Source organism: Cervus elaphus, chromosome 22 (genome assembly GCF_910594005.1).
Source record: "Cervus elaphus chromosome 22, mCerEla1.1, whole genome shotgun sequence".
Lineage (NCBI taxonomy): Eukaryota > Metazoa > Chordata > Mammalia > Artiodactyla > Cervidae > Cervus > Cervus elaphus.
The window spans coordinates 9,521,429-9,765,612 of record NC_057836.1 but is presented as its reverse complement, the minus strand read 5'-3'; the positions used below and the strand labels follow the sequence as shown (position 1 = coordinate 9,765,612).

The following is a 244,184-nucleotide window of genomic DNA, read 5'->3' as shown; positions in this document are numbered from 1 at the left end:
CGAAATTAGGGGGTATTGAGGTGTGCGCTGAGGTGAAAACAAGCTGTAGTGAGAGAGAAGGCCCTTGGGTGTGGCCGTGTTCTGAGATGAAGAGAGGCCACTGGAAAGGGGTCAGGAGGTGGAAGACCGTGAGGCAGGGGAGGGGTGCTAAGCAGGGATGACTGACATGGTGACAGGTGACGTGTGGAATACTTATCTTAATCAGGATACTTGGGTTAGGAAGTCGAATATGGCGGGGGCGGGGGCGGGGTTCTCCCTGTTCAAGGCTTTTCTTTTCACTCCAAGTTTTTCTTATCTGGCTTCATAATCTGTACGTAATACCTCAGTCAATGTTCCTAATTTCTCTCCTTTCTCTGTGACTCTCTTACCATTTACCACTCTACTCTGTGAGTGAGGCACCCAAGGCCCATTCAGGATGGAGAGTAATATTTCTTCCTCTTAACTTGAAATTTTAAGTAGCCAACAGAAGCCAAACATATTTTGGTCCAGTTTTTAAATAGAAATTTTAGGCCAGCCTTCATGCCAGCAGAGCTGTCTCTGGCAGCATCATACTCCTCCCCTTAAATGGAGACTGACTGTTGAGAAGAGTCATGAAACATTTGAAAGAGCATCTGTTGAGATAGAGGCTGTGATGTGTCTTGGATGAGTATCTGTACAAATAGTTCTTTGGGTTCAAGACCTAGTTCAGGGTGACCCTTTTTCTTCAGTGTCTGAATCATTCTTTGCTGGAATAAATAGCAAAAAAAATTCCACAATAGCAGTTGGCATTTTGTAGGACTACCCCCCACCCCACACCCAGGTGGGCTGTTTAAAGTGCCAACAAATGACTGCCATAGTTCTTCAAAATCTGTTATTTTCCAGAAACATAACCTGTTCAGGTTAAATGGAAACTAATGCCTATTTTTTAGATGAATTGGATGGTGATAATAGGCTTTCACCTTGGGCCTCACCTAAAATAATTTTAGTAACTTCTGAGCAACTTGTTAAATGGAGACATCAACTGTACAGGAGAGCTGCAAAGAGCACAGCAAGATCATTTAGGGAAATATAACATATGTAGTTTGGTGTAGTGACAGCTGGGAAAGAGAAATGTTCATAATATTTGAAGGTTGTGTGCAGTACACTTAAACTAAAACAAACTTGGTAATGACAAATTGGTGAAGTGAGTATAAAAATCTTGTTTGACTAGGATATTGATGGCTATATACAACTAAAAAATTATTTAAAAAAAAATCCAAAACCCAGGGGTGGTTAAAAAGTACACTTGAAAATTTTTTCACTCAAATCAGGACAAACAAAAAAAGACTAGTCTTTAATATCTTACAAAAATTCTGAATATAATGAAGGTGGTATTTCAAATTTGTGAGGAAATGAATTCAGTGAATGGTGTTGGAACAAACTAGGTAGTCATCTGGAAGAAAAATAAGATTGGAACCATACTTCACACCTTATACTAAAATAAATCCTAGATGGATCAAGAAATTAAGTCTGAAAAATAAAAGTGCTAGAAGAAAGCATGAGAAAAAATGTTACTATCTCAGAGTAAGAAAAGTCTTTTAAAGTATGACATAAAACTTAGAAGCCATAAAAAACTTATAAGAATTACTGTATTAGAGAAAAATCCTTCATGGCAAAATGCTACTTTCCTATCCTAGATACAAAGCATGGCAAATCAAGGCTTTGTGTCAATTAGTAATCAAACAGAATTGTGTCAGTTAGCTTTTCCAGTTTCTCAAACTGTTTAACAAGTCCAGGAGCTCTCCACAAAATTTTAAAAATTTGTGTCATTTTATGATACTCTAAGAAACAGAGAACAGAGTGGAATTACAGGGCAACCTGAATCTTAAACCATTACACTGTACTGCCCCTCTGTGGACAACCACTTTATAATCAAATAGAGTCATATAATTCCACCATGTACGGTTAAGTTTTTCCAAACTGGTGCCTCTAGATGTGTGTATTCTTGGTTTCAAGAGCTCAAATTTGAAAAATGTTTTAGTAGAGAACTAAAGAATGAAGGGTCATTACAAAAAGAGAATCTCATTGGGTATATCTCCCTTTAAATTAGCATTTATTTTAAAAAATGTTTATTGAATCCCTACTATTTGACAAGGGCTTTGCAGGTGGCTCAGCAGTAGAGAATCCGCCTGCCAATGTAGGAGATGTGGATTAGATCCCTGAGTTGGGAAGATCCCCTGGAGAAGGAAATGCAACCCACTGCAGTATTCTTGCCTGGGAAATCCCATGGACCGAGGAGCCTGGTGGGCTACAGTTCATGGGGTTGCAAAGAATTGGACACTACTGAGCAACTAAGCACATGCACGCGCATGTACACACACAATTTGTCAGACACTGTACTAGGTGCTGGGTGCCAGAGATTCAATAACAAAAACTCTAGTGTGGGTTATAGATAAGTTTATAGGCAATTACAGTAGCCTATATAAACATACATACATATCAGTCATTTGAGGCTTTCTCATTTATTTAGATTTCTTTCCAAATTTGAAAAGCTTCCAACGTTGGCACACAGCTGCCCAGAGAGGTATGCTTGTGACCGTTTATTTAACCAACATTTATTAAACACTGCTTGGACCCAGCTCCCTGCTGGATATGAAGATAAAGACAGGTCTTTGCTCTCAAGGAGAAATGAGTCTAGTAGGAAAGATAGATACAGAAAGAGATAATAACAAACAGGGTGAGGTAAGAGGGATTATAGATACAGATGGGAGCCATGTAGACCTCTCTGTGGAAGATCCTCATAGAGGTGGTGACCCTTTATTTGAGACTAAAAGAATAAGTAAGGATTTTCCAGCTGGGCAGGGGTAAGGGCACAGGGAACACAGAGGCTTATTTAGGGAGCTGCAAATTGTTCTGCTGGAGTGAAAGGTACTAGGGAAAAAGGAACTCTCAGAAACCAAAGGTAGCATTTGTTGATAGCTAACATATCACTTAACTGCTTTCCACAGATGAACATATCCACTTCATACAGAGATAGCATGAGGTAGGAACTATTGTTATCTCTATTTACAGATGATGGAACTGAGGTATCACAAGGTTAAGTAACTTGCCCAAGGCTTACAGTCTGGCTCCTGTGTTCAGGCTCTCAGCCAATATGCTAAATGAGTATATGCCCGACTTGTATATTCATATATGTGATTCTATTTTCCATTTAGATAAGTATGATATAAGCACACATAGGCATGGTAACTAAGCCCAAATTACAGTCCAGTCCAGTCATCTACAAGATATCTGGTCTTGGGGAAAATTTATTTAAACATCTTTGTGCTTTATTTTCCTCATCTGAAAACCAAGAATAGTATTAGTCTTGAGTTGGTATGAGAATTAGTGGGTTAATATACTTGAAGTACTTGGGCTGCTATGCGGAAAATGGAGTTAGGAGAGAGGGCAAAGAGAATACTTCAGAGAATACTGTAAAAGTCCAAGCCAGGGGTAATGGTGGTTTCAACCAAGAAAGTCCTCAGTTTGAAAATGGGGAAAATTTACTTCATTCACATTTACTTCATGAGAGAAGACAAAATAACCTGTAAAAATACATTTAAAAGTACAACTCCCCAGCAGTGCCTTTACTGTTTTTAAGTAAAATGTTACATCCCCATCACTCAGCTTCAACAATTTTGAACATATTGTTTCACTAATACTTCCACCTACTTCCTCCCTCATATGGTTTTAAAGGAAATTCTATATGTCATATAATTTCATCTGTAAATTAAATGCATATCCATAACACCATTATCACACCACCAAAATAATAATTTTCAATATCAAATATCCAGACAGCATTCAAATAACCAGTTGTCAAAACAGAAACACAGATGTAGAGAATGAACGTATGGATACCAGGAGGGGAAGGGGATGGGTGGGATGAACTGGAAGATTGGGATTGGCATATATACACTACTATGTATAAAAGAGATAACTAATGAGAACCTAATTAATGAGGAAAAAATGGAAACACTGGCAGATTTTATTTTCTTGGACTCCAAAATCACTATGGACAGTGACTGCAACCATGAAATTAAAAAGATGCTTGCTCCTTGGAAGAAAAGGTATGACAAACCTAGCGTGCGTGCATGCAAAGTCACTTCAGTCGTGTCTGACTCTTTGTGACCCCATGGACTGTAGCCCACCAGGCTCCTCTGTCTATGGGATTCTCCAGGCAAGAATACTGGAGTGGGTTGTCATGCCCTTCTCCAGGAGATCTTCCTGACCCAGGAATCAAACCTATGTCTCTTGTTTCCTGCATTGGCAAGCAGGTTCTTTACCACTAGCACCACCAGGAAATCCCTGACAAACCTAGACAGCATATTAAAAAGCAGAGACATCACTTTGCCGACAAAGATCGGTATAGTCAAAGCTATGGTTTTTCCAGTAGTCATGTATCGATGTGAGAGTTGGACTACAATGAAGGCAGAGTGCCGAAGAATTGATGATTTCAAACTGTGGTGCTGGAGAAGACTCTTGAGATTTCCTTTGAACTAAAGGAAATCAGTCCTGAATATTCATTGGAAGGACTGATGCTGAAGCTGAAACTCCAATACTTTGGCCACCTGATGTGAAGAACTGACTCACTGGAAAAGACCCTGATGCTGGAAAAGATTGAAGGCAGGAGGAGAAGAGGACAACAGAGGATGTGATGGTTGGACGGCATCACCGACTCGATGGACATGAGTTTGAGCAAGCTCCAGGAGTTGGTGATGGACAGGGAGCTTTGGCGTGCTGCAGTCCTTGGGGTCACAAAGAGTCCGACAGGACTGAGTGACTGAACTGAAACTGACAGTTCATATGGGAATGGCATGATAGATACTGATTTGTTTCCTTTATTTGCTAGTTTTCAAAATAACAAATTGGTCCCCAACAAATTGGTCATCTTTCAATGGTGACCAATTATTTTTTTTAACTAATGATATGAATATGTTGGTGAAAACATGTTTGACATGCTTCAGTCCATGACTATTATTATACTTAGATTGTCCCATCTTTAGCCAATGGGATTCTAAGTTGGCTATCGAGGCTTTCTAACAGGACTCTCGTCTTTGGTAGCTTCCTTGCTATCTAGTATGGTGATGTTCCAAGTTCATTTCATAATTTTCCTGCCCTAGACCTGGAACCAGACAATTCTTCAAGGATCCCTGTATCCTTTTAGTGCAAATAGTATTTCAAAACCATTGTCTATTTCATTACTACTGGGTTAGTCTTCATTTCCAAGTCATTTCAATGGACAGAGTTAGTTGGTTGTTTTTTTTCTTTTTTTTTAAGCTTTAAGGAGATATAAATGATATACAAGAAAGTGAACATATTTAAAGTCTGTGAATCCCTCAGCACAATGAAGACTGTGAACATAACCACCATTCCCCCAAATTTTCATGGCCCCTTTGTAATTTCTTCCTTCTCTCCTCCTCTACCCTCTTTAGCCACTTCTACACTCATTCCTTAGGCAACTATTTATTTGTTTTTAAAGATAGGGCTTCCCTGGTGATTCAGGCGGTAAAGAATTCGCCTACAATGCAAGATACCCAGGTTCCATCTTTGGATCAGGAAGATTCCCTGGAGAAGGGAATGGCTACCCACTCCAATATTCTTACCTGGAGAATTCCATGGACAGAGGGATCTGGCAGGTTACAGTCCATTGGGTCACAAAGAGTTGGACTGAGCAACTAACAGTAACTAACTAAAGATAAAACATATCCTCAATTCATAATCAATTCAAACTCAGGGCCACAGGATTTTAACTTCATTTCTTCTAGCTTAACTTCATTTCTTCTTTACTTCCATGGTGTAGGAATGACAGAATAGGGGTATTATACAATTACTCATTTGCTTTATTCCATATTATAGCTAGTGCTTCTTAGATGTTCCCTTTGGTGCTTTATCCCCTCCCCCCTTTATAAAGGGTGAAGAATTCTTCACCATAATTTTCCCTTCTAATATTTACAAAGAGTAGAGACAGATCTTTTCATCTTGAACTGCCAAGAGGCCTATGGTTATGAGTCCTCAGTAACTTCTGGAAGGGGTCTGAGCAGGCATGATCTGGGACCCAAGCTGTGCAAAGGATTATCCTGAAAGACATGTCCTGGCTTCCATGTTCAACATGTCCTGGTTTCAGGAGAAGAGTATACCTTTTAACAGTAATGATAATAACAAAAATAGCTGGTAGCAATTATCAAGTGAAATATGCTAAGCCAGGAGCTTTGCATAAATTATCTCATTTAACCAACACAAAACTACCTTCCTAGGCAGACATTCCCTTTCTGCATTCAAGAAAACAAGTTCAAAAAAAAAGAAAACAAGTTCAGAAAAGTCAAGTCACAAAAGCTACTAGGCCTAAGGTCATAAATCTACTATGATGCAGAACAGGGATCCAAAGTTCTGAATTTTCTAGGTCCAAAGCTTGAGCGCTTCCCTTTTACCCTTCTATTCCTTTACCTGGGTAATATTCTCCAAGGGGGTCACCTAGAATTACACTCAAGTTCAAGTGAAGATGTTATCTAAGGGAGACACCATCTGTTCCAAGAATGTACTTAATTGCTTCTTGGTTCAGGCTGTCATTTGCTTGGTTTTTTTCTTTCTTGGCTGGGTTGGGCAGACTGTTCTAACACAGACCAGATTAATCCCTTGTTCCCTGAGACCCATATGATAAAAGTCAAGCCCTTCAGCCCAACTGCAGGTCCTTCTACACACTGGCCCCTGTACTTCTGAGCCTTGGTGAAGTCTCTGTGGGCTTGGTTTTTCTTGGATTCCACACAGATCTCTAGCACAACTTTAATGCATTTATTGGTTTACACATCCTCCCCTCTCTTCTAGTCTGTGTACTCTTTAAGGTCTTTATGTGTCTTTATTCATCTCTGTATCAACAGGACCTGGTATGTGCAAACATGAACACTTCCTCAACCTCTTTTCAAGCCCCAGTGTCCTCCTAAGAGAAATGGAGGTACCAACACCCACCTGGGGGAGAAGAGGGGAAATGGGTTAAATCTGAGATAATGTCTGAAAAGGACTTAGAGTACTCAGCACTTAGTAAGTACTTAATAAATGATGTCTCCTATGATCACTATTATATGATACATATAATACATACCTATATATACTCCATGTGGGAAGGCAATGGCAACCCACTCCGGTACTCTTGCCTGGAAAATCCCATGGACAGAGGAGCCTGGTAGGCTGCAGTCCATGGGGTCGCTGAGAGTTGGACATGACTGAGCAACTTCACTTTCACTTTTCACTTTCATGCATTGGAGAAGGTAATGGCAACCCACTCCAGTGTTCTTGCCTGCAGAATCCCAGGGACGGGGGAGCCTGGTGGGCTGCCGTCTATGGGGTCACACAGAGTTGGACACGACTGAAGCAACTTAGCAGCAGCAGCAGCATATATACTCCATAGTGTTATTATTAATAAACAAGTGAATAAAAGAATTAGTAAGCAAATGCATGAATGACTGAGGTAACTTTATGCCAATTTAAATTCTGACTTTGGCTCAGGTAGTGGTGGACTTTAATATTCTTTGTCCTGTGGAGGGGAATGACTAAATGCATTATTGTATTATTTTTTGTTTTCTTGTTTCCATTTTAGAGTAAATCCAACAACATGTGAAGACTTCATCCAAAAAGTTCTTTTGATTCTTAGACAAGGATTCATTCAGGTGAGATGGAAGGTGAGAGGATAAGAAAGACTATTTCATTCTTCTGCATTGGATTTGATTTCTTGATCACCTTTCTGTGGGTGAACCATAAAGACACAGAGAGAAGTGGGTTAAAAAACCAATGTGATCAAGAGAATGAAGAAAGGAATTCCCAACATTATATCAACAGCCTGGAAATGAACCACCTAGAGTGAAGTAGATCAGAAGGCTGGGAAATGGAGGTGAAACTGGTAGATTATGTAAAGTGTCTGAATGTACTGGGAGAATTTGGAGATAGACTGTGACAAGTATATTAAAAAAAGAAAGAAAACAAGTCGACTGATAGAGAGACTTAGTTCCAGTGACAGCAAGGAGTTTTGCAAGAAATAAAAACAATGAAAGTATATTCTGTAGCTCATGGTAATGGTGTTGATGGTATGATAATACTGATTAAGGAACCAGCCAAAATCACAACAGAAGCACATTGTCAGGATGGGAGAGGAAAAGTTTGTGCATGTGTGAATCTAGTCCTCACCTTTCATTGTGAGAATTCGATAGATAATGCCTAACACTGGAAAGTCAAGAGCATCAGGATATTTAAACATATGGAAGAAAACAAATAAAACCGTCAGTTAAGAAAGTGGAAAGTGACTCTAGCTGCCATCTTGCGCCCCCACGTGTGTGCACCTAACCTTAGCTGGTCTGCCCAAGACCACCTGAGCGCCAACCCTAGTGCCCCACGCGGCCCCACTTCCGCTCCAACAAGATGAAAGAAACTATCATGAACCAGGAGAAACTCGCCAAACTGCAGGCACAAGTGCGCATTGGTGGGAAAGGAACTGCTCGCAGAAAGAAGCTGGTTCATAGAACAGCCACAGCAGATGACAAAAAACTTCAGTTCTCTTTAAAGAAGTTAGGGGTAAACAATATCTCTGGTATTGAAGAGGTGAATATGTTCACAAATCAAGGAACAGTGATCCACTTTCACAACCCTAAAGTTCAGGCATCTCTGGCAGCAGACACTTTCACCATTACAGGCCACGCTGAGACAAAGCAACTGACAGAAATGCTCACCAGCATCTTAAACCAGCTTGGTGCCGATAGTCTGACCAGTTTAAGGAGACTGGCTGAAGCTCTGCCCAAACAGTCCGTGGATGGAAAAGCACCACTTGCCACTGGAGAGGAGGATGATGATGAAGTTCCAGATCTTGTGGAGCATTTTGATGAGGCTTCCAAGAATGAAGCAAACTGAACTGAGTTAACTTCTGAAGAAGATAAATCTTGAAGAAGTTACTGGGAGCTGCTATTTTATATTATGACTGCTTTTTAAAATTTTGTTTATGGATCTGATAAAATCTAGATCTCTAATATTTTTAAGCCTAAGCCCCTGGACACTGCACCTCTTTTCAGTTTTTGCTTATATACAATTCATTCTTTGCAGTTAATGAAGCTGAAGAAGCCTAAGAATAAAGTTTGAGACAAAGATAAATAAAATTCTTTGCCTAGTATATGGTTTTATTTTTTATTTCATTGATACCAATTTGTACACAGAAGGCAAAATTGTTTATAGAAGGCTAATCATGGCATGTAATATGACTGATAATAATGAATGGAATCTGATTAAATATTTAAAATGACAGTTAAAAAAAAAAAAGAAAGTGGAAAGTGTTGCTGTGGAATAGGCAAGGGGGTCTGGAAGAGTGCAATTTTTGTAACAAGCTGTTAGCTGAGTTCTCATAAATGTTTTATTAAGAGAGATATAAGATCAAGAAAGCTTGGAAACTACTGATCAAAAAGATAGCCAGGGTTTCACGTAGAGGTAGATGTTTGTGGAAGACTTTGCAGATCCCCTGAAGTACATACATAATTCCATCATGTAGCCCACCATCTGCCACCAGGACTTGAAAAGTCCAAATATGGCCATGTGGTTCCCTATTTAATATCATTCATGGATTCCTACCACTTAAGATACTAAAGTGGTTTTGCTTAGAAAAGAAAATTCCTTCATGGTTTGTCCAGGAATCTTCTCCAGGCTCATCTCTCCTAGAGCCCCTCACATACTTCCTTAACCTCCTGCCATGTTACTTGCTGCCTCTGAGTCTTTGCCTCTGCTGCTCCCGACTGGGTTGGGAAGATCCCCTGGAGAAGGGAATGGCAACCCATTCCAGTATCTTGCCTGGAAAATCCTATGGACAGAGGAGCCTGGAGGGCTGCAGTTCATGGGGTCACAAAGAATTAGACATAGCAACTGAACACACACGCACATGTTTGTATTGTGTTTAGCTTAATGCTTGGCACAGAGTAATCAGTAAATTGGTAGCCACTATTATTATAAAGAAAGTGAAAGTGTTAGTCACTCAGTTGTCTCTTTGTGACCCCATGAACTGTATGTAGCCCTCCAGGTTCCTCTGTCCATGGAATTCTCTGGGCAAGAATACTGGAGTGGTTTGCCATTCTCTTCTCCAAGGGATCTGCCTGACCCAGGGGCAGAACCCAGGTCCCCCGCATTGCAGGTGGATTCTTTACCATCTGAGCCACCACTTAATATTGTTAACCTATAATATTTTATTTTAAGTAAAATAATGGGTAAAAGAGTAAATGCATGAGTAAATGTAGTGACCTAAGGAAAAATCTCCCCACTCCTGCTTTTCACTCAACCTAGGAAAAACTATAGTGGAATCTTTCCCCTATCCTGGGAATATTTATTTCTATTTCTCAGTCTTTGGCCACAAGTTTCTTTTCCTCCTGTTTTTGTTCTACTAGCAGGAATGTCAGAAATTTTGTAGGAGCTTCCTAGTTCCTACACGGAAGGGACTTCATCAGTGCTTGATGGTGAGAAGGAAGAGTCAGTCGAATTCTGTTTCCATTCTCCATCCCTCTCTTCCTTTCCCTTCCTGTGGGGGAAACAAAAAAGACATGAACAAAAATTGGCTCAAAACTTCACTGTGATCCCTTCAAAGGTTTCACTAGAATCTTGATAAGTACTGAAAGAAAAAGTTTACAAATCAGCCAAACACTGGCAATAACAAATAACTGAAGCAGAGTGCTGAACACACGGCAATGACTCCCTCCTTCGTCTTCTAAGTATTCACTGAGGATCTGCTGGGTGCTAGGCCCTGGACGAAAAAAAAGGTCATCTAGGGCAGTATTCCTGACCTCAAGGACAAATCTCAATCTATGGACAAGCAAATCTGTGACTAGAATATACTATGTTCTGTGGTATGTGATCAGGAAAGCATAGGACAATACCCTGAGTGGGTAAGTCAGGGAAGAGTTCCTGGAGGTGATGTCTGAGCTGGGCTTTAAGGGCTACTGAGGGGTTAGCTAGATTAAGAAGTAAGGGTGAAAAGCTGTAAACTGAAAGGGTGGGGGAGGGATGGAATAGGAGTTTGGGGTTAGCAGATATAAACTATTACACATAAAATGAATAAATTACAAAGTCCTACTGTATAGCACAGGGAACTATAGTCAACATTCTGAGATAAACTGTAGTGGAAAGAATATAAAAAAGAATTTATTTTTACGTATAACTGAATCACTTTTCTGTACAGCAAAAATTAACACAACATTGTAAATCAACTATACTTCAATTAAAAAAAAAAGTAGTTGAAAGATAGTCATGTCTGAGGGAATAACAATAATATTGGTGAATTAGATTAGTTGGCTTTTTGTATTTCTGAGACTCTAATCTGGATATCACAAAGACTGCTAATGAGTCACCATTGAACTTACAGGATTCCATGGCTCAAACAGGTGGGCCTCAAGCTAAACTATTATTTTTAAAATGTGAAGGAAGGAAGGAAGAAAAATTTCAACTAGAAGGTTGAAAGTCTTCCTTCATTAAATTTCTCAAATCATTATGCTTTGGTTTCTTTATCTCTGAAATGGCAAGTATAACACCATCTATCTGTGGTAGAGATGGTTATTTAACAACGCATCATCCACTCTCCCTTTTCACTTTAGCAATGGAGCTAGTTTTTGTTTAAGATGGTAATGTACCCAGATTTAAAAAACAAATAAACAACACATTTCCCAGTCTCCCTTGAAGCTAACATCACCATGTGACTAATATCTGGCCCTTGAAATAAATTGGTAATGTTATACAATATTTCCAAGGAGGTTACTAAAAAGAGAGAAGTTAAAAGAAATTGACTACACATGGGCATGAGGGATCTTTCTAGGGTGATGAAAAAGTTCTAAAGCTAAATTGCAGTAATTGTTGCAAATCTCTGTAAATTTACTAAAGTCACCGAATTGCACTGGCAAAGTGGGCAAATGTTATGGTAAGTTGTACCTCATTAATATTATAAAATCATAATCACTTTTATTTTAATAAAAGAACATTTTAAATATTTTTTAAACAATACTTATTAAAAAGAAAGAAATTGCTGTAGCTATGCATTCACATTCTAGCAATGAAATGTAAGTGGAAATGTTGTTTGGGACTTCTGGAAATGCTCCTTAAAAGAGAATGTGGCTATAGATTAAAAGTAAATGAATGGAGAAAAATATACCATGCTAATACTGATCAAAAGAGAGCAAGGGTAACTATACTAATTTCAGACAGAGCAGATTCAAAAGCAAAAAAAGTTATTAGGGATAAGAAGGACATTATATAATGATAAAGCAGTCAATTCTCCAAGAAGACATAACAATTCTTAATGTGTATGCTCCTAACAAAGCAGCATCAAGCTATACAAGGGAAAAACTGCTTGAAAACAAGGACAAATAGGTGACTCCACTATCATAGTCAGAGACTTCAGTTCAGTTCAGTCGCTTAGTCGTGTCTGACTCTTTGCAAACCCGTGAACTGCAGCACGCCAGGCCTCCCTGTTCATCACCAACTCCTGGAGTCCACCCAAACCCATGTCCATTGAGTCGGTGACGCCATCCAACCATCTCATCCTCTGACGTCCCCTTCTCCCTCCACCTTCAATCTTTCCCAGCATCAGGGTCTTTTCAAATGAGTCAGCTCTTCGCATCAGGTGGCCAAAGTATTGGAGTTTCAGCTTCAAAATCAGTCCTACCAATGAACACCCAGGACTGATCTCCTTTAGGATGGACTGGTTGGATCTCCTTGCAGTCCAAGGGACTCTAAAGAGTCTTCTCCAAGACTTCAACACTCCTCTAATCAGAAATGGACAGACCCAGCAGGCAGATAATTGGTAAGGATATACTTGAGCTCAACAATACCAATAATCAACAGGATGTAATTGACACCTGTAGACTACATCACCCCAAAGAGCAGATTATACAGTCTCTGCAAGCTCACATGTAACATTCACCATGACAGACCGAATTCTGGGCTGAAAAAATATACCTAAACAAATCTGAAAAAAGATAAATCACAAAAAAAAAAAAAAAAAGATAAATCACATTATGCCTGCTCTCAGACCAAGATGGAATCAAACTAGAAATCAATAGCAGACAGAGAGAGCTAGAAAATCCTCAAATACTTGGAGATTAAACAACATACTTCTAAATAACACATAGGTCAAAGAAAACTCAAGAGAAATTGCTTTAAAACTCATCAAATCCTCCTGGGTTAGGACACACAGTTTTGAGGGCAGGAGCGTACCGTGTCCCCGCTTCACCTGGCAAAACAATAAGTCTCTTCTTTTCTACTTCATCCAAAACTCTGTCTCTGAGATTCGATTCAATACTGGTGTTCAGAGGCTGAGCTTTTGGCATCACCATCAGAGACTTTTATGAGGCTTAGTTTATGGAGGCTGGGAGAGGGTGTCTCTCTTTCAGGTCACACACTATAAGGACATAGGCTTGGGGCTGTTCTTGGCGCTCTTTCTTTCAAGGGCAGTTCAGTCATGTCCAACTCTTTGCGACCCCATGAACTGCAGCACGCCAGGCCTCCCTGTCCATCACCAACTCCCGGAGTTTACCCAAACTCATGTCCATTGAGTCGGTGATGCCATCCAACCATCTCATTCTCTGTCGTCCCCTTCTCCTCCTGCCCAGCATCAGGGTCTTTTCTTTCAAGGGCAGGGGTAGCTTGAAAAGCAAGCCAGCACACAGGAACAGAGGGTCATAAAAGAAAGGGAGACAAAAAAAAAAAAAAAGAAAGGGAGACGACTTCCCTGGTGATCCAGTGGACCAGAATGTGCCTACCAATGTACGTGACTCCCGTTGGATCTCTGGCCCAGGAAGATCTCACATGCCTCAGGGCAACTAAGGCCAAGAGCCACAACTATCACAAGTACTGAGCCACCCCTTACCCCTGCGCTCTAGAGCCTGCGAGCAGTGCAACTAATGAATCCCATGTTCCCTAGAGCCCATGCCCTGCAACAAAAGAAGCCACCGCAGTGAGAAGCCCTTGCACTGCAATGAAGAGTAGCCCCTGCTCACTGCAACTAGAGAAAGCCCACGTGCAGCAACAAAGGCCCAGTAAAGTCTACATAAATAAATTAAAAAAATTTTTAAAGAAACAAAAGGAAAGAATCTGAAAAAATCTTTGAGCCCTCAGGTCTATTGTACCTGTAGCCAGTCTGTCTGTGGCCTTTCCAGTTACAAAAACCATGAGATTTTCCTTCCACTCAAGCTGGTTTGAGTTGGTTTTGTGGCACATGCAACCTAAGAGCTCTGACTCAAACAGTTCGTAAAGTACAAGTATTTGGCATAGAGGAAGTACAAGGTCATTGGTAGCCCTTACAGTTACCATTAATAAAAAATAAAGTGAGAACTGGGTGACTAACCCATAAAAGTGAGTGGACTTTTATAATATAAAAATATTACATATATATTTTTCCATGTATTAAGAATTCCTACAATGTTCACATTTCTACTTTTTCTATGGTCTTTGTTCAAACAAACCTCAACATAAGCTCAGTCTCCCTCTGATGACTTCTTCTAGATTTCTTTTCAGGAGTGTCCTCAAGGAAGGTTGAAGCCTGGATGAACATGTGGTTTGCCTTTTTTTTGTCTTTCGCTCTTTGATCAATATTCTTCACCTCCCTGTGGGGAAATCACAAAGACACATGGAAAAAGACTAAAGAGTCAGCATTGTCTTTTTACTTTTTACTCTATCTTCACATGTAAAAGTAGCAGATATTTACGAATTCATTCATTACATCTGTCGAGAGCAACTGACTGAAGCAGAAAGTTGGCCACACAGCAGCGACTCAGTCACCAAGCTCCTGCTCTGTGCTGGGAGTCACACAGAGGGGGATACAGAGAAATAAGACACTGTCCCTGACTCAGCAGAACATACTCAAATTAGGAAGACAGGTGAGGAGAACCAACCATCTGAGAGAAAGCTGAAGCATGGACTTGAGGCAAATGGAATTCAATTTGAGGTTCTGCCATTTGCCGTGTGTCCTTGAGCAAGTTACTTAACCTCTCCTTGCCAGTGTACTCATCTCAACATGGTAATAATAGAACCGGGTGTAATGTTGAGGATAAATTGAGTTACCATAGGTCAAGTGATTAGCACAGGGCCTGGTAGTAATACACATGAAGTGCTCAGTAAATGTCAGTTGCTGCTGCTATTATGATAGGAGAAGGTTTTCAGTGGAATTGGGAAGTATACCAGCTGACCTTTGAAAGGTGAGTAGACCTCTATTCAATGAAGAAACAAGTTATGGACATTCAAGATAGTCAAAATAGGAATAAAAATATATTCAAGAGAATTGAGATGGTGTCATATATTTCTCTGCTGCTATGGAATAGATGTAAAAAGACTGGTATTAAGAAACTACTGTTGACCTTGGCCTGAACCAGTGGTTATTCCAACAATGTCTTTCCCCAAGTCAAAAGAAAAAAATTGTGTTGACACAACATTCTCACTTTTGGCATCCTCTTTTCCTAACCTTCTGAAGCCAGCTTCTGCTTGCAGTGGAGAGACAAACAAGCAGCAAACTGCATTTGTTTTTGTTGTGATGACATTTTCTAACAGGAAAACTTGGACATAAATCCTTGATAGTATTTTCTACCAGAGAAAGGAAATGGCAACCCACTCCACTATTCTTGCCTGGAAGATTCCATGGACAGAGGAGCCTGGTGGGCTACAGTCCATGGGGTCACAAAGAGTCGGACACGACTGAACTGAGCAGTATTTCCTATATTGTCATTTCTTGGGATTTTGAAGCCTATACATGTCTTGTTGAGTTGCTAAGTCATGTCCAACAATTTTGCCATCCCACAGACTGTAGCGTGCCGGACTCCTCTGTCCATGGGATTTCCCAAGCAAGAATACTGGAGTGGGTTGCCATTTTCTTCTCCAATACGTGTCTTAGGCGCCTATTTTCCACTAGTAAGAGCATCTTTAGCTTGTATGACAGCATCATATGTCGAAACATTTCATAAAATTCTGCAAAGGGTGTTTTGAATTGCGGGTGCTTGGCCCCCATGCAAGTTTAAGGATCACGGCTCTGACTCACAAGGAAACTAAATTCTGCAGCAGCAATTGATCCTGCTCTTTCATTACAGCTGCAACTGCATGTGCTAACTAGGTTCTTCCTCCACCTAGAGCAGAGATCCCTGCAAGATAGCTCCTGGATTGCCTTTTCTTTCTTTGTATATTTATTTACTTTATTTTTATTTATCTGTTTTGCTGTCTTGGGTCCTAGCTGCGGCACGTGTGCTCAGTACTTGCAGCACACAGGCTTAGTAGCTCTGAGGCATGTGGGATCTTAGTTCCCCAACCAGGGATCGAACCTCCACCCCCTGCACTGCAAGGCAGATTCTAAACCACTGGACACCAGGGAAGTCCCTGGATTGCCTTTTCTAAGGAACATTGCTCTAGGCTGCCCCAATAGCAAACTTTCCAACTCCAAGACCTGGTGCTGCTTTGGATCCTGCAGTTTTCATGGAATGAGGTCACATGTATTACCTCTAAGAGCTGTCATTTGCTGAGAACTTCCTGTGAGCCAGGTTCCAACCTAGACATCTCCTTTAATCCACACAACTACTCTGTGAGTAGTGTCCTTGTTTTACAGATGGGGTATCCAAGATGGGCTTTTACAGATGGGGTTTTACAGATGGGCTAAATGATGGACCTAATCCATAGAGAGGGTGAGACAGAGCTGTACCTGCAGCTTCAGTCTATCCACCTTCAATGCCAGCGCTCCGAACGGATATGCTACATTCCGGGTGCTGTGCTTAGTCACTCAGTCATGTCTGACCCTTTGCAACCCCATGGACTGCAGCCCGCCAGGCTCCTCTGTCCTTAGGAATTGTCCAGGCAAGAATACTAGAGTGGGTTGCCATGCCCTCCCTCCAGGGGATCTTCCCAACCCAGAGATCAAACCCAGGTCTCCCACATTGCAGGTGGATTCTTTACCGACTAAGCCACAAGGGAGGCACATTAGGGGAACAAGTGGTAATTGACATCCCCAAAGAGTCCTAGCCCACCTACAAGTAATATTCCACATGGGCATTTGTCATCGTTCACTATTGTTATGGCCACCATAAAAAAAAAAATAAAGACAGTGTTCAAAAATTTAAACATATATAAAAGTAAAGAAAGTTGTATAATTAACATAATTTACCCATTATCTTGCTTCAATAGTTATCAATCTGAAGTCAATCTTGATTCATCTATTATCTATTATCTCCTTTGCCTCCCTCTTCCCATGCCAAATGGGTTAATTTAAGGCAAATCCTAGACACTGTGTCATTTCAGCCATAAACACTTTATTATATATCTCTTTAGCCCACTCCAGTGTTCTTGCCTGGAGAATCCCAGGGACGGCAGAGCCTGGTGGTCTGCCGTCTATGGGGTCGCACAGAGTCGGACACGACCACAGCGACTTAGCAGCAGCAGCAGCATATCTCTTTAAGACACAATTCTTTAAAAAATAACTACAAAGTTATTACAATATCTTTAAGAAAGGAACACTCTAATAAAAGAAATTTCTTAATGTCACTTAAAACCAGGTCAATGTTCAAATTTCCCCAGTTATCTCATAATTGAGATAATTATCTCAACTGGTTGATTTAAGTCAGGATCAAAACAATGCTTTGATTAATATCTCTCTCCAGTGTCTTCTAAACAATTGATCCTCCTCCCTCCTCTTCTATTTTCCTTGCTTTTTATGTGCTGAAGAAACCAGGTTATTTGTCCTATAGAATTTCCTATTCTAGATTCACCAATTGCACCCCTGGAGATATAGATAAATGTGCCCAGGAAAAAAGACTGGGTGGATTTATAGGAAAATATTGGCAATGTGAATGTGTACCTGTAGGTATTTTTCCAGGTTCTTTGTTTTCATTGAGCATAAATGTTTTTGTAGTCGGGAAAAAAAAAAAAAACTTGTAAAAAAAACACAAGACCTGGTCTCTGTTACTGTGGAATTTACATTCTGAATGCACTGGTTACAGGGCTGGATCCCAGTTACAAATTAGTGTGACATGCTGCAATAGACAAATGTTGAAACCATGCCTCTTTCCCTCGAAGGCCCCTTAAATACCTGAGGAAGTTGTCCTGCAGTTCCTTCAGGTACTCGTCAAAATAATTCCACTCACTCCAGTGAAGCCAGTTCAGCTGCTGGAAGTTTTCCCTCCGCTTCTTCATGTTGCTCAGGGTCAGGTTGATGACCTCAGCGTAGGTCAGGGTGGACTCAGTGGTTTTCACGTCAAGGAAAACCTCACACCATCAGTTGGTATTGACTCAGCTTTGTTGGTGGGATATGTCCAGGGCATGGGGAGGAGGGAGGTGAGATGCCAGAGTGGGGAAACTGACCTGCTTTTAGAAATCTGAGCAGGAAACCCTCCATGGCCTTGATCGTGGCCTGCTTGGGAAAGAAAAAGCCTAACCTCTCCATGACTCGGCCACTCTCCCATCTTTTTTTTTTTTTTTCATTTACTCTTTCTTTTTTTTTAATTTATTTATTTATTTTTTTATTATTATTATTTTTTTTTTCCAGTGGGTTTTGTCATACATTGATATGAATCAGCCATGGATTTACATGTATTCCCAATCCCGATCCCCCCTCCCACCTCCCTCTCCACCCGATTCCTCTGGGTCTTCCCAGTGCACCAGGCCGGAGCACTTGTCTCATGCATCCCACCTGGGCTGGTGATCTGTTTCACCATAGATAGTATACATGCTGTTCTTCACTCTCCCATCTTTAATAAAGTCTTTCTCCCCTCCTGCTGATGGAAGGGCTGTGTGCTATGCTCAGTCGGTAAGCTGTGTCTGATCCTTTGCAACCCAATGGACTGTAGCCTGCCAGACTCCTCTGTCCATGGGATTTCCCAGGCAAGAATACTGGAGCAGGTTGCCATTTCCTTCTCCAGGGGATCTTTCTGACCCAGGGATTGAACCCACATCTCTTGCATCTCATGCATAAGCAGGCAGATTTATTTTTTTTTACCACTGCACCACCTAGGAAGGTCCTGGAAGGCCTAGGAAGTGCTTATTTTAGACTATCATCTAAAATTCTTACTCTATTATCAAAGTGGTGAATAGAAAGGGATTCCAACTTTCCTTTCTTTTCAGGCCCAATTCTGATTCCCTATCTCATGTTTGTATTAATATGCTGAAAAGTTCTCTCTACCTTCCCCTCCCTTCCACCCCTTCTGAACTGGTCAGAATCTCAGTTACACTCATCACGAACTGTGGGACATCAGACAATGCATGTCACCCTCTATGCCTCCATTGCCGTATCTATAAAATAGGGATAATAATATCTACCTCAGATGATGTTAATGAAATAATGATAGTTACTACTTTTTTAGTACCAGCTCTATGCCATTTAATCCTGGTCACAAAACTATTGATTTGGTGTGACTATCCTCATTTTAAGAATGAGTTGATAAAGATACTGAGCTTAGGGTTGAAGGTACACACATGAGATCTTGAAGCCAGTGGGTTGCTGAGCTGGGACTCAAATCCAGGGCTGGGTATCCCCAACCCAGGCTCCTTCTACTACACCACACTGTCCTTACAGAACAATGAGGTGATATAAAGCAAAGCATTTTATAAATAACAAAGTACTATGCTGACAGGTAACATTCATTCAGTCGCTTGTTACCTGCCAGGCGCTGTACCTGTTCTCTACATTACAACCCTATGAGGCAGGTACTGTTATCCCCATTTTATAGGTGAAAAAATGAGGCTCAGAGAGAAGCTGGAACTTGTCTAGGATCACTCAGCTGGCAAGCAGTTGAGTTGGTTCCTGAATCTGGGTCTATTTGATCCCATGTTCTGACCCTCTATGGAAACTGCTAAGACTCAGACGCCAACACTATCACACCCGTTTTCTTAAGATCTGGGTTTTGACCATATCTTTAGGATAAATTTCAATGGGGCCAGGAATTTACTAATGGGTCTTGCGGAGGGGTGTGTGTGTGTGTGAGGAGGATGCTAGAAGAAAACACACACCTGGACACCAAAATTCCTGATCAATATATACTGTGGTGTCAGTGAGCATCTGGGAGGCATTAGTAAATTGCAAAGTATGTAAGAGTCCCTAAGTAGCCCATTCTTTATGGTAGATAGGAAGAGATTTTGCACACAGGGAAATCTGACTTGCCCAGGGTCCCACACAGCACGAGGTAGGTTTTGAATTAAAATGAACAAGATTCTGACCCATAGGCATCTATCAATGGTCACCCTTGACAGGTCCCTACTATGTGTCAGGTGTTGGATGTGTCTCTCTTCACCCTTGCTTCTGGGAAGGGGAAGCAGGGATCTGGAGTGACGTGTGTCTAACCCATGGTGGAAAGGATATGGGATGGTCTTGGTTCTTTCTCTCCTGACCATCAACAGGTCTTGGCCATGCTGCTGCAGGGTGGAGTAGTTCAGGAGAAAGTACACAACCAGAGGACTCTTCCCATAAATGTTGAAGAGGTTTGGAGTCAGCGGAGGGCTTTTGCAGGCAGGGTAAGACTGAGTAGGAAAGAGAGAGGAGTAAAATAAAGGATACTGTCATTTTTACAGTGTATATTAAGAAATATAAAAGTACTCATATTTTTTATCTAGGAACTCATTTTAGGATGCTATCCTAAGGAAAACTACCCACAAGCAAAGAAGATTTAGGCACCAAAATGTTTACTGCAGTGATAATTACTACAGCAAAAGATTGGACTAATCTAAATGTTCAAGGAAATGTAGATATCTCTACCCAAAGGAATAGTATGCCACTATTCGTGGCATACTACCACCAATAGTGGTAGTTGGTACTAAAATACAAAGAGTTGATACTAAAATACGGTTTCAGATGCAATAGTATTTTAAAAAATCAAGATACAAAATTAGGTATATAATATTATGTATATTGTATAAAATAAATATAATTATATGATATAAATCAACCAAAAAAAGGTAGATGAGAGACTAGAAGCCTAGTTCCTAAAATGTTAACAACTCACTCAGCAAATATATACTGGGTGACTACTATGTATACATACTGATCTAGACATTGGCATATCAGCAGATAATAAGACACATTCCAGCCCTAAAGGGCTTGTATTATAGTTGAGAAAAAAACAATAATCAACAAGTGAGAGAGTACATGATACTATGGAATAATAAGGGCTTCAGGTAAGAATCAAGCAGAGTAAGGGGTGTTCGTGGTGGGATGGGAGACTGGGAAGGAGAGGGATCTTTTCCATGGGGTGGTCAGGGAGGGCTGCCTTGAGGAGGAGCGATCCTGGCAGACCCTGAACAACGGAAGGAAGATCTGTGCAATGTTCCAGGCAAAGGGGACAGCAAGTGCAAGAGACCCCCAAGACAGACAGGAGCTTGGTGTGGCTAAGGGATGGAAAACAGGCCCACATGGCTCAAAAGAGAACAAATGATGAAGCTGAAGAAGGAGTGGGGTCTCCGGGCCACGGAAAGGAGCTAGGATTTTCTAAGTGTGACTGAAGCCACTGGGAAGGTTTTGAGCTGGGTTACAACATGATCTGATTAATTTTTTTCTAAAGATCCCTTTAACTGATGTGTGGAGAAATGACTGCAGTGGGTGAGCATGGACACAAGAAGAGCACTTAGGAGCCTCTACAGTGGTTCGGGCAGTGCTGGGGCTGTGGCTGGGGAGTTGGGAGAGAGGTGAAAAGTGATGGAATTTGTGATCATACCGTAAAAGCAGAATTGGCAGGATTTACTGATAGAGTCAATTTAGGTGTGAGAAAGAGGGGAGTCAAGGATGACTCTAAAGGGTTAGCTGCCAGTTGCCCAGCTGGGAAAGTCTGGGGAAGAAAAGGTTGACAGAGTAGGTGATTTGTTTTCTTTCCTTATATTCCTTTGCCTTTTCTCCAAAATGTCTGTAGTGACTGTGTACTACTTCTGTTATTTTTAAAATACGTTTTATTTTGAAGAAGTGGTGATAATTTAATCAGACAAAAATTCTGTCTCATGAATAAACGCTGTAGCAGCACCTAACCACATTATTCTCTAATCCTGTTTACTTTGTTTTATTTTACTTTATTTTTTAATTAAAAAAACACATGTATGTATTTACTAAATATTTATTTGGCTGCGCCGGGTCTTATTTGCAGCATGTTCTTTTAGTTTAGTTGCAGCATATAGGATCTTTTTTAGCTGTCGCATGTGGGATCTTTAGTTGCAGCACATGGAATCTAGTTCCCCAACCAGGGACCAGACTTGGACCCCCTGCATTTGGAGGGTGGAGTCTTAGCCACTGGACCACCAGGAAGTCCCTAATCCTATTCATTTTAATTGCTTAATGAGATTCCCTTTATCTATATCAGGTTCTCTCCACCTTGGCACTTAGCCATTTGGGGCTAGATAATTCTTTGCTGTGGGAGACTGTCCTGGGCACTGTAGAATGCTGAGCGGCATCCTTGGTCTCCATGTAATAAATACTAGTAGTACTCTGCCCCCACACCCAGTTGTGACAACCAGAAATGCCTCCAGACAAGGTCAAATATCTCCTGGGGGACAAAACTGCCCCCCGTTGGGAAGCACTACTCTCTAGCAAGATCCCGCTGGGATCACAGAAACTTGGAGTCAGAAGGGAACTCATAGATCATTTAGTCCCATAATTCCTAAAGCCGCATCTCCCGGTGAGGGCCATTATGAAATGTGCCATTATGCCATTATGTGCCATTATGAAATGGCAACCCAGTACTCCAGTAATCTTGCCTGGGGAATTCCATGGACAGAGGAGCCTGGTGGGCTACAGTCCATAGGGTCGCAAGCAACTTCACACACATGCACACTTATTTGGCTGTGCTGGGTCTTTGTTTCAGCATGCTCTGAGCATCAATTTCCTCACTAATAAACTAAAGAATAGGAGGAGTAATTGTTTCAAAGGATTGTGACAGTAAAATAAAATATATTGTATGCACAGGTTTAGTATGGTGGTGGTGATGGTTTAGTTGCTAAGTTGTGTCCGACTCCTGTGACCCCATGGATAGTAGCTTGCCAGGCTCCTCTTTCCATGAGATTCTCCAAGCAAGCACACTGGAGTGAGTTGCCATTTCCTTCTCCACAGGTTTAGTATAATGCCTGACACATAGTAAGTGTTCATTATGTGTTAATTATCATCACTACCTCAGATAAACCTCATAAGAACACCAGAACCTATGAATTATTGTCCACGTTTTATAGAGTAGGAAACAGAGGCCCAGGATTCTCTTTCCATTACATCCAGGCTCTTGAGTTTCAAGCAAATAATTTAAATCTGGAGAAATCTAGGCTAAATGCTTACTCAAACTTGTGCCCACTTCAGTCAGTAATTACCTGCAGGAGATTTCCTTACTGTATTAACCGAGTCTACAATCAGAAACACCCCAGTTTTTACTCTGACATATTCACAGACCCACTTTTCTAGCCAGAACTCCTAGCATCTTTTAAGCCATCTCTACTATGAAACTTGCAATCACGTGCTTACCTGCTTAGGAAGCATATTCTCAAGTTCTCTTGCTTCTGATATCCTCCTGACTTGTTTTGTGGGTTTCCTCAAAACCGGAGGATGATAGGTATGCTCTGTCAGTATAATATTAGCAAAAAATGATCAATAGAATTGTCAGCTATGATGAGAAAAGGAAACAAGAATTTAAATGACTGTGGATTTCTCATCAGACCATTGAGACCAGAGGCTGTGGAACAACACTGAGAAGTACAGAAAGAAAAGAACTGTCAACCCAGAATTCTATATCCAGAAGAAATATCCTTCAAAAATGAAGGTGAAATAAAGACATTCTCGGAAGAAAGAAAAGCAAGAGAACTAATTGCCAGCAGGCCTGTTTCAAATGGAGGATTTTTTTGGTGGTGGGAGGGGATGTAAGAAGGAAAATGATTCCAGAGGGAAACTTGGAACTTCAGAAATGAAGGAAAAGCAACAGAAACTGTAAATACCTGGTTATCTAGCATAAGTGCAATATATATAGTAAATACAGAATATAAATAATAAATATATAATGTATATTGTAAACGTGTCTGGTTATATATAGTAAATATAATACTGTATTTTTCTCCTCTTACAGTCTTTAAAACATGTATGATGATCACTTTGGAATGCTGTATGGCAGTTCCTCAAAATGTTAAACATATGACCCAGCAATTTCACCCTTGGTATACATATACCCAAGAGAAATGAAATATATGTCTACACAAAAAACTTGCACATGAATTTCACAGCAGCATTATTTATAATAGTTACAAAGTGCAAATAACTCAAACAGAAAAAAATAAAATCACTATATCTAAAAAAGTCGTGGAATGCTTAGTGTTCAGAAGAAACTCTACAGCATTTTTCATATTAGAAAAAGGGGTTTCATTTCTACTCAGTTCAAAAATTTTCTAATTTCCGACACTGATGAAAGAAATCAAAGAGGACACAAACAGATGGAGAAATACACCGTGTTTATGGATTGGAAGAATCAATATTGTCAAAATGGCTATACTACCCAAAGCAATCTATAGATTCAATGCAATCCCTATCAAGCTACCAATGGTATTTTTCACAGAACTAGAAAAAATAATTTCACAATTTGTATGGAAATACAAAAAAACCTCGAATAGCCAAAGTAATCTTGAGAAAGAAGAATGGAACTGGAGGAATCAACCTGCCTGACTTCAGACTCTACTACAAAGCCACAGTCATCAAGACAATATGGTACTAGCACAAAGACAGAAATATAGATCAATGGAACAGAATAGAAAGCCCAGAGATAAATCCACAAACCTATGGACACCTTATCTTTGACAAAGGAGGCAAGGATATACAATGGAAAAAAGACAACCTCTTTAACAAGTGGTGCTGGGAAAACTGGTCAACCACTTGTAAAAGAATGAAACTAGAACACTTTCTAACACCATACACAAAAATAAACTCAAAATGGATTAAAGATCTAAATGTAAGACCAGAAACTATAAAACTCCTAGAGGAGAACATAGGCAAAACACTCTCCAACATAAATCACAGCAGGATCCTCTATGACCCACCTCCCAGAATATTGGAAATAAAAGCAAAACTAAACAAATGGGACCTAATTAAACTTAAAAGCTTTTGCACTACAAAGGAAACTATAAGCAAGGTGAAGACAGCCCTCAGATTGGGAGAAAATAATAGCAAATGAAGAAACAGACAAAGGATTAATCTCAAAAATGTACAAGCAACACCTGCAACTCAATTCCAGAAAAATAAATGACCCAATCAAAAAATGGGCCAAAGAAGAAAACAGACATTTCTCCAAAGAAGACATACAGATGGCTAACAAACACACGAAAAGATGCTCAACATCACTCATTATCAGAGAAATGCAAATCAAAACCACAATGAGGTACCATTACACGCCAGTCAGGATGGCTGCTATCCAAAAGTCTACAAGCAATAAATGCTGGAGAGGGTGTGGAGAAAAGGGAACCCTCTTACACTGTTGGTGGGAATGCAAACTAGTACAGCTGCTATGGAAAACAGTGTGGAGATTTCTTAAAAAACTGGAATTAGAACTGCCATATGACCCAGCAATGCCACTTCTGGGCATACACACTGAGGAAACCAGATCTGAAAGAGACACGTGCACCCCAGTGTTCATTGCAGCACTATTTATAATAGCCAGGCCATGGAAGCAACCTAGATGCCCATAAGCAGACGAATGGATAAGGAAGCTGTGGTACATATACACCATGGAATATCACTCAGCCGTTAAAAAGAATTCATTTGAATCAGTTCTAATGAGATGGATGAAACTGGAGCCCATTATACAGAGTGAAGTAAGCCAGAAAGATAAAGACCAATACAGTATACTAACACATATATATGGAACTTAGAAGGATGGTAACGATAACCCTATATGCAAAACAGAAAAACAGATGTACAGAACAGACTTTTGGACTCTGTGGGAGAAGGCAGGGTGGGGTGTTTCAAGAGAAAAGCGTCGAAACATGTATATTATCTAGGGTGAAACAGATCACCAGCCCAGGCTGGATGCAAGAGACAAGTGCTCGGGCCTGGTGAGCTGGGAAGACCCAGAGGAATTAGGTGGAGAGGGAGGTGGGAGGGGGGATCAGGATGCGGAATACATGTAAATCCATGGCTGATTCATGTCAATGTATGACAAAAACCACTACAATATTGTAAAGTAATTAGCCTCAAACTAATAAAAATAAATGAAAAAATTTTTTTTCTAATTTCCTTTCATTCTTCCTCTTTGACTCATAGGTCTACATGAATTGAATATATATGTAGATTTGGGGGACTTGCAAAGTCTCCTACAAATATTTACCTCTATTTGGAACCCCCTCTATACCTCTCAATGAGTGGTCCCCAAGTTTGAGGGTTTTTTTTAATGGTTTTACTGAGATATAATTTACATACCTCTTTGCACCTCCCTTTCTCAATCAAGAAAAAAGATTGCTTAACTTTTCGAATACTGATGATATGTGAAATAATCTAGAATGATACTTAAGACTTTACATTCTAACACAGTTTTCTTAGGTTCTGTATTTGTCTATTTGGCATCCATTAATTACAGGGCCAAACTAATGGCCAAAGTTGTTTACATCTCCCCCATGAACCAGAGGCCATACTCTGAACCACCTTCTTTATCTAACTCTCATAGTTCAGTTCGGTTCAGTCGCTCAGTCATGTCTGACTCTTTGTGACCCCATGGACTGCAGCACGCCAGGCCTCCGTGTCCATCACCAACTCCCAGAGCTTACTCAAATTCATGCCCATCGAGTCAGTGATGCCATCCAACCGTCTCATCCTCTGTCGTCCCCTTCTCCTGCCTTCAGTCTTCCCCAGCATCAGGGTCTTTTCCAATGAGTCAGTTCTTCACATTAGGTGGCCAAAGTATTGGAGTTTCAGCTTTAGCATCAATCCTTCCAATGAATATTCAGGACTGATTTCCTTTAGATCTCCTTGGATCTCCTTGCAGTCCAAAGGACTCTCAAGAGTCTCCTCCAACACCACAGTCCAAAAGTGTCAATTCTTAGATGCTCAGCTTTCTTTAAAGTCCAACTCTCATGTCCATACATGACTACTGGAAAACCACAGCTTTGACTAGATGGACTTTTGTTGGCAAAATAATGTCTCTGCTTTTTTTTTTTTTTCCATTTATTTTTATTAGTTGGAGGCTAATTATTTCACAACATTGCAGTGGGTTTTGTCATACATTGACATGGATCAGCCATGGAGTTACATGTATTCCCCATCCCGATCCCACCTCCCACCTCCCTCTCCACCTGATTCCTCTGGGTCTTCCCAGTGCACCAGGCCGGAGCACTTGTCTCATGCATCCCACCTGGGCTGGTGATCTGTTTCACTTTAGATAATATACATGCTGTTCTCTTGAAACATCCCACCCTCGCCTTCTCCCACAGAGTCCACAAGTCTGTTCTGTACATCTGTGTCTCTTTTTCTGTTTTGCATATAGGGTTATCATTACCATCCTTCTAAATTCCATATATATGTGTTAGTATGCTGTAATGTTCTTTATCTTTCTGGCTTACTTCACTCTGTATAATGGGCTCCAGTTTCATCCATCTCATTAGAACTGATTCAAATGAATTCTTTTTAATGGCTGAGTAATATTCCATGGTGTATATGTACCACAGCTTCCTTATCCATTCGTCTGCTGATGGGCATCTAGGTTGCTTCCATGTCCTGGCTATTATAAACAGTGCTTCAATGAACACTGGGGTGCACATGTCTCTTTCAGATCTGGTTTCCTCAGTGTGTATGCCCAGAAGTGGTATTTCTGGGTCATATGGCAGTTCTATTTCCAGTTTTTTAAGAAATGTCCACACTGTTCTCCATAGTGGCTGTACTAGTTTGCATTTTGTCTCTGATTTTTAACATGTTGTCTAGGTTGGTCATAGCTTTTCTTCCAAGGAGCAAGCATCTAACTCTCACACCAAGCCAATATTTCTCCTGACTTAAATCGACCCGGTCCAGGTGTCAGACAGCTAGGGACAGCCTTTATGCCCTGAAACCCACCAGAATTATTCAATATAGCCAATCCTATGCTGTTTACACTGTCATGTCTGGCCTTTCCCAAGGAAATTCCAATAAAGGCTGTGGCCTATGCCTTCCCCTTACTCCCTTCTGCCTCCTGACAACACTGGAGCTTCCTCCTATGGCCCTGCATGGAAAGCTATGCCTCCCATTTCTAGAACTAAGAATAACGAAGTTTCTTTTAACAGCACTGACCTATGTAGTCACTTAGTCACCTTTGTGTTGGGTTGGCCAAAAGGTTCATTTAGGTTTTTCTGCACCATCTTATAGAAAAACCCAAATGAACTTTTTGACCCACCCAATAAATTAATACCCAGGCACAAATAGGTTTCTAACTCAATAAATTCTGTTTTCTGATGGGGGAGAAGAGCAGTAATCATATCTTAGGTTTCTTCTTCCAGTGCCGTCAATCTCTCTTCCCCACAGATATCAACACTGTGCTGGACTCATTACCACAAAAGTGGAACTTAATTAGTGATAACTGAACTGAAAAGACAATTATGGTGTAAAAGACATTTACACCATAAGTGTAAATGAGGACAGCAGATTAGGTTTAAAAAAAAAAAAAAGAAGAAACTAGGGTTTTGGAGATAATAACTAAATCAAAAGCCTACATTTCCCCTTTGGGTGGTTAATGTACCTTTTGGGCCATACACTGAATTCTTCTGGGCAGAACTGGCTCTCTCATTGGTTGAATTCGTATCACCAGACTCCAGGAGAGAGAAAAAACACACAGAAATCACAGAAGAACAAATTTAGTAAAACTGGTAGTGAGAGGAATACAAAAAGTATACATGCAATTTCTTAGGTGTCTTTCATTGTTCTCAGCAAAAGCACGTAAGGGAGACCTTTCAGGCACAGCTCAACAACTCAGCCCTTAATCCTGGGAGCATGGGAAAAAGAGATGAAGAAAACACGTGAGCTGGGGCCTGAGGCAGACTGGGGTTCTAGTCTCTGCCCTGTCACAATGGCCTGTGATCTTGGGCAAGTCAATGAACGTCTTGATTGCCTTGGTTTCCTCACAGGGTTCTTAAGGGGATTAAGTCAGCTAATGAATGCAAAGCACAGTTGTTGCTCATGGCTGAAGTGCTCTGCAGACATTGCATGGTTGTTTATGAAATCACTCACCACACCTCCTTCAGAAGACATTTCATTGAGCAACTACTCATGTGTCTTGCACTGAGCCAAACCTGAAACCTAGTCCCTGCTGAGAGGAGCTACAAGTCTAGTGGGGACGATAATAGGAAATCATAATTACGCTAAGGTGATTGGAAAGTACCACATATTTGTTACAGAGCTAATATAACTCAGGATTAGGTTTGCACATGAGTGACAGAGACTTGAAATTAATAGTGGTTCAAACTAGGTAGCAATGTCTCTCCCATATAACAATCTGAAGGTAGGCAATTCAGGGTTTATACATTATTTCTCCTGTGATAAATCTTAGGGATTCTGACTTCTTCCAGCTCTGTTCCACTTTTCCTAAGACAGGACCTTCGTTCTTAGGGTGCAAGGTGGCAACTAGAGCTCCAGTCATCACATTCACATTCCAAGCAGCAGAATAGAGAAAAGGACAAAGAGATGAAGGAATCTTCCTTTTTTTCTAGGAAGACTCCCAGACACTGCCACATGGCACATCTGTTTCTATCTCATCAACTGGATCTTAGCCACATGGCTACACACGGATGGAAGAAAGGCAAGGAAATGTAACCTTTTCTTTATAGGTTCTCTCTCTTTTTAAAAAATTATGGTATGTGTGTTATGTATTTGACTGCACCTGTTCTTAGTTGCGGCATGCGGGATCTATAGTTCCTGCATGTGGGATCTAGTTTCCTGACCAGGGATCGAAACCCGGCTCCCCTGCATTGGGAATGCAGAGTTTTAGCCACTGGACCACCCAGGAAGTCTCTCTCTTTTCTAAAGGAGGAGGAAACAACAAATATTGGGAAACAGCTGATAATCTGTCACAAGCAGTACCAGCAGAGTATTCTAGGAAGCCCCAGTGGGAACACTTGATTCTGTTTGGGGCAGAGCTGGAGGGCTTCCAAGGAGAGAAGACACTTTCGTTCTGTCTTTAAAGATGAGTAGGAGTTTGGCAGTCTTAAACAGATGGCCCACCGAGTGGCAGACAAGCAACCCTCCAGCCTCAACAATCATCACTTTGCTTTTACATAAATATGGTATTTGAATGGGAAGAAGAAAGCTGAAAGGACCTCACATCCACCATGCAGCTGGTTGTCTAACAGCGGCTGATTTTCACAGCGTTGAAGTGGTTACTCGGAGTTGTTAGAGAAAAGACACTCCCAGAGCTCAGTGAAGCATCACACTCATTGATTACAGACTTCAGAGAGCTCTGTCGTGGAGCGGAGAATAGTCACAAGGAGATGGACTTGGTTGAAGTCATTAGACCTTCGCATTTGTTGGATAGGCAGTAGGATGATGCAGAAAGAGCTCAGAATGACAGCTTTCTATGTCAGCTGAAGTTAGTCATGTGGCCTGGGGCAAGTTTTCACCAGTTTCAGTCTATTTCTCCTTTTGTCAGATAAAAATAATAATGACCTACCATGCAGGGATGCTGTCAACGCTAGGATAGGACACACACAAAGAAAATTTGCACATGGTGGACTCTCCAAATTATTTTCCCACCCACTCTCATGTGTTGTGATCAGCAACTTCCGCTCTGAGCATGTGAGGCACTGTTGTTGGGATGGGGGTGTAAATTAAGACTCTTCTGGGACCCCCTTCCCACTGCAGCACAGTGGAGATGGGACCGTTCCACCCTGTCACCCTGCCACTCAGATTCTGCACACTGAAGGCTTAGCTGTGATGGAGGGAGACCAGCTTCTGAGCCACTGTGACAATCTGGGGATGCCCAGAAATGTCTGCGAGGGACGTGGGCTTGGCAGATCTCGTATCGGCAGGTACAGGAATGAGCTTCAGGAATTTGGGTCATTATTGTTAAATGACCCTTATGTACCTCTGCTCTGGAACTTGAGGAAATTCTGGTTAAAATGAGAAAACATTCTGACAGGACATGGCTAGACAACAGTTTATGGGACAGCACCTCTCCCTGGATTGAATCTTTAAGAATTCGTACCAATCATGGGCTTCCCTGGTGGTCCAGTGGTTAAGAATCTGCCTGCCAATGCAAGGGACACGGACTCGATCCCTGGTCCAGGAAGAACCCACATGCTGCAGAGCAACTACACCTGTGCACCACAGCTATTAAACCTGTCCTCCAGAGCCTGGGAGCCACAACTACCGAAGCACTTGAGCCCGGAGCCTGTGCTCCAAAACAAGAGGAGTCCCAGTTCGCAGCAATTAGAGAAGCCTGTGAGCAACAAAAACCCAGTGCAGCCAAAGATAAAATTAATTAATTAAAAAAACACCAGCCATGATGCCCATTTCACAAACAAGAACACAAAGGCTCAGATTTGCTCTAGAACTGATAAAGCTATCTACCTGATAGGTGGCCTTACCTAGACGAAAACTTAGCTCTTCTGAACCAAGCCTAGTATATGTCTTCCCGCCTTGGCCTATGGCTCCACGGTGGTCACTCATTCGTAGTTTCCATATTTTGTCCCAAATATATAAAAACTTGGGCAGAAATTGTCTTTTTCTGTAACCCTGGCCTCTCCTTCAGTTGAGCCTAGTATGTTTCACTATCTACGTGACATCTCCACTTGCACCTGTCACAGGCATCTTAAAGTTAACAAGTTCAAAACTGAACTCTTGATAGTCTCCTACCCCAAACCCTACACTTTCCATCTCACAAACCCCACACACCATTCAGCTGCTTAAGCCACACACTGGGACGCATCCTTGACTCCTCCCTTTCCTTCTTATCCACCCAACTCCCAAAGCCATCCATTAGCATGTCCTGAAAGATCAATATCCCCAAAATGCACTCTAGGCCTCTCTGCTTCTTGCATCCTGCTGTCACTGCCTCTTCCTTGAAAGTGAAAGTGAAAGTCAATCAGTTGTGTCCGACTCTTTGCGACCCCATGGACTAGTCCATGGAATTCTCCAGGCCAGAATACTGGAGTGGGTAGCCTTTCCCATCTCCAGGGGATCTTCCCAACCCAGGGATCAAACCCAGGTTTCCCACATTGCAGGTGGATTCTTGACCAGCGGAGCCACAAGGGAAGCCCTTGGACAACTACAAAATCCTCTTAACTGGTGTCCTGTCTCCTCCCTTCATTATATTCTCCATCTTCAGAAGACAGTGTGATCTTTTAAAAACAGAAATCAGATGTCACTTCCCTATTTCAGTGCATTCCTGTAGCACTGAAATTATATCCATACACCATACTGTGGCTGAGCCAACACTGCAGGATATAGCTCCTGCTGCTTCTCCAGGATTGATTCCTGCCCCTCTTCCACACTCACACTGGGTTACAGGATCACTGGCCTTCTCTCTGTTCCCTGAATATATCACCCTCCACCTTTTGTTTCAGGGCCTTGGCACATGCTGTTCCCATTTCCTGGAAGGTTCTTTCATTCACTTTTCTAATGGCTGACTCCTCATCCTTTGGTTTTCAACTCAAATGGCACATCCTGGAGGTGTTATTTGTCACACATTCTCAATGAACTCCATGGTGGCTCAGACGGTAAAGAATCTGCCTGCAATGTGGGAGACCTGGGTTTGATCCCTGGGTCGGAATGATCTCCTGGAGAAGGGAATGGCAACCCACTCCAGTATTCATGCCAGAGAATTCCATGGACAGAGAAGCCTGGCGGGCTACAGTCCATGGGGTCACAAAGGGTTAACTGGACACGACTGAGTCACTATCACTTTCATTTTTTTTCCTCCATGTACATGAGACCCAGGGCCCAAGGTGAGTGAAAGACTTCAGCTGCTCTCCCAGCTTCTTCTGTGTCTGAGCGCAGACATTTTACCTAGGCTCTCGTCCTCAGATGCAATGCACCTGCCTGAGACTTTAAGGTGGAAATGGGCAACATGAGGAAGTGAGGAACCAAGGAGACTCTGGCTTCTGGAGAGACTGTAATGGGAGCAACTGGCTTTTTAAGGAAACAAGAGTGGAGCTTGGAGCATTAGTCCGCACTACTATCGGTCGGTGCCCGTCATTCTTGGTGGCATGGCCTCTGAAACTAATGCCCTGGCCCATCCTGGGGAACCGCGTACACTAATACTCTTTATTATACTCTTCCTGTTTAAAGCAGCTGGATTAGCTTCCACTGTTTGCAAATAAGAACTATGATGATGACTCCTCCTTATAAAGGTCTTATTTGACTATTCTCCCATATTTATTAAGTGAACAAGAGCCCTTATTTATAGCCGAGCCTCACAGGGGAAGCCAGATACATAGTTGGATGCTTTTTCATTCCCACTCTGCAAATTCGCAACATGAAGCTGGCGTAGGGCAGACCACAGGGTAAGACTTAAAACCTGCTGCTCGGCCGTTCAGCTGTGGACTCCCAGACAGATTGCTGCCACTGAAAAGCACATTTTGAACACAGCCAACTATCTCCCCGAGCAGATGGGAAAGTGTGTCTGCTAAAAACAAGAGAGAAGCTCTGTCCCCACCATGGAATTCGATGACTCCCTCCATTCTGGTTTGCCCAGTGAAACTTCAGCTGCTTTTAAGGTTGGAAAGCTTTTGATTATTTCTATTTCTGAGGCAGAAAATGGACTCTCTTAGCTGGGTTTCTGAAATAACTGTCGGAAGATTTTATGTATTCCAGTTCAAAGAAAATACATTTGCTTGACACAGTTGTGACAGGCAGTGCAAAAACACTGAATAATATTTTGTTCTCAGTCTGGGAGTGACAGCTGTCCCTCCACAGTGCCTGTTCTGTCTTACTTCTGGAGGCTGACATTTATACCATGCGTGCATGCTCAGTTGTACTCCTTGTGACTCTTTGTGACCCCATGGACTGTAGCCTGCCAGGCTCCTCTGTCTATGGAAATTTCCAGGCAAGAATACTGGAGTGGGTTGTCATTTCCTACTCCAGGGGATCTTCCCAACTCAGGGATTGAACCTGTCTCCTGTGTCTCCCACATCGGCAGGCAGATTCTTTACCACTGAGCCACCTGGGAAGCCTCCTGACATTTATAGAGCAGTGAGACCTGGGTTCAATCCCTGGGTTGGGATTGAGGCGGAGATTGGGATTGAGGAGAGCATGGCAACCCACTCCAGTATTCTTGCCTGGAGAATCCCCATGAACAGAGGAGTCTAGCAGGCTACAGTCCATGGGGTCGCAAAGAGTCAGACATAGCTGAGTGACTAAACACATTATATGCTAAGCAGAGAGCTGAGTTTACATAGACGACCTCCTCTGTGAAGTCAAGAGATAATTGTCGAGTATCTTCTTTGTGCTGTCTATTCCAGGAGCTTGAGATAGAAGAGGGATAAAGGAAAAGAGGTCCTGTTCTCATAGAGTTTATATTCTAATACGGGGAGACAGATACTGAACAACATATAAATCCTGCAGGAAGAATAGCAGGGGGCTTCCCTGGCAGTCCAGTGGTTAAGACTCTGCATTTCCAATGCAGAAGGTGAGAGTTTGATCCCTATTGAGGAACTAGGGATCCCACATGCCATGAAGACAAGAAAAAAAGAAAAAGAATAGCAGAGCATGATATGTACCGTATGGGGAATCATAGGCAATATGATAACAGAGAGTGATTGGGGGGCCAGGGACACCGCTAAGGTAATGAAAGAAAATTGGAATCTGAAGGGCAAGAAGGAGTCAGCCCTTTCCCTCAGGAACCCTGGGGGAAGCACATGCCAGGTAAAGGTGACGGCTGGTGACCCAACTGGACACAGGCCTGGAGTGTCCCAGAGGCAGAAGGAAGTGCAGCGAAGGAATGGAAGTGAGGAGGCAGGAGAGAGAGGTGGAGGTGGCTGAATTCTGCAGAGCAATTCAGGCTGGGTTCAGTGGACTGGGGGCACTGGAGAAGCTGGTGCTATTTAAGCCAGGAACAACCTCAGCCAACGTGTGTCTGAAAAAGGTCACTCTGGTCACTGTGTGGAGAGCAGCTGGGGCTAAGAGTGAAAGAACAGTGCTCAGGAAAAGGCTACGGCCATGGGCCAGGAGAGGAGTGTCACGGGGGCTGGGAGTCAGGGCTCCTCTCCCCAGGCCCCTGCTTTGCTAAGCTGAGGGCCTCCTGGGAAGGCTAACAGGGCAGTTGGACAGACCAGATGAGTCCTGAGCGTGGCCAGGGTACGGAGGGAGATTTGGGCGTTACTGGCATACAGGAAGCCAGCAGACCGTGCTCGCTTCGGCAGCATATACACTAAAGTTGGAACAATACAGAGAAGCTTAGCATGGGCCCTGTGCAAGGATGCCATGCAAATTCATGAAGCATTCCATATTTTTCAGACATAAAGAACAGACTTTTGGACTCAGTGGGAGAAGAAGAGGGTGGGTGGGATGATTTGAGAGAATAGATAGCATTGAAACATATACATCACCATATGTAAAATAGATTGCCAGTGGGAGTTTGATATATGACGCAGGGCACCCAAAGCCGGTGCTCTGTGACAGCCTGAAGGAAGGGTGGGGAGGGAGGAGGGTGTTCAGGATGGAGGGGACACATGAATGCCTATGGCCGCTTCATATTGATGTATGGCAAAAACCATCACAATATAGTAAAGTAATTATCGTCCAATTAAAATAAATAAATGCATTAAAAAAAAAAAGAAAAGAAAGCCACCAGACCAGACGAAATCACCCGGAAAGGATATCTAGATAGAGGCGGAAGGGGCCAGGACAGAGCTGACTGATGAGATGGGGAGCTAGCAAGAAAAACAAGAGGAAAGGCAGCCAGCCGGAAAGGAAGACACTCAAAAAGTCTGATAACAAAGAAGCGAAGCTAAAAGAAAAAAAAAAAAAAGGATTTCAAGGAGATGAGAGCAACCAGCCATATGAAACAGACCAGAAGAGGGAACAGACTGGGGGCCAGACCAAGTTGGCCAGAGCAGGTGCAGAGGAGCACAGGGGGCAGGAACCATGGGGTGGCTGAGGAAGAGATGCGGGGGCAGACGAGTCTTTCGAGAAATTCTGTGGGACAAGCAGCAAGAAACAGGGGTGCAGAGACAAAGTGGGTTCTCTCTGTAAAGGCAAGAGATGCCAGAGGACTGTTCAACAATGGGAGCGAACCAACAGACCACGGTGAGGAAGCTCGGGGTGGGGCTGAGGGGGGAACGATGCTGCAAAAAAGACGGTGCCAAGTGCAGGAGTGGAAGCTGTGGGCTGAGGTCCAAGCACAAGGGCGAGGGCCCTTCCTCCTAGACAGCAGACTGCGAGGGTAGAGACGGGGGCAGGTGGCCTCGGGGCAGGCAGGCAGGTGAGGGCCTTCCTACTGACTGCTGCTGCTGCTGCTTTTTTTTTTTCTCTATTTTTCTGGTTAGGCCCTGTGGCAGGCATGCAGGATCTTAGTTCCAGGGATTGAACGCCTGCCCCTTCTGAGGCCTGGAAGGCTGAGAAGGGAGGATGGTGTTTAGGGTCGGTGAGGACAGGATAATGTAATTATATTTGTGTTTTGAAAAACTTGCAGGGGTATTAGAGCCTGAGGCAGACGGGAGCCTCCTGCAGTAGTGAAGGGAGCTCAAACTGGGGTGTTGGAAGTGGAAGGCAGAGAGGTGGCGGCGCCCGGCACTACATAGGAGGGAAGAGCAACCAGGAGGAAAGGGGCAAGGAGGTGTCGGGAGGATGTCCAGGCTATAGGATGAGATGAGGCTCACCAGGGAGGAGAAGATATAAAGATACGTGTGCTGCAGCCTACAGTGGAAGATGACTTCCTTTCCTTTCTCCTCCCAATCCCGGCACTTCCAGCTGTCCTTTAGCGTCCCCACTCATCCCTGCAGACCTGAGGACCCAGATCCAGGGCCCCTCCCTGAGGTGATGGGGCAAGGAGTGCACAGATGTGCAACCAGCAGGAAGTCACTGAAGCTTAGGGGGCTCTAAGGGGTCTGGGTGTGGGCCTCACACTTACGTGATGATAGCAGGTCCTCCTGTTCTGAGTGGCCTTCCAGACGGAGTACTTCCTAGCAGTGAGGAAAGACATGCCTCTTCCTAGAGAAGAGGGAAAAAAGTAGTTCGTCAGTTCCGTCTTGTCTTGAGAGTGACACCAGAGCAGGATCTCTGAGACAACCCCCTGCCTGGAGGTTATGAAAGTGAGAGGGTCACTCAGTCAGGTCCGACTCCTGTGACTTCATGGACTGTAGCCCGCCAGGCTCCTCTGGCCATGGGATTCTCCAGGCAAGAATACTGGAGTGGGTAGCCATTTCCTTCTCCAGGGATCTTCCCCCCACCAGGGATTGAATCCTGGTCTCCCTCATTGCAGGTAGATTCTTCCTAAGCCATCAGGGAAGCCCTGGAGGCTACAACAACAGCAAGAGGACTGGCATCAGGCAACCCAGAGCCTCTCTGTCATTCTACCTGCTGAGTGACCTCAGGCAAATTACCTCACTTTTGATCCTGTGAAACGGTGTGAATACTAACTACTTCAAAGGGCTGATGAGCCAATTAAAGGAAATAATGTCTGCAGAGGGTAAACAGGGCAAGCACTCAACTCACAAGGAAAAAAAAAAAACCATTGGCTTTAAAAGACAAAAACTCAGAAGCTTGCAAATTTGAAATGAATAAATCTTGAACTAAACACTTAAAAGAGTAACAACCTATCAAATTCTTAAGGTGTTAAATTTAATATTCACTGAAATGTCATTAAATGTGAAGACAATTTCCAGGTTAGATTTTTTTTTTCTTTTTACTTCGAAATTCCTGGGTGTTCACGATGTCTGCTGGAGGCTAGTTTAGGGTATGTGAGAGCGAGCCTTGAGAGAGAACCAGGTCGGAGGATTTCAATATCAAGGTCCCTCCCCGCCCAGACTAGGGGCTTCCCAGGTGGCACTAGTGGTAAAGAACCTGCCTGCCAAGGCAGGTTAGACATAAGAGACAACGGTTCGATCCCTGGGTCAGGAAAATCCCTTGGAGAATGAAATGGCAACCCACTCCAGTATTCTTGCCTGGAGAATCCCATGGGCAGAGAAGCTTGGAGGGCTACAGCCCATGGGGTCGCACAGAGTTGGATACAACTGAAGTGACTTGGCGCAGCACGGCAACGGCCTGGACTAGGTGGGAACCGGATGTGGCAGCGGGCACTGGGGATGGTAGTCCCTAGCTGGTACCTTACCCTTCAGTCTTCTTCTCTGCAACATTAATTCTTCTCTCCGGAACCTCTCTGGATCCAGTTTTGAGTAGTCCCAGCTGTTATAGCTGTGTGGGCAAGGATATATACCTAAGAAGGAGTTAACAGTGATCATGAAAACTGCTGCAGAAGAGGAAGGGAGGCAGGAAACAGAAGAGTGAGGCCCCTGAGATACCCCTAGTGGTCCTGGGGGGACCGGGCTTCCAGCATGAGCCCAACCCCATGCTGGCCTTGGAGCCTGGCATGAGCCACTTCCTCTCCGTGAGACTGGTTTCTTCACTTGGAGAATGGAGATGTGAGGCCAACCCTGCCCTCCTGACAGTGTGAGGATCAGATCACACCACAGACGTGTGAACCTGCCACGTGCTATGTAGGTGTGAAGGCACTGTCACTGTTTTTCCTGTCTATCTCTTTTGCTCTTACTGGAACTCCTTGAAGGCAGGGGCTGGGTCTGATTCATCTCTGCACCTCCAGGGCTTAGTTTTGGACCTGGCACACAATAAACAGACACTTAGTAAAGCTTCGTTCAACATATTATTATACTTTGTTCAATACCAGAAATGGCTTTGCCAGCAATGGCTTTGCCTGAAATGTCGAATGGTGATGCTTAGGGGACTGATACCTTTCTTTTAAGGAAACCATGTGTTTCAGAGTCTTGATTTCTTGGGAGTCTGAATTCTCAGACAGTACAGAAATTCCACTATCTCCTTCAGTTCTTTGATTTAGGAAGGAAAAGCCCAAAGATTACTTAAAAAAATTCGAGCCCTTATACTAAGCTCCGGTCTCCACTGGACAAAGTAAGCAGACAGGAGGCTTATTACTGGGGGTCAACTGGGGAAGGAGGCACATCCTTGGACCAAAAAAGGAATAGGAAGAAAGACCAGAAAGGACAGAGTCAGAATGGGAGGTGAGGTGGTGTAGTGGTCAAAGACTTAGCTTCACAGTGGCAGGGCCTGGATCTGAATGCCTGCTGTCAATGCTGCATGTGTTAAAAGGACTGGGAATTATGTGAGGTGAAGGATGTGTTAACTAATCTGCTTGTGGTAAAAACGTCAGAACATATACATGCATCAAATCTTCACACTGTCCACCTTAGACTTCCACAATGTCATATGTCAATTATATCTCAATAAAGCTGGGGGAAATTTTTTTCCCTGACACGAATGACTCAGGGGGCCTAGACTACTTATAAAACAATGTAGCTGATGCTAACCATCTGCTTCCCTGGAATTTTGGTACATGATAGACAGAGGTGCCTACATGAGCAGCCCCCAATAAAAACCTTGGGCACTGTTTCTCTAATGGGCGCCTGGGCAGAACCATCACACAAGTGTGGCTACATGTTCATTGCTTCAGGATGAGGGGCTCTGCATCAATGGGAGGAGGAAGCCTGCATGTGAATTCCTTCAAACTCTGCCTGTCTGTCCCCTTAGGATCTGGTTATGTATCCTCACTCCATTGCGATAAATCTTAGCTATAAATACAACTATAAGCTGACATCTGTGAGTTCGACCACATCTCCTGACGTGGAAGTGATCCTCAACACAGGAGGAAATGTAAATGTGCTTACTGAGCACAGCACTCAGTCCGCGGGGGACATCTCAACTTTCAATGACTTTAGAAGATACCTGGGTTGAGACAGGGCGAGTGAGGAAGGAGACTGAAAAATAGTTGAAAAGCAAACATCAAACTGGCACTGTGGTGTGCTGCAGGGAGAGAGACACAACCCTTGGTCACGTGGGGACACACTGGGGGTGGAAGGTAGGTCTGTCTGGCCAGCACATGGCAGGGGGTTCCTGGGCCCACCCACCTATAGCACGTGGTTAACTGGCAGGACTGTGCTGAAACCTGCTCCCTGCAGATGCAGCCAGGGCCAAAGGGGGACGAGGACTGTCTCAGACTGCTTGAGGAAGCAGGCTCATGGGGACTCCTTGGGCTCTAACCGCACACTTGACTTTCTTGATTGTCAAGGAGAGAAAAGGACAACTGCCTCAGTGAGGAGGTGTGATGGCAAACAGGAACCTACGCAGGCTCGGGTGGAAGACATGTATCTGGAATGGCTTTCCCAGGAGAAAGCAGCCCCCTCTCACCTGAAATCCACAGGCTCATCGTGTTACAGATGTCGGACTTGAACTCGTGTGTGTTGAACCAGGACTGAGGGAAGCAGCAGCAGAAGCTGGTGTACAGGGCTTTACTCAGAAGCGATGGCAACCTCTAGGGGGCAAGAGGAGCCCAGGGGAGTGTTCTGGACATTTCCACACCCAGAAAAGAGCCCCTGACTTCAGAAAGGACCTGTGATAAAACGCTCTCCCTGACACTGTGCTACCTTCCTGATCACATGCTTAGCACGCGTGCTAAGTTGCTTCAGTTGTGTCTGACTCTCTGCGAGCCCATGGACTGTAGCCCGCCAGGCTCCTCCGTCCATGGGATTCTACAGGCAAAATACTGGAGTGGGTTGCCATGCCCTCCCTCATCCAGGGATCTTCCCAATCCAGGGATCGAATCCACATCTCTTACGTCTCCTGCATTGGAAAGTGGGTTCTTTACCACTAGTGCCACTTGGGAAGTCCCACGAGGGGAGCAATTTCCATCTGCAGTTGCCACATATCTAAGTGGACCCCTTATCCTACGTGGGGACCACACCTCAAATATCGTGCTGTGTTGGCCAGCAAACTTCCTCTCCTCCAGCTCCTCTGCACACGGTCTGTGGCTCAGCCCTTTCTACCACCTGGTCAAAGAGTAGCTCAAAGATGACAAGTACATTTGACATACCCATCTTGCTCTATCCCAGAGATAATATTAAGTATTACTTACTGAGTTTTTTTACATGCACAAGTAGTACTGCTGTTTCTTTTCAGCTATGCTTAGGCTCAAATTATACGTCTATATCTAGCTTTATTCATTTAACATCATAACATAAATACTTCCCCAGGTTATTATAAACTCTTTGGAATGTTTTTTCCAAAAGTGACCTTCATAATATTTTGTGAGTGGCCATTTCAAAATTTACTTAAACATGACAATATCTTGATAAATGATCCAAAAAATGTCCAAAAAAATCATATTGTCATGTTTCTAAGACTTTGCATTACAAATTATGCAGAGTAATTATATTTATTTATGAAGTTAGCTCAGTGTCTGGCACATATTAGGCAGTTAAAAATTTGTTGAATGCATGAATGAAAGCAGCTTTTATTATTTATTAGGTTATGACTTGCATTAGATGGTACAATAATAGCAGTCATAGCAGCTATTATATATTCGTCACCCATCAAGTGCTGGGTGATATGTCACATGTCTTACAATCTCATTTAATCCTTAGGACAACTTGGTGAGAGAGGCATTATTAATATTATCCCCATTTTATGGATGATGAAACTGAGACACAGACAGCCTAAGTGACTTGTTAAACAGACCCTTTATCAGTATAAGTGCCTTTCAGTACATCTGTATCAATTCACTTTCCACTCAGAATGTCCAAGGGAAATCCCTATATCCTTCATAATCCTGGGAGTGACACTTTTTAATCTATACAATCTAGCAGGTAAAAAGGGGAATTGAATGATTATTGTTTTAATTTATATTTTTGATTGTTGTCGAACATGAACTTTTTTCCCATTTGAATTTCTTCCCTAGTGAATTTCTGGTTTATGTACTTTGTCCATTGGTCCATTTTTCCTACTGATTTGTAAGACCTCTTTATGTTGTGTGGCATATATGCTACCAGTATGTTTGCATAATTTCTCATTTGCCTCTTTGCAATAATTTAAAGAATTTATATATTAATAGTTAAATCACTCTTTTATGGTTATTCCCTTGGGGTCATATTTAGAAAGTCCTTCCCCATCCTCAAACCCTCAAATCATATAAATGCTCACTTATATTTTCTTCTAGCAACCCTTTTAGTGTATACACACACACACACACACACACACATATATATACATGCTGTTGTTCAGTCACTAAGTCATGTCCAACTCTTTGTCGCCCCATGGACTGTAGTCTACCAGGCTCCTCTGTCCATGGGATTACCCAGGCAAGAATACTGGAGTGACTTGCCATTTCCTTCTCCAGGGGGTCTTCCCGACCCGGGGACTGAACCCATGTCTTCTGCTTGGCAGGTGGATTCTTTAACACTGAGCCACCTGGGAAGCCCATATATATACATACACACACATATAAAAAGTATATATGTATATTCATGATTTTGAAATTACATATTTAAATGCTATAGAAATAAATAAAATAGAGAAGGAAGTTTCTTCTAACCTCATTCCCCGAGTTTTCCTGGGTCAGGAAGATCCCCTGGAGAAGGGAATGGCAACCCACTCCAGTATTCTTGGCTAGAGAATCCTATGGACTGAGGGGTCTGGTGGATGACAGTCCATGGGGTCAAAAACAGTCAGATACAACTGAGCAACTAACACTTTCACTTTCCCTAGAGATGAGCGTGGCTATGAGTTCGGCAAATATTTTTCCAGACTTTTTTTTCCCACTCATAGGCACACATACATATACATATACATGGTGTTGTATACGTTGCTTTGTTTTTCACTTAAAATATATCATTATATCTTCCCAATCGGTATATATAGAGCTACCTTATTTTTTGTAACTGCTGCATTACAAGTCAGTATATGAAACCATCAGGCTTCCCAGGTGGCTCAGTGGGTAAAGAATCTGCCTGCAATGCAGGAGATGCAGGAGACGTGGGTTTAATCCCTGAGATGGGAAGATTCCCCTAGAGGAGGGCATGGCAATCCACTCCAGTATTCTTGCCTGGAGAATCCCAAGGACAGAGGAGCCTGGCGGGCTACAATCCATAGAATTGCAAAGAGACAGACTCGACTGAAGCAACTTAGCATGGAGCAGGCACGCATATGAAGATACCACAACTTAGTAATTACTTTCTTACGGAAAGAATGTTAAGGGCATTAACTTGGCAAAAGCAGTGAATAGCTATCTAATATGATTTGTTTTTCCTAAATAGTGGTTGATGCTCACTTTTAAGAGAGCCTCTTCGTAGTGGGTCCTGGATTCACAAAACAAAAGAAAAGCATAGTTCTGGGCTATCCGGTCGAACAGCTTGCTCTGGACGTCCTTCTTTGGCTACCAGGAATACAAATAGAGAAGGAATGACAAGAATTACTTGTTGAAACAGTCAAGGGCTGAGAACCTTAACTAAGTGTTTCTCTTAATTTTAGGAATCTTATTTGCAAGGTATTTAATCTCATATTATTTATGAAATGTTATACTAATTTGCTTTAGTATCTACAGAACATGTACAGAGAGGCAGGCTGTTGAGAAAAGCGCCCTAAACTCTGAGCCAGGAGGTCCTGACTTTGCTCTCTGCCCTGCCCTTGACCAGCCACGTGACAGGGGCCAGTTCCTAAAGCTCAGGGTTGCTGCAGGCATGGTGCAATGTTTCCAGCCCAAGGTGTCTGGATAAGGTATGGGTGGGGAAGGATGAGGGTGACAGATGAGGCGTGGTCCATGGGTGGTCTGTAGAATCAGAGGGGCTGATGGGGTTTTCTTTTTTTTGAAAAAGAGGCTGGGGTTTGTCCCCCAGAAAAATAAGCAAGGAAGAGAAGCAACCAGATTTTTATTTACCTGGTACCTTTCATGAAAGATCCACCAGAAGCTATCCAGCCATATAGCTCTTAGAGACGGGGAAGAGAGAAACTTCTCTAATTCTCTACCTGAACAGAAAGACTGGAAAAGAAACAAAATTCATGTTATTATTGCTTATTTATTTATTTATTCTTTGAGATTTACCTGGAGCTACAGCCAGATTCATAATCATCTCCACTCAAACCCTTCCTTTCTGCCCATATTCCATGGCTTGTTATTGTTATTAATCACACCATCTCCCCGCCAACCATCTTTGGAGTCAACATACTTTGGGGTCAACTTAGAAAAAAAAAAAAAAACAAAAACCTAGAGCCTGTTATATAGAGTGAAGTAAGTCAGAAACAGAAAAACAAATACCATATATTAATGCGTATATATGGAATCTAGAAAAACGGTATTGATGAACCTATTTGCAGGGCAGGAATAGAGACACAGAAGTAGAGAACAGACGTGTGGATACAGAGGGGTAGGGAGAAGAGGGCACGAACCGAGAGAGTAGCATTGACATGTGTACACTCCCATGTGTAAGATCGGTAGTGGGAAGCTGCTATATAATACAGGGGGCTCAGCTCGGTGATCTGTGACAACCAGAGGGGGCGGGAGGTGGGGAGGGGGAGGCTCAAGAAGGAGGGGAACATTTGCCATGGATCTCTCGCTGGCCCATGCCATTCATTCCTTATCTCACTTTTTCACCATCTATCTCTGTGGTTGCTGCTGAATGATGAAACTGTTATCCCCAATTTATAGAAGAGGGAAGTGAGGACTGAAAGGTTAGAATTCTTGCCTAAGCTTATACAGACAGAGAGGCTCAAAAGCAGGCAGCCTAGGTCTTCCCTGGTGCTTCCAATAGAGGGGCGCGGGTTCAATCCCTGGTTGGGGAACTAAGAATCCCACATGCCACATAAAAAAAAAGAAAAGAAAAGCAAAAAGCAGGCAGCCTGGCCCCAGAGAGACTGCACGGGCTGCCTTTCCTCTTACCACTTGGAGGAACAGGGTGTGTCCTGGATGCACAGGGAAAGAATCCTTGGCTGTCCCTTCAAGCCTACAGAAGCTGAAGGCACAGTGCATAAGCAAGCCACCCTTGGTAGCAAAGAGCGCTCTGAGCCCTGCTCCTGGTTTTGTCCTCTCTGCCATTTCTCACGTCTCCTTGGAGAGGCAGGACAGTCAGAGGGGTGGAGAGCACAGACTGACACCGCGGATTCTTACCCAGCTCTTACACTAATTAGCTGCAGGGTCCTGACCAATGGTACTGAATCTGTCTGTGCTCATCTGGGAAATGGAGATGGTGATGACAGTCCTGACCTCCAGAACGGCTGTGAGGGTTCAATGAGTGAACTCATGGTCTAGGGGTGACCACCGGGTTCTCTGAGCCAGAGGCAAAGCTGGCGGCTGAGGGCAGACGGAGGGGATGGAGGAGAAGATTTGAGGAGGCAAGTAAATTTGGCTTGGCCCCCAAGCAGGATGGAAGAAGGTCCTTTTAAAGGCAGGGCACAAATCTGTCTTGGGTTTCCTGGGAGCCAAAGAAAAGCAGGAGCCAGCATCAGTTATAAGACTAAAAGCATTCCAGGAAATGCAGTTTTTCTTGGGATTAAGGTCTAAGGAAAACACTTCCCAGGGGACCTGAGAAATGGGACATTAGTTAGCACAGCAGTCACCATCCCGGGGGCGCCCACGCAGCACGTGGAACGAGAGTTCAGGTTCCAGGGAGGGCCAGTGGGCCTGTCAGGGGTACAAGGATGGGGAGAAGGTGGCACAGGAACAGTGGATCCGTGGAACACACCATCCATGTTCCATGTCTTTCTTCCTCTTTTAAATTTCAGAAAAAGGAGGAAGAAAAAACTACAATCTCGTATACCTGAAACTAACACAACATTGTAAATCAACTACTTATCACTCAGAGAATGCTGGTGATGTCTCTGAATGGTTTCACCCCAGATTCTCCTGTGGGCTGACATAATAACATTGTACTGCAGAGTTTTACGTACTGATGTTTTTCATGTAACGTCATTTAACGTGATAGCATAGTATGTTAAAATACACTCTATAAATACTCATTAGAGCGGCAAACCCAAATGACTGCACTGTTGTTCACTGTTGATATATAAACCAAAAATGACTGCACTGTGGTTCTATCATTAAACTTTTCTAATAACATTGATAATAAAACAATCATTTTTTGAGAAGTTATGCCTTACTATGTGCTGTGTTGGGTGCTTACGTACATTATTTAATTTTATAATAATACTTCAAGGTAGAGGCTACTGTTATTGCTATTCACAGAAGAATAAATGGGAGCACAGACAGCTACTTAATCACCAAGATGTACTGCCTTCCAGGTCCTTGTTATCACAAAAACCATGTAGTGAACTTCTTTTTTACACTGTCCTGGAGAGAATGTGATGCTGTGAGTGCCTGCTGCTCCTTCACCTCTTTGCTAAAGAAGGCAGGGGATCCAGGCCTGATCCCAGGGTGACTACTGCCGGCCCTGGGGACCAGCGCCTGGTGAAAGGCAGCCATCCGCTTAGTGACCACAGTCCATGCTGGAGCCTGGCACTGGAAATCCAGCAAACACCACTGTCATCCCGGGCAGTGACTGGCCTAAACAGATCACTGCTCTTAGGAAGTCAGCATGCAAGATGTAACAGAGGTAGAGAGACAGCCTGAAAGAGGGCAGCAGGGAAAAAATCATGAAGGGGAGGAGGAGAAGGCAGAGAAAGGCTAGGGAGAGAGGGAGGAGGGACAGCGCGAGATGGGGGTGTGGTCTGAAGCTGTGAGAAGTACAGACAGAAGAGGCTGAAGAGCTGGGTGCCAGGAATGGCGGGAGTAGCTAGTTAGGAGCTGAGGGGTCACTGCTCACAGCTGTTTTGGGGACCCCGGGGCTGTGCAGTTGTGAGGGGCATTGACGCACAGCTGGAAGATGGCTGAGACAATTTTCTGGGCCTCCTCCCCTCTCAACCCCTGCTCACAACCATCCCCCAGCTCCTGAGGGGCCAGCATTGTCTGACACACACACAGGTTCTTCTGGGCCTCAGAATACTCCCTTTCCTCCTTCCCTGCGGCTCAGCTGGGAAAGAATCTGCCTGCAATGCAGGAGACCTGGGTTCAATCCCTGGGTTGGTAAGATCCTCTGGAGAAGGGAATGGCTACCCACTCTAGTATTCTGGTCTGGAGAATTCCAGAAACTTTAAAGTCCGTGGGGTTGCAAAGAGTTGGACACGACTGAGTGACTTTTACTTTCTCCTTCCTAAGGAACCTGGCTCTCCAAGCTGGTGACTCACCTCAAGGGATATCCATGGGGCACGGGAAGTAAATATTCTAACTACTGTCTAATTAAGAAAAAAATTAAGGTTACCCATATACAACCTAGTGACTGACAACAGAACACATGCATCATTAATTAGCATATATCACAAGGGTGTGACCTCAAAATGCTACACTAATAGGTCATGCTATTAGGTTAGGAGCCTAATAGCACTAACTAATAGGTTAGGAGCCCAGAGCACTGGGAGAAAGGATGTCGGTTTCGTCGTTGGTCTAATCTCAGCTCAGTCACTTGCAAACTCTGTGGCCCTCAGCAACTTACCTGCCCGGCTCAGATCCCTGGGGTATAAGACTGGGACAGCGGTGTGTCCGATGCAGGCGGGCGCCCCAGAGGGCTCTCTCTTCTTACCTTGCCGCTAAGGGGGTTTTTCTCAGCCAGGATCACGTTGCCCACCAAGTCACAGAAGTCCACCCCATTTGGAAGATTGTTTGGCCTAGAGTCGTCAAAGGATGGGTACTGGTACAGCTCTGCCAGGAGATTTTTATCGGCTGTTTTCTAAAGACAAAAACAGGATATGAAAATGGGGTCCCTCATTTTGACAGTTTAAAACAACACAACGTCTTCTCCTTTTTATCATGGAGACAATATTAGTAATCTTAGAGGATGTTGAAGAAAATGAGAGTGTGTACGTGATCCCAGCAGTCCTCATCCAACAGCTATTTACAATATTTCGACTTTTCCTTTCAGGCTTTGAGCACATGTATACAAATACATATGTGTTACTTCAATCATTTTACGATACATATATGCACACACACTTTTATGTCTTGCTTTATCCCCTTGGATTTTTCACATTGCCTCACTGTCTTCAAATTTATCATTTAAAGTAGTATATCTTGTTAAGATGTGCTATAATTTAATTAATTACTCACAGATGAGTTCAAATAAATATTATTTATTACTAACTGGGACCATATGCTTCACCCATTTGAGCTTATTTACTTGGCATGAATTTCCCAAAATGGGCATTAATTTCTCAAAATGGCACTGTTAGGGTCAAAGGATATGACCACCCCACCTCTATGGTTCTTAACATATATCATTAAATGGATTTTAGGATAAAAATATGACTATAAAAATGTAAAAATACAGAAAAGTAGGAAGAGGAGATCAATAACCATGACCCAAAGGCACCTCCTGGAAGCATTCTGAGGGACTGAGTTCCTCGGTAACTGGGCTATGGCCTTGACAATGGAAGAACTGAGTGACTAACTGCATTGACTCTGAGTCAGATGTCAGCTCCCCCATGTACTGGCTGGGCCACTATGGACAGGACATTTAGACCTGCTCGGCCACTATCTTGGGTCGTGTGACAGTTTCGATGTAGACCCACAACCATCAGGCTCTATGCTGTGTGAGAATTTTCCAGGCTATAAGGTGAAAAAAGGGTAACATATTCTCTAGCATTTAAAGGTTTGAATACACATGAGCTGGGTAGTTTAAAGAGGGAGCCTAAGCTCTTAGGCTTTTCCTAAGATCTTGCCTCCCAGAGGGCGCTAGTGGTAAAGAACCCGCCTGCCAATGCAGGAGTCAAGAGACGTGGGTTTGATCCCTGGGTCAGGAAGATCCCCTAGAGGAGAAAATGACAACCCATTCCAGTATTCTTGCCTGGGAAATCCCAAGGCCAGAGGAGCCTGGCAGGCTACAGGCTCAGTGGGGTCGCAGAGAGTCGGACACAACTGAGGCGACAGCACTTAGGAGGATCTCACTGGGGTGGCTATGAGATGGGGCCAGAGTGCTACTGCAGAGGCCGCTGGGAGAGCAAGACCCCAGGCGTGGGGATCCGAGCGAGAGGCAGGGGCTCTGTCACCAGCAGGCTGCATGACGCTGGACGGGTCCTCTGACTGCTCCTGACTGTCAGCTCCCTGGGGTGTCTGCAGTGACCCATAAAACCTGCACTGCTGTGGGAATGCACCCCCGGGAGCTCTGCAGCACGGTGGCTCTGTGTGAACTGAAGCTGAACTCGTTGTTTCTAAGGGTAAACAGTTTCTAAGTTCTAAAAATAAACGGACAACTGACCTCTGGAATCTTCTTGGTTTTACCTTTTTGAGGTGTTATGAGAAATTCTAAAGTTATTAAAATACATTGGTGGCGTTCAGTCGCCAAGTCGTGTCCGACTCTCTGTGATCCCGTGGACTGCAGCATGCCAGGCCTCCTTGTCCCTCACCATCTCCTGGAGTTGGCCCAAGTTCATGTCCATTGAATCAGACGTTAAGATAGGTTAAGATTTTCTAAAACAGGTACTCTGCCATTTTCCTACATAATCACCATCCAGGTGCCAAGGGGCCTTTCCCTGGGAATAAAATGTAGTTCAGGCCCAGCAGAAACCGACCCAGTAAGAGGTCCCTTACCCTTTTGATAACGAAAGATTTGACATTCCTGAATTCTGAGCCCTTGCAAATATACTGTGATTTTCCTTCGCTCTTTTCTGCAGGAGAATGAAAGAAGAGAAATAGGATGTGAGTAACCATGGGCTGTGCCCACGGCTGTGTGGTAATCATACCTGTGATTTTTCATTCATCCTGAGCAGCCAGATGGCATACGCACTATTAGTCTGCCTGGGTTGCTGACTTGCTAAGACTCCCCTCCTTATTTGATCAGACTGCTTTTGAGCTCAGAGAAGCAGTCAGGAGGAGCAGATAAAACATGGGTTTCGAAGTCAGTCTGGGGCAAATCCAAGACCTGGGGTGGATAAGCCTTGTGGTCCTCGGCAAGTGGTTCCCTTACCTTTTCTTAAGTATAAAACACATTCGAAGGCACCTGCCTCACAGGTAGGGGGTCTTAGGAAGCTTTAACAAGTGGATCTGTATGAAAACACCTAGTGCAAGGTGTCCTCCAGCAGGTCATCTCGAAATGGTACTGTCCCTCCCTCCTTCCTTGCCTGATACCAAGAAATGAGATTAAAGGCTCTCTCAGAAGAGGCCAAAGATACTCTCACCTGAAACTCCAGATTCCTACTCAATTACATTTTAGACACTAAAAAAAACCAAACCCCATAAAAACACCATCAAGGCTACAGGAAAGGAGTTTTGCCTCTGTCTGCCAAGCCGCCGCGACTTCGCTCTCTTTTTAAAGCCTTCTTCTCCATCTCATATTTCTCAATTGCCTTCAAAAACCAAAAGAGAAATGGGGTTTTAGGGTTTTAGTGCAAATCTGAGGGGAGGGCAGGGGTCAGGGACTAGGCCACTTCTCCTGCCGGTGCGCAAAAGGCCTGGAACAAAGTTTGTGGCAGGGCCTTGCTGTCTCCCCGCTAGGTGGTAGGGCCTTGGTGGCCATATGTGTCACTGACCTCATCCCCCTGAGGGTCACCACCACTATGGCCCCTACCCCCACCTTCTTCCATGTTGCCCCTCCTCCTGGCTACACTCCCGAGGAACACAGGATCTGGAGCAGGCTTCCAATCATGGCTCCATGGGTGACAAGCTGCGGTTTAACCTCTGTACAGGGGGATAGTAATACCTACCTCCCAGTGCTTTTATAAGGCTGAGATACTACTATAAAGAATCTGATGCGTTTTAAAACACTAGCACTCCGTAGGCTTTCAGATAGGAGCTGCTTAATAAAGAGTAACTATTATTATTATTATTAATCATCACCATACCCCGACCTCTCAAGAGATTTCTCTTGATCTCTGATTCCTTCTCCCTCCTCCCCCAGCCCTGATAATAAGGGAGGAAAGAAAAACGAATGTCAGTAACCCAACAAGTTGCATTGACTGTCAACCAGCCCAGCGCTAAGCTGGGATAATGAAGTTAATCAAGTATGATTCTATGTCTTTGCCCTCAAGGAATTTCCAGTCTATTCAGAGAACCAAACCAACATACATGGGACAAGTAAGTCCTAAACATTTAGGATTCAAATGAGTGGGATCAGTATGGGCTGGAGCAGAGAGGACTGGCCAGAAAAGGTCGAGTACGAGTGCTGGGGATAAGGGAGGAGGCAGCTCTCCTTAGCTTGATAAACCGTGAAACGCGTCTCCAGCCTCCCACTACCTTCCTCCTGAACTGGCAGCCCCAGTCTGCGAGATGAGCTAAAGGTAGTGGAACGTGTGCAGGTGTGTGGGCCTGTCGGGAAAGGGGTCACACTGATAAGTCTTTGCACCAGCACTGTGGCCCCAATCACGTGCATCGGAGAAGGCACGATGGATGAATGAATTGGATGGGTGAGCGTCAATATGACAATACAGCCATGCCTCTGCCATCCACCAGGATGTCACTGCAGCTGACACCGGCAGGGCCTGGAAGGACGGACAAGATTTCCACAGAGAAAGAACAGAGAGGAACGTTGATTCCTGGAGGAAAAGTAAGTTTTAGGGAGAAAATGAGACCTGAGTTTGCCTTTGAGACAACAGAAGGACCTACAGGTAGGGCTGTTCCCTAGGAAGCAACTCCCAAGCCTGGCTGGTGACCAGCCTTGCTGGGGAATTATTCAGATATACAGATTTATCAGAGATATTTATTCAGTCCTGAAAATTCATTGGAAGGGCTGATGCTGAAGATGAAACTCCAACACTTTGGCCACCTGATGAGAACTGACTCATTAGAAAAGACCCTGATGCTGGGAAAGATTGAAGGCAAGAGAAGGGGATGACAGAAGATGAGATGGTTGGATGGCATCACTGACTCGATGGACATGGGTTTGAGCAGGCTCTGGGAGTTGATGATGGACAAGGAAGCCTGGCATGCTGCAGTCCATGGGGTTGCAAAGAGCTGGACACAACTGAGCGACCGAACTGAACTGACTCCTCATTGAAATAAACATCATTCCTCATTGGGTTTTGAACTGTTTGTTTATTGTGGCTCTGAATTGTTCTCTACTTAAAAACTTAAAACCATAAATATTATACATGGTACAAAATCAAATACAGTAAGAAGTCGCCTTCCTACTGCTCACTCAAGATTCTTAGTTTCTTGCATAGCTTTCTAGAGGTTTTTGAGAGGTATTCTGTACTGATTCAGATGAGAGCATACACAGCACACAGGTCTGCACCTGGCCCTTTTCACTTTTAGTTTTTCAAAAAGCTCCCAGGGGAGTCTGATGATCAGTTAGGTTTAGGTATCACTGCTCTAGGTAACTAGGAATCTGAGACTGAAATACGGGTGAGAAGCTCAAATTTGCAAACATATCCTTCATTCCACAAATATTTGCTGAGCATCTACTAAAAGTCAGACACTGGGCCAGTGTTGAAGATGCAGCCATGAGCATCAAAGCCCACCTCGGTCCTCTGAGGTCTCAGACTAGCGGGGAGAAGCCAGTGATTGTGAGGTGACCAAGGTAATCAGTGCTATTGGGGGTGGGGGACAGGTGTCAGGAGTGTGCCCTGAAGGGGCACCTACACTGGTCTTGGGGTGGAGGGTGCAAGGAAGGCCTTTCCAGAGGCTATGGCCTACAGACAGAGGAAGGTATGCCCTACTCCCTACTGCGGGAGTGAATGGTGAAGCTGCAGTGGTGAGTGCACAAGCTCCCAAGAGAAGGAGACTGGAAAGAAGAGCTAGGCAAGTTCACAGCCAGAGACTGGAGGAGAAACCCACACTCGGGGCGTGGGAGAAGGGACAGAGACAGGATATGGCTAAGGGTAAAGCAGGCAGAGGGGTCTGGATCTCAGAAGGAGATGGCTCACTTACTACACATCCACTAAACACTTTTTATGCATCTGCTACTGTGCCAGATGCCCTCTGGTAGGGCAGTGTGGAGCTTGGAGACACCAGCCTGGCTCAGATGCTGACGTGGGAGGAGCAGTCCCGTGGTCAAGGCTGATGTATAAAGGTCAGGGCACACTGCGGTCACAGAGGTTGGGCAGGGTCACCAGGGGAGGGCTCTGGTGGCAGCAGGCAGTCAGCACCTGCCAGGTCTGATAGGCTGCCTGGACAGGGGAGCAGGAAAGACAAAGCCCCCCTTCCTCCAGGTCACGTGAGGACCCACGGTTGCTCCTGCCAACCCTGTCCTGCCTCTGACTGGCAGTGAAGAATGCGGAGAAGCTGTGCCGATGCTGGGCAGCCTTGAAAAGTCACCAGATCCTGCTACTGGAAGGAAAATATTCATTTTCCTGGCTCTAAAATTATCAGAACAACCCCACAGAACTGACATATAAATACAGTCTTGTTGTAAAATACCCAAACATTACAGACATACTTGGAGTAAAAACTTTACCCATCTTCCATCCCACTCCCTTTCCAGAACTGACTCCATTTGGCATGTATCCTTCCAGACTCTTTCCCTACACATTCATACATATAATGTCCTTTCTGAGAGCCAGGCACCATCTAAGGGTTTTTGAGAGTCTTAACTCATCTATTAAGATGAGTCGGACCATAAAGAAAGCTGAGCGCTGAAGAATTGATGCTTTTGAACTGTGGTATTGAAGAAGACTCTTGAGAGTCCCTTGGACTGCAAGGAGATCCAACCAGTCCATCCTAAAGGAAATCAGTCCTGAATATTCATTGGAAGGACTAATACTGAAGCTGAAACTCCAATACTTTGGCCACCTGATGCATTGGAAAAGACCCTGATGCTGGGGAAGATTGAAGGCAGGAGGAGAAGGGGATGACAGAAGATGAGATGGTTGGATGGCATCACCAACATGATGGACATGAGTTTGAGTAAACTCTGGGAATTGGTGATGGACAGGGAAGCCTGGCGTGCTGCAGTCCATGGGGTCGAAAAGAGCCAGACACGACTGAGCAACTGAACTTACTTACTTAACTTATCTAATTCTTGCATAGATAATAACACATCTATGAAGTAGATATAGTATCAATGTTATCATCATTTTACAAGACACCGAGACTCATAGAGGCTCAATAGTTTACCTAATGTCAGAATGTGCGAGAACAGTAAGGCTGCAGGAATTCAAACTCTGACAGTCTTATTCTAAGCCTCTGAAGCTACATACACCCTCATGCACATGTACAGAGCACACATACAGAGACAGAGTGCTTTTGAACTTAAACAAAATTGTTCCAACTAGTGTGTGTGTGTGTGTGTATTTTGCTTTTATTCACAATTCAATTCTAGGCTCTGCTCGACAGTGGGGTAAGGGAGAACTAAAGCTCGTGGTTTCCTTCCAGCTTCAGTAAAGAGTGGCTTAACCTCTGTGAAAGGCAACTTGGCTGTATCCATCAAAATTTTAAATTTCACTTCCAGGGCTCTATCTGGCAGAAACACTTGCAAATGAGTCCCAAGATACATGTACAAAAATATTCACATGTTTACTATGATGAAAGTGCCACTGAAATAAGGAATTAGGGAAGAGTTAAATTGATTTTGCCATAGCCAAATCCTATATAAAAAAATGAGACTTTTATATAGATAAAAATAAAAGTTTATGAATTGAAAGAAACATGTGTTTGAGACTTCTATTGTGCAAACGTGCTTTCAAATTAATAAAGGGGTCCCTAGAGTCCTTTCTTCCTGGAAGCCTTACCTTAGCACTCAAAACTCACCAGGCCATGCACCAGCGGGCTGGGACTCAGATCTATGTCAGCAATCATCTGGTTCACCTGCTGAATGGAGCCGACCAGGCACGCTGGGAGGTGGGCCTGTTAAGGAGACTTTCGGGTGACGATCACACACACAGAACAGGCCGAGGGAGCCCGGCCAGGACAGCAGCTCGCTTCCTTCCTGTGCTTTATCCCACCCCATTATTTTCTCTGCAAACATTCACACTTCTTTTATCTTGCCTTAAATGAGCTGCTTTAAAAATTGTAAACAAAAATTAACCATATTCTAGACACCTTGAAAAACAGAAGAAGAATCACCCATTATGCTACCACCCTAACAACTTATTAGGATATGGGGAGACTTCCTTCTAGCACTATTACATACATACCTTTTTACATAATTATACATCAGGGTATGCCTATGTTAGTTACTACTCTGACTTCTCTCCCACTCATTATTAAGATCATTTTTCGTAATCTTTGTAATATTTTAAATGGCAGTATACAAATTCATTTAGAGAATGCATCTTAATAGACTTAACTGTCCCTTGGCTATTGAATATTTAAGCTGTTTACATTTTTTGCAACTATAAATCACGCTGTGATGCACACAGTCACACCGAGAGCTGTTTCCTTATTTGGGATTATTCCTTTAAGAGAGATTTTCAGGTGAAGGATGCCTGGGTCCAAGGGCATCTCGATCTTGTTTATCACTGTTGAAATCTCTGCTCAGTTTGACGGCCCCTCTTATTACCCTCTCTACGTTTGCATTTCTTTCTGTCGTAGTCTCAAGTGGCCTAGGATATAGCCTTTGTAAAAGCCCCATAATCCATCACTCCTCATAGCCTTCACGTAAAGCCAGGCTCACTGTTACTTCCATTACCCTCAAGTGTTCTTACAAATTGGAGGACACTTGACAAATGAAGATGCCAAGGAGAGACATGACAAATCATAGGGAGTGAAATGGATAGATTAGGTTGCGATGAGTGTGGGATTAAGAGAGAGGGCACATTAGAAAAAGGCCAGGAAAATGAGACCTTGAAGTATATCCTCATGGGATCATTTGTGCTCATCTTGAGAAGGGTTTCAGAGAGGCCCAGAAAGTGAGGTAATGCAGAGAGATACACGCAGCTTGGCTAGCAGGAGCATGACTCGAAGGTACGTGAGCTCTATAGAAAATGGAAAGACAGACTTATTTGTAACCTAAGACGGTCTCTATTTGCTGTATGAGTTTTATGGTCCCCCAGAGACGGGATTCTGTGAGTCTCTGAGACACGAGGTTCAGGGTCAGAAGTGAGATCTGGATCAATGAGGCCAGAGTCAGAGAAGGAAGATTCTGGTAGAGTCTGGATGATGCCAGAAGGGGCAAAGTCTGGCCCAGGTAGAGGTGCTGGCAAGTTAGAAAGGTCAAATGGAGTTATTTGTTTGGTGTTTTTTTTTTTTTTTTTTTTAATTCTTTATTGAATTTGCTGCAATACTGCTTCTGGGTTCTGTTTTGGATTTTGGCCATGAGGCATGTGGGATTTTAGCTCCTCGACCAGGGATCAAACAGCACTGAAAGTTGAAGTCCCAACCACTAGACCACCTGGGAAGTCCCCCAAATGGAGTTTTAAAAAGAAAGAAAGGGAGAGAAAGAAAGAAAGGGAATTCCCTAGCAGTCCAGTGGTTAGGACTTGGCACACTTTCACTGCCGTATGTGCCTGGTTTCAATCCCTAGTCAGGGAACTAAGATCCTGCAAGTCACATGGCATAGCCAAAAACAAACAGACAAATAAAAATTTTTTTAAAGGAAAAAAAAAAGTTGAGTACTCAGCTAACTCCTCTGAGGGCAGAGTCTTGGACTATAACTTAGTTTCTAAGTTTAATTTTTTGGAAGAAAGAAGGGAAAGGAGACAATGGGGAAAAAAGAGCATTTTTTTCCCCTCTTCTTCCCCATCTTTTCAACAAACATTTCCAGTATGTCTTCCTTTGGTGCGCTTTCTGCTCTATCTTAGTAAAACAAACTCAAGTCAAACACTCCTTCACAGCCTCAAATTCTTTTAGAGGATAGGTGGGGCTTAAATAATTGAAGAAAATCAACAAACACATAAGAAACAAGTTAGTAAGTGGTGTATGACAGAGCCCAGGTTACACCTCCGTGCAGGTGTGCTGTCTCCATTGCAGACGGCACCACAGAAGGATACAGGGCATGTTGTCCTTCAGAGTCTTCCTCGTGGCGTCCTTGAGTGCGTTCTGCGCAATCAGGGAAACAGCCAGGTGGTCATCCAGGGGCACCACTGGCAAAGCAGTGAGGTTGGTGATATCCAGCCTCCTGAAGTGAGCCATTGTCCACTTTCTTGTACACTGACCAACAGTTAAGTTTCCACCTTTAGGAGCCTCTCATTCCTCCCCTGTGGTCTTGTTCTCTGTTCAACCAGCCTCCTGGAAATCAGAAATAAGCACAGAACCAACTTAAAAAGCTCAACCATGTTCATCTCGAAAGCAGGGCTGATGGCGAGGCACACGCTGCATACAACATGGGGAATAAAGACTTTTTAGAGAAACCCATTCTTTTTTTTTTCTTTGCTTCTTTTGTTTTTATTGGAATAGAGTTGATTTACAATGTTGTGTTAGTTTCTGCCATACAGCAAAGTGAATCGGTTATATATCTGTTCTTTTTTAGATTTTTTTCTCATATAGGTCATTACAGAGTATTGAGTAGAGTTCCCTGTGCTACACAGTAGATCCTTATTAGCTCTCTATTTTACATACTGGTGTGTGCATGCTTCTCAAGAGATGCACACAACCTTTGAGTTGTGCAGGAACTGAGGTCCCCACACAGCTGCAGCATTGTAACCTCAGGCTGAACACAAGACGCCTGGAGCGTGCGTGCTAAGTTGCTTCAGTCACGTTTGACTCTTTGTGACCGCATGGACTAAGGCCTGCCAGGCTCCTCTGCCCATGGGATTCTCCAGGCAAGAATACTGGAGTGGGTTACCATTTCCTTCTCCAGGGGATCTTCCTGACCCAGGGATGGAACCTGAGTCTCCTTCCTGCATTTCCTGCCTTAGCGGGTGGATTCTTTACCACTGCGCCACCATGTTTTTTTATCTTATGGGTGTCATATAGTCCACTCTATGTATGTACCACGTTCCTAACTGAAAACTTCAAGGCATATACACTTTTGCTTTCTACCTGCCGATCCCCACCATCACCCTCTGATGAAAATTATCCTAATTTTAAAAATAAAGAGACTAGGAAATTCCCTGGTGGTCCAATGGTTAGGTCTCAATGCTCTCACTACCAGGGGCCCAAGTTCAACCCCCTGGTTGGGGAACTAAGATCCTGAAAGCAACACAGCAAGGCCAAATAAATAAACAAAAGGAGACTGTTATTGATGTTAAGTCGCTAAGTCATGTCTGACTCTTTTGTGACCCTATGAATTGTAGCCTGCCAAGATCCTCTGTCCATGGGATTTCCCAGGCAAGAATACTGAAGTGGGTTGCTATTTCCTTCTCTAGGGTTGAACCCTTGTCTCCTGGATTGGCAGGTGAATTCTTTACCACTGAGCCACCCAGGAAGCCCAAAGGAGAGCAGAGTGCTGAAAAGACTGGGGCTCCAGACCATCCAGCAAGCCAGATTTCAAACTAGAAATGCAGTCAAATCTCTTTGCCTCTCTAAGCCTCACCTATAAAGTCAGAGACGTAGATTAGGTTGCTAGGACCCTCTTCAGCTTTCAGATACTGGGCTTCTATGATGCTGGAGTGGGCAGTCCATCCCTTCAGCATGAGGCTCCTGATGGACCTGAGGCTTTCTGCTCCCTCTCCAGAAGCTGGGCCCATCACTACCTCTCCTCCTGCATTTCGAATATGCTGGCCAGACTGCTCTCCCGGGTCCTTGCTTACTGGCCAGGAGGAATTTATCACTACCATCTGTGGGTCCTCCCTGTCCAGAGCCTGGGGGCATAGGCCTAGTTATAATGAAGTAAAAGACTCAGGTCTGCCCTCAAGAAGCTCATACATGATCGAGAGAGAAAAGGTACAGTTCGATGAAAAAAATTAATCAGGTGCCCTTTGACCACAGTCTCCTTTCCTCTCCTTTGATTCCTGCCTGCTGCTCTGCTCTCCTCCCCCAGCCAGCCATCCCAGACGCCTGCTACACTCAGCTTCTTCCTGGTCCTGCTCCGCTGTGTGCTCTATGCCTTTGTACATGCTGCTGCCCCCATTCAATCAGCCCAGGTGATGTATCTTTTAGAAAACTTTCTTGAATTACTCCAGGCCATTAGTACCACACCTACTCTGTGAAGGCCAGGATTCTGCTTGCAACTATTACAGCACTTACAATCCTGAACTAGAAGAATTTGCTTCCACATCTTTCTTCATTAGGCAAATTACCCTCTAGGAAGTCGGTTCAGTCAATATTTGATTCCTTTTTCTTTTTTACATTTTATTTACTTAGGTGCACTGAGTCTTAGTTGTAGCATGCAGGAGGTTTAGGTTGTGACATGCAAACTCTTAGCTGCAGCATGTGGGATCTAGTTCTCCAACCAGAGATCGAACCCAGGCTCCCTCCATTGGGAGATGAGAGTTTTAGCCGCTGGACCACCAGGGAAGTTCCCTGAGTCCCTTTCTAACTCATCACATTTCTTTTTGGGCCAAAGAGGTTATCCATTTGGGTTGTCCCAAGTCAGCTGGATTGTAGGAAAGATTGGCCCAGGCCAATACTCTGCTCCTAGCCTTTAGCCATACAGTGCTTCTGAGTTTTCTTCCACGCCCCTGTCCCAACATGAACTGGAAAATTAAAAACATTCTCTGAAAAGCCAGGCTTAGGGGGACTCCGTTAAGAAGCCTCTTGCTTTCGTTTAACATTTCATTGGAAGGACTGATGTTGAAGCTGAAACTCCAATACTTTGGCCACCTGATGCCAAGAGCTGACTCATTGGAAAAGACCCTGATGATGGGAAGGATTGAGGGCAGGAGGAGAAGGGGACGACAGAGGATGAGATGGTTGCATGGCATCACCGACTCAATGGACATGGGTTTGGGTAGTCTCTGGGAGTTGGTGATGGACAGGGAGGCCTGGTGTGCTGTGGTCCATGGGGTCACAAAGAGTCGGACACGACTGAGCGACTGAACTGACTGACTCACGTCTAATGGGAGAACTGAATATTACCCTTCTTAAGAGAAACATTTAAAATTCTCTGTTCCTTTCTGAATTTTTCATCATACTATTTTAGGATAAGTATTCTCTGAAGCATGATAAGTTTTTACTGTCACTACTTAGGGAGAAAAAGAGGATGGGGAGAACACTAACTTCATTGAATATCTACCCTGTGTCCAGGACTGTGCTATATATTAGGGGCAGATGAGTGGAAGAATAAAAAAACATTCTGCCCTCATGGAGCACATATTCTTGCACATGAGATTTGAAAGTCCTTTGTTTAAAGTTAAATGTTTTAACTTAAGCATGTTAAGTTAAAACAATGCTGAGGTTGTAGTCAGGCAGACTTTTGTTCAGTTTAACCTTCAGTCATTAAATGACTACCTACTGACTGCCCAACAGAACCAGCAATTCATTCTTACTGGGGGACAGGATGGTGAACTAAACCAGACTTGATCCCTGCCCTAATGGAGCTTATGTTAACTAGAGGTGACAAGTGCTAATTAATTATGTGCTAGTGCTAAGTTGCTTTCAGTCGTGTCTGACTCTTTGTGACCCCATGGACTGTAGCCCACCAGGCTCCTCTGTCCATGGGATTCTCCAGGCAAGAATACTGGAGTGGGTTGCCATTTCCTTCTCCAGGGGATCTTCCCGACCCAGGGATTGAACGTGCGTCTCTTTGGAGACGCCTGCATTGGCAGGAGGGTTCTTTACCATTAGCGCCACCTGGGAAGCATGAATTATAACTGACCACTGCTTCAAATGGCCACCCACTCCAGTATTCTTGCCTGGAAAATCCCATGGACACAGGAACCTGGTGGGCTACAGTCCATGGAGTCACAAAGGAGTCAGACACGACTTAATGACTGAGCACACTGTCCCTCAAAGGGAGGGACACAGTGCTGTGAGAGGCGACGTAATAGTGGATATCAACCTAGTCAAGGTGTCACAACCTGTAGGAAGAGCAGGAGTTACTTAGATAAATGAGGAAGGGAAATACCATCCAAGCAGAGGGGCACAGAGTAGAAGGACCAGAAAGTCTAGACCTGTGCATCACAGTAGCCACTAGCCACATATGACAACCGAGTCCTTGGAATTTGGTTAGTGTGACCAAACAACTAAAATCTTTAAAAAAAAAAATCATTTATCTGGCTGTGCTGGGTCTTAGTTGCAGCCCACGGGATCTTTGATCTTCCTTGTGGCACCTTTTAGCTGCACCATGCAAACTCTTTGCCTCGGCACATGGGATCTGGTTTCTTGAAAAGGGATCAAACCTGGGCCGCCTGGATTGGGAACGTGGAGTTTTAGCCACTAGACCACTAGGGAAGTCCTAACATCTTAATTTTAGTTAATTAAAACTTAAAACCTAAAGCAGAATAAATTAAAAAATATTGATTGTACATTGAAATGATCATATTTGGGACGTATGAGTGAACATAAACATTATTCATAGTAATAGCACTTGATTTTCAAAAGAATTTTTAAAAAATATGGCTCCGATAAAATTCTAAATTATGTATGTGGCCCACATTATGTTTGCATTAGATGGTGCTGGGTTAGACCCGGCAGTTTGGTTCCAGGACATGGAACTTTCCCCTTTTCAACGAAGTAACATATAGTTGGAAGAAAATTGCACTTGGAGCCGGAGACCCACGGGTCCTGCCCCTCATTGGTTGGATGACCTGGTGCATTCACTAGGCACCCAGTAAATATCCCTTGAATGAGCCTGAGTTTCTTCATCAAATGGAATGTTTATCAAACACACAGTTAGGATTTTAGGAGATCTGGAGTCGATTCTCGAGTAGTTCTCCGCACCCTGCTCACGGTGCGACCTTGAAGCCGCCCCCCAAGCCTCAGTCTCCCCCACCTGTCAAAGCCGACGAGAGATGGGGCGTGGGAAGGCAGGGTCATGGTCTGTGTCTGTTCATCTTACCTGAAGACTGCGGGCGGAATCCGCGGAACTCGGCGGCGCCGACTCCGCCACGGGGCCCTCAGGGGACCCTGTGAAGTTCTGGATGGGACACCCGAGACCTGCTGCCCCCCACATCCACCAGGAAGGGGTGCCCTTTGTTTTGTGATCTGGGAGGAGGAAGAGGGGGAGGGACGTCTGGGAGAGGCCCATTTTGCTGTTGTAAGTCCTGACGTTCTCCCGGCAACGCGGGCCACAGCCGGCACTTGCGCCTTTTCCCACAACAATGCGGGGCCTCGCGAGCTTCGCCTGCATCAGTGACACGCCGTTACCATGGCGACGGTCCCCGTAGGCCGGGGAGAGACCAGACAAAGGGGGTTGCGGGGAGAGTGAGTGTGGTTTCTCGACCTTGCCTATAGCCCAAGTGACTCTAGAAGACACTGTCTCTGTGGAGTCTATTGAGTATGTCAAGAGCCGTCCTCAAGAGTTTCTGGCGCTTCGCATAGGCTCGCGATGGGGACCGCGCGGCGCCGGGTACCTCCAAATCTCTCGGTGGTAGAACCCAGCGGGGCTGCGCCCGCGCATGCGCGTGACGGCAGGGCGACACCCGCGCTCGCTCTGGCCGCGGTTGACTCGGCCTCTGGTGGGTACCAGGCGGGAGGTCGGGGGTTTGCTTGGAACCCCCGACTTTGGGGCACGTCAGGTACGTCTCTGAGCCCGGCATCTCCCAAGGGTCCGAGAAAGGGTGGGACACCGGCGTTGCCCAGGGGACCTAGGGCCTCCCGGCAGCTGGAGCGACCGGAGGGCGCGGAGCAGGGGACGGGGCCGGGTTCTCCGCAGGCCGTGCACTGCATTTATCGTATTGTGTTTCCTCGTTTGTAAATTGGGGTGGTAATTCCCCTCGTAGGTCAGCGATGAAGGTGATTAACGAGAGCGCGCGATTGAACGCTCGCTGCGGTTAGTTAACAGCCCTGAGTGGTGGCCATGTACCTGCGTGCCACGTACTTGCTTGGCTCTGAAGTCTTTGAGATTCCGGTGAAAGCTAGAGACTTCTTTCTCACTTTCTTGTTAGAATAAAAGAAGATACTGTATTTTATGGCCCATTGCAAACGGTAAAGCATTGCACAGTGAAGAAACGATTATGATCATCAGCGCAGATGCGTAGACCTTATTTGAAGCCCAGTTTCACCGCCTTCCCACAGCGTGACTGGAGGCACGTTACTTAACTTCTCTAAGCCTCAGTTTTCTGATCTGTAGATGGGAAAAAACTACTTGTTCTTCTTCCGCCAGGCCGGAATACTGGAGTGGGTAGCCTATCCTTTCTCCAGTGGATCTTCCCAACCCAGGAATCCAGCCCGGGTCTCCTGCGTTGCAGGCGGATTCTTTACCAACTGAGCTAGCAGGGAAGCCCTGATTTTAAATAAAGAAGCCTGGGGCCCAGAGAAGTAAGTGCAGGGGCCCCCTGGGGGTGAAGGGCTGAGCGACGGTTGGAACTCGGATGCTCTGCATTGGCTTCCTTTGTGCTGAGCCCTCTCTCTCCAGGGAATTTAACTGGAAAGAGGGCTGCCTGGGGCCAGGGGTAGAGCTCTTACCTCTTGATCCACACTCATATTGCAGAATCTCAGGGTCTCAGCCAGAGTTGTTTGTGGATGAGTGGATCTGACTTAAAAGTTAGTCCAGACCCTTCCTTTTCCCTGTCTGTAATATATTGATGATGGGCATTGGCTTCAGTGTTATGAGAATTTGTGAGGTCATGGGTGAAGTGCCCTTGTGAACACATTATTTACCAGAGAGGTTTTGTTTCCTGAATGTTATTGACCAGAGATGTATTCACTTACATAACAAATCGCCGGCCATAGGCATTAGATTCTGCAAAAGTCCACCCAGTCAGCAATAAGTTAAAACCTGGAAGACTACAGTAGCTTGGCCAAGGTTTAGCCAGCAGCTGCGGCAGAACTGAGCCTTGAACGTGGCCTGTTGTAGCCAGATGCTATGCTCAGTCTTGGCGTTCTTAGCACCACTGTGGACTTTGCATGAACAGCTTGGCTTATTTTTCCTTCTTCAGATGTCTCCAGGTGCTTGAAGGGGCAGGGACTGCTTTTTATCTGGGTTTTTTTTGTACATTAGTTTGGTTTGTTTTCATAAGTTATGCATGAATATATTATCATTGTAATAATTCATTAAATCCACAAACATATTTCTTTAATATAACTTTATATTATAACATGAAATTGCCACTATTTGGCCATTTGGGGTTTTTTTTTTAACCTTTAGAATGGCAAATTCAGGAATTAGGATGGCAGGTCAGGGGTTAGGATTCCATGCTCTCACTGCCAGGGGCCCAGGTTCCATCCCTGGTTGGGGAAGTAAAGATCCCGACACAGCCAAAAAAGTTAAAATTAAAAAAATCTGTTTAAAAATGGCAAATTCAGTTGAGTCAGCCATCCTACTTCCTTTCCCAGATTTAACCACTGTGGGCAGTTTGGTGTTTATCCTTCCAAATCTTTTTTATTCAGAGACCTATATTCTTGCTTTTTTTTTTTTTCTTTTTGTCTTCTCAAGTGCAATTATAATATATACATGGTTCTGTTGCTTGCTTGTTTTTTTTTTTTTTTGGTCATGCCATGTGGCATATGGAATCTTTGTTCCCCGATCAGGGATCGAACTCATGCCCCCTCAATTGGAAGTGTGCAGTCTTAGCCACCAGACCACCACGGAAGTCCCTGTCACTTGCTTTCTTAATGATAGAGTGTGTTGGATGTCTTTTCAAGTCAGTACACGTACGGCTGTCTCTTTGTTTTTACTTACTATCTAGTGTTCCCTTATAATAATGTGCCATAATATATTTGGCTATACCAAACATCAGTAGAGCTTTTGCATTGTTTCTTATTTTTGACTGCTACCAACAGAGAGTATTTGTGAGAACATGTCCAATTCTTTCTGGAGGATAAATTTTTACAAGTAGATTTGCTGGCCCAAAACTATGCACCTGAAAAACTTTACTAGGTTTTGCCTAATGGAAAAAATGATAGCATCTTATGTTTCCACCAAGAGTATCTTTGTCTCCATACCTTCACCAACATTGTATTATTGATCTCTTAAATGTTGCCAACATGATGGATGAAAATGTTTCTTTTTATGATGTACCCCACCAGTTATTAATACAAGGATAATTTGGTATTCATGTTTAGCCAACTGACCATGGTTATGAACCTTGGGAAAACTGGATAACTTCTTCAAGCCCTAGTTTTCTCATTTCTGATATGGACAGGAAAATTACCTTATGGGATTCCTGCAAGGAATAAAATAAATATATGAAGTGTCCCCAGCAATGGGTCCAACTTCTCATGGATACTCAAGGAGTGATATTAGTTAGTTAGTTTTTGTTATGACCTTTTCTTTTTTGGGTGAAAATCGTTCTCCCTGGGTATTCCTATTTCATTCCTGTTCTGCCCTCTGTGGACATAAGAGTAATTGTCTTCCCTCTTCCATGATTTTCCTTTTCCCCTGCAGAAACAATGCCAGGGCCTTCCACGATGTCTTGGATGACATAGTAGCATGGCTTCAAACACCCTCAAGATCTCGGTCCCCACTGCTGTCCCACCCACCATCAAGATGGAAGCATTCTGGTTTGTCCAAGTCCTAAAGTGTTATGCCCCAGCCCAAATGCCATCTCTCAGGCTGTGGGTCTACCACTGTTTTTTGGAGGAATATTGCTTTATAATGTTGTGTTGGTTTCTGCACAACAGTGTGAATCAGCCATAAGTATACATATATTTCCCTCTCTCTTGAACCTCCCTCCCACCCCCCACCCCATCTCAACCCTCTAGGTTGTCACAGAGCACTGGGTTGAGCTGTGTTATATAGCAACTTCCCACTAGTTATCTTTTTTGTATATGGTAATGCATATGTGTCATGCTACTTTCTCAATTTGTCTCATCTCCTTCCTCCACTGTGTCCACAAGTCTGTTTTCTATCTCTGTGTTTTTAATTACACATACACACCAGTAAAACTCATGAGCACACACCCCTAAATGTCTTATGTATTTTATTTATTTGTAAGTCATATGTACATATACTTCTATACATATATGTATATCTATCTCGTAAAGCTTCTAAAGAAGCTTCTAGACTTTTATCATTAATTTCACTGATATTACTTTCTACATCACTGAAAACAGTGTGAAGTTTTTTCTTTGTGTCCTTATTAAATATATGTCTTGCTAATTGTGAAGAAAAGCTACTATGAGTTATTTTTTAATAAGACTTGATATAAAACCTTGTTTCAAGTAGTCTTGAGAAGTTCCCTCTCTTTTTGGCCAATTTCTTGCTAGATATGATAAAATGACCATTTTATCTCATGATGTGGTGAAGGAAGATTTTATCCCTGGGAGTAGGAAAGGTGAGAGCTTTGCCGCTTTTTTTTGCTCATTTGTGCCTTCATTATTGTTATCGTCCTTCTACAGTTTCTTAGAGGGAATCTTGTTAAGCTATCTGTGTAATGTACATTAAAATTGGGCTTCCCTGGTAGCTCAGATGGTAAAGAATCTGCCTGCAATGCAGGAGACCAGGGTTTGATCTCTGGGTTGGGAAGATCCCCTGGAGAAGAGAATGGCAACCCACTCTAGTATTCTTGCCTGGAGAATTCCATGGGAAGAGGAGCCTGGTGGGCTACAGTCTATGGGGCTGCAAAGAGTCGGACACCGCTGAGCGAATAACACACACATGCAATACAGGGAAGGAAAGGAGCCGTGGCCCTGCCTCTCATCGCATACAAAAGTTAATTGCAGATGAGTGGCTGTCCTAAATGTGAAAACTGAAAGAAGGAAACTTTCAAAAGTTAATGTATGAAAATATCATGACCTTAGGGTAGGCAAAAATTTCTTAAATAAAAAACACACTAATCATTAAAAAAATTGAATAAGTCAGATCCCACTAAAATGAAGAACTTCTTTAATCAGAAAGAAACCAATAAGAAAGCAAAAAGGCATGTTCCCAGAAAAAGCTTTTATTTCTTTAAAATGGAGTATACGTAGAAGCTGTTGCCCCAGGTGTGAGCCTTACCAGTGTCCAGGAGTAAGGATCTCACTCCTTTTGTTGTTGTTCAGTCGCTCAGTGGTGTCCAACTCTCTGCGACTCCATAAACTATAGCACACCAGGCTTCCCTGTCCTTCACTGTCTCCCAGAGTCTGCTCAAACTCATGTCCGTTGAGTCGACAATGCCATCCAACCATCTCATCCTCTGTCACCCCCTTCTCCTCCTGCCTTCAATCTTTCCCAGCATCAGGGTCTTTTTCCAGTGAGTCAGTTCTTTGCATCAGGTGGCCAAATTATTGGAAGTTTAGCCTCAGTCCTTCCAGTGAATATTTAGGGTTAATATCCTTTAGGATTGACCGGTTTGATCTCCTTGCTGTCTAAAGGACTCTCTTGAGAGTTCTTCTAGTGCCTTGGTCTAGACTATAAATCTGGTGATGCCGGTTTTTAACGAAACTTAAGACCAGCCAGTTAGGCACTTGCCTGTGGTTGACATAGACTAGTCACACAGACTTGTGTTCAAATACCAGCTCCCACTTAGGCCCGTAGTCTTTCTAAACCTCATCTGTCAGATAGGTATACTAAGAGGAGCTGAACCAAGGGTGATTGTGAGGACTGAGATGTTGCCAAGGTTTGGGCATGCTGCCTAGCACATCATGAGCACTCACCACAGGGGAACTGTCCCCAGGATAGTTAATGGTCACATGATAGAATGCGTGTTTTCATGATTTCAGGACAGGGGCACAAGGTCACTGATCCAACTCTTTGTACCCCTTGACTTTTTCTGACCCTGGGAGAAGGGAGCATTGACCTTTCCTTCACCAGGCTGAAGATGCCTCTCTTTGGAAGTACGTTTAGTCCGAAGAAGACGCCCCCTCGGAAGTCGGCGTCTCTCTCCAACCTGCATAATGTGAGTATCAACAGTGGTGTACAGTGTGAACAGAGCCTCGAGCCTGGCCTCTTATGGGAAGTGTGGTCCTCCAGAGGCATCCTCGTGGGAGGGTATCCTTTTAATTCATATGATTGCTATTGCTGAAAACATGTCTTAACTCCTATTTGGAAATTATTATCAGAGCTGTTCAAGAACCTTAAAAGGTAGTCATTCTCATGATTTTGGAGACCAAAGGATCTTATCCAATTTGACTTCACTTGATTCCCAAGACTTGGCCAGGAATCAGTTTTTTAGTCATGTCTGAGAACAAATTCATTCTCAAAGGATGATGTTTTGCCAACATTAAAAACGTTCAAAAGGATTTGCCACAGCTCCAAAGGCAAGTTTCCGAGCTCCTCCAGGGTAGAAGGGTTGCATTCATTTCTGTATATCCAGTACCAGCCCTGGCCCACGGTGGGTGCTCAGTGAGCTGTAGAAACATTGAAAAACACATTAAAGAACAGCGGCTACCACTAATTGGGACTTAGCACTTTATGCCTTTTCCAGGACATATCCATCACTTGCTCCATAGGAAGCAAGTGATGGCTCAGGCTTACATTTAAAAAGGATTTTTCACTTGACGAAAAATTTACAGTGAGACTTCTTAAACTGCCAAGTGCCCTGTAGATATGAAATAATTCAGTTTGCAAATTTCAGCATATATAGATTTTCTGGAAGACACCTATTATATAAAGCAGTACTTTTCTTTTATAGTTTAAAAGTTTTTCAGTACCTTATTTAATTTTCTGACTTTATTTGAAAAAAAATTATTAAATGTGTGGAGTTATGATTAGAGAAAAAGAAATGAGTTGTTGGGGGTAACATAGTCAGGGATTCCCATGTGGGACAGGGGTAAAGAACCCGCCCACCAATTCAGGAGACCCAGGTTCTATCCCTGGGTTGGGGAGATCCTCTGGAGGAGGAAATGGCAGCCCACTCCAGTATTTGCTAGGAAAATCCCAGACAGAGGAGCCTGGCAGGCTACAATTGGTGGGGTCACAAAGAGTCTGATGCGACTGAGTGCATGCAGGGGGTCTCATAGCTAGCAGAAGAGGTGCCGGACCACAAGCCTGGGTACTCTGGCCGCCTGATGCCGGCGTGAATGTCTCACCCACAGTTGGACCGGTCAACGCGGGAGGTGGAACTGGGCCTTGACTACGGAACCCCCACCATGAACCTGGCCGGGCAGAGCCTGAAGTTTGAGAACGGCCAGTGGATAGCAGGTGGGCTGCATTTCCTGCCATTTTGCCCCAGCACGATGGTGGAAGGCAACCCGCACTTGGTGACCGCTGGTTGTACCCTTCTGCCAGAGACGGGGGTTAGTGGAGGTGTGGACCGGAGGGAGGCTCAGCGCCTGCGGAGACGGAACCAGCAGCTGGAAGAAGAGAACAACCTCTTGCGGCTGAAGGTGGACATCCTGCTGGACATGGTGAGGAGTGCGGCCGGGGGGCGATGCCTGGGCTTTCCCTAGGCAGCTTCCCCGCGAGTCATTTCAACCAGCCCACACTCTCAAGTGCCAGCTTGCCCAGGCACATTGCTCTGCATCCAAAGACATGAAACCAAGGCAGACACAGCCCCTGCCCGCCAGGGCTCAGAGTCTAACTGAGAGAAAGACAGCAAACACGGTGACAAGTGCCTCAGGTAAGGACAGAGATTAGAGTCTTGTCTAGGCCTGGAATCCGCAAAGGGGAGGGAGAGCTTCATTCTGTCCAGTCAGGAGCCCATCATGGGAAGGGGTATTTAAGGAAAGATAAAGCGAGGAATGGCGGCCGGAAGGCGTTCAGGACTGAAGGACAGTCTGCTCCTGGCTGGGCAGGGACCCGCACCACGCAGCCTTAGCCAGAGCCTGGCGAAGACCTGCGGAGAGCCACACTGCCTGTTGGCATCCGTTTCTTGTGGCTTTTAAAGCCCAACGGCCTGTTGAACCTAGAGGTGTATGTGAAGGTTCCCGGAGAGGGCACCCTGCCATGTGTTTAAGAGCCTGTATCTGTAGCTAAACTGCCACCTTCGCCCCTGGCTATGTGACTTCAGACGAGTTACTTAACTACTCTGTGTGAAGAAGCTTAGTGTCTTCAGCAGTAAAATGGGCCCGAAAAGAGGATCCACCTCATTACTGAGTCAATAATACAAGTAAAGCTCTGGGAGCAGCGTCTGGCTCGGGAAGTGCAGCTCTTCTGTTTCACAGCCAGCTGACCTCTGGAGCCTGTGTGTCTCCATCCCCGTCTGCAACGTCTTCCACCCTCTCCTCCAGAGACAAGTGAGGGATGCTAATGGGGGGAGTGGCATTCCTTTTCAACCATTTTCATGTGAGCCACAACTCAGAGGCAACTTAGTCCTTTAGCCTTGAAATCACCAATATCTGTGCTTTTCATCCCTTGAAACCTGGTGTCCTTAACACAGTGAGTGCCACACAATCCTAGGTGATAAGAAATGATGAGAGAATGGATGGTGAGTGCTCCGCACGCGCCTGAGGCCCTGGGTCATCAGGAGATTACTCTCTGCCCAGTTACAAAGGGGTTCCCGTCGTGGAGGCGCCGGCAGCATGAAAGGAATGCCAGGGGCCTTTCCCAGCACACAGGGCTGGCCTTGCCAACCTGAATCATGGCCCTGAAACATCCCTGCCTCTAACGGTTTGCTGCTCTTCTTCCAGCTCTCGGAGACCACTGCTGAATCCCACTTGATGGAGAAAGAGCTGGATGAACTGAAGAGCGTCAGCAGGCGGAGAAAATGAAGACCCCAAAGACATCTGTTTGGAGAACAGGGGGAAACCCATCCATCAGAAGAGGGGGATGTGGCTGAGGGTATTTTTAGCCAAACGGAGGGATCAGGTCCTGGGAGAGAGCATCATATAATAGGGCCAGAAAGCTCTGGTCCCCTTGGGTTGGCGGTAGGAAGGTGACCACAGTAGATTCCAGGCCAGTCCTGTGCTTCACGGCAGGGGAGACCTCTCTGGGGAGGTCTGGGGGTGACGGAAGCCTTTGAGTTTTCTCCAGTCACTTAATACCCAAATGCCCATGGCTCAGGCTCACCCTCCTGGGACGGAGGTCATCCCATCATCCCCTCACGTCGGTGTTTGAGGTGTGGCGCCCTCTTGTTGGGAGGTGGGGGGTCTCAGATGAGAGGCTGTCCTGGTTCTCTGCCCTCCAGCCCATCCTCTTGCTCCTTTAAAGAACACTCGTTTCCCCCAGATCCACAACCTCCTCTGCCTTCAGCATCTCGGCAGCCAGCACCAGCCTTCCATGGCAACACTATATTTTTGTGCTACTTTCCTCTCTATCCTACTTTTTAAAATTAAATTATGCTATCTAATCTTTCTCTGGCCAAAAGACTGAAAAAAAGAAGTCTCAGTTCCTGAGGAAGTGAGTTACGGAGGCTGGGTTCTAATCCTGGGATGCACCGTCATCTAGGTTGTTGGGGGATGTCCCCATCGCAGGATAAGCATTCCAGCTTCCTGGGCATCCACAGAGGCTGAGCTGGAGTAAAAACGGTCGCTCTGCCCAGACCCCCTGTCCGCCTTCTTTCTGGGTGTTGGGACTCTTCTGGACCTGGAGGGATTGAGTGGTTGGGATAGAGGGCTGGCTTCCCCAAGTGGGAGTTTGTACCCTTAGAGGGAGCTGGGCTTCTCTGGCTGGTGGAAGGAGCTAGCCAAAGTCAGCAAGAGGGAGTCCAGCTTCCAAAGTCCAGGGGGAAGGCACTGGAAGCAGGGACATGGAGCTCCAGGCTTTAGAACGGGGATGGCTACTGAGGTCAGCTGTTTCTGGATGCCCGTTACCATCTGGGACAGGGCTCTAGATCTTGCTTAGACTCTCTTTTGCTCCTCAGCTCAGCCTTGTGGAGCAGGGCATACCAGTCTGCATGCCTGTTGGCAGATAAGGAACCAAACTCCAGAGGTTTCAAAAGCTGGTCTGGGATCAGACAGAGGGAGTGTGGGAGCCTGTGAGCCACAGCCCACAGTGAAAGAGGGGAGCTGGTGAGGGGCTGCCTCGTGTAGTCCATCCTCAGGGCCAGCTCCCTGTGGGGTAGATAGAGAAGCCCCAGCCCAGAGTCTTCCTTCCTGGTGCAGGAGAGACTCACTGAGAACACTGAGGAAGGATACTGGATGAGGCTGCAAGTCTTCACGTGCAAATAATAGGAGCAATGGAGAGTTTGCCTATTCCTCAACCAGTGACTTTAGCAACCATTTACTGTGCACCCTGGATGCTAGACACCTGTAGACAGTGGTTCAGTGGTCTTATGATGGTTCAGCTTACAATATTTTGACTTTAGAATGGTGCAAAAGTGATACCCATTTAGTATAAACTGTATTTTGACTTATGATAGTTTTCCAGGCTAGCAAAATGCTAGCAAAATGGATATTCATTGGAAGAACTGAAGCTGAAGCTCCAATACTTTGGCTACCTAATGCAAAGAGCCGACTGAATGGAAAAGACCCTGAGGCCGGGAAAGACTGAAAGCAAAAGGAGAAGGAGGTGGCAGAGGATGAGAAGGATGAGATGGGTTTATTGGGACATAAACCAAAGAAGGGCCATGTTTCTAATTCTCATGAAATATTTTCAAGTTTGTTATCATCATCCCCTGCTTTTAGATGAAGAAACAAGCCCAGCAAGATGACTCAGCTAGAAGGGAAGGATCCAGGACTGAGCTTTGGAATCAGGAGGGGCGTGTTTCATGGTCCCAATGATGTGGGTCCTGGTCCCCTCTGCACCACCCCTGGCACCTGAGGGGGCTTCAGTCGTGTGGGACAGCTCTGCAGTGAGGAAGCGCTTGTATTTAGGGTGAGGAGGGAAGCAAACCACTGGTGAGTTTCACCAGAGGAATGCTGATCGACTTATTAAAAAAAAAAATCCCTCTGGCTTCCCTGTGTGTGAGAACAGATGGAAGGGGGCAAGGATGGGGCCAGAGAGGTGGCAGTTTAGGAGAAGTGGTCAGATTCTAAGCTGGAATTGAAGGTGGAGCCCACCAGTGTTTGCTGATGGATGTGCTGTGTGAGCTGAGTCAAGGACAAGTCAAGAAGAGGAGGATTTAGCTCTTAGCCCCTACCTTTTTCCATCTCCATTTTTCCAGTGTTGTAATATCACACTTTGATTAAGCAGTACTCATTGTTCATATTATACCTGCCTTAATACTGTTATAGATGAAATTTGGACTATACTGTTTATTATCTTCGGGCACAAAGGTTAAGTCAAGGATAATGAAAATCTGTAAGAAATGGGGAAAAGAATCAGCCATATCGCACTACCATAAACCTTTTTGGTTCCTCCCTCCCAACCCCTCCCCCAACACACACACACACTGAAATGCTATGTGCTTTGGGAATTCCCTGGTAGTTCCGTGGTTAGGACTCTGCATTCACTGCTGAGGGCCTGGGTTCAATCCCTGGTCAAGGAACTAAGATCTTCAAGCCATGCAGTGTGGCCAAAAAGAAAAAAAGAAAATGCTATATACCTTCAAGATCTTACCTTTTTATCAGATGTATCTATCAGGTACTGGCTAAAATTCCTCCTCGAAGCTTTATTGACCAAATCTACTACTTTGGGGGGCACCCAAGTAAATAGTGCTGTCCACTTAATGTTTGCTATCATTTGTAATCACTGCATTTTGTAAATTTCTGAGCTGTCATAGGGAAGAACTGTTATTGAAGAGCTGAGATAGAAAGTTCTGTGGGTGTGAGGGAGGGAGAGCAAAAAACCAGAGAAGGGTTTTCCCTGGTGGTCCAGTGGTTAAGAATCCACCTCCAGTGCAGGGGACACAGGTTCGATCCCTGCTCTGGGAGGATCCCATGTGCCTCATGGCAACTAAGCCAGCCCTCTAGAGCCTGTGGTCCACACAAGACGCTGCCACAATGGGAAGCCCGCGCACCTCAACTAAAGAGTAGCCCCCTCTCAGAACAGCTAGAGAGAGTCCCCCCAAGCAGCGATGAAGACCTGGCACAGCCAAAAATAAATGCTAAAAAAAAAAAAAAATTTACAGCTCAAGGCCTAATAAGGGGACCCATATGCATAATTGTACAGATATGGGCTGACGTGTATGGTTTCTTGGGAGGGGGTACTTAGAGCTTTTGTAAAATTCTCAAAGGAATCTATGCCCCACACTGAACCAAACCAAATTAGGAACTACCGCATTGCCCGTTTCACATTCTGACACGAGAGAAACAGGAAAGGTGGAAGCTATGGAGTTGAGGGATAGGGGATAAGAGGAGCTGGGGGTGGGGTTCTAGAACACCCCAGCTCCATCCAGATGGCAGAGTCACCCTTGTACCCAGCATGGGACATCATCCGTCAATTGATGGCACCCGCAACTTGTCCCTCGACGGAGGCTCTGGGCTATCACCAGTCTTCTCGTGTGTCTCCTTTGCTGCCACTGAGCCATTTCTCCTTAAGATAATCAGTGACACTTTTTCTCCTTCCTCCCCAGCAGCTCCTCCTTGAATTCACTCTTGGGTTGGGGGAAGAAGATGCCCTTCCCCACCCCCGACACTTTTAGGGGGATTTTTGGAGGATAGTTCTAATTTTTTTTGTTTTTAATTAAAACATTTTTATGTGGCAAAACACATAACATAAAAATTACCATCTTAACTATCTAAAAGCTTATAGTTAAGTCATATTAATACACTCATCATATTGTACAACCATCACCACCATCAGGGATTGAACCTGCACCCTGCCCCCCCGAAGTGGAAGCACAGTCTTAACCACTGGACCACCTGGGAAGTCCCCTATTACCGGGTTTTGTGCTTTTTTGGTTTTTTTTTTTTAGGTTTTATTTTTATATATTTATTTATTTTGGCTGCACTGGGTCTTCATTGTGGTACTCCGACTCAGTAGTTGCGGTATGTGAGATCTTAGTTCTCTGACGAGGGATGAAACCTTGGCTTTCTGCATTGGGAGCATAGAGTCGTATCCGCTGGACCACTAGGGAAGTCCTGTAAGGCCCAGTTTACACAATCAACAGTTTATACAATCCAGATCAATGGATCATCATGGCATTTTACAAGATTAAGAAGGAAGGTTATCTGGACTTCCATGGGGGTCCAGTGGTTAAATCTTTGCTCTTCCACTGCAGAGGGCACAGGTTCGACCCCTGGTCTGGGAACTAAGATCCCACGTGGCTCAAGGCCAAAAATAAAACAAAAACTTTCTTTTTTAAAAACAGGAAGGCTATCTCCTAAACAGTTGTGACCCTTGAGATTAAGAAGGAATATCTAGGAGGTCCCCAGGCAGTCTATCTGTCTCCCAAGGAGGTCTCCCACACCAGTCAGTCCTAAAGGAAATCAACCCTGAATATTCATCGCAAGGACTGATGCTGCAGCTGAAGCTCCAATATTTGCCCACCTGACTCGATGGGCCAACTCTTTGGAAAAGACCCTGATGCTGGGAAAGATTGAGGGCAGGAGAAGAAGGGGACAACAGAGGATGAGATGGTTGGATGGCATCACCGACTCAATCGATGTGAATTTGAGCAAACCCTGGGAGATAGTGGAGGACAGAGAAGCCTAGTGTGCTGCAGCCCATGGGGTCAGACACGCAGAGTCAGATATGACTTAGCAACTGGGCAACAACAACAAGGAGGTCTGGTTAAAAGAGTCACAATACATGCTAAAGGGGAGGGAGGAGGCCCGAACAGGCAAAGGAAGATTTTATGTTTAAATTTTTCTTATCTTTCTATAGCATGAATTTTATTTCATCAGAGACAACATCTGTAGTTTCCATACAAGATGGCCTTCTCAACCCTTCAAGAGTGTTGGTCTTCTAGCATTTTTTTTTAAAGTATCTGTAAAAGAAATCAGATGCCATTGCTAAGTCACTTCAGTGGTTTCTGACTCTGTGCGACCCTATGGTCTGTATCCCGCCAGTCTCCTCTGTCCATGGGATTCTCCAGGCAAGAATACTGGAGTGGGTTGCCATTCCCTCCTCTAGGGGATCTTCCCCACCCAGAGATCAAACTGGCGTCTCTTATGCCTAACCTGCATTGGCAGGTGGGTTCTTTACCACCAGTGCCACCTGGGAAGCCCCAGATGCCATTGGCATTGGGCTATTAAGCTGACCTTTCATTTCTGTAGAGCTAGCCTGTTACTGAACTCAGGTTCAGCTGCCTGCCGGCTCAGTTGCTTCAGTCAGGTCTGACTCTTTGCGACTCTGTGGACTGTAGCCCTCCAGGCTCCTCTGTCCATGGGATTCTCCAGGCAGGAATACTGGAGTGGGTTGCTATGCCCTCTTCCAGGGGAATCTTCCTGACCCAGGCATCGAACCTCAGTCTCCTGCATTACAGGTGGATTCTTTACCACTGAGCCACCGGGGAAGTACCAGGTTCAGCTGCACACTGCTTAAAAACCAATACTCAGAGACAAGTCTTGGTTGGAAAGGAAAGGTGGCTTTCTTCAGGAGGCCAGCAACTTGGGGAGGAGCCAGGCTCATGTCCAAAAGCCAACTGAAATTCTGCTGACCATAAGAGTTTTTAAAGGGAGAATCATTTGGGGAGGGGGTCAGAGTCTTCCTTATCTTCCACCATGTGCAGACTTTCTCCTGATTGGTTGGCGGTGAGTTAACAGGGCGATTCTCCAGGCATCTTGTGTTCAGCCTGAGGTTACAATCCTCCTCCTGCGTGGGGACCTTAATTCCTCCATAACTCAAAGGTTAGGTATATCTCTTGAGTCCCCGTCCCTTCCCCCCCCCCCCAATATGAAAGAACAAGACAAAGTCAAGTATCAGATAAGGATTGGGACTGTCCAGTCCTGAGAGTCTATGGTTCCATAGTCAGTTGGCTAAAGAGGTATATCAAATTACCCTCATGTTAATAACTTGTTGGGCACATTATAAAAATAAGCATTTTTATCCATTGTACAGACAAAAAATTAAAATTTGGAGAACGTGGAGAAAAGGACACTTCCATTTACTATTGTGAAAGTATATGATACTCTAATTCTGAGGGCAATGACCTGATCCCTAGCAAAATTTTAAATGTTCACACTTTTTGGCCAGATGCCATGATCTTAGGTTTTTTGTTTTTTCCAGTAGACATGTATGGATGTGAGAGCTGGATGATAAAAAAGGCTGAGCGCTGAAGAATTGATGCTTTTGAACTGTGGTGTTGGAGAAGACTCTTGAGAGTCCCTTGGACTGCGAGGAGATCCAACCAGTCCAACTAAAAGAAATCAACTCTGGATATTCATTGGAAGGACTGAAGCTAAAGCTCCAATACTTTGGCCACCTGATGCGAAGAATTGACTTACTGGAAAAGACCCTAATGCTGGGAAAGATTCAAGGTGGGAGGAGAAGGGGACGACAGAGGATGAGATGGTGAGGAGATGACAGAGGATGAGATGAGAGCATCACCAACTCGATGGACATGAGTTTGAGCAAGCTCCAGGAGTTGGTGATGGACAGGGACGCCTGGAGTGCTGCAGTCCGTGGGGTCGCAGAGTCAGACACGACTGAGTGAGTGAACAACTTTCTGTCCAGGAAACCCACTTCTAGAAATCCATCCTTCAAGAATACTTGCAGCAACCCTGAACCCTGTGCTGTGCCTCAGTCTCATTTCTAAAATGGGGGTAATAAAAATAAATAAATAAAATGGGGGTAATAGCACCTCAGTGGGTTGATGTGAGGATTAAACGAGCAACCACACACACCCGCCTTCGCACACACAAACGATGTCTGGTACTTGAGTGTTAACTCGCCTTTATGTTAATACATTGAGACTGTTAACTTCACGTTTTCCCAGAAGACCAATAAATCTCCAGCTCTCTAATTTTAAATGAAACTGGATTAGTGTTGGCTTAAGTGTGATATCTGGGAGGCTTGTTATTAATAAAATGCAGATTTCCAGGCTCACCCTAAGTCCACTGAACAGAATTACCGCGGGCACACCAGACTCTGCCCTAACAAATTTTCCAGGTGTGTCACGTTCCCTTCTGCCTTTTGAAGGCCGGTGAAGTCGATCCGCCAGAGGGCGGCGCTCTTCCCCAGTCGGCCAAGACCCGGCTCCCGGAAGAGCGGCTCTATCCGCCGCCGTCGCTGCACTCGCCTCTTCTTTTCCGCTTCCGGTGTCCCCCACAGCCATGGCCGCCGCCGCCGCCGCCGGCCCTGGGGCCCCCCTCTCCCCGGACGAATTGCTTCCGAAAGGCGATGCCGAGAAGCCTGAGGAAGAGCTGGAGGAAGACGACGACGAGGAGGTACTGAGAACCGCAGGGCAGGGAGGGGCTGGAAAGTGTGGGCAGGGAGTGGGGGTGTGGGGTCCGCGTGGTGCGGAATCTGGACGAAGGCGCGTCGCGGAGCCTGGAGAGGTCTCAGCGGAGGCGTCTCCGGGAGGCGGGGTGATGCCCTGCTGGGGCCGGGGTGTCCCGGCGTCGCCGCAGCTTCGGCCCATATCCACGCCTCCTCCACCACAGCTAGATGAAACCCTATCGGAGAGACTGTGGGGTCTGACGGAGATGTTCCCGGAGAGGGTCCGGTCCGCGGCTGGAGCCACTTTTGATCTTTCCCTCTTCGTGGCTCAAAAAATGTACAGGTAAGGGACAAGGGCCAAGATATTGGGATGTGCCTGGCGTGACCGAGGTGCCCTGAATGAACACGGGCTTTGGAAGCAGCAGACCTGGGTTGGAGGCCTCCTGGATCACTGACCTTGGATTGGTGCCACCCTAACCTTTCTTGGTCTCGATTTTCTCCTCTGTGAAGTGAGGATTGTTATCGCGTGGGGGTCTTTGTGAGGATCAGATTATGTGAGATAATGTGTAATAAAAGCAGCATTGTGAGAACTCAGTTCAGACTCTTATTACATATACAGCCCCCCAGAACTGCTCCTCCTGTTTCTGGCAGGAGTGCGGTGCAGGGTTGGGTAGAACACGTTTATCAAAAACATCGGTGTGTGCAAGGTGAGAGGTTTGGTTACTAGTTCGTTCTTGGGGAAGCTGTCTCTCTTTGTCTCGCCATCATGCTCATGCTCCCTGTGCAGGTTTTCCAGGGCAGCCTTGTGGATTGGAACCACTTCCTTCATGATCCTGGTTCTTCCGGTCGTCTTTGAAACTGAGAAGTTGCAGATGGAGCAACAGCAGCAGCTGCAGCAACGGCAGGTGAGCCCAGACCCTGGGCGTTTTGCCAGCAGTGGCGACACAAGTTTGTTTATTCCTCCAGTGCCGAAGTAGGGCAGTTAATGTGCCATGCAGGATTGGGATCTGGCCCAAGCCCTTTAGCTACCTGAGCATTGTTTTCACAACATTGTTTTCATAGACTTTGTCTGCCCAGACAGGTATGATGAAAATGAGACCCTTGGGTCTGTACAATGCCTTACACCCGTCCTTTTCTTTTCCAGATACTTCTAGGGCCTAATACAGGGCTGTCAGGAGGAATGCCTGGGGCTCTACCTTCACTTCCCGGAAAAATCTAGATTGCTACTGCTATATTTGAGCTGTCTTGGTGGAAGAAGTTTGAAAATTCAATAGTGTTTGAACTGCTGATTATTGGATTTTTTTTTTTTTTTAAACTTTGGCACATTGCTCTATAAACCTGGTGGCAGGAATTCTCCCCACATTGGCTCATGGAGAGACTCCTCACTTGCAGCTGTGCCCTCCACTGTCCTATTTCTTCTCTCCTCATGCTGATACCAGAGTGCAGCAACGCAGACGGTTACTCCAGCTCTGGCCACCCCACCCCCCTCACTAAATTACTCCTGGTGGAAGATCTCACAATTCCATTGCTGGGGTGGGAAACTGATGCTGTGGAGAAGGACGTGCCCCTGACCATTAACAATAGAATGGAGATGCTGGGGAAGGGTATGCACACAAGATAAAATACAAAATGCATTAATTACAGCTCTGCTGCAAAGCAGCCACTGTGAATTTCTGAAAGGATGGAGGGAGGGCTGGCAGCTTCAGCCACAAGATGGGGACTGGAGGACAGAGCAGGAGCTCATTTCCTCCAATATTTCGGCTGTTAGCCTTGTGTGTATATGTGTCTAAAAAGGAAAAAAAAAAAGTCAGTGCTCACTTTTTGTATTTAAATATTAAAAAAAGATGATTCCAACAACAAAAAAAAGTCTTCCAAGTGCTTGTGATACATACCTGGAGATGACTTAGACCGTTTTAGAAGGGCAAAGACGTCTTCTCTCACCTAAGCCAGCAGCACCATTTAATACCGATTGACCCCTAAAGGCCACAAAGGTGGAAAATTCCTCTTTGTCCAAGAACCTCTCCGAGTTCCAGCAGTCACTTTCAGGTCCGCCAACAGAGGATTGGGTTTATGTACTTGCACAGTCTACAGTGACGTTGTTTCAGTCATTAAGTAGTGTCTGACTCTTTGGGACCCCATGCACTGTAGCCTGCCAGGCTCCTCTGTCCATGGGATTTCCCGGGCAAGAATTCTGGAGGGGGTTGCCAAGATCTTCCTGACCCAGGGATCAAAAACTGCATTGAGAGGCAGATTCTCTAGTGGTTCAGTAGTTAAAGACTCTGCACTTCCACTGCAGGGGGTACAGGTTTGATCCCTGGTCAGGGAACTAAGATTCCACATGGCCATGCAGCAAATCCCAACCCCCCACCCCGCCCCCACCCAAAAAAAAATTATAAAGGACTTGTAAAGAGTGACAGTATTGATTTCTAGTCTGGGAGTAGGAAGGTTGCAAGTAGAACATCTTGGGTTTGTTTTTTTAAAAATACAGTTGACCCTTGAAAAATAAAGGGTTGGGGGGACTAACCCATCATGCAATCAAGTCTGTGCATTTCTTTTATCAGTGGCCCTCTGTGTGTCTTCAGTCCAGGTCGTGGTACTGTCGTATTCATTGAAAAAATTTCATGTATAGAGCAGACCCTTATAGTTCAAACCTGTGCTGTTTGAGGATCAACTGTAATTGCTGATGAGCTCTTGATGGTGAATCCAGTTGTAGCCCTATCTTTGAACTCTGTAGTTTCTCCACTTAACATACATTTTTATTGGCATTGTGCTAGTAACAATACTAAGCCTTTCATGTGGGTTGCTGGAACCGTATTGTACACATGAGGAGGTGGTAGTATTCTCATTTTACAGAAGACAGTCCCAGAAAGGTTAAATGATCTGCTCCAGGCTGAACAGAAAATGCCTGATCTGAATTCAAATCTAGACAGCCCTACTCAGAATCCTGCAATGTACTTGAGGTTGGGGCCTCCCAGGCCCTCCTGAAATACTGATCTACTTGTTAATCAGGGAAAAATATATCACTTGTCAGTAAGGAAAACTTGTACTTAGATGAAGGTTAGGGTTCTTCATGTTGTGGAGCCTAGTTTTTAGAAGTTAAATTGAGAAATGTCTTAGACTTCTGAGTCAAGTCGTACTTGGTGACTCATCTGGATTTTTGAAGTGAGAGGTTTGACCAAAACACAGTATGTCTCTAAAAGATGACTTAGAGCAGTTGTGAATGCCTTCTAAAACTAAAGTTCACTTTTTAAACTGTACATGGTTACAGAATTCAGACAGATGAAATTTATGTACGGAGTTTCCATTTTTAATATTTGGTTAAACAAAATACATCTTTTGTAAACAAACCCAGCACAAGGCCAACAAAAAGGAAAAGCAAGAGAAAAACAAAAAGCCTAGGGTTGCCCCTGACTAGGTGTCAGGGTCAGGCCTGCCCACTTCCTTAAAGGAAGTGGGGCTTTCTGCCCTCGGGCATCAGCATAGGTCCCTGTTCCTAAGCACCAGAATTGGATATGAACAGAGGAACCAGCCCTGAAATGGTTAAGCGTCTTTGCATATCCCATTGGCTTATGGACTCCAAGTGCATGAGGACTCCTTTGAAGTGCCATCTGCACAGGCCCAAGCAGACTGGTGGCGAGGAGTTTTCTCCTCCTCCCAGGAAATGGCTTACATCACTGACAGTGCCAATGGACCCAAGGTCCTGCTTGTGACAGTCAGCAAGGTTGGCTGTAACTTCTGGCTGGTGGTGGTTGGAATGTCATTGTGCAGGGGTGACGCGCTCCCTGTGGTGCCAAGCAGGTCTGGTGTAGAAAATGGTGCAGAAGAGACTGCGGCCACTTGCTGAGAGGGTGAAACGCAGTAGCTGCTTGGTGGCCTCTGTTACTCAGCGTTAAAAAAATGGCCTTGTGGGATTGAAGATACATGTGCAGAAAAAGTGCTGGTGTAAACATGCACTCCAGTCACAGTGGGGAGAAAGCCTCAGCTTCATCCCGTTAAGCTTGCTCAGGCTGGACATGCAAGCCCCAGGCTGGCTCTGCTGCTGGAGAGGAGCCTGGCCAGTGGGGCAGCTCGCAGACCTGCCAAGACCATTGATCTGTGAAGGGCTGGACAGGCCACCCCTGCCTGCCCCCTTGCCTTGAGACAACCATGGCCCCTTTGGTGACAGGCGGTGTAGTCTAACACTTATTTCTCCTCCTCTTGTTTTCCAAAGTTACCAGGAGAAAAGTGGCCTACAGCTATTTAAAGAGGTAGGGGTGGGTCAGTTCTCAGTTATCGGTAAAAGAAACTCCAGAGATGACAAACCCAGGTCCTAAGCAGGATGCACGTATCTACCCAGCGTGAGGGCTCTGCTTCTGGTCACCAGAATGACTCCAAGCCTAGGGCTTCTAATTCGAGCTGCTCCAAATCTCTGAGGGCTTAGCTTCACAATACTTCCCTTGCCCAACGCTGTCTCAAACTAGTAGAATTTGATGGTGAAGGCAGTCTTATTTTTTTCTGCTTTTACCGGGTGGGTCAGCTGGGAAAACTGCCCTTTGGCCTGTCTTGTGTCCCCAAACCTCCTAAACCAGTGCAGTGAAGTGGCAGAGACAATGCTGGAGTGAGGCAGACAGGCTGTCCGTGCCTGTCCCTAGCCTGGGTTTGGCCACATCCTCAGGTATCTAGCTCACCCTGTCATGTTAGAATACTGCAGGATTCAACCACCCGGCATGGAATATTAGAGAACTTTTCATTATAAAACTTCAAGGATGGTCATAAACCACTCTTAAAAATGGGGTCAGGGTGGCATAGAGGGTTGGAGACAGCATGCTGTACAGCTGCTGCAGTTAGGAGATGGTTTCCTGAGAGGCCTTTCTGCTCTGAGGCCTTCCAACCAGTCCTGTGGGCTTTGGACTTCGTGTTCAGACTCACTGGTTGCCAGGAAAGGGGAAGGGGAGGCAGCATCTCCAGGTGAGTCAGACAGAGCAGCAGTGAACTCCAGCAGAGCCTCTGTCAAGCCCTCATAGAAATGGGGAAAGGAAGCTAAGACCCACCTTTCTTTCTCTTTTACATAAAACCAAGGTCTCCACAGCTCGCCCTAAGCACACAGAGCTCCTACTTTCTTTTTCCAGGAGCAAGTAACGCTGGTTGGTTCTTGTAACAGTCCACATGTCTGTCCTATTGCACTGTCAAATTGGAGGGGACAAAAGACCCGATGAGATGTTTGGGGAAGTGGCAAGGGCAGACCCACGGTAGAGGCCACAGCACATCACAGAGGATTTCAGGGGGCTGAGGTGAGGGGAGGCTGGGCGGGACTGCATCACACATCAGCCCTCCAACTCTGATGGGCCTCCACCTCTTCTGGTACCACCAGCAGGAGTTCACAGTTCTTTCCTCGCAAATGATGTTTTAAAAATTTCCTACAGGAAAAAAAGGATAGATGAAAGAGAAAATGAAATGCTAGTAAATGGAGAAGGAAATGGCAACCCACTCCAGTACTCTTGCCTGGAAAATCCCATGGACAGAAGAGCCTGGTAGGCTACAGTCCATGGGGTCACAAAGAGTTGGATACGACTGAGTGACTTCACTTTCACTTTTCACTTTCACTTTCTCTAACCTGAAACAATGACCCAGGAGCCACTTGTTCTTTTTTATTCAGCTATCATTTCTAGGGAACATGATTTGTATATAACTTTGTTCTCAAGAAAAGTTAAGACTTGTGTCTTCTGAAGCATAAAAAAACAAAAGAAAAGAAAGAAATGCTAGTAAAATTGCAAATGCCAGTCTTGGGGCCACATGTTCACTGCCAGGCAGTAATCTTGTTATTTATACCCTTGGCAGTCCTGAACACAGTCTAGTCATCTTGTTCTTGGAACAGTCCACGTTTGGTTATCTCTCAATCTTTCCAGTTAAATTTCCAATCTGAATTTTTGCTCATCCTCATATATTACTGCCAACAGTAGCCAGTTCTGTGAGGAAGAGAGCCCCAAGTACTCTAAAAGGACTTCTAATTGTTAAAAAAAAAAAAAAGAAAACGTTTCTTCTTTGGTCCTAAGAAAATTTAGCCGTCTCTGGCCCAAATGTCTGTCTTCGTTTCTCTGAACTGGCAGCTATACTGTCACAACTGTCTAAGCTGGAGAATGTTACAAGGGCAGTCCCACCAAACCAGAAAGCCAGCATCCAAGGTAATGGCACTTCTCTACCAGGGGACTTAACATCCTCAGAGGCCATGGAAGATTCAGGTCTTTTAAATCTAAGACCCTATGATTCTAAGTAACAACAGGGAGAGGATCCACAGAGCTAGGAGTTTCACTTGCCTTGTCAAATACCAAAGGTAAGTTCAACTTGCCACTACACCAGCCACACAGGTACCTGAGCTCGCTCTCGCCTCCAATCCACTCGGGCATCTTCAGTTTGGAGTCGAGGTTGTAGTAGGCACCTCCCACCTCTCGAACACAGATCCAGTGCTGCCTTTTGAGTGGCAGCTTCAGGGGACCCCAGCACAGGCTGGAGGGCAGGTTCATGATGAAGCCCATAACGTTTGTGAGAGCAATGGCGCCGACATCCCTGCAGAACAGAAACAAAGTCAGGCTCCACGGTGTCAGCCGACTCCCCAGGATTCCCCGGCTGTAACCCCACCACTGGCTTCCTTTCCAGCTGAGTGCCAGATCCCTTCAAGTCAAGCCTGGTTCGATTACCTGCGCTTGTCCCACCAAACAGCTTCATAGCCTTTGGTCTGAAGTGCTGCCATAATGACGTTCACATCGTAGTTCCCATTTCCCAGCATGCTCTTCTTGTGGGGGGTCACCATGGTGTTTGGAGATAACCTGCAAATGTGACAGGAGGGAAGCTGAGATTGGCTGGACAGCCCAAGCCCTCCTGGCCCCACACTGGCAGGGACAGAAGACACTTTACACCACTGCCCCTGGAAGCCTGTTGCGGTCCACTCAAGTTAATGTAACCAGCTTTTACTAAAGTATTTTGTAGTATGGGCTCCTGCTGTCCTAGGGATTTATCTTTCTTTTGATGCAAAACGGTAATTCAGCAGTGGTGGCGCCTATCTGCCTGCCATTCAGAAAGTACGTCTATAGTGAATTCAATGGATATAAAGAAAGAAATCTCTCATTTATGAAATCCCCAGACTTCCCTTTTCTGAAATCTTCTTTGCTGATCTTCCTGTTTTACAGCCTTTTTTTTTTTTAACATTAGAAAATAGTATTTGATATTTTGATTTGCATGGATAATATCTGTCATTAGTTTTGTTTTTTACAATTTAAATGCTTCCTATTTAAGGCCTGCATACTTGGTAATTGTTAATGATTAAATACTCAAAGGCCTACACACAGGTAACATCAATGTATGAACAGGGGCCACAGGGAAAGCAATTAAAAACAGCATTAAACTGAAATGTATGAACCACCTAAAGGTATTCCAAATATACACGTGTGTGAAATACTGGAATTTGAAAGAAAATACACCAATTGAAAAATATTTTTGCCACCAGACAAATAAAACTCAACTGCAGTCTGGTTCACCCGCTGGCTTTAAGCCATCTTTGGGTCAGGCCTCTTTAGCCACTCCTCCATAGTCAGATAAGGTCAGATCTGGAGACATTTCTGATCTTATTAATTTGCTTTCGCAGGCTGCGCAGGCCAGGACCTGTGGAAAGGCAGGGGCAGCACACCTTGTGAGTTCCTCAGGAATACAGGTGGAGAGCAGCTATCTAGGAGGTTGCTAACTGCCATCTCCAGAAGAGAATCAGATCTTGCAGTCAACTCTAAAAACTTAAGAGATCTTAGACTCTACACACAGCAACCATACTGGTATTTTTCCAAAATACTCTTGCCACTGCTTAAACCCTAGGCTCCCAAAGCACTTAAATACAATCTAAATGACATTGGCGGGTCTGTAAGACCCTTAGGGTTCTGCTGACCTCATCACTACCTCGCAGCACAAAGACCTTCTGTCTACCACCTGGACACACAAGCCCTTTCTCTCTTTCAGGCCTCTGCGCTCGCTCACTGTCTCTGATGTCTGAAATGCTCTTCCCCTACATCTCCACTTGGTCTGCTCCTCATTATGTGGGTCTCAAGTGTTACTGCCCTAGAGACCTTTTCTGACCAGCCAACCTTTACTTTCTCCCAGTCATTTCCTCTTACATCCACCTGCTCTAATTTAATTACAGGTTACTATTGGACATGTTTTCTGACTTGCCTGTGGGCTAATAAGAGGAAAGGCCAGCCAAGTCCCTTGGCTTGGGTCTAAAATGTAGCTTGATAGGATATAAAGGCTCTCAGTGCATTCTTGGGCACTTGGATTAAAAGAGAAAGCCTATGGAAGAAAGCCTATCTCAAGATATATCAAGTTGCTTTCCTTCACCAACTTTTCAATAGCTTCTCAATCCCTTCAGTGAAGTCTCCAGCCAGTAGATGCATGAAGATTCCCGCAGAGAAACTGCCGAGTCCTCCACCTGTTACCACCTGACTACCCCCAGGCTGGAACCTCAGTGCTGTGCTGTCCCCTCAGTGTGTTCCCAAAGGATCACAGAAGGTGCTCAACACAGTAGCTCAATCAATCAAGTAAACAGGTTTCCTGCAGGATTCCTTGACGCCCCTAAAATGCTAATATTTACCTTGAGTCTCCAGGAGACAGAGGTTGGTGGTGGGTTGGGAGGGCGGTGATAAAAGGTTTCAGTTCCCAGACATCCTTGACTGCACAGTTTTTTGAAGTGCATCTCCGAGGACTAGAGTTTCCAAGGGCTTCCCCTTGTCCTGCATCTTGTCTCAGATTCAAACCCTTGCCTAGTCTATTCCTACTCTCTCCCCCTAACTGGAGGCCCCTCATCTCACACCTGGATATTTTGAAACAGGTTCCTAAATTGACCTCCGTGCTTCCGAACACTCCTTCCACCTACTCAGCCTGTATGTTCCTGCCACATCATTCACCAAAGCGTCATTTCAATTACTCACATAAGAACTGCCAATGGCACCAGTTGCCTCGCGGCCAACTCCAACCCTCCCAGCCCCACCTGACCTGCTGTTTCCCTTTCATTGGGCTTAGTGTACTTCAGGTACCATGGCCATGTGGCCTCTCTTCTTTATCCTAGTCCTTGTTCCAAGCTAAATCCTAAAGCTTCTTCAAGTTCCACCTAACACCCAACCTCTTCCATGAAATCCTTCTTGACTCCAATGTAGTAGGAAAAAAAGAGGACAATCTAGAGGACCACACATATTTGAGTTCACATCCAAGCAGCATCAGTATCAATTTTGAGATTTAATCTCCACGCCTGTTAGCTTACCGGTAAATGTGGAACTATTCCTATCTTATGGGACCACTGAAGAATTCGGTTATTTCACACTTGTCCAGTGAAATAGCCAATGGAGGAGTGGCTACATAAATAAATTCCCAAAGTGAAGGCGTGACTATATCTCTAATAGCTGGGCACTAGCAACTGAATAACCATGTGTGTGCCAAACCAATCAATATAGGAAAGGCCAAGAATGGTTTCCATCTCAATCCTAGAGGAGAGGTCATTTGAATAAGTGAATCCAGGGACTTCCCTGGTGGTCCAGTGGTTCAGACTCTGTGCTTCCTGTGCAGGGGCATGGGTTCAATCCCTGGTTGGGAAACTAAGCTGCCGCAGGCTGGGTGCAGCCAAAAAAAAAAAGGTAAAAATTTTTTTGAAGAAGTGGGATCTATCCATTGTGCCCATTAAACCAGTACTTGTTTTTACTTTAATAATCAGGTGCCCACTGTGTTAGCTACTGTTAAGAGATTTATCACGTAATCCTTCCAACAATCTTGAGATTAACCCCACAGTGTAAACAAGGAAGCTGAGGTACAGAGGTCAGCATGGCTTGTACAGTCATATACAGCTAGTGAGTAGCAGAGCTAGGAATCCACCTCTAAACCTAAGCTACACTCAACAGTCTCCTGGATACGTCAACACATGCTCCCGCTGAATCCCATGGGAAATCTACTTTGTCTCAGTGGAATGTCTTCTTGAGATTCCTTGGCAAACTCCTGTTAAAGACTGTCTTAATTATTCCCACAGAGATTCTGCACTATACACTAGCCTCTCATTTTTGTCACCAAGGCAGAGGTAAGAGCCATGAGACGTGAAGTCATCCACAAGTGAGAAGATGGGTTCTACTCTAGTTTTCCACTGATGTCTGTGTCCTCAGTTAAGCCTCTGGTCCTCTCTTGTGGTTACCACTGTGTTTGTCTAAGGTGATGCTTCAGGTTTCAATGAAAAAGAGATATGGAGACATTTCATCAAGATTTCTTTTCTCTCAATTTTTTCCTTTTTATCAGTTCTGAAGAGGTGTGACCTTAGAAAATATGGCTCAGTACCTCCTGATGTGTTTTTAAATTTTTAGATACATAAAGCACAGATTACAAGGCCAGGCACACCGAAGGATTCTGTAGGTGACAGCGATGAGGAGGAGGAGTCGGCCTGGCCCTTGGATAAGAAAATTTAAATCTCCAGAGGTTAATACTCAACAACACGTTTTCTCAGTTGGCAAACACCATACCTTTAAATGTGGCTCCTTCCTTTAAATGTGCGCTCAGGGACTTTTTAATGGGGCGCAGGAGGGCTTCTTTGTGGAAGAGGATGTTCACCAGTATCTATACTCCCTCACAGTTTGATCTTTTCTCCACTTCAGTTGTTCATCCTTTCCAAACCAACAACCTCTCTGCTATTACAACCGTGACCACTATCTTCAAATCCTGGACTGAGCCTGTCACATCTGGCTGTCTCTCCCCTGTTTCTGTGTTGCTGTCATTAGCTTAGTTCTTTCCAAATCCCTATTCATTCCCATTTCAACCATGAGTCATCATCTCATATGCACAACTGCGCTGAAACTCCACCCTGCTTTTGTATTTCTTCTACCTGGCTAGAATTCAACTGCAGGGATGAACTTCCTCTCAACAAATGGCATTAATTAAAAACTTTTCCCCATTTCTACCATTTATCAACCACATCTTCAAAACAGCACAGAACTTTAGATTTGGGAATTTAAAATTATCTAGTTAACATTACTGTCAACATTACTCTTCTGCTAAGATCCAAACAGATTATCTTTTTCCCTTTAAACTGCTCTAAATTCCAAAGTTCTAATTCACTTAAATCTATTCTCAAGCTGGGTCAGTGTACAGTTCTGAGCTGTATTACTTCTCTGTGGCTAAGTCTTGTTCAGCTTGCTTTCTTTACAGTGCCGAGTGGTGCCTGGCACACTGCAGGCAACTGGTAATGTTTGCTTAAAAAATTCCATCCTCTCTCCCTCACCTCTTCTCCCTTTGTTGTTGTTATTTTTTTTTCCCTCTGATCCCTTTCACACTTCTTTGTTTCTGTGTATCCACACAGAATCTTCCCACAGTAAATACTCTGTACAGAATGCCACCTCTGGAGTGGTAGGGTACAAATATTCTTTTACGTGCTGATCTGCTATTACTTTGAGATGGACATTTACATCACACTGATAGGTAACTGGAGAATGCAGTACAACTTGCTGAAGCTTCAAAAGCCAGGAACAGAAGTTTGGTTCTATGTGAGTTTAGCAAATATTTAGCATTCTTTCAATCGGGGAAAACACAGCTGAGAGAGTCCTGCTATTATCTACAGACAGGTTATAATCACAGTCCACATCTTCAGACCCAGGCCCAACTTTCTACAAGAGTGAGCAGCTACTGACAATTGCTCTGACATCCCTTCCCAATATTCAGGAAGGAGCAGGGCAGTTAGGAAAGCAGGTCCTCCATTCACAAAGCTTGGGTCCAAATCCTGCGATTAATAGGTCTGTTCCCTCATCTGGAAAAATGAGAAGTAACAGGACCTACCTCATAAGATGGGTGTCAGGAGCAAGTTAACACAAGGAAAGCACTCAGAACAGTGCTCTGCACAGAGTGAGTACTCATCTGTGTTAGTGATTATCATCATGTTGACCTGGGCCAAATTTATCGAAGTGAAAAACTTCTGAATGGACACACAGAATCTTGAAATTGACTTTTACTAAAGAGTGAAACTGGGTAAATTGCTTAAGGTGAATTCTGGTTTCCTAGGATCACTCCTGATAAGGTTGTAAGGTTGTCAGAGTTCAAAGCCTAAGCACATTCAAGCACTCAGGGTCTTTTCCTTCTCCCAAGTCTTCGATTAGGAAATAATTTGCAAATATTCAATCAGGAGTAGAAGATGTATTAATGGCTGGCCAAAAGGAAGCAGTCTAAAGGACTGGCCTCCAGCAATCTGAGACAAATTATCTCATCTCCCAGGGCCCTATTTCCTGAAGAGAGTTCATTCTACTTGCCAGGTAATGGCTATGATGCAAAGGACACATTTGCCCTGCTAAGGCATTACTATGGCTATTATTGACCTTGGAAAATAATTACTCTCATTATAACTTCCTCAGCACACCAAGATTAACATTCTTTTAAGAAAGGGCCTATGGTTCTTTCAGGGTAAATGGTCCATACCTATGCTTCAAACATCACCCCAGACAGCTTGCTCTCAATTGTAATTCAGGCCCTCCTGGGGCCATAATTTCATCTCTGAATGGAGTCAGAGAAGGATCTTCTGTAACTGCTAATATGCACCACTTGAAGAATTCCTGAGCTCTCTCCACACTGAGAACTGAGCAGGATAACTCTTTAGAAGCCGGAGTAGTGAGACAGGCTCACTGCCAAAGCTGCTATGGACTGCAGTCATGCTGCTGTGTTCATCCAGACACTGCAGAACCATCTCTCAAACTCTTTGAGAGAAAAATTTTAAAACATCAAAGCCGAGAGAAAACAGCTGAACTTTTATCAACCTGTCGGGTAGCACTTTGCAAAGTGGATAAGAAAGGCCATCTGGAATGAAGTAGAAAGGGGAGGGGACCTAGAGTCAGCTTCAAATTATAGCTTTGCTACTTCAAAGCTGCTTGGACAAATTACCTGACCTCTCCCCTTCTCTTTCTTTATCAGTTAAATAGAGACAGTAAATCAACTAAGAGAGCTAAACAAAACACCATATAAAAAGCACCAAGGCCAGCACACGGCTTCACAGAGAAGCTGAGTATTGTGCATGAACTTTCTTATGGAACCCAACATTTCAACTCTGTTGACAGGTGATTGAGTGTGTACGTATCTGGTTCCCCTTCTAGACTCTTAAACTCCTTGAGGGCAGGACTTGAGCGGCATTAATATCATAGTGGTCAACAGCACAGCAACAAACCTGGATTTAAGCTTGGTTTCATTTCTTGTTATGTTACCTTGGGCAAATTACTCAACTTCTCTGAGCCCTGTCCACAAAATGGTAATAACTACACATTCCAATGGACTGTAGAGGGGATCACTTGAGATACCACCACTGAGGCTCTTAGCACTGTGCCTAGCCCACTGTAGGTGCTCAGTAAATGGTGCTGATTATTCTCTTTCCCATTCCTGTGTCCCTTATACCTGCTAACAGCATCTAGCTAATAAGATGTGTTAGTTTGAAGGTTTATGCAGCAGAGAAGTTGCCCCGTGTACAGAAACTCAGAAAGAGCAAAAACTATACGTATAAAGACCCCAACGAGAAGGGGAGGTCCCTACCTCTGGAAAATCTCTTGTAGCGTTTCCCGGGTGAAGGCATTGCTGTCCTGGAAGACGTTATTGAGGGCGTGCAGAGCACAGAGCTCCCTGCGCTGTTTCTCATGGTAGATTTGTGGGGGTGCTGCCTGGGGCAGCTCCAATGATTCAGATTTGACCTTGTCTCCTTTCCATGGCACGCAACTCATGTTTTTCCTTTTAGGTTCCAGAGAGGGCTAAAAACACCCCACCCTTCCCTCCTGAGGAGGAATGTAAGCTTCTCAGTCTTTTGAGAATTCCTGAGGTCCACCTTACTTTCTGGTGTCCATGATTTATGCTTTGTCACGAGGAGAAGAAAAGGTTGGACTCAAAAGGAAAAATAATCCCCCTCTTCTCAACAGAAAGATAACTTTTGGATTAGTGTATTTCGCCGCCACTGTCAAAGTGCAGAAGTTTTAAAAAACCATGTAAAATCAAAGACCTTGTTTTCCTTCTTCCACCCCCTCCAAAAAAACCCAACGATTTTCTTGCTGTATTTTCTCTCTGCAAATGCCAATCAGGCCTCAAGGCAGGAGGACCGAATGGAATCGGTCACATCGCTCCTTTTCTTCCATTTCTTTGGAACCACGAAGCCACTGGCTCGGGAGACAAGGCCTAAGCGGCAGATAAAACACAAATTTCGAGCAGCTAACGAGGGCCGACCGGTGTGGGTTCGCGGGCCCTGCTGCGGCCTCGGGGGAGGCTCTCCATCCTCTCGGGTGCGGCGGGACCTCGAGGGGCCGAGACGGACGCAGCTCCTTCGGAAAGCGCGAACTCTCACCCTCTCGACGCAGCCCTACGGAGGAGACAACTCCTGTCAGCTTCGGCGGTCGTGCGGGCCACGGCGGAGGACCGGGCTGCCCCGGGAAGCGGCGCGGCGGGTCCGGCCCCGGCCCCAGCCCCAGTCCCGGCCCCAGGGAAGGTCCTTCGCGGCGACGCTCAGGCCAGTCAGGGGTGGGGCCGGACAGCTCTCCTCGCTCTCGGGGGCCTGGGCCCACCCAGCTCGCAGCCCCCACTCCAACCTCCCCGCCCGTCACGTGAGTGCAAAAACCGAGCCGCCCTCCCACCGCTCCCCTAACCCCGGTCCCCGCGCCGCCCGGACAGCCTGCCGCCGCTCGCCCCCTCACCGCTGCAGGACGCCACCTGGAGCTGCGGGCCGCCACCTGGGCCGCGCTCGGGGCAAGCGGGCGGGCGGGCAGGCGAGCGCACGCACCTGAGCCCGACGTCAGCGACCCCCGCCCGGCGCGTGCTCCGGAAACGCCCTCCTGCGCCGTCTCCCCGCTCCCGCCCCGCCGCGGCGTCACATCTGACGTCAGCCTGACGTCAGCGGCGCCGGCTTTGAGGCCGTGGCGGCGGTTCCGTTGACGGGGTGCGGGCTGCGTTGGGGCTCCTGCGGGTGCAGGGTTGGGAGTTCGGCGGCCGCGGTAGCCCCGGCGGCGGCGGCAGTAGCTCGCCGCGGGTAGAGCTAAGTGCCGGGTTCCTCGGCTCTGTTCCTTCCGGGGCTGGGCTGGCCAGGCGGCCCGGCGAGTCCCGCCCTGGTGCCTGTTCCGCCCTTCGCTTCCCCGTCCCTCCCCTGGGCGTCGGCTCCGTTCCAAGGCGGCGACCCGGCCCGCGGCTGTAATTTAGCGGCTCTTCCCACCCGCTCTTTCTGACCGGGATTTTGGGGCTGAGTGCTTGCGCGAACCCGGACTAGTCTTACCTGCGCCGATCGTTTTATGTTTATCTAGCACGCCGTTTACCAGGTGATTTCATAGCACTTTATTGACGCTGTCGGGCGCAGATTTTCTTGGTTAGTGGGCCCGACCGCCGTCGCTTTCCAGGAGCTCCTGCGTGCTAAGTTCCCTGCCGTGAGCAGAGTTTGAAGTGGTATAGAGCCGTATTTCAGTTCCTTGGTGTCGAATTTCGGCTTGCTACTCACAGACCCACCGTCCTTTTGCCTTCAGGTTCCCGTCTGGTCCGTGGTGGCGGCCATAGAGTTTTCCTCTGAATTTTCTCTAGGTCTATCTTGAGAGCAGTGTGTGTGTCAGGAAGATGAACTCAGTCCCGCATAAATCTCCGCCCCCCCCCCGCTTTTTTTTTTTCCTTTTTGGATTTTTGTTAAGAAAATTCGAAAAACAATTTAAAAAATAACGATTCAGTTATTTCTTTAATCCTGCTTCAACAGAACTCACTGTTAAAACACAAAATTCAACTGAGTAAATTTGAAAATCTAATTGGGTTATTAAACAACTCACGTATCTGGCAGCACCCCAGCTAGTAAATAGAAAGGTGCTCCTAGAAGTTGTGCAAAATTGAAGGTATTTAATAGAATAAAGTGGATTGTATCGCTGGAAGGGCACATTCCCTTATAGGAAGGCAAGGGTCTTATCAGGCAGATTAGCTCAGTAGTGATTAGTTAAAGATTCTACTCCTGATAGAGGCTGAAACTGCAGTTTAGTTAGGTGTTAAATCTTGGCTGGGCTTAACACAAGTGATATCTTCCCAGATGGTGCGGTGGTAAAAAATCTGCCTCCAGATTTTGGAGGCATTCCAAATTTGCACTCCAGTGCAAGAGAAGCAAGAGGTCTGGGTTTTGAGCTCTGGGCCGGGAAGATTCCCTGGAGTAAGAAATGGCAACCCACTCCAGTATTTTTGTCTGGAAAATTTCGTGGACAGGAGCCTGGTGGGCTACAGTTCATGGGGTTGCAAAGAGACATGACTGAGCATGCACCCACAAGTGACTGTATTTGAGGCTTGTTTCTTTTTAACAACTCCATTACACCAAACAGATTAGCACTTAGCAGGTGTGTGCCTTAGCCCAACCTATGTGGTTGGGAGTCCTCTGCCCTGATGGACACAACTTTTGAACTTTTTATAATTTGTAAGTCACCTAAGGATTACAGTTATATTTGCATAAGATTCGTTATTGAGGCTTGCAAGCACTTCTAAGTGCTTTACTTATATTAGCTGATTTACTTCAAACTATCCTGTTAAGTAGGAGAAGGCAATGGCAACTCATTCCAGTACTCTTGCCTGGAAAATCCCATGGGCAGAGGAGCCTGGTGGGCAGCAGTCCATGGGGTCGCAAAGAGTTGGACACAACTGAGCGACTTCACTTTCACTTTTCACTTTCATGCATTGGAGAAGGAAATGGCAACCCACTCCAGTGTTCTTGCCTGGAGAATTCCAGGGACTGTGGAGCCTGGTGGGCTGCTGTCTATGGGGTCACACAGAGTCGGACACGACTGAAGCGACTTAGGAGCAGCAGCAGCAGCATCATGTTAAGTTCGTACTTCTCCTTGTGCTGACAACTGAAGCACAGAGAGATTAACTTGTTTGAGGTCACATAGTAAGTAGTGGACCTAGGATTTGAACCTAGGTTCTAACCGGTTTTCAGAAAAAGGATGTAAACATAAGGAATTCCTTCTCTAAAATGTGATTTCAGATTCTTAAAGAAGTACGTTCTCAGGTGGTCCAGTGGTTAAGAATTTGGCTTACAATGCAGGGGACACCAGTTCAAGCCCTGGTCTGGGAAGATCCCATATGCCACAGGGCAGGTAAGTCCGTGAGCTGCAACTACTGAAGCTGGTGCTCCGCTTCAAGAGAAGCCAAGGCAATGGGAAGCCTGTGCACCGCAACTAGAGAAAGCCTGAGAGCAGCAATGAAGACACAGCACAGCCACACATAAACAAACAAACAAAAAAAGACCTGGCATTTCTTAAAAAAAAAAAAAAAAATAGAAGTACCTCCTCTGATAATATATATATTTTTTCTGGGTAAAGCCCTGTAGTGAGAAGGGCATTTTTTTTAAATGCATACCATCAGGGTAAGCACGTTCTGAACTTGAACTCCTTCTGGAAGAGCCAGTTGGTAAGAGTCTAAATATCAGTATTATTCTAGAGTATAATGCCATAATTGGCTCTTCCGACAAACTGGAATTTTAATATTTTTATCTAGTGTAGATATATGTAGGATAATGGTGAGCAGTTTCTCCAGAAGAAAAAAATTGAACTATTATCAAAATCTTTAGAGTTGGATGACTTCTTGACCCAGATTCCCAGCTGTATTTGTACAGATTTGGTTGCCAACAGGAACAAGAAGTTGTCTCTTAACTCTCAAGTAGATCCTTGGAACTGAAGGCTCTTTGGAACTCCGCCTCTTGCTCACTAAGCCTTGTGTTTCCAGACCCCTAAACCTGGGTATGTTATCTTCTCAACTCAAGTGGCTGCTCTTGCTTGCTTGCTGCCTGGGACCAGTGGCCGTGGCCAGCATTATTAGAGTTTGACTAACCCCTAACTTCAAGCTCTTCAGTCTTTTGGAAGAAAAATTCAAGACAATAGAACTGGTGTTGATAGTGTTTTGGGTTGGGGTTTTCCACAGCTGATAACACTGGAAGAATCTCCCATAGGAAGCTACGTTAGCAGACACTAGAGTTTCGCCTTTCAGTTTACAAATGTGGTGAGGTACTTTTGGCTTCTGTTTGAGCTGGTCGCCTCATATTTGTCTTGTAATTGCTTTCTCCGCAGAGGCAATGAATGGGGAATTCTCCCTAAGGTCAGCGTTTAATTAATTGCCGCGCTCTGGCTGCTATAGTACTCCAGGCATCGATCCTACTATTAAAATTGCCTGGAGATTGCCAGCAGTTCAAAAATTCGTCTTCAGTGACAGCCCTGGAGTCATTGAGTTGAGTGGGAGGTGCCTTGCGCACTTTACAATCTCCGTGGGCGGTGGCCCCGGCGCGGGACTTATCCGAAGACTGGATTGGGCCTTCCCCGTGTCTATCATCGGAAGGCTCTCCGCCCTCGACAATCTTGCTGCAGGATTTGGAAGCTGAGCACCGCCTCTGAAAACTAGGGGAGTGATGGGCGGTAAGGGTAAACTCGGTGTGTATTTCTCTCCTTATTGGTTGGCTGATGTGTCAGTCGTACTCCACTCTGCTCCCATTGGCGGGAAGGCTCCAGGCCGGTAGCGTGGACACTGTGCTGCCCACTTGCAAGCTACGATCAAGGTGCGTGACGTCCCAGACTTTTGTTGTTGGGCTTTGGGCCTCTTTAATTATTCATTAGGTACTTGAACGAGCTGTAGCGATTGGTGGCCGAGGCGGCCGGTCGATTGTTTCTTAGCTAGAGATACGTGTCACCCTCTACGCGGCGGGAGAAGTTTCGCATAAATTATTCTGATACGGTTTGGGGGCGTGGTCGCGCATAGTTTAGGCAAATAAGCTGAGGAGGGAGGGGAGGCCGGCTACGAATTAGCCTAAGTTATTAAAGATGGCGGCGGAGCGGAGTCGCTCCCCGATGGAGTCGCCGGTCCCGGCCTCTATGTTCGCCCCCGAGCCCAGCTCTCCGGGGGCGGCCAGGGCCGCGGCGGCTGCTGCCCGGCTCCATGGCGGCTTCGACTCGGACTGCAGCGAGGACGGCGAGGCGCTCAACGGCGAACCGGAGCTGGACCTCACCAGCAAGGTAGGCCCCGGGCGCCGGCGGCTGAGAGGACGGGGCACTGAGGGGGAACCGGGCGGTGGGCCGAGCCGTCTCTGGGGCGACGGCGGGGGCGGGAGGCGCCGAGCCCTCCCACCTGTAAGTGCGGGACGCGCTGCGGGCTCCCGGGCGAGGGGCGGCTCCGGCTGCCCGCGGACACCGCCGTCCGTCTCTGGTGGCGCCCACCCGGCCTCCCAGCCGTCCGGCTCCCGCCGAGATCACAACCCCTCGGCTCCGCCACGTGGAACGCGGGCGCCCGACGCCGGCAGCTGCCCGCGCAGTGACGGTCCCCACGCGATGCCGCCTCCCCGGGAGATCGAGAGGGACTCTCTCCGTGGACTGCCCACGGCAGCCGTGGGTCGAAGGTGGCTCGGGCAGGGCGAGCGCGGGAGGATCAGGTAGTCCGAGGGGGAGCCGGGAGGCAGCTGCGGCTCTTCCTGGTGTCGAGAAAGGAAATATTAAGTAGTCACTCAGTCAAGAATATCTCCTTTAGAAATCCACCCAAAACAAAAGTGAAAGATGGACATGACCCATAGTTTCGTCTTCTGGGAGTGGAACCTTATCTTGTATGAATGGAATAATGAAAGACTTTTTAGATCGTGTTTTCTGAGCTTTTGAGAAGGTGGGCAGGATTTTAAGGGCTCAACCTTCTGCTTGGCGTTGGTGGGGGCGGGGATAAATAATTAAGTATAATTTGGGGTTGGCGTTTTGAAGGTTCCTAACGTTGCTAAAGGAAAGAATGCCAGCTTGGGAGTCGGACCGGACTGGGTTCCCTTTCCTGCCCTGCCAGTTAAAAAGGTTCTGTGACCTTGGGAAAGTGTCTTAACCTCTCAGTTCTCCAGCTTCATCATCTTTTTAGTACAAATAGGTAGTAAAAATGAGAAACGTATGTAAGAAATCTACTACACTGCTGGTTACTTACTACTCAGTAAATGTTGGAAGGGAATTGAAGGAACTGATGGTTCTCTGTGCAGATTAAATAGCTGCTGATGCAAGATAGCACACCCATCCCACCTCCTACCTGTTGTTGGATACTTACAATAGAAATATTTAATGAGTTTTGAAAACATTTGTGACTTTTTTAGTCTGTGGTGACAAAACTGCACGAAACTTGATTTAAACTGGAGAGAACTTTCTTGAAACCAACAACTCTCTCCCTCTAGTCTCCACTGAGCACTTAGAAGACAGCGCTCCACCTTAGCACAGGGTCCTCTCTGGTGCCTCTAATGCTATAATGAGGCTGGCCGGGTTCAAAGAGGATGATCAGGGGAAGTGTATGAGGCAATGGGACACAATGCAGAAGACCCAGCACCTAGGTTCAAAGTACAAGCTCTGATGAGTCAACTCAGGAAATTGTAAGAGATGCACTTGACTCGGAAGCAGATGAACTAGATGTCAGTTCATGGCCAAGGTGCTGAAGAAGCCTGAAAACAGTGGGAAATGGCCCTGCAGAGTTGCAAACAGATTTATTTCCTGACCAACTTATTTAATGTTCCAGGATAGGGAGGTGTGTCTTCGTCATGAAGCTGAGGAAGTCCTTCTCATTATTTTAAAGAAGCTATATGTAAATTAATATTGATGATATTGAAAAAAACTGATGTGACGAGAGAGAAGAGATGGGTTGAATAGACTGATTCCTGAGGAAAAGGTTAGAAGCTGTAAGTGTATATATTTGTGATAGTTAAATGTGGGGATGGACATAAGACTCCGAGAGCTTCCAAAGAGAGAGAGAATTAGTGAATTGCGGTAGCTAGTTTCATCTAGGAATGACTGGGTGGAGAAAACTGTAATTACCACTTATTGAGCTGTGGAGTGGCTGCTTTACATGTTATCTTATTTGGTCTCTACAGTAGCCTTAGGAGGTAGGTGATAGTATCTCCATTTTGTAGACTAAAAAACTGAGACTCAGAGGTTAAGTTCTTTGTCCAAGGTCACATATGACAGTTAGAGAATGGGATTTGACATGCCTGTTGGTAAACAGCCTCCTCAAATAAGTGGTTGATATTTTAATGTTATTGGCAGAAATTCACAAAATGATGGTGCTGATACCCATCTTAGAGGTAAGGGTGTTTTGTGGATAAAGATAAATCTTGCAGCAGTTTTTACTGCCGATTCCTAAATAATCAAGATAGCCAAGGCAAGATGGAACAGAATTCTTATGTTATTATGGGAACCATTGGCCTTGGATGGAGAGCATGGCAGTATATGAGATCCCTGTCCTGTGATTTGCAAGCTGCAGGTAGAAGACCTTGGCATGTAGGTGTAAAGCACTGCTCATTAATTTCTACCTACAATGCCACATTGTCAGTCCCTGTGGGTCCTGCCCCTCCTGTTAAGCAGCAGGAGGCAGGCTGCTCACACCCTCTTTTCTGTGGGTTGGGGTTCGAACATACTCACAAGGCCTTGAGCTCAAAGGCTATTTGAGGAGAGGCAAAGAGGCCATGAGAGGGCTGCGAAGCTAGTTTAGGTCAGGGCACAGTGGGGTTCAGTCAGGGTCTTTGGTCAGGCTGTTGATCTGCTTTGGCTGTGGTGCTCTTCTAGTAAGTGCGGTCCTAAGGCTGTTGGTTTCTCTTCTAGCTGGTTCTAGTGAGCCCTACATCAGAGCAGTATGACAGCCTGCTTCGGCAAATGTGGGAGAGGATGGACGAGGGATGCGGAGAGACCATATATGTCATTGGGCAGGGATCAGGTGAGCATAGTTTTCCTTTCACTTTATTTTTAAAAACATTATTTAGAGCACATTTTCCCTCTTTTATCAACTTTTCCTGTTCGTGTGTCTCAGTTGCAGTGATTCTTTAGTGTCTGCAGAACAGTTTGGGAGAATGTGAAAGTACAGTGATAATGTTAATTCCCACCTTAGTGGTCCTAATGTGCTTGACTTTAAAGATTCACTTTCCAAGAGAGTCTACAGATGCTTCTTTTCTGCTTCTAGTATGCTGTATTTGCATAAGGTGTGATGAAGCACAAAGCAAGGAAACTTCTTGTCTGAGATAATAGAGTAAGTCACAGTTAGGTCTAGAAGTAAGTCTTCCCTAGGCAGCTCTAGATCTTCCCCTCCAAACCTGATTTCCCAATCCCATTGCTACTTGTTGCCTGCTTAGCAGAGAACCTTTGTGATACTTCTTGATGTCAGCAAGGAAAGGACATCCAGAATTCCTCTCTTCAGCAAGGCTGCCTTGCCCTGATCCACACTGACTATTCAGTGGGAATAGCTGTGAGATCCTATCACATATGTAGGCTTGTTGCCATTCTGGAAGGGACTTGTTATTGCCCCCCAGCCCTCTTATTCCACTTTAGGGGCCCATTGTTTTAGAGGAAAGCCATCCCCCTGACAGAATCCCAGATTATATCCTGGGCTTCCTGCCCCTGGTCATTCCTAGTTTATACTCTCAATGCAAAGCCTGCTTATTTACTCTTATCTTCATTTAGACATTATCTTTGCTAAAATGGCAGCTGGGCTTGTTTAACAGCTATCGATTTAGCCTGTACTAGATCTTGTCTGTCATTTTTGCAAGAAGTTTAAGTAGACCTCCGTGCATCATTAAAGGACTAGTTCTCTTTACTGAATGTAGGTTTTTATAAAGACAGGTAATAATTCTTTTATAGTGTGAGTCTAAGATGGTAGAAATCTCAAAATCAGTTTTGAGCTGTTTGACAAATATTTATTAAGTATCCTTCTAAGGTCTTGACACTGTTGCAAAACACTTTTGGATACTTAAAATCTGGCCTCTGTCCTGAGAAGGAAAGATGGCATATACATAATTAACTTCAGTAGAAAATAGCGTTTAGAAATGCTATAAAATTGACACACGGAAGAAGGGTCTGCTCTGCCTCCCTTTGAAATGTTTCTCATGTTTATCCTTTCCTTTCTGTCTTTGCTGCCACCTCCCCAGTTTCAGGTCTTATCACTTTAAAGAAGGCATGGTGAGAGAGATAGGCAAAGCAAGAGGTTCATGTTGAGAAAGAGAGAGAGAGAGAGATGGTCAGCATTGTCAAGTGTTACAGAGACAGTAGGGAGAGTTAGGTTCAGAAAAAGCCATTCCATTTGGTGACTAGGGGCTCATTGGTAGCCTTTTGAAAAGCCTTTGTGTCACATCTGGCCTGCTATAATAGGATGAACCTCTTAAAGGTCACTTCAAACTTACAAAATTGAAGAAAACAACACCTAGGTCAATTCTGACAAGTCTTGGGACTGTTTGTTGAAGACGCAGATTCTTAAAGCTCAGTTGAGTTCGTCTGTGCAACCCATGGACCCTAGCCAGCCAGGCTCCTCTGTCCATTGAATTCTCCAGGCCAGAATACTGGAGTGGGTGGCCATTCCCTGCTCCAGAGGATCTGCCCAACCCAGGGATTGAACCCCGGTCTCCTGCATTGCAGGCAGATTCTTTACAGTCTGAGCCACCAGAGAAGTCCCTTAAAGCCCCCACTGCTCCCTTATTCTTTAATATGAACTCTTAGTGAACTTTACCAAACCTTGATGGCTCACAGTTAATTAACCCTCCCATGGCAAAGCATAAGAACAGACATTCATTAACATGTATCTTACACACCCAAGCATTATCTTGGCATCTACCAATTGGATGCTATTAGATTCATAGTGACTCCTTCCTGCTGGAATTCTTTAGAGGTAGAAAAAGATAGCAACTAGTTAAACAAGTTGAACTTCAAATGGAAGACTGAACTAGATGCAAAGCCCCCAGGGGTCAACTTCATCACTGACTTCCTGTGTGTATTTGGTGCTTCCCCTCTGTTTACTGCTTCCTTCGTCTGTAAAATGGGGCTAATGGTACATCCACCACCCCCACCTCAGAGAAATTTGTATGGATAAACTAGGTTTTTAAAAAATTCTAAGCAGGGCAGAGGAGTGTGCTCTTTAAATATACATTCTAAAGATTGATATTAAAAGGAGGCACCGTGATTAGTTAGTTCAAGTTCTGTAGTTAGGTTAGATTCTGGAACCTGGCAGGTCTGTTTGCCTTACGGGTTCTTTCCCTTGCCTTAAAATGGAGATAATAGTAGAATCTAGCCCTTGGTATCATGGTGAGGATTAACACTTGGCATGTAGTAAGCACTATATAAATGCTTAGCTACTATTAGTAGAGTAGTCATTTTTTAAAGGTTCCAGGTTATAATTGATTTACCATGAAATCTCTTTCAAAAAGAGCCTTGTTTGTTCCTCAAATATTAAATCATGACTTTCTAAGAAGTAGGTACTGCATTAAAAGCTCAGGAAGTGTGGAAGGAGTATGACAACTTTGTGGCAGGGTCAAAGAAGGCTTAAAAAGTCTTTCTAAAGGAGGAGGTGCCCGATGAGTGAATTCTAAAGGATGAATAGGAGTTTCCTAGATGAGTGGAGGCAGTAGTGAGTGAGCTGAGAAAGCCACAAGCACAGAGGCATGGAGGCATTGTGATTGTGGAGTATTTGGTAGATCAGAGGTGATTCAGTAAAGTGGGAGTGAGGGTGAGATTGGGAGTGTCAGGAAGGGAGACTGGACAGGTAGTCAGGGCCCAGCTCTGAGAGTCTTTGAATGCCATACCAAAGCAGTTAGATTTGTGTCCTAAAAGTTTGGGGACCCCCTGCTGCATGTTGAGCAGGAGGGTGAGTCAGGAGGCAGGACCAAAATCTGACTAGCTTCCCGCATGGCTTAATATGTGGCCCTTAGTGATTGGACCTCTGACTTTTCTCCTCAGCTTTTTTCCCACTCCTACCAAGTGAGGACATGCTGGAGAAGGCTGATGTGACTGGGGGTATTTTCAGTCACAGAATACTGGGAGCCCTGGATGGATAGGTGGGAGGGAGCCCTGGATGGATAGGTGACACTGTTGATTGCCCCCTGGTGTGAGATAGAGCCTGAAAGCATTGCTTTTCACTGTAACAGAAGCAGAAAAGGTTGGATAGAGTTTGGAGTCTGGCCAGAATGGCAAGGCAGCTGGCCTTCTCTCAGGAACAGTTCCAAGCCCTTCCCTAATCCTGAAGATTCCCAGAGCTCAGTTGGCCATGCATTTAGAAGCTCCTTGACCCAGCTGCTCCCTTTTTGTTCATTTGTTTTAGCATTTTGCAGACATTTGCAGACTTGGTATAGGAAAGGCACCCCTCATGGAGTGTCCAGGGATGTTTGAGATATGGTCCTTATCCTTGAGATGCTTGTGTATAGTGGGTGAAAACATATCTGAAACACTATTCCGTGGTAAATTTCATAAGGGAGCAGAATGGGTAGGCTTTTGACAAGTGGAGATGTGCCGATGGGCTTTCCAGGGTAGGAAATACATGAGCAAAGGTGTAGAGCTGGCAAAGTGCAGACAACATGGGAGATGGTGACTGGGCCATCTGCACTGGAACAGAATTTAGGAGGGGAGGATGGGGAAGGGGTGGAGTAAATGGACACCTCTAAGGAATTAGAACTGAACACTGCCGGGCCTGGGGAGCCCTTCCAAGGCTTTGACTCAAAAGCGACAACGTCAGAACTGTGCATTATTTATGAACTTGAGCTTGTGCATCTATGCAGGATGAGTTGGAGGAAACAGATGGGATTTGCTAAGACAGGGATCTTGTGGTGATACAGGTAAATAAGGGCCTGAATCAGGCTGGTGACATTGGACTGGCAAAGAAAGGAGAGCAGGAACAAGGAAAGCTAGACTTTGCAGGACTGGAGTGATGAATATTAATCTTGGGTGACTGGAAGGATAGTAGTGTCATCAGAAACAGGGAAGGTAGCAGGAGGAACTGGTCTGACATTAGGAGGAGCCCTTGCCAAAGGAAAAGGCTCTAGGTGTGGAATCAGAAGACCCATGGCCCCTCTGTTCCCTCCCAGCTCTGAGACCTCTGGGTTCTGTGTACCCCAGTACTAAATGGGAACAGTAGTATCTAACTCATAGGGCTACAGGGAGGACTGACATGCTTTGTTAATGCTGTTAGTTTTTGTGCTGTTGTTTAGAAAGGGAGTGGATAGAGCTTTGGGAAGAGGACTAGTTATGAATGTTTTTTGTAGTTTTCAAATGACAGTGGAAGTCATAGAATATTCAGATAGTCGAGGGGCATGTTCAAGGACAGAGAAGAGGGCCACTGACCAACTACTGAAAAAGGCTGACATCGAGGGGCAGGAGCAGGAAGAGCCAGCAGAGGAGACAGAAGGAGGAACCAGAGGGCAGGAGGTGAAGCAGAAGAATTTGGGGGACTTCCCTGGTGGTTTAGTGGTCAAGGCTTTGGGCTCCCAGTGCAGGGGGCACTGGTTCAATCCCTGGTTGGGGAACTAATCCCACATGTGGCGAGGCATGGCCAAAAGTAAATAAATAGAAGGAAAAAAAGAGTTCAGGTTATAAGGCAGCAGAGTCGGAGTGAGATGCTTCAGTCAACAGAGGGACAGTGGCCAGTGGCGTTGACTCTGCAGGGCTCGAGAAAAGGACTTTGGATGAAGGTAGAAGGCCACTGATGGCTTGAAAGCCAGTTTTTTTCCAGAGGCAGCAGATCAGTGAGTAGGTGGTGAGGAAATACAGTCACCAAGTGTCCTCTGGCGGGGATGGTAGCACAGTACATTTGCTGGGGCACAGGAAGAAGCGTTGGGTCTCGTTTAGTTTAGGAATGACTTGAGCTTGTTTGTAAGGGGAGGTAGTGGAAGCAGATGAGAGAAGGAGCTGCAGGGTCTTGAGAGGCAGAAAAGAAAAGAGGTTGGGCACATGCTGGGGGTGAGCCCAGGGAAGGAGCAGGGGTGCTCTCGGGGAGACAGGCTGGAGGAAAGCGGAGGCAGCTACTCTGGAAATTAAATATGACTCCGTGTGGGAAGCACCTGACCAGATTGTCAGACGGTAGGCACTCCATAAATTACTGGTTGATTGGTCCGTCCTTCTTCATCCTAAATTCAGACTCATTTTTTCCAGCTCCTTGCTGGACATTTCACCTGAGCCACCTCCGTGAAAAATCTGTCCCTAAAGCCATTCGTAAATTCTCTCCCTATTTTCCTTTGTCTCCTATCCTTGTTATCTCTTGACTGTATTATTAGAATTCCTTCCTAAACTTGGCTCCCTGTTTCTGGTCTCTCGCTTGCCAGCATACACTTTACACTGCTGCTCAAGAGATCTTTCTGTCCCACGGCGATCTGATCATGTTACTCCCCCGTGTAGCCCCCAAGGCTTCCCTCCCTGGTATATGTGTGTGTTGCTGCTGTGTGATGTTCACCTGCCTAACCATTTCCACCTGTCATGTGGTCTCCTGCCACTTGACATCTTGCTCCCCAGCACACCAAGCTGCTTCTCGGTTCCTGAGTGTGCCGTGATCTGCCGGGCTCCTTGCTTTGCTCTGCTGCCTAGCATGTCTTCCCTCCTTTCTCTGCAGGCCCGTTTTTCATGTTCGGAGTCCCAGCTTGGAGTCAGCGCCCTGCAAAGCTGTGTTCAGCTTCCCTAGGCAATGCTAGTTGCTCATGCTTTACATTCTCTCTGTACCGTTCTGTAGTACAGCACTCAAGCGGTATGGCAATTAATTAATTTCCTGTCTCTCCCGCTGGGCTGTGAACCCGCCAAGGGCACCTGTATTCCCCATACCCAGCGTGAGACTTGGCATGAAACCTGGGAGAGTCTCCGTGATTACCATTGAAGAAATTAATGACTGCCCTGCTTAATGGGGAAGCCCTGTTACTTATGAACTCCACACGTGCCCAAGTGTTGGAAGTGTCAGAGAGAGAGCCATGTTCTGCAGTGCCCAGGGTGGGGCCCTGGTGACGGGTGGTTAACTGGCTGACTTGGTGGCAGGCTGACGTGTGGACTGTTGTCACCAGATGGGACTGAGTACGGGCTGAGTGAAGCTGACATGGAGGCCTCCTACGCCACCGTGAAGAGTATGGCAGAGCAGATAGAGGCTGATGTCATCCTCCTGCGGGAGCGGCAAGAAGCTGGGGGCCGTGTGCGCGATTACCTGGTCCGAAAACGAGTAGGAGACAATGACTTCCTGGAAGTCAGGTGAGGGGGCCCCTGAATGATTCCAGGTCCCCTGCAGCATGACCTTGGGGTCCTGGGCACCATAGAGAATGGTGATTGAGCCTTTGACACTGGGACACTCACTTCATCCTTTTGCATCCCAAGGCCTGAAAAGAGTGTCCAGTGACATCAGTGGCTCCATTCTCTGTTTCTGTACTTTTTCATCTTTAAATCCTCCCATTTGGAAAGAGTGGGAGGGAGGCCAGCCCTGCGTTCTGTGGCCACTTTGTGGGGGTACTTGCCCTCCCCTCAGCCTGGGCGGCTAGAAACCAGGGTCATGGAGGAGAGCATCGTGTGCCCCTCTTGGCTTTAGGGCTCCTGTTGGGGAGCTCAGTTCCTCCTGAGTAACATTCTAGTCCCTGGGTACAGCTCCAAGAGCATTCCCAATGTGCTCACCCCTGACTCGAAGGAGCAGAGAGCTGGAGAGGCTCAGGGGTGAGCCCGTCCCTACAGGTCCAGTTGCTGGGGTTCACTTCACTCACCCACCAACTCTCACACAAATGTATGGGTTTGTGTACATGCAGGGTAGCGGTTGTGGGCAACGTGGATGCTGGCAAAAGCACGCTTCTGGGGGTCCTGACACATGGGGAGCTGGACAATGGGCGAGGCTTTGCCCGCCAGAAACTCTTCCGCCACAAACATGAGATTGAGTCGGGTCGCACCAGCAGTGTGGGCAACGACATTCTGGGCTTTGACAGTGAAGGAAATGTGGTAAACAAGCCAGACAGCCACGGTGGCAGCCTGGAGTGGACAAAGATCTGTGAGAAATCCACTAAGGTGATTACATTCATCGACTTGGCTGGCCATGAGAAGTACCTGAAGACCACTGTCTTTGGCATGACCGGCCATTTGCCTGACTTCTGCATGCTCATGGTAAGTGAGGTGCTGCTGAGGAGGGCGGGGGTCTTCGGCTAGGCTCCTGGGATGTGGTGGTATGCAAGTGTTTAAAATTGTTCTGAGGCAGGAGCCTTTTGGTTTAGGGCTTTGAAACCGGATAAGGACCACAAGTGTTACAGTGGTGCCCGATCTTCTCATGGGTATACCTTGATCTTTCTCCTAGGTGAAGCCAGGAAGAGATCCTCAAAAAGAAACCAAGGTGCCATTTGTAGACCTCTCTTATTTTTCAGAGAGGTGTAGAGGAGGGTTCTCCTGGGGCGTTTCTTACTACCTTCTGAAAGGAAACACCACCTTTCAGAGGTGTTTCCTCCTGGGGCCGGGCTATTTTGAGATGATATTGGGCAGCACCCTCAGAGACAGGGTGGCCTGGCGACGAAATGGAGGAGAGAACACAGACAGCCACTGAGGGGCTGGAGAGGTGGTCTCTTCTGAAGCCTGGAACTGGTGTCCGCTTCTCACAGCTACTTGTTGAGAGGCTTCTGTGTGCCTGGCACCGTGCCAGGCCTGAAAATAGAGCCATGAACAGGCTGTCCTGAGCGCCCCTAGAGCTCACAGTCTGGTGGGAATAGACTTTTCAGCACCTCACCACGTGGATAAACTGAAGAGGGAAGGGAGCAGAGGCTTCTGGGCTGGATCACGTTGTGAACCCCGCAGTTGGGTCTCTTGAATCTTCCTGGCCAGAGAGTAGGAGTCTGAGGCCCACAGCCTTGGTCACGACTTCACAGCTTTCACGGAGTGCAGGCAAGCTGGTTTTTCTTTGGCAAATCCTTCTCAAAGCCCTTCCCCATTTCTCAGTCCCTCCAGCTGCCTGTATTAATAAGTGTAGTAAACGCAAGCATCTGTTCAGCACAAACTTGATCAAGTTGCCCAACGAACAAGTTCTTGGGCAAATTTTCTCCAGACTGGAGAGCAAGAGAGGCAGAGCATATGTGTGAACACGCTCGTCAGCTCTCTGCCCAAGGTTCTCAGGGTCTCAGTGTGGTTTCGTCTCCTGAATCTTTGGACATTGCAAAGGACCCTTACCAACCTTGACTGGCTAAGGAAAGCTGCTCTTCCCAAAGGGGTTTTAGAGGAAGAGCAGAGAGTGTATTTGGGGCAGTTGTTGGATTAAAATTAAGAAGGGTATAGAAATCGGTTTAAAATGAGCTTTTTTCTAACTGAGCTACAGTTAGTTAGTGTCAGTCACTTTGCAACCGTATGGGCTGTAGCCCTCCAGGCTTCTCTGTCCGTGGGATTTTCTGGACAGGAATACTGGAGTGGGTTGCCATTTCTTTCTCCAGGGGATCTCCCCAACCCAGGAATTAAACCTGGGTCTCCAACATGGCTACAGTGATCAAGGCCAATTAATGGACATGTCTTCACCCCAGATGAGATGTTATATATTATCTGACTTTTAGGTCAGGAGATAAGTACTAAAAATCTCTGTGTAAAACAATGAAATACTTGATTATTGTTTCGTGGCAATTAGTTTCCAAAAAAAAAAAAAACAAACCAAAACCTTGAACGTATAGAGACAGCAGAGAGAGAGCATTCTCTTATCCCTGTTGGAAGAAGAGAAGCATATCTGGGTAGGTTAGGGAAGGTGGTCAAAGGGATGGGAAGATTTAGGAGGAAGATGGTAGAGAGGTTGTGGTGTAGGCAGAGGGAACACGTGTGGAACATCTGTGTTAGTGGGGTGATAGCTCCCCTGGGAACTGTGATGACCAGTGAGAGCATCACTTGAAAACACTCTGGAATGTATGAAGCCCTGTATAAATATGTCATGGCAATTTTAACCTTATTTTGTTTTAGTGAGTAATACATGCATATGGTACAAAAATTACAAGGTACCTAAGGACTTTAGAGACTTTCCACTTTAGAGTGAGAAGTCTCTCTTCTACCTCTGTTCCGTTTTCTCCAGACGCAACCAGTATTGCCAGTTTCTTATACATCCTCTAGAGATATTTTGTAATCATACCAGCAAACGTGTGTATATTGAAAGTAGATTATATTATAGACATTGTGACTCTTCACCCTAAATGCCTCTCACAGGTCCTAAAATACTTTAGCGCACAGTCTGCTACTGTTTTTGCACCCAAGAAAATGAACAAGAGTTCACTAATATCATATAGTATCTAGTCTAAAAGTATTTATATTATCTCAGATGTTCCTCCGAATGTCTTACAGCTGCTTTTTTTCAAACAGTGATCCAATCACCACTCTTCATGGTAGCATGCTGTATACCACCTTGCTTTTCTCCCCTTCAAACATATCTTAGAGAGTACCCCGTTATCAGTGGAGAGGAATTTCCTCTTTCTTTTGCGGGCACATTTGTGCATGTGCATTAATTCATGTAACTGGCCTTTATGATATTTGAAAATGTTTGTTACAGGAAGAAATGGTAACAATAGTAGCAGCGGCTCTTGCTTGAAGACCTAATTCCTGCTAGTTCTGTGTGGACCTTTTGACACATGTTTGGTTATTTTAACCTCAAGTGAACCCTCTAAAGTGAATATTATTACCCTCCCATTTTATAGATAGGGTAACTGGGGGCCAGGGATGTTAAACTGAATCCACTTTGATGACTCTGGACAGTTCTTTTCCCAGACTGAGTTTGTCTTTTTTTTTATTGCTTCCAAGTCTCCTCAGATTCTGATAGGCCATCTTGTTATATGGGAGGTTAAAGCGGTCTGTGCCCAGCCCAGCTTTCAGCTACAGCTGTTTGGTTTCTGGCGCAAGACTCGCACCCGCTGTGTTCTGTTCTGACAGTGGCCTCAGAGATGAGAGTGCTGTCTCCCCTCAGCCTCCTTTGAGCCCCTGTGCCCACCCAGCAGCACTGTCTGTCCCCCTTGTCCTGATAGTTCTTTCTGTGTCGGGGCAGGTGGGCAGCAACGCTGGCATCGTAGGGATGACCAAGGAGCACCTGGGCTTGGCGTTGGCCCTCAACGTGCCTGTGTTTGTGGTGGTCACCAAGATTGACATGTGCCCTGCCAACATCCTACAAGGTAAGTGCGGGCAGCAGCAGTCTGGCGCAGTCACCCACGGTGGCTCCTTGATGATCTGCCGCCAGGGCTGCAGCCTGGGATCCTGTGCTTCCTTGCACCGTGTGTAGACCTTGGCCCGAATGTCCACCAGCCCAGAGACTTCTGCTTCCTCCCTGTTTGGCTCTTGGTCTGAGCACGGCCTAGAGTTACCTCCTGTTCATTGTTCCTTCTGGTTACAAATGCAGGATCCCTGAAGTCCCTAATCTGGCATCTCTTTTCAAATGGCTTTAGGCAGAAGGGGTTGGGTTTACCATCTAAGCTGGGCATATATGGAGACATTTGGGCAGAGAGTCTGATGGCCTTTTGCAACCAAAGGCTTCTAAACAGAGTTGCAAGATTTGGCTAGAGATGGTGGAAGAGAGTTAAAGATGGATCCTTCTGGAGGGCCTCCTAAGGGCTTCTGCAGGTGTCTAAACATCCTAGAGATCCTCTTGTCAGATGAATTTTTTCCCAGGAAACAGAGCATTCTAGGAACAACACTGTCCTTCTCATGGACCCCCAAGTCACTTAATTATAGGATGTGAGTCTTCTAGAGACTCTGGAGAAACCTGTCAGGTTTCAGACCTGTGACCTGAGCACACACTCCCCATTAGTCTCCTCCTGCTCTGGCAAGCATTCACCCAGTTTTGGCCCTCCTTCTCTTCTCCAGGCATTATGGCATTTAACACTGTGCATCTGTCTGTCTCCTGCTGCATCAGTAATGAGTGGACCTGTCTTGCCTTGGAAGCCTGGCCAAAGAGAAGGCTGTGTCCCCTAATCTTGTTCCATTTCACCCTTTAAGAAACCCTGAAGCTGTTGCAGCGCCTGCTGAAGTCACCGGGCTGCCGGAAGATCCCCGTGCTGGTGCAGAGCAAGGATGATGTGATTGTTACAGCCTCCAACTTCAGCTCTGAGAGGTAATGAGTAGGGAGCAGTCACTTGGGCGCAGGCCCAGCGATTGGTTGAAGTAGATGATTCTGCTCTCAGCGATGTTGCTCAGGGGCTGTATGAAGTGACCCAGATTCTCAAGTGCTTAGCCTCACTGAGGTTGGAGTACTAGCTGAGACTTCAGTGTCCTTATCTGTGAAATGGATATCATCTTCTTCACAGGGCTCTTGTAAGTGTTCGCAATGATATATGTAAAGCACTTAGCACTGCGCATGGCTGCTGTTTGTTAGATACACAGCCATTTTTATAAATGTTTTTATTGACTTTTAAAATATATGTATATTTATTTTATTTATTTGGCTGCACTGGGTCTTAGTTGCAGCATTCCGGATCTAGTTCCCTGACCAGAGATCAAACCCAGGCCCCCTGTATTGGGAGTGCAGAGTCTTAGCCACTGGACCACCAGGTCCCTAGTTTTTTTATACTGTTGTTTCTCAAAAGCTGTCTAATCACAGATGAGTTTTGGCATTTACTCATTAGCATGTCCTTTGATTCTATAAATATATATGTATTTTTGGCGTGATGGGTGACTTTTGGGCTCTTAGTTACCACAATTGAACCCAGGCCAGCAGTGAAAGTGGTTGACTGCCAGGGAATTCCTTGATTTCATAAATATTTATTGGATGTTTGTTCTGTGCTGGTCTTTTCATTTAGGCATTGAGGACTCAGAGTTGACTTGCGCACAGTCCTTGTCGTCAGGGTGGTTGGCTCCTTGGTCAAAGATAGTCTCTTGGTAGTAGTGAATTTTGTTGACTCTGCTTCTTCTCCCATAGTCTTGGGACTGTTTGCTACAGGACCCAGAGCAGCCCGACATTTTGGCCTTTTCTCTCTGCCCTAGCACTGTCTTTAGTACCACCAGTTGGCCAGCAGAGGGAGTATGTTTCAGTTGGCCCCATTTCAGTTCATTCATTTTGTTGAGTGCCTGTTCTCTACAGTCCTTATTCTAGATGTAGCAAACATGTCAAATTCCTGATCTTGAGAAGTTTTATTAACCATGGATAGCAGATAGACAGGAAGCTATTGTATATAGAATGGATAAACAGCAAGGTTCTACTGTGTAGCATATTCAATATCCTATGACAAACCATAATGGAAAAGAATATATATATTGAATATATATGTATGTGTATAACTGAGTCACTTTACAGAAAAATTTAGCACTGTAAAATTTAGCACTACTATACTTCAGTATTTTTTTTTTTTTTAAGTTTTCTGAAAACTCAAAGGGAGTCAAGGGTACCCATCTGGGGAGGATTCTCTGGAAGGAGGCGGCATTAGAGATGGGCTATTCATATTGAATACAGCTGAATATTGAATACAGTTCCCTGATGAGAGGATTTGGTAGTTGGATAAGAGGGAAGGAATCCAGGCAGGCGGATTAGAATGAACAAGGGCATGGGAATGAAAAAAGCTGTGAGGAGAAGGGGGATTCTCCAGTCTGGCTGGAACATAGGACTCTGAGAGAAATAAACTGGTCAGGGTGTTGGGAGGAGGGATTCCAGCTGGTATCTCATCAGTGGAGAGTTGGTTAAGGATTTAAGGATGTGTGTGCTGTAAGACGAAGGGGTACTTACCAGCACCCGGAATAGGGCAGTGGTGCCAAGACAAGAGAGGAGGGGACAGATTTCAGGGACAAAATGGTGTTAGGAGAGGCCTCAGGCAGGAGTCGGTGGGCTTGGCAGGGCCTGGGAGGCCAGTGAAGGGGTGGTGGGGGCACCCTCAGTTGCAGCAGCTGTGCCAGGAGCCCTCCTGCTGCTCCTCCCTGCTCAGGCAGGAGCTCGCCATGTGAGCGCCTTTCTTCCTGTCTCTCCTCACCGCCCCCCTACCAGGATGTGCCCGATATTCCAAATCTCCAACGTCACAGGCGAGAACCTCGACCTGCTAAAGATGTTCCTCAACCTCCTCTCCCCTCGCACCAGCTACCGGGAGGAGGAGCCTGCTGAGTTTCAGATTGACGACACCTACTCCGTCCCGGTGCGTTGGTTCCGGTGGACTGAACAGGGTTGGGAGGCTGAGCAGCGGTGTTTCCTCCGGGGCTACTGGGGCCAGTCTGTGGTGCAGATGGACTCACTGGGCCGGGGTCTTCCCTGCAGGGTGTGGGGACCGTGGTGTCCGGGACAACACTGAGGGGCCTGATCAAGCTGAATGACACGCTGCTGCTGGGCCCAGATCCCTTGGGTAACTTCCTGTCGATTGCTGTCAAATCCATCCATCGCAAGCGCATGCCTGTCAAGGAGGTGCGCGGGGGCCAGACTGCCTCCTTTGCGCTGAAGAAGGTGAGTGGAGAAAGCTACAAGCGCCCTCGGGCTCTGCGTCATGCTGGGCTCTGACTCACCTCCAGCTTTCAACAGCCGCTCTGCAAGGCAGGGAGTGCTGACCTCACTTTTACAGATGAGGAACTGAGGCCCAGAGAGCCTGGGTGACTTGTCGGGCTCTCGGGGAGCACACCGGGACTTGAACGCAGGCCCGCGGCCTCCTGAGCTCTGCTCCTCCACACAGTGTCTGGCCGTGGTACCCTGCACCAGGGGTGAGGTCCGCTGAGGGCCTGCCCGCTGTGCAGAGGGTCTTTCTACCCGGGGCTGTTGAGGTCTGTAGCAGATTCTCTTGCCATTCAGCTTTCAGTTCCTGGGGCAGGGGACTGGGGTGACTGCTGGCTCCTGGGTCACCCACTTTTCCCACCAAACAAATTAACCAGCAAGGCCAGACTTTCTACTTTCCATCAATCGTATTGTGCTTTACCCTATTTCTCCCACTTGAGTACTTGCCTGCCTTTGCCCTTTGGCCTGTTACTTAATTCTAGCCCATCCACAAGGTCTGGCTGAAATGCGACTTTCGGACTGAAGTCTTTCCTGACCCCCAGTAACTACCCCTGACGGAGCCCTAAAGTCTGCCTGGGACAGTCTGCCCTAGAAAGCTGGTGGTCCAGCGCAATGGGAAGTCAAGGCCCTGTTGGTCCCGGTTCACAGAGGGACTCCTGCCCTGCTACACCAGGGTGTGAAGCCAGATGGCATTACTGTCCCTGAGGTCTGGGGTTCCCTCTTGTTTTCAGATCAAGCGCTCGTCCATCCGGAAGGGCATGGTGATGGTTTCTCCACGCCTGAATCCCCAAGCTTCCTGGGAGTTTGAGGCCGAGATCCTGGTCCTTCATCACCCCACCACAATCAGCCCACGGTACCAGGCTATGGGTAGGTGTTGAAGGGCACTGCCAGCCAGAAGTCTCCGGCTCCAGCAGCCCACACCCCAAAGTTTCAGCTGCAGCCAAGAGTCAGGTCTCTGTCCTGTTTAGTGACACCATCCCCTCTGTTCCACCTGCAAGCTGCAGCCTGTGGTCTGTTCATTCTTGCAAACACTAATCGAGTGCTGGCTCTGCGCCAGGCACTGGAGACTCAGAGCTGCCCTCGGGGACCTCACACTCAGCCCTTCGGCGGACGTCTGCCAAGTGCTGCTGTGTGCCAGGCGATGATGTTAAGGTGCTGGGGGACGAAGACAAGGTGGGTGAGGGCGCTGCCATCAAGAAGCCCGAAGTCCAGAGAAGGCTCGCATGCCAGCCGAGTGCCTGTGTTCAGTCTGTAAGTGGAGGACAAAGTGGGAGAGTGTGAGGCAGGATCCATCCAAGAACAGGCCTCCAGCTCACTTAGCCACACTCGGCCCCTCCAGGTTCAGCCTACCACACAGCTCGAGCATGGTTCATGCTTTCACTCACTGCTTCCCCTGCCCTGAGGCCCCTGGGCGGCTCAGGCCTCTGCTGACTTCTTGGCTCCCTTGGCAGTGCACTGTGGGAGCATCAGGCAGACGGCCACCATCCTGAGCATGGATAAGGACTGTCTGCGCACTGGGGACAAGGCCACCGTTCATTTCCGTTTCATCAAGACCCCCGAGTACCTGCACATAGACCAGCGACTGGTGTTCCGGGAAGGCCGCACCAAGGCCGTGGGTACCATCACTAAGGTATGTCCGGGCGGACCACCTTGCCTGCCTGTGGGAAGTACCGGGGCCTTCCAGTTCTAGCCTGTGAGCATAGCACGCTCTTTTCGAGAAGCCCTGTGAAAGCTTACTAAGTGCCATCTGCTCTGCTGCCCTGAGAGGTGTCCCTGGACCTCCTGTCCTTCTGGGCTTTGGTGGCAGCCGCGGTAGAGAGAAGGAGGAGTTGAGGCATGGCAGTCGTTGGTGGAGAGAGTGGTGGGAGGATGTCCAGACTAGGCGGAGTCGACCCCTGAGAAGCTGGGCACAGGCTCCAGTGGCCTGGCCGGGGCGGTGCCCTTAGAGCAGTGGGTGCAGTTGGAGCGCGTGCTGGCCAGCAGTGGGGCACAGGCTCGAGCTCTTTGTGTCTTGGAGCCCGCCTCATCCCCTCTGCAGACTTCATTCGTGGCCTCGAGTAGGGGCCCTTGAGAGAGTGGTCTGACGCCTGCTCCATATAGCCTGTCTGAGATCTTGAAATCAGGCTCAAGCTTGCTTTCTCTCCAGAATGGCCTTAGGCCCATCCGCGTGACCCTGGGCCTGCAGTGTGTGTTGGGGAGAGGGGAGGATCATGTCCTTGAAGGCCCCCTTGCTTCGGACTGGCTGAGGATTTGGCTGAAGCTACTAGCACATGCTCTAGTGCCCTTGGGGATGCAGTCGGACCTGTTCCCTGCTTTGAGATTGAACTGGGATCATCAGGGAAGGCTTTGAGTCAGTCCTTCCGGGTGGTAGCTCTTAAGAATTCTGATGGCAGTACTCCAAATTCTTCCCACTCCTGAGAGACTCACTTGGTCTCTTTGGGAATCCTGAACTGAAAACTTGCCCCAGACTCTTGTTCCACGGACAGCAGGAGGTACTCGGGGCAGGCTGGACCCCCAGCCTGGGAGCTGGGCTGAGTAGCAGATGCTGGGGTTCACAGGTTATGGGAAGAGCAGCCAGGGCGGGGAACAGCCTGGAACCCTTCTGGGCTGGGCAGAGGCCAGTGAGACATTAGCCCCGACCACGGCAGCCGGAGTACACTGAGTGGAGAGGGCATCTTGCTACCCCACTGCCCTTAATCACCCTCCAGCCCTCCCTGCCTCGCCCAGGCCCAGCCAGGCCAGGAGTGGGAGGTCCCTGAGACCTTGGGGTGGGGCGGGGGCAGCTGAGCCCATGTCATGGCCGGCAACTCCAGTCTTGCCCCCACCCCTTGGCTCTGGCAGCTCCTGCAGACCACCAACAACTCCCCAATGAACTCCAAGCCCCAGCAGATCAAAATGCAGTCGACGAAAAAGGGTCCCCTGCCCAAACGAGAAGAGGGGGGCCCCTCTGGAGGGCCCACAGTGGGAGGCCCCCCACCAGGAGATGAAGCTTGCTCTCTCGGGGCCACCCAGCTGGCTGCATCCAGCAGTCTCCAGCCACAGGTGAGTGCTTCCCCAGCCAGTCCGGCCCCTGACCGCCTTGGGTGGGCAGGGATGAGAGTTGGGGGGTAGAGGTGACTCACAAAAGAGCCCAGGCAGCCTTTGCCAGCCTGTCGTGTCCTTGAGTTCCCCAGTGGGTGTTTCTCCACACTCCAGGCCTGTAAGTGCTCTCCAACTGGGAGCTTTTGGTCTCTTAAGGCAGTATTGTTCACACTTGAGATGTGGCCTACGTGAAGTCAACTTAATGAGTTGGAGTAGCATTTAGTTTTAATGAAAAAGAATAAAAAAATGTCAGTTTCCCTATCACAGTAAGAGCGAGTGGTGTGTGTGTGAGAGTACAAGTGATGTGTGCACACTGCAGCCCCAGGTGTCCGAAAGAGGCTGTCTTCAGGGCCCTTCCCCGACGTGGCACCTCCTGAGGGGTGGGTGGCCTCGGGCCCCGGTCCGTTTGGCTCTCGCTCAGAACCTCCGGCCAGCTCTGGGCCCTGGAGTCCTCTCCTGGCGCCCTCACATTGCTCCTTTCCAGGGTCTTCCCTGACCCTTCTCTGGAGAGAGCTTCCGCCTGGACCTGTCCTTGCTGCTCTCCCCTCGTCCTCTTGTCGAGTCTCCCCGCCGCCTCCCCTGCACCTGTCAGCGGCGGCTCATTAGCTCCTGCCCGCTGTGTGCTCCCTGAACTGCTCCTCACACCCGGATCCCTGGGACCCGCCACCTGTGAGGAAGGCAGGGTGGGCACCAGCTCTGTCCCAGAGAGCCGCTCGCTCATGGGCGGCCCCTGCTTCCCACAGCCCCTCTGTGCCCTGTGCTGCCCCAGGCCCAGCAGGCCACCGCTTCTCAAGCTCCTCCTTCTCTCTTTCAGCCCAAGCCCAGCAGTGGGGGCCGGCGACGGGGGGGCCAGCGTCACAAGGTGAAGTCCCAGGGGGCCTGCATGACCCCCGCCAGCGGCTGCTGAGTCTCCCCGGCCCACCTCCATCACCTGAGGGATCCTGGTGCTCTGGCCCCGGCTCCATCAGAGGAACCAGAGCAGCCCTGGAGCCACTCACCCTCCCCAGCCGCACCTGGAGCCTCATCATTCCCCCCAACCCCCATTTTCCAGGGGGGCTGTAATTTATAAGCTGAGGAAGGTGGCCAGACTTCCAGAGAGGACTGACCATCTCCCACCCTCCTCCCCGCCTTCTTCACTCACACCTTTTTTGTACATCCGGGCCCTTAGTTTTTATTCTTTTTATTATATATCTATCTCTTTATCTAGTGTGTGTGTGATTGTGTGTGGGGGTGTGTGTCTGAGGTGCAGGAGCGCGGCCAATCAGGGCCCTGGGCGTCTTTCTCCTTTTTCCTCTGTGGCTGGCCACCGGCCTCCAGGAGCTAGCTGGCTGCCTGTCCGTACGTCCGTCTGTGTGTGTCTGTGCGAACCGTCAGGGGCTGGCGTGCCCCCCCCCTTCCCTGTGTCCATTCTCTGTGCCTGGAGCCGCCTCGGGGCTGCAGGCGTCCAGGTGGGAGTGTCTGCTGGTACTGGAGTCATCCTTCCGGGACTTGGGGATCTTAGCAGAGCCAAGAGTGGTGGTTCCCTGTTCTCTTTCTCCCTCTTGCTCCTCTTGAACCCTCAAACAGTTAATGCCAAAAGCTCTTAAGCTGTAACTCGTAGATGTGGGGGCGGGTATTGGCGATTGGATTGTAGGATCCTCCTTCCCCCATCTCTGACCCTCGCCCTTGACCTAGAGACAGCTGATGGCTTTTCTTGCTCCTCTGAGACAATCTTCTGTTTGCTTAGCTGACTGGGGTGACCCCTCCTCAGCCAATTCTGTCACGTTGGAGTCTCTCGCCTTGCCCTCCTCAGGGCTGCCTCCTGCTTGAACTTGGACTCTGAGTCTTGTTGGGCCTCGGGCCAGAGGACCAGGACTTGGGGCTGCCCACTCAGGGTCAGCTCAGCAGCCCTTCCTATTGGTGGGGGTGCCGACTGTTCCTCTGAGCCAGGCAGGAACAGAACCCCTACTTCCCCACATTGCCCCAGCACGGCTGCTACAGGAGCACAAGAGTGAAGGGCCCGAGCCCCAGATTGGTAAGCTCTAATTGGAGCAGGGAGGGCAGGCAGGAGGTATTAACAAGATTCTTCCAGACCCATCTCAAGAGCATTAAGCCCTCAGGAAGAGTCACTGCCTGGGGTGGGGGTGGTGTTGCCCGGGCCAGAGAGGGCAACACGGGCCCCGAGCCAGCCTGGCCTGAGCTGTGGACTAAGCCCTCACTTTAGGGTGGACTTGTGGGCAGAGCTGTGTTCTTTCTCTAGCCTGGGACACCCACCTACCTGGCTGGGTCCTTCCTCAGCCTCCCCTCCCCTCCGTCCCCAACCCTTCACCACTCCTCCTGCGTCCAGACCGCTGGTCCCTTCTCCTCCCCTCCTCCTAATGATTTCTAGTTACCACTTACCTGTGGCCATGGACCGACCAGACCAGCACACAAAATAAAAGTTTGTTCCAAATTGACGGTGTCGTGTTCCCTACCCAGCCCCTCCAGGTGGAGGCGCTGCCACGGGGACCTCCATTGTTCTCCCTGCCCTGGAGCCCCGGCCACAGGCGGGGCCTGCAGGAGCCCAGCTTCTCCTGCCAGGCAGCTGTGGCTTCAAGAACCCAGGCTTCTCGGCCAGTGGTGACCCAGGACCAGCTGGCATCCTCTGAACCTCAGCTTCCTTATCTACAGTGAGAGAGGTGAATGCCTGCCTCAGGTTGATGAGGATTCAGCGAGAGAACGAGCGTGAGATCCCAATATGTCCAGCATGTGGGAGGTACCCGGTGAGTGGTCACCACGTGGCTTCTCACCCATGGTGGCTCCCAAGTCCACAGCAGAGGCCACAAGCTGGGGGACAGGATCCAAAGGACAGATGTGGCATGGACTCGGCTCTGCTGTGCAGCTGGGACCGTGCTAGGCGTTTCCCTCGCTTCATGCTCTTTAACATTCGCGGCTACCATCTGGGAGGGAGGTGGCATTAGTGATGTCTTTCCAGTTAAGAACTCAGGAGCAGTGCCCCCAGCCCCCAGCCATTCCGGTCACCCGCTCCAGCATGTCCTCCAGCTGGCCCTGGTTCCTTTGTCTGCTGGCCGTCTCCCCTTTGCTTTTTTGACTCTGGTTCTGCTTAGAGGGGCTGCTGCCCAAGGCTGCCTTCATGGGGGAGTTGCAGGTGGAGTAGCAACCCCTCCTTCAGTCCCTGTGGCAGGCGCTGTGGAATTTGTTCCCACAGGACTTAGCCATGTGGGGCCTTGAAACAGAACCACATTTAGTTGGCAGTCTCTTGCCTCTGTGAACATAACCACTTCCTTTACATTTAGAAGCTATGGCTTCCACCCTGGCCTCTGCCTTCAGACACTCAGGTCAGTCATCTCTGTGGCCACCAGGCCCCACCTGCCTGCCAGGGGACTCATGGCAGCACCTGACTGTCGCTGGCTGGGGCTGCAAAGGTCCTGCATGGGTCTCAGCCCTACCCACTGTCTATTGGGAACAAGCCATCAGCCCTTTCGTAGTTGAAGAAGAGTTGTTAATCCAGTCATCTTAAATGGCAAATCCTGACCTTCTGCAATGCAGTTAGCATGTGTGACCTTTTTGAATTCATCCAGGCCCGCTGTTCTGACCCTCTGACTTCCCAGCACTAGAATAAGGTAATGGGAACATGCCATGGTGCAGGGAAGAGCAGGTTTGACTGGGGTCATGAGACGGACCATGGAGAAGATGGCCAGGTCCCATGGTCAGGATGAGGTGTATGTTGAGTCCAGATGGGGAACCATCCCTGGCAGGTTGTATCATGAAGGACTCATCAGATTTGAACATGTACAGACAGGCTCCAGAGGGCATGAGCAGAGGCCCTGAGCTCTGATTGTATGTGGTCAGTTCCAGAGACTGTGTACTGGTGCTGCTTAGGGATGTGGCCTTTGTTGGAAAATGGTGGTCAATACAGTGCAGGTGTTAAGTGAGACAGGAGGTAATGAAGCAAGCGGCTGCTGAGCCGTGCGTCCTGGGACTGGCTCTGTCCTGGTGGAGAGCTGAGGGCTTGAGTAACTGGCCCAAAGCATCAGGCCTGGCTGTGTGTCCCACCTGACACCCTCTCCTACAGCAGTTCACCCCAGCTCCTCCCTGCTGACTTGTTCCTGCCTTTATTTTCTCAGCTGTGATGGGGCCCAGCCCTGAGCCAGGTGCCATGGTCAGGATGAGGCGTGTGTTGAGTCCAGATGGGGAACCACCTCTGGCACCTGGAGCTGCTCATTGGAGGCACTGAATCTGGGGAAATACATGCAGGGAAGGGCCAGGACCTGCTCCCCGGAACTGGCAAGAGTTTGACTCTTCAGGGGACCCACCTCGTCCCATTCCAACACAGGTACAAGGGACAAGGGTCTAACTCCTGTGGAGGGGGATTGCGACACTGGCGTAGACGAGCTCAGAGTCAAGTGGGTCACTCCTACTGCTCCACTGAGAGATGCAGGGCAAGCTTCCTGCTTCCCAGTGGACATCAGTGATGGCCAATAAAGCCACCTCCCTTTCTCAAACCCTGGAGTCACCAGAACAGGGCGAGCCTCAGGTCCCATCTCCCATCACAGCTGAGAAGCCTGGGTTTCTAAAGCTTAGGAGGTAAGCCTTTGGGACATTGTTTTGGTTAAGAAGCCTTTCTCTTTTTCCCAAGAGCAGAGTCCCACACAATGGCCAGATAAAAACCACACCACAGACTCCATTAACCCTGGGCATAATTTATTTTTTGCATAGGCATAAATTAGAATCTGGAGATAAAAAAAAATAAGAACCAATAGTGCAGCATTTGTGACAGGAGAGCGCAAACAAAACCTGGCTGCCTGGAGGCAGGGCCGGTGCTGGAACAGCACAGGGGGTCTGGGGCCCCCTCTGTTCCAGCCCCCTCCTCTAGGAACTCTTCCGAGGGCACCTACCTATGCAGTAGCCCTTCCTGCCCCTCCCCACAGGCCGGAATGAACCACAGAGTAAGAACCCAGTCAGTGCCCCAGGCCCCTCTTGGCAGCCAGGTTACAAGGAACTGAATTCACCCAAGGCCCCACAGAACGGGGCTAGAAATCAAGCCCTTAGCTTCTCAGTTAAAAAAACAAGACCTTGAAAAATATTTACACACTAGAGCAGGGCCTGCCGGGTCCAAAAGCTCCCACCTCAGCACCCCCTCCTTAACCACCCCCCCACCCCCACCCGTGACTGCTCCCCATAGAAAATGAGTCAGAATAGAAACAATGAAGCAAGGGCTGAATGAGCCCCCAGGGATGGCTTAGGATCAGGGGCCTGATGGGGTGGGGCAGGGCCGAGAGTCTGCACCCCACCCCACCCTGGTGACACCCTGGATGTCACTCTCATCGTGTCACTGGGCCCAGGGAGCTCTGTGAACACTGCTGGCTGCCCCCAGAGGACAGGTCTGCACCTACACCCTGGGGGCACGTGGCAAGCTTGCTCTGGGGAACAGGTGGGCCCGAGCCCGAGAGGGGAGCAGAGCGGGCCCTGGGCCCGGCGTCAGGAGAGAGAAGACAGCTGCTGTCCCCAGCAGAGGGGCTCCTGTAGGCTCCCAGGAACCAGACCCTCCAGTGTACAAGGCCCTGGCCCACCCTGACCCAGGACAAGCAGTGTACAGAAACCCTTCAGGAACGCTGTGAGCCTCGGCTGATGGCACTGGTGTCTGGAGGAGCCCAGCCACCCGCTCCCAGGAGCTTCGTGCCTGGGGACCAGTCCCGACCTGCACCCTGAGCACCCCCCTCGCCGAGGGAGGGGGCACGGCCCAGCTGCCCCAGGCCCTAGCCTGTCTCACCCACAGCTTTGGCACCTGCTTCACCTGTGCAGCTCCCGAGGTGTCAGTCCCTCCACACGGGCCAGGGGCAGGCAGGTCTGGTCCACTTTTGCTGGACCACGGGCATTACCCTGCTCTCCCCGCCTCAGTTCCCCACGACATGCTACATATATACACCCTTCCAAGAGGGAGAAGACGCCCAGTGCTTGGCACGCGGAGAGCAAAGAAGGAAGAGAGAGAATGGGGCCTGCTGACCGCTCGAGCCGCCCGTTGCACAGGAAAAGCCCGCGTGTTCTTTCATCTCCACCGCGCCAGGGCTCCTTTCTTGCTCCTGGAAGTCCGTGCGCTTCAAGCGTGTGCGGGGAGGCGGGGAGGTGCTGGGCACCTAACCCCAGAGAGGGGGCGTGGCCGGCAGCAGCACAGAGCAGGCCTAGTGGGCGGGCTCCCCGTGCACCCTGAAGCGGTAGATGCAGGTGTACTCGGGGTGGCCCCAGTTAGTCAGGACGCGCAGCTCCACCACTTGGTACGTGGCCATTTTAGGATCCTGCAGAGGAAAGGAAGGGCTAAGAATTCAGATTGGAGGGGAGAGGCCACACCCAGGGCCAGACACCCCCTCCCTCAGGCCTCTGCGGAGAAACCAGACTTCAAAAATCCCGTCTTCAGGCCCTGGAAGAGTTTCCAGCTGGTGGGCCAAGAAGCCCCAGAGGCTTCCGAGGTCCTACAGGAGCTGGGAACACACGTTAAGGCTGCGTGAGGCACCCACAGCCACAGAAATACGACCTTACAACTGAAAACGAGCACGATGCATCCTGAACTGGGAAAAACTCCCAGGGGCTCCTTTTGACCATGAGCAGGACCACCTTTGAGGAAAGTCTGATACATGCTGATGTTGAAAAAGGATTCCTTCACCATGAATCAAGCAGAATGTGTTTTTGGTTTTGTTTTTTTTGTCAAGTTCCCATCAAGCCTCTGTACGCTCGTTTTCGGCTGAGAGCTGAAATTCTCTGGCCTGGCAGCCAGGCCTGCCTCTCTTCCCACCTTGGTCCCTCCTCCACCTCACCTAGTTTCCACACTTGGACTCCTCTGGGGTGGCTCTCAGGTCACCTGGGCTGGAGACTGGGAAGCTGTTTCTGACAAGGGCCTAGGAGACCGATGCCCACTCAGGTTGAGGCAAGAGGCCCCTCTCTGGGGCCCAGCCAGGCTGTGCCACGTGACACCCTGCCAGGCCACAGCCTCACTCAAGACACCTAACCTCACAGGTTCCCCAACACCATCCCTGGAAGGGCTCCACCCCACGCCACTCGGACAGTTTTCTCTGTTTCGTATCTCAAGCTGTGGGTGGGCTGGGCTGTGGCTTCTCACTTGGGACCCGCAGTGCCTGGCACAGGGTAAGTACTCAGAAAACACCTGATGAATGGATGGGAAAGTAAGTATGCCACACCTCTGCGAGCAGACCCGGAGTTCCATACCTGAAAATAAAACGTCTGAATGGGCTCCCCGTCCTGGTCGTAGGTGAACTGGCCAAGGAGCGTCCCCTCCTGCTGCAGGTCCTCGTCGAACCCCTGAGGATGGAGGGAAGACCCTGCCCTTAGCCACAGGCCCCCAGAGAGGAAGGCCTTCCCTCCTGGCTCCCCCTGATCCCCTGCCAACTGGCAGGGCAGGGGCTGGCCTCCTTGGGGACTGCAGGGGTCCTGAGCTCTGGACGCAGGGCTGCTGTGTGATCTGTGACAAGTCGCTTAACGTCTTAGGCCTCCCGTTTTCTTCCTCTGCAGCCTGAGGCAGCTGACACCGAAGTGCCGTTTCCCACCTTGGCACTGTCTTCCACATCTATGCCCTGCCCCCCAGCCGAAGAATGACCCCAGCTATAGCTTCGATAGAGACCCCCAGCTCCCAGGAGGGATACTTACAAAGATGGCAAAGTCCTTGGGGGCACTGGAGATGGTGCTGTTGGGCGACAAGGATTTGGGCACGTGCTCTAAGGTGACAGCACTGGGGCGGATGCGGGCAGAAAGGCGAACTACAGCAAAGCCCTGGGGCCCCTGGAAGGCCCAGCAGTTGCCCGGGTGCACATCTGGCTGGAGGGGAAAAGATGGGTCAGTGTGCGGCAGGTGGCGAACTGCCCTGAGCGCAGCTCTTTATGACCCAGGGTGGGACAGCCACGCAGGTGACACGGGGTGCTCAGGGCCCCACCTGGAGAATGACTCGGGGAGACTGGGAGTGGTACCACAGGGGGATGCCGAAGAGGCTGAGGAGGGCCGTCTTGGTCTCGTAAGTCTCTGAACATCGAGTGCTGATGACACTGGCCCCTGAGACCGGAAAGAGAAGCAGGGTGGGCGCCAGGGGCCGGACACTAGCAGGGGAGGGAGACCCCGGCAGTGGGCTCCTTAGCTTGCCAGCCAAGGGAACCTGCCTGTTCCCTCAGGACAGCTCTTTCCATCTGACCCAGACCACAGAGCAGCAGTAAGCATCAGCCAGCCCTGGTGAAGGATTACCCTCAGTATCTCCTGCCCTCTCCCATAGTTGCTCGCCTTTGTGGTGAGTTCTGGGTTCTGATTTCTGCTGACTTCAAGCCCTGCTTGCTTAGCACCACGGCTGCCCCAGCAGATGCCAGGGGGCCTGCAGTGTGGGGCAAGGGAGGCCCAGCAAAGGGAGGCAAGCTAGACACACCTCCCGACTCCAGAGCGTAGTCCACCATCCCGATGCGGTCCTCGCTGTAGCGCTTCAGAGCCTGGTTTACGATACGGTGCACCTGCTAAAACACAGGCGCCCAGAGCAGCTGTGATGGGGAAGCCAACTCGTCCACCTCTGTGCCCCATTCTGAGGGGCCAGCGACCCGCAGATGGAGCCCTCTGATGCCTGCACCACCCTGGTGTCCAGAAACGCGTTGCACTTCCCCAGGCGTGCCCCCGCCCCCTCACACCAGCCCCAAAGCAAACATAGGAGGCTCCTGCATGTCACTTAGGTCCTGGAACCTGCGAGGGAGCTGGCGGGGTGGGACCGTGCAGTTCTATGGCTCCCAGGAGGAGAGCAGTGTGTGGGGGTGGATTAGTCATTGTGGGGGGTCCAGGAACAGAGTCCTCACCTCCTCGGTCACACCAATCACGCCTTCCTTCTGCAGCGTCAGCCCCAGGCTGGCCACAGCCTCCCTCGCCGACTTGCCCTGCATCTCGGCCATGTGGGCGAGGATCTTGCTCTCCAGCTCCCGCAGCTGAGCTTCCATCTCCTCTCGCTGAATGAGCCCAGTGCGGGTTCCCCCACCTCGAAGAAGGAACTGACTGATCCAGGCAGGGAGCTGAGACTCCACCTAGGGACCAAAACGGTCTCACTCTGGGAGGCTCACTGGGAAGGTGGAAGCTGCCACCGCAGGGCCCAGCCGGACTGGAGTGGGGGGTTGGGGGCGGCGCCTGGCTTGGGTCAAGACGCCAGGCAGTGAGTACAGGCCCCTCTGTACTCACTCCAGCGAGGGCAGGGCTGGCACGTGCCTGCTCAGGCCACGGCGGGTAAAGAGGAACAACCCTCCGTATTATCAGTGAGAAAACAGGAAGAACTCCCATCAAAGAAAGCCAGCATCTGTGCCTAGAGCAGGGGCAGGAGGCACTCTGCCTCACAGACTCCCAGGACCGGCGCAGAGAAGGGGTATTCCCGGGGAACCCGGAGGGTTCCAACTCACGTCATCCCGCACGGCCTGGAGCTGCTGGGGCAACAGCCCCACCTGGTCCTCCACCGAGCTCTGCTTCACGGTCAGGGCTGCCAGCTCCTGCCGCAGGCCTGCCAGCTGACCCTCCAGCCGCCCCAGCTCCTTCATGGCGTTCTCCTGGAAGGACTCCTGGGTCATCCTACTCCCAAACAGAAGAATAAGCTGTGGGTCTCCAGTGAGGGGTAAGGCTATGCTGAGGCAAACGAGAGGATCCCCTACTTGGCACCTGACATACGTGAGTGCAAGGCCTGCTCTCGGAGGTTCTAAACTGAGGCTGTAGAGCAGCTCTGGTGCCTACGCTTGGCCTGCATATCCCAAAGAGCTAGTTATTATCCTGCTTCGCTCCTAAGCCCAGATCCAGAATTCGCTGCCTCAGCTCTCACATCCTCCACCAGTACGGACATCTGGGACACGGGGAGGCAGCCAGCACAAGGCTGCACAGGAAAGATGGTGCATCTATAAATGAACCCAGGAATTCTGATTTTCCGACAGTACCCACGATCCCCTACCCCGACCGCCACTGCCCCTCGAGGACAGGCTCTGAGCAGATGGTCCTGAGCCAGGTTACTGCCATCTCCTTCTCAGCCTGGGACACAGAACTCTGCTCTGGGTTTCTGCCCCCTATTCCTGTCTGGAGATGAGCAAGCCTAGGACAGACAGCAGCGCCCATTACCTTTGCCACTCTGACTTCAGCTGCTGGAGTCGAGCCTCAGATTCCTGTAAGCAGGAAGAAGACACCAATTCAAGGACTGTCAGGCTCACAGCAATCAGTCTCCCAGAGCAGGATCTGTTCCTTTTGGGGTCTCTGCTTAACCACATCCCCACCCCAGGGCCTCCTGGCTGTTCTAGCAAATGTCAAACTGGCCTCCCAGTTGATATCCTGATGTGAGTCTCACCCCATAACTATTGCGCTCAGGCGTTCAGCCGTTCACTCATTCATTCAGCATGTTATACCGAGCACAACAGGCCACTTGAAAGTAGCCCTTCCTGTCCTCCGGCACACTCCCAGGGCATCTTCGCAGAGTGTTCCAGCCCAGGGGTATTCAGTTTAAGCAGAAGTCAGGAGACTACACATCCTTCTCCCCATTCTATGTCTAAGCAGACCCTTTGGGGTCAAGCTGTTTCAGCCCAAGAAGAGATGATGAATTGGATCAAGCCCCAAGCTCACCAACCTGTGAGGCCTGGACAATCTTCTTGAAAAGGTCTTCTGAGTCCTGCTGATGCTCTGCTCTCAGGGTGACCAGCTCTTCCTATCAGGTATAGGAGAGAGGCTGAGAACACTACTGAGTCGTGCTCAGAGGGCCACTTAAAACCAGTAAGTGCTGTAACTGGAATTCAAACCAGGCCTGTTTGATTGCAAACTCCAGCTCCTGGCCTTTCTGCTACAGTGCCTTCCTGGAAACATCCAGGACGCCTCTCGTCTTAACTGCACACCTGTGTGGTTTGCCGCACCCACATGGGCACCGTGCCACGTGCGGTACAGCCTCTTGCTCTCAAGACCAGGGACGGGGCAGACAGGAGAGCCGCCATCGCAAAGGGGAGGAAAGTAAGGCTTAGAGAAGGTGACTGCCAAGCGGCAGAGCTGTCTGACCCTGACACTGCGGGCTCCCTCATGTCAGGCAGTGCGGGGCCTCGCCCCCTCCACCCCACACAGAGGGTGTCACCCACACAGAGGGCTGTAAGGCCCCTCAGCTCCTGTCACCCACCTGGATCCGAGCAGCAGTGTCCCTGCGGAGGTCCTCCTTCAGGGCAGCCTCGCGGCGGCTCACCAGCCCCTCCAGGAGCACCAGAGTGTCCTCGTGGCTCAGGCCGCCGCCTCCGCCTCCCTGCCCACCAGCCCCCTGCTGCAGCTCCAGGCGCTCCAGCCGCATGGCCTCCTTCTGCCAGCTGGACGAGAACTCGGCAGCAAGAGCATCCAGGCGCCGCTCCAGCGAGTGTACCTGGGACAGAATGCGCTGCTCGGCCTGGCGGGGTGGGGAGGGGGGAAAGCCACAGAGGTGAGGGACTCGTGACAACAGAGCTTCCTAAGAAGAAATGGAAGGGAGTCCCAGGAACACACAGCCTGCCAACTCGATTAAAAGGCAGGAGCCTACTGGGAACAGAGGTTGGGCTTCTAACTTTCAAAAATTCTATTTTTAAACTAGGCGGTATTTGCATGACTCAAAAAGCAAGCAGCAAAATCAAGGTCCTAACCTCTGTTCCATTCACCCAGGGCCCTCACCACCAACCCTTCATAGGCAACTATTTTTTAAACGCAGATGAAAGTAAATACAAAGGTTCATCCTTTACTTCCCCCATTTTACAGAAAAGCTGGTCCTGAAATTGAATTGTCTTTACTAGTGATTTAAAAAAAGTTAAAGATGCCACAACACATTGTTTTGTGAAATAATAACATCACGGTCAGTAAAGTACTATCCATCAAAATAAATGGTTAAAAATGTGATGCCAGGTTAAATTCAGCAGGATGCAAGCAAAGTTCACATAACAGTAATTAGAGGACAAAGAATTTTACATCTTCATCGCAGAGCCCAGGACCTGTACACACACTGCTGTTGTCTGTGCATGCATCACCCCTCCCGCCCTTGACCCCAGGCCTCTTGAGGGCATGGTCTGGACCCGATCCATCTTTAGCTTCTGACAGGATCCAAAAAATGACCACTGTCCTGCCCTCCTCCCCACACCTGTACCCTCTGCAATGTGGCTTCCCAGGTGCTCCCATGAGAGGTGGAGTCTCTTTCCCTCTCCTTGAATCTGGCCAACAGAATGTGACAGAAGTGAATCTAGTCCTTGAAGTCTGGCCTGACTCCACCCTCCTGGAACCCTGCCCAGTTGCTGTGAGAGCAAGCCCAGGCTAGCTAGCCGGACACTGAAGGTATAGCCCGGCCAGGCCAGGCCTAGACCAGGCGCCCCTGCTGACCCCCCAGTCCACTGTGGATGCTCTAGTCGAGGGGGCCTAGCCAAGATCAGCTGTCCTTGCTCAGACCAGAAAAGCTACCCAGGGGACCTGTGGATTCACGAGCTAGTCCAATGCTGGCACTTTTCTTTTTGGCCACTTGCAGGATCTTAATTCCCTGACCAGGGATCAATACCATGTCCCTTGCAGTGGAAGAGCGGAGTCTTAACCACTGAACTGCTGCAGGTGACCCCTCCAGTGCTGGTACTCTTAAGGCACTGATTTTGGTAGTAGTAGGTAACAGACCAGGATGTTACCTGACTCACAGAAGGTACTCAGTAAATATTTGTGATACTGTATTAAAAAGGAAGAAAGCAGACAATTTGTCTGATTTCTTTTCCTTTTGTTTTCTGTGCTTCTTAGGATGGAAACTAACTTTAGGACAGGTCTGAGTCACATTTAAGTGCAGGCAGAACTTCCTCCCCACCCCCTACACCACGAACAGCAGAGACAGGAAGGTGTCCTGGGAGACAGGCAGCATCTTTTCGGCTAGGAGTGTGTGAGGAGTGAGGGCAAGGAATGCAATGGCAAATGCAGGCCAACGGTGGGCGGTGGGGGGGTGGGGGCGGTGCTGCAACCCTAAGACGCTCACCTGGAAATGTGGGGATGAGTCTCTGGACTCCCACACCTCACGCTGCCCACTGCTCCCCTTCGAGGCCCACCAGGAGACCACAGCGGGATGGAGTGTCTGCAGCCCGAAGGGGTAGAAGTACCAGGCTCCTGCACACAGAGGAGAGGGTAGTTACCGGGGCCGGGGCCCAGCGAGGAGGCACATGGCAGCCGCGCTCATCACTAGCCTGTCTCACTGGTGGGAGCCTTGCTCCTGCCGAAGGTGGTAGGAGAGATGGAGGTTCCCCCACTGAGGCAGCAACCTCCACCTGATGATCACAGAGTATAAGCATTCTCACATCCCCTCAGGGATCCCAATCTTTCCATAGACGGCAAGGCTTGCAGGAAATCGCTGGAAGTTGAGGACTGTCCAGGGGTGGAGCCCAGAGGCCCTGAAGGTGCTTCTCAGGCTGTATAGCAGAATCACCCAGGGAGCTTCTCCAACAGCATTGGGCCCCACCTGCCAGGGAGTGAGCTCGCTGGCCTGGGCAGATCCCTCTGCAATGAGTTTTAAAAGCTCCCCAAGTGACTCCAGTGGGTGGCCATAGTTGCGCCATCACTGGAACAGAATCCACCCGCTCAGAGAGGCTGCCTGTGGCCCCAGAACAGAGCACAAGGCTGTCACACAAAGACGTATTGCTTTAGGGGCCACCTGTATTTACTCCTGAGCTACGCACGCGCATGTGTGGGCATGTACATGTATGCGTGGCAGTGACAGCACCTGGAGAAGTCATACTGGCTATGGGGTCTCCAGCCTGGTATGATGCTACACTTGCCACACGATTGTTGGCCTCGAGCAGGTGCAATGGGAAGTACGTGACCACCGGGCTTTAAGTCAGACCCTCCGGACAGGCCTTCGCTCACTGCCCTCCCTGAGCTGGCCACTCCACCCCTCGGCCTTTCAGGCTTTCTATGTGCATCTCCTCGTGAGACTGTGATGACCTTGGCTCCGCCAACCCCATGTGGGGATGGTGACACAAACTGAGATAGCAAGGGGAATGTGCTTCCCGAACATAATGCTATAGGATCACAAAGTCATTATTATTGTTTTAAGAGTGATACCCAGTTTCCATTGAATAGGAACAAGCTGTTCTTATAACAGCAAGGGAATCAACACTTGGAAAGATGTCCTACTTTGGTATAAATTAAAGAAATACAACTTCAGTAGATGCTAAAAAACCAACTCTAAAAAAATAATAATAATAAAGCATGGTCTTTAGTTATAAACTGGTAACTTTGAGCCTGGGGGCCACAGGGGACGCTCATAGGAAAGTGTAACGATTATAACTGTAAAAAAATGTGAAAGTTCAATGATAGAGATCAGCACAAGCTGGAGCATCTTGCAAACAAAATGTAATTTAGTATCTTGGTGCAAAAAAGTGCTCTTACTTCTCTTTCCTACTTCATGGTTTTGATCTTAAAGACAGCTGAAGCCTTGATGGAGTAAGAATTCACTCACCCACACTACGTCCTGATTTGGAACGGAGGGAAAATGAGTGCTAATTTTACCCCAGCACTCCTGTAACAGGGCATCTTCTGGCCCCATGGCTTCCAAGGATGCTCTAGACAGGCCAGGCCGTCCCACAGAGCCACCCAAACCAACGACCAGATCGGCAGGTTGGGGCATTGCCCCTTCCACCCGCTGATCACCAGAGGGCCCAGGAGAGCCACACAGGATGTTGCCCAGGCTTGATCCGACCCCGCCTTGTCTCTGCACTTACTGTAGCTTTTCAGTGTCCCTCCAGTTTTCACATTTCTGCTCAGCGCCACCCTCAGTGCAGACTCTGCCTGCCCCTCTGGCTCACCAGCCCCGTCTCCACAAGGAGAGTCCTCCCTTCCCGGTGACAGTGGAAACTCACCATAGGTCAGGCCAGTCAGAAGCAGCAGCAGCAAGAGGAACCACAGGAACGTCTTCAGGGATGAGAAGCGTCTGGACCACAGGAGGGGAGAGAGGGCAGGCGGAGGAGTCAAAAGGCCTTTAGGGCCTCTGGGTGCCCTCAGGGATTCCCTAGAGTACTGAGCTACAGTCGGTGGGGGGACACCCTCAAGCCTTGCATCTTGCCAGGGCCAGACTGGATGCTGAGAGCTTTACCTGCAGAGCTGGGAGTGATGGGGACAATTCTGACTCTGAATTATACTGATGTTATTAAAAATAAATCCTGGGGTCCTTGAATAACCTAAAACTCTTATACACAGATATCTTCAAAGCAAGCAAATATAGAAGAAAAGAAAAGTTAACTCCTTAGACAATATTTCTTTTAGAAAAGTGAGGAGCCTTTTTTGATGACATGAATTCACCCTTGCTCCTCTTTTCAGCATAGTTGGCTGCCCACTCCAACCAGGTGTAGGGCCAGAGGGACCCCACTAACCTCCTGGTTCAGTCTTCCTTCCTCTGCCCAAGGGCCAGCTCCCAAAATCTGGCTCTGCTGGGTAAGGGACTTGGGGAACAGACCCACAGCATCCTCAGGCCACACCCGTTCATGGCTTCTGAACACAACACGGGAAACACTGGGGGCCAAGGACACCACGCCCTTGATGCTGGAAATACCACTTGCCGGCTACAGCCTAAGGCCTGGCCGTGGGAGTAAGGCCGAGCTCGTCTGAGACTCCGAAGTGGCTGGGCTGGTGTTCAGCAGGAAGCACCCGAGAAGAAACAAGAACCTGTGTTCCGGAATACCCCCTGACGAGCTATTAATTCAAGGGGCAAAGCCTAACCCTGCGTCCCACCCTCTGTCAGGCAGAGCTGAGCTTTGGGCATCCACTCCATGCTGTCTAATACAAGCAGCAAATACTGGGGAAAACCCCTCAGAGAAACGATCGCATAGAGGTTTAGATGCTTTACTGGCCACCACCCTGCCCAGGGCCTTCTGATTCCTTGTCAATTTCACTCACCTGGTTAAAACGAAGACGTCAAGGAGGGAGGCGGCTGTGGTCAGGCGGTACCAGGTGGTGCCGATCCACCAGTAGAGGAGCCCGAAGAGCCGGCCTGGAAAAGGGCCCGTGGAGCGCAAGTGCCACCCTGAACCATCGGCCTGCGGGTCTTTACCCTCGGTCCTCCTGCCCCGACCCCAACCCTGACAGCCAGTACACCTCTGTCCTGTCCCATACCTCCCAGTTCCCATCGTCTCACCAGCCCGCCCGTGCTACCAACGCCCTCCATCCCGCTTCCAAGCAAGGGTGCTCCTGTGGCTCCCGGCTCCCAGCGATTACTCTGGAACAAGCTCTTCCCGTGGCGCTACAGTCTCCGTAGTAACAGAGTTGGATGCCCAACCGCAGAAAGATGGGCGAAAGTAATTGCCGGAGAAAACAGAAACGATCGTGCACAGAGCAGCGTGCACCCACCTGGAGAGGTGACCACCATCCAGAGAAAAGAGCCCGCCCGGGAGGCCGCATTCCGCAGCCGTGACCCCGAGCCCCTGTGGTCTGTCTCCGAGTAGCCTGTGGGGTGGCGGGGGTAGGGGGGAGAGGGAACAGCTCAGTTGTCTTCAAGCTTTCATTTTAACTTTTTTACTTTCTTTTTTTGGCTGCACCATGCGGCCTGTGGGATCTTAACTTCCTCAACCAGGGGTGGAACCCATGTCCCCTGCAGTGGAAGCACAGAGTCCTAACCACTGTCCTCCCTCATAAGAGCCCTGGAATATGGAAGACCGTCACTGTCTGCTCCTCTAGCCTGTGAGCTGAGACGGTGTGTCAGTCTCCTTCATGTCCCCAGGTGACTCAGGCTGGCAGGCGGCAGGTCAGTAAACGCTGTTGGAGTGACATGCTCGGTTCCCAACGTTTTATTTCCCTCCAACTTCTGTCTGCTTCCCTCTGCTTCCCAGCAGTCCCTCAAACCCTCAGAACTGGACTAAGGAATCAGCACCTCCTGTGTGTGAAGGCTCACGCTTAACACTTGCTGGAAACATCAGAACAAGGGGACTGGTCACAGGCTGCTCAGGCCCTCGTGGGGCCTGGCCATCGCAGCCCGGCATGTCCAGGACCACCCCCGGCCTGGCTCGGGTATCACGGGGGCCCAGCAGCGACGCCCAGCTGGACACGGGTGCTCTCCCAAGCTGTCAGGGCACCCTCCCCGGCTTCCCAGCAGCCCGGGAACCTGGTGGAGTATCTTCCCAAGTCTGGGGAAGGAGGACGTCGCCTACCTACGTAGTCATCCTCAGAGGAGTAGCCCGACGAGGACCCAAGGAAGTCCTCGGAGAGCTTGTTCTCCGGCAGCCCGTTGACCTTGCTGCTGTCGGTGCCGCCTGTGCCTCTCCTTCTCCTCACCCGCAGGTCCTCACCTGGGGAGGGAAGAACTCAGGGTTCTCCTGGGGCAGATGCTCCAAGGAGGGAGGCGGTGTTCCTGGGAACACCCTGAGGAGCATCTCTGATGGGCAGATGGAATCTACTCTGAGCCCCTCCCAAGCCCCCTTGAGTCCAAGGAAGGGTGGACTAGGACCTGCCCCCTCTGTCTCCTAAGTCTGGAGCAGACACGTGGCTACTTCATCATCTCAAAGGACCTGGAAGTTCAGACACCTGGCTGCTCTTCCAAGGATTTCCAAAAGTGGGGCGCCTGTCTTCTGGCCCAGCAGTGGTTAGGAAACCCCGTGCGAGTCGGGGGATGGATTTTGAACCATAAATTTCCAGAGGAAGCCAAGGCCTCGGAGGAGGGTTGCGGATACTCACTCCAGTAGGGGTCGTCGAGGAGGGAGTTCCTGGTGAGGGAGGCGGCGATGGAAGCGGCCCGTGGGCTGCCGATGTAGGACTCCCTGACCACGGACTCGCTGTAGTAGGAGGTGTGTGTATCTGAGGAGGGGCCCAGCTGTGGCGCTGGGGAGAGGCGCTTGGAGTTGCTGGATTTCTTCTTCAAGGTCCTATGGGAGGTCAGCCAGGAGGGGAGAGGTGGGAGCAGGCAGGTGAGCCGGCCTGGAATGCTCTGCCCTCCTACTGTGAGTGGCGTGGGGAGGTGGGGGGCAGGTGGGTAGCCGTGTTGCTAGGCAACTAACAACCCCCATCTGCTGACTGTCTGCCACGAAAAGCAGGTACCTTCTGTGCTCCCATTATCTCTAAATCTCACAAGCAGTTAGGTAAGATCAGTGAGGGAGTCGGGATTCAAATCCAGGTCTCGAACTTCAAAGCCCCAGTGTTCTTTCATGCTTCCTGATGGATTAGTCGTTTCTGCCACCCACTGAAAACCCAGACAAAGCCGACCTGGCCTCGGAAAGCTACTCAAAGCCTCCGGGGGCTGTTATCCGGGGTTTGCGCCTGCCAGGGGGCAAGACGCGAGGTGGGGGGACGCCTGCCTTAGCTCACATCCCTGGTGCCCTTGGACTTGTTCATGTCCTCAGCTGCTTCGCTGGCCTTGCTGAGGCCCTACAGACGGACGGTGAGGCAGGCAGCTGTGGGTCTGGCACAGCCATCCACAGCAGAAGGGGTTCCTGTGAGCCCAGCACTCAGTTTTGGGGTTTCCGGCCTGGCTTATGCTTGAAACTGCCTCTCCCCACTTCCTGTTCTCTGAATATGAGACAGCCCAGCTTAGACAGAACAGCGCTGGGCTCTGGCATCCTCGGAGGTGTGGCTGTCCCCTTGACCAGACATGGGCAAGGTCTGGTCTCTGCCCACGGAAGTCACAACGGGAAGAGGCGGCACGGTGAACCGCCCAAGACATTGGCTCGGTGGGTCGGGGGACCCACATGGGCTGGGGATGGTGGGGAGCCCCTACCTGAGAGGGCTGTCCTTAAACAGGGTGCTCTGACTCCCCATCACTGAGCTCCCTCCGCTGCTGCTGCTGCCACCATCATCGTCACCCTGGGAGGAGTAGCGCGTTAGGCGCTGGCTTCGTCGAGACATGATGAGGTGGGTAGGGGGACCCTTCCCCTGAAGGGAGTCTGGGGAGAGAAAGACGGCCAGGTGAGGCTCGGGGCTACTTTCAGCCCCTCCCGGGAGCCGAGGCGGAGAGACAAGACACAGCCTCCCAGTGAACACACAGCCCTGTGCATTCAACCAAACAGCCTGAGATGTGGGCGAGACCAGGCGTTGATTAAGCATCCCGGCCCCACCCACCTGCAGCCCTCTGCACTCGGCCAGCCTCTTTCAAAGCAGGTACACAGGATTTCCAGACTTTCAAATTATTGGATGCTGAGCTCCGAGATCCTGAATTGGGCCTTCTGCAACCTCTGACACCAGGCGGAGCCTGTGGCACCTGCTAGGTAGGCTACAGATGCTAAATAAATGCCGCTCATCACTGCTGCCCTGCACAGACTTTCCAGTCCAGCTGTCTTACTGGGCTGCCCAGTCCCTCGAGCTGTGCCCATTCTTGTTCCAGCTTGTTTCCCTTAAGTGGGACGTGCATTCCTTTCTTTGTAGCTGTATTCATTGATTCAGAGCCCCAGTCAAACTCTGACTCCAGAAAACCTTTCCACGGTAACCCCTGCCTGCATTCTGCTGGAGGTGCCTAGCCCATTAGTGATAACTGGCCTGCAATATCAGTGCCTCTTGATATGATGCTGATGGTGGTGATAAAATACTTTGTTAAATGCCTCCTGGGTACGGGGCTCCTGACATACTCATTTCTGATCCTTACGATCAAGGGAGGTATCACCGCTCCCACTGTATGGGGGGAACCTGGTAGCACTGAGAGGATCGGTAACCTGCCCATAGATCAATAACTCAGGCTGTAAGTGACAGTGGCAGAGTGTGCACTGCGCTGGGGCCTGGGTCTTTCCACTCCACCAAGAAGTTTTCAAGTTGTTTCAGAAAGGTGTTGTTGTGTCCCCAACTAGAGTCTTTTTTAGCGTCCATTATGTTCAAAGGGCTTCCCTGATGGCTCAGTTGGTAAAGAATCCGCCTGCAGTGCAGAAGACCCAGGTTCAATTTCTGAGTCAGGAAGATCTGCTGGAGAAGGCATAGGCTACCCACTCCAGTATTCTTGGGCTTCCTTGGTGGCTCAGCTAGTAAAGAGTCCACCTGCAATGCAGGAGACCTGGGTTTGATCCCGGGTTGGGAAGATCCCCTGGAGAAGGGAAAGGCTACCCACTCCAGTGTTCTGGCCTGGAGAATTCCATGGACTGTACAGTCTATGCGGTTGCAAAGAGTCCAACAAGACTGAGCGACTTAAAAAAAGCAATTATGTTCAGAACAGACTGTGGACAGAGTTGTTACATTACAAATACTGGTTAACAAACTAGCAAAACGGGTAGGTGGAGCAGCTGTGTGAGATTATTGTCAGCCTCTACCAGCCAGACCAGCCACCACAGCGGGTGGAAACCAAGGCTCTGGGATGAGGCGAAGGTGAAAAGACCTGGCAAAAGGCGGCATTCTACAACACAGGGGGAGTAATAAACCTTTCAGCTCTAGAAACCCAAATTCAGAATCTCTGATAACCAGTGTGAGCACTAAACATGGTGCCTTTGTTGGCCCGTGTTACAAAGTCACTGTTATACTTTGGCCCTAGTAGTATTTGTGACTTGTTATCACTTCTAATATTCCTGGTTGATACTTTTTTTTAAGCTGTGCTCCGTCTTTGTTGCTGCGGCTGCACGGGCTTCTCATTGCAGTCGCTTCGCTTGTTGCAGAACGCTGGGTCAATAGTTGTGGTGCATGGGCTTAGCTGCTCTGCGGCATGTGAAATCTTCTGGATCAGGGATAGAACCCATGTCTCCTGCCTTGGCAGGTGGATGTTTCACCACTGAGCCACCATGGAAGCCGCTCCTGATTGATACTTAAATTACTACTTCTCTGGGTTGTGTGGTGGCCATAGGCTCTAACACATCCCAACTCACACCATGGAAACCAGGAGATCTGGCTGGTCTGGCTGGAGAATTCTACAAAGTTCTCTTCCAGAATATAAGCAGTCTCGTGTCTTGGGACTTACTGGTGTCCTCACAGGTAGGATGCTCACCTGGCATCGTCCCTGGTTTAAGCCGAGGTTGGTAAAGCGACCGACTGGTAGTAGCCACAGCAGGAAGTTGGCCTGGGTCCTTTTCTATATTCAACTCCTTATAAGGTAATTCCACCCCCACTACTACCCTCCCTACCTGGAAGTTCCAGATGCCCGCACAGGCACAGGCTCCTCCTCTTAACCCTGCCCTGATAAAGTTGATGAAGCTTTTGCCCTGGGGCAGGAACAAAGCAAAGCATTTATACAGAACTCTGCTGTTGGCAAGAATATAAAGAAATATGTAGATGAAGGGGTGTGTGTGTGCGTATGTATGTGTGTGTGTGTTGGGGCTGGGGGAGGGGTTGCTGAAAACCAACAGCAGTGCACACCCTCCCAGAGGGGTGTCTTCCTCCTAGGGTTCTACCATCACAAAACAGTTCATGATAACTGCTAACACAAAACTGAGCCTGGGTTTCACAAAAAAGGCCAAAGCTCTGTCCTCCAAAACAAAACAAGAGGTGAGCCTCTAGGAGCTCAAATCTTTTGCATATCAGAATCAACACCGCGCCCAGAAACACACACACAGTTAAGATACCCTCAAATAAAACATCCCGCCCCACTTTTGAGCTGACCACATCCTTTTTTCAACTCCACCTTTCCCTCCCTCATCACAAACTTATATGGCAGTATCCAGTCACTCTTCGGACTTAACCTAGATCTTGACATCCTCCGCCTGACGTTTTCACACCGCATTCCCTCGTGGGACGGGCAAACCGCTCCAGGTGCTAACTCTTCTTCTCCCTTCATGCCCTACTGGCTGAAACTGCGGGAGATTTTTCTTTCTCTCTCTCTCTCTCTCTTTTTTTTACCAACCACGCGCCTGTCCCTGCCTCTCTGCTCTAAGTAACACTCCCACCCCCTATTTGTTTGCATTTTTTTTTTTTTTTTTAGAACTGAACAAAATGGGCCTCCTCCCTATTCCCAGAGTTCTGACAAGCGGCGGCAGAAGCAGAGAACTGCCAGTCCCTGGAAACTGCCGAACTGGCACGAAAACGCAGGCACCGGCCTGGGCCGGTTTGGACAGCCGGGTCTCCGCTCCCCTCCTCCCGGGGAGGTTTGGCCCGGGGAAGTCCCGCCCGGAGACCGGCCCTTTGGACCGACCAGTGGGGCGGCCAGTCCCGGAGGCGGGGGCCCGGCGGCGGCGGCGCTGAGTCAGGACGGCCTTGGCGCTTGGCCCTTCTCGACTGGCCCAGGGGCGTGCTCCGGGCGGGGCTGGAGCCTGGCCCAGCTTGGCTGGAGAGGAAGAACCAGGCCTGGGCAGCTCGGCTCTGGCCGGTGCGGCCTGACGATGACCCCGGGGTCAGGCCGACCCGGGACCCGCGGGGAAGGGGGCGAGGCCGGCCCATCACCCTCTCCCGGCGCGTCCGCCCGCCAGAGGCCCACGGCCGGCTGTTAGCTGCCTTCGCCGCTGCTCTGTACAAGGCCGGGGACTTCCGAGGCCCGCCGCGCCGCCCGGGCGCGCCACCCCCCCTTACCGCGTCGGAATCCGGGGAGCGGCGGTCGGCGCGGGGACCCGGGGCGCGCGCGGAGAGGCGGCAGGCGGGCTGGCAGGCGGACAATGCGGCCCGCGCTGAACTGCGCTGCGCGAGTGGGGCCGAACGGCGCGCGCGTGGCCGAGTGTGTACGTGTGCGCCTGTCAGTCAACGCTGACAGGCCGCAACCCATTGGCCAGGCTCCGCCCGCGTCACCGCCCACTGCCACCGCCCATTGGGCGGTTTGAACACAAAGGCCCCCGACTCGCCCCGCCCGCCGCGTGGGCCCAGCGGGCGGGGCAGGACCAGACCAGAATCCGCGCGTGGGAGGCGCGGGTGAGGGGGGTGCGATCCCTCCCTGCTGGGGTACTCGGCTGAAGCCGGCCTGACTGCGCACTTGACTCTGGGTCTGGTGGCTGAAAGCACCTGAGACCTCTCCTAGCGCGGCCTCGCACGCCTCACCCCACCCGCGATCTTCTGGGTCCCAGTGCTCCGCAAGCTGACTCGATAGGGCCGTGGTGCCAGCACCTTAGAGGCATTGAGGAGGGCATGAGGAAGTGGGGAGCAAGGGACACTGACGACCCCTGATGGCCTGGGGCCCACCTGGAGGGGTAGCACGTAGTTAGCCCTTAGGGGACCGCCCCCTCCCCTAAACAAAAAGATTGTTGGAGGCATATGCGTAATTGTTCTCTTAGGTATCACACTTAAAAAAAAAAAACACACGTCTGGAAATAGGTTCTTAGAGTTTTTAAGTGATTTGCTTAAAGTTACACAGCTTGAAAAAGGCAAAATTGAGATTAGAAGATTCTCTGAAATTTCATGGCAGCTTTTTTTTTTTTTTTCCATTTTAAGGAGGACACTTGCCTCAGTTGGTGCTGAGAAGGCAAGACTGGCTATTTATTCCTATGCTTTACTCAGATCTGCTTGTGGAATAAGCGCTTGATAGATACTGAGTGAATAATAAATACACTGCCTGACTCCAACGGTCCAGGGCCCTGGTTCCCCACCGGCCAGCCCTACAGGCACAGAAAAGGCCCCACTTGGGAGAAGCACTTCCTGTGCTAAGAGAAGGTGAAATGGTGTTATTTCACTTTTAAAGTGCCAAGAGGAAGAGACTCAAAATGACGAAATCCAGACAGGAAGATGCTGGGGGCAGAGGACTGAGGAAGTGTAAAGCCCTTGTGCTCAGCTGGCTCCAGGTAAAGATGAACACCCCCGGCCCATCCCTGGGTCTCCATTGCCCCACCTGGAAAAGTGTCACCTAAGCTAACAGCCCATTGAAGACCACAGTGCTTGCTTCTGGTGTTATGACTTCGAGCTTTCTGAAGACAAGGGCTGGCTCCGGTCTGAGTATCTGGTGAACATGGGATGAGTTAAATGAGAATTCAAATCAGATTTAGAGTCAGCATCCAAGTAGGGGAGGAGGCCCTCTCTTGACATCTTGTCCTCCCCAAGTTGCTTAACTCCTCCATTCTATCCTAGCCAATTCCAGTGGAGTTCCCATATCCTGCCACCTCCATTGCACACCCTGCTTCACTTCTCTCCAGGGATCCTGGCAGAAGGACCCCCTTCCCAGGATATGCTGGTTTGTAAAGCTAGAGGCCATGTGCTTTCCACTGGCCACAGGAGAGGGCCATGCCCACAGGCTGGCTAGAAGCAGCCCTGACTAAACTATGTTGACTCTATGGGCCTGTAGTAGGTGAACCATGGGCCCCAAAGATATTAGGTTCTAATCCTTAGCTCCTGTGAATGTTACCGCACATGGATAGTCTTTACAGATGCAACTAAATGGAAGGATTTTGAGATGGGGAGATTATCCTAGATTATCAAGGTGAATCCTAAATGTAATCACCAGTGTCCTTTGAAGAGAGAGGCAGAGGAGAAGAGGAGAGGGCGCTGCAGCCACGGAAGCAGAAATTGGAGTGTGTGGCTATAAGACAAGGAATGCTGGCAGACACCAGACGCTGGGAAAAGCCAGGGACGGAATCACTCCTCGAGCCTCCAATGGGAACAAGGCCCTACTGATCATGACTTTGGTCCAGTGATTTTTTAAAAAATTAATTTATTTATTTGGCTGAGCCAGGCCTTAGTTGCTGCACTCAGGATCTCGACCTTCATTGTGACACATGGATCTTTAGTTGCAGCGTGCAAACTGTTAGTTGCAGCATATGCGATCTATTAATATTTCCCTGACCACAGATCGAACCCAGGCCCGCTGCTTGGGGAGCACGAAGTCTTAGCCACTGTGGTCCAGTAATTTTGATTTTGGACTTCCGGTTTTCTCAACTATGAGAGGACAAATCGCTATTGCTTTAAGTCACCGAATTTGTGGTCATTTGTTACGGCAGAAACAGGAACCTAATAAGCGACCCTGGAAAACCCCTGGGCTTGTCACTCAAGGCTCCCATGGTTGTGCCAGGCTCCTCCCTCGGTCCTGACCGTTCTCTCTGATGGGATCTGTTCAGACTTGGGCAGTCACACACAGCCCTGTCTCCCCGTTTCTGCTGCCCCTGCCTCTCTGCCCTCCTCTCCCTCAGCAACGCTCTGCCCTTCCAGACTCCCTTCTCTGTCTGGCTGCCACTCATTTGTCCAGTCTTCTCCCAGCACCCTTCTCTCTTTTTCACAGCTCTCTTCTTGTTCCTCCTTTCTCTATCATCATTTCACAAACAGTGGCACGGTGGAAGTGGCCAGCTTTGCCCCAGCTGGAACAGGTTCTTGGTAGCTGACAAATGTGGCTACTGCCATGGGGCCACGTGGTGGCTTTCTCCATTGCCAGCCACTTCCCCTTCATTGGCCCCTTCCTTCATTAAAAAAATAAATAAATAAATTATATTTTACAACCACATGGGTAGAAAGATGACTGTAATCTAGATTTGATGCATTAGTAAGTATTCATTATTATTATACTCAATTTTTCTTCTGGTTTTAAAAGAAATGAAAACATTTCTATGGGCTCCTGAAGGATCCTATGTCCTGGGTGCTGAGTCTGCTCTGCTTCATGAGGAAGTTGGCTCTGTGCTGGAGAGGCTGAGGAATAGCGCAGTAAGAGGGGCCCAGACCCCCGCCTCTGCCTGCCAGAGGATCCCCTTCTCCAGGCTCGAACCCTGGTCTCCTACATTGCAGGCGGATTCTTTACCATCCGAGCTACCAGGGAAACTCTGCATTGGATGAGGCTCTGGCCAAAGGCAGCAGGGAGGCATGAGCTACAGCCCTGGGTCTGGGCTGGGTGCACCGCTTGCCTGCTCTGTGTCTGCTCTGTGAGCCACTTCACCTCTTGTTTGTAAAATGCAAATAACTGTCCTGTCTGTCATGCAACTGTCTGTGTGACCCAGGACAAAACACCAAGGTTCCCTGGCCCCTGTTTCCTCAGGTGTGAGGTCAGGCGAGGAGAGGCGCTGCTTCAGCATAAAGGGCTTTTGCCACGATGGTCTTTGGGAGATGAAGGGAGAAGGGTTGGTCCTGGACTCAGAGTCAAATTGGGCTTCCTCGGCGGCTCAGTGGTAAAGAATCCACCTGCAATGCAGGAGACGCAGGAGACTCGGGTTTGATCCCTGAGTTAAGAAGATCCCCTGGAGGAAGAAGTGGCAACCCACTTCAGTATTCTTGCCTGGAGAATCCCATGGACAGAGGGATGGGGCAGGCTTACAGCCCATAGGGTCACAAAAAGTCAGATGCAACTGAGCTTGCTTGCTTGCAAAGTCAAATCAGGTAGCTTTTCTGTGCTTCCAGAGGCCTGGCTTCCCCCTTATACCCCCGCATGACGGCTGGATGAGCCCTCACCCTGCCTCTCACTGGACTCCTGACCCTTGTGCCAGGACGGGTCCTGATAGGCGCTCATACGCTTGTGTCAGATTCACACACTTCAGCCACCTCCCTGCAGCCAAGGCTCCTCCATACCTTCCTCCCGGCCATCCGCACCCATCAGCTGCCAAGGTGGTGGCGTCTGTCATTTAAGCATCACAGGCAGAGTAGCCTCAGTAGGGGCGGGGGCTGGGCAGGGGACTTTAATGTCAGGCTTGCTGACTGTAGGAACACGTTTGATAACCATCAAGAGATGGTAACCGCAGAGGATCTTGGTGCCCCTTCAGCCCCCCCAGGGGCTGTTTCTCTGCCTCCTGGGGATCTGATGTGGGCTCCCTACTCCGCTCCACCCAGTCTGACAACCAGGTTCTGTATTTACAGGATCTTTTATCCAGGGAGCTCAAAGAGCTCCGTCACCAGGTGGCAGGTGCAGTTAAGCCTGTTTTATGGAAGGAGAAGTCCAGTCCAAGGAGGGAAAGGTGATGGATCCAGGTTATTGGAACCAGCCGGGGCGCCAGGGACAGACTGTGGGTCCCCCGCCGAGAGGGACTCTCCCAGGCATGTTCTAGTGGGTGACTGTGCCTTAGTCATCGCTGTTCCCCCACGCCTATTACAGTGCCCCGCTCCTCATGAATGCCCAATAAACGTGCACCAAGTACCTGCCTGACCGCACCTCCCCAATCTTCAAACAGCCCACTCCCCTGCATGGCCTTCGAAGGCAGCAGCTGGAAGCCCCCTGTGGCCTGGCTTGCAGTCAGAGCTGAACCCTCCACAACCTCGCCCTGGGGCCCCTCACACTCCCACACCTTTGCTCAGGCTGTGTCTGGGCCTGGAACGCCCTTGTTTCTCTGCCTGATGAAATTCTAATCTTTCACAGAGGGCCTCAGCGGTCTCTTGTCTCATGAAGGCTTGCTTCTCTGCCTCCAAGTTCCCAAGGCAGAAGCGTGGATCCCACATCCCTCTCTCAGCGTACTTCTCAGGCTGGGTTCTGGAACCGAAATAAGAGTCCCCTATGGTGCTTTATTTTTTTGGGCTCCAAATCCACTGCAGATAGTGATTGCAGCCATGAAATTAAAAGATGCTTACTCCTTGAAAGGAAAGTTATGACCAACCTAGACAGCATATTAAAAAGCAAAGACTACTTTGTCAACAAAGGTCTGTCTAGTCAAGACTATGTATTTTCCAGTAGTCATGTATGGGTGTGAGAGCTGGACTATAAAGAAAGCTGAGCACAGAAGAATTGATGCTTTTGAACTGTGATGTTGGAAAAGACTCTTGAGAGTCCCTTGGACTGCAAGGAGATCCAACCAGTCCATCCTAAAGGAAATCAGTCCTGGGTGTTCATTGGAAGGACAGATGTTGAAGCTGAAACTCCAGTATTTTGGCCACCTGGTGCGAAGAGCTGACTCGTTTGAAAGACCCTGATGTTAGGAAAGATTGAAGGCAGGAGGAGAAGGGGACAACAGAGGATGAGGTGGTTAGATGGCATCACTGACTCAATGCACATGAATTTGGGTAAATTCCAGGAGTTAGTGATGGACAGGGAGGCCTGGCATGCTGCAGTTCATGGGGTTGCAAAGAGTTGGATACGACTGAGCAACTGAACTGAACTGAACTGATGGTGCTCAGGGATGCCATGAAGATTGGATGAGCTGGTGCCTGGTGCTCAGTGACTGTGAGTTATAGTCATCATTTATCGTCCCCCGGTCGATATCATCCCCCCAGTCCCCCTGGCACAGTACCTAGTTATGGGCTGTGTGGTCTGGAGGAAGGTCAGGGCGGCACTGGGGCCTTCAAGAGCACTGGTCCACGGGTCAGGACTTACGGCTGACATCAGGGGCTTGCCTGATGTCTATGTGAGATTGTCCCTCCTGGAAATGACACATCCACCAGCTGCTCCACCTCCCATGGGGACGTGGCTGGGCCCATGGTGTAGGCTTGATACTCAGGCTCTCCTGGTGAACAGCTTGGGCCAGTCATGTAGCCTTTCTCAGCCTCCATGTCCTCATCTGTGAAATGGGCATGTAATATATCTGCCTCACAAAAGCTGAGCACAGTGTCCGGCACAGGGCAAGTACTCAGTCAATGTAAACTTCTTTTCTGTTTACAAGCTTGTCTTTATTCACCCAGTGCCTACTGCGAGCCTGCTCTGACAGTAAGACATGACCCTTGCTGGAGGAGTCAATTGAGCAAGCATCCCCACAGTGAGGCCCTGGGAGGCACAGTGGCCTCTAAGGGCCCCCCATGACCAGGGCCTCAGTATGACTGTCATGGTCCACTTCTTCAAAAAAAAAAAAAAAAAAGGATTAAAAATTCTATTTTGTGATTGTGTTGCTATGAAGACGAATAGAATCCAGGCTGAGTTCCATCCATTTCCCCCACTTCTTTTTTTTTTAGTTCTTTTTTTTCCTTAAAATTTTAGTCCCCTGTTCTAATTGATCAAAATAATCAAAGCATTTCCATGGCCCTGTAAGCATGGTGGGCCCTGACATCATGCCTGCTGTGTGTCAGTGTCTGCCTGTGACTCCTCACCCAGATCTGGGGAGTCAGAGAGGCTGCCAGATTACAGTGACCGGAAGGGCAGGAGGAGTAGCCACCGGAAGGGCAGGAGGAGTAGCCAGGGGACAGAGGGGACAGCAGGAGGAGCACCCAGCTCGTGGGGACATCACAGGATCGCGTATGCCCACTGCACGATCCCTGGACCCTTCACTCTTGTTCCCTGGGCTAACCTGAGATGTCCCGAGCACAGCCCCAGCCAAACCCCCATCACTTGCCCAGCCCCCTCCTCCGCTCCCCAGCCTTAGTTTTCCCACGTGTGCTGAGGGAATGTCATTGCTACCCTTCCCCACTCTCCAAGGCCTGGGGACAAGGGGCTGCACGAGGACTCACGAGGCGGCCAGTCTTTGCCTCTGTTATTGTTGGTGTGGCCGGCATGCCTCTCCTACACAGGACCGACCTCAGAGGAGCCCTCATCACTCCGCACCCGGCCTTCAGCAATGCAGCCCGCCTGGGAAGGAATGCTCCATCACGGGGCGCTCATTGTGATCCCAGAGAGGGTGCAGGGCTGGTGGGCCGGGGTTATGGCTGAGGGCGTTTCAGTCTGGGGGCCCCAGTTCATTCAGTCCTCCTCCTGTGCCCACTACCTCCCACACTGCCCATTTCCTGAAGGCTCTGCTTTCTGAGAGCCAAAGCCCTCCGGGTATGAGGAATCTTGGGTGACCGGCTTTGGTAGCACACAGACGGGGCAAGACAGGGCTGCAGAGGTTAAACGTGGTCACCTGCCGGGCTCAGGCCTACCATCTGGCAAGCTCCTCCACCAACACCTTTGAGGGCCCTAAACCCGTTCCTCTGGGCAGCATACCAGCATGGCTGCACCCGCCAGCCCGGGGCCTCCAGATGCTCACAGACTCTCACGTGCCATCCTTCGGGTTGTAGGACCTGGTGGTCAGGAGCCGTGGGCTCAAGAAGATTGTCTTCTTGTTGCTGAAGAATGAGGCGGGAGGGGAGGACGGGATCAATGGGGGATGGCCTGGGTCTGCCCCTCCACCCCACTGGTTCAAGACTGGACTTGCCTTTAATAGTTGGGGTGTATGTGTGGCTGTGTGCACACCTGTGTGTGTGCAAAACATGGACGGTAGACATGGGCTACGACTTGGGAGTGAGGTGACCTCGGGCAAGCCTCAGTCTGCCCACCCAGGGGTTGAATGAACTGCCTCTGGGGTCCTTTCAGAGCCCACCCAGGGCTCAGCCTTCCCACTGGCCGTAGCTGCCCCGTCTTTGCCCCGATCACCCTCCCAGACCCTTCCCAGCCCCCAGGACATGCGGGAGAGTGAGTTATCTGCCTCCACACCCAGCGCAGTGCCTCCTCAGTCAGGGTATTTATTTATTTATTTATTTTTAATTTTTTGGTCTTAGCTGCAAAGGGTCTTAGCTGCAGCACTTGGGATCTTTGGTGTTGAGTTCAGGCTCTGTAGTTGTGGCATGTGGGATCTTTAGTTGGGGCATACAAACTCTTACTTGCAGCACGTGGGATCTAGTTCCCCTGACCAGGGATTGAACCCTGGGAATCTTGCATTGGGAGTGTGGAGTCTTAACCACTGGACCACCAGGGAAGTCCCCCTGTTCTGTTCTCTGTCTGAAGTGCTCCAGGCATTCATGTCCGGCCCCCTGCTTCTCTGGTACTCCATCCTCCTGTGTCTAGTCCTCAGGACCCAAGGAGGCTGAGGTTATTTGTAATTCAGGCAATTTCTCAGCCTTCCTCTTCTGGCCTGTCCCCAGCTCCCAGCCCAGATCCTCCAGAGCTGGATCCCTACCAACCCTGTGCCCCGCCCCTAACGACCAGCCTTCCTCCCAGGACAGGTTCCTTGGAACCTGAGCCACCTTCTGCACCCCGGCCCCCCCACAACCCACTCCCACCCCAGCCTCCACAAAGCTTCCAGAAGGACCTTCCCTAAGCCCAGGCTGGGGCCTTGTAACCTGCCTCCAGCTTATCACCTGTCAGTGGCTCCATCACCCCCACTATCAAGTCCAGCCCGGCCTCGAAGGCCCTCTGTGACGTGGTCTCCACTGCCCCCTACCCAGCCCCTCCCTCCCTCCCCACCTCCACTCTAACGGTGCAGAAAAGAAGGAACGCAGCAGGCCTGAGACAAAGGCCTGCTTGCAAGGCTGGACCTGGGCTGGCATCTGGACACTTGGATTTCAGGAAGTTCCCATCACTCCTTGATAAGAGTGGTCACTGGGGGTAAACTGCTGGTGCAACCAGCGTGGTTGATCCTGAACCCCTGCTTTCCTTCTGGGAGTCTGGATTTGGGTACATGCCAAGCAGAGGGTACCTCCATGACCAGCCCCCAGTGAAAGCCTTGAGCCTTGGGTCTCTAACGAGCTTCCCCTGTTAATGACTCTGCATATGTGTGGTCATAGCTCGTTCCTGAAGACGTTAAGCATGTGTGACTCCACCGGGAGAGACTCTCACAAGGCCTGAGCCTATAGAAATTCTGAACCTCAAGAAATGGCCCTTGATTTTTTTCCTTTTTTTGCCATGTGACATATGGAATCTTAGTTCCCAGACTAGGGATCAAACCTGCACCCCCTGCACTGGAAGCGCAGAGTCTTAACCACCCGACCACCAGGGAAGCCCCTCCATTTGCTGGTTAAGCTTCATATCCTTTTGTGAAATAACAGTGAGTATGACCCTGGGTGGCACCCTGTGAGTCCTCCTAGCCGATCATGGGATCTGGGGTGTCCTAGGGGCCCCAGCTCACTGATCCTTTCTCGAATACTCTGTGGGTGTTTGGCTTCCATGCCTTTGCTCCCGCTGCTCCTGGTTCGTAAGCTGATCTCCCCATTTCACTTGGCGGGCCCGTCTGCACCTGTATGTCCAGGACACAGGCGACCTCCTCCAAGGTCCCCCTGCCCTTCGCTGTATGTCTGTGACCTGGTGCTGTGGGCACTGCCCGGCCTTGTGCTGGCTGATCCACGGATCCCTAAGAAGTCAGGGGGTGGTTATTCCTTTCTCAAGTGCTTCTTGGCTTGACCAGGGGAGGTGAAGGAGGATCCTTTCTCGAATGTTTTGTCACTAACAAGCTTGTTGTGTGCATTATCAATGAAACACTGGTTATTTGCACATAGCTTTTGAGGCTATGGCTGGCTGTGAAGCGTGGTAAGCCTGAGGGTCAGGCTCGTGACAGTTGGCAGGACACCGAACTTGGTTCGTGTCTTGATAACAACACTCCTTGCCGAGTAGGGGCTCCGGCTGCCCCCTCCTACCGTGGTCTGGAGCAGCTGGCACAGATGCCTGGCTGGGGACTTCCCTGGCGGTTCAGGGGTTAAGACTCCGCTCTTTCGCTTCAGGAGGTGAGAGTTCAGTCCCCGGGGGTTGGGGGTGGGGGGCGGGGGGAGAGACTAACTCTCACACTAACTCTCACACTGCTCGGTGCAGCCAAAAAAAAAAGACACCCTGGGCAGCAGGGAAAGAGCCCGGGAAGGAGAATCATCCCCAGCTTTGGCTGGCTCCGGGGCCCATCCTGGGGTCGTCACGGCTGTCCCAACCATGAGGAGGGAGGTCAGGTCACCAAGGGCCACGAGGCTCTCTGAGTGGACCTACTCCGGCCGCAGGCCCAGGAAGGAACCAGAAGGGGACTGTCAATGCAGCCCACTCAGCCACGGCCTCAGACGGGGTCGGGGGCAGGTGCGGGGCGGGGCGAGGCCACGATGAACCCACGATGAACCAGGAGCAGCTGTTCGGGGCAGCGGCCAGGAGCAGGGGCTGTCGAACCCTCAAAGCTGCCTCTCTGGGGACAATAGTGCTTCATGGGGTTGTGGTGACGGTTACGTGAAATGATCTTTATCTCAAATGAATTTCTTCAAAAAATCGTTTGAAATATTTTGACTGAATGAATGAATCTGTGTTACACATTTCAGGATAAAGAGGACATCCTCTGGGTCTCTCCCCGGGCCTGAAATGCAGTGTCCGTGTCTGACCCTCACCTGTGGTGGTTCAGGGATGTCTTCAGAGCTTGGATAGCATCACCCCCTCCCTGGGGCAGCCCTCCCTTGCTCTCTTAGCACTTAGAAACAGAGGGAAATTTGTGGTCACTTCCAAACACATGCCAACACACATACACAGACACACAAATACACAAAAATACAGACCGCACAGGAGACATATACAGGCACACATAGGTCAGGGACACAGATACACAGAGTCCTACTAAGACACACACACACACTCCCAAGGAGCCCCTGCTGGTCCTGGCCTAACCTCCGATTGTTGTCCAGGTGTAGCAGAAAGTTGTCATTGCCGATATTTCAGCATCTCTCCTAATAGTAGCAGTGCAGTTTCCCTCGTTGGGGGGAGGCGGGGTAAGGCAGGGAGGGGAAAGAGAATCTAGCAAGGGCTCCCCCTGGGGGCTTTCCCAGGTAAAGGCAGGAGGGTCTGCAGGGTCACTGGGGTAACAGTGAGGGGGTTGCCCATTAAAGACTTAGAGCGGGGACCTCCCTGGGGTCCAGTGGCTAAGACTCTGTGCTCCCAGTGCAGGGGTCCCCTGTTCAATCCCCGGTCAGGGAACTAGATTCCACATGCCACAACTAAAGGTTTCACCTGCTGAACTAAGACCTGATGCAGCCAACACAGGAAACACACAGAGGCACACAGATACACAGAGACGTACTAAGAGACACACGCATGCACACACACACTCCCAAGGAGCCCCGGGGAGCCCCATGTATGTATATATTGGATACTGACTGTGTGTGTATGTATATATGACAGTAGCTATAAGTCACATATATATGACACACATATATATATATGACAGTAGCTATGTGGTGTGGAATTCGCTCAATTGTGTCTGACTCTTTGCAACCCCATGGTCTGTAGCCCACCAGGCTCCTTTGTCCATGAAATTCCCCAGGCAAGAATATTGGAGTGGGTTGCCATTCCCTTCTCAAAGGTATCTTCCCAACCCAGGGATCGAACCTGGGTCTCCTGCATTGCAGACAGACTCTTTACCATCTGAGCCACCAGGGAAGCCTGCAACAGTAGCTATAAGTCACATATATATGACATATATATATATATATGACTGTGTGTGTGTATATATATATGACAGTAGCTATGTCATATATATATGACATATATATGTGACTGTATATGTGTGTATATATGTATATGACTTACAGCTACTGTCACCCTAGAAATGCTCAGGTCAGGAGGGCCATCTAAAGCTGGGTGAGGGGAGCCAGAGGGGGCCACAGGGAGGCCGCTGGGACCCCAGGCGTGGGGAGGCTGCAGACTGCAGGGCCCACCCACTGAGCTGGGAGTCAGGAGCCAGCTCCCAACCAGCTCCAGAGGACAGGCCTGGTGGCAGTGGGCCCAAGCAGCCAGACTGACCAGCTGCTCAGAGCTCAGACCTGAGCCCACTGGCCCATGGGCAGGGGGCGGATGAGCAGGTGGCCAAGACAGCAGCTCACCCAGTGTTGCCTCAGATGTGAGGGGGCTCAGGGGGGCTCCTGGAAGCCAGGCTTTCCCCATCCCCTCAGCCAGAGCCATTCTGTACTGTCTGTTCCCCACACGGGGGCTCCGTGGGCAAAGTAGTTTGCAAAAAGAATTCTGCTGCCAGAAAACAAGCCAGGCAAATGAAAAGGACAACTGGCCTGGCCGACTTCCCAGAGCCCGTGTCTCACTCGGGAGGAAGTCCAGGATGGCCAGGGAGCAGGTGGGAGGCCCTGGGATCTGGCACAGCAGTCCAGGTTCCCCTCCCGCCTGAGAGGAAGGCCTGGAAATGGGGGGCAGCTTGGCTCAGCAGCGCTGGGCAGCCCACGCTCACCCAGTGATGGGGAAATAGCCAGGCCAGGCTGGGTTAAGGGAGGGGGCCAGTGGCCGAGACAGCACAGGGTGTCGTGAGAAGGGCCTGGGGGTTGTTGGCAGACGGGGCCCTAGTCCCACTTGTGCCCTTAGCTCGGGGAAGGAGCTTGGCTCAGATGCTATTCCGCTCTGGGTCCCGGTTTTCTCTAGTAAACGATGTGACCACTGATGAATTCATCTGACACGTGCCAGGCCTGCAGGTCCTGATGAGCTGGATCATAATGCCTGTCCTCCAGGGGCCTGATTCCCAGTGAGGAGAAGAGCCAGCGCCTGGACCACGCCAGGGGCTGCACCCACGTGACTCTCAACCCCACCTCAATTTTGCGGCTCCCCTGCCTGGAGCCCATTCTTGCGATGGCCGCTTGGCTCATTCTCCATCCTCCCAGTGAGGCCCTGTTCTTCTCAAACCACCCCGTTGAGAACTGTCCCACCATCTTCTCCCTCCAGTCCCCCTTCCCTGCTTCATCTGCCCACTAGATCACCATTGAACACACCCTACATTTTACTTGTCTGCGGTTGTTATTTATTGCCAGTATTTCTCCTCTTAAAAGTAAGCTCTCTGAGGGCAGGGATTTGACCCATTTTGTTCACTGCCATACCGTCAGTCCCTAATCGAACATCAGGCACATAGTAGGTGTTCAGTAAATATCTGTAGAATGAAAGAATAACAATCACCCCCATTGTTGTCTCCATTTTACAGATAAGAAAAGTGAGGCTCAGAGACGTGATTTATCCAAAGTCACACAGCCAGTTCCTAACACAGCCAGGGCCTTCTGATTTCTAAAGCACATTTCTCTTTCCCTTTGACCAGTGACTGCCTTAGACCTCAGAGGAGAAGCCGGGGAATGGCGCTAGGCAATGAGAAGGCCCATGGCCTTGACCAGAGCCGTTCTAGAGGAGAGGTTTGCCCTGACTCACTTGGCCTTCTTGCTCTTGCTGGGGCATCTATGCGGGCTGTGCCAGCCATGGCATTAGGCCAGGGTGGCTTTGGGCAGAAAGGGGAGTTCGGGCCCTCCAACACGTGGGGCCATGGCATAGCGTGGGCTTCCTAGAGCAGTAGGAGGTATACGCTGTTATTTGCTGCGGGAGGAGGGAGGCCGTATGGGCCACATCTGGGGCAGGTTGGCCTGGCTCCTGTCCCTCCCCAGGCTCCCCCAGGCTCAGCCCAGGCAAGGCCCTGGCTCCCGCCAAGCTGGGGGTGGGATGAGGGGACAGAAGGACCCCTGCCACATTCTGCCAGGGAGAGGTGACTCCCTTGGGCTCTGACTCTGCCCTGGTTGATGTGATCTCTGCCACTTTCCCCAGACCCCAGCAACACCTGTGCCTAGATTCTGACAACCGTGCCCTCTTCTAGGCTGCCCAGGGTAGGAGAGAGAGCGCGGGCCTGGGAGCCAGACTGATCCCCCAGCCGGAGATGCTCGGTCCGGCACTCCACTTCTCTGAACCTCGGGCCCCAGTCTGTTCCTTTCTTTCTTCAAATTCCAATAACAGGGACTTCTCTGGTGGTCCAGTGCCTAAGACGCCACACGCCCAATGCAGGGAGCCCGGGTTTCATCCCTGATCGGGAAACTGGATCCCACTTGTTGCACTAAGACCTGGCACAGCCAAATAAATATTTGAAAAATTCTAATAACAGCCTCAGCAATGCTTTCCTCACCTGTCAGACTGTTCCCAGGCTCCACGCCTCTGGTGGTGCTGTGACCTCCGCCTGGCAGCCCATCTTGCCTGTCCTCTCTCCCCTAACTCTCATCTAACTCACACACTCACACACACACACACACACACACACTCATAAATCCTTCAAATCCTAGTGACAATAGCATCTCCTCCAGGAAGTCCCCCTGGACCCCAGGGTGGGCTAGGTGTCCCTTCACTGTAGCCTGTAAATTCTGCTGCCTTTGTCATTAGCACTGTCTCCCTGTTCCCTGCCAGACACAGGCCAGTGTATGAGCTCCATCTCTGGGGCTGGCCAGAAGTGTATAGACTGAGTGGGTGGGGTCCAGAGGACCGCCTTGGCATCTACCCTGGACGCAGGGTGCCCAGGGAGAATCACTAGAGTGTGGCCGGTGTGGGGAGACAATAAGGGGGCGGGAAAGGCCTCAGAGGATGTCTCAGCGTGAGGAGAGCTCTCAATCCACTTCCTCCCCGGGCCTGGGACTCTGGAGAAGTGGGCCCCATCATCAGGGGACATGAGGAAGGTTTTGCAGGGCTCTCTTATCAGCAGTGACATCTCAGATCTCCTTGACATTATTCACCTTTCAGTTCATGACTGAGGGGACCCTCCTGAAATGTAGGATTCGGCCCCAGAATAAAGGGAAGGGAAAGGAAACTGCTCGTACTTACTACCTGATAGTCAGGCTTCCCTGGTAGCTCAGACAGTAAAGAATCCGCCTGCAATGCAGGAGACCTGGGTTCTATCCCTGGGTTGGGAAGATCCCGTGGAGAAGGGCATGGCAACCCACTCCAGTATTCTTGCCTGGAGAATCCCATGGGCAGAGGAGCCTGGGGGGCTGCAGTCCATGGGATCGCAGAGTGGGACACGACTGAGTGACTAGCACTTTCTTTCACTTTCAGTCAGGCCTTTGGCACTTCATACCACCTAGTAGTTCACTAAAATCTTTGAAAGGTGAGACGTAGGGTGATCATCACCTTTACGGGAAGCTGGGCTTGGAGAAATTAAGGGGCTTGTCCAAAGTGAGCATCTGGTGGATGGTGAGGCCAGAGGGTCTGACACACAGTGATGCCCTTTTTCACCCCCAGGTGGCCCCCAGGCATTGGGCTAAATGTCAGGGGAAGAATCTGTCCCCAGAGGGTGGAGGTGGGGCAGGGAACCCCAGGGCTGGGAGGAGCTGGAGAAGACAGGAAGACCTGTCTCTGCTCTCAAGGGGCCTAGGGCTACCGGGAACCTGGCCAGCGGAGGTGCAAAGAGAAGAGTTCTGAATTATATTGAAGAGTTCTGAATTATGTTGCTCAAAGTCGGAAGCTGGCAGGGGTCTCCTGGTCTTGGGTCAGCTTGACATTAGATGGAAAGGCCCCCTGACCGCTCCCTACCTGGCCCTCCACCCCCGAGCCCAGTGGTCAGATTCCTCACTGGAGGCCAGAGACCTCCCTGTGCTGGTGGAGGGGATGTCCCAGCATCCTGCCCACAGTGTTAGGGACCAAGTCCGGCCCCTGTGAGAGAGCTGCGTGACTGTGGGAGTGGCCTTGTGTCCCTGGGCCTTGGTTTCCACATTTTGTCAAAAGTGGAACAGTGGGGCTTCCCTTGTGGTCCAGTGGTTAAGAGTCCACCTTGCAATGCAGAGGACACGGGTTCGATCCCTGGTCCGGGAAGATCCCACTTGCCACTGGGCAACTAAGACTGTGCTCCACAACTACTGAGCCCACGCTTGAGAGCTGGGGCTCTGCAACAAGAGAAGCCTCCGCTCACTGCAACCAGAGAAAGCCTGTGCGCAGCCAGGAAGACCTATCACAGCCAAAAATAAAATTAATTAAATTTAAGAAAGAAAAAAAAAAAAGGTGGAATGGTGCCATCTATCTTGAGGGACCACGGTGAGGATGAAATGAAGATTGATATGGAGCCTTGCACTTAACTCACTGGCTCCCTGGCTTCCTTCCCAAATTGGTCCACAGGCAGGCAAGGCAGGTCTATCCGAAGTTGAGCTGGAGGGTCCAGGAAAGCAGGCCTGGGGTCTCTGAGGAGCACTGCACTTGCAGCCTTCTCTGGATTCCCCCTCTGCACAGCTCCTGTGGCTGTGTGACTCTGGGCAGGGTACTCAACCCCTCTGTGCTTCAGCGTCCTCACCAGGTAAATCACAGATGTATGAGTGGCTGTTTTTTTTTTTCTTTTCCTTTTTAGGGTGAAATGTGGAGGATGGTAAGAGTCCCTCTGCAGGGTGACTGTAGGCTTGGGGTGAGGAGCTCTGCACTGGAGGTGACACACCCAGGCACAGCATGAAGTGTCCAGGGTCTGCCTTCTTGCTTTCTGGGAGGACCCCATGGCGGCTGAGAGGGACTGGCCCAGCCTGTGTTTTCCTCCAGGGCCTGGGGTGATGGCACCGAAGCCCACATGCTCTGGCCTGGTTTGGCCATTGGATTGGGGAGGGGCTCAGTACTGCCTTGTTTGAAGCGAACCCACTGAACAGAAAATTCCCAGGGGTCCTGAAAGGCAAATTTTAGAGTGCTCCCTCACTCTCAGAGAGGATTTTCATTGTTTTGAAAAGTTACCCAATCAGATTCCATTAACAGGACCGATCCCTTCCCTGGATGGTGGGGGGAGGTGGGGGAAATCTTGCAAGGTGGGGACTGTGGAGCTAAGTTACAGGAGGAGCGTGGGATTCAGGGTGTGAAGTGGAGGCGCTGGGGCCTGGCTGGACCATAACTTCAGTGACGGTGGGGACCCACCTGCTCTTAGGTACTGCACCTTGGTACCCACACTGCAAGGTACACAATAGGTGCTCAATAAATGTTTGGGAGTGAAGAGCCAAAGGAAGTCAGGTCCGAATAACTCATGATTTTTCCCACTTGGGCTTGATGAACCTGAGGAAGTGGTTGTGGCCCCCTACTCCAGGCCTGGGAGTAAGGGCAGGGTGTGGACAGAGCCAGGCCCTCCCGGAGCGGGCAGTCGCCAGGGAGCCTTGTTGTGCACATATGTGGCCACGAGAGGTCGCCCCGCACCGTCAGCCGCCGTGAATCCAGCCTCCCAGAGGACCCCTAGCGGTGGAGAAAGGAACTCGCCTCGCAGAAAGCAGGATGCGTTCGCAGCAGGGTTGGAGAATGACCATCTGGAGAGTCAGCTGAGGGACACTGAGAAAGGGACCCTTGGGGCACAGAGGAAGAAATGAGTTCAGAGAGGGGTGGCTGGTCCCGGGGACACACGGCTGGTCCACGGCCATGCCCAGAGGACCCCTCCCAGGTCCTCATCTCATGGATTTGAAAAGGGCCTCCTGTTGTTGGGCCACTTTGCCTGGGTTCCCCCAGACTTCTGGACTGCAAGGTGGAGATGGGGGTCAGGAAGGGCAGGGCTGGTGGGCAGGGAGGATGGGGGGTGGCCATGGGGTGCACTTGGCTTACCCAAGGCCACTACCCTCTTGGGTAGTAGCCATCTCCTCCTTCAGGGCAGGCTCAGCCAGTCACGCTGTGGGTACAACTCGTCTCCATCGATGTGGAAGCATCACCAAATGAGGCAGGTGCCCTGGGGCCTCTGGCTTGGCTCTTGCTGACCCTGGAAGCCCATGCCCGAGGGGCAGGCATGGCCCTGGGCGCCCAGGCAGTGGGTCCTGCTGAGAGGCAGAGAGGCCAGGCCATGCTGGGCCTTGCAGGCCAGGTGAGGAGCTGGGTTTGTCCTGGGCCATTGGGAAATCTATCAGGTGGCGGTTAAACCGGGGAGCACGTGGCCCTTCTAGTTCAGTTCACTTGCTCAGTCGTGTCCAACTCTTTGTGACCCCAAGGACTGCAGCATGCCAGGCTTCCCTGTCCATCACCAACACCTGGAGCCTACTCAAAGCCATGTCCATCGAGTTGGTGATGCCATCCAACCATCTCATCCTCTGTCGTCCCCTTCTCCTCCTGCCTTCAATCTTTCCCAGCATCAGGGTCTTTTCCAGTGAGTCCATTCTTCACATCAGGTGGCCAAAGCATTGGAGCTTCAGCATCAGTCCTTTCAATGAACACTCAGGACTGATCTCCTTTAGGATGGACTGGTTGGATCTCCTTGAAGTCCAAGGAACTCTCAAGAGTCTTCTCCAACACCACAGTTCAAAAGCATCAATTCTTCTGCGCTCAGCTTTGTTTATAGTCCAACTCTCACATCCATACATGACTACTGGAAAAACCATAGCTTTGACTAGACGGACTTTTGTTGGCAAAGTAATGTCTCTGCTTTTTAATATTCTGTCTAGGTTGGTCTGGGTTAGTAAGATGTGGGTGTGGAGCTGGGTTAGGAGGCTGTGGTCACCTGCACCTGTGACACAGCTCACAGCCCAGCTCACACTGACTCCAGGGCAGGTGGCTGGCCCTCTCTGGCTGGCTCCTCTCAGCCCTCCAGGCCGGGAGAGGAGGCCTTTCTCCTGGCTCTCTGGCATCACAATCCTGCCAGACGCCCTCCCTGGCTCCCCATAGCTGGTCAAATGGCAGGTGGGCATCTCCCCCAGCCTTGTCCTTGCTCTGCCCACTCCCACCCACAGTGACTTCAGCTGCAGTGCTCTGACCCCTCCTCATCTCCCTGGGGCCTGCAGAAATCCCTTCTGGGCCCAGTTCAAATATCACCTCCTCTGAGAGGAACTCCTGGCCAGTGTGGGCATCGAGGCCTCACCCTGGCACCCCCATCCCATGGGAGTTCTGTGGGGTTGTCGGCCAAGGTCCAGGGGGTGGAGTCGCCTGAATGCAGGGACTGGCCCAGCGGCAGGTATATCATCCAGCGAGAGGGGTGTGGGGAGAGAGGACAGGGGGGTCCAGGGAGGCTGAGCCCCACTCTTGAGTCCCCGAACTCGAGTTCAACATTCTCACTCGTTGGTCAGTGAACTTCTCCTAGGTGTGACACAGAAGAGCTTGTCCTTCTGCCCCAGCGCTGACGTGGCCGTGTACACGGGGTGGGCAGAGGACTCGCCCCGTTTGCCCTGGCCCAGCTGCTGGGCTGTGGCCCCAGGCTCTGTTGGGCAGCACCCCTTTCTCCACAGATCCCTTGCCACCCTTGAAATCCTACGACTCCTGAAACCCCCATGGCTTCTGGCCAAGCTGCGGGGGTGGGGGGGTGGGTCGGTCACGGGCTGCCCTGGCTGTGACAAGGCCACCTACAGGGGCCCAAGAGGAGGGGGAAGCCAAGAGTAGCAGCAGGACCACCGAGAGGAGTCCCAGGAGCTGGAGGCGGTACCATGGCCGCTATTCAAACAGGTGCAAGGCCAGGGAGCTGGACCGCACAGGATAGTCAGAGGTGGCACCTCCTGGACCCAGCCATGGAGGGAGGGCATCTCCCGGAGGGCTGTCCAGAGATGGAGTCCAGAGACTGCCCAAGGCCCCGGGGAAGCCGTGAAGGCGGCCAAGGGAGGGAGCCCTGGCCGGTGGGGTGGGGCGGGGTTGGGGCACTGACAAGAGATGGGGCCAAGGGACCAAGCGGAAGACAGGTTTGGGCTCTGATTCCTCAGGAACAGAATGCTTACCCCGCCCCACTCCTGGCCCTTGACAAACCTCCGAAGATGCGGGTCCATCATCAAGGTGGCGTTGCCCCTCCCAGCTCCACAGAGGCTCTGAGTCGGGGGTGCGGGAAGTGCAAGGACCACCCAGGCAAGGAAGGACTGAGCCACCCCTCCGCATGCATCCTTGAGGCCCTCCACCCAGCCCTGTGTTCCCAGCACTCGATGGATCACCGTGCACTGTCGCCTCCCCGGATTCAACACCATCCTGGTGCAGGCCTCGCCCTGAAACCCCAGCCTGCCCCTGCCACGTGGATGCTGTCGCCTCCTTCACTGCCCCCCACTTCCATCCTTCCTGCCATGGAGGAGGCCCACAAAGGCCTGGCCCTGCCTGCCTCTCTGGGAGCCATTTCTTGGCTCATCTCCCCCACCTTTCCGCTCCATCCAATGGCCTTCTTTTCTGAAAAGTGTGTCCACACCCTGACTTCTGCCTCAATTCCTTCCCCTCCTGTTGAACTCCATGTCCACGTCCGCTGTGTCCCTTCTCTGGTCTCAGCACCCCTCCCGGGCACACCCACCCCCCATGGTCGCACATTGCACATGGAGCTGTCCCACTGGCCCCTGTGTCTGCCTAACTGCAAGCTCCCACCGTCCTGCGTCCCTGGGCCCCAGCAGAAGCAGCACAAAGAATGTGCGGAAAGGTTTTGCAGACAAGGATGAGGACATTCACTTGATAAACATTTATGGAGCACCGGTTGTGTACACAGCCTTGCGCTAAGCCCTGTAAGTGAAAGTGAAGTCACTCAGTCGTGTCTGACTCTTTGTGACCCCATGGATTGTAGCCTACCAGGCTCCTCTGTCCAGATGGGATTTACCAGGCAAGAATAATGGAGTGGGTTGCCATTTCCTTCTCCAGGGCATCTTCCCAACCCAAAGATCGAACCCGGGTCTCCTGCATTGTAGGCAGACGCTTTACTGCCCTGTAAGAGGTTACACAATGCAAGGCCCTGTGGCTCTCAGAAGAGCTCTAGACCACACGGCGTTCAAGGGGGAGGTTCTGTGCCTGCCCAGGGCAACGGGGAGCTTTGGCGGGGGGCTCTGCCCAGAACACTCCTGAATAACCCGCCAGCTTACCTGCGCTTGGCCTGCACAATGTTCTCCAGGAGCCCCTTTAGAGTTCAGACTGTGCTCCCAAGGGCAGGGACCAGAGTGGGGCCCTATTTCCTCTGCACAGGGTCTGGCATCTCCGGAGTTTATTAAATACTTGCTGAGTGATGTCTGGAAAGAGCATCAGGCCAGCAGGCCAAAGGCCAGCCTGGGGCACAGGGTCCTGGCTGATGGCTCGCTAGCCAATGACGATGCTCTGGCAGAGGCTTTAATAGCAGGAGCTCAGCCCTGACCCCCTTCCTGGGGCTCTTCCATTTGCTCAATCCTCCCCATGACCTCTGGGCTAGGAGGGCAAGGACTTCACTCCTTTCTACATCTGAAGAGAACAGGGCTTAGGAGAAGGGACTCACTCAAGGCCACCCGGCCAGCAAGTGGTGGAGCTGGTGTTGGAACTCAGGTCTGATGGCAACCCCGATGTTCTTCTTGGTGTTCCTTAGCAAGCTCTTTCAGCCTTGGGAATCAACTTGCACTACTTCTGAGTCTTCGTATTTTCTTATTAATCAGATCAAAGCAGAGTGACTTTCTGAGTCCCAAATAAACTTTAGGTCTCCTGTGAGGGACCTGGAAATTTGGCTGAGGGCATCAGAAATAAAGGGACGCCCCTGGTCCATCCATCACTGGTTTTTTTTTTCGCTCATGTGCTCTGTTGCTCTGAGCTTCCTGGAGAATTTTCTACTAATTTATCACCCAACCATCCATCCATCTGTCCATCCATCTAACCATCCCTTATCCATCCATCCACCTTCCATCAATCCAACCATCCATCATCCATCCATCTATTCATCCCTCTAACCAGCCTTATTCATTTGCTCACTAGTCACAATGCACCTCTGATACATAGCAGGTCCTATGCTAGAGAGATAAGACATAGTCTCCACCAAGTCAATAAAACGTAGCCGGTGTAGATACGATGATGAGGCACAGTGGGAACACAAAGTGACCTGGAGTGTCCAGGGACTGCAGTGGGGGGAGGAGCCCTAGAGGAGCTGGCAGCACCCTTCCCACGTGTCTGAGGCTACTGGTGTGTAGAGGAGAAACCTCTGCCCCAGGCCAGCCCCCATCCCAGCACATCCCAAGTTCTCTATGAGGCCATTTCCTCACTGTTGGGGCAGAGGCCCTAATAGAATCTGCCTGGCTCACTTCCCTGGGCCATTCTGAAGCTCGAAGGACAGACATGGCTTGGAGAGTGCTCGGCAAGAGCAGAGTCCTCACAAGTTCCTGCTATCGGGACAGTCCTTCCCAGCTCAGGGTGGAAGGACAGCATCTGGTCCCGCCTGTTCGGGATCCTCAGTCACTGGACGTATGTGTGGTCACCCTGTGTCTCACGCTGTGACCCTGCAGAGCCCAGATGCCAACAGGGCCTTGGAGGCAACTACCTACCTGGCCCGCTGAGCCCTGGCTTCCAGATTCCGTCTCCTAGGGGTCACGGGGGCTCCCCAGACTGGTCCTGACCCCAATTCCTGATCAGCACTTCCCACCTTCAGGCATTTCCACCTTCATGACCACCATCTCCATGGTGCCCTACCAAGGAGAAGAGGCAGGACAGGAGCCGGGAACCCTATTTTGCCGCCGAGAAGCCGAGTGGCTGTCCCGTGGCACGCAGACCTTTGGAGAGCTGGGCTCTGGTGCCCTGTGGGCCTGCGGTGAATCCTGGTCGTGTGACCTGGAGCTTAACCTCTCTGGGCCTCGATGCCTCATCTGTAAAAGGGGCGCTGACAGTATCTCCTCACAGGGTGAACGTTCGAACTACAGGAGACAGTTTGGGAAATGCTTCCCAGGTGGCGCTAGTGGTAAAGAACCTGCTTGCCAATGCAGGAGACATAAGGGACACGGGTTTGATCTCTGGGTCGGGAAGATCCCCTGGAGGAGGAATTGGCAACCCACTCTGGTATTCGTGCCCAGAGAATTCCATGGACAGAGGAGCCTGGCGTGTTACAGTCCCTAGAGTTGCAAAGAGTTGGACACGAGAGAAGCAACTTAGCACGCACACGATAGTATCTCTTCACAGGGTGGACATACCAACTAAATGGGACAGTTTGGAAAATGCTTAGGGCAGTGCCTGGCACGCTTCAGACCCCGAATAGTTTGGAAGTATTATGAGTACTAATCAGATTCTCTACCTCCTAAGCTTGCTCCCTTTCTACCCCACCCCCGCCCCGCCTTCCTAAGGACTGAAGACAGCAGCTGGCAGTGGGAGGCGGTTACTTTAAATATGAGATGGGGAGAACAAAAGGAAAATAGAACAGGGTGGTGGCTTGTGGCTAAAATTGAACAATTCTCCTCCCAGACTTGGGGGAGGATCTGAAGGACATTATTGATGTTCCCTGCTCCTTCTTCTCAAGGAACTAACAAGCCCTGCCCCTGCAGCTGTGTCAGACCTGCTGGGGGCTGGCGAGATGCTGGCTGGGGACGCCCACCACCCCAGGGGACACCGCCTGCCTGCCCCAAAGGCTCTGTTCTCAGGAGAAGCAGGAAGTAGGTTAAGCGGGATCCTGGAGCCTCTCCGCATCACTTCCGAGACAGCATTAAATATTCACCAGAAGATTTCTCCAGGGGGCCCACCGCCAGCTTCAAAGGCAGCCCTCTCGCCCCCTTGGCAGCGTGCCCACCGTCTTGGTTGCCATGGGGCCCTGCTACCCAGCCCCTGCCTTGTGGCAGCTGGGTGTCAGACAGGTTCCCATCTCCAAGGTGGGGAGATCGCAGCACCCCCAAGGACACAGTGTGCATGGGGGGGGGGGCACCATCTGCTCCGGGGGCAGGCCTGAGGCTCACAGCAACCTCAGGAGCTGCTGCGTTTTATCCCCATTTTACAGACAAAGCCACTGGGGCTAGCGAGGTTAGGAAGAGCAGGGCTGGGCCGGAGTCAGGCCTGTGGACCTCAGAGCCCACACTCCCCGGATGCCACCCTACCACTTGGGATTCGGGCTGAGCCTGGCTTACTTCGTGGCACCTACGTGTGGCAGATTAGAGGCAAGAACAGCTGCCAAGGCGGCAGTTAATAAACTGTAGCTATTCCAGGCCTCAGCGCCCACCTCCTTGTATTCCCATCTGCACGCCTTGCCAACCACCCCCCGCAGCACCTGGTGTGGCCCAGGGCTCGGGTCAGCGCAGGTCCAAGGTAAGGGAGTTGCCTCCACCCCCCAACCCCCACCCCACAAGTCCCAGAGGGTCAGATGACCAGTTAGGTCTAGATAACCAGCCCTGGGGCAGTGACCCTGACCTCCTTCTCTTTCTCAGGACCCCACGTGCAGCAGCAACTCAGCGAACACTTGTGAAATTCACCAGTGGTCCGCCGTGCTCCCCTCCCTAGTCAGCCGCCTGGGTCTCTGCGTAGAACTTAGAGGAAGGAGGGGATGCCGGCCAGCAGAGCAGTCGACAGATTCCACGACAAATGGACTCGAAGACTTAGGAGGCCGTGACCGGGCCAGGGCCCAGGGCTGCCAGGCCTGGACGTTCTGGTGAGCCATCTCAGGAAGGGAAGGTAGGCTGGGGGCAGGGCAGGCTGGCCCAGGTCTGCCCAGACTTGGCATTTCTAGGGGTGAGACTCAGATTGGGGGGAGGGGGCTTCTCAGGTCTGCAGGGCGGCCCCTCACGCCACGTATCTACTCCTAGCGTCACTTGGCCCGGAACACCTCCTCCCTGGGGAAAAGCCCTCTCTCCCTTGAGAGCTGGCTTTCAGGGCCCACCCCGCCAGGGGCTCCCCGACACTCCCTAGGCTGGGCGTGGAGGCCTTCCGTCCACCCCCACCATGCCCCGTCCTCTCTTTTTCAAAAACTTAATTTATTTTTGGTGGCCCCGGGTCCTCCTCGCTGCGCACGGGTTTCTCTCGCTGCGGCGAGCGGGGGCTGCTCTCTAGCCGTGGAGCTGGCTCCTCCCGTTGCGGACCACGGGCTCTACAGAGCGCAGGCTCCGCAGCTGTGCTGCACAGGCTGAGCTGCTCCGCGGGATGTGCGATCTTCCCAGGCCAGGGATTGAACCCGTGCCCCCTGCACTGGCACGCGGATTCTCAACCGCTGGACCAGCAGGGAAGACCCTTCTTTTATTTCATCACTTTTCACGTCCAGTTGAAACAACTGGGTTCCTGCGTTCCTCCTCCACAGACCGCGAACTCACTGAGGGGGGTCTGTGGCTTCTCCGTCTTGGTGTCCCCACTCCCGGGGGCCCTGGCCCTCAGTGCTGCTTGAAGAAACATCTCTGAACGGGACGACACGATGTGAGACTGAAAGCGTCTTTACAGTGGCCCAGTCTGGCCATCAGGGTGCCTAAGTCAGTGACCCCGGGGCCCGCACCGTGAGGGAACGGGGAGGGGCAGGGCCTGGGCGCTGAGACGCCAGCAGCCTCACCAGGTTCCTGGGACCCCGGCACAGCCTGGCAATACTGAGCCTGGCTCCCCAGCCCCGCCAAGAGACTATAAGATCAAGGTCAGTTTTTGGTTATTTTAATTGTAAAATCCAAGACATTTATATATAAATAAGACCGCTGTGTAAAATAGGATTCACCCTTCTACTAAAACCCTTCTCCCCACACTCAAATAGAATATAGAAAACCCAGCAGAGATAAGAAGTACAAATCGGCATGCGGTCCCTGATGAGAAGTAAGTGGCAGGCCAGGTTTCCCTGCTGAAGCAGGCCTCGCGGCGAGGGCGCTCCTGGCCCAGGCGTCTCACCGGAGGTCAGTGACACTTCCAGAAACCGCGCAGACGTGGTTCCCGCACCCTCAGCCACTGGTTACCAACTGCACACGTGGAGGCAAGGTGGGGGGAGGGCCGGGACGGAGCGGGGGCGGGGACAGGCTGCTTGGTCCTCATGCCAAAGCCAGGGGGCCGTGGAGCTGTGGGCCCGACGTGACGCGGCGGCTTGTTCAGCCCGGGGCCAGGCGGGGAAAGGGGCTTCTGGGGGTGGGGGTTCACTGCTTCTCCAGAAGTCGAGGAGAGAAGCCCTTAGTGACCCCCTAAGCTGAGAGGCTCCCTCGAGGCCATCTGCAGACGCCCCGTCAAGATAAGGACGGGCGGACGCCTGCCCACAGTGCTGGGTGTGGGCAGGCGTGGGGGGCTGGCAGGTCCCTGTGAGAAAAAAATGCCACCCCCGCCCCTCCTTCGACCCTGTCACACCCCCCAGCCCCCCGCTGCTGCCCCCTCACACCCGGGGACTCGGCGTGAGATGGTTGCGGATGCACACGCGGGGCGCGGCTCAGGACACGGAACACAGGACAAGGAAGAAAAGCCCCCAGCCTTCCTCTGGAAGGTCAGGACCTGCCCGTGGCTGCTCCCCCCTCCCAGGGGAACAGCGGGGTGGGGTGGCGGGGGAAAGGGCTGCGGGGGCGGGGCGGGGAAGGGCGGGGGGACAGTGTGTCAGGAGCATTTCCAGACACACACAGCCAGGGTCCCCCCGAAGTACAGGTAGAGGAGGTTCTTCACCTCGTGTGTGATCTCAAAGCCGAAGCCTTCGCCGATCACCACGTGCCAGGAGGAGCCGAACTTCTTGTCCATGGTCTCTTTGATCATCTTGGCAGCGCTCTGCAACGAGACCAGGCTCGTCGGGGGCGGGTGGGTGGGGGGCAGCTTGGGGGGGAGAGGGGTCAGCAGGAGAGAGGCCTTGTAGCCTCGGGGCTGCTGTTCGGCTCTCGGAACCTTCAGACAGGGTTTCCGCCCCTCCTAACCAGGGGTCGCGACACAGCTACGGCGAACCGGACGTTCTACCTCAGCCGTCGGAAGACACGGGTGAGGCGGCAGGGCGGGGCGTTGGACCTGAGACGGGGCCTCCGGCTGGAGCTCGGGCTGTGCCCCCGGTGCCCGCGCCCACAAGGCTGCTGTCAGCCCTCAATGAGCCAGCGCCCCCGAGTGCGCGCTCCAAGTGCGCGCTGCGAATGCAGCGATTGCCATCATCACGGTGCAGACTCAGGGCTACCTTCAGGGCGCACAGAGGCTTTCCCTGGCGCATCTGGTGGGCTCTGGGAGAGAAGCCGGCTTTGCCTCCCTCAGCTGCGGCAGCGGCCCCCCCCCCCCCCCCCCCCCCCCCCCGTCCTTCCCCAGCTCGCTCTTTCAAGAGGTCTGGGGAGGGGCGGAGGCCCGGCCTTCGCGGGGTGAAGCCCCAGGCTCCAGCACTTGCTGCGCGCTGGCCGCGCCCACCGCCATGCCAGGCGCCTCACCCACATCATTTCAGAACGTCTGTCCTCAGGACCACCCAGCGAGGAGGCAGCATCCTCGCCTCCGGCACAGACCGGGAAACTGGGGCCGGGCGATGAGAACTGGCCTGTCCAAGGTTAAAGAGCTAGCAAGGGGCTGGAGACTGAGATTTGAGCTTGGGCCTGCCTGGCCTGAAGCCTGGGTACACAGTGGCCAGGGTCGGCCTCCCCCACAGGCTGCCACCACACTGGCTTCCTTCTTGTTCACCAGCAGACTGATGAATGGCTTTTCCTGTGTTGATGCCTACCTGTCGTATTGCCAGCACCTAGGACAGTGCCTGGCACAGGGATGGTGTTTAACATCTTTTCTGAATGGATGAATGGATACATGAATGAATGCCTGGGCGGGCCTCTGTTCTCCACTGGGATGGAGCCAGGGGGAAAGGTAACCTATTTTGCAGCCCACCTGAGACGGGGCACGTGGACAGGGGCGTCACAGAAAGTCCCCCGGCTCTTCTCCCTCTAGCACTGGGTCAGTGCCCGAGATAGCACCAGCTTCTGCCCTCACCGGCCTTCCACGCGCTCTGAATGCTTCCCAGGAAGGATTTAGCCTGGCCCCAGCGGCACTCTCTATAGCTGGATGCGGGGACTGGGGCCACAGGGGTCACCCAAGGCACGAGGGGCCACACTGATGGCAATACCTCATTGTTGTTGGAGAACTTCTCACAGGCCGTGACGCACAGCTCCATGGTCTCCACTCGCATCTCCTCCGGCATGTCCGAGTGCTGGAGGCGGGGCGGGGACAGACAGACAGAGCCTCAGCCTGTGACCCGTCTTCTGGGCTGGCCTCTCGTCCCAAGCTTAAGGCACGGGCAGAGCCCAGAGAGATGACCCGTCTGCTGACGGAACCGAGCGAGGCCTCGTGGGCTCTTACGCCCGGGGCCCCTGTGTAACCAATGCATCCCAGCGACATACAGGGGAAGGCGGCTGGCCCAGGCAGGAGCACGCCGGCCGCAGAGACACTTCACCAGCAGCCTCAGGGCACAGCTGACTCGCTCAGATCCTGAAGAGATGGTGTGGCCGCGCTGAGGGCCCCCTGCTGTTCTTCCTGGCCCTCTCTGGGTGCCCTCCTCCCCTGGGCTCCGTCTCCACCCTCGCCTCTTCTCCAGCTCCTGCTCTCCAGGGGCCCCGCCCTGCTCTGTGGGTGCAGACACCTTCTATGCGGGCAGGGTTCCCACATGTTCACCCCTACTTTAACTTCTTTTTGGGGGCTCCGGATTCCTATGTCCAACTGCCTACTTGCCAGCTTCAGAGGTCTGAAAGATAACGCTTGATGTTCTCCCACAAATCTAGTCCTCCGTCTTCCCCCTTTTGGTAACCGACACAGTTTTCTCTCCCACACTCAGGACAAAACCAACCCTGGCAGTCACCCTTGGCCTGCTTTCCCTCACACCCAGCATCCAGTGCACTGCTGAATTCTACTGCTCTGCCGTCAACATCTGTCGAGAACCCTACCCTGTCTTGCCATCTCTGCTCCGTGACCTGGACCCGGCCACCCTCTCTCTCCCTGGGCCTCTGCAGTAGCATCCTGGTTGGTCTCCCTCCTTCACCTCGGGTTCCCTAAAATCCACTCTCCATCCAACAGCTGGAGGGCTCTTTCAGAAACATTAAAAAGATCACTGGACTCCTACTCCTCTGCTGAAGGCTCTTTACTGTTTCCCTTTGAAGTCAGGATGGGATCCCCATTGCATGCTGTGGCCCCCAGGCCTGGCAGGCTGACACTTACATCCTGTGCCCCCTCCCTTAGCACTTATTCCAGCCACACTGGCCTTCCTCCGGCGCCTCCCAGACGCTGAGCCTGCTCGGGCTTTCCATGCCTGCTGCTCCCCCTGCCTGGAGAATGTTCTCCAGACTCTCACAAGGCGTGCTCCCTGACTTTATTCAGGTCTCTGATCAGAGAACCCTTTCCAGAAGCCAATCTTTACTCTCCAGCTCCTTGCTTTTGCTTTATTTTTCTTCAGGGCACTTGTGACCTGAAATTATGTTCTTTAAACCTTTTTTTCACGTGGGCCAGGCCTCTGTCTTGTTCACTCCCATATCCACAGTGCCCAGAACAGCGCCCAATATGTAGTAGGTGGCCTAAATAATTGTTGAATGAATGAATGGATGAATGAAAGAATGAATTACTGTAGGCGCCCTCTTGGTCTCTAGACTGGCCAGCAGAGCCCGTCATAACCTCCTCCCAATGCTATCCTGCAGCGGACAAGCTCCCCCTTGCCTCTTTCTCTAGGGCTCTTGGGCCCTGCTGGCCACCTGCCTCCCTCCCCTGGGCCTTACCCTGACCAGAGGGAAGGTCTGCAGTCGTTTATAATCAGCCTCATCTTTCTTCCCTTCTGTTTCTCCCATGATACTTCCACTGTGACCAGGAGGAGAGAGGGATGTTTTCAGGAGGTGCTGGGACTGGTAATTAAGACACACCCAGGAGATTCAGGAAGCAGGCCCTGCCAGCTTGGTGGAAGCAGAAAATGTCTTTCCCCAAGGGGTGCTGCAGAAAACAGGAAAAACCAGGAGAAACGAGTTGGCTTAAAAACTATACATCACAAATTAGAAATGTCTCAGTAACAATCTGACACCTCCCCGTCTCAACTCCTCCACATCCTTTTCCAAATGGCCAGCAAGTCTGGAGACGGGAGGATGAGTCAACACGAGATGCTGGGACCCAGTTAAGAACACGCTGATACGATGCTGCAAGCCCACACTGTCATTATCAAGACAAATACTGACTGCGGGCCAGGCCGAGGGTAGAGCCTTCAGCTTGCAATTAACGAACTTGGCTTCTCTGCTAGGCCACTATGTACATCATCCTTGCTTCTCGGCAGAAATGGTCAGGAAGTGAAATGTCAGGTTGTGCTCAACAGTCCTGGGCTTATGGGCAAGCAAGTGCCTCCTTCCACAGGTCCTGGCTCTAGAGGAGAAATGTGACCAGTGATGCTCTGTGCCCTCCATGGTGTGCCAGGCAGCCCGGCTCTCCTAGTCCACTCCCGCAGGCCGCCCTGTCCTGTCCGGCTGGCCCAGGAGCTGGGAGGTTCAGGCCTTAGTTCCTGGTCCTTCCACTCACTAGTTATGTGGTCTTGGGCCTCAGATTCCTCATCAGTAACATGAAGGTGGTCATGTCTACCTCGTGGGGCTGTTACAAGAATCAAATGAGATGGCGTATGCCAGGCACGTAGTAGGCACTCAGCAAATACCCAGCAAACTGTCTTTCCCTCCCTCTGGCTCCCTGGAGATTCACACAAGGATATGATGGAAAAGTTATAAAGCCTAATACACATGCGTAGATTTCTTTTTTCTTTCCAAATCTTACGGAAAAACAGATGGGGCTCTTCCTTAAAAGATGGGCCTGGATCCTAAATGACTGGAAGCAGAGCTTGAAACTCAGTGTTTCTCTCTATCCTACAAGTCAATTTATCCTATAACTAAAAGAACTTTTAATCTCAGAAGTACAACTAATATAAATGAAAACAAACCACCACATCATTAAACCCCTTTTAACTGTCCTTATTGGACAAATGGGTGTCCCTGATGGCTCAGTAGCAGAGAATCTGCCTTCAATGCAGGAGCCACAGGTTTGATCCCTGACTTGAGATGATCCCCTGGAGGAGGAAATGGCAACCCACTCCAGTGTTCTTACCTGGAGAGTCCCACAGACAAGAGGAGCCTGGCGGGCTATAGTCCATGGGGTTGAAAAGAGTTGGATAGGACTGAGCTGGTATGCAAGTACAGCCAAATAATGTTATAATATTCCAGCATCGCTCACATTTCCAAATTAATTTTCACTGCACAGCCCCCAAACCCTGAAGATGCCCAGCGTAGTAACCAACGGGTAGGTAATGACGGGTGACATCAGTTGGGTCTCCCGCGGGCCAGACACTGTTCCAAGGACTCCATGTGCATTTACTTGGCCCTGTGCCACCAACCACCCCATGAGTTAGGTCCTGCATGTAAGGGAGGTGTCACTACTCCGAAGGTCACTCAGCTACTGAACGGCAGACCTGGGGCTGACCCGGGATGGTCTCCGGCACAGGTGATCCTAACACCCTCCTCACAGCAGGCACACGAGGTGGGTGCCCACACACCTTCCCCCCTGAGGCATGACCACTAGCACGGCTCCCGTGATCCCAGAAGTGAGAGGAACGTTAGAGCTTCCCTTTCAGTGTCTCCCCTTCCAGTGCTAACTTGATCCTTGTTTGGTCAAGCCTTAAGCTTTCTGGGCACATTTTTTTCTGGGTGGTGCAGAAATCCTCAGCACTACTCCATGTGGTCGGCTCCCTCGAGGGAAGCTGGAGGCCTGGCGTCACCCTCTGCCTCCCCTCCCCCCCATCGCCTGGGTATGCTCTGGTTTCCCAGCGGACAGACGGCTCCTCTTATCTCACCATCCTGGGCATTTGTACCACCCGGATATTAGCCGTGTCTGTTTGTCTCTACATATAAGCTGGCAAACGACCAAGTACGATCTCACTGTACTTTCTGCTTAAGTTCCTTTATTTCACCAAAGGCAGTGAATCATCTTGTCCTTTCTTGTTCCTATTAAGGCCCCATTCCCCCCGTCCTCCTTGCAGTCTTTGGTAAAGGCCACTTTGTCGCCTCCTCCCCAGCATCATCAAGGGGTGACAGAAGGTGGGGGCTACACTGATGTAGAAGGATTATATCCTTTGTAAGCTTTGCTGTCTCCCGAGACTTTCAAGTGGGAACAACTTATGACACTGAAGCGGCTGCTTTAGGCCCCTTCCACCTGAATATTTCAATCCGATTCAATCCGGCCTCTGGGCTAACAAGTGCCAGCGTGGAGGGGAACTCAGAGGCAACTGTGTACACGTCTGCCCTCCGGGACCTCACAGTCCATGACCACTGCTCGGACTCTGCTTCGGCACGTGGAATCCTGGATGAAACCACACTTCAGAGGTGTTATCAAAGCCGATTCTTCAGGAACAAAGTGGGAAAGCCACTGGGACAGTTTTTTTTTTTTTTTTTCGGGGGGTGGGATATCACCTGATAGAGAAGAGAAGGTACAAGACTATAAGGGCATTAAGGCTAGAGTACCAGCTCTGAAACCGAAAGCAGTTCTGCCCTCTTCCCTGCTTTGCAGCCTGAGGCAAGTAATTTAACCTCCTGAGCCTTGGTGTCCTCCTTTGCGAAGTGGGATGATCCCACTTTCTCCTTCTCAGGGAGCTGTCGTGAGCACCAAGTATATATGCATGTGAGCGTTTGGAAACCGTAGGGCCCTCTGCACCCAGCATCACGCTGCTCTAACCACCACCATGTTATCAGCCGGGACTTCGTCCACATCATTCGGCCACGTTTATTAAGGATCGTGACTGCAAATGGCTTTTCCTAACCTCTACACACACTTCTGGGGATCCAAAAGGGATGAGACAGAATGAAAAGGAACAGTTATAGACAAGGTGTCTCCAAATGTAAAAAGGTAGAATTTTTTATGACATTGTATCATTATGGTACAACTATAGGCATTCAGCTCGGATTTTAAAACCCTGCTGAAAGAATGTTACCCAAAATAGCACAACTCAAGTTTTAATAACCTTATCAATCTTCCATGCAAACGAGTGTGTGCCTGACAGGTCCAGGCCAGGAAGCAGTTGCGTCAGGTCTAAAAGAGAGCCCTTTAATAATTTAAGTGTGCTCCCGGCCAGGGCATGCGAATCTGTTGGGTAGCAGAGCTTGACTCTCCCCAGGGCCCGTCTGGGTACACAGAGCCAGCGTCAGCCTTGCTCCCTCTCTGCCCTTTATTCTCCTTCTCACCCAAGGGCCCTTCTGGAGCCTTACGCAGCCTCGCCCGTGTCTGACGCGAGGCTTCTCCTCGGCAACGAGCTGGGCTCCTCATCTCATCATCTTGTCAAAGCCTGTGTCCTTTGTTCTTTTGTGGGCACTGACCTCAGTCACCATTTATTCTTTTGCTTCTGAAATGTTTGGGAAGAATCCTTAAGTGGGTTAGGGGATGTGGGAAGGACGAAGGAAAAACGAACGAATTCTGGGAAACAAGGCCAAAAAGGTCTGCTAGCAGGCCCCTCACCACCCCCTCCAGCCACTCAGCACCTGGAACAAGCTTGGTCCGTAGACCACGGCTTGCCGCCTTGACCTCTTTCCAGCATCGGAGAGATGGGAGGACATGTGTGGAGCATAGCTTTATGGTTGTGAGTACAGCCTCCACAGGAAGGTCTGGCTTCACACCTCGGACTGTCTCGGATAAGTGTTTACCTCTCCAGGCCTCAGTTTTCTCATATGGAAGCTGGGTCTAAGAACAGACTCTACTTCACAGTCAATGTCAGCTTTTGTTACTGGTGTGGGAGGAAGCGTCCTTCTTTGAATCCCAACCAACTAATCGGTGAAATGCTCAGGCAAACAGACCAACACTCATTGAGCTCCCGCTCTGTGTTGTTAGTACTGAGCCAGGAAGGAGTCACAGGGAATTCTGCAAACACAGTTGGGCCGGGGGGCTGGGGTGGAGTGATACGGTGCGTTCACACCTGCTGTCTCATTTCATCCCAGAACAACCTGTGCGGGCAGCACCCGCTCACAGTTCTCAGACAAGGCACCTTAGAGAGGTCTGGGGGCTGGCCTGGGGGGACACAGCCAGCAATGACACAGCCAGGATCGGAATCCTTATCTATTCTTCTCTACCTTTTGCGCTTTCTCTCCTGTCCCAAGTAAGAAGGAAACAAGACAGTAACACAAACAATGTCCATCCTTGGCAGCCGGCGGTTCAGACTCCTGCCCACATAGGCCTGCTGGTTCCAGCCGTAGTGAGGCTACACACACCCTCCAGACCTCGAACATCCTCCTGCCCTCCCCTGACAAGTCCACCCTCCGCCTTCTGGCAAACAAAAGGTGAGGCTCGTAAGGTGAGGAGAAAGGAATCTGAGGACTTGAAGGCATTCATCTAAGATATCGGGGAGGTCAGGAAACAACACGGACCATCTAGGTTTCACCATCAGTTTGAAATGCATCATCTACTATAAAAGAAAGTTTCAAGAGTAAGAAAGAGATGATTGCAGGATAAAGAACAGTCCTCGAGAAGACAGTTACTTTTCATGTACACAAAGGGTTTTTGTTTTTGTTTTTCACATCCCCCTTATTTTTTTTAATTTCACTTAGGTCTGGTGAAAACTGATGTGCCTTAAACCAGGGAGAGGGAAGGAAAGAAAGATGGAGAGATGGAGAGATAAGAGATCAAGACATTTTCTTTATGTGTAAGATGATGTAATAAACCATACTGACTCACATGGTACTCCCTCATGGACATACCCAAGTTTGGATGCAATCCAAACACTTTAGTCAAGATACAAAGTACAACAAATAGCATTAACTATCACAGTCATCACAGGGGAACAGCTGCTTACTACAGACAGTGGATTACTAAGTCTCTTACCCGCCCCTTCCCCACCTCCCCTCCCTTTCACACCTACTCCCCCCCCTTTCACACCTACTCCCCCCTTTCCTACTCAAGAGAACAGATTTGAACGTAAGTGACTAAGAATGATGTTATCACAAAAATAAACTGGAATTAGCACTGAGTTACTTTTTAAAAAAATCATTCATAATCACTAATTACCGGTGATGTCTCATAGCCAGTCACGACTCAACAGTGCGTCGTGAGTCCAGACAATCTCCCGGGGATGAAGGACTTGATTTGCTCTCCTGTAGATACCCCCAGAGCAGTTTCCAGTGTCTGGCACATGGCAGAAGCCCAAGAAATATCTAAACTCTAATTAAACTGTATTTCATTTGTCCCCTGGGAAGGGGGGCCCTATCAAATCCCCTCAATAACATCTATTGAGCACTGACCTTAAGCAAGGCAACAGGATGGGTGTTTTATGTAGAGGATCTCATTTACTCCCCCTAAGAACTCCATCAGATGAACACTATTATCCCTACTTCCCTGATGATCATTCAGGCTGAGCAAAGCAAAGTGACTTCCCACCCAGCTAATAAATGAATGAGCCAGGATGCACTCAGCCATAAATGATTTTAGGACTAAGCTTTTTCAACTGCTCTGCTATAAGCAAGAGAGAGTCTCTGCTTTCAAGGAGCATGCAATCTAATATGAGGGAACAACACACATACACAAGGAACTAACTATGTTCATGGCAGAGAACAGGAATGCCACCAGACAGACACAGAACTAGAGGAAAGAGGAGAATTCTGGAGGACAGGGAAGAGGACAGTGAGAGTTTGGTGGCAAAGGCAGCATTTGAATCAGACCTTAAAAGGTGAGTGGGAATCCTGACTGATGGGCAACGTGAGGAAGACATTCCAGGCAGAGTGATGAACAAACACAGTGATGTGGAAGCAGAAAGCTCAAAGTGTTTTATGGGAAAGTCTAACAGTCCAATATGGCCAGAGGACAGAACCTGGCAAATGAGAAGAGAGGAGGCATGCTGGGAAAGAGGCTGTGGTGGGTTGTGGATGTGGAGAAGAGCCCTGAGACCCAGGCTTAAGAAATATGGATATTTTTAGTGGAGAAAGAGAAGTCCTTTGGAGGTCTCCTGGGGGCTGGTGACATGGCTGTGTTTTGACAATTACTCTGGTGGACTGGGTTAACAGGAGGAGATACTGGGGGTAGGAACACCAGTTAGGAAGCTATAGCAATGGCCTGGGTGACAGGCATTAAAAACTTGAACCAGGAGGATGGCTTCAGGCATGGAGAGACTATGAGATCCTTGCAGAGGCAGAACCAAAGATGTAACACTGCCTAAGTGGGATAAGCAGGGCAGAGGGGCAGATGATGCCCCAGAAGGATGGTGATCTAACTGAGAGAGACAGGAGAATTCAGGTAGAACAGATGGACAGACAGAGATGTGGGATGCTGTGATGTTTGAATTACTGAGTTTAATCTGTTGGCGAGATATGCAAATGGAGGTATCTCCTCAGGAGCAGAGGATCACAGAATCATGGATTACCAGGGGCAGGAGGGGAGCCGTCAAGTCCAATCAATAAAGCAATATCTATTCCAACGCCCACCCCCAAAGTCTCACTAACCATGGAAGCCCAGGAGAAATACCTGAGCTGGAGATGTGAATTAGAGGGTGAAATGGAGAAACAGAGTGATTCTCAGGGGGAGGGAAATGCACGGAAATATGAGACAAAGGAAGGAAGTTCATATTATTCTCAGAATCCACCGAGGAGATGTGCTATAGTATCCTAATTCTGTATATACTCAGGCTGGACTCCAGGGAGATTAGAGAACTTGCTAGGGTCCTGTAGCTGGGAATCCAAATTAAGTTTGCCAAGTCCTTTTCTCCAGGAGACGTGAAGGACAGGGAAGCCTGGTGTGCTGCAGTCCATGGGGTCGCAAAGAGTCGGAGGACAAGACTGAGCGACTGAACAACAACAAAGTCCTTTTCACTACACTTCAAACTTCCCATGAGGATCACGTCCTCGGGGAAGTCTACAGTTGGGTCAAAGAATCACATCCTGGAACGTCAGAGTCAAAGAGACCTTAGGGATCATTTCAACCTCATTTACAAATAGGGAAACTGAGGCCCAAAGAGGGAAATGACCAGCCTCGACTCCCAGACAGTCGTCAACTGTCCAACTCAAGCGGTCTGGAAGGAGGCGATGGCGACCACCCACCCAGCCGCGGGAGGAGGGGGTTACTCTGCGAACGATGGGGAATCAAGGTGCAGGGGGAGTCGGGTTAGAGAGGACGGGGGAACGTGAAGCTGAAGGGCCTGCAGAGTAGCGACGGCGAAACTGTCTCGACAGAGCTCGCAGGTCCCCGAAGTGGTGGTGGGGGGTAGGGGGTGGGGGTTGGGAGGATCTGAAACTGGGGACCAACAGGCAGAAGGCTAAGGTGGGGCCTCCGCGGTGGGCGAGGCCCCGCCCGCCCCGCAATTCCTCCCGGCCCCCTTTCGGGCCGGCCCTCCCCGCCCAGTTGCCCGCCGCACCCCGTGGCCTCACCTGCTCCCGAGGGGGCCGGAGCTAAGGCCTCAGCGAGCGCACCCCCGCCAGGGTTGTCAAGGAGCGAAACAAGAGTGTCTTAGCAACAGCGAGGAAGTCCTGCCCCCTCACCGGACGTTACGGGACTTTTACTTCCTATTGGTGAGCCAAGATGTCAATCAACACTGAAGGGCCCTACAACGGGAGATTGTACGGAAAGAGGCGTGGCTTACAGATTGAGGAGGCGGGGCTTCACTTATAGTTGTCTTAAGTGGGCCTGAGGAGTCGGGCATAAACAGAAGTTCTCATTTTGGAGAAATTTAGAAGAGCGGTATTATCTGGAGAGTTCCTTTTAGTCATTCGAAACAGCAAATGCAACTTGTTAGTGTCCTGACACTAATAGGCCACACTTACTGCAGAAAGCGAAGAACTAAAGAGCCTCTTGATGAAAGTGAAGGAGGAGAGTGAAAAAGTTGGCTTAAAACTAAACATTCAAAAACAAACAAACAACAACAACAAAAAACTAAACATTCAGAAAACTAAGATCATGGCATCTGGTCCCATAACTTCATGGCAAATAGATGGGGAAACAATGAAAACAGTGACAGACTTTATTTTCTTGGGCTCCAAAATCACTGCAGATGGTGACCGCAGTCATGAAATTAAAAGATGCTTGCTCCTTGGAAGAAAAGTTATGACCAACCTAGACAGCATATTAAAAAGCAGAGACATTACTTTGCCAGCAAAGGTCCGTCTAGTCAACACTATGTTTTTTCCAGTAGTCATGTATGGATGTGAGAGTTGGACTATAAAGAAAACTGAGGGCCAAAGAATTGATGCTTTTGAACTGTGGTGTTGGAGAAGACTCTTGAGAGTCTCTTGGACAGCAAGGAGATTCACCCAGTCCATCCTAAAGGAAATCAGTCCTGAACATTCATTGGAAGGACTGATGCTGAAGCTGAAACTCCAATACTTTGGCCACCTGATGCGAAGAACTGACTCATTTGAAAAGACCCTGATGCTGGGAAAGATTGAAGGCAGGAGGAGAAGGGTATGACAGAGGATGAGATGGTTGAATGGCATCACTGACTCGGTGGACATGAGTTTGAGTAAGCTCCGGGAGTTGGTGATGGACAAGGAAGCCTGGCGTGCTGCAGCCCATGGGGTTTCAAAGAGTTGGACACGACTGAGCGACTGAACTGAACTGAACAAAAGCCTAATATAAAGTAGCATCATGTAGGGCTTTTGCATGAGTATTGCACCTGATTCTCTCCACAGTTCTTTTAGGTAATAGTATTCGTAACCACATCCATCTGAACTAAGGTTCAGAGAGGTTACATAGTTTGTTAAAGGAAAAAATCAAGGTTAAGTTCCTGGAGAAGGAACCCAGGGCTCTTGCACTGCAGCACACCCTCATAGAGCTGCCTCAACCTGGTCCGTAGGAGACACTGTAGCATCTGACTTAAAGATATAGTTGCCCAGAGCCTGCCTTTTCTTTCCCTTAGGAGAAATTAATCTGAATGTATTAGTACAATTAGGGAGAACGGAAAGGGGGGAAGGGAGAGAACCCTGCAGATTCAAGGTTTTGATTGGTGGATCAAAGGGTCAGTGAAGTACTTCATATTTTAAACATTTACCCTCCCATGATGGGTACTCTGGGTGGAACTCCACTTCACATTCATTGGCACTTGCTGGGAACTCAGCCCTCGCCAGGTTGATGATTCGCCCTCTCTGATGATTCAGAGAGGAATAAGATGGGGACCTTGGTCCCAGAGAAAGCATGGTCCAGTGTGGGGAAAGCCATGTCAACAAATAGACACAGAGTAATTCATTCTACCGGAGGTCTGATGGAGGTGTGGTCAAGGTCCTGGTTCTCTCCGGGAAGGGAGTAACTAACTCAAAGGAGGTGGTGATTGTGTTGACTGAGTCTAAGGTGACTAGTAGGCTAATGAAGCGGGGAGAGCAGAGTTCGCTGGGAACCTCTGGTGGCTCCAGCAGGCCTGGGTAGAGGATGGTGGGTAGTGAAGACTGTGGAGGTGAAGATGCAGAGGGAAGTAGAGTTTCTTGTTTGTTTGTTTTTGGCTGCTCTGCACGGCTTGTGAGATCTTTGTTCCTCGACCGGGGATTGAACTCAGACCACAGTAGCAAAAGTGCTGAGTCCTAACTACTGCACTGCCAGGGAACTCTGGGAAGTAGGGTTTTGAATGCCGGTTCAGGGAGGTGAGGTGAGAGTGGGGGAAGTAGCTGCTGGAGGGTTGTAGGTAGGGCAGTAACATGGGCAGATTTCAGTTTTGGACGATTCCTTGGATGGAGAAGATGGCAGACTGGATTTGGAATAGGTAGATGAAGGTAGGGGCAGCAGGTTTAGTTTTGAGACTTGCAAGTTTGAGGTTCCCTAGGCCTTTGGCGACTCCCAGCTTGCCTCCCTGGTGTGTTCTGGGGTCCACGGAACATCTGACTCAGCCTCTAGATTCTCCCAATCCTCCTTGCCAAGTTCCTCCAGGAGATGGAAGGTGGCCTTTGAGTGGGATGAAGCTCTTGCTTCCGCCTCTCATCCAAACTTCTCCCCAAAGGGGTCCACATTTTCTGTCTTCTCTTTCTCATCTCCCATTCATTCTGCAGCCCACTGCAATCTGGCTTCCACTCCCACTATGCCACCAAAATTCTTTCTTCCATGGTTACCAGTGACCTCCTGAAGAGCAGAATACAATAGACCCTTGTAGTCTTTATCTTACGGGACCCATCCCCTCTGCTGGAGTAAAACTGTCAACTAAACTCATCTTCAGAGAGGGCTGCAGAGCCACCAAACTGATAATGATTCCATTGTCAATGTCCCTGTAGATTCTGATGGCTCCTGTGTTTCTCTCTCCAGATTAGGCTTGGAATTATAGGCCTAAATATCCACCTCCCCCTTGGCTGTCTCCACCAGAATGTCCCACAAACCCTCTACACTCAGTGTAAACTGAATCCATCATCTTCCTCCAAACTCCTCTCCTGCATCCCCACCTTGGTCAATGGCATTACCCCCATCCCCAGTTGCCCTAATCAGAAATCAGGGCATCTGGGACTTCCCTGGTGGTCCAGTTGTCAAGAATTGTCCGCCTACCAGTGCAGGGGACGCAGGTTCAGTCTCTGATGGGGGAACTAAGATCCTACATGCCTTGTGAGGCAACCAAGCCTGCCAGCCACAATTACTGAACTCACATGCTCTGGAGCCCCTGAGCTGCAACTGAGACCTGACATGGCCAAAAATAAATAAATATTAAAAAATAATAGAATAACAAATAAATCAGGGAATCTTGTCCTTCTCCCTTCCCACCTGAAATCAATCACGAGCCTTCTGATTCCAACTCCTATGTCCTACTTACAGTCCCTTCTAGATGGCACTCCTCATAGACACAACACCATCATCCCACCTGTATTTTTGCAACAACCTCTTAATAGGAATACTTGACTGCAGTCTTGCCCTTCTCTGATCCGCCCTCCATAACACAGTCAGCATGATACTTCTAATACCCAAATTTCACCACTGCATTTCTCTCTTTTTAAAAAAAAATTTATGTATTTATTAATTTTGGCTGCACCAGGTCTTAGTTGCAGCATGTAGAATCTAGTTCCCCGACCAGGACTCAAACCCAGGTCCTCTGCACTGGGAGCTCAGAGTCTTAGCCACTGGACCACCAGGGAAGTCCCTTCCTTCCTCTCTTTAACAACTGTTTCCCTCCCTCCACAGTTGCCCATTGCCTACCAAATGACATCCAGATGCATGGCCTGGCATTTGAGGCTGCCCCCCACCATGGTGTGGGCACCTCCATCACCTTCTGTACTTTATGCTCAAGCCACCCTAGCTGTCATGGCTCTCCACACACTCCACGCCGTTCCTCACCTCCCTGCATCCTTTCCGCCCACGTTCTGCCTCTACCCATTCCTCCTTTTGACTCTATTAGCCCATACAGTTTTGGTCTTCTGTTGCACACACTGGGATCCTGTCACTTGCAACCAGAAGAGTCCTCTGTACTCCCATCTCATCCAGGGCACGTGCCTATCACTGCTGTTCTCCACTGTTTTCTACTTGACTTTAATTCTCCGTCTTTCCCCGTGAGTTTCCTGAGAGCAAGGGCTTTGTCTTGTTCATCTCCGCATTGCTGTGTTTCACACAGGACCTAGCAGAGAGTAGGTGTTTAGTAAATGTTTCATAAATAAATGAGGTAGATAGGATCCTACCCTACTTCTTCAGACTCAGCTCACATCGATCCCCAAGATCCAGCCTGTGTTCTAGCTGTCCCCTTTCATGCACTGCCCCTGCGGTTTAGGATGGTTGATGGTGGACACCCTGGAATCAGTTAGCAATTGCATTGGCTGCAAGTCATAGATAATGGAAAAATCATGATTTAAGATGACATACATTTGTTATTTTTACAGTTTTGGAGTCAGGAGTCTGAAATGGGTCTCAATAGGCTAAAATCCAGGTGACCCCAGGGTTGTTTTCTTTCCTGAGTCTCTGCAGAAGGCTATTTCTTTCCCTTTTCCAGTTTCTAGAGACTTCCTGCCTTCTTCTGACAGAAACTCTTCAGCCTCTTTCATTTCTGAGGACCCCTATGATTACCTTGCACTCAACCAGATAATCCTCATTAATCTCTTTATCTCAAGGTCATCTGATTAGCAACATTAATTCTATCCACAAACTTATTTCTCTCTGCCACATGAGAACATAGTCACAGGTCCTAGGGGATCAGGATGTGGACATCTTTGGGGGAGGGGCATTATTTTACTTCTTATAGTCAGTATGGGTAAAATTTTCACACATAATTGAAAAGAAAGTCTATTCTGTAGTTGCGCTGTTAGGTCAAGTCTGTTTACCATTTTGTTCATATGTTTTATCAGTTCAGTTCAGTTTCTCAGTTGTGTCTGACTCTTTGCAACCCCATGGACTGCAGCAAGCCAGGCCTCCCTGTCCATCAACAACTCTCAGAGCTTGTTCAAACTCCTGTCCATCGAGTCAATGATGCCATCCAACCATCTCATCCTCTTGTCGTCTCCTTCTCCTCCTTTCCCAGCATCAGGGTCTTTTCAAATGAGTCAGTTCTTCGCATCAGGGGGCGAAAGTATTGGAGTTTCAGCCTCAGCATCAGCTTCAGCATCAGGACTAATTTTCTTTAGGATTGACTGGTTGGATCTCCTTGCTGTCTAAGGGACTCTCGGGAATCTTCTCCAATACCACAGTTCAAAAACATCAATCTTTAAGCACTCAGCTTTCTCTATAGTCCAACTCTCACATCCTTACATGACTATTGGAAAAACCATAGCTTTAACTAGACAGACCTTTGTTGGCAAAGTAATGTCTCTGCTTTTTAATATGCTGTCTAGGTTGGTCATAGCTTTTCTTCCAAGGAGCAAGCATCTTTTAATTTCATGACTGTGGTCACCATCTGCAGTGATTTTGGAGCCCAAGAAAATAAAGTCTGTCACTGTTTTCATTGTTTCCCCATCTATTTGCCATGAAGTTATGGGACCAGATGCCATGATCTTAGTTTTTTGAATGTTGAGCTTTAAGCCAACTTTTTCACTCTCCTCTTTCACTTTCATCAAGAGGCTTTTTAGTTCCTCTTCACTTTCTGCCATAAGGGTGGTGTCATCTGCATATCTGAGGTTATTAATATATTTCCCAGCAATCTTGATTCCAGCTTGGACTTCATACTTACACTGAAATTTTTTTCTTCTGCTGGCCCTATAAATCATTTAGATAGGTATGTTAAAATATCTCACTACAATTATGGATTTGTCAACTTTCCCTTTTATTTCTATCAGTTTTTACTTTATATAAATAACTATAAAGCTGTGTTGACACACACATGCAAATTTATAATTATCTCTTCCTAAGAGACTGACTCTTTATCATCATGAAATGGGCCTTCTATCTCTAGCAGTGCTTCTTGGCTTTAAGTCTACTTTGAAGTAAGTATAGCCATGTCAGCGTTCTTTGTTCATTTATTTGTTTTTGGCTGAGCTCTGTGGCATGTGGGACTGAAGTTCCCTGACAAGGGCTGGAACCCAGACAGTCTGCATTGAAGCCCGGAGTCTTAAATACTGGACCGCCAGGAAAGTCCCTACACCAAATTTCTTTGAATTAGTGTTTGCGTGGTACTTATTTTTCTATCCTTTTAATTTCAACCTTTCATAGACTTACTTTAAAGTCCAGTTTGACAATATTAATATTTTCATTGGAATATTTATCTTTTCACATTTGATATAATTAACCACTGACATTAAATTTAGGTGTAAATCAATAACTTCACTATTTTCTACTTATCCCTCCCTTTCTGTGTTCCTTTTTCTTTTTTTCCTTTTCTGGCCTTCTTTGGATTTTAATTATTCTGGTTTTTTTTTTTTTTTTTCCTATAGTTAACTTGTTAGTTGCATATTTTTTTTACAATCTTTTTACTGGTTACCCTAGGAGAATTCAATATTGATACTATGCTTGTTAAAGTCAAACATAAAATTAATACTGTTTTCAGGACCGTGCAAGGATGTTAGGATATTTTAGTTGCATTTACCCACTTTTTAATTCTGTTGCTGCCATGAATTTTAAAGCTCACAGGACATAATTTTTTCCCAATCAATATTAGCTTAGATTTATCCACATATTCCCCTCTCCTTTGTTCTTCATTGGAATTTCCATATTTCCTTTTCCTTTCCATTTTCCCCTTCTCCCTAAAGCGTTCTGTCCTTTAAGAGAAACTCTGTTGACAACAAAAAGCCTTGGTGATAAATATCTGTTTTTTTGTGTATGTGTCTGAAAACATCTTTTTATCATCTTTCTTGTGGGATCTTAGTTCCTCGGCCAGTGATTGAACCCAAGCCCCAGCAGTGACAGCGCGGAGTCCTAACCACTGGACTGCCAGGGAATTCCCAATGTCATCTTCATTTTTGAAGGGTCTTCAGTGAATGTGGAATTCTAAGGTGGCAATTACTTCCTTTCAGCATTTTATTGTCTTCCTTTGTTCATCCCTTCTCTTGAGAAGTTAGCTGTTGCTCTGGTCACTGCTCCTTGGAACATCATGTATCTTTTTTCTCTGGGACCTTTTAAGAATTTGTCTTTCCTTTACAGCTGTTTCACTATCAAAGCCCCAGTTAAGGTTTTCTTTGTGTTTCTCACCCTCGAAGTTCCCTGAGATTCTGTTTATTTATTTTGGCTGTGCTGGGTCTTTGTTGCTGTGTGCGGGCTTTCTCTAGTTTCGGTGAGTGGGAGGCCCTCTCTAGTTGCTGAGCAGGTTTGTCCTTGCAGTGGCTTCTCTTGTTGCAGAGCACGGGCTCTAGGGCGTGTGGCCTTGAGTAACTGGTGCAAAGGCTTAGCTGCCCCATGGCGTGTGGAATGTTCCTGCACTAGGGATGGAAACTGTGTACCTTGGAAACATTGTCTATTCAAATTTGATTTCTGCCCTATTTGCTCCCTCCCTTTCTGGAGCTCCTCATATTAGAGATTTTCATTATGTTCCATATGAATCTTATGCTTTTTCCCCCCTGTACTTTCTGTTCTTCCCCCTCAGTCTTCATTAAGGACTATTTCTTTTGAGATCTCTGATGGAGTGCACAATTCCTTCTTCACCTGTGTTTGATCTGCTGTTAGACCTGTGTATTAAGCTCATGAGATCAGTTAATGTATTTTCAGTTCTGGAGTTTTCATTTGATTATTTTTTAGTTTACAATTCTTTTTCGAAATTCTATTTGTCATCTGAATTCTTAGATATATTAACCATGATTATTTTCAAAGCCTGGGTCTCATAACTCCACTATATGAATCTCCTATACAGATTTTTAAATATTAGACTTTTAATTTTGAGACAATTATAGATTCACATTAAATTGTAAGAAATAATAGAGTTTATGTTCCCTTTCTAGTTACCATCAGTGGTAACATCTTGCAAAGCTATAATACAGTTTTATTACCAAGATACATTGATACAATATTATTTCAGTTTCTGCAGCTTTCCTTGTACTCATGTGGATGTGTGTGGATGTGTGCATATGTGTCTGTCTTGAATATAGCGTATTTATTTACTTCCATGCAATTTTATCACATGTGTAGGGCTATTAGCCCTTAACAATTTTTTTTTTCACTCTTGATTTCCAGTCATTCAGTTTTGTCTCTAGATATGTCTGATCATTTCTTATGGACTGCCAAACCTCGTGTGGCAAAAATACATGAGTTTGGATGATGCTATCTTCCTCCAGAGAGAATTTACTAGCTGGAAAGGAAGAAATGCCCCTTGGAGACCTCTGACCATGAATGTAAAATGAGAGTCAGCACACATCACAGCCCTGTGCTTTTCCACATCAGCGTTCAGATGTGCAGGTGCTGGCAGGAAGCAGGTGGACAGCGGGATTTAACCACGGTTGGATGGTACCAGCTGAGTGGGACAGAGGGAAAGAGGGTGTTGTAAGTAAATCGGTGGAAGAGAGGATAAACAAAGCAAATCTGCCTGCAGCTTCATTTTGCTCAGTGCTAAGTGATGAAAAGCAATGTTTTAAAACAAATCTGGATTCGTTCTGGAGTCGAATGCAGAAAGCACAGTTTTTCAGGTTACTCAGTGGACTTCAAACATGGTTTTCCTGTTTGAACTGCTGCTTCCAGCTATCCCCTTGCTTCATGGGGGTGAACTCCTCTTATTGGAAGTTTGGGAAACTTTGGAAAAGCCTGAGAAGGCTGTTCTGCTGGTGTGACTTCCTGTAACTCCAGACTGGCCCCCTGGCATTTCCCGGGGGCCATCTGAGGACAAGGTCTAACCAGGAGCAGTGACAATATTGATGGGGCAGGAGGGTGGCAGCTGCGCCCCTGCGGTGGTCTACACGGAGAGGGCTGGGGCCCAGATCAGCACCTCTCAGGGTGGGCTGAGCCCTGGAGGGGTGGCTGGGGGTAGCAGACCTTGACGCTGAGAGTCAGTCTAGTCTCTGATGCGAGTCCCAGGAGTCCAGGTAGACCGTGAGGAGGGGACAGGTTGAAATACAATAGGGCTCCTCCCACTCCACCACCCCATCTCCCCAGGACCCCAGGGGATGCTCTGGGGACCCAGGAAAGTAATTCAAGCAGATTGGGTCTCAGGGAACAAGTCAGGAACCTGGGATCCCGTAACTGGGGCATGAGGTGGGGATGAGGTGTTAGGAATGAGGCCAAAGCCCAGTTATCAAAACTGGGACACTTTCCATGTGGGACCCGTGTTCTTTACATCCTTCCTGCAGAAATCCTGGAAACAGGGGTGTGTCTGCCCCTGGGACCTGGCAGAGCCTGTCAGGTTAGGGGGGCACAGGTAGGGCTGGGTGAGGCTTTGGCATAGTGAGGTGGCACCCCTTCTGTCTTTGCCTACTGCCCTGCTCCAAGTAGTAGCCACTTCATTCCTGCCCAGCACCCCCAGGGTAGCCCCACCTTTGCAAGAAGAGCCTCAGAGTAAACATCACGTTTATTTTGGACATTCAAATTTACAAAAACAAAAAGTAACAAAAACCATGACATAGCACACACACACACACACACACGCACACACACACACATACAGACACATGTTGCATCTCATGTCACTTTATATACAAAATCAGGCGGGGCGGGGGAGGCGGGTTGCCAGTAGGATGCACTAATTTCACAGTGTCTGACAGCTCGACATGCTCATTCATTGCTCAGCCTGGGCCCACATGAGCCCCTCCCCCACCCAGCAGGGTCAGGGGCCAGGGGGAGGGGTTTGGAGTGGCAGGCAGTTGGGACAAAGACGGTGAAGAGAATGATTCCACCTTTTGGGGAGGGGGGAGCAGTGTCCCTTCCCCAGTTTGCTCAGAGCAAGGATGCTGGGAAACATAGTAAAGAGGGGACCCTTTCAGGGGGCTAGGACCACTGCATCATGGAGTGAGCACTGAATGCAGAGTCAGAAAGCTGGGCTCAGGTCCCCCAGTGTCCCAGCTGGGTGGCCACGAAGACTGCTCATCCTCCCTGGGCCCTGGCATCTTCATCTGTAAAGAGGGCTTCGGAGCCCTTCCTGTCCACACCTGTGGTCCCAGGTATTGCACAGATGTGGCAAGGTGATCGGCCTCTTGGGATGTTAGTTAGGGGCACCATGTGCCACAAGGTGGGAAAATCTGGCAGATAAGAGCTCTGAAGCACCTGGCGCAGGGCTGGGCCCAAAGCAGGGGTTTGAGAAGGGGCAGCTCTCTCCCCTTTGCAGCCTGGGACTCTTGGGAGACACCCAGCTTCCTCTCCCTTTTCAGCTCTCCTGGAAACTCCAGCCAATGAGAGAAGGGCTAGGCTGTGAGCACCCCGCACAGGGACAAGCTCCCTGAAGGGGCTGAGAACCCTCCCTTGGCCTCACCCAAGGGGACCCTGGCCCAGGGGCCAGTCCACCCCTCACCTTTGTGTTCCTCTGGGTCAGGGTGAACAGGCTCAGGAGCAGTGGATGGCCAAATCCCACTCCACAGGCAATGGCAACACCTGTCCCCTCAGGCTGAAGGGTGGGCCTTGGATGTCACCGACTTTGAACTCTGGGTTCCATCACTTGTGGGCTGATTGACAATGGGCAGGTTACTTAACTTCTCTGGGCCTCCATTTCTCTACTTGTACAATGTGGCTGAGAACAGTCCTACTTAGAACTGCTGTGAGGGTGAATGAGTTGATCCCTGTGAGGTGCCCAGCATGGCAAGTTTACAAGGGTGTAACAGACATGGTTCCAGCCTCATTTTCAGCTGGGACTAGCTCGAGGACGCAGCTGAGCACCTCTGCTCCTCCCCGTCTTTTTGGCGTGCCCGGGAGTAGCTGAAGATCAAAGCTGGAGTCCAAACAACAGGCATTCAGCAAAGAAGGATAATCAGTAGACGGAGGAGTGGGGACTTGGGACATTCATCATTCTGGAATGGGAATAGGGACCCAGGCCACTCACCGATGGCCCAGACTCAGAGCCTACACGACAACATCTCTGGTTTTGTTCCTGTTCTCTCTGGAGGGCTGACCAGGGTGATTCAACACAGGTCAGAAGTTTCACGATCACCATGACAAAGCATAAAGGACTTGGGATGATGTTTCTGGGTGGGCTCGAGTGACCAAACAAATTCTATCACCTCCTTCCTAAGATTCTTTCTTTCCCTTTAAGGCCTCCACAAAAGCTGCTCCCTCAAAGACAATAACAGAAACCCAATAAAACCCAGTGTTCCTGAAATCTAAGTTCCAAATTTCGCCGTCACCCCAGCAACAGCGTATGTCATTATGAGATGCTTGACCCAGCACTGGGGCTGATGTCATTGGCTGTTACCAGGGCAACTAGATCTGGCAGGTTCTGGCTAAAGCGCGCCATCCCTCCTTCTAGGGGGAGTTGGGCTGGAAGTGCTGAATGGTCTATTTGCACTCTTGAAATGGAAACGAGGATCCGGGGGCTAGAAGCAACAAGTCTTGGAAAAGCCTCCATGGCCCTGCGCCCCACAGTCTGTAGCTCAGGCATCATGCCTCAGGCTAAGTGGATGTGGGGAGCAGAGACAGGGAACCAAAGGAACAAAAAGCCACCAGTGCCCATCTGACTTAAGTAACCAACAGCTGTCCAGACACCCGGTAGGTGAGTGGGGAGGGACCCCAGTGTTCTCAGCTCTCCATTTCTGCCAGAGTGCCTGGAGATCACACCTCTCCCACCCTACCTTCCAGGGATCAGGGGTGGGAATGCCAAGATGTCTGTATGTTTCATACAGGAAAGTGGTCCAGTGTTGGAAAGCATTGTTGGAATGTTGGAAAGCATTCTGACCCCTCAAATGTCAATCCTCTTAGGTTTAGGCTGGACTCAAAAGACTCTCACAGGCAAGAAGTATGGTGTGGGGGAAAAAGCACTGGGTTCTAGTCCTGGCTCGGCTCCATTGAGCTGTGTGACCCTGTGCAAGTCACTTGCCCTCTCTGAGCTCCTCATATGAGCAATAAGAGGTCAGACTGGGTGGCTTTTCTCAGCTTTTGATATTCTTCCATTGTCTTGGGGGAGCCGGTGGGGACTCAAGGGTAGGGCCCAGGCAAGCCACCAGCCTTTTGAAACACTCAGATGGGCAAGGGTGCCAGGCTGGGGGTGATCCAGAAGAGCTGACCTTAACAATCTGTGTATGAGGTTGGTCTGCTTTGACCATTGCCCCTTGCCCTTGACTCTCTGGAGCCAGCTGCTGACCCTGACCCGTGCCTAGCCAGATCCCATATGCTGCCCAGCCCCAGGGCCTGCCCCTGCTATGCTCCTTGACCCCTAGGTAGGTTCTCAGGCTTGTCCCACCCTATCCACCTGGAATCATAGACCATCCCACTTTTGATCTGGAGAGCTCTCAGAAATGACCAAAGCTCGCAAATGAGGAAGGCCAGCTGGAGAGGACAGGGACTGACAGCAGATGACACAGCAGGCTGGCAGCAGAGAAGACCAGAACCAGGGGCGCCTTCTCATCCAGAGCCCTGCACACCGCTCCATGCTTCTCCCTGCCCTCTCCGCTTCTTTCCTTCCCCAAAGGCTGCAGGGACATGCAGAGCGGGTCAGTACTGTGGCTCTGCCAGAGCCTGGGTCTCCTGGGGCACATGCCTCTGTCCCACGCTATCCCCTCTGTGCCATGCTGTCCCCTCTGTCCCACGCTGTCCCCAGCCCAGGCTGAAGTGGTCCAGGCCCTGTTCTGGTCACAGAAGGCGCAAGGTGACCATACCAGTGGACGCAGCCATGGGTGGGCCTCCTGCGATCTTGGTCCACAACCCTTCAGGCTGGAGCTGGGAAGGGAATGTCCTGGAAATTGAGGTGGGGCTGGGCCAGGCATGGAACCAACATTCAAAGCAACCATTCAGCACACAAAGAAACAAGGAAAGAGGAGGAAGAAAGGGTGCAGGTGGGGGGGGGGTGGGGGGGGGGAGAAGCTTCGTCAAGATTTCCCCTGCCCATGACTGGCAGCTGGTGGAAAGATGGAAGGGGGTGATTCTGAGTCTCCTGTGTGGTTCTGTCATTTCCTCTCAGCTGGGGGACAGCTCCACAGCCTGCGATGGCCTTGAAGAGGAAGGGGGCACACCTGCCTCATGGAAGAAAGGGGACAGATAACCATCCTGCCACTGAGACAGTGAGCCCTTTGCCCATACACAGCCCCATGGATGGTGCTGTGCGATCAGTGGAATCAACTGTGGTTGACGGGTGAGGGGACACAGGATGAGAGACGGCTCCACTCTAACGCCAGTGGTGGCGGGAGAGCCATGGGCTCTGCGATGCACTCCCTGCCAGGCCCTGGACTCACCCCAGGCTTGACCTCTTGACTCGAGCTGCTTGTCCCCATTCAAGTGGGATCAGAGGACAGACATCAAAGGCAGGGCATTCTGGAGGTGTGGGTACAGGTGGGGGAAACGGGAGGCATGGCAAAACAGGAGGAGTGGGGTGAAAAAGGAGACCAGTGCGTGTGTGAGTAGGCTAAGGAGGGAATGCTCTCCCGCCTCGGAAGGTCCCCAAATTGGCAGGCAAGGGAGGGGGCCCCCCCACGAGGTGGCCCCTCAAGCCTTGGCCCTGCCCTTGCAGACATCAAAGGCGGCCTTCGTTGCACCCCCAAAGGCCTCCACTAGCTTGTCCTCCCATGGGAGGATGTTGCCCAGCAGTGGCCCCGTACAGTTGGCAATGCCCAGGACTTGGGTTGGTGTCAGGGCGTGGTCCCAGAGGTTAAACTGGGCAATGTCACCCACGAAGGCCTGGGTGGCATCAAACCGGCCGCCTAGGGTATCCTGGACCAAAAGAGCAGAAAGAAACAAGAAAGACATGGAGTGAGGGAGCAGAAAAGATAAGCAGGTGCTCAGAAAGTCAAAACTCTGTCCCTGCTGAAGCTCCGCCCCCTCCAGGTTCTAGCCCCGCCCCAAGGTCCTAGCCACGCCCCAAGGTTCTAGCCCCTTGGGCCGGTCTCACTCAGTCTGCCCATCTGCAGAATGGCTGGGTCAGACTGACGGCTCACTTCTGTGCTCTCAGGGACGCTCCGCCTACCCCTCCTCCTGAGGCGCCCTTGGTGGGTGGGATATCTAGCTGCATCCCACCCTGACCCTTACCTGCTCCTGGCCCAGGATAAGGATCCCATGAGGCTTGATGGGGTGCCAGGCGGCCAGGTTCTCACCAGAGCCCCGCAGGTCCCCATCCTGGTAGGCAGACCACAGGCCATCCCTGGTGGTCCAGGCGATGCAGATGTGGTGCCAGCCATTGTCCTTCAGGCTCAGGGGTAGCTGGGCCACCTGGAAACACGTCCCCCAGCCCCAGGTCAGAGGTGCCACAAGCCCCAAGGCTGGAGCAGTGGGATGAGGGATGGGGAGACCAGTGTCCCTCCTTCTAGGGGCTTACCCAAGGTCTGACCCTCCCTGTCCTCCCAGCCCAGTGTCTTTCCACAATGTAGCAATATCATCAGGCACTTCACTCAGATCACAAGGGACTACTCAGTATTGGTTTTCGGTTGTTTCTAGGTAGTTTATTCACTCTGACAGGCCTGTAAGGTCACACAGGGTGGGAGTTGTATCTCACAAGCCTCCCTTCCCTGAATATCTCACATAGTGCCCGGCACACAGCTGGGCTCAAGAAGTGCTGGGAATGATGGAACAAGCCTTGGACTCGGAGGCCAAGCGCTGTCAACCAACACCCTGTAGGACCCTGGGGAGGTTGCTCGTTCCCCCCCGGGCCTCAGTCTCATCCATAAAGTCAGGGGCTTGGGCAAAGGATGGCAAATATGCAGCCACCTCTGCCTCCTACTCCACCCAAGGCAGACATGGCTAATCAATCATGAGCCTAGACTAAACCTCGGAATCTTTCTCATCACAGTGCTCTTGGAAGGCACTGCTGATTGATTGGAGTTGGCCTGTGAGATGAAAGGTACTTGCTGCTTGTGGATTTGGGGCTCCCAAGGGCTCTTTCATCTCCTAGGTTCTCCGAGATCACAATTTATTACAATATTCTCTGAGGCCTACTTGATGCCAGGCCTTGTTCTGGACACCGGGGGATATGGATCCGGTCCTAAAATGAGCTGAGTCTGCACAGGAGGGGAGGACTTCAGGGACAATATCACAAGACAGAGTAACGTAGGGGCCATGTGGGAGACACAGAGGCCGTCAAGGCCCAGAGGCAGAGAGGAGTGTGGGAACAGAAGATGTGAAATCTAAACACATCTGAAGTATAATGAACTCTGGAAATTCCACTGTAAGGCCCCCCAACCAAGGTGGGGGGCGGGTGGCCGGTTTGCACAGCAGGGGCAAAGGATTAGAGACTGGAATAAAATGAGAACTGTGAGTAGCTTGTGAGGCTGGTACTCAAAAGGCACCAGAATTTCAGGAAATTGGGTTGCCTTGTGCCCTGTCCAGGGTGCTGAATTCCTTCTATTATACTAGAACCAATTGCTACCATGGGCAGAGCCAAGGATGGCAGCCAGGGGGGTTATGAAGGGGAACTGGGTAGCATGATCTAGATGTCACCCAGCTACCCTCTGATGGACTTAGAGGGTAAGTGTGTACTGGGCCACAAGGGAAATTCACTGTCCTGTGGGCTTATCTCTTTCCTCCTCCTCCAGGACACCCATGAAAGGCACCTCCTGCTGAGCAGGGTTCTGCTGGGTGTCAGCCACTCCCAGCAGTTCTATGTGGCTGTGGGCTGGTCACAAGTGGGTGCAGTATATGTTCTCTGCATTTCCCAGGGCATCTCAAAAGACCAGCATGCCATCAAGACCCAAAGCAATATGTCAGGCTGGGGAAGATATCTGCAGGGAATGGAGTGATAAGATGCTCACCTTGCTCCCCCTTAATCACCATGCCCCTGCTACATCACTCCCCCTGTCTCCCCAGCTTGTCCTGCCCTGTCCACTCCTGGGAGAGTGGTGACGGGGTGGGAGTCCTGGGCATGGGGAAGATCGGTGACCCAAGGGCAGAACAGTGGAACCCAAGACCCCCAAATCACATCATCACCTCTTCACCAGCTTTGTGGCCAGGGTGTGTTATTTGCCTTCACTGAACCTCAGCTTTTCCATCGCAAAATGGGGATAATAGGGTGTCTACTTCCTGGGGCTGTTGGGTCAAGGATGATAATATGGGTAAAGTACTAGCACGGGACTTGGAGTAATAAAATGGGGGCACATTTATCAAAGTTTGTTAAATGCCAGGTTCTGCTCAAAGCCCTTTACATGTATTTAAGCCATTTAATTCTTACCACAACTATGTACAGTTGAGGTTATTATTATTCTTGCTTTACAGATAAGCAAACTGAGGCACAGGGAGGGTAAGTGACTAGTCGAAGGTCACACAGTGGGTTAGCGGCAGAACGAGGATTCAAATCCAGCATTCAGGCCAGAGCTTGACCATGGCACCAGCCTACTCGCCACGTGAGGGGAGGGGCATGGGGCTGACTGCAGGGGGGAGGGGGACAAGGAATCCACGAGCACTTCTGCCCTTCCTTCCACCTCCCTCCCCAGAGAGGTCCTAGGACCTCATTTGCTGCTCTCTTCGTTCAGGAGAATGAGCAGGGCCCTGGGGGCCCCATAGGTGCCCTGCTGTAGGAAGCACTTCCAGTCCTGCGCCCACAGCCAGGTTGCTGGGGAAGTCTCTTAATCTCTGTGATCCTCACATGCTCCTCTGTAAACAGCACACCACTGACAGCCTCTCTTGGACAGGAGCTCTTATCCTATCAGCCCCAGGTCTGGCTTATCTTGAATTCCCAGAACGCAGCCTGGCATGGGTTCGTCCATCTTGGAGGCATTTCATGCGTGCTGATTCTGCTGAGCAGGAGAATGGAAACGGCCCGCCCGTCTGGGACCAGCACAGTGCAAATGCTCCTGGCAGGGTCCCCCCTGCCTCACCCCGATCCCTCCGGCTCTGCCCAGCCCCCGCTCACCTTGTCATTGATCAGCAGCTCCATGGGGTCATGGCCCGCCTCCAGCAGCACAATTTCGTTGGCCTGCCCGGGTACCGAGTAGGAGAAGGGGGTGCCCTGGCCAGTGCCGCCAGACCTGGAGCGCAGCCACATGCAGACGGTGAAGGCGTAGAGCTCGGGCAGTGCCTTCCGCACGCGGGCGTACATGTAGTTGTTGCGGATGGGAATGCTGATCTTGAAGGCATCTGGGGGACTGTAGGCCGAGGACCCTGAGCGGGGTGAGCAAGGTGAACACGGTGGGGGTCAGTGGACACGGATGGGGGTGGTGGGCAGGTCATACTCCAGAATGAGGGCTACTAGCCCCCTGGAAACCTCACCTTGTCTGTAAGCCTCAAGGGTGGTTCTCACCAAGTTTAAAAGATGAAAGCTCCCTGAGACTTCATGAGTTCTAAATTCCTATTTTTCAGATGAGGAAAATGAGGCCTGGGGAGAGGAAGTGAACTTTCAAGGTCGCGGAGCAAGCCGGTGACAGCTGAGGACTGAGGAGCCAGGTTTCCTCATGCTCACACCTGTACAGTGTCCAACACGTCATGATTTTATGACCCTTGTCGTGCCAGGCCCAGGTATTGAACAAATGACAAAATTCTGATGGCAAAGGTACTCTTGAGGGTGGTTAAGAGCATGGACTTTAGAGCCAGACCTGATTTAAGGTCTAGATTCACCACTTACTGGTTGTGTGACCTTGGGCAAGTCACTTGACCTCTCTGAGCCTTATTTCCCTTATTTATTTATAAATATTTGTTTATAGTCTTATTTACAAATATAATAATTATAATAAAACAAATATTATGAATATATACATTTATACATTTTATTTATTTATTTATAGCATTGTTTATTATTAGGGAATAATAAACAGAACCACCCTTGTATGGTCTGTGAAGAGTAAACCAGCTGACATATCAAGTAGTTAGCCCACTCCCAGAATATAGTGGGTGAAAATGTGCCAGAAAATGCTAACTGGCAATGGTAACGAAACACCCCAATCATCCTCTCTGTTTCACAGCCTCTTCCCCACCACCCTATCTAGCTTTAACCTCTGGGAAACTTTTTCTGAGTGAATCTGCCACCCTGAGGACCATCCGAGGACCAAGGATGCCCTCACCCACCATGCCTTCTGTGGGGCCTAGTACCCACCATGCTCCAGTTCGGCTACCCGGTCCTGCAGGGCATCCAGCTCCTTCTCCACCTCCTGCCGCTGCTGCTGGCTGCTGTGACCGAGGGCCACGCGTTCCTTCTCCAGCGCCAGCACCTTGGCCAGCAACTGCCCCTCCAGCTCGTCCATCTTGGAGTGCAGGGTGGTGGGCATCACAGGCGCAGGGGCTGGGGCGGCCGAGAGGTTCACCCGGGCTGGGAGCTCTTGCTGCTTATGGACAGAGAAAGGGATCTTTGAAGTCAGTCAGGGGGAGGATGGAAGGAGACAAAGTCCCAGAGATGCCCACTGCCCCTGCTTGAGTGACCCCCGCTGAGCCTCAGCTTCCCCATATGTATAATGGGATGGCAATGCCTGCTTCAGGCAGTGAATGTGCACTGGGGGTCCAACAGCAGGCTGGCTGCTGTCCTCAGGACATCTCAGCCTCTGGGGGCCAGCAGTGGAGAGCTGCAAAAGTCCCCCAGAGGGTCCGACGTGCAGTTGGGGTTGAAAGCCACTGCCGAGCCCTTCATCACGGGAAGGCTGCACCCTGATGGGTCCTTGAAGAGGTGGGCTGTCCTGATCATCACTTATTTACATGCCAAACTTTTCCCAGATGGCGCAAGACTCTGTGTGGGTGCCGGGCAGACCCAGGGGCACAAACCAGGGGTACTGGAATAGGGCTCCAGTGCTGCTGTGATGGGTGGTTAAGATCACAGACTCCAGAGGCAGGCAGCCCAGGGCTCAAATCCAGCTTGAGAACCAATCTGCTGTGAAGCTTGAGGCAAATGCACCCATCTCTCTGAACCCTTGCTTCCTCTCAGGCAATATGGCACAACTGTAACTATTTAGAAGGGTTGTGGGGATGATTAGGTGGTAAATGCCTGTGAACAGTGCCTGTTTACTCTGCTGTCTAGAGCAGGGTGTTCGAGGGTGGTCTCAGACACCCCCCTCCCACCCAGGATGAGCATAAAGTGTCTTAGAGTCCTCCTTTGGTCTGTCTTAAGACCCCCACGGGAAGAAGAATTGGAACAGAAGGCAGGGAGTCTTTCCTTTCCCCTCCCCTGCTGGAGGAAACCCCTTCTGGGATGGAGGAGGGCAGCTGAGGCCATAAGTCCTGATTCTGGGAGGGGAGAGTCTCTGGTAGACACGTCATGGGAAGATGAGTAGGAAATGAATAATTCATTGAGCTTCTAGGAGCCAAATTAGACCAGTTCTGCCCGCTCTCCCCTCCTCCATGCTCCCTACTGACAGCCTGATGCTTCCTCACTGTCCTGGGGCTCTGCTGGTTCCCACTTCACCTGCCCTGGGCCCCGAACACAGGCTTAGCCCCAGATCTGAGCTCATTGAATTCTCACGATTCCTTCACCGAGCAAATATTCACTGAGCACCTCACTGTGGGCCAAACAGAAAACCAAGAGCACAACCAAGCATTCCCTGAGCACCCTGTGCCTACAGGGATGGCCCCACAGCTCAGGGGCAAGCACAAGAGACCCCTCTCAGCTTCACTGGCCCAGCCCTGACCTTGTCAGTCATTTGCTGTGTGACACTGGGCAAGTCCCTTAACCTCTCTGAGCTCTTTTTTTTTTTTTCTCCTAGCACTGTGATGAGAGGATGAATGTGTCCCCTGCTTCAAAGTGCTGGGGGTGGAGAGGGCAGTGCAGGCCAAGGGTCACTGCCACACTCAGCACCAGAGAGAAGGGAGCTGCCACCACAGACAGTGATGGGACCAGGCACTGGGTTCTGCCACTGCACCCCGAGAGCGGGAGCAGGTGGGTTCATCTCTCTGGGGTCATTTTTCCTCCTCTATAAAGTGGGGACTTGGAACATTGGACTTGCAGGCCTGTGGTCAGGATCAAAAGATGGTGCATAGCGGGAGCTCCAGCTTGACCCGGTGTGGCCACCTGTATCCCCCACGGTGTCCCACATGCGAGGGCACAGTCATCCACCTATGCAGACATCTGCTTGGTCCACCAGGTGGGGAGCCCAGGGGCATGGATGGATGAACTGCTCAGCACACACGGCCCCAGCCTATTACACGAATCTTCACTGTCCACTGTCTGGAGGGCTCCTTGGAATCCCCAGGTGCCCACGAATCCTGACTCTGGTGCTGACTAAACACAAAGCCTCAGTTTCCCCTTCTGTAAAATAGGGACAACCGGCCCCACTCTGATCACCCACAAGACAGATGTGGGAATGAAACAGTGGAAGTAACAGGTCCTTGTGGACGGTAAAAGCAGAATGCATGGGACTTCCCTGGCAGTCCAGTGGTTTAAGACCCCATGCTTCCACTTCAGGGGGCCTGGGCTCGATCCCCGGTCAGGGAATGAAGAGCCTGCACACGGTGCGGTGTGGCCAAAGAAGAGAAAACAATGCAAACTGTGAGGCTTGAATACATCAAGTGACAGGGAGCTTGCTACCTCCAGAATCTTTCCTTGATCACAGACAGCTCATGGAGCGACAGGGCCAGCCACCCACTGCATCTGAGGCAGTGGGACTTCCAGGAAACCTTAGGCTGAGGCAATTAGCTCATGAAGTGCCATCTACGTCAGCACTGGAAGGGCCGGGGCCAGGTCTCCTAGAATGGGCCCCCTTCTAGCCTCACTGACCCTCTATCCACTGGGCCTACCTGGGCACTTCTGAAGGAGAGTGCGCCAGGCACCCCCCCGCCCCAGCACTTTCCAGGTATTTATTCATGAATCCTCATAGCCACTCGTTTTGGTTGGCACTCTTAGTGTCCCCATTTCACAGATGGGGAAACCAAGGCAGAAGTCCTTTTGAGGGGCTGAGCAAAGCTGACCCCTCTGGAGCCGAAGCCTTCTCTATCCTGCAAAGTGTCCTCCTCCTTCAGAGGGAGAAAGACCTGCCAGGAAGGAACAAGGACGTCAAGTGCTATTTACACAGACGCCGTTGCGGGGAGGCACGGCACAGGCTGAGGGAGGTGGGCACACAAGCTGTTCTTTTGTCAGAGCCGCCAGCTCTGCCGCCAGCAGGAAGGCCAGGGAGGAGGTGGGCTCACCGGATCCCATGTGGCCCCCTCCCCACCCCGATGTCTGCATCAGAAGAACATGACTCCCCCCACTTACCCATCTGTTGCAGGCACAGGCTGTGATGCGTGGGCTCTGGGCCTGATGCCAAGTGGGCCCCCAGCCCAAGATGGTGGGGAGACGACGCCATCACCCCACGCGGGTCCTGATGGGGGCTTGAAACCCACACTTGTCGTGCTTGGAGTCCGGGGTGGGGTTTGGTGGAAGTACGTGGGGCCTGGAGCCAGAGCCCAGGGTTCCGGTCCAACTCAGCTAACGTGCTGGGCTCATTAGCACTCGGTAACAAGATGCTAACAGAGGCAGCTGTCCTCGCTGCCGCGCACCGCGTGCCAAGTCCTGCACTCCGGAAGTACCCTGCAAACATTCCACCAGCCCTCTCAACTATCTGGGGAATTAAGGAGCTCTGCTTTTCAGATGAGAGAGCAGAGGCTCAGAGAGGTGAAGTCATCTGCCTGAGGTCACACACTGCCAAGTTGCAGAGCCAGGACCCCAGTTCAGCCCCTTCTGACTCCAGAACCTCTTCTTCTTCAGTCTTGCCCTGACAGTCTGCGTCTCAGTTTGTCGATCTGCCAAATGGGTACAGTGCCAGCTGTCCTGCCCGCCTCAAGGGCCGGCAGAAGAGGTTTCAGTGGCCGTGAGAAGGCTGGGACGATCTGGCAGGTGGTGTCAGACCCTGGGGTGGGGCAGCTTCACAGAGGGGCTCGGACAGAGGGACCTGCCTAAGTGGGGGAGCTCTGGGGCTGGGAGGGAGTGGGGAAGACCTTGCCACCTTGTCCCCATGTGGGGTCTGCTCCTTTCCCATGAGGGGCAGAGGGAAGGTGCTGGTTTTCACAGTCAAGGCTCCACCCTCTGCACAGTTCCCCTCCGCGCAGACAGCACAGGGCCCAGCTCCAGGGGCAGTAGGGCAGAGAGCAGGCTTGGTGGCTGTGGTGTGGGTCAGGCCACCTATCTCCTACATTGGCTCATCCCCTAAGCCCTGTGTGAGTCTGCCCCAGCTCACACCCAGGCTCCATCAGCCCAGTGACCTTGTTACGGAAAGCCTCCCTGCCTCAGTTTCCTCATCAGCAAAAAGGGTACAAAAATAATAGCTCATAGCCTGCAGTGAGAAATGTTAACAGATATAATGCCCTTCGAGTTGGCAAATGACGGGCTATGTGTCAGCTATTGTTATGATTATTACTAACACTCCTTAAACATCTTTGAAGGAGCCCATCCTCCTCCATCTCCAACCATAAATGTTTTTGTTTAATCATTATATTGAGAAAAAAAGCAAGTTACAGAAGAACAGTTGGATATCATTTATACAAAAGTGCAAAGATTCAAAGCTAGATCATGTATTTTATAAAAGCATAAAGAAATGCATGGAGTGATAAATACAAGTTCAGGACAGCGGTGACCCTCTCTTGGGGCTGGGACAGGGGAGGCCCTCAGGGACATCAGTCAGTTGCAACTGTCCTGGGTCTTAAGCGTCAGTGGGGACTTGGATGGTAGTCTTTACACTTTTGCATATGTCTTGTTTTAAAAAGTTGTTTTGGCTGTGCTGTGTATGCCGTGGTTGTATCTTAATTCCCCAACCAGGGATTGAAGCCACACCCCCTGCCTTGGAAGGCAGATTCTCAACCACTGGACTGGCCAGAGAAGTCCCCAGTAATTTTCTTTTAAAAAATGGGGGGAAAGATCCAAAAGCAGAGTCTTGAGGGTAGAATCTAGCTCTAAATCTTAACCCCAGCCCAGACCACCATCCCCAGGCTCCTACTCTGGCCTTTCTCCACACAGCAGCCAGAGAGGCAGGCAGCTCAATGCAGATCCAACCACGCTGCTTACACCCTTCAGTAGCCCTCCTCTCCCACCATCAATACCCTGCCCCTCTACTCTCAGCCCTTACTACACACCCCAAGAGGCTACCCTTCATTCCAACTAAAAGGCCCACCTGTCCCCAACTCCCTCTCACTGCTGGGCCTCCGCACATGCTGTTCCTTCTGCCAAGAACACTCTTCCCACCCCCATTCCACCTCCTCTGGCCAGTACCTCCTCACCCTCACCAGATGGCAGCTTCCCTGACGCCTTAGCCATGATGCTCCAAAGGGAGAGGGAACAAGGGTATCTCTGGAGGGACTGCAAGTCCTCACTCCATTCATTCATTCATTCATTTGTCACTATGTGCTGGGGCAACACAATGCACAGGTACCAGCATGACTCTCAGGAAACTGAGGCAGGGAGGCTTTCCGTAACAAGGTCACTGGGCTGATGGAGCCTGGGTGTGAGCTGGGGCAGACTCACACAGGACTTAGGGGATGAGACAACATGGGAGATAGGTGGCCTGACCCACACCACAGCCACCAAGCCTGCTCTCTGCCCTACTGCCCCTGGAGCTGGGCCCTGTGCTGTCTGCGCGGAGGGGAACTGTGCAGAGGGTGGAGCCTTGACTGTGAAAAGGCTCCCCACTTACTAGATGTGTGACCCTGGGCAAGCTATTCAACTCCTCTGACCCTCAGTTTCCTCAACTGTAAAATGGGAATAATAATATCTACATCTTAGGATATATGTAATGACAAAAATGAAAAAATACATAAAGCCTGGCATATAAAAATGGCTGATAGGGAGTCATAACCATTATTATTACTTACTATTATTGAGAGGCAGGAGAGCATGAAAGTGAAAAAAGTGTTAGCTGTTTAGTCATGTCCGACTCTATGCGATCACATGGACTGAGGCTGGCAGGCTCCTCTGTCCATGGGATTCTCCAGGCAAGAATACTGGAGTGGGTTGCCACTTCCTTCTCCAAGGGATCTTCCCAACCCAGGGATCGAACCCAAGTCTCCCACACTGCAGGCAGATTCTTTACCATCTGAGCCACCAAGGAGAGCATAGTGAGTAGTAACTGGGTGGGATGTGGGCCAGGGAGCCAGACTGCTTAGGACTGAAATCCCAGCTGAGTGACCTGGCCAAGGTTCTTAACCTCTCTGAGCCTCGGTTTCATCATCTGTGAAATGGGGAGAGTAACAGCCCCATGGTTCTTGTGGGACTAAATTGTAAGGCTCTCAGAACAGGCTGGCAGAGAGGGTGGGGTGAGTCGAGGGAAGCTCTTTCAGAGGGGCTGTCCTGCTCCCCCTTCCTCCCCAGGAGCCTGCCTGGCAGGCTTCTCTGTCTCCATCTCACCCCAGCAGGGGAGGGGCAGGAGAGCAGGTGGCAGAGGCCAGACCAATCTTGGTCCTGGTTCCCACTGCCACTTTGCAGTTGGAATGGAAAACAGACAAATGGACCTCTGTACACTGAGGGTGCCAAGAGACAGCAGTCAGCAAGCAGGAGGGGAGGTTGGGAGAAGGGGGATTGGCTCCGTGAGGGTCTGTCCATACACCCTCCCGGGCTCTGAGCCTCAGAGCAAGCGACTAGACACGCCATCCCCAGGCCCCCTTTCCTCTCCCTTCACATACTCCCCATCAAGCTGCCACAGAATCCCTTCCTGGCCCTGCCTGCCCACATACCTTCTGGGCCCTGGCCCAAAATCTGCAGCAGAGACCAAGGACCCCACCCTCAGCCCATTTTCACAGAAAATCCTGGCTGTCATCTTGGCTCAGCATTCCACATGCTGTGTGGCCTTGGGCAAGTCACTCAGGCTCCCTGAGCCTCAGCTTCCCCTGGAGTCAAATGCGAGGTGGGCGGGGGCACCTAAGAGCTTCCACTTCAGGTTGGCTGCCTCGATCCCTGTCTCAAGTTCTGCGGGGATCAAGTGTCTGACTGTCCTGGGGAAGCCCAATGGCCTTATCACTCGGGGGATGGGGTGCACCAGCCCCTGACCTCGGTCCACCTCCCACAGGCAAGGACTTTACAAAATGGCCAATAAACATAAGAAAAGGTGCTCAACATCATGAGTCATCAGAGAAATACAAATTGAAGCCACGATGAGTCCACCACACACCCACCAGAATGGGGAGTGTCTTTAAAATGACCACAGCAAGGTTGACAAGTTTCACACCAGGTGGGTGTGCGAACGCTTACTGCCACTTTGGAAAAGCGTTTGCCAGAGCCTCCTAGCACTAAATATATGCCTCTCCTGGAACCCAAGCAACCACTCATGGGGATACATCCAGGAGAAATGAGGACTTTTAGCCAGCCAGGGATATCACAAGGACACTCAGGGCAGCTTGATTTGTAATAATCCCAAGCCAGAAACAACCCAAACGTCCGTCCATCGGAGAATGGGTAAATAAGGTGTTTCCCACACTGAAACACTACACATCGGTGAAAAGTAAACCTCTAACACACACATGCCATGACTGAAGGTCAACGTGCAGTGAGGACACCAGACATGAGGGGTGCAGCTCGTCTGAGTTGACCTGAGGGAAGTTCAAACACAGAGAAGACTGGCCTGCAGCGATGAAAACTGGAATAGTGGTACCTCTGGGGAAGCAGGGATTTTGGGGTCACAAAGGAGCCTTCTGGGGTGCTGGAAAAGTCCTGATTCTTATTTGGATGGTGCTTTCATGGGTGTGCCCGTGTATTTTCATGCAGCTGCACATTTAAGATCTGTGTCTTTTTCACAGACATAGAGAACTGACTTGTGGACACTGTGGGGGAAGGAGAGGGTGGGACGAACTGAGAGAGGAGCATGGAAATACATACGTTATCACATGTAAAATGGGCAGTCCGTGGGGGTTTAGTGTATGACTCAGGAGCTCAAGCTGGTGCTCTGTGACAACCTAGAGGGGTGGGGTGGGGTGGAAGGCGGGAGGGAAGTTCAAGAGGGAGGGGACATACGTACACCTATGGCTGATTCATGTTGAGTACGGCAGAGACCAACACAATATGGTAAAGCAATTATCCTCCAATTAAAAATAAATACCTTAAAAAAGATTTGTGTCTTTTTAAAGTATGATATGTGAGCTCTTAAATATCTTGAATGTAAGATATACCTTTTAAAAAAAGGGTCACATGTAAGCCCATCCCTGTCTTCTGCCCAAGTGGCTCCTACCAGGCTTGGAACAGACAGGAGGGGTCTTCTTTCCCAGGGGGAGTCCTGCCAGGGAGGAGAGGCCTCAAGGGCACAGATGACAATTCCTAGTCAGGAAACATCTGCCCAAGAATTCAGAATCTGAAGCCCAAAGGGCCTGAACCACACCCAGCCCCTCCTTCTACCCATTTTACAGATGAGAAGACTGAGGCCCAGAGAAAGCAATTAAAGTCACAAGCAAGAAGAACTCAACTTTATGCCATACAGTCCTCCCATTTCAGAGATATTTAGAGCTGCAAGGTGGTTAGGGAGCCTCTACCCACTGTATCATTTTACGGAGGGGAGATGGAAGCTGGGGGTAGGGAGGGCAGGTGGTGATGTAGCTGGCTCTGGTTTCTCCAGAGTCTATGAGCCTCCATTTCTTCATCTGTAAGATGGGAACGTGTACAGGCTGCTTCATAGGGCTGAAGACTGAATTAGCTAATATGCACTAAGTGCCTAATACATCTTACTTGTTATTATTTATTGCTTTCAGCCTCCTGACTACCTTGCCAGCCAGCAAGACAAACCTTTGAGGACTGGTCCTCATCACTCTTGCTGTAGATGCTCTGATTCAGAAATGGTCCAGGCTACTACACAAGAGGCACTTTCCTCACCTGTCTTCCTCACTCTCTTAAAGGAAGGTGAGGCCTGATCCTTCAGATGAACCTAGAGTTAATGATGAAGAACAAGGACTCTGGAGCCAGACACTGACAGAGGCAAATCCAGGCTCCAATGCTGTGCCCCCTTGTGCCAATTTCTTAACCTCTCTGAACCTTGGTTTCTTCATTTGTTAAAGGGGGATAGAATCGTACCTCCCTCATGGAAATTTTATCAGGATTAAATGAGATAATGCACAGCACCTGACACATGATAAGCTCTCAGTAAATGTGAGCTATAATCGTTATAATATTCCAGGAACCTCTGTGACTATCATCAAGGTGCTCCTTTTCATCACTTCCACCCCAAGATGAGGAGAGGCCACTAGCTTGCCACGTAGGATTAAGAATGTGGTTTATGTCAAAGAATTGCTACTTAAATCAATTTAGAAATTCCATTTTACACATAAATTAGTGCAAAACCAGAACACTGTAACATGCATACATGGCTGGTTGCCACATAAATGGTCCTTTTGGAAAGTGGTTTTTGGCCACAGCCATAAAAGTCAATATCATCTGACCCAGTAATATCACTCCTGGGAATTCAGCCTAAAGAAATAACTCAATTGACTTAAAAAGAAAAAAACAAAAAACAACTATCTGCATGAAATCGATCCTGCAATGAGCATCCAGAAGAAAAAATAATTAGAAACAACCTACATCTCCAGCAACAGGAGACAGCCAAAGGACTGATGGATGGAGAAGGCTGAGATGGATCCAGGATCTTATAACCATCATTAAAATGGTAATTACTAGCAACCCCAGCAACTCGGGAACAATGTCCACATTCTGATAAAGGACCAAAAGGGGAAGGGCTTCAGAAACAAATAAAATGGTGGAACTAAATGTAAATTCCCCTCCCCAATCTTTTGACATTTTTTCAGTTAACAACAACAAAGATAAAAACATAAGACAAGCGATTTTTCCTAAGCCCTCAAATGTGACTCCAACTTGAGCTCTGCAGGGAGAGGGTGGGCCAGAGAGACCTTTCCTCCCTTTTAGTAGTCAGTCCAGTGGGGTGGGGAAGGGGGTGATGCAAAGAGGTGGAGAGGAGCAGGGGTGTGCTGAGATGTGCAGGGGTGGGGACAGGAAAGGGACAGAGTGTAATCAGGGAGGACCTCTGGGAGGAGGTGTCCTCAGAGCAGAGCAGACTTAAATGATGAGTATAGATAAGCTGGGGGTAATCTAGGCAGAAGAAGGAGGAACTGGGAAACATGCTGGAAATGAAATGGCAGCCTGGGAGCAGGCTGGAGTCGGCTATCACAGGGGAGCCCAATGGTGGGCTTAAGGAAGATCCCTGGGGTGGCCTGGAGGAGGATGGATGGAGGGGTGTGCCTGATCAGGTGGGAAACCAGCAAGGAGGCTGCTGCAAGCACCCACAGAGAAATGAAGCTGACGGGGAGGAGGAGGGAGAGACAGGAGCTGAGCAGGGCTTCCCAGGGTACACCTGAGAAGCAGGTTGGCAGAGGACCTGAGTTCAGGTTGGGACATGATGAAGGCAGGGGGCTGGTGGGATGCCCAGGGGAGGTGCTCAAGAAGCAGTGGATCTACTGGTCTGAAGCTTGGAGAGAAACCTGGGCTGGGGACGAAGCTGGTTTGGGGGCACTATGGTGGAATGGTGTTGGAAGCTTCAGGGTGTGGTTGAGTTCTGCCAGGGAGAGCGAGAGGAGGGCCAGGAAGGGTGCACATGTTAAAGGAGGAGGACCCAAGAGGGGACAGAGAAGCAGGGAGGGAGGACGGGTGGGTGAGAGGCACCTAGAAGCCCAGGGCATGGAGATTTGTAGGAGGGAATGATCTCTGGGGTCAGATGGCAGAGAGGGGTCCAGCAAGAGAAGGACTGAAATGTTCCTGTTCAATTTATCAACTCAACACCATGAGTACTTCTGGTGAATCAAGGTAGGAGAGAGATTAGTGGTGATAAAGTAGACCCTGAAGGGTATCCTTTTGAAGTTTTTGGAGAAGGGAAGGTTTTTGAGACGGGAAGAGGGAAGCTAGTCAGTGGCTGAAAGGTGCATGAGCTGAGACCAGTAGTCTGATCCCGAGTCCACTGGGCTCCAAGTCCCAGCCACTGTCAAACACCCCAAAGAGACTGGCTCTGACCGCTGTCAGGCTCAGAAGGCAGTCCTGGCGGGCAGGCAGCCCCTCCATGTCCCCTGCACTCAGAAAGCAGGAGTGTGTACAGGGAAGCAGGACTTCTTCCAGCCAGGAAGCTGACCTGGTGCTGAATCCCAGCCACTAGGATCCCCCCAGTCTCAGCGGGCTAACTGGAGTGGAGCCCACCCTGCCAAATGCACAGATGCTGGGGGAACAGGTCCAGAGCAAGCCAAGCCCTGCCAGCCCCAGAAGTGGGAGGAACCACGGGAGCCATCTGGGTGTAGGGGCAGGGGCTAGGGCAGGCAAGAGGAAATTGATTGAAGACCAGATTTTTTTTTTTTTAACATTAATACAATCTATTTCCTAAATGGAGGATTTGTTCTCATTTTATATTTTGGCTATTTAAAAAAAATTAGTAATATTAGAACTTAATGATAAAAACAGCACTCAAATTGAGACCTCTGTGAGAGGCCTGTTAGAGGAGGTCCTCTGTGTGAGGAGGTCTCTGAACCCCAGGTTTGGGGTTGGCTGTGATAGCTGCCTGGCTGTGCGCGGACACCCTGCGGGGTGGGTGCAGGCACCATCACAGGCTTTTTGGAGGGCCACTGGGCCACGGGGAAGGCCAGGCTTCCACACAGCATCCCCTGTGCTGCTCCTCCAGGGACTTCACTGAGAGCCATGGAGAGGGAAGAGTCCCTGCCTTTCCTTTCTTCCAGCCACTCTCCCCGCTTCACCAGCTGCACTCGGTTTAGGGGGAGGTAATAAAGGGGGCAGCCGGTGCTTGGGCCTCATTCTGCCCCTCCTTCCATGGATCCCATTCTGCTGTGAACCCCCTTCTCAGCAGTCTGGAAGTCATGGATGCTGGAAGTGGTCAGGGTCTCCTGGATGTCTGTCCTGACTCATTTGTCCAGCTCCCCCTCCAGGTGGTTCCAAATAGGTTCTCAGAGGGAGGCAGGGGTCTGGCAGCTTCAAAGGAGAAATGGCTGGTCCAGGATCACAGGACAGCCAAGGGCGGACTGCCCCTATTGGACCCCTCGTGTCTGACTCCAAGCCTGAGACAGGAACATCTGAAAAAGGTGACTGGAGGGGGAGAAACCCAGATGGGACCTACTCTCCACTCAGCCCTCAACCCAGAGCTGCGGGCTTCTAGGCATCTTGGCAGGTCTATCGTCATCTGAGCTTCTGCTGTCCATGTCCATGGTCCGAGCCCAGTTGGGGGACTTAGAGGTGCAGAAGGTAAGGAGCCGATTATGAGACACTGTTCCCTGCCATTCCGCAGGAGAGGAGGACCCCGAGTCCCTCAGACAGCCCTCCTATCTCCTGACCACGGGGGACTGAGTGTGTGGCTGGTGCTGCTTTGGGGATGGCTGAAAGAAGGAAATGAAACGGACATTTAAAGAGGTCCTGGTACGTGCCGAGCATTTTCACGTATCTACATTTTAATCAACCACACTACAAGTGGGCACCGTTATACCCATTTTACAGACTCAGAAACTGAGGCTTACAGGGGTGCCTGGAGGGAAAAGGATCGGGAGCGAGCTTTTCCCGCGTGCTCCCTGCGCCGCAGTCAGGGTGAATTTCCGGCCCGTGTGCCCTCCCTGACTCCTCTCTTCTTCCCTGGGAGGAAGGTCCAACCATCCCCTTTGCACAGACGGAAACCCAAGACTCAGAGACTCGAGGGCGACCCCCACCACAGGGTACCTGAGCCGGCGGTGGCCGCGGGACCCGGGGATGCCCTCGCTTCCCGCGCTTGGCCCCTCCCACCCCCGGCCGGGTCCCCGACGGCGCGCGGCGCGGCGCTCACCTCGATGCGGTCGATGCGGTCCCGGAGGGCGCGCACCGCGTCTTCTAGCTCGAGGATGAGCGCGGGCGAGTCCCAGGGCCCGTCGGCCATGGTGTCGCGGCGGGGCCCGGCTTCCTGGAGGCCGCGCGGCAGGCCGCTCTCGCAGCGGCCCAGCTTGCCGGTGAGCTCGCGGATGGTGTCCTGGTCGGCGCGGATGCGCGCCTCCTGCTGCAGCGCCGTCTGGCGCAGCTGCTCCGCGGTGCTCTGCAGCAGCAGCAGCTCCTCGCGCTCGCCCGGCGCCGCGTCCCCCGGCTCGGCCCCCGACGGGCAGGCGGCCGCCAGCGGCGTGCACAGGAAGCGGCTGAAGAGCGGTACGGGCGGCAGCGGGTGCGCGCTGGCCGCCGGCGCCCCGGGCAGCGCGGGGGGCCCGGCCGAGCCGCCCGCGCCCTGCAGCGCGCTCAGGCTGCGCTGCGGGCCCGGGGACGCGGCGGCGGCCGAGGCGTTGTCGGCGCCGCCGGGCAGCGCCCGCGCGGGGCTGGCCGCCAGGGGCACGCTGGCGATGATGCAGATGACGGCACCGAGGAACGCCAGCATGCCCGCGGCCAGCAGCACGGCCAGGAACTTCAGCGTGAGGCGGGCGGCGGGGGCGCCCGAGGCCCCCCGGCAGGCGCGGCGGCGGGGTCGGGGCGCGGGGCCCGGGCGCGCGGGGCCGAGCGGGACCCGAGCGCAGGAGGAGCCGGAGCCGGAGCTGTGGCCGCGGCCGCTGCTGCCGCCGTTCTGAGCCCCGGCGGCGCGAGGAGGAGAAGGCGGCGGGCGGCGGGGAGGGGGAGCGGGGCGCGGCGGCCCCGCCCCGCCGGCTCCCCTGGGCCGGCCCTGGCCCAGCCCCGCACCCCTTCCGTGCCGGGCGCCGAGTGGGGGCGCCGCCCGGGATGCGGCGAGGGGCGGGGGCGGTGCCGGGAGCCTCAGCCAGCCGCCGTCGTCTCGCAGAGGGCGGCGACCCGGTGGCCGGGCGGCGGGACTCCTGGGCGACCCCCGCCCCACCCCACCACGGCCTTTCTGGCCCCCTCCCCGAACCCACCAGGCCGTCTGCTAGCTTGCGAGGAGCTTTTCTCCACTTCGGGCTCTGTGCTGAGGGAGCCAGGGGCTTGATCACAATTAAGCCTCACCGTGGACACGTTCCCAGTACAAATGAGAATGAGACCCACAGGGGTCAGGTCGCTGTCCAAGGTCACACGGCTAGTATGCGCTGCAGCAGCATTTGAGCTCGGAGGCATCTGAGTGGACCCAGACTATGCAATGGAACTGGGGTGGGCCTAGGCAGAGCTAGGAAAGAGGCCAGTGTTAGGGGGGAGGGGACTGGAGATTTTGACCCAACCTCTATTTAGACTATGGCCACCCAACCGTCCTTTCCCATCCCAACCCCTTGAAAGAGCAGAGGTGACTCCTCTTAGCCCCATACAAAAAAAAAAAAAATTTTTTTTCCCCAGTGATTTCAGAAGGCAGCAGAAGTCACCCCCTCTGAATCTTCAGGAGCACAGAACATCAAGGGTCTATGAGAAGACCCCTCTCCCACTGCAGTCTACAGTAGCATGGCAAAAGCCAGGTGGGCAGGTGGACCCAGCACTGGAAAGAACAAGTGGACATGGGAGTGGGCTGTGGTGCTGGGGTGATGCAGGAAACTTTTACTTTCTCCTGTTGAAAATGTCTATATACATTTTGTTGCAAATTAACTCGCAATGAAAAATGTTTTTAAAAATTCTACCATCCTTCAGAATCCAGCTCCATCTCCAATTTTCCATGAGGCATTTCCTGGCCAGCGTGGGTTTCCAGGACTTGGAGAATGTTCAGAAGGCTGGGATAGAGGAGAGGGGCTGTGGTTCATGGGAGGACGTGCCAAGGCCACACCCAGTTCAGTCCTGAGCCAAGGCCGCACCCAGGCCTGTCTCCCTGCCAAGCCTGCATTCTTGACTTGAAGGGAAGGCCCACGGTGGGGCTCTGGACCACCAGGGATGCAGTGTGGTCTCAGCAAAGTGGTGGGGAGAGACCAGAACATTTCTCAGAATCAACAGCCCTGGGAGGCCCTGTGTGGCCGCTGAGATCCTGCCCAGGGGTTCTCTGGGTACATTTCACACACTCCACCCCACCCCCAGCCTCAGGATCATGCCTGTCCTGCTTACCTGATCTCTGGGAGTCGAGGGTTACCTGACTTGTAAAGTAGGAGCAAATCAAATGCCAGCTCTGTACACAATGAACCCCCAGAGCTGTATGTGCATGGATGTGAGTTAATACTCATTGGAGCAGTGACCTGGAAACCTGCCAAGCAGCACAGCTTGGAGGAAGCATCTCCCCAACAGAGAGGTGGGCCAGGCTCTCTGAAGGTGAAGGCAGGCAGGCAATCGGGAGCCACAAAGTCCTGCAGGCACGTGAGGCATTGGGATTCCTGGTACATCTACTTGTGTTCTACGAAGACAGAAGCACTCACATTCTATCTTGGAAGGGCAGAGAAGGCCAAGAGAGGGGCCTACTGCCCGGAGCAGAGGCCTCTGTGGTTTGGGCTTCAAATGGTGCCCCCTTTATGTAAGCTGCTCCGTGAGTGATGGAATAGTTGGATACATGGGTCCAGAGGCTGGAGTTGAATTTTGCTCAAAGTGATCTGTTTATCCCCTAGAATGACTTTTTAAACCTATGATATGAACATGTCACTCTCCTGCTTACAAACCTATTAGTGGCTCCCCGTTGCCATCCCTTTGGGGCTTCCCTGGTGGCTCAGCGGTAAAAGAATCTGCTTGCAATGCAGGAGATGCAGGCTCAATCCCTGGGTCGAGAAGATCCCCTGGAGAAGAAAGGCAATGGAAACCCACTCCAGTGTTTTTACCTGGAGAATCCCAGGGACAGGGGAGCCTGGAGGGCTATAGTCTACGTGGTCATAAAGAGTCAGACACAACTGAAATGACTGAGCATGTGTGCATCCCCATCCCTTTATGGAAGAAAGTCCAAATTCCTTAAGAGGCACTAGTACCTAGTGGTTAAGGGCAGGGATTCTGAAGCCAGAAGGCCTAGTTCAAACCTGCCTCTACCTGTTACCAGCTGCGTAACCTAGTTTGCAAAGAGGGTAAAGTACCAGGTCTTTGACAGCGCCTGACAGCACCCTCTCTGTGCCTCAGTTCTATAATCTGTAAAATGGGAGAATAGTAGTAGTACATGGAAAGCCTTAATAAATGTTGGGCCTTATGATGTTAGCTTTTCTTGGTTTACAAGACTTGGCAGGGCTCCCCCTCCCAGCCCCATTTTCCATCTTCACTGCTTGGAGCAGCATTAAGCTGCGTCTGACTTCCCCCACACACCAGACTGTCTCCTGTCTCTCTCTTTGCTCATGTTGTCCCCTGCCTGGAATGCCACCCCTCCTTCTTCCTTGATTCATCTCTATCCCCAGCATCCAGCATGAGGCCACATCCAGAGTAGCTTCTTGGTGAATGTTTGCAGTACTCGTCCCCCCCACAGATAGCACTGGCTGCTGCTGGAGGCAGAGGGGAGAAATTAGGACAGAAAGGACTTGAAACCCATCTCCCTGGAGCTCTGGGGAGAGGCCCTCCTGATCCCAAAACAGAATTCCTCAAGAGATGGCCAGAATAGGATTCTCAGGGGAACTTTCATAAGACTGCAACAGTCCTCACATTTTCCTTCTAAAGCTCACATCTCTGAGGTTCTTTATTCCTTCTCTTTCCTTTTTTTATTTCCTTCACTTTCATTACATCCTTAGGGAAAGGGAATTCTGCCCTAAATAAACAAATATAGTCATTAATTCAAAATATATATTTTGAGACCGACTTTGGATGCTGTTAAAGTGCTGCACTCAATATACCAGCAAATTTGGAAAACTCAGCAGTGGCCACAGGACTGGAAAAGGTCAGTTTTCATTCCAGTCCCAAAGAAAGGTAGTGCCAAAGAATGTTCAAACTATCGCACAATTGCACTCATCCCACACGCTAGCAAAGTAATGCTCAAAATTCTCCAAGCTGGGCTCCAACAGTTCGTGAACTGAGAACTTCCAGATGTTCAAGCTGGATTTAGAAAAGGCAGAGGAACAAGAGATCAAATTGTCAACATCTGTTGGATCATCAAAAAAGCAAGAGAGTTCCAGAAAAACATCTACTTCTGCTTTATTGACTACGCCAAAGCCTTTGACTGTGTGGATCACAACAAACTGGAAAAATCTTCAAAAGATGGAAATACCAGGCCACCTAACCTGCCTCCTGAGAAATCTGTATTCAGGTCAAGAAGCAACAGTGAGAACTGGACATGGAACAAAGGACTGGTTCCACTTTGGGAAAGGAGTACGTCAAGGCTGTATATTGTCACCTTGCTTATTTAACTTATATGCAGAGTACATCATGTGAAATGCCAGGCTGGATGAAGCTCAAGCTGGAATCAAGATTTCTGGGAGAAATATCAATAACCTCAGATATGCAGATAACACCACCCTTATGATGCTTTTGAACCGTGGTGTTGCAGAAGACTCTTGAGAATCCCTTGGTCTGCAAGGAGATCCAACCAGTCCATCCTAAAGGAAATCAGTCCTGAATATTTATTGGAAGGACTGATGCTGAAGTTGAAACTCCAGTACTTTGGCCAGCTGATAGGAAGAACTGACTCATTTATTTGAAAAGACCTTGATGCTGGGAAGGATTGAAGACAGGAGGAGAAGGGGACGACAGAGGATGAGATGGTGGGATGGCATCACCGACTCAATGGACATGAATTTGAGCAAGCTCTGGGAGTTGGTGATGGACAGGGAAGCCTGGTATGCTGCAGTCCATGGGGTCGCAAAGAGTTGAACACTGCTAAGAGACTGAACTGAACTGAACTTGGACCAGGCATAGTGCCAGGCACCAGGGAGAGCTGGAAACAGGATAAAATTACAGTTTTATATTCCAGTGGGGAGGCAGGCAGTAAATAAATGAATAATTAAATAAGCAAGTTAATTTATAACAGTAATGAGAACTATAAGGAAATTTTTAAAGTAACATGATAGAAAGTTATAGGAGGTGTGTGAGGAGTGTGGGACGGGTGTTGGGAGATGGGCATTACTTATAAGGTTGTCAGAAAAGGCCTGCATTTAGCTGAGACTTGAATGACCTGAGAAACCAGCCATGGAGAAACTTCGGGAAGGACTGAGTGTTCTAGGCAGAGGGAACAGCTAGTGCAAAGGCCCTGAGGCAGAAATGAGTTTGATAGATTCCAGGAACAGAAAGAAGGCCAGTGGGGCTGGAGCAGAGTGAACACTGGGGAGAGAGGAAACTGGAGGGGAAGGCAGGGCAAGGTCATGTGGGCCTTTACGGGCCAAGGGGAGGGAATGGGTTTGATTTTACGCTCCATTGGTGGGCTTTAAGCAAGGAAGCAACACCATGTGGTTTGTGTTTGTAAAAGATCAATGGTGGCTGTGTGGGAGCTGGGCCATTAAGGGACAGGAGAGGAAACAAGGAGACCAGGTAGGGGCCATGCCACCATCCAGGTGAGAGGACTGAGCAGTTTGGAGGTCATGATAATGGAGAGAATTGGTTGGACCATGGGTTGATTTTAGAGGTAGAGTCTCTTAGTTGGGTCCTTCAGGAAGCAGACATCAAGATAGCATTAGCTATGCAAGTGGTTGATAGGAGACTAAGGCTTGTGAAAGAGAAAGAGGAGAAAGAAGAATTGGGCAGGTTGAACCTCAGACCTCCATGCAGATCTGACAAAGCCTTGGCCTTCTTAACAGGGTGTTCTGGAGCCAATGGGCTTCCCTGGTGGCTCAACGGTAAAAGAATCGACCAGCTGGTGCAGAGACAATGGTTTGATCCCTGGGTTGGGAGGATTCCCTGGAGGAGGAAATGGCAACCCACTCCAGCATTCTTGCCTGGAGAATCCCATGGACAGAGGAGCCTGGTGGGCTACAGTCCACGCAGTCACAGGAGTCAGACAGGACTGAGCACGCATGCACCCTGGGGCCAGCAGTGCCTATCAGGGAAGTTTGGCATTGGGCAGAAATGCCCAGTTCTCAGTATACTTTTCATGCCCAGTCATCAATTGAGTACTTTTCCAGAAGAGGGTGGCTTCGGCTCAAAAAGTGGGGTGACGTCCACACAGAAACCTGCACGTGGACATTTACGACAGCTCTGTTCATGGTCGCTAAGACGTGAAAGCAACCAAGATGCCTTTCAGTAAGTGAATGAATAACTAAACAGATATATCCAGACAGTGGAATATTATTCAGCAATAAAAAGACAGGAGCTGTCAAATCATGAGAAAACAAGGAGGTACCCTAAATGCATATTACTAAGTGAAAGAAGTCAGTCTGACAAGGCAGCATACTGTATGACTCCACCGTATGACGTTTTGGAAGAGGCAAAACTATGGAGATGGTGAAAAGATCAGGAGTTGCCAGGGGTTATGGGGGAGGGGAGGATGAATAGGAGGAGCACAGAGGATTTTTAGGGCAGTGAAACTACTCTCTATGATACTGTAATGGTATCATTTATCGAAACCCACAGAATATACAACACCAAAGAGGGAACCCTAATGTAAACTAGGGACACTGGGTATAATGATGTAGAGTCAGTCATAAAAATCAGTTCATCAGTCATAAAAAATGTCCCACTCTGGTGTAGGATGTGGATAATGGGGGAAGTTATGCATACGTAGGGGTGGGAGGGGATATGGGAAACCTCTATACCTTCTGCTCAATATACTGTGAACTGAAAACTGCTCTAACCAACCAACCAACAAAAACCACACCTAAAGGTGCTGTTCATGGCTGCCACGTCCCACCCCTTGCTCCATGAACATTCACTTCTCCATACACAGCCCGGGAGCAGCCCCTCTGAGGTTCCCTGGGCCCCTCTTACTGAGGGTATATTTAGAAGTAGGGGTTGTGGAGAAGGAAATGGCAACCCACTCCAGTATTCTTGCCTGGAAAAGTCCATGGACAGAGGAGCCTGGCGGGCTGCAGTCCATGGGGTTACATGACTGAGCATGTGTGCACAAGGGTGGAAGGAGATGGGTTGGTAGTAATAAAGTGGTAGAACTAAAAAAAAAAAAAAGTAGGGGTTGGTAGGATGAACCACAGTCCCCATCACAGTTGGTCTCAGGGCCCCAAGAAGAACTCACTGCCTCCTACCTCTGCCACCCAGTCTAAATTCCCCTGCCTTCTGTTAGTACCTCTTGCTGAGTAAACGGCAGTGAGGAGGGGCTGGAGAATATTCTTTCCTTCCACAGCCTAGTAAAGTCCACGCACGACATATCTGCAGGCGGGGAGGGAGGAGGTAGGATTGTGGAGGGAGAACTTCAGACTATAAGAAAGTCATTTCTAAAAGAACAGGGGCGTGGGCGCTAGTCAGGCAGCTAGTTTCTGTTACAGGCCTGTGGCAGAACCAGACTTTGAAATCAGGGCTTAATGTGACCTGATTCACCCAGTTTCAGCACTGCAGTTCCTGTGTCCCAGGAAACCTCTCAGTCCTGGGTGGATCCAGCTGGCTGGTCAACCGAACTATCCCTAAAGTACACTCCCTCAGTGCTGGTACCGTGGACACCGAATAACACACGACTCTCTCTCTCCCCCTGCCTTCCTCAACCCCTGGGCTGCCCTCCACTACGGCCTCTCCCCCTTTACCTGTCTATCGAAAGACTGTGAACCCCTCGAAGGCAGGAACCGGCTGTGTCACCCTCATCTCTGTGTCTCCAGGGCCAGCCCCTGTGGATACTCAAACTCACGGGGGCTGGAGACAACACCACCTGGGCTATGCTCGTGAACCAAAGCACCTCCTTTCCCCGGAGGGTGGAGAGGTGGGGACTGGGGTCAAACAGAGCTGCCTGCGCCCATTCTGGACATCCCCATCCCAAGGGCCTTGTCTCCACTCACGCATGGGCTGTCCCTGGACCAGAGCTGCCTCAGTCTCCCCATCTATAAAATGGGGCTGTGGATTATAACAAGAATTAAAAGACCAGATGAAGTGTTGCATGTGAAACCTCCCAGGGACTCGGAGGCAGGGATTGGTTCTTATTATGCTACTTCGTATTCCCAGGGCACTCAGTAGATGCCCGATACCTGCTGCATGCATGCTCAGTCGTGTCTGACTCTGCGACCCCATAGACTGTAGTCCGCCAGGCTTCTCTGTCCACGGAATTTCCCAGGCAAGAATACTGGAGTGGGTTGCCATTTCCTTCTTCAGGGGGTCTCCCCGAATCAAAGATCAAACCCACATCTCCTGCCTTGGCAGGTGGATTCTTTTACCACTGAGCCACCTGGGAAGCCCCTCCAATACATGCTACCCTCTTCCTTATTTATTCCTAGCATATATTAGATGCTCATTAAATGTTAATTTCCCTTTTTACTTCTTTCCCTTGACTCCCCAGGAGCCTACAGTGCCTTCCTCCATAGTTTCTCTGTCCTTTCTTCATTCCCCTCTCACCCTCTTTCCAAGCAGGGTTGGGGAGCCCTTCAGACTGAGGTTCATGTATGTGTTTCATCAACACACCCCAGTACAGGGCTTTCCAGGGAGAAGCAGGGCTCAGGTAAGGCCCAAAAGGCTTAGGTGTGAGCATCAGGTGCTGGGATAAGGATCCAGGCCAGAGAGGAGGGGCAGCAGCCAGGGAAGAGGGAGCTTTCCTCTCTGGGGAAGCCCAGAGATTTCCATCCAGGGTGTTTACTTCCTTGGAAGCGGGAAAAGGAGCCAACCCACCTCTCAGGCTCAAGCAGGAAGCGAGGACATCTGTTCTCGGCTTGGGAGGAGCTGAGAATCAAGGAGGAAACGGGTGTCCTCCTTGTGGGGGGCCTGGGAGTTGGCTGGAGCATGTGAGCTTGTGTCCAGGTCCAGTCAAGAAGGACCAGAAGGAGTGGCTGCCTGATAAGGCTGCGTCCTCTCTCTGAGGCCGTAAGGGCCGGGGCTCTCCCTGTTTCATCAGCATCCCAAATGCCCCCAGTTCCTCCTCCCCTGCACTTTTCATTCTGCCTGATCCTCACCGTTGGCAACCTTGGAGCGCCATACTGTAACCGTCCCCATTTAACAATAAGAAAGTTGAAATCAGAGAGATTCATTCATTTCCCCAGGGTCCCCTGATCAGTGGGTGTCCATCTAGGAGTTGAACCATGTCGCATGTTCTCACTGGGTTGATCAGCCCCACCCAGTGAGGAAGCAGTATGTCCTGGGAGCTTCCTTCCGCCCTCAGCTTAGTCCCATCCCCGTCTACCCTCTTCTCCAGGCAGTTCCCAGGCAGAGCCCAGGAGCCCCCCTAAATCCATCAGCCACTGCAGCACCCCTCCGGCCCTCACCAGTGGTCCCAGCACCAGTTTTCATTGCATTCACCTGTAACTTGCATTCCCAAGTTCAAGAACTTCTTGAGGTCTATTACCACGTCTGCTTCATATCTGGGTCACTGGCTCCCTGCCCGTGTTCAGGGTGTATTTCCATCCAAGCACGATGGAACCTCAGGGCTGGTGGCTGTTACTCCAGCTCTTCTAGAAAAGGCTGTTTTCCTTTTTGTTTTTGGTGGCACCGCAAGGCATGTGCGTGGGATCTTAGTTTCCCTGACCAGGGATCAAACCCTCGCCCCCTGCATTGGAAGTGTGGAATCTTAACCACTGGACTGCCAGCGAAGTTCCAAAAGGGCACTTTTCTGATGATCCCCAACTCTGTAGATATAGCTCATGGAAGCTGAGTTTTAGAGAGCATTCTTTCCTTAGCCTGTAAAATGGGTAGGAGCAGTTCTGTGCTGCCTACAGAGATGGTAAAAGGCAAAAGGCCTGCTGCTGAAGGAGGGGCAGGGGCAGGTGGACACTGCAGGGCCAGATGGAGGTGTGTGATGGGGCTCAAGACCAAGGGGGTGAGTACCTGGGACCTCACCTGGATGGCTGTTCACTTGTATCCAGTGAGGAGCCAAGGATGCCTGGCAGCCACTCCTCAAATGCCATCTGTTTCCTGATCTAGCCCAGGGTACCCAAGGTGATCCCTAGGGGAAGACGGGGGCAGGTTGGGGAGACTCTCCCAGAGGCTAGGAGAAGGCAGAAGACATGAGACCAGGGTAGAGTGGGCAGTCCTGCTGGATGGACCCTTCCCTGATCCTGCCTGCAGAGCCTGCTGGCTCTCTCCTCGGCCCACCGTGGGGTGGGTCCAGGCTTGGATCTCTCTCCTCACTGAAGTTTGTCGGCCACCAGCACTAGCTGCAGCCACAAACAAATGGTACCCACGCACAGTTTATTTTTCGGAAACTGAGAAACAGGGAGAAAAGGGACTTTGCCAAGATTGCACAGCAAGGAGGAAGCATTTGAGAACAATGTTTATCTCTAACACTGGAATCCTTCTTACAATGTTCCTCAGGCCTTTATAAGTAATCATTAAAAGCCTCACAAAGCCTCGGTGGAACAGGCGTGTGGCTATTATGATCCCCCGTGGCAGACAGTGATACTGCCCAGAGAGGTTAGGCAGCTTATTTCAGATCACACAGCTGCCAAGTCAAGGAGCTAGGATCCTAACTCAGACATCCAAGCTCATGATCACTAGGATAGACTGTCTCCCTGGATGAGCAGGGAAGGCCTGGTAGACTGGGATGGGGTCAGGGTATGGTAGGATTGTACTGTATTTTATTGTTTAGACGAGTTACGTCTGACTCTTTTGCTACCCCATGGACTGTAGTCTGCCAGGCACCTCTGTCCATGGAATTTCCCAGGCAAGAATACTGGAGTGGGTGGCCATTTCCTTCTCCAGGGGATCTTCCCAATCCAGGGATTGAACCCACATCTCCTGCATTGGAAGGAATATTCTTTACCACTGAGTATTCTTACCACTGATAAGATCATCTGGGAAGCCCAGGGTGGGAACAGGAGATGAAGGTAAAGGGGCCTGTTAAGAGGCTGAGGCAGTGAAGGGACACACAGAATGAGCTGTGCTTAGAGGGAAGCAGGCAGAAAGAATTTTACTCTCAGTGGCTGCCCTGTTAACCTGTTCTGTTGACCCAAACTTCCCTACCTCTGGATGATACCTCGGGCATATCTCATAGCTTGTTCAGTCACTTTGGGGCTTTATCCTACTTTTAGATATTGAAACAGTCGAGTCTAATGGCAAAGCTCTAAGCTCTAGCCAAAGCTTCTCCTCTTCCCCGGCTCAAGTCTGCCTTAAACTCAAAGACCTATATAATGGGGAAGGAGGCACGGTGGGACTCTGCTCTAAGACCCCAATTTGGTCTGATCTCCCCTTGCCCTTTCCCCCACTAGTTGCCTCTGGTTTCTCCAGGGTGGGAGACTGGGGTGGGGAGGAGATAGAGGTAACAAGTCTGGTTTGTCTGGTTCAGATGTTCTCAAGAGATCAGTGTTTTTAGGTGGGTCAGATGAGCGCCTGGGAGCTGGTGCTTTTTCATTAGGGACACTTTTGTAGGTTCTTCATAGATCCCCCTATCACTAGGAATGTCCCACCTGTAGTTCCTACCTGGGCACAGCATTCCCTGGCTGGCACAACTCCTCTTCAGCACCTACCATTGAGGTCCACCCACCCAACATGAAGTCTTCCGATAAGATCATGTATCACTTCCTTGTTTCTCCCCATCCGCAATCCTCTTGGGGGCAGATCCTAATCCAACGACCTCAAACCAGCCACCTTCTGCGAAGTTCCAAGCATGGACTCCAGGAAACATGCTTGCATCCTGGCCCCCAAGTGCTGGGTTTGCCGACTGTCCCCAAAGCAGTTCAGCCTCTGCCTGCCTCGCGGAAACAGGGGACTCAGCCAGCCTCTCACCCAGTCACCCACCTCCCAAAACCCAGTGGACACCTGCCACTATGCTCTCCCATTCTCTGAAGCCCCCTCACCTGGCTTGAAGTTGGTGAGTGATGTCAACTGTCTCTAAAGACAACTCTCTTTCCCAGCTGTCTCTAAACCCCACCTCCACATGGCTTCGTAGCCCCACAGCCTGGGTGAGCTGAGGGACCAAGAGCATTCTGGTCCAGCTCCGTTGCAAGTCTACATTCTAGAATGGGCATCCTTGGTATCCATCATCCTCACCTTTGGGGTCTGGACTGAGCTGGGCAGCAGAACTGAGGAGGAAGGGAGGGATTGGAATGGTTTTTTCCATTCAGGGGTCAATTAGTCACGATGCTGAGGACTAGCTGGGAAGGGATGAGTCAAAGAGGAGGTGCGGGGTTCAGGCCCCCTGAAGGAGGGTGGTGAGTCAGGCAGACTGTGGGGGGCTGCCAATTTGCAGTCTGGAACTTGGTTTTGAACGTGGAGTCTGAGGGCCTCATAGGAGGTGGAGCAGGGCCGTTAATAGCACGGACTTTGAAGCTGGGGCTTCGGGATTTGAAGTCCAGCTCCACAAGTGTGTACCATTTGGAGCAAGTGACTCAATCTCTCTCTCCAGCTGCCTTGGCTGCACCGTGGGAGGGTTAAGGCTGGACTGAAACCCGAGTGTGCAGCTCAGAGCCTGGCCCCTGGAGCCCTCAGTAGAGTTCCCTGCAGTCCCAGGTGGAAGGGAGGATTACTCTCACCCCCCCCTCCCCATTTTATAGATGGGGAGACAGAGGCACGGAAGAGAGAAGCAATGTGCTCAGGGTCCCACTCAGATAGGCAGTCCAGCCCCAGTGACTGAGCCCTCACCAGGCTACGCAGGGAGGATGCTGGCCTGGTGGGTAAGTATGACTGCATGGGTTCACACCCCAGCTTTACCACGTAGGAATTTTTGAGCAAGTTACTTTGCCTTTCTGAGTCCTCAGCTCCTCCCTCATCTATGTGTTGTTCTCACTGTGCTCTCTGGAAGCTGAGGATTTAATGAGTCAGTCCTTGAAAAGTCCACTCTGTACTCGTTAGTTACCCTTAGAGTCATTCTGAGTTGGAAAAGATAATGAGAGGAAGCTCTCCCCTCGACTTTACAGAAGAGGTTACAGGGGCTCAGAGAGGGTGACTGACCAGCCTGAGATCACACAGCAGGCAGAGCTCAGACTCCTCCACTGTTCTTCCACCACTGACAAGCTGTTTCATGGGAGGAAGGCATCAAGAATTGTTGAGGGGGAGGCTGGAACACCGGGATGGGAAGTCAGAGGAGTGGTCAATCCTGGCCACACAGGTCAGGAAGATCTGTGTCCTTTCTTACCCATGTGGTGCTTGAACAAATGCTTTTCACATTCATTCCATTCAGTCCTCCCAAAGAACCCTGCCAAGCAAGGAGTCCTGGCCTCTTTTACTGCTGAGGAGCTTCGAGGCCTTGAGAGGGGAGTGACCTAGCCACCTGAACCTGGACAAGGGTCTTTTTACGGTGCCCGAGTTGTCAAAGGCAGGCTGGCAGATGAGCACGGGAGGGAGCCAGGGATGGTGAGAACAGTAAGCCTCCATTAGGACGCCACTGCGTGGAAACAACTGTGAGCACCCGCACGGGTGGCCCAGGGAGCCAGTGAGATGACGATCACTATAATGAGTCCCCGTGGGGGACAGAGGCCACGTGTGCCTCTTCCAAAGCGTGTCCTATTTCCTTGCTCACAGATGGAAGTATCCAAGCCTTTACAGAGAACCCCTGGGGACCTCCAAATCCACCCCAAAAGAGCATGGGGCTTGTTGGCAGGGGGGCTCATCTTTATGACATAGCACTGAGAACCCCTGCCACCTGCTCTGTCCCATTCCTAGCAGCCCACCCTGGCTGGCTCTGCAAGAGTTTCCCAGACCCTCTGGCTCATAAAGGCTGATGGCTGATATCTGTCTTTTAAATGCAGGCTCATGTCTTTGTCACCCGCTGAGCCCATTTTTTGGAAAAGACAGAGAGGACTTTGGTCTTTGGCTCTAATGATCACATTCCGTCTAGAGATCAGAGGGGGACCAGTTCCCACATCCAGCTTCAACTCAGACTGGCTGTGACCCTCTTATGTGCCCGCCATCTGACCAACACTTTCACATCCATTCTGGAATCTCACTGTTCTAAAGAGACTTCAGAAGTTTGGGGAGGGAGAAAAATGCACAGGAATGAGAGATCTGGGCTACTGTCTAAATACATGAGGTTTTGTCTTTAATTAACAGTTAAGTTTTTGCTATTGATTTTTAAATTAAACATGATCTGTGATACCAATTTCTTGAAATTTATTGGGACTGGTTTCATGTCCTACTACAGGATATTCACGATCATTTTTGGAAACCTTCGGTGTGTGCTTGAAAATAACACATCAGATGCAGGATTCTATATATGATGTTTGTTGTTCTGTGGTTTGTGGCTTGCTTCTTTGTACATTTTGTAATTTGGAATTGAGAGCTCGTGTTAGCAAGGCTTTTATCTGTGAGTAGCCCACGTGGCCTTTACTGTGGGAATGTCTCTCCAGAGAGGTTTGCCTTTGCTACTGCCACCTGCTCTGTGGGTGTAAACCACCCCGTGTTTGCTTTTTATATTAATTTCCAGACTTAGGAGTTCTGGGACCGTGTGGGCAATGCAAATTCAAACCTCAAATTTTGTGTGAGGGAATGCCTAGAGTTAGAATTTCTCAAGAGAGACTCAATTTTTATTTTTCCAACAGAGCCAAAAATGAGCCAACTTCTTTGACAACTTCTTCTGCTTTTTTTGCAAAAGGATTATTTCTTTTCTGTTTGCTCTTTCACTGAAGATATGGGTCCAGCTTTACTCAGGTGTCTTAGTTCCAAAACTCTCTCAACAGGGGCCCAAGGCCTTGTCTCCCCAAGCTCCTCAGTTGCCAAGATCAGCAAAGGTCAACAACCTCTCCACCCTTGTCCCCAAGCCGCCCACAGACCCCCCTGAAGGATTGGCAACAAGCAGTCACCCCGATTTTGGCTTCCTCTTTGTTTGTTTTTAGTCCCTGGGGATTTCTCTACTCTCTTGGAAGCTCAGTTGGGTATTTAAAAGAATGTTCTAGTTTCTTTAGTGTCTCTAGTACTGTGCAGCAGTTGGCTCTTCAAAAGCTTCCATCCGTCATACCCAAGATCCGGCTTCCATTCTTCTGCTTCTGAGTGACCCTGGGAAGTCCCTTGCTCCACGTCCTCACCAGCTGATGGGGTTCATCATCCCCCAGCCACCTACTTCACAACCTCACTCAGGTGAAAGGCATAAAGTTGGGAGAGTAGGGGTGGCAGGCAGGGGCTGTATATCCCAATGGCTTCAGCAGCTAAGCACCTAAGTCCCCGGGGGTCCTTCCAGGATGTCTGGTGATCAGTCATCTCAGAGCTGAGGGGCACCTGGGGGCAAAGGCTCTTCAGCAAAGGGACCGATTTCTCCAGCAGCACCAGGGAGGTGCCTGCTCAGTCCCTAAGTTGTGTCCAACTCTCTTTGACACTATGGACTGTAGTCCACTGCTCTTCTCTCCATGAGAATTCCCAGGCAAAAATACTGGAGTGAGTTGTCATTTCCTCCTCCAGGAGGTCTTCCCCAACCCGCATCAGGAATTGAACTCACGTCTCCTGCATTGCAGGCAGATTTTTAACCTGCTGGAGCCACTGGGGAAGCCTGAGAAAGAACTCGCTCCACGTCTCAAACCTCTGGGTGAAAATTCCTCCTGGCTCCTCTGCCTGATTCACATCCAAGGTGCCCCGAACTACACTCACCTCCCTCCCAGGCTGACTCCTCCGCCGGCTTCCCAGCCCGTGACGACAACACCCACTCCTTTACCTGCACCAGATGCCCAGGAGGTTTTTCAGAGGGTCCCTCTCACAGCACTCAAAGTCAAAGTGAAGTCGTGTACGACTCTTTGCAACCCCATGGACTGTCGCCTACCAGGCTCCTCCATTCATGGGATTTTCCAGGCAAGAGTACTGGAGTGGGTTGCCATTTTCTTCTCCAGGGGATCTTCCTAACCCAGGGATCGAACCTGGGTCTCCCACATTGTAGGCAGACGCTTTACTATCTGAGCCACCAGGGAAGTCCATAATCAAAGCCAATCACCAAATCCTCAGTATTCTAAATCTCTGTGCCCACTTCCTGTCACCCCCCTCCCACTACCTGGGCCTCATTAGAGCTCACGCAGTGATTTCAAGTCCTGGCCTATATCCCTCCTCTGACTCTCAGAGGCTCAGAGCCCATGGATGCCCAGAGGCCAGGACCCCCGCTCACTTCTGCTCCCTTCGGGGCCCCGCCCTATGGGCAAGCTGTCCCTGCTTGTCTCTCCCAGCGGAGACCTTAAGTGTGAGCCCTCAGAGGACAGCAGCTTGAACAAAGAGGGGCAGACAGGCACACAGGCTTGGGCTCTGGCTTGGGGGGCACTCGGCATTTAGATGCTGCCACTCTGACCCCCCTTCACCTCAGGTACAGCGTAACAAGGACAGAAAAAGCAGCACACTTTCAGCTTCTATGAAATGACAATAAATTTGCAAAATTGTCGTTCTCACTGCATCTCAACCCCTCCGCCTTACCTGGCTCCTAAACTTCACCCCACGGCTGACCTTCACTCCAGTGATGTCCAGGAATACGGTGGGGTGAGGGGAGGGGGCTAGTTAGGAGCACCAGCTCGGCGGGACGCCAGGGCGCCGACCCACCTCAGGCAGGGCACGCTGAGCTCCCTGAGGCCAGCTGTGTGGTCTTGCCCAAGCTTTGGCACAAACCCTCCCATCCTCCGTAAGAAGCTGCCAAGGTCACACTCATTTATTAGCAGCTAAGAGTCGGACGTAGCTGCTGAGACAGGGCACCCAGGACTTGTGACAAGGGCAGTTGAGATGCTAAACCCTGAACATGATGCTTGCAACGAGATGCTCGCCCCTGACAAGGGCAGCCCCCATGGTCTCAATCCCAGAGAGAAACGGGTGGGGTTGGGGGAAGCCCCGCTCCGCTGTGCCACCAGGGGGGCCAAGGAATTTCTTCCATTCCTTGGCTCTCCTCTGTGATGCTGGCTCATCACCCGGGGCACTGGGGAGGGTGGGCAGGGCTCGAGGAGGGGAGAGAGCTCACAGAGGCCCGACAGGCAGCCGGTGTGCTAACTACTCAGGTTATTGCTGTTTAAGTACAGAGTGGGGGTTTCGGAGAACGGAACCCTGAACTGGGCGGGATGACGAAGTGCGAGTGGGCCCGGAGGCGGCCAGCCCTGACTCAACACGGAGTCCCACCCCCCCTGCCCGACTTCTGTTTCTAGACCATTCTCGGACAGAAACACGCTCCTGTTGGGCCTCGGCCAGCTGGACGAGTGGCACTGGGGCCCCACGTCGACCGTTCAGCCATTCTCAAGCCTCGCTGACGGTGCTAACGAGGGAGGCGGACCGAGCTTGGTGACAGTTAGAGGAAAAAGGTGGACAGGGGCCTCCAGGTGTCAGGCATGGACTCTTGGGGGGCACGGTGAGGCTGGAGATGAAGACCCAGCCTGCCGTGAGCGATGGGAGGGCCAAGACCTCAGACCCGGACAGGGATGGGGGCTCAGGCAGGGCGCTCTCCCTGGGTAGAATGTCTGCGTGTGGCGGGGGGGACACACTTGGGACACAACCCTGAGTAGAGTGCGTGTGTCACAGGGGGACATGTATGTGTGTATGTGTCGGGGGGACACTTGTGTGTGCATGTGTGGTGGGGGGTACACGTGTGTGTGGCCAGGGGGGTGGGGGACACTTGGGACACAATCCTGAGGGCAGTGGGCTTCCCAAAGACTCTCAGCAGGGCTGCCAGGCCCCTGAGGTGAGGTGTCGGGAGGGCACAGCAGATCATGCAGGTTTTGTCAGAGGAGCTGGGGTCAGGACAGGTGGGGTTGGGGGCGCAGGGTGGAGACACCTTGGAGAGGCCAGCTTTGGGGCTTACACAACAAGGGGGTGGGGGCGGTGGGGAAGGGGAGGGCTGGAAGGTGACATCTGTTTCAGGCCTGATAAATGAGTGGCTATGGATGGACGGAGGTGCCGCTCACAGCAGACCTGTGAGGGGGGCTCTGGCGTCTGCAGGGGGTTGATGCTTTCAGACCCCTGTGGGCGTCCAACACGCTTCTCAGTCCATTCTTCTCATTAGAGAAGGCGCACAAGCACCCATGAAACAGGCTTCTCTGAACTGAAGCAGCTTCTTGTTAACACGGGCTATTACTGGCAAGGGAAGTATACAAGTCTGGGCAAGCTCTGGGAGATGGAGAAGGACAAGGAAGCCTGGCGTCCTGCAGTCCATGGGGTCGCAGACTCAGGTACAACTTAGTGACTGAACCACCACCACCGCTGGCAAAGGTATAGCCTGTGCCCCCCACCCCAGCCTGCTCCCTCCCAGGCTCTGTGGTGACCCGCTGACTAGGGATCCAGCCCCTGGGGGACCCCCTCTCTGCAGGTGCTGTGACTCCAACTGGGGATTGGGCAGTGGTGGGACCCTCAGCCCTCCCACATGCCCGCCAACCAGGCAGGCTCCAGGTTCCAAGAAGTGGCACACACGCACTTTACCTGTGTGGGGGGGGACTCCCTTCAAGTTTAGCTTATGAGGTGGAGGCGGGGTAGGACAGGGGGAGCTTGGAAATGGGCTGGAGCACTGGCCCCCCACTGCTGAGGGCCAGGGCCCCCCTTTCCTCGCTGCAATGGGGGAGGCATGGCCTGAGCTTTCTGGACCACAGTCCCAGCCAGAAGAAATGAGACAGACCAGGGGCTAGACCTTAGCTTCGGAATGTGACAATTTATTTGGGGGGGGCCAAAGAGGCTTTTCGCGCCCCCTTCCTGGCATTGATACAATATTGAAGAGCAGCAGAACAAAACATACAAGACGAGAGTAATCAGCACAGACCCCCCCTCCCCCGGCCCAGAAACAACCAATTCCAGAACAGAACCGAAATCCACACCCAACACAAGGCGTTTCTCCACCCGCGACCTCTGGGAGAGGAGCAGGTGGCCTGGGGGCCCAGCCCCATGCTGGGGTAGCGCCCCCCTCCCTGCATCTCCGGTCTCCCACTCACCCTACTAGTTTCCTGTCTTGAACCACTGGAGGCAAAGTTTAGCCAGCTGGGAGCTGGATGGTTGAACCACAGACAAAGGCAACAACACTTCATTTTTAAAATGAGAGAAAAAAGAGACAGCGCCCCTCCCCAAATATAGAGTTATATATGTATATTTTATATATATAGAATTCATTCGTGCACAATTCATTAAATGAGCTTTTCAAAAATTAAAAAAAAATTATAAGATACATTTCTTTAGGCTTTTGTGTTTTTAAATTAAAACCAACAAGAAGTCTCCATCTCTACTCTGCCCAATAGCAGGGGGAGGCCCCAGGACCCTTGGTTCCTTCTAGTGTGGCCTCTTGCAAGGGGTCCCTCATTAGACCACCAGCCCCCCTTTGCCTAGCTGAAGCTCTGCATACAATAGGCACTCACCCACTGCTGAAGTGGAGTGCTGACTCCTTCAAGGCGGGATAGGGTGATGCCACAGGCCTGGGAGGTGGGTACCTCAGTCTCCACCCAGCCTGTCCCCCCCATCTTGGTGTCTTGGCAACTATCAATAAGACAGGGCCAGGCTGGGGACACCCTCCCTCTGTCCTGGAGTGGTGGCCCCTAATTCTGGGCTTTCTCAATCTGAGAGGAGATGCAGACAGAAAAAAAAAAAACCACAACCTTTAAACACTTTCTTTTTTTTTTTTTTCTTTTTTTCAAAGTGATTCCTTAAACCATACAAGCCCCCAAGAGGCTGCCTTGGGCTAGTGCATGGGAGCCTGAAAGTGGAACTGACCAGGTGGGTCCCACTGTCCGGCATGGGCCAAGTGCAAAAAAAAAAAAAAACAGAAAAGAAAAAAACCTCCCAAAACACAAAACCAACAACCACCAACAAAACCCCTAAAGACACAAAAGGCAGTGTGTCCACTTGGGTCCACCCAGAGGCTAGAAAGGCTGGTGGTGTCCCAGCTCCCCGAGCCAACAGCTTCCTCCTTTGGGCTGACCTCTCACCCAAGACTGCCTGGCTCAGGGGAAGCCCCTGGCTTTGTGGTAGCTCCAGGACCCGGTCCCCACCTTTCAAAGGTTGTCCCCGAAAGGCCAGAGCAGCTGGGCTCTTCACTCTAATGAAGCAGCTTTGCCTCTCAGAGGCCAAGTTTCCTGGCCTTGGAAGTGGGGTGACCCCTCCCACTCTGCCTGCCCCACTGGGCTCAGTTGGAGCCCATTTTGATCCTGACCCCTTTGCAGGATGAGAATGAAAAGCAGCTGTGGGAGAATAGAGGCCCCAGTGCCAGCAACCTCCACCACCACTTAATCCTCAGCAGCTGCCGGGACACCAGCAGGTGAAAAGGCCATGCCGCCCAATACACCCATTTCAGACGGGCAAACTGAGCATCTGGGAGGGGAATGAGACAGAGACGGGTCCCAAATTCCCACCTCAAACCAGACACCAGACCTCATCTGTTTCCTATGACATGGGGGTGAGAACAGGGTGGCATTAAGGGGAGATGACCCCAGCCAATATTGAACAAGGAAGGAGGTCGGGTCTTGAGGGGTCTTTCACATACAAAAAATAAAGCCAACCAAACTGCAACTTCTGCTTGGTAATTAGGCAAACGGAAAAGCAGCAGCAGAGGAGGAAGGACCCACGGGAGGCTGATCTGTGCAAGTGTGGTGGGGGGCTGCGGGGCCCGACTCAGAGCCACCCTAGGAGAGAGGTAAGGAGGGCTCCACTTGCTCTTGACCTGGTGCCCACTTGGGCCCCCAGGTGAGCTGCCCGCCTGGGAACCAGCCTCTGCTGGGGAGGGCTGCACAGCTGGGGGTCAAGGGCAGCAACTCGCCTGTGGAAAGAGATGGAGCGGGCACACCCTCTCCCTAGGGCTACCCCCAACCCACCATGATCACCACCAAAGGCTCTCCCAAGTCAACAGCGCCTGTCTTCCTGACACCTGCAGCAACACCTACCTGGCCATGGAAGCTTGGGGGTGTCATGGTCACTGGGGCAATGGGGAGGGACATGCCCCCATGGGGTGGCAGTGGAGGGACCAGATGTACCAACAGGCTGGCAAAGGAATGAAGGGGGCAAGGAACCCAACTGTACCCACTCACCAGCCTTCCTGGAGAGTCACAAACGCTGGGTCCCGGCTACAGTGGGACCCCTGCTGACCGTTATCTCCCCCAATCTCAGCTCTACCTGCTTCGCCCCTGCAGCTTCTGGCAAGTTCCTTTGGGAACAGAGATCATCCTTCCATCTGAGCTGGGACAAGAGTGGAACCTGGGCTGAGCACAGGAGGGAGGGCTTACCTTGCCTCGGGCCAAGGAAGAGGGGCTGTCGCCATGCCCGGGGTGGGGGCGCCCTCCCAGCTGGGCCTGGGCCTCTGTCCACGTTCCTAACATTGCCGCCTCAGCTGTGCAATCGCTGCGTTACTAGTTTTTCTTTAAATAGCTTTCTCCCCACCCTCCCCAACCCCATAGGAATCCCACAATATTTTTTTCTATTTCTTCCCCCCCCCTTTTTTTTTTTTTTTTTTGTTTTTTGCAAAACTAATTCTTTCACTTTCCTGTCATAAAATCACCTCTGAAAACACAACTTCTTTACAAAAAAGGTCACGAATGACACGGACTCTCAGGAAAACACATTTCTATGGTCTCTGGAAACACCTGTAACTGGCACCCAGGTGGATACGCACCTGGGGTGGGGGTTGGTGGGGGGGATCCCCTCTAACGACAAGAGGAGAAATACCAGCCCTTATTTGGGGCGAAGCCAATTGGCACTTGGACGGCCACAGAGCCAACAGAAGGGCGGGATGGGGAGGGTCAGAGGACCCTGCCACAGTCTCTGGCAGGGACAGTCGGAAGACAGAGTCCTCCCCATGCTCAGGACCAAGGCATTTGTTACCCACCCGGAATTCCCTTTCTGCGTCCTCCTGACATCACGGGTTCTAAGCTGACATACCAAGAAGCCACCTCGAGCCACCAGTAAGGACTCCCACTTGTGCCAAACAGCCCAGGCAGTGCCCCAGGGCTGGCCAGCGGGGTTGCGTTCCCTGTGCCCCAGACCCCAGGTCCTGCACAGGCCCGCTCTCCGGAAGGACACCGGGCCCCCTCTTCCATCCCCAGCTTGGGCCAGCCTGCCCTCCCAGCACCAGGCCTAAAACCGGGGTTTTGGTCTTTGCCACTGGCATGGACGACTCATGTTCCCAGGCCGCAGCAGAAAACGAAGCTGCCTAGAGCAGTGGAGGCCTCCTGCTGCTTGGAGAAGGCTGGGCTGTGACAAAGCCTGGGCGATCACAAGCAAGAGAGAAGGGGCGGGGGGCTGGGGGCGAGGGGGAGAAGCTGGAGACGCTAAGAACCGTGTCCAGGCTTCCTCCTCCCCGCAAACTGCCAGGAGGAAGCAGCAGCTTGGGACGGTGGTCTGTCTCCCCTCGGCCTCAGTCCCCATCATGTCAGGCCCGACAACCCCACAGGAGAAGGGCGGGGGTTGGGCGACCCGCCCCTGCACACGCGTGCCGGGAAGCTCGGCCTCCGCAGCAAACTCCTGGGACCTGGATCAGGTCCCAGGCCCGGCTGATGGCCAGGGAGGGTCCGGGGCCCCACGCAGATACGGATACACGCGGACGCGCCTGGGTCGGCAGGCGCATGCGCAGCAGGAAGTCCGCGCCGCAGGTTCTTGTAGCACCTTTGGTTGAAAACTGAGGGACCTTTAGATGCCGGGAGGCCATGGCAGGCGAGGTTCGTGCCAGCCCCTCCCACCTTCAAGACAGAAATTAGGAAAAAGATGGGTGGGTGGGAGCCACGGGGGCCCGCTTGGGTGGTCCAAACGTGGGCCCAGCTCCTGCCGCCCTCACAAGGGAGGCGGAAAGGGGAGGAGAGGGGCCACGGCCGCCTTCAGCTCCACCTCTGTCCTGGCTTCCCCATCCCTGCCCCTCCTTCCCGGGTTATCTGGAGGAAGGAAAGGGACGGTGCCCATGCTGGGATGGGGGTCCCCTAAGGGGCCCTGCAGCTGCCGGGGGTTAGCACCGAGAAATCAGATGCTGTGCGCGAGAGCTGGAAGCAAGCTGGATAGAGACAGGACGGGATGTGGGGAGGGCAGCTGAACCCTAGGTTCTGGGGCTCCCTAGGAGCCACCCAGCAGGCCCCACTGTGCGTGGGCAAGGAGGGTGCCAAGAGACAAGAGGGAGGACTTCCCGGTGCCCTCGCCCCCCACCCCAGCCCCACCCCGTTCCAGGCCTGCCCCTCCCATTGGGCTTCAGGGGGTCTCCAACTACCCAGCCCCATCCCGGGGTCAACGCCGAGCCTTTTGAAACAAGCAAAGCACAGGCGGGGTTGTCTGAGGGCGGGGGGGTGCGGGGGCGGGAGCAAGAGTATGACTTTGGGCAGGAGGGCGCCCCCCAGTCCCCCCCTCTTGGTGGAGCCCCCCTTACTTGCTCGCCCCGCTGCTGCCACCCCCTGCTGCGGCGCCTGCTACCCCAGCAGCCACCTTCTCGAAATCCTCTGGGTTGCAGAATTCCTTGATAGTGACCGTGAGGAGGTTGCTGGTGACGTCGGTGACGACCACGTTGGAGCAGGGTGACATCTCAGGGCGCCAGTCCCCCGCCTCGGGCTCGGAGGCGGCGCCGGCCGGCTCAGGGGCGGCGGAAAGGGCCTGGCTGGCAGCTGCAGGGACCTCGGGAGGCGCCCGCTTGCTGGTGGCCGCCGCCTCGGGCGGGAGGGACAGGTCAAGCACTTCGGGCTCCCGCCAGTCGGGGACCGATGGGCTCGTGGTCTCCGGGAGCAGCTTGGGGGGCGCGTCCTCCGGCTCGGAGGAGTGAGGGGCGGGCGAGGGGCAGCCGGAGGAGCCGGAGCTGCGGGCGTCGTAGGGAGCACTCGGGGGCGCCAGGAGCAGCCCCTGGCCGGGGGAGGCGGCGAGGTCGGTCTTGCCGGCGGGCGGGGGCTGCAGAGGGCCGGGCGGGGGCTTGTTGTAGAGCGCGAACGTGCCGAACTTCATGTGGCGGACCTGCGTGCGCAGGATGCTCTCGCTGAACTTCTTGCTCTTGCCGATAACGCGGTTCCGGGACGGGACTTTGGGGCGGGCCAGGGCCCCGGCCCCCTGCCCGGCGCCGCCTGCGCCCGGGCCCTTGTCGATCACCTTCAGGTTGAGGATAATGCGGTTCCGCTTGGGCTCCCGCGGCTTGACCTTGCGATTGATGATGCGCACGGTCTCGGAGAAGGGGGAGATGGGCGGGCGCAGGCCGGGGCTGCCCCCCTGGGGGTCTGGGCGGGGCAGGGGGCGGCGGGACATGCGGTGGCAGCGGCGGATGTCCTTCTTGAGCCGGTGCACCGCAGCGCTGGAATGGAGCTTGGGCGAGGAGGCGCTGGCGCTCGGCTTGACGGAGAAATGCACATCGCTGATGCGGAGGGCCTCGGCCTGGGCCCGCGCCTGCGAGACAGAGGGAGGCAGGTGGCTGAGGGTTCGGGCTGCCCGCTGACCTCTGGACACCCCCTGCCTCGGCCACCCACGAGTACTGACTCAAGAAACAATCCTGACAGCACTTAAGAAAATCAGCCGGTGCTCCTACCCCTGCCTGAGCGATAAAAAGAAACAGGTTCAGACAGGTGATGCAAAGTGCAGAAGGCTGGGGGGCAAGGCAGACTCTTATCCAGGCCCAACTTGCAAGGCTTGACTTTCCCAGCTCAGCTGTGGGCCCGAGGGACAGACTAGTCACTGTCATTGCTGACACACAGAAGGAACTGCCAGGATGTTGCATGGAAAGAAGCCCCGGACCACTTCTGACCAGGGAAGATCGCAGCCCAGCCTGGCACTCCTCCATGGACGAATTCTTAGTGACCAAAAGCAGAGGGTGATCTCTCCCTGCCCCACCCCTCTGGGCCTGTCTGTAGACGCCCTGAGCTCTTTCTCTGCCTCTGAACAAGCTGCACCTCCAGCTCGGGCTCACCTCAACTCTGGGGGCAGACCTTTGGCCCCTCCTCTTCGCTCCCAGCCCCTGGCACTTCCCCTCCTGGGTCTGATTCATCTGTCTGCCCAGGGTCTGGCTCAGGGCCTGGGTCTGAGCAAACTGGTGCCAATGGATTTCACAGCCGGCACCTAAAACCTCCTTGGCATTGGCTTGGTGGGGATGGGCTAAGAGGTGGGATGGACCTCACCACAGTCTCTGTGCCAAGATGGCCTGGGGGCAGGATGGCTGGACAGAAGTCTGTGAGGAGCGAACAATATTTACTGTCCCAGGCTCCTGAGCCCAGCTGCACACAGTCCCAGGTGTGAAATGTGTAAAGCCCCAGGACTCTGCAGCAGCTCACCTGCTACCTCAGGGAAGGTGCAGGATGTGTGTGGCAGGGCCCTCAGAGACCCCAGGTCCAGGGCAGGAGACTCGCAAGGTTAGGTAAGCCATCCTCGGGGGCCAGTCCTTCCCTCACTAAGCAAGCACTAAGCAAGTGCTAATAAGCTGTAGCCTGGGGCTACAGCTGCGACCACACACAGCTTCTATGTCCAGGGGGGCAGCACTCCAAGGAAAAGACAAGTAACAGGCAATTAGGGTACAGGATGCTTCAATGCGAGGAAGAAAGTACAGGCTCCAGAGGAGGACAGATTAGGTCCCTGTCTTGGAGGATGAAGCATCAGTAGGAAAACAAACAAAAAACACCCTTGACTTTCCTGAGCTATGCCCCAAGCGGCTGTGGAGGCTCAGGTGGCCTGCTGAAGGGGTACTGCTAAGACCAATGGTGGAGGCAGAGAGAGCCCAGGGAACTGAAAGTAATGGCTGGACAGAGGGTAGAGATGGATGATCATTCTGGGTTCTGTACAGATACCCTGGCTCCTGGTGGGGGAGATCAGTAGGCAGTGACTGTCTTCAGCCAGGGGAGCTAGGATGGCTGAGAGGAAGGGCACATTTCCATAGGTCAGTCTCTGGGCTCCCCAAGAGTGCAATCTGTGGTTGGGGGTCTCTCCACCTCCCATCCCCACGGTGCTGGATGCTTAATCAGTACCCCGGAGGCAGCCTGGTAGACAAAACTAGAGTGTATTTGACCACAAGCCCCAGAAGAGGTTATCTGTGGACTTAGATGCTTAATAAGTGAGGATGTCATTTAGAACGTGGGAGAGGCACGTGTCCTCCAAGTTCTGTCTCAAGTCTCCTCCTGGGGTGGCTCAGTTAACAATCCCTCCAGCCACTAGGTGGCAGCAGATGAGGCCCCGACCTCCCTGTGCCAGGGCTGCCAGCTCCTCCAGCTCAGAGCCAGTGGAGCCAGGGGCTGGTTCCCTCATACCCCTTCCCAGACAAAGGCAGGGGAAAGCCAGCCTTCCTTGGCATGGCAACAAGGGCTTTTTGCAGCTTCATCCCCGAGGGAGCTTAGGGGATTCCCCACTCTTTCCAATACCCCGGGGGTTAGTGTTTATTCCCTCTGCATGCTGCTGGGGCTCCAGGACCTCTGTAATTACTGTTCTGCCAGAGTCCAGCAGTGATGCATGGTCCCTGGGGACTGGTGAAGTGTGTAGGCAAGGCAAACGTCAGATCCAGAATGAAACCCCGGCTTGGTGGGACTCCTGGGACCATGAGATAGTATATGTTACCTGCTTAGCAAAACGCCTGGCACACAGCAAGCACTTGAGAAATGTTAAGACTTACCTATCCAAGGGGTGGTGCTTTTGAGAGCAATCTTTTTCTAACATATGCCTTCCAAACATTCTACAAAAAAATTTCTTACTTTGTAATTTCTAAGTGTTTTTTCAAAAGGGGTTAGTTAGTTTACCCTCCTCCTCCTCTCCCCTCCCCAGGTGGAGAATTCTTTGAAGGTGAGACCTGGGTCTGCCTGTGAATTAAAAATGGTAACCACAGCCAATGCATTTATTGCACTCTGACTGGGTGACGGGCACAGCTCCAAGGGCTTGGCATGTACTACATCTAGATAACGTGGAAGATAAAGCCCTGGACTCCACCACTCCCTCTCTGTGATCACGAGCAAGTTATTTAACCTCTCTGGTCTCAAGTTTTTCTATGTATAAAATGGGGATAATGCAACCCACCTCATGGGCTCCTGTTCTCTTCAGAGGAGTTCCCTGCAGAAAGTGTGATTTGTTTACTATACACACTGCCTCTTGGGTTCAGACCAAGCTGATCTCCATCACCCCTTGCAAATCTCTCATGCTCCCTGAATATCTATTTCATCTCATCTCCAAATCAAGGTCCTCTCATCTGCCTCTCCGCCCCCTGCCCCACCAACTCTGCAGCCTTCAGTTTCCCGTGTGTGTCCATCTTTTTCCCTTAACCTGATGTATACTTCCCTGAGGGACAGGGTTAAGAAAAGGAGACATGATAAAGCCTGGAAGCTAGGTGATGGGAGCTCAGGTAAAATCACCTCCTTTCCCTGGGCCTTGATTTTCTCATCTTCAAAAGAGGGGATACCATTCCCTACTTCGCAGGGGGTTTTTGAGCAATAGAAAGGAGATAATCCATGTAGGGGCTCAACACTATGAGGCCCACAGCCAGAGCTACAGCTATTAAAAAAAAGAAAAGCATTCTGAATCAATCGTCATGGCCATTGCTCACTTCCCCGCTAGAGGGCACTCCAGCTGCACTGTCAGAGGCTGTCACACAGCCCACGGGCCTCCAGCTGCTCTGCCCCATCCCTCCCGAGAAACATCAAGGGTTAAGATTGCTCCACGGATCTCCTAAAATGTGTGTAATTTGGAGACAAGGGTCACAGAAGGATGTAATTCTGGAAACCATTATTTCTTTCACTTCTGCTTTAAGTCCGAGGCAAACTTTATACCCATGTACAGTCCTTTTGAGGGAGGTGGGAGGCTGCAAAGTCCACCAACTGGGCTTTGAGCCTTTCGAACAGATTGGAGATTCTGAGGCCCTGCCATTCTGCACAGCCTTTTTTTCTGCAGAGTCCCGTCTGCCCTGCCCATGCCAGCTGCCACAAAGTCACAGGTTGTCGGGGTGGGACGGGGCCTTGAGAAAATCTTAGCACTAGTGGGGAAGACAGTGCTTGCCCATGGAGACCGCCTGCAGCTTTGCCTGCCATCTGGGTCATCTCGACTTCCCTTTCCCAGACTCTGTTCTTTCTCATTAAAAAAAAAATAAACACCAAAACCCTCTAAGATGGCTTCCTTTGGAGCTAGGTCTCCCTCCCTTGCCAAGGCCAATGTGCCATGCTTTTATTCTCTCTCCCTCCATCCTCATTAGAACCTCCAGACACAGCCAGAAGTGGGGCTAACAGAACCAGTGGCCCAGCCTGGGTGATAAAACTCCAAGTGAAGTGACTTAAGGTCAAATTTAAGTTCGATCCTCCTGTCGGAAGGGAAGGCATGCAGAACAAATCTGAGAGGCAAGCTGGAGACAGGGAGGCAGCCCCCGACCCTAAAAGCCTCTCCCTGTTCCGATGAGGGGGATCATATCCACTCCTCCTCTGGACGTGAATTCCAGGTAGAGCCCCACCACTCAAGGCTGGGGGAGAGCAGGGCTCTCACGTGCAGAGGCCACCTCCCTGCCACCCCCGCAGGTGGACCGCTCCCACCTGCCTCATTCACCCTCTTTCTGCTGGCCTCCCCAGACCCTGGTTTTGTGAACAAGGATCATCCTCCCTCCTCGTCCCCATTCCCAGGCCCCTCTTGCAGAGAAGCTGGAGCTGGCCAGGGCCGCCTGCCAGGGGCTCGTCGGGGGCTCACAACCACCCCCTGCCCAGCTGGGGCCCCCTCTAGAAAGGCCCGCCCGCCTGGGCGGCCGCGGATCTGTCCCTCCCCTGCAGGCCCCGTGTTGCGCCCGGGCTAGGGGCCCGAGAGGGGGCTGCTGGGGCTGGGCCAGGTTACCTTCAGGAGGAAAGTTTTGGGTTTGGGTCCCCTCTTCTTGGGCCCATACAGCTCACGCTCCCGCTCCCTGCGGCCGAGAAACACCCGAGGTTAAAAAGGTTAAAAACGATCCCCTTCCCGGGCCCCACTCCGCGCTGCCCTCCCCGGCCCTCCCGCTTCCCCGCGCGGCGCCCCAGCCGAGCCTCGGCCCCGCCGCCCCTGCCAGCTTCCCAAACTCACTTCTGTTCGAAGGCTGCAATGAGCCGCGAGTCCAGGATGTTCTCTTCGGGCTCCCAAGTGCTGTACCTGCCGAGTTACACATGCACAAAATAAAAAACAAAACCAGAGAGGCAGAGGCACATGCGAGTGAGCAAATGTGCGCACCCCCCCAAGGTAAAAAAAAAAAAAAGGCCCCGGTGTCCGCTGCCTCCCTTCCCCCCTCGCTCCTGGATCCCGTGACACTCACTTGATGGCCCACCCCTTCCATTTCACCAGGTACTCGATGCGTCCCTGAAAAAGAGAAGGAAAAAAAGGGGAGAGTGGGGGTGGGGAAGATGCGGGGACGCGAGGAGGCGACGGCGCGGGGGTGGGCGAGAGAGCCCGGGTTAGCGGGACCGCTTCGCCTAGCTGGCCCACGGACTCGGGCCTCGGCTGCGGGGCGAGGCGTCCCGCCCTGAGAGGCGGCTCACCTTTCGGATCCGCCGTTTGATGATAGATTCGGCCGCGAAGACCCGCTCGCCCACTGCAGACAGCTCCATCTTGCTCAGCGGCACCCACAGCCCATAATACTCCCTGCTCCCGCGGCCGGTGCTGCACCGCTCGCGCACGCGCCGCAGCGCTCAGGCTCGGCGGGCGGGCTCGCGGCAGGGCGCGCGCTCGCGTTCCAGCTGCGGGCCGTCACGTGACCCTCCGGGCTGGTGCGCCGTTGCCAGGACCTCCTCCTCCCCCGGGGCGGTTGCTAGGGAAAGTGAGCGCACGCGGGGCCGGGGCGCGCGCTGGCTCTTAAAGGGGCCTAGCCTGGCTCGGGGAGCCGCGGCCCCGAAGTCAGGGAAGGAGATGCTTGGCCTGCGGGAAGCCGGGTTGCGGACAGTGCAATCTTACAAACACTTTCTCATTCTCCCCTCCATCTTCCTGGCCCCCGACCGCTGACTACCTCTCCCTCTTAACCCTTCCTTACAAGTCACTCCTAGGCCCTGGGCGGGGAAGCGGGGTGGAATTTCTACAGTCGCTGCTCAACCTCCCAGCAGAAGTTTGCAAACAGTTAAATATGATACAGCAGAAATGCATTTGCTGTTGCCTTGCCAGGCCCTGCGGGAATTTCTTTAAAACACTCCCCCCCCCCTCCATTATTTATGTATTCGTGGGAGTATGGTTTTGTAACCAGTTCAGATGAATTAAAACAAAAACGCCACCGCAGGAAAGGGTGGAGGGAGGCTGTGAATGGGGCCAAGGAACGTCGGGGTGATCCCTTGGATTTGTTTTCGGCCGGGGTCTTGGGCGGGCACCTGCCTTCACCGGGAGGGAGGTCGGGTGAAGACGCAGCGAGCAAGATGTGGCGGTGGTTGGGGGGTGGGGGGTGGGGGGTGGGGGGTGGGGGGTGGCGGGGGGGGCGGCGGTCCAGGGAGGAGAGGCCGCGGGATGACTACAGGCTTCCCACGTACCAGATTGGGCCCGAAGCGGGTCATCCTTGGGTCACTCGGTAAAAGCCGCCATCGCGGTCAGGTCTGTCTGTTTTCTGATTCCCAGGCCCCCTGGCCGCGTCACCCTCTTGCCGCCTACAGTTCCTCTAATGGTTCCGCCATTGCTAACGGGGAGACCACAGCCCAGCTTCCTATTTGGGGAGCGAACGGGAGACTTCGGCTGTCCTGGAAGGGGCACAACGTAGTCCTGCCGCACAAACCGCGCCATTTCTTTTATTTTGAATTATCTAAACTTTATTTTTAAAAAAGAACACCAACAGCCCTGTTCTTTGCAATTTTTTTTTAAGTAAGAAAGAAAAAAAAAGGAACTGTCTATAATCTCCATCCAACCGTTAACCTCTTCTTGGATCTTCTTCCCGCCTCCGTCCTATGCCTAATAAACACACGTACCTATGCTTTGTACGTTATATACATGTAGTACAGATGTGTATTTAAATACTTTCTTTTCAGCAGAACGGGCCGCATTGTTCACACTAGCTGGAATCCACTTTTCTCCCTTAATGATACAAGGCGGACCTTTTTTGGTGTCATTGAGTACACGTTTCCCAATCGTTTGTTTGCTGTGGCACAGAGTCGGAGGTGGAGAGGGCTGGGGATGTGGTTCCGATCAGGGCTGTCTCTTGCTCTCATTATTTATTTGTTGGAAAAGAAGATTTTTACATGTCCTGTGGTGCAACCCCAATTCTTGTGGTTTCAAGTCAACCACGTCAAAATTTCTGTTTCTCATCCCTACCAGCCTGCTAATTTGTCCAATTATTACCTTGGGCGAAATCCCCCTCCTCTCTTCAAGTCCACATGCTCATGAGAAATAGCTATTTGCTGTCCAGCCCAAAGTGGGCTTCTGTGTAAATATAGAAGTGCCCTCCTGGGGGTGGTGGAGGCGGTTGGACAGGTGAGCTATGTGGATATGAATGTGTGTGTGTTCTCAGGCTGCAGAACACAGGCAGCTGGATGAAGCCGGTAAGCATTAACCCATTTGTTGGTTCTTTCAGCAGCTCTTGTGAGTCCTTTTCAAGGCTTTGTGTTCAACTGTCAGAAACAGCGGTGCCCAGGCTTGAGAAGCTCTGAGGTGAGAAAGGCATCTGCTATGCAGTGTGACCAGTGCTGGGATAAAGATGTATTCATTTCTCATGGCTGCTGTCACATTACCACAGGCCAGTGGTTTGAAATAACACAAATGTTTTATCTTACAGTTCTGGAGGTCAGAAGGTTCAGATTGGTGTCTTTGGGCTCTAGGGAGAGAATTCATCCTTCTTCCAGCTTCTAGAAGCTGCTGGCATTCCTTGGCTCACTCTAATATTTACTTTTGCCTTCCCTTGACTGACTGACCACCTCCTTCTGATAAAGATCTTTGTGATGACATTGGGCCCACCCAAATAATCAAGGACAGTTTCCCATCTTGACATATCTTACCTTAATTGTATCTGCTGAGTCCTTTTCACCGTAGAGTTACATATTATGTAAAGTATATAAGGTATCATATTCATAGGTTCTGGAGATTAGAATGTGGACATATTTGGTGGGTGGGACCTTATTCAACTTACTACAAAAGGTATGTTTAAGATGCCCTGGGAGTCTAGATATATTAGTCAAGGCTCACCAGAGAAACAGAACCAATAGCACGTATATAGAGATACATAAGACTTCCCTGGCGGCTCAGAAGGTAAAGTGTCTGCCTACATGGGGTCGCAAAGAGTCGGACATGACTGAGAGACTTCACACTCATTCAGAGATACCTAAGAGGAGATCTTATAGGAATTAGCTTTATGATTATGGAACCCCAAGAAGTCTGCTGTCTGCAAACAGGAGAACCAGGAAAGCCAGTAGTGAAAGGCCTGAGAACCAGGGGGCTGCTGGGATAAGTCCCCAAGTCTGAGGGTCTGAGAATTAGGAACTCTAATGTCTGAGGGCAGGAGAAGATCCATGTCCCAGCTCAAAAAGAAAGGGAATTTGCCATTCCTCCATCTTTTGGTTTTATTTGGGTCCTCCATGGATACTGTTATCACTTTGCCAACAAAGGTTCATATAATCAAAGCTGTGGTTTTTCCAGTAGTCATGTACAGATGTGAGAGTTGGACCATAAAGAAGGCTGAGCACTGAAGACTTGATGCTTTCGAACTGTGGTGCTGGAGAAGACTCTTGAGAGTCCCTTGGACTTCAGGAGATCAAACCAGTCCATCCTAAAGGTAATCAACCCTGAATATTTATTGAAAGGCCAGAACTGAAGCTCCAATACTTTGGCTACCTGATGCGAAGAGCTGACTCATTGGAAAAGACCCTGATGCTGGGAAAGATTGAGGGCAGGAGGAGAAAGGGATGACAGAGGATGAGATGGTTGGATGGCATCATGGACTCAATGGGCATGAGTTTGAGCAAACTCTGGGAGATAGTGAAGGACAGGGGAGCCTGGCGTGCTGCAGTTCATGCATGGGGTTGCACAGAGTCAGACACAACTGAGTTACTGAACAACAACAATGAATACCATGGTGCCCTTCTACATTGGTAAGAGTGGACTTCTTTACTTGGCATACTGAATCTAATGCAGACAAGTGAATGATAGTGTTTACCAGCTATTTGGGCATCCCGTAGCCCAGGCAGGCTGACCTATAAAAGGAAACATCCTGCTAGATAAGGGAGCATCCCACTGCCTGGAGGAAGGGAGGCTGGGAAGTCTTCTCAGAGGTGGGGACGTTTAATGTGGGACCTGAAAGATGAAGAGGCGTTGCCTGCTAGTGAAGAATGAGAAAGGCATCTCAGGTCAGTGGAGCAGGAGCTTCTGTGAGAGAAAGTCCCTCCCACCTCTTCCACAGTCTGACACCTCAGTTCAGTTCAGTTCAGTTCAGTTCAGTTGCTCAATTGTGTCCAACTCTTTGTGAACCCATGAACCACAGCACGCCAGGCCTCCCTGTCCATCACCAACTCCCGGAGTCCACCCAAACCCTTGTCCATTGAGTCGGTGATGCCATCCAACCATCTCATCCTCTGTCGTCCCCTTCTCCACCCACCCTCAATCTTTCCCAGCATCAGGGTCTTTTCAAATGAGTCAGCTCTTTGCATCAGGTGGCCAAAGTATTGTAGTTTCAGCTTCAACATCTGTCCTTCCAATGAACACCCAGGACTGATCTCCTTTAGGATGGACTGGTTGGATCTCCTTGCAGTTCAAGGGACTCTCAAGAGTCTTCTCAAACACCACAGTTCAAAATCATCAATTCAGTGCTCAGCTTTCTTTATAGTTCAACTCTCACGTCCATACTTGACTACTGGAAAAACCATAGCCTTGACTAGATGGACCTTTGTTGACAAAGTGATGTCTCTGCCTTTTAACACGCTGTCTAGGTTGGGCATAACTTTCCTTCCAAGGAGTAAGCGTCTTTTAATTTTAGGGCTGCAATCATCATCTACAGTGATTTTGGAGCCCAGAAAAATAAAGTCAGCCACTGTTTCCATTGTTTCCCCGTCTATTTGCCATGCCGGATGCCATGATCTTAGTTTTCTGACTGTTGAGCTTTAAGCCAACTTTTTCACTCTCCTCTTTCACTTTCATCAAGAGGCTCTTTAGTTCTTCACTTTCTGCCATAAGGGTGGTGTCATCTGCATATCTGAGGTTATTGATATTTCTCCCGGCAACCTTGATCCCAGCTTGTGCTTCCTCCAGCCCAGCGTTTCTCATGATGTACTCTGCATATAAGGTGTTCAATAAATATTTCTTGGACACATGAGTGGGCCATTGAAGGAATTTTTGAGAGTAAGTTTGACCGTATAACATATGTGTGAATTCAGACCCAGCAAACACTCTCTGGGTGTCCCCTTCCCTCCCCATGTTGAACTCAGGGAACACAAACATGGAAGAGGTGGGATTTCTACCCTCCAGGAACCAAGGTGCATGGAGGGATGAAGGTGTAAACAGATGTGATGTGATCTGTGCCAACTTTTAGTTGTCAACTTCTCTGAGCTTCTGTTTTCTTCATGCCTATCTTGTAGGGCTTCCCAGGTGGCTCAGTGGTAAAGAAGCCACCTGCAGTGCAGGAGACACAGGAGACATGGGTTTGATCCCTGGGTCAGAAAGATACCCTGGAGGAGGAAATGCCAACCCACTCCAGTATTCTTGCCTGAAAAATCCCATGGACAGAGGAGCCTGGTGGGCTACAGTCCATGGGGTCGCAAAGAGTCGGACACCACTGAGCGACTGAGAACACACATTGAGTGATAATAAGCACATCCTGTAGTTTTATTGCGAGGATAACGAGATAACACAAATATGGCACCTGGAACTCTGTTGGGCACATAATATGTGTGTGACAGTGGAGGTGTATGTATGTGTATGCTCCAGTCTGAAGACACACACACACACACACACACACACACACACACACACAATGTACATACTTACAAGCCTTTCTTCCAGTTAAACTCAGGTCTAGAAACTAAAACTGTATTGGTCAAAGAGGACACCAAACACTTTGTATAGCAATCATCGTGTTTCAAGGACTCTTCCAAGTGCTTTACATACGATATTAACTAATTTACTCCTCAAAATAATCCTATGAGGTGGATACTATCATTCTATTTCACCATTGAGAATAATGCGTTAAGTTCTACATTCATTAGATGCCTCTCATCTCCTCCTGGTACCAGATGAGATCCATCATGTGATGTAATTTGACTTAACAAAACTACGGACAAAGAAGCTGAGGATCTGCAGTCAGGTGTCAATACGAGTCTCAAAGAATGGAAGCACATGTACTGCCTTCCGAAGTATTGTACTGTGAAATTATGTGCCCCCAGAGAAAGGCTAACTATTTTTAGAAAGAGACCAGTAGAGACTTTTGGAAATATGCCTGAATACAGTCATAATTGGGCAAGGGATACAGGGAACGCCAATTTTGGCAGAGGGATCTTTTGGAAAAGCAGCTCTGACCCAGTCATTCCTCCCTTTAAGACTTTTCAACACTGGCAGAAGCTAAAATATCAACAGGGAGAAACCCCTCCAGTGGCTCTTCGCTGTCTCTAGAAGGCAACGAGAGCTCTTCCTCATGGCGAAGGGGCCCCTCCCGGGGGTCTTCACTCCCTGTCCTCACCCTGCGCAACCCCCTCCTTCGGCCTCATCGAACCACGCACTGTCTTCTGAATGGCCCCTGCTTTTTCACACTTTCGTATCTTCAGTTCATCTAGGACACACCTACATATCTTTCAAAACAGAGTCCTGATTTATCCTCCTGTATGAAACTGTCTCTGTTCCCCCAGGTAGAACTGGCTAGACACCCTTGGCCCCATTTGGGTGTCTGCAGAGTTCTCATAGCACAGAAGAGTTCTGTTTGGTCACTTGCTATCACTTCCTATAAAGCATGACCTCCCCAAGGGCCAAATTGCATATACCCCCTCACTTCCCTGACACTGGGCAGCCAACCAACTAACATTACTGAGTGCCATTAATGTACCCAGCACTATTCTAGGTGCTGGAGGTTTGACAGAGAAAAGACAGATGGATCCCTACCCTCCAGAAGATTGTTAAGAAGGTAGCTACAGACATGGAACACACAAGACAAGGGCATGATTTTCAGGCATGCGAAGTGCCAGGCTGACTGAAGCACAAGCTGGAATCCAGATTGCTGGGAGAAATATTAATAACCTCAGATATGCAGATGACACCACCCTAACAGCAGAAAGCAGAAGAGGAATTAAAGAGCCTCTTGATGAAGGTTAAAGAGGAGAGTGGAAAAGTTGTTTTAAAATTCAACATTCAGAAAACTAAGATCATGGCATCCAGTCCCATCACTTCATGGCAAATAGATGGGGAAACAATGGAAACAGTGACAGACTTTATTTTCTTGGGCTCCAAAATCACTGCAGATGGTAACTGTTGCCATGAAATTAATAGACATTTGCTCCTTGGGAGAAAAGCTATGACAAATCTAGACAGCATATTAAAAAGCAGAGATCACTTTGCTGACAAAGGTCTGTATAGTCAAAGCTATGGTTTTTCTAGTACTCATGTACAGATGTGAGAGCTGGACCATAAAGAAGGTTGAGCATCAAAGAATTGATGCTTTCAAACTGGGGTGCTGGAGAAGCTTCTTGAGAGTCCCTTGGACAGCAAGGATATCAAATCAGTCAATCCTTCAGGAATTCAAACCTAAATATTCATCGGAAGGACTGATGCTGAAGCTGCAGCTCCAGTACTTTGGCCACCTGCTGTGAAGAGCCATCTCATTGGAAAAGACTCTGATGCTGGGAAAGATTGAAGGAAGGAGGAGAAGGGGATGACAGAGGATGAGATGGTTGGATGGCATCACCAACTCAATGGACATGAGTTTGAGCAAACTCCAGGAGACAGTGAAGGACAGGGAAGCCTGGTGTGCTGCAGTCCCTGGGGTTGCAAAGAGCCGGACACGACTGAGTGACTGAACAAAAACAACAATGCAAGACTAAGATCGTGTGGTAGGGAAGAACAGAGTAGGTGGATGGGGTGCTCAGCTAGGGCGGTTAGGGCAGGCCTTTTGAGGGGCTGGATCTGAGATGAGTCCTGCACAAGGAAAAGGAGGGAGCTACACAGACCTGGGAGAAGAGTTTTCCAAGCAGAAGGAAGAGCAGGTGCAAAGGCCCTGAGGCAAGGACATGCTTGGTGTATCTGAGGGACCAAAGGAAGTCTGTGAGCCTGAAGTGGAGACTGAGGTCTTCCAGGAAGGCAGAGGCCCCATGTGCAGAGTCTTATGGGCCCCAAAGGAGAGCTTGGGCATTGTTCTCAGATCTGTAAGGAAACTCCAGGAGAGAGCTCATGGCGAGACGAGATGGGTGGGTCATGGTGTTAGGGGAAGCACACTGATTGAAGCCGCCCACCCTGGCCAGGCACCATAGTAACCATTCCCATGAGTTGTTTTATGACAGGAGATCCTGGTAAGGAATACGGAACTAATAAGCCACCACCAACCGAAGGAGTTTGGGAAAGGTCGAAAGGAGACACTGCGTGTCCGTCCATTTCCCAGAATCCCTCTCGCTAGCATCCATCTTGGCTGAGCGTTCACCACTGGGAAAGACTCTGAATTAGAATGATTGGCCAAAGGCCACCCAGAAACTAATCCCATCACCATAAAACCCGAAACTGCGAGCCATGTGGCAGAGCAGTTCTCCTGGGTTTCCTTACCCTACAGCTCTCTGCCCAGGCGCCCTTTCCCAATAAAATCTCTTGCTTTGTCACCACATGTGTCGCCTCGGACAATTCATTTCCAAGTGTTAGACAAGAGCCCAATTTCGGGCCCTGGAAGAGGTCCCCCTTCCTTCAACAATGGCACAGCGAGGTTGAGGCTGATGTAGGGCAAAGCCTTGGGTGGTTGGAGAGGTTCTGAGCACTGAGCAATGACTGCTTCTCCAATCAACCCCAGTCCAGCCTCCTGGATGTAAGTCCAGGAAGGCAGAGTGTGCGTTAGTCACTCAGTCATGTCCAACTCTTTGTAATCCTATGGACTATAGCCTGTTAGGCTCCTCTGTCCATGGGATTCTCCAGGCACGAATATTGGAGTGGGGTGCCATCGCCTTCTCTAGGGGATCTTCCTGACCCAGGGATCAAACCCGGGTCTCCTGTATTGCAGGCAGATTCTTTACCATCTGAGCCACCAGGGAAGCCCAGGGAGGCAGTAGACTGTGGTTAAGAAGGGAGAGCTGTGTCAAGACTCTCCAAGCTTGGGCACCCTCTAACAGAGAGATGAGCAAGGGTGAGAAGGCTATTCCCCTGGTCTGCTGGTTCATTAAGCTTCTCTGCAAAGACACCCCAAAGTAGAAGGATTTGTTTCTCTCTTCAACAGCTGTCTGGCTTGTTGATTGCTGGTGGTCCCCAGCAAGATCAGCAGGACTGAATGGGGGAGAGATGGTCCAGGCTACGATAGGGTGAAGCTGACTCCTGAGCCATGACAGATAGAATCCATGGATGATTTCCGCTCCTGTGGGCCCCCTGGCCCTGGTGAGCCCTCCCTCTTCTAGCGAATGCAAAACAGATGGGAAGAAATGCAAAGTTCCCAGCAGTTCCCTTTCCTCTCCCAGCAGAATGGAGCCAGCTCTGTGCAAACTTGCCCTCTTCCTGCTCTTCCTGTTTTGCTGGGAAACTTTTTTCTCTTTTCAAATATTTTTCAGTTGTTTGGGAGGAGATGTTAATTTCTCCAAGTTCTTTTTCACTACAAGGAAGGGTGAGGGCAACCTGACAGGTGGTGCTGGGAGGATGCACCTGGGAGGAAGAGAAGCAAGAGGCGTGTGCTTCTTGGGTTTCATCCTGAGAGATCTGCCAAGTCACTTGGCCTTCCCACACCCCCCGCCCTCCAGCAGTGGGCCAGTGAGAGACCCAGAAGAGGCTGGTTGCTGCTCATCTCTCTGTTAGAGGCTGGAAGAG

General features: G+C 50.0%; 10 protein-coding genes, 1 long non-coding RNA gene and 1 other non-coding gene across 27 annotated transcripts; 6 read left to right on the top strand and 6 right to left on the bottom strand.

The window, feature by feature from the left end:
* Window positions 1-8,382: 8,382 nt before the first annotated feature.
* Window positions 8,383-9,327, top strand: LOC122680410 (transcription factor BTF3-like). Its single transcript, XM_043881748.1, has one exon. It carries the CDS (start codon window positions 8,407-8,409, stop codon window positions 8,890-8,892), a length of 486 nt encoding a protein of 161 aa, XP_043737683.1. The 5' UTR covers window positions 8,383-8,406; the 3' UTR covers window positions 8,893-9,327.
* Window positions 9,328-10,147: 820 nt separating this feature from the next.
* FAM227A (family with sequence similarity 227 member A) lies at window positions 10,148-61,906 on the bottom strand. Its single transcript, XM_043881749.1, has 17 exons — window positions 61,666-61,906; window positions 56,777-57,014; window positions 54,597-54,679; window positions 50,188-50,260; window positions 49,506-49,582; window positions 47,503-47,649; window positions 43,812-43,913; window positions 43,206-43,310; window positions 40,292-40,415; window positions 38,187-38,291; window positions 36,987-37,066; window positions 28,665-28,734; window positions 23,453-23,547; window positions 20,327-20,484; window positions 18,062-18,214; window positions 14,466-14,606; window positions 10,148-10,534 (listed from the first exon to the last, which is right to left on the bottom strand). The coding sequence occupies exons 2-17, from the start codon at window positions 56,916-56,918 to the stop codon at window positions 10,441-10,443; spliced, it is 1,749 nt and encodes a 582-aa protein (XP_043737684.1). The 5' UTR covers window positions 56,919-57,014; window positions 61,666-61,906; the 3' UTR covers window positions 10,148-10,440.
* On the top strand, window positions 35,262-35,368 carry LOC122680883. Its single transcript, XR_006336803.1, has one exon. It is a non-coding gene; the product is annotated as a U6 spliceosomal RNA (small nuclear RNA).
* Window positions 61,907-62,182: 276 nt separating the features above from the next.
* Window positions 62,183-70,915, top strand: CBY1 (chibby family member 1, beta catenin antagonist). Of its 11 annotated transcripts, none has more exons than XM_043881738.1 (6): window positions 62,205-62,344; window positions 65,155-65,270; window positions 67,501-67,585; window positions 68,724-68,829; window positions 68,917-69,035; window positions 70,257-70,915. In XM_043881738.1, the coding sequence occupies exons 2-6, from the start codon at window positions 65,200-65,202 to the stop codon at window positions 70,335-70,337; spliced, it is 462 nt and encodes a 153-aa protein (XP_043737673.1). In that variant the 5' UTR covers window positions 62,205-62,344; window positions 65,155-65,199; the 3' UTR covers window positions 70,338-70,915. The 11 variants fall into 11 exon arrangements, with proteins under 11 accessions (XP_043737677.1, XP_043737673.1, XP_043737679.1 ...); XM_043881739.1 differs by lacking the exon at window positions 62,205-62,344 and adding an exon at window positions 63,067-63,086; XM_043881736.1 differs by lacking the exon at window positions 62,205-62,344 and adding an exon at window positions 65,976-66,043 and having other exon boundaries at window positions 67,476-67,585.
* A 6,703-nt stretch (window positions 70,916-77,618) lies between these two features.
* On the top strand, window positions 77,619-79,635 carry TOMM22 (translocase of outer mitochondrial membrane 22). The gene is made up of 4 exons (XM_043882398.1): window positions 77,619-77,777; window positions 77,994-78,112; window positions 78,557-78,674; window positions 78,914-79,635. The coding sequence occupies exons 1-4, from the start codon at window positions 77,664-77,666 to the stop codon at window positions 78,986-78,988; spliced, it is 426 nt and encodes a 141-aa protein (XP_043738333.1). The 5' UTR covers window positions 77,619-77,663; the 3' UTR covers window positions 78,989-79,635.
* Window positions 79,636-81,063: 1,428 nt separating this feature from the next.
* JOSD1 (Josephin domain containing 1) lies at window positions 81,064-93,186 on the bottom strand. Of its 4 annotated transcripts, none has more exons than XM_043882394.1 (5): window positions 93,032-93,186; window positions 91,318-92,128; window positions 84,444-84,572; window positions 84,118-84,312; window positions 81,064-83,165 (listed from the first exon to the last, which is right to left on the bottom strand). In XM_043882394.1, exons 2-5 carry the CDS (start codon window positions 91,500-91,502, stop codon window positions 83,066-83,068), a joined length of 609 nt encoding a protein of 202 aa, XP_043738329.1. In that variant the 5' UTR covers window positions 91,503-92,128; window positions 93,032-93,186; the 3' UTR covers window positions 81,064-83,065. The 4 variants fall into 4 exon arrangements, with proteins under 4 accessions (XP_043738329.1, XP_043738326.1, XP_043738328.1 ...); XM_043882391.1 differs by lacking the exon at window positions 93,032-93,186 and adding an exon at window positions 92,460-92,810; XM_043882393.1 differs by lacking the exon at window positions 93,032-93,186 and adding an exon at window positions 92,476-92,810.
* A 3,102-nt stretch (window positions 93,187-96,288) lies between these two features.
* On the top strand, window positions 96,289-118,436 carry GTPBP1 (GTP binding protein 1). The gene is made up of 12 exons (XM_043882390.1): window positions 96,289-96,773; window positions 99,366-99,477; window positions 105,557-105,737; window positions 106,280-106,628; window positions 109,513-109,636; window positions 110,457-110,571; window positions 112,432-112,576; window positions 112,696-112,878; window positions 113,652-113,787; window positions 114,372-114,550; window positions 115,762-115,962; window positions 116,816-118,436. The coding sequence occupies exons 1-12, from the start codon at window positions 96,582-96,584 to the stop codon at window positions 116,906-116,908; spliced, it is 2,010 nt and encodes a 669-aa protein (XP_043738325.1). The 5' UTR covers window positions 96,289-96,581; the 3' UTR covers window positions 116,909-118,436.
* A 2,231-nt stretch (window positions 118,437-120,667) lies between these two features.
* On the bottom strand, window positions 120,668-138,564 carry SUN2 (Sad1 and UNC84 domain containing 2). Its single transcript, XM_043882388.1, has 18 exons — window positions 138,382-138,564; window positions 134,690-134,855; window positions 133,654-133,841; window positions 133,131-133,268; window positions 132,334-132,429; window positions 131,884-131,977; window positions 130,851-130,921; window positions 128,975-129,102; window positions 127,136-127,393; window positions 126,602-126,679; window positions 126,103-126,146; window positions 125,403-125,568; window positions 124,815-125,036; window positions 124,400-124,484; window positions 123,923-124,038; window positions 123,640-123,807; window positions 123,202-123,294; window positions 120,668-122,276 (listed from the first exon to the last, which is right to left on the bottom strand). The coding sequence occupies exons 2-18, from the start codon at window positions 134,815-134,817 to the stop codon at window positions 122,163-122,165; spliced, it is 2,187 nt and encodes a 728-aa protein (XP_043738323.1). The 5' UTR covers window positions 134,818-134,855; window positions 138,382-138,564; the 3' UTR covers window positions 120,668-122,162.
* Window positions 137,522-143,273, top strand: LOC122680736. Its single transcript, XR_006336769.1, has 3 exons — window positions 137,522-137,628; window positions 139,478-139,577; window positions 143,057-143,273. It is a non-coding gene; the product is annotated as an uncharacterized LOC122680736 (long non-coding RNA).
* Window positions 143,274-163,260: 19,987 nt separating this feature from the next.
* DNAL4 (dynein axonemal light chain 4) lies at window positions 163,261-175,040 on the bottom strand. Of its 3 annotated transcripts, none has more exons than XM_043882395.1 (5): window positions 174,937-175,040; window positions 167,299-167,506; window positions 165,663-165,746; window positions 164,255-164,353; window positions 163,261-163,729 (listed from the first exon to the last, which is right to left on the bottom strand). In XM_043882395.1, exons 2-5 carry the CDS (start codon window positions 167,365-167,367, stop codon window positions 163,511-163,513), a joined length of 471 nt encoding a protein of 156 aa, XP_043738330.1. In that variant the 5' UTR covers window positions 167,368-167,506; window positions 174,937-175,040; the 3' UTR covers window positions 163,261-163,510. The 3 variants fall into 3 exon arrangements, with proteins under 3 accessions (XP_043738330.1, XP_043738332.1, XP_043738331.1); XM_043882397.1 differs by having other exon boundaries at window positions 163,261-163,668; XM_043882396.1 differs by having other exon boundaries at window positions 163,261-164,353.
* Window positions 175,041-184,352: 9,312 nt separating this feature from the next.
* Window positions 184,353-226,659, bottom strand: NPTXR (neuronal pentraxin receptor). The gene is made up of 6 exons (XM_043880786.1): window positions 226,625-226,659; window positions 205,540-206,539; window positions 192,951-193,179; window positions 191,775-192,022; window positions 188,963-189,142; window positions 184,353-188,647 (listed from the first exon to the last, which is right to left on the bottom strand). The coding sequence occupies exons 1-6, from the start codon at window positions 226,657-226,659 to the stop codon at window positions 188,423-188,425; spliced, it is 1,917 nt and encodes a 638-aa protein (XP_043736721.1). The 3' UTR covers window positions 184,353-188,422.
* On the bottom strand, window positions 224,048-235,394 carry CBX6 (chromobox 6). The gene is made up of 5 exons (XM_043881082.1): window positions 234,797-235,394; window positions 234,574-234,617; window positions 234,348-234,413; window positions 234,129-234,195; window positions 224,048-229,739 (listed from the first exon to the last, which is right to left on the bottom strand). The coding sequence occupies exons 1-5, from the start codon at window positions 234,863-234,865 to the stop codon at window positions 228,741-228,743; spliced, it is 1,245 nt and encodes a 414-aa protein (XP_043737017.1). The 5' UTR covers window positions 234,866-235,394; the 3' UTR covers window positions 224,048-228,740.
* Between the last annotated feature and the right edge of the window lie 8,790 nt (window positions 235,395-244,184).

What these genes read in the sequence shown, in the direction of transcription:
- LOC122680410 (XM_043881748.1), top strand. Translation starts at nt 8,407, where the DNA reads ATGAAAGAAACTATCATGAACCAGGAGAAACTCGCCAAACTGCAGGCA.
- FAM227A (XM_043881749.1), bottom strand. Translation starts at nt 56,918, where the DNA reads ATGGCTCACTTCAGGAGGCTGGATATCACCAACCTCACTGCTTTGCCA. An exon ending in AAAACCCCCTTAGCGGCAAG is followed by an intron (nt 43,914 to 47,502) that starts GTAAGAAGAGAG and finishes TTTCTTTTCCAG; the next exon opens with TCTTTCTGTTCAGGTAGAGA. An exon ending in ACGAAGAGGCTCTCTTAAAA is followed by an intron (nt 40,416 to 43,205) that starts GTGAGCATCAAC and finishes CTTGCCCCCTAG; the next exon opens with AGGTTGCCATCGCTTCTGAG.
- CBY1 (XM_043881736.1), top strand. Translation starts at nt 65,986, where the DNA reads ATGACCATTTTATCTCATGATGTGGTGAAGGAAGATTTTATCCCTGGG. An exon ending in TATCCCTGGGAGTAGGAAAG is followed by an intron (nt 66,044 to 67,475) that starts GTGAGAGCTTTG and finishes CCCTGGGAGAAG; the next exon opens with GGAGCATTGACCTTTCCTTC. An exon ending in TGGACATCCTGCTGGACATG is followed by an intron (nt 69,036 to 70,256) that starts GTGAGGAGTGCG and finishes CTCTTCTTCCAG; the next exon opens with CTCTCGGAGACCACTGCTGA.
- TOMM22 (XM_043882398.1), top strand. Translation starts at nt 77,664, where the DNA reads ATGGCCGCCGCCGCCGCCGCCGGCCCTGGGGCCCCCCTCTCCCCGGAC. An exon ending in AGGAAGACGACGACGAGGAG is followed by an intron (nt 77,778 to 77,993) that starts GTACTGAGAACC and finishes CCTCCACCACAG; the next exon opens with CTAGATGAAACCCTATCGGA. An exon ending in AGCAGCTGCAGCAACGGCAG is followed by an intron (nt 78,675 to 78,913) that starts GTGAGCCCAGAC and finishes TTTCTTTTCCAG; the next exon opens with ATACTTCTAGGGCCTAATAC.
- JOSD1 (XM_043882394.1), bottom strand. Translation starts at nt 91,502, where the DNA reads ATGAGTTGCGTGCCATGGAAAGGAGACAAGGTCAAATCTGAATCATTG. An exon ending in CTACAAGAGATTTTCCAGAG is followed by an intron (nt 84,573 to 91,317) that starts GTAGGGACCTCC and finishes TCACATTTGCAG; the next exon opens with GTTATCTCCAAACACCATGG. An exon ending in GGAGGCGAGAGCGAGCTCAG is followed by an intron (nt 83,166 to 84,117) that starts GTACCTGTGTGG and finishes TTTTTCCTGTAG; the next exon opens with GAAATTTTTAAAACATCATT.
- GTPBP1 (XM_043882390.1), top strand. Translation starts at nt 96,582, where the DNA reads ATGGCGGCGGAGCGGAGTCGCTCCCCGATGGAGTCGCCGGTCCCGGCC. An exon ending in AATGACTTCCTGGAAGTCAG is followed by an intron (nt 105,738 to 106,279) that starts GTGAGGGGGCCC and finishes GTGTACATGCAG; the next exon opens with GGTAGCGGTTGTGGGCAACG. An exon ending in CTGACTTCTGCATGCTCATG is followed by an intron (nt 106,629 to 109,512) that starts GTAAGTGAGGTG and finishes GTGTCGGGGCAG; the next exon opens with GTGGGCAGCAACGCTGGCAT.
- SUN2 (XM_043882388.1), bottom strand. Translation starts at nt 134,817, where the DNA reads ATGTCTCGACGAAGCCAGCGCCTAACGCGCTACTCCTCCCAGGGTGAC. An exon ending in CTCTGAGGATGACTACGTAG is followed by an intron (nt 132,430 to 133,130) that starts GTAGGCGACGTC and finishes GCCACCCCACAG; the next exon opens with GCTACTCGGAGACAGACCAC. An exon ending in TCTGACTGGCCTGACCTATG is followed by an intron (nt 129,103 to 130,850) that starts GTGAGTTTCCAC and finishes CTCTGTGTGCAG; the next exon opens with GAGCCTGGTACTTCTACCCC.
- DNAL4 (XM_043882395.1), bottom strand. Translation starts at nt 167,367, where the DNA reads ATGGGAGAAACAGAAGGGAAGAAAGATGAGGCTGATTATAAACGACTG. An exon ending in AGTTCTCCAACAACAATGAG is followed by an intron (nt 164,354 to 165,662) that starts GTATTGCCATCA and finishes GTCTCGTTGCAG; the next exon opens with AGCGCTGCCAAGATGATCAA. An exon ending in GCTTTGAGATCACACACGAG is followed by an intron (nt 163,730 to 164,254) that starts GTGAAGAACCTC and finishes CCCCACCCCCAG; the next exon opens with AAGCCCCTTTCCCCGCCTGG.
- NPTXR (XM_043880786.1), bottom strand. Translation starts at nt 226,659, where the DNA reads ATGGCGACAGCCCCTCTTCCTTGGCCCGAGGCAAG. An exon ending in GGTAGCCGAACTGGAGCATG is followed by an intron (nt 192,023 to 192,950) that starts GTGGGTACTAGG and finishes CACCCCGCTCAG; the next exon opens with GGTCCTCGGCCTACAGTCCC. An exon ending in AGCTGCTGATCAATGACAAG is followed by an intron (nt 189,143 to 191,774) that starts GTGAGCGGGGGC and finishes ACGTGTTTCCAG; the next exon opens with GTGGCCCAGCTACCCCTGAG.
- CBX6 (XM_043881082.1), bottom strand. Translation starts at nt 234,865, where the DNA reads ATGGAGCTGTCTGCAGTGGGCGAGCGGGTCTTCGCGGCCGAATCTATC. An exon ending in TCAAACGGCGGATCCGAAAG is followed by an intron (nt 234,618 to 234,796) that starts GTGAGCCGCCTC and finishes TCTCTTTTTCAG; the next exon opens with GGACGCATCGAGTACCTGGT. An exon ending in TGGAAGGGGTGGGCCATCAA is followed by an intron (nt 234,414 to 234,573) that starts GTGAGTGTCACG and finishes GTAACTCGGCAG; the next exon opens with GTACAGCACTTGGGAGCCCG.